Source organism: Podarcis raffonei, chromosome 5, assembly GCF_027172205.1.
Source record: "Podarcis raffonei isolate rPodRaf1 chromosome 5, rPodRaf1.pri, whole genome shotgun sequence".
NCBI classification, from domain to species: Eukaryota; Metazoa; Chordata; class Lepidosauria; order Squamata; family Lacertidae; genus Podarcis; species Podarcis raffonei.
Genome location: NC_070606.1, coordinates 69,514,383 through 69,780,779, shown reverse-complemented (window position 1 = coordinate 69,780,779; position 266,397 = coordinate 69,514,383). Strand labels below are relative to the sequence as shown.

Sequence of the window (266,397 nt, the reverse complement as noted above, 5' to 3'; positions counted from 1 at the left end):
AGTATGTGATTAAACAGCAGGATATTGGGTGCTTATGCAGCATTGTGCTTGCTTTAAACAAACTTAAGTTCATCTAAGGCTTTTACCTGAACTAACCTAATACTGCAGTAACTAGAATACCAAACTCTACTAGATTTCAGTAACACATAGGGCACACTTCGGCCATGTCCAAAATTGAGTGCTAAGATTGTGGCTTAGAATGAACCAGAGAAGATAATTGAATACCTTGGGGTTTAGGCATCACTTTTTGCTTTATTCCTTGCTTCCTCCTGAAGCACTTTGCAGAAAACCACATAAGTGGTTTTTCCCAATGTTTGGCTTTGAACATCTTAATGCTTCTTATACAGCATTCCCTGCTACATTTTAAGAGCAGACATTTGCATGATTCACATTATCTCTGAAAAGCAACATCGATAAAGCAGGGCATTCAAAATAATGCAGGTAACCTGTTGGTTCTAACAATAAACATACCCTACATTTTTACCTTTTAACATACATCCTGTCATTACAATGTAGCTGTGTTAAATGGTAATGACACCAGGGGAGAAGATTTGTAATTTAGAGCACAACCCTGCCCAAAGTCTAGTACTTTCAGAGTGCAATCTGATGCTTTTCTCCTTGGGAATAATCCTTGTTGAGTTCAATAGGACTTCTTCCCAGTTAAGTCTTTATAGGATTGCACCCTAAAGCAGATAAATGTTGAGTGTATTTATATCTCACTCACTTAAAGCAATTAAACGCAAGTGCTTCCTCTTGGCAGTCCTGTACCCTAATCTTTGTAATGCTCAGCTCATGCAAAAGTTGTAAAAAAAATACAACATTTTATTCCTTTGTGAACTGTGCAGAAACAGGCATATCATGGCTTTATTTTGCTAGGCCAAATAATGCTGGAACTGTCAAATGTGTGCACAGCCCGAACAGTAGTTTCTTTTGGTTTATGTGTCCTCTGGCCTGTGGCAGAAATGTCTCAATGTAGGCTTGCAAACCGTTGGTCTGAAGATAGTTTTCAGCACTACTCCTTGCTAGAGTCACTAATGAAGAACAGTGACCTGTCAGATTTTTTCAGTAGGGAGCAAACAAGTCTACTTCTTTTCCTTAATGTTGTAAGTGATCTCATTATAGCCATTATACGCACATTACCATAAACTTGGCAAATGTAGTCATATTCCTTTAGTGATTAATATGAAAACCTATTTAAAGGAACTGTTCTTCAATAACCTCTGTTTTAAACTAGTTTCTTCCTGCATATAAATATTTGTAGATTTTGCTGCTGACATCCATGGGTAAGAAATGGCAAATGTGCTAAAGGACAACACAAAGGCCAAAGTGTGAAATGTTAAATTGTTTAATTATAACCCTGAGTTGCTTTGGGGGGGGGGCAGTTTTTCCTGTGTTTTTGGTTTTTCTAAAAGTCAACACTCAGGTGGATTCGGGCAGCCAAGAGCTCTCCCCATTGTGTAGTGATTGTGAGTGGAATTCCAACGGAAATAAATTGTCTAAACAAGTTTAGTGAACCATACTTGTTCTGAACAGTCAGATCTAGTTTACTATGAAATGTGACTTACCAAATCTGTCACAGGAATGGAAACCCTTTCAGAAGCTACTTCAGTGACTTTGAAACTGCATGCAGTCACACAAAGGCTACTACATGAACCCACATTCTCTGCTCCTTCAAAACAGACCACTCTATCCCTATATGACCACAACTACCCCTGGGTTTAATGGAAGTGTTTTAGTATCACCGTGGGATCTTCACTTTCAATTATTACAAGTTCATGATTTTGACTGATAATAAGAAATGTTACCTTTCCAATTGGAAAGGTCTACATATGTTGAATGTGGGTTGTAATAAGTTTACACCCCCCTCATATGTAATAAATTTATTACATATTACATTTATCGTATGTAATAAATTGGGAAGTGGTTATTTAATGAACTGGACAATTTTCTCTAAACATATTTGCCATCACCACTATACTTCACTTACCCCATGACCCTAATAGTAGCAAAATTCGAATCCGTAAGAAAGTAATTCTCTTTACTGAAGTTAGAGTCTCTAAGACAGTTGATGTTTCTTCCATTTAACCGTCTTAGAAATAACACTAGATTGCAGACTCTTGATATTAAAATCCTATCTTTTCAGCCTTCTAGCATTTCACAGGGTACTTCTTTAAATGCAGCTATTATTAAACCAATTATATGTTTTTAAACTATTGATACCTCTGAACTGTTTCCCAAAAACTGTCCATAGCTTTCCTTGTATAATTAAAACAAAAGCATGGTTGAAATATTGTTAATGATCGGTGGGGTAGGAAATTAACACCATTTTAATTCAAGGAGAAATTGTTCCTGTCCTAATTGTGATTTGGCTATGTTAGTAAAATATATCTTTGATAAAGTGGAGTTCAACCACAATGCCTTGGAAAATCAATATTTGAACTACTTCAAACACCCAATTTACACACTATAATTGAAAACTTGCTGTGAGGCTGTATGTATACAGTAGGCTTGACCAGAAGGTGGCACTATGGTACATGCCAATGCAGGAAGAATGCATCCTTGAAATAATATCTGGTGTGTCAAACTGTTTTGTGTTCTGCTCTTGAAAAATATTTGGTTGAGTGCCATACACATTGTGGGAATGAGCCATAACAGATGCTTTTAAACAAGTAAACCTGTACATTCTAAATTTTTGTTCCTGTGTTTAAAATTCAACACAAAACAGCATTAAACCAAGGAATAAACATACATATTGCACAGCTAGAATTGAAAGTGAAACTTCAAAGTCAGCTTAGGTTTACAATTTTGAAAATCATTATAAATAAGCTTTGTTCTTGCATATACACAAATGGTTTGAATTAAGGTTTTTGATTTACACAACAAACAAGTAACACCCATGACTAATTTGTCATTATAAGGCACCAATGCAAAATACTATTTGGCTTAAAGTCTTTTTTATCAGAAAGGGATTTTCTGACAAGTGTCTTGGATTTTTAATCCAGGGCTTGGAACTAGAGCCCTACTTTAGATGTGCCCAATTCATTTATTTACTTCCTTTTTTGCAAGCTGTCTTGAAACTCTCCTTAGTGTGAAAAGTGGTTTGCCATATGACATTGGGAAGCTGCAACCTAAGAAACATAAAGCCAAACCTGCTTGGGCATATGGAGTTGTGTATCTTGTTTGTCTGAATCCCAGCCCAATGTTAGAATGCTCCACGCCTATACTCAAATCCCAGATGTTGAATTTGTTTGTTTGTTTTCCATTCTGTTTGTTTTTATCTTGATAGTTGTATTCTTTCTGATAGCAGTATTCTTAAAGAATGACGGAGACCTACAAATTGGAGACTCTCTTTATCAAGTTTCTTTTTACATTCTTGAAACAAGCAGAACACTGATGTGTGCCTATGTAAATGTATTACTCTCTTTTAAAAATGCTGATCTGTTTCTGAAAAGACCTGAAGTTCTGTACAATTTCAGTTTTATTTCAAAAAGTCTGCATACCCTGTATATGTGAACATACCGTGATGCCCTAGGAAACCATTGTTATTTACCAATATTCCAATATTCTGCTGCTCCTGTGGTTTGCTATAGTTCTTGCATACCATGTAGTTGGCTGTCAATGATGTGCTTTAAATACTTTTGTATTTATATTATACCGACAACTTTTTGTTTGGACTGCTCAAAACTTCAAAAATAAAATGTGTTTATTCAAATCCGTTAGCCTTGCATGAAGTTTTTTTCCCCCTTTTGTAATGGAATACTGGCCAAAAATATATCCTCCATGACCTACTTTGCTGTTTATTTGCCTTATACAGACTGCTTAATGAGTTTCAATTGGTGGGGTGTGGGATTCAGCAAAGGCTGAAACACTAAAGGGGGATTTTAGCTTAATATTTTTGTACCTCACTTATCTGGTCATAGAGCACCCAAAGCACCTTACACCAAAATAAAATAAAATAAAACAAGTCTCTCATTACAAAAAATGCACATTTTAAAAGGAGAGTGCCTGAACTTATATGCAATGAATTTTTATTAGTGAGGCATCCAGTGCCTTGCTTGTCTTGCAAGCTGTGCAACTGCAACTCCTACTAAATCCCCATGGAACTGTTCAACTGGCCGTGCGAGCGGGGGTTAAAGTTTGCCAATATTCATTAAGAGATACTGCTACTTTGCCCTTGGAGGATATCACACTTACTGATTTGGGGGCATTTATCCATTTTAGCAAGGTCATTAAGTGTTTTTAATTGTTTATCCCAAAATAATAATCAGTTAGATCAGTCTCAGGCCAGAAACTGGAGGTCGAGAAGTCTCTGGCTCAAATGTCACCTTGGCTATGAATTCACTAGGTAAGCCAATACCTCGTTTCCATCACACAAGCACACACACCTCTGTACAATTAATTTTATTTACAGAAGAGTTTTTAAACCAACATTCAGGGGGAAATACCATGGTGGTATAGAGTACAATAATTAAAGCATTGCAAAAGAATAAGGTGCAAAAGAAATGGCCAACTCTGAATCAGTCTTGTCCCCTAATAATATTTGATGAAACGAGAAACGTTTTCAGCCGGTGGTAAAATATCAGAATCGTCGTTGGCTGCTGATCCCAATGAGAACAATGTTCCAAAGTACTGGCACCACTATGCCAAAAGCTTTAGTTTGCATATAAACTAAATGACTATGACATAATGGGACAATCGAGAAGACTTCTCCAGATCAGTGAAGTGATCTAGTCAGTGTATAAGTGGCCTGGCATTATGTTCAGAATACAATACTGACCTACCTTACTGATGTTGGTGTCCTGATTAGAATACTATTTATGAAAAGTGACTTTTTAAAACTCCATAAATAAATGCTAAGTAGCTTGGGATGTTAAATAGGTGAAAGAGTCAAGTAAAAATGGATACGGTCAGCTACAGCAGCTGACTGCAATACTCCCTAATACTTTATATAGAAGTTCCTTGCTTAAGGGATTAGCAATGATGATGACTACTTGGAATCTGTTCCACAAGCAAGAGGCAAGCCCCAGCAGATGTAGCATCTCTGCACCAGCGACAAAACATCAAACCAAGGGAACAAGTGACAAGCAACTGGGCAAATTCAGCAGCAGGGCAAACCAGGCTGCATCTCCCATCAGTGACCTAACAACTCTCAGGTAAACTGACATAATGGGTGTGCAAATAGAAGACCAGCAGGGCTGTGGGGTTGCATAGAAAGCCACATGTTATCTGCTGCTTGACAGAAGTCATGGGTGCAATGAGTTTCCAGCCCAGAGTGAACAAATGCATTTCCTTGAGGCCAAGGCAGGTGATCTGGAGAGAGGCAGAGAGCTTGTGGAATCTGCCAAAGTTGGCTCAGGGGCAGCGATGGAGATAAAGATCAGGCCAGGAAGGTCCAGCACCTTGCCATAGGGTACTGAGGGTCAAAAGCCAGTGTAATACAGAGAATCCATGATTAGATCACCTGATTTCTTAATAAATAAGAGCATCTGCCTTGAATGCGAAGGTTTTCGGTTCAATTACTGATGTCTCCAGGAAGGGCTAGGAAAAGCTTGTCTGAAACCCGGGAAAATTTCTGCCAGTCAAAGTAGACAATACAAAGCCAGATGGTCCAATGGTCTGACTCAGTATAGGGCAGTTTCCTATTTTCCGGTTATAGATAATATAAGCCTCCAGGGCAGGCTGTTGATCAGAGACACACTGCCTGGGTTAAACACCCTGCATCTCTAGTTCCACTGTTGCAGTAGAAATGGGGCACCATCTTCCTTCTCCAAGCTGTTTTTTAAAAAACAAAACAAAACACACCAGTGAATCCACTCTTGGAACATCCACTGAGAAGGAAGGATGAGAGTTACACTGGAGATCTGAAACAGAGGGAAAGAGGTGTTTGAATTAAGGAAATGCATCCAATTAGAGAACAGCTGCGAGGAGAAGCAACAGTAAAGGCAAGCTGTAGACACGGCACAGTTGTAGAGCACATGCTTTTCATGTAGAAGGGTGCCAGGTTCAATCCCCAGCCTTTCCACGTTGGGCTGGGACAGATCCCTTCTTGAAACCATGGAGAGATACTGCCAGTCAGTGTGGGCCTTACTGAGCTCGAGGGACCAATGGTCTGAATCAAGGTATGGCAGCTTTCTATGAACCAGAGTTGAGGAACCTGTGGACCTTCAGATACTGCCCAGTCTACAAATCTCCAGCATCATTGCACAGGGATTATGGGAGCTGTGGTCTAGCAATAAGTGAAGGGCCACAGAATCCCCATTTCTGCTATAAGGGACCATCCATGGCCTATTCTTTCTTGCTCATCCTTCCTATAACCTGTTTGTACCTTGCCAAGAATCCTGACACAGCAATCGGGGCATTCAATTTTGTTTATCAGGAAGGGTTCAATTTCCATGGAGAAGCAATGCATTTGTTACTTCAATAGATACCTTAATGTTGTTGGCCAAGTGCCTCAGCCTTTTTTTAAAAAAAGACCCCATCCTATAAAATCTTTTATAGGGAACAGTTGGTCCATGGGGCTCACTTTCCAATTTGGAGCATGGGTTATTTTCTTCTTGTCCAATTCACAAGCTATCTAATTCTTAACTAAACACAGCTTTGCACTAGTCTACTTTCCTGAAGGGAGTTTGCTTTGATGGATGTTCAAGTTAAATATAATTAATTTTTTTAAAGAAACATTCACCGTCCGGTAAAAGCAGTTGTGTAGGTTTTGTTCCCGTGGAAGTAAATTTTCATGACAATTTTGCTCAGCTATTTTCACAGGTATTGGCATAAACCACAAATCCGTCATTCCCCAAGGTCTCTCTCTCTTCGAAGCCTGCTTAAAAATGTGTAATAATAAAAGGTTGTAAGGGATTTCTTTCCTAGTAGAAATGCTTCCAAGCCTTTTCGGTGATTGAATGACTCACAAGTTGCTTAGGGGATTTCCAGGCAGATAGACACTGGATATGCTTGAAGGCCTGGGACTGTGGCTCAAATTACTCACAACAAAAATGATATATTATGATTACCAAGGAGGTTAGGTAGGCTACAAGATGACAGCCATCTCATTTTGCTGTAAGGGTGGTCTAAAATCTTGACATCCTTCCAGGGAATGGATTAAAAATTTAAGTGCCATTTTTAGCACTAACAAAATATTGGACATGTGTAAAAATATTGAACTTTTAACTCGAGAAAGGAAAATAATGATTCAGTGGCCAGGCTTGTATATTCCATGCAAACAGAATATGATTTTCCCCTACAGCATATCAGGTGCTGTAGGAAAACTACATAAAGGAATTATCTAATCCTAGTATTCAACCCATCCAGTTGTATTCAAGCCAAAAACCTCCATTCAAGATTGCAGATGGCAATGCACACACTGGATCTGCTACATTCATGTATTACATCTGAATACATGAAACTCTTGTATTAGGGCCCAGCTACATGTTACATTAATTGCATGGATTGTGGCCACATCAAGGGATCTATCATCTATCATCTATATCTATCTATCATCTATCTATCTATCTATCATCTATCTATCTATCTATCATCTATCTATCTATCTATCTATCATCTATCTATCTATCTATCTATCTATCATCTATCTATCATCTTTCTCCCAGGTCTTGCAGTCCCCAATTACCATTGAGTCAACAGCACACAGGGAGGTAAGGTTTAACCCCTTTCCAGCCCTGCTGCAATTAATGATTGGAAAAAATGGAGATATAGGCTAATTGTGGCATGGGGGCACTTTCCATTGTGATCACCATTGGGGAGGGAATGATTAAACTTCTCTCCACCACCAGCTGTGGTCTGAAATGCTTCTCTGTTGCTAGAAAACAGCAGCAAGGGAGTATGGTATTGTGTTCATTCATGTTCTGCTTTTGAGCTTCCTAGGAGCATCTCTTTGGCCACTGTGGGGAAAACAAAATTTTGGGCTTGATAAGCCTTTGCTGTGATCCAGTAGGGCTCTTCTTATGTTCCTATGGCTTCAAGGAGACTATCTGGTATTGGGTAAAGGGAATTAAAAATCATGCAGAAGCTGAATAATAAAGAGAGGCAAATAAGTAGTGAAATAGTGCCGTAAAAACTGCTGTGTGTATTTTTGCTCTGTTTATTCAAGAGGAGCAAATGGGAAAAGAACACAGTTTCATTCTAGTGGGATTAAAATGCTTCAGTGCCTAGCCTAGGGCTGTTACCAAAGCAGAATCTTTGTGACAATGGCGTGTGACAGTTTCTTTGCCTATGATAAAAACAGAAGATGAGCCTGTTGGATAGGGCTAATGGCATTCTGTTCTCACAGTGGCCAACCAGATGCCTGTGGGAAGCCTACAAGCTGGGCATGAGGGCAATAACTCTCTGCCCACCTGTGATGCCCAGCAACTGGTTTTCTGGCAGCGGAGACAGAACACATCCACCATGGCTAGTAGCCGCGGATAGCTTTGTTCTCCATGAATTTGCCTAATCCTTTTTTTAAGATATCCAAGTTGATGGCTGTCTCCACTGGGAGCAAGTTCCATAGTTTAACTGTGCATTGCATTCAGGTGGGTAGCCGTGTTGGTCTGACGCAGTCGAAATAAACATAATTTTTTTAAAAAATTGTCCAGTAGCACCTTAGAGACCAACTAAGTTTGTTCTGGGTATAAGCTTTCGTGTGCATGCACACTTCTTCAGATACACATGTGCACTGCATGAAGAAGTACTTTTTTTTTAATCCACTTGAATCTTCCAAAATCCAGCTTCACTGCAATGAACCATACTGGTTGCTGTCGGTGCTTCTTTCATTGGAAATGTAAGCAACAAAATTGTAAAGAACTTTCAGGAATAAATGTTTGCCAAGACCCACTTTTGCAGCCATACCATATTTGTTGTTGTTTAGTCGTGTCCGACTCTTCGTGACCCCATGGACCAGAGCATGCCAGGCACTCCTGTCTTCCACTGCCTCCCACAGTTTGGTCAAACTCATGTTGGTAGCTTCGAGAACACTATCCAACCATCTCGTCCTCTGTCGTCCCCTTCTCCTTGTGCCCTCAATCCTTCCCAACATCAGGGTCTTTTCCAGGGAGTCTTCTCTTCTCATGAGGTGGCCAAAGTATTGGAGCCTCAGCTTCACGATCTGTCCTTCCAGTGAGCACTCCAGGCTGATTTCCTTCAGAATGGACAGGTTTGATCATCTTGCAGTCCATGGGACTCCCAAGAGTCTCCTCCAGCACCATAATTCAAAAGCATCCATTCTTCGGCGATCAGCCTTCTTTATGGTCCAGCTCTCACTTCCATACATCACTACTGGGAAAACCATAGCTTTAACTATACAGACCTTTGTTGGCAAGGTGATGTCTCTGCTTTTTAAGATGCTGTCCAGGTTTGTCATTGCTTTTCTCCCAAAAAGCAGGCATCTTTTAATTTCGTGACTGCTGTCACCATCTGCAGAATTGGTCAATTTCAATTTCTTCAGCACCGGTAGTTGGTGCATAAATTTGGATTAAAGGTAAAGGTAAAGGGACCCCTGACCATTAGGTCCAGTCGTGGCCGACTCTGGGGTAGCGGCACTCATCTCGCTTTATTGGCCGAGGGAGCCAGCGTACAGCTTCTGGGTCACGTGGCCAGCATGACTAAGCCACTTCTGGCGAACCAGAGCAGCGCATGGAAACGCCGTTTACCTTCCTGCCAGAGCGGTACCTATTTATCTACTTGCACTTTTGACGTGCTTTCGAACTGCTAGGTTGGCAAGAGCAAGGACCGAGCAATGGGAGTTCACCCTGTCGCGGGGATTCGAACTGCCGACCTTCTGATCGGCAAGTCCTAGGCTCTGTGGTTTAACCCACAGTGCCACCCACGTCCCTAAATTTGGATTACTGTGATGTTAAAAGGTCTGCCTTGTATTTGTATTGAGATCATTCTATCATTTTTGAGATTGAATCCCAGTACAGCTTTCGCCACTCTTTTGTTGACTATGAGGGCCACTCCATTTCTTTTATGGGATTCTTGCCCACAGTAGTAGATATGATGGTCATCCAAACTCAATTCACCCATTCCTGTCCATTTTAGTTCACTGATGCCCATGTGAATATTTATTCTTGCTATCTCATTTTTTACTACATCCAGCTTACCAAGGTTCATGGTTCTTACATTCGAGGGTCCTATGCAATATTTTTATTTACAGCATTGGACTTTCCTTTCGTTTCCAGGTATATCCACAACTGAGCAACCTTTCGGCTTTGGCCCAGCCGCTTCATCAGCTCTGAATCTACTTGTACTTGTCCTCTGCTCTTCCTCAGTAGCATGTTGGACACCTTCCGACCTGAGGGACTCATCTTCCAGCGTCATAACTTTTATATGCCTGTTGTCTTTGTCCATGGAGTTTTCTTGGTAGGGATACTGGAGTGGCTTGCCAGTTCCTGCTCCAGGTGGATCACGTTTAGTCAAAACTCTCCACTATGACCTGTCCATCTTGGGTGGCCCTGCACAGCATGGCTCATAGCTTCTCTGAGTTATTCAAGCCCCTTCGCCACAACAAGGTGATGGAGCCATACCATATACCTTTGTCCAAACAAGTACAACCAATGTTAACCACTTTCATATCAAGAGGCTGTTATATAGATTCAAACCTAAATTGTTTCATTGAAACTTAGGTGCAAGCAGGTGTGAGCAAGGTTTGTGCTCTGGCCCAGTCAAAAGTCTGAAGACATCTGATATAGCTTCGCTACAGAAGCCATGTGGGCTTCTCTCTTAAAAGCTGCTTAGCTAGAAGACCTCCTAAGAGCCATCTGCTTGATGCTTGTTGGAGAAAGGATATGTTGTAGATCTGACTGTTGCTGGTTTTCTTCTCAAACCTGTCTCCCATAAAGTAGCAGCAACATGAATAAAAATTAAGAGCAGGTCCCCAATGCATGGAAGGGGACAATCCCATGTTAAATGATTAACACAATCATATAAAGCTGCCTTAGACTAAGTCTGATCAATCGTACAGATAAGGAGTTGACAGGGCTGGCTCAAGACACTATTATGCCAGAGGATTAGCAAATGACAGGGTAGATAGTACCCAAGGCCAGTTGAGTTCTTCTGGTACCCGAGTCAGAAAATCCCATTGAAACCTCTCTCCCACTGGCAATAAAGCACAACAATAATTAATAGCAACTTGCTGCCCTACTATGACACCCCAAATCAGTTGCCTGAGGCAGCCGCCACCTCACTCTGCCTAATGATATCCAGCGCTGAGAAACAGACTTGCCTGAAGCCTCCCAGAAAGGTTCTGGCTGCCAACTGCTGCGTATGGCAGGTGTAGTTTTCAGTCAATCTACACTGCTTCCAGCTATGCTGTCACAGGTAAATGCCAGTCATATTCAGGCGAATGGCACATGCTGAAGTAAGTCCGGAATATATATTATTGTGATAAGCTTTTTGAGGTCTCAGTGAAGCATGCCAAGAGCCAATCCAGGTCGATTTCAGTGAAATTCGTTGGATGTGTGCCATCTATTTCCAATCAGTGGTCTCCAGAAGATTTTGGCTCTGTAGTAAGGAAGTACACAAACTACAGTATTTTGCTGCTATCCCTGCTCCACTAAATCGATGGGAGCTTTGCCATTGATTTCAAGAGGACTACACTGCCTGTTAATTTACGTGATATCTATCCAAAGAGATTCACATTTTTTCTGCTTCAGTAAATTGCCTCGCAGTTGACTTACTTCAGAATTAACTTGTCATATACTAATGTAAGTTATGCCGCTGAAATGGATTGATCACCTGATCTCTTTTGCATTTTGATGTCATGGTGGAAACAAATGGTTTGCTCATCGTTGCTAAAAGTGAAGAAATTAAAGTAGGTGAGTATATTTTTGCACAATTGAGAAGAGCTAAAGAAAGTGAAATATCTCTCCCCCCCTAATATTCCTTGGCCACGATTACTCTTTGCTGTGCCCACTGAAAATATAGCAGACTTAGAACAAAGATAAGTTAAGAAAGGACTGTTTGTTCTGTAAGTTGTTTTGTTGCTGTTGTTGTTTTAAAAAATCAGTGCATATTTTCTTTCTTTTTCCTGCCCCCTGCTATCCTAGCTCATCGTGGAGTGAATGATGCAAATTCTACCTCTGGCAAAATTGTGACATGCTTCAAGCACAAAAATAATCCTCTCATTGGGAAAGTGCATCTATTCTATATAAAAAGAAACAGACTTTTATGTAATACCGTTAAAAATGGTTTCTACCCTAATGCTTAACATTTCTCAGCAGAATAAGTGTGGGACAGAGGCAAAAGGCCACATTTCATGGCTCTTTACGTAGCTACATTTTCTTCTGTGCTTCCTCATGGATGTGTCAGGTCGTTCAGTCAGTAGTAGAATAACTGAAGTAAAAATGCCAACTTAGGCAGTAACCTAAGTCTAAAATAAAATGTACCAACCATTCATTAAAGATGTTTCTCATCTTTTGTGAAAGATGTTTTTCAAGTCAGGTGAACTGGAACAAAGGGGTCGTCCAGTGAAATGCAGACAGTATAAGACACGGGTACATGCCTCAAGCTTCAGTCCCATGTACACTTCCCTTTTTAAAAAATTTATTTATTTATTTATTTATTTACATTCTTATTTACATTATCATACTACATTACAAGGCTTATTATAATATAATTTTCAGCATGTATACAAAGTTTACTGGTATATACAAAGTTCATATGCCTAAAGAAAAAAACCAAGGACAAAAAGGTATTCTAAAATCATATATGTACCAACACTTTGGGCTTCCTGTCTATCCCGTGGTACATTCCTTTTTTTACAAATGGATGTACTCTTATTATTGTATATTTCTTTACATTTTATCAAATACATTCTTATATCAATATGTATCCTTGGTCTTATTTCTCAACTCAGTCTCTCTCCAATGCTCTCTCGAATGCTAGCATAGATAGAGAACCTTTACTGTATTTTTGAACATATATATTATATCTATCCCACTTTTCCATAAATTTTTGTTTTGAATTGCCTCTCAGGCTATTTGTCAACTGCGCCATTTCAGCAAATTCTTGTACAGTGGTACCTCGGGTTACATACTCTTCAGGTTACATACGCTTCAGGTTACAGACTCCGCTAACCCAGAAATAGTGCTTCAGGTTAAGAACTCTGCTTCAGGATGAGAACAGAAATCGGGCTCCAGCAGCGCAGCAGCGGCAGGAGGCCTAATTAGCTAAAGTGGTGCTCCGGAATGAATTAAGTACTTAATCCGAGGTACCACTGTAGCTTGTTATGCCAATCCGTTATTGTCGGGACTTCTTCTTCCTTCCACCCCTTTGCCACCAAAAAAAAAAAATGTTTGGAATAACTTTTTTAAAAAGACCAGAGGCATTTCTGTTAAGTATTGCTGGCAGGGACATCCCGAATGCCTTTAGGGAGGTATTTTTATATGCAACGACTGCAGCTCGGACTTTGGTGCCCATGCACACTTTCCTAGGGATGAGCCCCAATGTGCAAAATGGCGTAGACAGACATAGGAGAAGAGTCCACAGAGTTGTGAGTGATTTGGGAGTTTTGTTTTAGATGGTGCAGGATCTCAGACAACTTGCAATGAGGCACAGTTATGGCAATAGCGGTTGTCCACAATATGTCTGTGCCAGTAGTAGGCTGATGAAAATTATTTCAAAGGTGGAGTCCAGATCTGCCATGCTTCAATGCTAATGCCGTGAGCAGGACAGCTATTTTCCAGATACTCCTCAGTGGTTTTTTTTTTTTAATGGCTCTCTTCTAATCCAAAAAAGATGTCTACAGTATGTGTTGATGTACAGATATCTCCCCACTTACGCAGGAGCTACATTCCAGGGTATGTAAAATCACCTATAGTGGGGAACATCATCTAAAAAGCCTGTAACCACCCCCTAAACCTCTGGAAACCCTTAAAAAACCCAGCAGCACTGGCATGAATGATGGCAATTGTGGCTCTCTGTCTTTCTCACCGCTGGAGGACAATGCGGAAGCAATGACAAGCGGGGAGGGGGAGGTATACCGGTACCTCAAAGTGCTTGGGATTGCTAGTTATTTTCCCATTTTTTACACTCTGTTTGCAATTTCCCCACTCTTTTCTGGCTGTTTCTGATCTTTTTGTGCCTTTTTGCAGTTCAAATGGATTAAATGGAAACCCAGCCAGATGGGCGGGGTATAAATAATAAATTGTTGTTGTTGTTGGTTTTGTTATTTAATTATTTCCAAGTGCCATGCATATATACATAGTTGCATGTGAATGGAACACATGTTGGTGGGGAAGGTGCCTTGACAGCAATCCCAAGGTAGCATTTTAAAACACCACAAATGCCTCACCAAACGTGTTTCAGGAAGCCAAGCAGAAGTCATTTGGACTCTATTTTGGTTTATTTTTCCAGTTGAGCTTATTTATTTATTTATTTTGCTTTTGAGTTGATAGAAGGAGACTCTTCATAAGCGTATAACAAAAATTATGGCTGTGATGTGCCATTCAAAATTTGCATAGTAATAATGATGGCATCTCTTTGGGTGTTGCTTGCAGAATTGCAATGAATTATTTGAAAACAATTTGAATAATCAGCCAACTATTTTATCTGATAGTTATCAAATAGCACAGATGGCTAAGCTTTTATGCACCCATAGCAATTAACTCAGATTGTCTCTGCTGTACATCTCATCAAATTTGCTGGCTGCTTTGAATGGCATGCAGACCTCTTCAAAAGCTTCGCTTAAAAAGGGGGGGGGGCTTATTTGGTTTTGTGTTTGTTAAACAGGGACTACAATGCAATTAAACTATAAACATATTATCCACTTTCAGTTTGAGCAGATTCCAGTTGCGATTCTCACTTCCGAGAATACCTGGCTTGGCATCATTCCCCTGTCTGTGTGATGCAAAAGCATGCACTATTGTTAAGTATTGTTGACTCGTTTCCTCTTCATGTGAGATCACGGTAGAAATACAATTATGTATTTGATGTGGCCAGGCAGGAGGTCCAGTCCAGTGCTGGGATAGAACACCATTAGCTTAACATTTGTCCTTAGTAAATTGATGCATTAAAACACATCCAAGGAGAAGCCTTGTGGAGAATCAGTATGGTTTCAGCATACTTGGAAACCCTGAAGGAGTCTTTGAAAGTGTTAGGTAACATGTGCATTTGTGGAATCCACTAGCCGCCATGTACTGCCAAAAATCTAGACCCTCACTAAGGGCTACTGAGCAAACTTAGCCATCATGGGATGATAGCCTTCTTATGAGTTGGTCACTGCCTTAGGAATGGGAAGCAGAGGGTAGAACTGAATGTTGTCACAATGGATAGAGCACACTTGTAGTGGTTAGTGTATTGGACTTGGCTAAGAAGGACATTGCATATCCTTGGGCCAACCACCACCTCTCAGCATAACCTACTTCATAGGATTGGTTCCTTGAGGAGGAAATGGGGATGGGAAGAACTATGTACATCACCTTGGGGAAAAGATAGGATATTTAAGCATGCAAGTAAATAAAGAAGCAAGCTATTGATGAGTTTTCCTTTTACAAGTCATAGCCTTTTATTATGTAACACAAATTATCTGCAGCTAAAAAACATAGATCTTAGTTTCCATACCTCTCTGTGCAATATGATGCTGTCCTCTAATGCGGTTGTAAGTTTAACCTTCAAGTCCACTAAGGAATTTAATAGTTCAATTAACTTGTACAAATGTGAGAGTTGTGATTGGTAGTCTGCTGTCTCTGAAGACCAGCACCCAACACTGTGCATATATAACAAATGTCCAGCCAGTTGATCATTATACGCTGTAGTTAGAAATTAGTTTACATTTTTCAGAAATATGTCTTTCAAAGATCAGGGAAGGCATGGATATGTGTGGGCTCTACATTCCGATGCTAAGAGGTATCTCATGAAAGCCACTTCAGGACATCCCTGGGGTCATAAGCTGCTTTGGATCTCCCTCCATGCAGGTGGAGAAAGACTGAAATCTTCTCTAGGACTGGGGATTCCAACTTTTTGAGGTCTTTTGTCCACCACTGCTCCAACTTCTGAAGCTTCTGAGCACCAACATTATAGAGGCAAAGTGGGGGTGATCCGGTGAAAGGCATGGATCTGAAGGATCCATAGCTATTCTAATCTTCAGACATGTCCCTCAAATGGAGAAAACATATGTCAGCCCTTGACTGCTGATAGATAGAAGATAGAGAGACTTATCACCACCACCACCACCATCACATGAGGTCCCCAGATGGGTTGTGGTGTAGTGATCAGAGTGTCAGACTAAGACTTGGGCAACCAGGGTTCTGCTCCCACTTGGCCTTTAAGCTCATTGCATGTCCTTGTGCCAGTTACAGTCTCTCAGCCTAACCTACCTCACTGGGGTATTGCAAGGATCAAAAGGGGGGGGAGAACTATGTGAGCTCCTTGGAGGAAAGATGGAATAGAAATGTAATAAACAAACATACCGAAAAAACACAGCATTAATATTAAAATGCAATATTATACAATATTAGAAACTGTTTATGATATGATATATACAAGAAAGGGTGATAGTATGCCTCAGGAGGGGCACTGAGAAAGGCGGTTCATCTGTTTATCTTCCCACCCCTTTCCTTTTGCATTGCTCTGCCCATTCATTAGTTATATATTATATGACCTTTATGGAAGGAAAGTCAAGCTTGGCCTTTTGTATTTTGACTGTAAGCTTCTCTGGCCCCATTATTTGCTGCTGTGAATTGTATCACCAACAACCACAAAAACCTTTAAAAAGCACTATTGACTTTTGTAGTCAATTGGGATGAAGATGTATTGACTCCGGACTTGATACTGATGGAAAAGCGTCATTTTGTAGGGGGGGAATAAGTCATCTTCAACTGGAGATTCTGGCAAGCTGATGGGTTTCTGCCAAATTTTTGTTTGCTTTTTGAGAAGATTCATTTTGTTTGCCGTTATTTGAAACAATTTAGACATCAAACGGATATAAATTTATAGTGTGTGCCAATGAGATATCTATAAAAACTACCATTTGGCTATCCTTTCTGTTTGCAGTAGAGATTTCAATCTATTTTTATCCAACGTAGTCAGACTTGTGCCTGTTCCACAACTCATGAGCCTCCTTCAAATTGCAAAATAGGAGGCAGCCATTTGTCAAATTATATTTTAAAGTCGTAGAAGTGCTCTTTTGTTCTCCCTCACTTACGCAAGATACGAAGATAGCTTTGAGGAAACAGACACCAAAGATGGAAACCCTTAATCAAATTCCCCCTTGATGCTTGCCTTGTTCATGTCTCTGATGAGTTCTTTGGAGTCTTTTCTTGTTACATGGATAGCTCAGTTGGTTAAAGTATGCTGCTGATAATGCCAAGGTTGCACCTTCGATACCTGTATGACGTCGTCCCAAATTTTTACTTCAAAATGTTGGAGGGTGTGCATTTAATATCATGTCAACATAAGACTATCCAGTCTAGCACCCTGTTCCTCACAGTGCCCAACTAATTACACACAGAAAGACTTCAAACGTAGTATATATTTAGCATGTCTAGTAGCCACTGATAGCTTTCTCCTCCTCCATGAATCTGTCCAGTCTCCTATTAGAACCCTTGACTGAAGAATGGTACACTTCTTCTATCTAGGATGGTTGTCCTCTTCCACCGAGTGTACAGCTTCGGGAGGGACGCACATGGAGCAGTGAGGTAGGAAGGGGATACCCGCCTAGCCAGCCAGCCGAATCAACCCTGGTGATCAATGGGGTCACAGATGTCGCCCTTGCATCCAACTCCTCTTGACCCAGTATCAATTACAAGATCTTCAGGTGATAATGAAGAGGGATAAGAGGCACTTATGAGATTGTCTGTTCAGGTCTGATGCAGAAAGGGATTTAACCACAATTGCCTCTACCAAAAGTTCACCAGGGTTCCCACTTATCAAAACAGAGCACATCCAAGCTAGTTATTTGACAAAGCTCCCACTTGCCGTACTAAGAATCGCTTTTACAGAATTACGATTCCAATCGATTCCCTTGGTGGTGGTGGATGGTCAGTACGGCAAAGTACAGTACAAGGAGAGACTTTGTCTGTGTGGGCAACCTTGCGTAGAGGGCCTGTACCACTATTTATTGCAATGCCCGCTATATATAGAACCAAGAGACCAATTTATAAAACCCCTGCTCACGAATGGAACACATTCAAACAGGGTGGAAAGGGTGAAATGGCTGCTGAGTGATACTGATGACTTCGTAACTTATAAAGTAGCACTATATGTGTTGGCAGCTAAGAAGATCAGGAGAAAAGAACTAGATAAAATAGCGGTCAATTGCAAAGGTGATTCAGACATTTAAGCTGGCACATTCTACCTGAGAAGCCCTTGCAATTCCATCGTATGCAACAAATAATTTTGAGGAAACGTGATTGTGGTTTATTGTATCTGCAGTGCCTGATGTTTTTATGGTTTTTATGGTTGTTGTTGCTTTTCTTTTTGTTCCCTTGGTGCATGATGCCATGGCCTTTGGCTAGTGCAATAAAGTTGATGATGATGATGAATAGCCCTATTAGAACCAATTTCAAGTCATCACTTTGCATTGTGTGAAGACGCGCTTCCTCTTGTCCATGTGAGTGTCTGGAGGTGGTTGGAGGATGGTTGGCAGCTAAGTGATTGAGGTTGAATCCTGACAAAACAGAAGTACCGTTTCTGGGGGACAGGGAGAGGGCAGGTGTGGGAGACTCCCGGGTCCTGAATGGAGTAGCTGTGCCCCAGGTGTGCATCTCCCCTCTTCTTTGTCTCAGTTTTGTCCTTGAAGAATGCAGGAGGATGGAGACAAAATCTGGCTACCACTGAGTCTGACTCCACCATTTCCAACACATAATAATTTGGTGTCTTCAGTTAAGATTACACCTCGTCACCCTTAACTCCAAATTCTTTATGAACATGTTTAAAAGCACTTGTCCAATGCAGATCTGTTGGACACAAGAAGCTGTCATGGTTCCTTGGGTGGTTGTCAGCAGGAGGGAAGAGGTTGCGTGTTGGAAGTGTCCGTATGTCAAAATACACTTGGTTTCATATCAAAATGCATCTCACTACAGTTTTCTATGACTCACTTGAAGCTGCCATTATTTAAACATCCAGATCAGTTGAACTCTCACACTCTAGCAACATAGGAAACTGCCTTATACTGAATCAGACCTATCTGTGTGAGAAACCTCCTCTAGCATGTAAGACAGGGGAAAGACCAGTAGCAATGTGGAAGGATCAGCCAGCAATAAAACATTAAGCGGCTTTAATAATTATTTTGCCTATTTCTCTAGCTGAAATCATTAAGGGTTATACCCCAATGGGACAAATCATTTACTGTAGGGCATAGCGGTTATTTTATAAAATAAAATAAGTTTATGGAGAACTTTCATTGATTACCAAAGTTCAGTTTCATTATTCTTCTGGGGGTGGGGGTAGCAAACCCTGTGAAATCTAAAGCGTTTCATTTACATTTTTAAGTATCTCATTATTGTCTGCTCATATTTCTTTAGACATGTTTTACGAGCCAATTTTCATATTCTTATTATCGCTGAGATTCCAATTGAGCACATGGCTTTAAAAGTACTTGAATGCACCACTGACTTCAATCCAACCTTCTAGTAATAGCCACCTCATTTTCTAACTTAGAGTGTCAGCAGAAAACATTCTCAATCTAGACGTAAGGGGGAAATGTTCGTCACATACTTTGGCAAACAGGAACTGTTGTGTTTTACTGTCATTGGCACCCTGCCTGTAGCCATTCAGTTGGTACAAAACTAGATGTTCTCTTGGGATCTCACATCTTTGATCATGCATTCCCAGCCATCATAAGCTGTGTGCACAATCTCATTTACTCGGCATCCTGTGCAATCCCACCATTGGTTTGGGAAGCAGTTCACACAAGACATTGGCCACAATTCAGATTTAGTTCACACAAGACATTGGCCACAATTCAGATCTAGTCTGTCATTTCTTATGAAATACTGCATTTTGACGCAACCTGAGAAAATGAATAACCTAGCTGTAAGCCAGTAATTTGTACACAGACTGTGTGTAGTGACCTAATGTCACTACACCACACTGTGGGTCACTGTTTGTGGTTGCCAAGGTAGTTAGGGTCACAACTCCCATCAATCCCAGGCCAAAACAGCTAATGGTCAGAGACCATGAAAGTTGTAGTCCAAAACATCTAGAGGGCATTGTGTTGACTACCCCGGTCCTAGCCATTTAAAAGGCCAGCAACTGAGACTGCCATCAGACAAGCTTCCTCAACAAAGGAAGGTGCTTGGCAACTTAGCTATACCAAGGCGCTGTCCAACTCCATTAACTCTCTCCTGCCCAATCCACTCTACAATATGTAAATAAATGGATGGTTATGGGACATGGAAGAGAGAAGATTTACTTATGTAGCATTTCTGAAGAGATTTGAGCTGTGATGGAGCCTGCCTCCTCCTTCCTCAATGGTATAATAGTTATGAGATGAAGAGCAGGAGAGTGAGGGGGAGAACTATTATAGGCTAATGAGACGTCTCCATCATGGAAAGCTTTGACCCAAATTAAAGCATTTGGTGGGGAGGGGGGGTGAAGAGAAGGGAAATTATGCACAGAAACTGCAAATACTTCCGTGATTCATTCCCATGATTATTATTATAACAGCAGCACATGCAGATGATATCAGAGCCACCCAGCCAGCTGCAGGAGCCTGAATCCTACAATACCATGTTATGTAAGCCTTCCATGTCTGCCCTCCCTTTCTTCCTAATTTGCTTCACCTGCTCAGTCGGGGATATGCATTATTATCAGAGGAAGGCGAGCTCGATAGCTTGGAATTGATAAGCCTGAGACATAAAATGATATCAGCTACTCGTGTAGGCAGGTTTCAGTGCCACCACATGCATTTCCATATATACATATTTCTGTCATTAAGGAAGGGAACCCTGACCATTAGGTCCAGTCGTGACCGATTCTGGGGTTGCGGCGCTCATCTCGCTTTATTGGCCGAGGGAGCCGGTGTACAGCTTCCGGGTCATGGGGCCAGAATGACTAAGCAACTTCTGGCGAACCAGAGCAGTGCATGGAAACACCATTTACCTTCCCGCTTGAGCGGTACCTATTTATCTACTTGCATTTTGATGTGCTTTCGAACTGCTAGGTTGGCAGGAGCAGGGACCGAACAACGGGAGCTCACCCCATTGCGGGGATTCGAACCGCCAACCTTCTGATCAGCAAGTCCTAGTGCCACCCGCGTCCCTGTTTCTGTCATTAGCTGGGACTAATTCTATTGAAGTGTCAGTTTTCACTCTGCATTCCTGCAGTTCCTTGAATGCCATGTGGCTTTCTTTGGGCAGTATAAGCTCCTCATATCTGCAACAGGAAGCTCTTTAAAGCTGCTAGCAGGCTAGTCCGCAAGACTGGCTCCTCTACCCTCATTGTCTGTTGTGTGTCCTAGATCTGCTCTCCTGTCCTGGATTTGACTGAGGTTGTCAGTTAATATGTAAGTGTTTAGGGGGTGTTGTATTAGATGAAAATAACATCAGCTGGGTCGGGGTGATAATAATCAGGATTACAAGCAGGGAGTCAGTATGTGTCCGGGAGCCAGCCAGCAATAAATCACACAGTGTATGTAAAGTTAATTTTTTTTTTTTTTGGAAGAAACAAGGCCTGCTTAGCAGCTCTTCTCGATAGGTCTTACTCCTAGGAGGCAACTAAAGGTCCCAGCCTTCCCACAGCTACCTAAATCTCCTCCTCTCCTAGGTCCTTCCCAAGCAATCTGAGGCTATGCCAATGTGCCTGTCTTTGCTCCTCCCTCTTCATACCTCTTCAGGTCCTGGCAGACCAGGGGCAGAGGAGCTTGTCACACCAGGAGGGGGAGACATCCTGGCTTCTTCACAACCTGACGCATCTCTGCCTCTTAGCCTCCCTCTTCTCCTGCTTCAGATTTTGGACTTCTCTCTGCTACAGACTCTCCCTGCTCACTAAACCCTGCTACCTCTTCAGCTTCGGACACCTCTTCCTCCCAATCTTCTCCCTCTTCTCCCTTTGACCACTCATCATCATCCCACCACCAATCCCTGAGCTCTGAGCCTTTACCCTTTGGGGGTTCTCCAGCTGACACCTCCCTCTATTCCTCTGCATCCAGCCAGTCCATAACATCATGCCACTTAGCAGAGGGCAACAAAAGTTGCTGCTATACTACCTTGTTTGTGGGTTTCCTGGAAGCATATGATATGAAAACAGAATGTTAGACTTGATGGAACCTTGGTCCTATCCAACAGGGCTTGAGCACATGGAAGAAAAAAATTAGATACGTCATTTTTCTCGAATTACATCCTAGCCTTGTTTATTTCAGTCTTAAAACCATCCTATTTAGTTTATTGCCAAGCCTATTTATACTTCCTAATAACCTCCTGAATAATAAAAGCTGATTGAAACTATAATAAGCACAGTAAAAATGAAAACCTATAAAAGCTTCCCCAAACCAAACACGTTAGATCTTTTGTGCCCTTTGGAGTGGTGCTCCTTCATCTGATTTATGTTTACAATTACTCTTACCCAATTTTTAAAAAATAATCTAGCGTTTTGATTATTTTTATTGAAAAATGCTAGGTAACAGGAGAACAACACAACCAATTATTTAGAAGGCAGGGACAGCTTCTCAGTTACATAGATTTCCGAGTGAGTGCTATGATTTGTTTTACTATAGCGTGCTTTCATTAACTAAGCTCCCCCTGAGATTTAAATAAAATGTTTGGCTTCTCTTTACTGTCCTTTTTGTGCTATAAAGTACGTTATGAGATATCTGCGCACTACTGTGTAGGTAGCATCCATAATACGAAGAGGGAAGGGGGAGGTGCTTTGCAATAACTATTCCCTTAATTCGTAGCAACAATTTATACACTTTAGTCTTTTGTGCCAGTTTATTAACACATTTTGTTCCTTATTAAGCACATTGCATCTCAGAGAAACAAATAAAAATAAAATCTGTTTATAGTTACTGTAGTTGTGTACACTTAGCTCTGGCATGCCAGGACCACTGCTTGGGTTATCCGCTATTGTAATCCTGAAACCATGCATATAAAAACACCACAAAAATGCAATTTAGATGCATGCTTATCTAGAAGTAAGCTCTGTTTGAAACACTTTGAGGAGGGGTGAGGGATGCCTTAGCCATATATCATGAAGGCAAATGGGTGGTTAGCATTTGGCGGGGGGTAATCATATGGCAAGATCTGCTAAACTGAACAGCTCAGGATATAGCAAATCTTGGGCTCAGCCCCCAACCCTGGCTTAACTGAAAATATGCTGGGATAACTTGGCTCATACTGGCTCAGTCAGTTAAGTCAAAGCTGACTAAGCCAAGGCTGGTTCACGTCCTTCCCTCCCAGAGAGGGGAGACTTAGGCTAGAACCTAAGCCCATTCAGGTTGTCATGTAATCTGGCAATTCAGCATAGAACACTTTATTAAAGACTCATTTTCCCTCTGACAGGGTTAGGTTGAGCAGCAGTTGCAGTCCCGCAGCTGAATAAGGTTTAGAACTTAACTTACATCAGAAAGTTTTTTGCCAGCTTCTTGTGCATAGGATTGCTTCCTAGATGAGCTGAAGGCTCATGAGGCCATCACCTTGTTGGAGTTAAGCAGGTATGGGGCTGATGGGTGCTTTGAGAATGACGTGTCTGCCACCTTGGGTTCCATGTGTTGTAGAAAAGCAAATGCATTTTCTTTGCTTGAGTTTGTAGTTAATCCATGTGTTAGTATAAACCATTAGGGGGCACAGTTAGTCTAGCAATCCAGCCAGCACTCTTTGTCTAAATTAACTCCACCCTTAAAACTGAACCATTTTGTTTATTCTTCTCTCCATATGACAAGATGTCTGTGACTTTCTCTGTCTCTTCTCTACTCAGTCTGCAAATTTATTCCTGCATGAATAAAGCCCTTTAACTCCAGAAACTGTAAGTGGTTATTCCACTCTAATTCACTCAAGATGCATAGTCTACCAACAGCATGAGGGGAGAAAGGCAGAAGATAACTATAAATAAGTAAATAACATCATGGCAGTATTATACTTCCAGAAAATATGAGGCTCAAGACAACATTTTATTCCAGAACAATGGAGTACTTGTTTTTTCTACATAGTCCACAAACAATCTAGATCCATTACATATTTTTAGCCCCTGAAAAGGGCTTCTTAACAAACTGGTTCCATTCTAAAAATAAAACTCCTGGCAGATTGATTTTCATTCCCCAACACTGTGTCCATTTAAAAACAGGTGTATGTGGCCCCAGCAATGGGGCATGTATTCACCTTTGCCCAATGACATTATGTGTGGGCATGTACCTAGATCACAATCACCACTTCCTCCTTCATTCTCCTGGGTATGCGCTGGGGAGGAAAGTATGAATAACCGAACCAAGAGAAAGGTTTTCAAATGCATTTCAAGTAATCACAACCACTCTTATGTATGGCAGGATCCAGAGTGAAAGCAGCATGTTCAGGACAAACACAAATGATTTTGGAGTGAGCAGAAAGACACTTTTGTGCTGCAAACAGATTAGCTTGTACAGAGCTATCATCTATTGATTTATACTATTGATGTCTTCTCTTTGGAAGAAAGTATATTCATTGCTTGGCAGCCTTAAGCTGGCCCTGTGTCCTTACATCCTATGCCAGAGCAAAATAGACAAAATACCGTGTCAGATTTGTAAAAATACAATTTATCCTAAGACCAAATGTCAATTTGCTTGACTTCTGCTTTTATAAAAGACATGGTTGAACGGAAATAGGCAGATTGAAGATAAAACTACATATGGCAGTTCAAAGGGCCACTGATAGCTGGTGTTGATTTTAGATGTTATACAACTCTCTCTTTTTTTATCCTTTTCTTTGGACCGCTGATTTGCCACAACCCCTTCATGCAAACACATAACAAATTGATTTGATTTGTTTTGACAATCTGAAGCTCGATGACTTAGATTCAAGAGAACACAGTTATGCTATTTTTATTAGTGCTATTAAAAAGAAATATAGCCTAAAATAGATGTGAGCCAAGTTTAGAGCTGTAAGATAATTTTAGTGGTCAAATCAAGAGCAAGAAAATGTAGGGCTCTAATAATGGCTGATGAAGGACTTCCTTCTCCATGCTATGGGAAACATATGCTTTGGATTCCCAAAACTACTCTATTGTCTTAAAAGCCACACTTAATGAAGTGTGTTTGATACCAGATCCTATTGGATCTGTGATTCTAGCTGTGGACTTCACTATCATCCCGGAAGTGCATGTTGGAGAAAGAGTCATGGGCGATATCCAATGTCATGTGAATGGACCCAAATTTCAGCAGCTCCTTGTGTGACATCAAAATTTGGCACTCCCCACCTCTCAGTTTTCCATTCTACCTCATAGTTGTGGCACCTCCAGCTTCTGAGGCTCTATGCCCAGTGCAACTGAACCAGCTGAACTCCCCTAAATCCCGCTCTGCTTCAATAGAATATCAGCCCAATTCAGGTCTTACTAGAACCAGAATTAAATAACTCACATGCAGGCTATTTGCCACCAGTAACATCGTTATCAGCTCCAGTTTTGACCACTATGCATTCAGTGTGAAGATCTGAGGAGCACCAACTCTGTTGAGCTGAATAGGCCTATCGGGAATGCTGACCAATCACCAGAGAGGCTTCTAAGGACACTCAAATGGACACTGTTGGAAGCCCCCTTGGGACCTTCATGCTGAACATATGAAGGTCAGAAGTGGACCCAGCTGGGGAACGATCACTGGGAATGGTCCTATCTGAACAGGGCTGGTGTTATCTTGAACAATATTAGCACCTTTTTCTGTGAACACCATTAACAGATGTATTAACAAAGGGGGAATGGTTCTTTTTGAATTTGGAACACAGTGAACAAGGAAATGGGTAATTAAATAGCCCAAAGAAAGCTACAAAGCATTGTCATCATCTTACAGCCCTGGCATTGTCAGAGAACCCCTCAAATGACAATGTGTATGACTTCTGTTATGTACTGAAGTTCTCACCCTGGGCCAGCAGGGGGATACTGTAGATAGTTATGCAAATGAAGGATTGAAAGTGACGTTCAGTGATTGGATAGTTTTAGAAAGTTGCTACAGTAATGTTGTACTAGAGCTCTATAAAAGCAGGCTGACTGAGCCCTTCAGCTCAGTTCTGTTCTGGCTTCTGAATAAACAAGAGCTGTTTGAAGAATCGCTGTGTCATCTGATATGTTCACCTATCTGGAGGTTACCGGTATGCAGAGCTTTTGGGATAGCCTGACACAGAGGTTCCAGCTCACAACGGTGTTCTTGAAGCTTACATACCCTTGGGGTCTGTTCCCACCAAAGTGATGGTGAGTTTACACAAGTCACAGCTGGCATTTGAGTTTCCCAACAGAGTGAAAGACTGGTAGGACGTCAACATAGATAACTTCCAAAGCTATCCTATACTCCTTATTCCAGGTGCCGGCTGAAGCCTTATTTTAAATAGATGCATTCTCACACAGTGCCATCTCAACATAACTAAGCTTGAGAAACTAATTTGCATACCAAATAGGATTTTTAAAAATTCACTTAGGAGGCTTGTTGAAAGAGAATTGTCTTCAACAATGGAGGACAATCGAGATGCTGCCTGGCTGCTGTATAACAAGAGGGAGTTCCAAGGCCCAATTCTGACATCAAGACTTCTTCTGGATAAAGCAGTAACCAGTTGGGTGTGTCGGAGATGAGATAATCTTTTGATATCCTGGCTCCAAGATGCATAGGTCTTTGTACGCCAAGAACAACCTCTTGAACACAAACCAGTAGCTAACTGGCAGCAATTATTTCAGTAGTGGTGCAATGTGATGGCAATATTCCACCCCAATGAGGTTACCAGCACATTGGCAACAGTGGTCAAGATATCCCAGTCCAGAAATGGCCATAGCTGTCTTACCAGACAGAGCTGGTAAAAGACACTTGTAGCCACTGAGAATAACATTTAAAAAAACCTCAGTGGTGAAATTTAATTTCTGTGCAATATGAATATATTAAAGGGACAGGAAACCCTACACACTCCACCCCACCTCACCAAAAAAAGGACAAAAGACAAAGGTGGAACTCTTTAACACAATTTCCACTGAAAAACAAGGTGGGTTTCAGATAACAACTGAGGATGCTACATGCACACCCATCCTGTATTCCAGAGAGCGTGCACTTTGTTCTCCTTATTGTGAAACTGACAGGTGATCCCCTACAACATGATAAGCATACTTGTCTCCTTATCTGAGAAGCTGCAGATTGCGGTCATGCTGTTACTCTTCCGTCAACAGCGCTGAGCGTATCAGCATTTGTATGTGATAAGCACTTCCAGATAGTGACAGGTGACAGCATTGAATCAGCCACAAGATCAGGCAAATTATGATGTATCATCCAGAGTGAGGTTTTGCTTCCTGCAGAGCCCTCTGGCATTATTTTAATGTAGCCTGAAAGCTGTTAAAATTCAGTCTGTCTCAAACCACTTAGTCCTGGTCTAGTTTGGGGCAGAATACATCAAGGTAGGGATGGGGAAAAATTTAATTCAGTCACATTTAAATCTTTAAAATGCTCACTTTCCAAAACAATATGAGAACCATAACACAGCTATCTGTCAAAATGCAGACTTGTCCAAATTTTGTCATGCAGTTCGCTAAGCATTGTTTTCAAAAATGCATATATTAGGTAAATGTGTGCCTAAAAATGATAATATTAATGAAAATAGCACATCAAAGTGCTATTACAAAAAAATCGCTTGGAAAGATGAGTATATTAGTCAAAACGGCATAAAAATGTGTTTATTATAAGAAATTTGCACTAAAATGCTGATAAATTTTCAAGAGGATCTTTCTTTAAAAATTGAAAACTGCTACAGAAATGTGGATAACTGAATTTAAGATTGGAAAAATGAGAAACTGAGAGACCCAAAATGGGCAGAATCTCCCATCTCTCCTCCAGAGTAAGCATTTTATGATGCCTTTGCTTTTCCATTTGCATCAGAGGAGTTCAGACACATTGCCCATGATCAAAATTCAGTATTTATGTTTCAGTTATAAGGAATTTGAAAGTGTAAGTTGGATGTGCTAGGGATAGACACAAATAGAAAACTTAGGTGGTAATATTGTACATAAGTAAGAATGAGGGGTTTTACATCTGCCAAAACATTAAATCAAGTTTGTTTTTCCCCTGAGATGTTGTTTTTCTGGTTTTCTTTCTACCCGGAGCTTTTTAAAAAGTAACCATAGCAAAGTATTGGTTGGTACCCTCAACTAATGGAACACATCCACCAGTGAAAAATCAGACCACAGGGCCACGCAGTCATATCAACAATAGCAACAATGCCCCAGCAGGTGGCTATATTTGTTACAATTTGACTATACTTTGTTGAAAACAAGGAAGAACTGATACAAACTAATTTGATTTTTGGATTTGAACTGGAAAGAATACCAAGTAACCAAAATCCCTCTAGAGGGGTTTTTGGGACATTACAAGAATGGCTGAAGGAGGGAAAATTCAAGCTAAATTGGACAGAGTCTTTGTTCTCTTGGGAAAGCTACAAGGCCAAATTGATGTTTTGGCTACAAATGTTGCAACTCTGGACTTAACAGTAAACAAATCCATTGAATTTGATAAGGAATTGACTCAGGAAGCCCATGCAGCTGGACAAGAAGAGAAACTTGAGAGTTTTGAAAGTGTGAAGAAAGAGATATATGTTGTTCCTGAGGAAAAGGAAGGAGGAGCTGTAACTTCGCAGATGATAAAGGAGAGCCAGAGGCCTGACATGATGACTACAAAGGAAAATAAGAACTTGATGGTGAAAATTTGGTCTGAATTGGAGACTGAAGAATGGAGAGATCTCCTTATGTGGAGATCTGAAGACCCAAGGATTACAAATTTGATTAAGGTGGAAGCTGGAGCTTTGGAGACATTTGGATTTGAAAGGAGTAAGAAACAAGATTCAGGCTCCACTTTTAAGTATGGAGGTCTGGCTGGAAGAAACATGGACCCTATTGGACTAGAGCTTCTTCGAGATTTGGTGCTTAATACCAAGGACTATCAAAAAAACCGGCAGAGAGGAATTGAGAGAGAATTAAGAGCCTCGGATGTGAAGTCTCCAGGCTGATAGTAGATTGACTGATGGACGCTTGTTGGGGATTGGAACCGGGAAAGGGGGGGTGGAGTTTGGGAATCCAAAGGGTGTATAATTATAATCTATTTTGCTTTTACTTTGTTTTGTTATTTGTATGAGAATTGAGGAAATCGTGGAAGGGAATTTAGGCCGACTTTAGAAAAAGGTTTTAAGAATAAGCACTGATGTATAATCATTGATGTTTACAAGGCAAAATTGGTTTTTCAAAATGAACTAAATATAAAATATAAAATATAAAAAGGTTAAAAATTAGGGACAATAACTTGTTGAACCAACAATTTGAATTGGAATACAAGAGGGGGAGGTGTGGGGAAGTCAGGGAAATATGTTATTGAAAATAAGGATCGTGAATTCTATGTGTTTTTAAACTTTTTTGTTTCTTCTTTTTTGATTTTTTAATGTATTACAATGGAAATTTTTAATAAATATCTTTTTTTAAAAAAAAAAATAGCAACAATGCCCCAGCAGGAAACATCTCTCTTTCCTAGTCAGATTCATCATCCATTTGTGGGAAATTGCCACTTTGCATACTCCCCTGTTAGTTGTTCCATACAATGAAAAGGTTCATGTGAATTGAAATCAGCATCTCACCATGAATATGCAAACAACCAGTGTGATGCTGCCAATGTGTCTATCATGGTTATTGTTCTGTCTCAGAACAGATTCTTCTGTGCACACTTTGCATCCAGAACATACTCATTGACATTTCAGCAATATGATTAGAATAAATATGTGGATTTTATATGATCACAAGTGGAGTCTGTTATCTGGCTCCGTATCTCCAGGTTGCAATTTCAGGACAACTGCATCCTAAATATATTACTTTGTATTCAAGATCCTTCTTGGTTTGGCACTCAGTAGCAGGTAAGCATCTCAGCATATGGTTTTACAGATATACAAATACTGCTGTGTCTGTAAAATGAAAGGCTGTCATTTAAAGAGTCAAGTTGCTAACTTCTCAGGGAGTATCAGTGGATATTTCTGATGTGTGCCGCAGAATAAGACCCATTTTCTCTGGCCATAACGTGAATGCATTCTCATTCCCATGATCTAAGCTTTGGTCAGCTTAACCACCCACTAATCCAGTGTTCCAGTGTCACCCTATGACCCTGGTTTAATTGCATTTCAGCATATTCAGAAATTTTGGCTATGCCAAGACAGCTGGAAGTTATGCTGTAGACTAGAGAGACTATCTACAGAGATATCGCAGAAACTTCAGATCACCAAGATAATGAATCCTTCTTCTTGTGTCTGCTATATGAGAAAATATATTCTGCATCTCACTGAACTTGCACTATGCCAGGTGGCTCCATACATAATTCAAAAGGCCTGGACAGCAGCTGTCTATACATTCAATATGGACAAATGTTCTGTAGTTAGAGAAGTATAAACAGGGTGTTTTCTCTTAAAGTGAGCTGAGCTAGCTAGATTTTAACAATTCTAAATTAGAAAGCACATAGCCCGATCCTCACAAATCCCTATGATTAAGCAAGGCATGTATATGTATATGTATATGTATATGTATATGTATATGTATATGTATATGTATATGTATATGTATATGTATATCCTATCCATGCTGGCTGGATGTAGGCCATATTGAACCCACTGAAGCTAAGTATGCAGTCTTAGGATTGCACCCTAAAGTGTTGATGTGTACGGTATTTAAGACTTCAAAATGTAGTAGTGATGTGTCTTGGGCTGATGGAAATGGAGATTGACAGAAAGCAAAACCTTGTGATAGTTTCAAAGCCAATTTCTGCTTGAGTCTCCACTGCCATTTCTGCAATCTGTCCCAGGAGTGCCAGCGACATGTGGTACTGACGTGCAGATAAGCTACATGCAAATTGATTGGGGAAATCAGATTTTAATCATGTTTACTATACCAAGTGCAGCTCGCGGGGAAACGGTTTTCTGCTATCTCCATACAGAGTCATCATGCTTAACAGTTCTAGACATGCCGACGCAGTAGAGATGCTGAGCTCACAGAGCTACAATTCCTAGCACCCTTAACAAACTTCAGTTGCCGGAATTCTCCTTGACTGTTAAAGTGATGTAATAATGTATGGTGTAGATGTCACTGTAGTGAGGGCTCATTGCAATTTGGTGATATAGTGGTATCTCGGTTCTTGAACGAAATCTGTTCTGGAAGCCCGTTCAGCTCCCGGAACCGAGGTGCAGCTTTCCATTGGTTGCAAGAGCTCCTTGCACTCAACGGAAGCCACATTGCATGTTCGGGTTCCGAAAAACGTTCAAAAATGGAAGCATTTACTTCCAAGTTTTCGGTGTTCGAGAACCGACCCGTACAACAATGGAGGCGTTTGGGAACCGAGCTTCCACTGTACTGCACATGAATCTGAGCTTATTAGAATTCAGATGCTGACAGAGAAATATCCTCCTTAGAAGTACCTCAGAGCAGAGCTTTTAATGTGGCTGCCCCTGTTCTGCAGAGTAGCAAATTATGCCAAGATACACCAGGTAATAATAATAATAATAATAATAATAATAATAATAATAATAATTTATTATTTATACCCCGCCCATCTGGCTGGGCCTCCCCAGCCACTCTGGGCGGCTTCCATAAAAACCAAAAATACAGTAAAATATCACACGTTAAAAACTTCCCTGAACAGGGCTGCCTTAAGATGTCTTCTGAATGTCAGGTAGTTGTTTATCCCTTTGACATCTGCTGGAAGGGCGTTCCACAGGGCGGGCGCCACTACCGAGAAGGCCCTCTGCCTGGTTCCCTGTAGCTTTGCTTCTCGCAATGAGGGAACCGCCAGAAGGCCCTCAGCGCTGGACCTCAGCGTCCGGGCAGAATGATGGGGGTGGAGACGCTCCCTATTGCACTTTCCAGAAACAACTGAAAATATGTTTGTACTGACAGGCCTTCCCATCTGGATAAATGGGTCTTTACCATGAGTGTCTACTTTTAGTCTTTTAAATGTAGCTATAGTTTTTGTGTTTTTAGCTGCTTTTGGTTATCTTATTGTGTATATTGCCTTGAGATGGGGGTTTAGGAGGGCAATTAGTAAGTCAGTGGTGATGAGGCAAAGAAGGTGGGGATGTTGTGCCCACTTTAGTGATTGGGTGTATGTATGCATGTTTTTGGACAAAAACTCTGAAGAGAAACAGATGTTTCTGAGGATGCCGGGAAGCTCTACTTATATGTTCATCTGTGATTGCTCTTAAAAGGGATGGGGATAGCTTTTGGCACATTATGCTGCCACAAGTACGTGTGCGATTGCTCTGGGAGAAGCTTCATTTCCCAGGTGATTGCATGTTCCCCTATGATTATTTCCCTATCACTCAGAGTTCTTCTTGCCCACTAGCCTGTTGACAGTTTCTCTGCCACAGGGTAATCAAAATGGAATTATAATAAAGTTCCCTGCATAGCAATTTGATGCTGTGTAACTTTTTCCAAAGTCACCTTGAAGAATTGCTCCTTTCATTCATGCCTCAAAAAAAAATTAGCAATCTGTTTCAGATTACCTGAATTGGGATTTACAACTTTCACTTTTACAAAACACTGGTTTTATAAAGAAGTCTTTTGGAGCAGGTCACATTTCAGCTGCATTTCAGGGCCAAATTAGGCGAGACATTAAATGTCTTTGAATTAAAAGGAAAAAGTAAGAAAACAACTGAGGGACTGATAAATATCAGATCATTGTAGGGAATTGGGGGGGTGACTCATTCTTTCCTTGGTCCTGATGAAAACTACATTTCTGAAATGACTAGGCTGCAAGCACACCATACATTTAAAGCACATCCCCCGAAGAATATTGGGAATTGTAGTTTGCTAATGGTGCTGTGAGTTGCCAGCATTCTTGGAGGGTGCTTTAAATGTATAGTGCATGGGTAAGCAAACTAAGGCCCGGGGCTGGATCCGGCCCAATCACCTTCTTAATCCGGCCTGAGGATGGTCTGGGAATCAGCATGTTTTTACATGAGTAGAATGTGTCCTTTTATTTAAAATGCATCTCTGGATTATTTGTGGGGCATGGGAATTCATTCATCCCCCCCCAAAAAAATATAGTCCGGCCCACCACAAGGTCTGAGCGAAAGTGGACCAGCCCCCTGCTGAAAAAGTTTGCTGACCCCTGGTATAGTATGTACACATCATTGGGGGGGATGTTCCCATAGGTTCTTTGCCTATAATTCAACCTTTGACCCTAAGTCTCCTAGGAAGTAGCTGTGTGGCCTTCATCAAACAAGAACATGAGCCATTAAGAGTTAGTGGGCCAATCGTGGAAAGAGGCTTATATCACACTTATACCAAAGTCAGAGACTGAGAAGAACCAGGTTAAGAACTACCGCCCTATATCATTACTCAATGTGGATTACAAAATTTTTGCAGACATTTTAGCAAAAAGATTGAAAAGAGTTTTGGTGGGGGAGATTCATAAAGACCAAGCGGGCTTTCTTCCAGGAAGACATTTGTCAGACAATGTGAGAAACATAATAGACATTTTGGAGTTACTGGAAGTTAATATTAATACCAAGGCAGTATTAATATTTGTAGATGCGGAGAAAGCCTTTGATAATATTTCTTGGAGTTTTATGAAAAAGAATCTCCAAGGGATGGGGGTAGGCCAAGGTTTTGAGAATGGTATAAGTGCGATTTATTCTGAACAAAAAGCAAAACTGATTGTAAATAATGTGGTTACAGAAGAATTTGCTATTGAAAAAGGGACACGACAGGGATGCCCAATATTCCCACTGCTTTTTATATCTGTCCTGGAGGTTTTATTAAACATGATTAGAGGGGACCAGCTGGTTATAAGGGGATTCAGGTCGGAGCTAAACAGTACAAACTGAGAGCATTTGCAGATGATTTAGTTTTAACTTTACAAGAGCCAGACACTAGTACGAGAAGAGTTTTAGAGTTAATACAAGTATTTGGTCAAGTAGCAGGTTTTAAGCTGAACAAACAGAAAACGAAAGTACTGGATAAAAATTTAACAGTTGCAGAAAGAGAGAAATTCCAGAGTGATACTGGTTTAACGGTAGCAAAGAAGGTGAAATACCTGGGGATAAATTTGACATCCAAGAATGTGAATCTATTTAAAGATAACTATGAGAAATGCTGGGCAGAAGTGAAAAAAGATTTAGAAATATGGTCAAGTTTGAGACTTTCCTTGTTAGGCCGAATTGCTGTTATCAAGATGAATGTTTTGCCGAGAATGTTATTTCTATTTCAAACATTGCAGATTGTGGATAAAATGGATTGTTTCAAGAGGTGGCAAAAAGATATATCTAGATTTGTCTGGCAGGGCAAAAAGCCCAGAATAAAATTTAAGATACTAACTGATGCAAAAGAAAGAGGGGGGTTTGCCCTGCCGGACTTAAAACTGTACTATGAATCAGCGGCTTTTTGCTGGCTGAAAAATTGGCTGCTTCTTGAAAATACAGATATTTTGGATTTGGAAGGGTTCAATAATAGATTTGGCTGGCATGCATACATGTGGTATGACAAGGTTAAAATCCACCAAGGTTTCAAAAACCATATTGTTAGAAAAGCCCTATACAATGTATGGATTAGGTACAAAGATTTGTTGGAAAACAAAACCCCCAGGTGGTTGTCACCGATGGAAGCTAAGGAAGTGAAAAAATTAAATATGGAATCCAAATGGCCGAAATATTGGGAAATTATAGAGTATGAGGAGGGAAAAGTTAAATTGCAGAGTTATGAGAAATTGAAGTCTAAAGTAAGAGACTGGCTTCATTATTACCAGATAAATGAAGTTTTTAAACAGGACAGGAAAATTGGCTTTCAGGTGGAGAGGGCGAAATTAGAAACAGAGCTTTTGGAACCCAGTACTAAGAATTTGTCAAGAATGTATAACTTGCTGTTGAAATGGAACACACAGGACGAGATGGTTAAATCAGCTATGATTAAATGGGCACAAGACATTGGACATGACATTATGTTTGCTGACTGGGAACAGTTATGGACCACCAGTATAAAGTTCACGGCATGTAATGCCTTAAGAGAGAATATTATGAAAATGATTTATAGGTGGTACATGACCCCAGTCAAGCTTGCAAAAATTTATCACTTGCCCAATAACAAATGCTGGAAATGTAATGAAACTGAAGGTACTTTCTATCACCTTTGGTGGACGTGCCCAAAGATTAAGGCTTTCTGGGAAAGGATTTATAATGAAATGAAAAAGGTGCTTAAATGCACTTTTGTGAAGAAACCAGAAGCCTTCCTCCTGGGCATGGTAGGCCAATTGGTGTCAAAGAAAGACAGGACGTTTTTTATGTATGCGACAACAGCAGCAAGAGTACTTTTAGCAAAGTACTGGAAGACACAAGAACTACCCACACTGGAAGAATGGCAGACGAAGGTGATTGACTACATGGGACTGGCTGAGATGACCGGCAGAATCCGCGACCAAGGGAAAGAGACGGTGGAAGAAGATTGGAAGAAATTTAAAGTTTATCTTAAGAACTGTTGTAAAATTAATGAGTGTTAAAATGTTTTGAGTAATGCAAAATAGAATTGCAGCGATAAACAACTGGACATGAGAAAAAGGATTTAAAGGAAGTGTTATAAGTAATTAAAATCAGGGGTTGCTGGAAAGATTTAAAACAGGGATGCAGAAAAAGGAGGTAAGGGGAAGTCGCTGAAAGAAGGCTTAAGGAAAAGAAGGTTAAGAAATTATACGTGTTTATATGTTTGTTTGTTTATGTATTGTTTTGTATTGTCTTTTAATATGTGTTGAAAAATTAATAAAAAATTTATTAAAAAAAAAAAAGAGTTAGTGGGCCAGAGGTGTTCCATTTACTGTAAGAGAGCAGATACAACTATAAAAGCATAAGAAGAGGCTGCTGAATCAGCCTAATGGCCCACCTAGTACAACATCCTGTTCTCACAGTACATGTGGTTTCTAGTAACTGGTATTCAGAAGCATTACTCCTTCTAGCTGTGGCAGTACCCATCGATAGTCCTCTCCACCATGAATTTGTCTAATCCTCTTTTTAAAGCCACCAAGGTTGATAGCCAACACCAGGGGTCAGCAAACATTTTCAGCAGAGGGCCGGTCCACTGTCCCTCAGACCTTGTGGGGGGTAGGGTGGACTATATTTTTAGGGGGGGAATGAACGAATTCCTATGCCCCACAAATAACCCAGAGATGCATTTTACCGTAGTTTTCGTCCTATAGGGTGCACCGGCCCATAGGACGCACCTCGTTTTTTTTCGGGGGGGAGAAATGAATAAAAAAAAATATTTTTGCCCCCCAGCCGCGGCTGCAGCCCCAAGCCTTGCGCACACCTGCCCGAAGCACTGGGCACCCTCCGGAGGGCTCCGCGTGCTTCGGGCTGCAGGCTGCCGCCCCAAGCCTCGCGCGCTCGGCGGGACCTCCTGCAAGGCTTGCGGACACTCGCCTGAAGCACGGGGAGCCCTCTGGAGGGCTCCGCGTGCTTCGGGCGACAAGCTGCCGCCCCAAGCCTCGCGCGCTCGGCGGGACCTCCCGCCGGGCGCGCAAGGCTTGCGGACACTCGCCGGGGCTGCAGGCTACTGCCCGCAAGCCTTGTGAGCCCGTGGGAACTCCCGCCGGGCTCGCAAGGCTTGCGGATAGCTTCCTGAAGCCTGGAGAGCGAGAGGGGTCGGTGCGCACCGATGCCTCTCGCTCTCCAGGCTTCAGCGAAAGCCTGCATTCGCCCCATAGGACGCACACACATTTCCCCTTCATTTTTGGAGGGGAAAAGGTGCGTCCTATGGGGCGAAAAATACAGTAAATAAAAGCACACATTCTACTCATGTAAAAACACGCTGATTCCCGGACCGTCCGTGGGCCGGATTGAGAAGGCGATTGGACTGAATCTGGCCCCCAGGCCTTAGTTTGCCTACCCAGGGCTAACACTGCCTTCTGTGCACTGTGTGAAGAAATACTTTATTTTATCTATCCTGAATCTTCAAGAATTCAGCTTCAATGGATGACTATGAGTTCTAGTGGGATGATGAACAGTTTTATACATTTCTGTGATGTAACATCATACTCACCATTTTCTCTAAATGAGAAAGCCCCAAATGCTACGTTTCCTCATAGCATAGGCGCTTGATAGTAACGGTTGTCCTTTTCTGAACTTTTCTTTACAATATCCTTGTTGAGGTGACACAACCAGAACTGTACACTGTATTGCAAATGCTGTTGCACCGTAGAATTGTATAGTGGCATTATGAAATTGGCAGTTTTGCTTTCAATTCCTTTCCTAATGATCCCTTACACGGAACTGTCATTTTTTAAAGAATCAATGCTCTTTTGGACTGTAGCCATTCTCATAAAACAGAAAGCATGTGACTTCTTTTAAGAATGGGGATTTGTCATATCAGATTGCATGTAGAAATTTCTCATTGCTATTCTCTCAGCCTGTCCGTTGATGGATGCCTCTGTTTACCCTTGCAGCTAAGCTGCATTTCAGTGGCGTTCAATGAATAGAGTTTTGAATCACTGTCTCATGAATGCAATCTTTATGATAGAAGGTGCTTGTATAATCATAAAAATGTTGTGATAGAAGGCAGCTCAGTTATTCTTCCACATTAGCAAAAAGGCAAACTCTATGTATAGGATTTTGCAGTTAATCCTCTATCTACCTCTTAAATCTACCAGAAATGTTGTTTCTGGTCTGGTCTGGTCTGTCTAAAATGCCACAGTATGATTTCTTCACTGAGGTTTTCCCGATAATGTTATATAGAGAATTAAGTTAATGAAGGCTGCAAGGAAGAGCTTCTACTACATTTAAAGGTAAGGGAGATAAGCTTTGCGTGAAGTTGATCACCAGCCTGCTGAGAGCTGAACATGCAAAGAAAGCAAAACAAAATATTTTGGGTGCTGGTCTACTAAAGTTTACTCAGGGTAGAACTGTTGAAATTAATGCACACAGCTAAGTTAGAACCATTAATTTCAGTGGGTCTTCTCTCAGTAAAACTTAGTTGAATGCAACCCATTAAGTCTAGTTTTGTGTGTAAAATGGCAATAAGAAATGAGTTACATTCCCAAGAACTGCTTTAGACGTACCTCTGAGACTTTCGATCTCCCCTGCTTCTTCTTTGGAAACAGCAGCTTTCCAAAATGCTTTGAAATTCCTTATTTCAAAAGTGATTTTCCGAACAGTGGCAGAGGTCGGGTAGCAGAACTTGTTCTGTGGTTCAGTGGACTTTGTATCCTCCCTCCTTTTTTTCTTGTTATTTTGTTTTAGCAAACTTCTTGAAATGTGATGCAGATGGACTGAAATGTTAGAACACTTGACTTACCAACCGATAATGGCATTAGACTAAAAGTGCAGGGAGAAAGTAATGACTTCCACTACTGCCATTGAAGTGGTGTTGGGAAAGGAGGGCAGATGGTGGTTGTCTTATTGCTGCTGTATCAGGGAGTTCAAAACAATATTATCTATCTATCTATCTATCTATCTATCTATCTATCATCTTTCTATCATCTATCTATCTATCATCTATCATCTATCTAGCACAGAGTCAGAGACAATAATTCCCTTTACATTTTTTCAATGCTTATACCAAAGTGTTTAACATTTAATTACTTAATATGTTTGATTGGATTTACTGACATCTCAGCAAGCATATTTCTTAACACTTTCCAAAGTGCAATCCACTTTTCAAACGAACTCTGGTAGTTAATTTATAAAGGTTGTATAAATCAGTAATTAGCCGTGTCATATAGCTAACAGTTACATTTAGCTCATACTTCTAAAAAACATTTCTGTCACTCAATTGCACATTTATACCAAATAATATATACCCTTTTCACAGGAGGAAATACAATGTTTTTGTATTTAAGAAATATTGCAACAAGCTCATTAATAGCACACATTAGCTGTTAATGTATAGGATCTTATGGAAAATGCAGCGAAGGCAGTGAGAAATGTTTGTGGGCTTTAAACCAGGCCTCCCATGAATTAATGATTGTATTAACAGCTATATTTTTGCCAACAATAACCTCTTTTCATCATATAGCTCATATAGTGGCTTGCTAGCAAGTATTAATCCTTTAACGGCTGGCTGCCCAGTCGTGGAGTTCATGGGGGAGTTCAATAAAGGGGGAAGAGATGTAGCTCCATGGTGGATCAGCAGCTTTGCATGTAGAAGTTCCCAGGTCCAATCATGGTATCTCCAGGTAGGGCTGGGGAAAACTCATCATGTGAAACTTTGGAGAGCCACTGACAGTCATTGTAGGTGATACTGACCAAGATGGACCATTGTCAATCCTCTTTACAAACTGTCTAGGTTAGTGGCCATCACTGCCTCCTGTTGTAGTGAATTCCATGGATTAACTATGAAGAAGTACTTTCTTTTATCTTATCCTGAATCTTCCAAAATTCAGGTTCATTGGATGTCCATGAGTTCTAGTGTTCGGAGAAAAGCTTTTCTCCATCTATCACAAAGCTGCATCACTCAGCCTGCCATAATTAAATGTGGTTGTTGTTGGGGCTTCTCTTCCAGCAAGCCTACTTGGCATCTGCGGGGGGTGGGGGGGTGGAGTTTGGCGTGTATCTGCGCATGCACACACATGAAAGAGATAGGCAGAATGTGTGTTGCTACTGTGAGCTGAAGTAGTTTTGCTTTGTTGACATTACTCGAGCCAATTTGCTTTTAAAGTTCAAGCAAACTCCTCACACACACTGTTATGTTCATGTAAGAATTTATTGGGTTTAGGTCATTTCCTTCAATAGCTTATTGCTGGTGCACACCATAAAGTTAACGCTGGCTATTTACATTGGGAGAAAGGACTAAAATAAATATATTTGATCTGGCAGCTTTGCACTACGTCATTTAATGCCACAAGTCTCAGATTGTGAGTGAGAAACCACGGAAAGTACATTTCCCCGCTCTGTGGAGTCTGTCGAATGATGGCCTTGATGGTCACTAACATTTAGAGGTTTCTTTAAATTATGAGACATTGTCCTGGAGGGGCTGCAGAATAGATAGATAATAATCCCGCACTGCCCTCTGTGGATTTTATCTACCATGAACTCTAGCAACCAAATAAACTCTGGACCTCACAGATCTCACCATAAGAGGGAATCACAAGTCCTTATATCTTGTGTTTGAGTTTCTCCAGTTTATGGGTAATGTCTGATCTGGCCATGAACAATCTGTGCTTTTAATAATTGTCTGATATGCACCAACATGATAGGCCTAATTTTCCCCTCCCCCTTTCTTCATCTTCACCACAGGAAAATGTACCAGTTGAATTTTTGCCTGTGTGGTGGCACCAGCTGTAGCCTGCCCTGTGAGAGGAGACTATTCTGGAGAGAAGGACCCAAACCAATGGATTCCAGTGACAAAAAAAGGCGACTCCAACAAAACACCAGGAAGAACTTTCTGACAGTAAGAGCTGATCAACAGTGGAACGGACTCCTTCAGAATGTCAGGTGTGTGTGCAGTAGCCAGGCCCTGTGACCAATAGGACTTTGCAGGACTGGGGCCTTCCTAAGTTTGTTCTGAAGAGGCAAGGTGTGGTCTCACAGGTGAGGCCGACTGGTAGCTCACAGCACCTGGTGGCAAGAGCCGGGAAAGGATGTAAGGTCAGCATTTCCCTTCAGCTCTTTGCCACAGCAACATGCTTCCTGTCTTGCTGTGTTTGGCTTCTTGCTTCCTAATCCTTGAACCTTGGCTTCTTGACTACTTGCTTCTTGAGCCTCGGACCCCTGACTTCATGACTCCTTGCTTCCTGACCCTTGGACCCTTGGCTTCTTGACTCCCGGCTCTCTGACCCTCGGACTCTTTGCTTCCTGACTCCTGGCTTCTGGACCCCCTTCCTGCTCCCACCCCGCCATCTTGCCCCTGGTCCCAACGTCCCCTGCTGGGACTTCGATCGCTCATGAACCAGACTGTGACACAGAAGGTGGTGTACTCTCCTACACTGGAGGTTTTTGAGCAGAGATTGGATGATCATCTGTTGTGTATGATTTCTTTGAGATTCCTGTAATGCAGGGTGTTGGTCTAGGGTGATCCTTGGGATTCCTTCCAACTCTACAATTCTGTGATTCTAGGAAGGAGAGGCATAAAGTCAGATATCTGTGTGAGAGGCTTTCTGCTTGTGTTTGAACATAGGTAGAAGCCCCTTGCAGACCTTCCTCACTCAAACTGGAGATAGTTGGATTCTGAGGGATGTGTGTGCCCCTCATCCAGTCCACAGTTTGCAGGTTCAGGCAAATGTGTGTACAGCTCTGTATCCTTTCTCTTGTTGAGAGGGAGGCTTTGCTTTTTAGCCCCTTACTTACTGATGCTTGCTCCATCCCTACTTGTTTTCAAATGCTCAAGCCAAATGGTATGTTAGGGCAGGCAGGTTGAGTAGAAGTCAAGTAAGAGGTGATAGACCAGTGATAGGCTGACTGGGAGCCAGAAGTCTGAAGGCACAGGAAGAGATCAGTAGGCTCCCCAGTAGCTTTTGACCAAGTGTGTGCATCTTTGTATCCTCTGTAGACCAGACTGACCCATTGGCTGCTACATCAAGCTGCTGTCTATTTTCCTCTCCAACCAGCAGCCGTGGTGGCTCAGGGGGAGTCAATGGCTGGTCTGCAGGGTTCCTGCTTTGAACATGGTGGCATCTGACAAATGTCATTCCCTGTCCGGCTTGGCTTTACAGGAATGACTTTGCAGGAATGTTGCTGTCACAGGAGTGCCAAATGTGGGTGAGAGTATTATCAGACTAGGCTCTTTCCCATGGAGATGATTCACGGGAGACACACAGGTTGTCTCCCCACATTCCTATTAGCACAAATGCAAATGCTAACAGAAGAGGAAAGAAAAGCAATCAGCCCTTAATAGAAAAGCTGCATTTACTGACAATCACCGAGTTGATGACGTTCTTATTCTGCAGAGAAACTCATTCTGCATAATCCGTAGCATTAGGTTTGGCGCCTTCCGTGAGCCTTGCTTTCAGTTCCGTTTAATTTAGCAATTTCAAAAAATTAAAACCTTTCAAATAAAATAGCCATTAAGACAAATTATGTCTTTTCTCTTGTCCGGGGAAAAAAATGCACTCACAATCTAGCATTTGTTCACTTTCATATTGAAACCGACGGGGACACATGAATAATGACAGTATAATTTTTCATTCATAATAATTATAGGTTGCCCTTTTGTCGCTTTCTATCTGTGGTGTTTGAAAATCTTCATAAACATAAATCGAAGGAGATGGAAAACGTAAGGCTACGGGAGCAGCAGTAATTCATTTTGGGAAATGAAAACTGCTGGGATTCAGGCGTGACTCAAACCAGTCTTTCTACCCAAAAGGCTTGTTTCATGAGGCTTCTTCACACATGACACTGAGTGTGTGTTCCTTTGTGAGGGCATGGTCCTAAAATGCAGCTTATACATACTTTGAATAAATGAAGAAAAATAATTAATAAGAAAAGTTACTTGGAAAAGTTATAATCTACTCTTCCATTACAGTCACAGACTATGGATCTCAAGTGGGATTGTCTATATTGCTGTGTAGCTTTATTGACCTACATAGGAGCCTCTCATTGAAGGAGCGGTGGCTAGGTAGACTTCAGGAACCGTAAAGAGATATTCATCCAACCATAGATCACCTTGATTTTTCATAGTTTCATCCTGTTAGTTCCTTTCTATGTTCCTAATGCACCTCTCACAGTGAATATATGGTTCTGAGCTAGACACACAGCCTCATTTTTCTCAATTATCTTTATTGCCATATAAAACCAGGATGGCCATCTTCAGCTTTCTCACAAGTGTGCTTAGGAGATTCAATTAGAATGCTGAAAAGAAATAGGTGTTTAGAGGGGCAAATAAAGGAACGATTGTTTTAGGTATCTAAAATGCATTATTGGAGCTCTAGCACCAAGTACAAAATGAGTTTCTTTAAAATCAGAGGGCAAAGAAATGTGGGGAACAGGTAGAAATTTTAAATGCATAACAACAATAAAAACAACAACGCATCAGCTGAAAGATGAAGATTCTCACCAAATGATTAGGAACTGTTATGGTGCAAGGAGTTAAATTAGCATCTGGACACCAACATTTTATTATTATTTTTAATGTAATTTTTATCCTATCTTCAAAATTACTAGCAAGGGAGATCTAAAATTACATGATCTCACAGAGCAAGGTAGCATGAAAGCAACTGTGCTCCCTTCTAATTAACCAATCTCTCTCCAAGGAGTCATTGTTAAATTGCACTCCTTAGCCTGTCAGGATAATGTGTGTGTTCTAATTTAGCATTTTAGAAACCAAAGCAGAGAGTTTCCTACACAATTTTATCATTTATTTTAAGGAACAGAAAAGGAAAGGGGGGGGAGAAATACTCGGAATCTGATTTTGAAATTAATAGCAGGTTTGGGAAGTGAATCTTCTCAGACCAAAGCTCCATTGTCTAGATTTATCATCTGTTACAGTCAGATGCCCAAGAGCTCTCAAGTATAGTTCCTATATTCACATGCAACACCTCATTGGGAACAGGTGTGCATTTGAAGGGCAAGGTGCTCTTTGAGACCATCTCTCATGTCAGAGCATCCCCACTCTCACAGGCTTACCTGGCAGTAGCAACGGATGCCCATGAGCTGCCATTTTATATTCCACACAATGGCTCTAAGATCATGACATAACACATTCCCACAATGCTCTGGGACATTGTGGGAAACTTTAAAGGCAATTCGTAATACCCACCAACACCTACTGTGGAAGTTGAAGGTCAATGATGGTGGGTTCTGCTAGGTACTAGAGCCCCAGCAGGTTTCCTGACACACAAGACCATGCAGTTAATTAATTCTTGGTATGCACAATTAGTATTTGATAGTCTTGATTATCAGCGATGGAGCTATCACTATATTTTTGCCTGATGCACCAATGAGTAGCTGGGATTGAACAACATAGATTGTATTTCCTTAATGGCTAGAAATGTCTCTACTTACCTTAAGAATGTGATAGGTATCCAAGTTTGAAGAAAGGACAAAAAGACAACTAGAACCTCAAATTTTTTCCATGGTCACACAACAACGTGGAGTTTTTAATGGAAGGTAGCTAAAACATCCATGGGTATTACACCAAAAAACCTCTTATCCAAAGGAAACTAAACTTTGTACCGGTGTCTCTGGACTTTCCATCATTTGGGAAAGTGGAGACAGCATAACAATTTCAGTGCCTCAGTTTTATTGTTTTGTTTTTTAAAAAGATTAATGGACACTTGGATTTGAAATATTTTTTCTTGCTGAAGATTAACACTGGCACTTAAAGCAAATTGTGTGTGTGTGTTTGCATGTGTGAAGGGGAATGAATGCAAGTTGAGCGATTAATGTGCATAATAATTGTGCACATTCACTAGGCCTTATAGGGAATGTGCACATAATCCTTCCATGAAGAGGGGATTGTGCACATTTCTCAGTCAATATACACAATCTCTAGTAAGCCTTGGAGATGTGCATTCCTCTGCTGACTTTTGTCTATTCTCCAGCCATTAAGTACAGTCTCCTACAGGCCTTGGGGAAGATGCATATCTCAACTGCATTTTGCACATTATCTGGTCAATATGCATAGTCTACAAGAAACATGCCATTTTATTCTGTGAACTGCCCTGAGATCTTGTGGTGAACGGCTGTACATAAATTAAATTAATTTATTTAAACATATTCATTTATTTAATTATCTATTTCTTGTTCAGAAGTGATGAGGATGATGATAATAATGATGATTTGAATTTATCCTGTTCTTCATCCAGAGGAGCCCCTTTTTCTGCAGTCAGCACTCAGCTGTTTCCTAGTCAGCTGAGCAGCACAAGGGAAATTGCAAGATGGGGAAAATGTTGCAGCTTTGCACCCTTTCCTTCAGTTTTGATGGAAAAAGCTTCATAGCAGTGTTGGGGCAGTCCTCATGGGAATCGCAGGAGGGGGAAGATTTAACCAGCCGAGGAAGAGTTGCCCAGCAAGGAAAAGAAGGCTGGGAGGGAAGAAGAAGAAGAAGAAGAAGAGGAGGAGTTTGGATTTGATAATCCGCTTTATCACTACCCTAAGGAGTCTCAAAGCGGCTAACAATCTCCTTTCCCTTCCTCCCCCACAGCAAACAGTCTGAGGTGAGTGAGGCTGAGAGACTTCAAAGAAGTGTGACTGGCCCAAGGCCACCCAGCAGCTGCATGTGGAGGAGTGGGGAAGCGAACCCGGTTCACCAGATTACAAATCTACCGCTCTTAACCACTACACTACACTGGCTCTCAAAAACAACCAACTCCAAAATTCCATTTAATATATAGTCCTCAAATAGAGGACATATCAGATATTAAACTGATAAAAACAGATACTACACTTGATCTTAGCCAAAAGGCCGAAAAAGAGTATCAAGCCCTCTCCCCTCTCCCTAGTATTTCAAAAAGTCCATGGAAAATTGCACAGTATGACATAGCATCTAATTACTGCCAATCTATTATTAATGTTTGTGCTTACTACAGCTTTATTAAGGCCCCCTTTATGAGAAAAAATAATTTAAAAATGCAAAAGCACATGAGGCGGAATTCTAAGATCTTTGAATCCTTCTAATATAATTTCCAATGTGTCAGGAACCGTACTGAGGAGGGCTGAACTTTGAAGGAATGGTGGGTGCTTTCCTCTCCCCCTGCTCCTGACCAGGTTCCTGAATCTTCCCAGGAGCAGGAGGACAGTATAGATTTGGAACAGTGGTTTGTAGAGGGACATAGTTCAAAAGGCAGAAGCTGGGAAATACTGGATGGGGAACAGCTAGGAGAAGCTGCACTGTGAGAGAGAGAGTTAACAGATTCACTGTCTCTGGAAAGCATCCATCCACTCAGCCCAAGGTCAAGAAGAGCTGATAAGGTGTCAGCACAGAAAGCACAGTGGTTACAAGATCAGGTTACAAGACACGGTAGAGACATGGGTGACTAGGGAAGAAGTAGGTGGAACCCTTAATTGGGAGCACCTCCATTTCTAGGCAGGGATTCTTTGTTCTCTTATTGTGACCATTAAACTTTCTATCTGTTAAGAAGACTCCTTTTCCTTTGCTCTGCTTATCTACTTCCCAAAGAGGGGAGGAAGCTGAATCTAGTTTCTATTGTGATACTCCAGGTTTGGCTAAGATCATTGCAAAGCTTGATTTGTCATTTTAGGAAATCATAAAGATTGAATGTTGATAGAATTGTTACATGCAGAAGGAGGTGGCCTAGGTGGTGAATTGTGCCTCTTATTGGGCACATATCACACCAGTGCTGAGAACAACCAGCATTGCCTACCTATTAGCCACCGAGCCAGTGTTAAAGCCTTAAACAACTCTGGACTAGGTTACCTGAAAGACTGACTTCCCATTCAATGCCTAGTAAAGGTGTTGGGAGCAATCAATAAAGGGAGCCTGGTTGGGAGCCTGGGGGCCAGTTTATTTTGGCATAAAGTGGTGTAGGAATGAATGAATGAATGAATGAATGAATGAATGAATAAATAAATAAATAGCAACAGCTTCCCTATTAATAGTCTTGAGTTGCTTTACAGTGCTTTAAGATACATTATTTCTCCTACCTGCTTCATTCCTCACTGTTACTATTTAAAACGCACAGACCTGAGATGCTCCCATCAGAATAAAGTTTATTGTGTTAAATTGCAGACTGCATCATTATCATCTGCAAAGGCAGTGTTCTCCAGAGCAACAATCACAGCATCTTAGGAATATGACAGAGCAGACAGAATCCCATCTGTTCTTCCTTTCAGATTTCTATTATATTCCCAAGAAATTGCTTCAGTAAAGGTGAGGACAGAGGCAATCGTCTGAGTTCGGTGAAAGTGGTGTAGACATTTGATGCATTCTGAACTGCTTATTTTTAGGGCACATTCAAATGAAACGTGCCCGTGCAGACTTATATTCTAAACCAGGGGTGAGGGACCAAAAGCGAAGAACACTGCAAAGTGTTATTGCACTGTGAGAATCAATGTTGCTTGTTTGCCTGGATGGAGACTGCAGGGATGTGTGGGTGGGTGTAGAGAAGTCTCTGGCTTTTGGTGTGGCTGGAATGTAGCCTATTGCACAGAAGTAAAGCCACATTCACACCACACCATACCTCGCAACTGTCCTGGGAAACCCGAGGCATCCTATTTTTTCTCGTGAGAGGACACCAGCCAGTTGGGCACCAATATATCATACAATTTTGCACCACTATTCCCCCCCAAAGAACACTTGGGAGGGGGCTGCAATCTTGCATGGCATCCCAAAACACATTATTTTGGAGGGCATGCCCCCCAAAGTGCTTTTTTTCTTGAGAAATCATGCAAGATCATGGCACCCAAAATGGTCGCCATTCTCCTGCGAGAAAAAATGGGAGGATGGTATCTGGGAAGATCCTATGGTGCCATGAGTTCTCCCAAAGTATTCCAGGAGCTATAGTTTGTTAAGGGTTCTGAAAGCTGTTAGGAGCTCCTATTCCTCTCAGAGAGCTATAATTCAAGAATTCCTGGTAAAGGTAAATGGGTGGTTAAACAACTCCAGAAACTGTAGCCCTGGGAGTGATTTGAACCACAAATTCTCCAAGCATCATACAATGGTGGAGAAACTAATCAAGAAAGTCCCCGTAGCTATTCCTGCTTTTAATGTAGAGTGCAGTGGTGTCCAAACTTTTTTCAAAGAGGGCCAGATTTAATGAAGTGAAGGGCCGTGAGAGCCGACCAAAGGGCCAACCAAAGTTGTTGACCTTTTTAGGATTGAAGTTCTTGAGGTTTTTTTAGGATTTTACCCCAGGAAATAAACTGCCACAGGGGCTGGATTAGACCCCTGAAACAGACTTTGGACATCCCTGCTATAGTGCATATGGGCCCTAAAATGATTGCTTCATCTGCTTATAGTTCTGCCTCCAGATTTTATTTTGGTTTTTAAATTGGCTTCATCTTGGGAATGAGGTCGCAATGTTACTAAAAACTCTGCAGGAATGTTCTCCTACAGAGATTTCTCTTCGATATTAAGAAGTTGGGAATGATCTAGATGACAGCTATAGTTATTATAAGGTGTCTAGAAAGTAAATCCTAGTGGGGAAAGCATTAGCAGATGGGTATTTTTAAACAGGAGAATGTCCTTGTGTGGTGTAGTGGTTCAGACTAGGACCTGGGAGATCAGGGTTCAATTCCCCACTCAGCCATGAAGCTCACTGGGTGAACTTGGGCCAGTCCCTACCTCTCAGCCGAACCTACCTCACAGGGTTGTTGTGGGGATTAAATGAGCTGTGAGAGAACTATGCTACCTTGAGCTCTATGAAGAAAAAGGTGGGATATAAATGCAACAAATAATAAATAAATACTTAAAGGTCCGCAGGAAAGATGGGTGCGCAGTCCACTGATAATAGAAGACAGAATTGCCACAACTGCTGCTCGAATTTTATTAGCCAAGATTGGAAAACACAAGAAATACCAACAGTGGAAGATTGGCAGATGAAGATGATGGATTTTTCAGAGCTAGCCGACCTGACAGGAAGAGTCCGTGATCAGAAGGAGGATTACCAGGAAGAATGGACGAAATTTAAAGATTATTTAGTTAAATATGTTAAGTTAAATTAATTGGAAAAGCTTGCAAATAGCAGATAGGCTTAGGATTTAATTATGTAATGTGATAAATTAATATGTTGAAATTTAGGTTGGGAAAGAAAGAAAGATGTTAAGTGACTAAGTTAATTTTATGAGAATATAGGTTTTGGAAAACCGTTAAAATGCTAAACACTGAAATTCAACCAAGGGGATGCAAGGAAGTTGCTTAACAATGTTAATAAGATTAGTTTTAATAAGGTTAGGTTTTATGTTTGTTTGTTTGTTTGTTTGTTTGTGTGTTTAAAATTTTTGTGGAAAACCAATAATTTTTTTGGGAAAAATAATAATAGAAGACAGAATGGTGTTTAAACCACAAAATAGGAGATTAAAATAAAAAGCTCTGCAATAGAACAAGCAGTTTAGGAATATGAGGAATCTTTGCTAGATATAATGCATACCTTTTTTGGCCAAATTACGTCGCTAAAATTAAGGTGTGCATTAGATTTGATGGCACATTAGATTCGACTGCAAACTTGAAAAACACATTCGCCAGCAAATACTTTTTTGGTGTCAAGGTTTTGAAAATTGAAGTGCGCATTAGATTCGATGGTGCATTAGATTAGCATACATGCAGTATTTTTGAAAGGTAGATTGCAGGGATAGTGAACATGTGGCCTTTCAGATATTGTTGGATTCTTAGCTCCCCTCAGCCCCAGCCAGCGTGATCAGCGATGGAATATGTAGTCGAACAACTTATTGTTGGCCAAGGGTTCTTCATCCCTGATGAACTGGCTTTTAAAGATAGATGCCTACTCTGTACCAGGGCAAGGTTTATACATGATGATCTCTTGTTCCTGAGGAAATGGTGTTAATGGCTCAAGCAGTGTATACTGGCCTCACTTGCACCCAGCACTAAGAGTTTATAAAAACCAACAACAAACCATGGCTTATGACTTTTTTTTTGCTTACTCAACCATGGTTAATAAGCTGGGCTGGGTTCAAATGATCAAATTAAACCTTGGTTATAAACCATGGCTTAGAATTTTGTGGAAACCAGGACATGGTCAGCATGGACAACTGCCTGGTTTGCATGACATGGTTAGCCAAACTATGACTTGTGGGACTGTGTGAATGTGCAGAACTTACAACCACTTGGCTCCTCTCACTAACCACAAGCTGCATCCTTGTAGCTCATTCATAGTTTGACTTACTGTATTGTGTGAACACAGGCCGGTGTGGAACTGGAAGAGATCAAGAGATCAAGAGAATTCCTTTTCTTTCTATATGGATTTATAGATGACTGACTTCACCTCCTCTGTTCAATAATTTATTCTTTTGCATTACACTGTGAATATAGAAACATGATTTAATCTTCATGACTGATATTTGCATATTCATTAAACAATTCATTAAAGACATCAGGAAATAATTTAATGATCTCTCCCTGACAATTCAAGTTGAAACTATCACGTTGCAATCTAAATTGACAGGGCAGTGAACAGTGGAAGACTTCAAAAAGCATAATCCCTCATATCTAGTATATAAGACATATAACTGAGCAACTGCAAAGATAGGAAACCAAGCTCTTGATTCATGTTTTAATACTTCAAATTTTATTGCAGGCCTTTCAAAATGGTTTAAATGTTTGCATCTTAACAAGCGCAAAACTGACCCCATGTAGAGCAGGCAGTAAGAAATGTACAAGTCCTGACATTTGCTAGTAACGGGTCTAATATTAGGATTACGTTTTTATTTATATTCAAAAGCTGTTGGATAAGGAAAGATATATTCTAGCCCTCTGCTGAAGCCATTGCATTTGGAAAACTTGTCTTCTTAGCACCGGATTATAATAAGCAATCTTTGAATTGCTTGGTTCTTTTAGTCAGCTATGACAGCTAAAGCACTAATCTGTCGACATAAAAAATTCGTAATTTCCATCTAATGTGGAGCAAAAGCATAGTAGATTTACCAAATTTAGAGGCAGGTGGGGGGTTTTTTAGTTGTTGTTAAAAGGTTATAATAGAGAATAGAGACGTCACCTTGCCAACAAAGGTCCGTATAGTTAAAGCCATGGTTTTCCCAGTAGTGATGTATGGAAGTGAGAGCTGGACCATAAAGAAGGCTGATCGCCGAAGAATTGATGCTTTTGAATTATGGTGCTGGAGAAGACTCTTGAGAGTCCCATGGACTGCAAGAAGATCAAACGCATCCATTCTTAATGAAATCAGCCCTGAGTGCTCACTGGAAGGACAGATCGTGAAGCTGAGGCTCCAAGACTTTGGCCACCTCAGGAGAAGAGAAGACTCCCTGGAGAAGACACTGATGCTGGGAAAGATGGAGGGCACAAGGAGAAGGGGGCGACAGAGGACGAGATGGTTGGATAGTGTTTTCGAGGTTACCAGCATGAGTTTGACCAAACTGTGGGAGGTAGTGGAGGACAGAGGTGCCTGGCGTGCTCTGGTCCATGGGGTCACGAAGAGTTGGACACGACTAAACGACTAAACAACAACAACATGTAGCCAAACAAATGGTGCTTATACCCAAATTCCCCCTTTTACAGAGAAATTCTACAAATGTCTACCAATAAGTAAGTCCTATTGAGCTCAATGAAATTTTCTTCTAGGTGTGTATAATGTTGAAGCCTTAATTTCATATTTTCCTTGTTATTAATTGCTAATTATTATGAATATAATTCATTTAATTTATGAATTAGTTCCTAACCACCTATTACAATCCATCTCAAGGTGGTGTAGAACTTAAAAACAATAAGAAAATAAGATGATAAAAGAGTAAAAGCACAATAATATAAATAAAATGCAAAGAGCACAATTAATTAATTCCTGGCATTAAATCCCAGAAATGGCTTGAATTCACAGCTATGGTTTTAACAAGCACCAAATAATTTTTTTCCTTAAAACTTTCTAAGGGGTGGAGTTTTTCTTAAACCTTTCTTAAATCTTCTTTTAGAGTATGGTGTTTCTCTGCACGTTATAGAAAAACTTGAAGACTTGAAGTTTACTGCATGTTATACCCTGAAAGAGAACTTCATGAAAATGCTTTGCCGTTGGTATCTAACACCATCAAAATTGGCAAAAATGTATAGAACTGGGTCAAGTATTTGTTGGAGATGTAGAGAGGTGGAGGGTACAATGAGTCACATGTGGTGGAATTATAGAAAAAAAGGGGGATTTTGGGATATAATATACAATGAGCGCAAAAAGATGATTAAAATCTTTTTTGCAAAAAAACCCCAAAGCCTTTCTACTGGGTATAATAGGTATAAAGGTAAAGGTAAAGGTAAAGGTACCCCTGCCCATACGGGCCAGTCGTGTCCGACTCTGGGGTTGCGCGCCCATCTCGCTTAAGAGGCCGGGGGCCAGCGCTGTCTGAAGACACTTCCAGGTCACGTGGCCAGCATGACAAGCTGCATCTGGCGAGCCAGCGCAGCACACGGAAACGCCGTTTACCTTCCCGCTAGTAAGCGGTCCCTATTTATCTACTTGCACCCGGGGGTGCTTTCGAACTGCTAGGTTGGCAGGCATAATTCCAAAAAATGTGAAGAAGATTTTCTTATACACAACAGTTGCAGCAAGAATCTTAATAGCCAAAAAAATGGAAAGGAGATTCTATCCCGACCAAAGTGGATTGGCAGACAAAATTAGTAGAATACACAGATTTAGCAAGGATGACAGAAAGAATTAGAGATAATACAGAACAAACATTTATTAGAGAGTGGGAAATTTACAGAAAATATATTAAAGAGCATTGTAAAAATGTGAATTCTCTGGCAGGCTTAGAATGACCCCTGTATGAACATAGAAAACCTTATTAAAATAAAAATTTGGGAGAAGTTTGGAGTGATAATGAAAAGTGCACTACTCAAAAGAAACCTGGGACTCTCAATGGGGTGACTGGAAGTCATAATAGAAGTTGTGTTGTCAGAAATGATTTATTTTTTTGGGTAATTTATATTATCCTTTGTTTTTCCCCTTTGTTGACTGTTTTTTCTTTTTTTACAATCAATAAAGCAATAATAAGAAAAAAGAAAACTTATGATAATGCACAGCCTACCCCTCATGACTTAAAGCTGGGGATTCCTATCCTTCCTAAATCTGCTGAGTCCCACTGACACATCACTTTGTTGTATGCCACCAGTCTCTGAGTGGTGTGAGATTCCAGGGCTTCCAGGCTTGTGCTTCCTTTGGATTGAGGGTCATTGGAGACTGTGGTGCCTTTAGGATATATGGTTTATTTATAACCTGAGCATATGATGGAGGGGTTCATTGCATTAACACCCCTTGGGGGGAATGAAGCTGAACTGGGAAAATATGGAATCAGAATTTTTTTCATGATATCATGCAGATGCCCCATAAAAGGTTGGGAGGACAAAGCATGGCTATTCCCTAGGAAATGCCCACTGCGGAAGCATTGAGTTTGCTGTAATAAAAGCATTCTTCAACATTAATTGCATAGACAATCTGCAAAGTTTTAAAGAAGATCATTTCAGAAGTGTAAAGTGAAATCATCCTTAAATGTTTCAAACCTTGCCAGAAAAATACATCTGAAGCATATGAAATAGCAAATTTAATGGTCCATGATACATGAAAGGCTGAAGCTTTCTTAATGAATCTTTAGCATTAGCTAGAGGTGTTGGATATCAAGTGTGAATCATGATATCTGCAGAGTAGACTTCAGTGAACTCACTGCTGGCTTAGATAACTGGCATTATTATCAGTTTTAACCCTGAGATGTATTTAAAAGGTGCAGATATCCTGCCTACTACTCTGTACTGAGGGAGTGGGTGGCGCTGTGGTCTAAACCACTGAGCCTCTTGGCCTTGCCAATCGGAAGGTTAGCAGTTCAAATCCCCACGACGGAGTGAGCTCCTGTTGCTCTGTCCCAGCTTCTGCCAACCTAGCAGTTCGAAAGCATAACAGTGCAAGTAGATAAATAGGCAGGAAGGTAAACGGCGTTTCCATGCGCTCTGGCTTCTGTCATGGTGTACTGTTGTGCCAGAAGCGGTTTAGCCATGCTGGCCACAGGACCCAGAAAGCTGTCTGTGGACAAACACCAGCTCCCTTGGCCTGAAGTGAGCTGAGTGCTACACCCCATAGTCGCCTTTGACTGGACTAAACCATCCAGGGGTCCTTTACCTTTACCTTTAACCTTAATCTGTACTGAAGAAAGGAGCAAACATCTATCATACTAATGTAGTAGCCCATATAATCTAGCAAAGTTTATATAGTAGACCATCTGTGTCACATGTGTGTGTTTGTGTACCTACGTACGTACACACATATATTTCTGGACTATTTCATGGTCTGATTCCTGATCTACAACAAAAATATAATGGGCAGTACCATATGAGACTGTGTTTTACTATAGGAAATGTAATTTCCTGGTTTCAGATCTATTACTAGACAGTGCATGAGTGTGTCATATTAGATTTATTGCCCATAATAACTTAGGCTCATGAAGAAAATGAGTGCCTGTTTTTAGACCAGGTTTATTAACATTTTAAAACTAGGTCATATCAGGGATAAATCAGAACTTCAAGTCACAAAAATATTCTATCCAGAAAAAGTATTTAAGAATTGGCTTTTTAAAAATCCCATTTAGCTCAATAGGATTTTAACATACATTCATGCTCATGTTTAGTCCTTTAATGAACCAGGACCATATTTTCAGTCTTCAGATGCAGCATACCTCTTAAAGCGAACCTACAGCTTTGATTAGACATTTACTGTGCATTATTCTGTTCCATTTTCTAGGACTTTGAGCAATTCTTCTGTGGCTTAACATTAGCACAGTAAATGCATTTTCATTAACATTGTGGGAGAATCAAATAAGAAACAGATTCATTTAAAAACCAGATCTAAACATTGTTTGTACCATAGCATATTCCTTGCTATTTCCTGAGACTAGTTTAAGGTCTTATTCCTAAATTATATGTGATGTCCTGCAAGCTATGGGTTAACAGAAGACTAAATGGATTAAATCCTTTGACTAGGACACAACAATCATTCCTTCCCCTTCAACCTAGAAAAGAAACAGGACTGGCTCTGCTACTCAGCGGAGTGGAGTCCTTGTCTTGGGTCACAGGTAGGGTGGAGATGGAGATATTAGGGAACAGCTGAGTTTACCCTGTAGCATCCGCTAAGCTTGTCTGCTGCCTTCAGGTGTGGTGAAAGACACTGTCCCATTGCCAGTGCTCAGGTAAAATTCAACCACCAGTCTGGTCACCTTCATCTTGCTTCAGGAAACTAAATCCCTCAGCCTACCTAGCCCAAAAAGGAAACATGACATCAATGGGATTTATAGGGTTTTTTTGAGCAGCTAAGCAGAGTTTTCATTGATTAACAATCAACCCGGTTAAGAAATTGGAGAGTATTCCAACTGAGCCACTTTAAATTACAGTTGAGCTGAGGTCAATATAGACAGCATTGCAATACTAAGCATGTGTGTTCTTCAACATTTCCTGCTTAGTACGGATGTACTCTTTATCTTCTGGCAAGACATTGCCTTTAGTTTGGGAAGATTCTGAGGCCACCTTTTTAAAATGCTGTTAATGGGCATACATGTGCACTGAAATGTAAGAAATGAAGAATAGTCTTTTTGGATCAGGCCAAAGGTCCTATTCAGCATCCTATTCTCTCAGTGGCTTACCAGGAGCCAGTGGGAAGTCCATAAGCAAGACATGAGTGCAACAGCTCATGATTCCAAACAACTGGCTTTCAGAAGCATCCTGCCTTCATCAGTGGAGGCAGAACATAACAATCGTAGCTAGTAGAGATTCTCGCATGTTCAGCTCAAGTTCACACCAACATTCTCCAAAAACCCAGAGGTGTAGTAACTGTCCTACCTTTCTTCTCCTCTCCATCTAATATGATTTAAACTGTATTGTTGTTTTGTGTTTTTAACTGATCTTAATTATGTTATGTGTAAATTGCCTTGAGTCAGAAGGCAAGTCATAAATTAAGTGTAAGAATGATGATGATGATGATCATAATAGGAGTCCGAAGTAGGCAGGTCCTTCCAATTCCAGCAAGTGCTCCATAATGCAGAGCTAGAAGAAGCATTATACTTGTCTATCTGCTTGCATCTGCTTGGTTGGTGACCCCCCAGCTTTGAAGTTACGCTCCATAACTTTTCTTCTAGAAAGCTTAGAGATTTACTTGTTTAAAAAAATGAAAGCTCAGCATCTGGGGGCCCTGCTGGCACGGGTCCTGGTGCAGTTCCTCCAATTGCACCATTATAAATCCAGTCCTGTTATAACTTCTAGGATTAATGTTTCTTGGTGTCCACACAACTTATTTATCAATCACAGCTCTGGCATCATTCATTGGTTAAAATCACTGATGAGTGGGAGCAGCCAGGATGGCTCATTTAACAGAAATGGCTTAGAAAGGTACTTACTTACACATTATGCTTCATAACTTCCTTTCTAGAAGGGCTAGAGACTTATTTTTTCCTTTTTAATGAAAGCACAGAGTCTGGCTTCCCTGTTGAGGGACACCAATGAAGGACTTCACAGGAACCCAGCTGGCAACCCCTGCCCTAATATACCAACCTCCGCTGACTTTATTTTTTTTTTTAAATAATATTTATTACTTTTAAAGGTTACAGAAAAAGAAGAAAAATGAAAAATAAAGACAAGAAAGAAAGAGGGGAAAAAACAAAAAAGTGAAAAAACATCACAATACAATACAGTATACAAATATTATAAAACCCAACCCAAACCCATTAGATTAAACACATAAATTAAAACAAAAACAGTTTAAAATACATCTCTCCTTTTCCATATTCTATCCTTCATTTCCTTGTTTCCTCGACTTCCTCACACCTCCCTTTTTGTATTCCAGTTCTTCTAATTGTTTCAGCAAATCCTTTCCATCTTTCTCTGTTTTTTATCATCTTGTAAATAACATATTTTTAACCTTATTTTCCTTTAAGACTAAATTACTTATCTATACTTAACTTCTTCTAACATTTCTACTAAATCCATATAATATCATTCCACGGTTTTTCTAACAGTCATTAATTTTACAAAATTTCTAAATAGGAACTTTAACTTCCCAATCTTCTTCCACCCTCTCCTCTCCCTGGTTTCGGATTCTGCCAGTCCTTTCCGTCAGATCCATATAGTCCATCAACCTGGAGATCTTATATCCGAGGCTCTTAATTCTTTTCCAAGTCCCTTCTGCGGATCTTCTTCGTATTCTTTAATACTCAGGAGCAAATCTCGGGAAAACTCCAACCAAACAAAACTTTTCTTCCTTCTGAACAGCTCAGCCAAGTTTCCATAATTGAAACTAAGGTCTATAGGCCAACCTCCACTGACTTTAATCCAGGTGTAGGAGAAATGAGGAGTGGAAACAATGCAACAGTCTAAAACACTAGAATTCAACAATGATGATTTGTTATTTACAGTCACATTTCAAATGTATCTTCTCAGTTAACAATGCATACTAATAACATGGGGGCCCATCAGTCACAGAAGCCCCTGATTCTGCAAAATACGACAAATACCTGTAAATCTGCCGCTGTGGACATTGGTGTAACACAGTTTCATTGCAGCAGGATCTATCCTGATCTATTCTGTTTGGAATGTCTCCAGAGAGTCCTGGCATGTATGTGTGAAGGTTGGGACCATCTTTACAGACATTTTAATGAATGCACAAAGGTCTGGGATATATGAAGCTTACGTCTGTTTTCTCTCGCCAACATACACAGGATTCATTCTGTGTGAATTCATCTCTCTGAAAGGGCTTCAATCCCTGCAGGGGGGGCCGGCCGCACTGGGCGCAACATCTGGGGGGGGGCGCGCTCGCACTCGCAGCTCTCTGCCCCTACTAAAATCCACGGGTTAGGGGGCGCAAATTACTTGCCTTGCCCCGGGTGCTGACAACCCACGCTACGCTACTGTGAGGAAGTATTATCCACCTTGGGCCTGTCCATAAAAAGCAAGTCTAGAGTGGGAGACCAGAGGGGTGGCCGTTGTTTCCAGAAACTCTTCATGTTATGAGACTTCTGTGGGTGAGCTGGGAGTTTGTTTGGACCCTGGGCAAGAACCCAGAGCCTGAGAGGGAAGGTGTGGCAGAAGTAAAATAAACTGATATGGATTTCTAGATAGTTGTAACTTCGTATTAATGTAACATTTCAAATATGCGTAGCTGTGTATTTTTGAAATATTTTATTTAAGTTGCCTGTTGTTGCTTCGGTTTTCTGTACAGTGGTACCTCAGGTTAAGTACTTAATTCGTTCCGGAGGTCTGTTCTTAACCTGAAACTGTTCTTAACCTAAAGCACCACTTTAGCTAATGGGGCTTCCTGCTGCCGCCGCACTGCCAGAGCCCAATTTCTGTTCTCATCCTGAAGCAAAGTTCTTAACCCGAGGTAATATTTCTGGGTTAGCGGAGTCTGTAGCCTGAAGTGTATGTAACCCGAGGTACCACTGTACACCGATTAGAGATATTTTTAAATATATCAAGTAGTATAGAAATTAAATAATAAATCAATCACTAGAAACCCACCCTTTCTGATTATCCATGCATACACATGATTTGGTATCAGAGGGGTGTGCCCACTGCTATAAATCTTGTCCTTGCATTTTCCAGGCATTCAGTGGACAGTGGTTTTCTCTTATGATAAAGTGCACTCCTATTTGACATAGCAGTAATCACATCCTGCCATCTCAGACATGTCCCCTAGAATACCATATGACACATCATAAGCTGTAGAAACTTTCCAACCAGAGCCATTACATTGTAATTGCAAAGAAATAAAATTGCCTTCCCTTTTTCCATCTGTGATTTTCCTCCTAAGGGGTGAGGTTCAGGACAGGAAATACTATGGCTTTGATCAGTGACACATGTAAAGTCTGCTCCATCATGATTCACCAGGACTAGAAATAGCAGGTTTGCACCATCAGGAAAGCATGATCCTCCTACTTTCCAAATGTGAAAGGCTTTTTATTTCTAATGGTATCATTGCGGATTGAAGGATGTTAGACATTAAAAGGACATATTGTTGCACGCCACCCCAATCTCTGATTGCAGGGGTTCCAGGCACACTTACCCAGGGTCCTTGTGTCCTTTTGGGAATGGGGCTGCCGTGTCTTTATGATATATGGTTTATTTACACATACTGTACAGTGGTACATTGGGTTAAGAACTTAATTCATTTTGGAGGTCCGTTCTTAGCCTGAAACAGTTCTTAACCTGAGGTACCACTTTAGCTAATGGGGCCTCCTGCTACTGCCGCATGATTTCTATTCTCATCCTGAAGCAAAGTTCTTAACCTGAGGTACAGTACTATTTCTGGGTTAGCGGAGTCTGTAACCTGAAGAGTCTGTAACCTGAAGTGTCTGTAACCTGAGGTACTACTGTATTGGCCCAAATATAAGCCACACCCGAATATAAGCCACACCTTTAAAATTGGAGGAGGGAAAAAGAAAAAAATACCAGAATATAGGCCGCTCCATTCCTCGCTGCTCCTGGCTGAATACTGCGGGGCGGGGGGCACACTGTGTTGCCAGCGGCCTTTCCCCTTCCTCGCTCTCTCCCTTCCTGGCCTTGGGGGAAGAGGATGGGGGACTATACATGGGGCAGGCACTGCTTTGCTGCGCCTCTGGCACTGTCTGCCCCTCACTCCTGGCTGCATACCATAAGGTCATGAATATAAGCCACACATTATCTTTTCGTGGTCAGAATTTGGGGGAAAAGTGAGGCTTATATTCAGGTCAATACGGTATATACAACATGAGCCTACAATGGAGGGGCTCAAAGCATAATCACCCCAAAAAGGTTTGCTTCTCCCATAGACGCAGCTCTGGATTCAAAACTATCATGCTCTAACCCTCTTTCCAGCTTGTTGACTTTAACTGCCTGCCACCTTTTTCTCCAGGTCACATCACACAAATTCGACTCTTAAAACTCTACTTCAAACTCTGACTTTGTCTACTAACTCTGAGTTGAGGGAGGGGCCTCTCCCATTTGCCATTTGGCAAATGCCCCCCTCCCAGTTGTCTTTCCTAATGGCTTCCCCTTGTTCTCTAAATGGCTCATCTCCTGATCAGGAAACTGGCCTGGCTTATATTTTAACATTTACCTTGATTAAATTCTAAGCCCTACTTTAACTAGCACTCAATTGCAAAACTATTCCTACCAATAACAGGTCGCTAGTTACCACTCTTGTGAATGGTCACTACATTTATTCTGCATAAATTTTAACTTTAACTTTGTGCTACATTAAATGTAACCATTTCTTGTTTATACTGGCTTGTGACTAATAGTTTTGTGAAGTTTTTACACTGATGGTTTTAACTGCTGTCTTGCTATATCTTCTAGTGCTGTTTTAAATTGCTTTTATGTAATTTTATTAAGGTACATTGCCCTGGGCTCCCTTTGGGGAGGAAGGGTGGTTATAAATGTGAAATAATAAAAACAAAAACTATACAAAATCCTGATAGGCTTTTGTGGACTGGAGTTCAGCTAGAAGGCAACAGCTTTTATTTTCAGTTGGGTTTGAATAAGATATATGATCATTAAAATATACTTGTAATATACTCATAATACTCAATGCTGTCAAAGAAAAAATTGGGATGCAAGATTACCTTAACAGATTGGAGAACTGGGAACAAACTAAGAAAATGAATTTCAATAAGGACTAATGTAAGGTTCTGCACTTAGGCAGGAAGAACTAGCTGCACTAATGTAAGAGGGGGACAGCTGTCTTGCCAGCAGTACATGTGAAAAGGATCTAGGGGTCTTAACATGAGTAAACAGTGTGATGCAGCAGCAAAAAAGGTTAATCCTAGTTTAGGCTGCATCAACAGAAATATAGTGTGCCTATCAAGCGAAGGAATAGTCCTGCTTTATTCTGCCTTGGTCAGACCACACCTGTGTCCAGTTCTGTGCATGGATGTGGGGGGGGGAGCAGGGGGGCTCACCAACTTTGGCTGCCCCCCCCCAAAAAAAATCCTGGCTATGCCCATGGTTCTGTGTACCACAAGTAAAGAAGGATATTGACAAGCTGGAATGTGTGCAGAGGAGGAGGATAAAGGGTCTGGAAACCAAGCTTTATGAGGGAGTTGGGTATGTTTAGCCTAGAAAACAGGTGATAGGAATCTTCAATTATCTAAAGGGCTGTCACATGGAGGGTGCAGCAAATTCGTTGTCTCCTGCTCTGGAGGCTAGGACCTGAACCAGTAGCTTCAAGTTACAAGAAAGGCCATTACAGTGGTGCTTCTGGTTACATACGCTTCAGGTTACAGACTCAGCTAATCCAGAAATAGTACCTCAGGTTAAGAACTTTGCTTCAGGATGAGAACAGAAATCGTGCTCCGGCGGCACGGCAGCAGCGGGAGGCCCCATTAGCTAAAGTGGTGCTTCAGGTTAAGAACATACCTCCGGAACGAATTAAGTACTTAACCCGAGGTACCACTGTACCAGCAAACATCAGGAAGAACTTTCTGACAGTAAGAGCCGTTCGACAGTGGAACAGACCCCCTCAGGAGGTGTTGGACTCTCCTTCCTTGGAGGTTTTAAGCATCTGTCATGTATGATTTGTTGAGATTGCTGCACTGCCGGGGGTTGGACTAGATGACCCTCAGGCTCCCTCCCCACTCTCCAGTTCTATGATTCTCTGACAACGTATGTGCGCGTGCGACCTTTCCCTCCACCCCCCACCCACGCACCCATTCGGAGATGCGCCATCCTAGCGCTAGGACCCTGTGGGCGCCCCTGGTGCAGCCGCGCAGCGCCTCCTGCTTCCACCCTGGCTGCTGGGTGACGGTCCCAGCTCAGCTGCCGAGCAGGGTGGAGCAGAGGAGCAGCAGCAGCAGTGGCATCGCCCTGGTCCTCCGTGCGCCCTCCTTCTCCCCGGCGGCGGAGGCTGCTGCTGCTGCTGTTTATGACTGGTGGAGCCTACAAGCCAGCGCGGAGAGCGGCGCGCCAAAGGGGAACCGGCGGCGCCGACAGCAAAAGACTCCCCGGCTCCGGGGAAGGGCAGCTGATGAAGTTCCCCGCCGAGCTCCAGAGGGCTCTCTCGGCTGCTCCAAAGGGCGCTGCTCCCGCCGGGTTCAGGGCAAGCGGGCGCGCGGTGAGTGATTCCCATTCCCAGGCACGGCGTCTCTTCGCTCCTCGCCTAGCTTTGCCAGCCTCTCTCTCTCTCTGTGCTAAGATCTTCTTTTCCCCGGGAACCGGGCAGGGAGGTTTGGGATGGGCGGGCAACCACTTCCTCCTCGACCCCCGGCGTGGCATGGGGGGCGCAGCTAAATCAAGGGGCGCCTGGATGGAAAGGTTCGACCCCCTGGGAAGTGGAGACGGAGGGGAGGCCGGATCCCCACTGCCCGGGAAAGTTTGGAGGGAGAAGGCAAGGACCAGGAGGCAGTTTCCATCTGCTTGAACGCAACGCGCAACGCCGCGCTGCTTGGAGGTTTCGCTTTCCCCTTGCGCACCTGCCTATCGAGGGGATGGCGCGGTTGTCTGCTTCTCGAGCGCGTCTTGGGTTGAAAATGGCATTTTGCCTGCGTTTCTTCTCTCCCCGCTTTACGAAACACGCACAACCTACCTATATAGCTGTGGATTTCGGAAGTTCTTTTTTTTTGGGGGGGGGGTGTCGTGGCTGTCAAAAGAAAGCCAAATCTCAGTCGAAAAGCACCTTGTGACTGAAATGCAGCTTTGTTTCCAGTGGGGGGTTCCCCCCCCTCATGTCACAGTATGAACCTGTTGATCTCCAAGGGGTTTTTTTGGGGGGGGGTACCGCGAACTGCTGCTCTTTGAGTTTTCTTTCCTTACATCCCTTACTTCGGATTTCCTTGTTTACTTTGGCTCCTGGCTTAGACGCAGGGGGAGGCCATTGTGCTGGGCACATTTAAGACACAGAAAGGAAAAGTTTTGCTGTAGGTCCCACAACGTGAAAGCCAATAGATTTATAATCAATCGATCAATTTATGATGACATCAGGTGCCCAAGACCATTCACTGCTTTTGCTGCTGCAGACTAACCTAGATTGTTGGCTAACCCTCTAGAAATGGGTATAATATGAAAGGAATAACTGCTGGCCATCTCAGGCTTTTATACGATAGATGAATGATTGGGTCTTGCTTATTAGTAAGGGTCTGAGTGAATGGAAAGCATGAATGATTTTCTCTTTGAGGTTGAAAATGGAAACATTGGCACATATTCTTTCATTAGGTTTCAGCTGTTAGTGGAGCTGCTTTGTTGTAAATCAGGGGTGCAGAACCTGTTTTTGGCACTGCAGGCAGATCTTTATTGGAACATAGCACCGTGGGTGAGGCTGCCCACCCGTCCATCACCTGATGTCACAATAATGTCAGGTGACAGGGTGCTTTGAAGTTCTGAAGTTGGGACTTCAAAGCACCATGCAGGGCTTGCAAATGAGAGCTATTAATTGAAATGCAGCATTAATACCCTTTTTTATTTTTAAATACTTGTGACTAGGTGGGGAAGAGTAGCTCTGCATTGACTGCATGTGAGGAATTTAGAGTTATTACTGTAAGATACCATGATTTTATTGTTGGTTGCAGGAAGGAAATCTACTTGCTGAATGTCATAGGTCAAACTCGTGCCATTCAGGTTGAGTAGGCTAGCCACTCAACAGATGGAGCATTTTCTGACAATCTGTTCATCCTAATTTTACTAGATGCTTCCATGGTCCATTAAGTTCTCAACCATTTGACCACAAATATCCAAAGTATCTCATACCAGTTGCTTAAATCCACACAATGTATTTGAAAATCTTGAAAGTCAGCAACATTCTTGAAAGTCAGCAACACTCTGGAGTAAGGTAGCTTGCAGGAATTTGATCAAAGGTGTACCCAGTTGAGGTGCAAGAACTGTGATCATGATGAATGCACCAGGCAATTCAGAATTATACGATGAAATTATTCAGTAATACATTCTCTTTCACAATAATAAAAGCTCAGCTCGAATGTATGCTGCAGATCAGGAAGGATAGTTAATTTAATGTGTCAAAGAAGCTATTAGAGGCAAGAAGACTTCCTTCCAAAAATGGAAGTATTGTCCAAATGGGGAGAACAAAAAAAGAGAACACAAGAAATGCAGTGCAAGGAGATAGTAAGGCAGGTATCAGCATTCTCTTTTGGCCTGTGGGCATATCTGCTAAGGACAGAAACTATAATGGCCACCACACCCACTGCAACCAAGCCACATTGCAACCTATTCAATTGGCTATAATTGAATACTCCTTTGAAGAGCAATTTTGATGGAGGGAGGGGACTCTGTGAGCATCAAGGAAGACCTCATGTGTGCTCACAGGTGCAAAAACAAAACAAAACAAAAAGATTCAAGGAGCACATTGCTGAAAGCATAAAGACCATTAGCAAAAAAAACTTTAAATATATTGGAAATAGGAGAATAATCAAGGACGTTGATGGATGTTTGGATGACAAGAAAGTGAAAGGTGTGCTAAAGGAGGAAAAGGAGATTGCAGAGAAGCTGAGTTAATTCTTTGCAACTGTCTTCAGATTCGAAGATGAAGGGCAGATTCCAGTGTCTATAATAACTTTCTCAGGAAGGTAGTCTGAGGAGCTGAGGCAGATTGTGGTGAGAAGTTCTAGGTCTTACTTACAAATCACTGATCCCAGATGGCATCAACTTGAGGGCTCTCAAATAACTCAAAGGTGAAATTGCTGCTTTTCTATGAAAAATATGTATCCTGTCCCTAAGATCAGCCACTAAGACTGGCTACTGGTTTGGAAAAAGACAACCCAGATCAGGGGGCTAAGTCAACTTTGAGGGAAGGTTACAACAATTTGGGCTTTTTCATTTTTAAAAATGGGTAGAGGTGTCAAGATTGTACGTAGTTTGACAAAAGTGTGGAAACTATCCATCCCCACATAGCATCAGAATTTGGGACATCCAATGAAACCAAACATTAGATGATTCAGAACAGACAAAAGGAAACACTTCTTCACTCATTGAATAGTTAAACTATGGAGTTTAACTCCCTCAAATTGAAGAGATGGACACCAACATGGATGGCTTTAAAAGAGGATTAGACAAGATTACCTAAGGGTGGTAATAATAATAATAATAATAATAATAATAATAATAGGAATAACTACTCACCACAATGACTATGTTCCACCACCTCTGAATACCAATTGCTGAGATTTGTGTGCTGTTGCACTTAACTACACTTTTAATTAATTTCCATTTATAGTTCATTTGGTTTTTGGTGGTTTTTAAAGATATGATTTATAGTTATTAGAACAAGAAATCCTTTCCTATCAAAACAAGTGAGCTTCACTGAAGAGATAGGGCTTTCTGCATGTGAAGGACACAGCTTATCTTTATTACTCCTAGGACATTCAGAGACAGAGACTGCTTTTGAGAAACTATAAAAAGTTGTTCATTTGAAAGGTAATTTCTGCAAGGATAATTTATCCTTTTCTGAAATGAAATGTTGGAGTTCTGGAAAATGTGATAAATACCAGCTTAATCAGTGAGATAATATGTGTGATTCGCAAGAACAAGGAGAACAAATAGGTAAATGTCTTTTTATATGTCTTTTATAGAGATTGCTATATAAAAGAAGTAGAGAAATTCATGTAGTAATGAAAGTTATGGTTGATGTACCAAAATACATCTTTGTATTCTGTTTTCTTACCCTGCTCTGTGGAATGCTTTCCTGGTTGAAATTTACCAAACGTTGACACTTAATATGTTTTAGGTGTTTGGCCATATAGGTAATGTGATATTCTAGGAAGACCTTTAGCTGAAGACCTTTTGAGTAGACCCATTGAAATTAATCGACTTAATTTAACAACAATTTTATTATTTATATCCCGCCCATCTGGGTGGGTTTCCTCAGTTACCCTGGGCAGCTTCTAGTACATATTAAAACATAATAAAATATCAGACATTAAAAACTACCCAATACAGTGCTGCCTTTACATTTAGTTGTGTTCTAATGTCAATAGGTCTACTCTGAATAAAATTTCATTGACTACCACCCATTATGAATATGTTTAGGCCAATTTTCCTTTTACCGTATGCTCACTTGGTTTTTGGAGTTGCTGCTTTTATTGATTTTGGATTTTTTTCTGTGTTTATGATGTTGGTTGTTTCTTTTGATGGTGCTTTAATGCGTTTTGAGGATTTGGCTTCATTTTAATGTATATTTTATTGTTGTAAGCAACTTTGGGATATAAGTTTTTTTAAAAAAACAAAAAACCCACCCTGGTTTGGCTGCAATCTTTAACAACTTACAAGGGGGAAAGCCCCATTGAACTTAGAGGGCCTTACTTCTGAGTAAAGATGCATAGGACTGCACAGCGTAATTCCTAGACCAGAACAGAAGATGAATAGAAATCTGGGTAGAGTTTTGCACCGTTCCTGTGTGACGTTTACGAATGCCCATCATCAAAGACAAGATAATTGGGTTGACCTGCTGAGGCTACAATCTTTTTCGCACCTATTACTGAATTCTATTGAAGTTGTTCACCTCCATGAGTAAATTGCAATTAAGCTGTAAGGCTCTTCTTACATGGGATGGGTTCAGATGGTAAACTGCTATCTTTCCAGCCATCATAATAGTAGTAATCTATGAAAGCAGACCCATATCTCATAGGAGCCAAGTACCTGTTGTAAAGGTTTACCCTCATGAAAGCTGACCTTGCTACAAGATCTTCTGGGATAAGCGGAATTAGGATCTGGATCCAGTGGAGCTGCAGCTTGGGTCAGCAGGATCCTGTTAACTCCCTATATTTGGCTCAGTTAGAGATACCTGGGTGTATTTTTCCCATCCCAGCTGTCTGAGGTCAGCCTTGTGGACCTTAAGGCAGTGTAAACCTGAAAGGGGGCATGGCAGGGGTGGGGCCAGAGGGGGGATCCAAAACTGATTCAGCTCAGTCATGTGACTTGGCAAACAGGCAGAAACTAAGCCAGCAAAACAGGTGGTGCAACTCAAACACTCTTTCAAAGGCTTGCTTAGGTTTAGGCTGCCTCAGCCATCAACAAGCCTGCTCCTGAATAGAGTTTGGATCTGGTGTACTTTATGCTGGCTTAATTTACTCTGGTCTTGGTTTAGCCCATCTTCTTGTAACATTGCTCCCTTACTGTCTTTTAATGTGTTTAGGATTGAAGCTTTAGTTCCGTTTAAGAATTTATTTGCATAATGACAATTTAGGACATTTGGGGTCGTAAACTAATGCTCCAACACACATTGATCTGCTTCAGATGAATGGAAAAGCATAGACTCATAATACTAAACCATAATTTAGTATTATGAGGACAATTTGGTGCATTCTTATAACTTTCACATGTTATCTCTGCCTTTGCAGCAGAGGAAAGGAAGTTAAGTTTCTGGTATGAACACACTGCAATATCTCATAACCTTTGAATGTTGGAAACTTGGCTTGTTCTGTCCAGTGTTAGTTCAAACCCACCAGTATCAAAGTGTAGTTTCAGATCCTAGTTTGTTAGTTAACTGTGGGTAGAGCTTATCATGGTACATTCCCTTCATAGAAAGCTATGTTTTGAATTGAGCCATTGAGTTTGTGGCTCATCTTCTTCTGAATCAGCCTGCTTTTGGGAGGCTTTCTAAGTTTCAACCTGTTGTATGAACTGGCTTCCATTTAATTATTATCATCTTGCACAGTTACTAAAGAATATTGTTCAGTTACTAAGAATTACTGTGTATTCCATTTCAAGCCCACCTTCCTTCAGGGAGGTCAAAGCAGCATACAGTATATGCCTCCATTTTATCCATTATCTGGGAGAGACTTGGGAGGTACAAATAAACTGCAAGGGATCTGACTTGTGAGATAGGTTAGTCTGAAAGAGAATAATTGACTCACAGTCATCATTCAGTAAGTTTCATGGTGATGGATATATAGCTCAGCTCTAAGTCCTTTTCTGCCCACTGTATTACACTGGCTCCATTTGCTTTACTTTTTGTGTCCTCAGAAAAGAAAACATAATGTATCTTATGTTAATATGAGCTTGTAAGGCACTGTTGAACTGAATATATATTCAGCTGCAGAATCTAAGCACCCTTGAAACCATCACAAGCAAATTGCACCAATATTGTACAAGTACTAGCAATTTCTGAGCAGGAAAAAATATATCTCATTAACACAATGTACTCCAATTAATTACTCTGGAGTAATTCCATTGAGTTTGATGGGATTCTGCTGAAGCAAGAAGAAATACTTTAATGCAAGCTTATTTTTAAGAACATGCCTTGATATGTTGTGATTTTTTAATCTAGTTTAATATTGCCATAATCCATATCCATATTTTTGTTTTTTAATTTTGTATTTATTGTGTACTAATTTTCATTTTTGGCTCTGTATAGTGCATTCACTAATTATTTGCTGCCTTTTCTTGTTCTCTTTATATAGTTTTGAATGAATCATTTTTAGCATTTAAAAATGCTTTATGGCTTCTGTAAAATTAGAGTATGGGGTTCATAGTTTTTGAGAACATTCCCTTTCAACATTCTCACTCCTAACTGTTGGTTCCTCCTGGCATTTATTTTTATTTCTAACATTAATTACACTACATGTTGTATAACGATTTGTTCCTTATGAAATGAATGTTACTAATGTTGTGTCACTAATGTTATGCTGTGATGCTAATCGAGTCTGAAAATAGTTGGACCAAAGTGCTATGTAAACTGCCTGCAGTAGGCTCATAATTGCCTAAGGGAATACTTGCTGGTGGAAGTTAGTTATTTAGATGATGTTAATGCCAATGCTATGTTCTGTTCTTCCATGCCATCATAGGTGAGCTGCTGTGTATTTTGGACGTGATTCAAAGCCTTCCAAACCATGATTTGCAACCTTCTTCCAGAGCTGATTTCCAGTGATGGTTTGCAGGCAATTCTTAGCTTGCAGTACTAAATCACAGACAGCCTGATCCAGATACAAAAACTCACAAAACATGCAGAGGCAGAAGGTAATTATGCATAACAGGGAAGATGACAGAGAAGGAGGGATTGTAAAAACGTCCAGGGTGTTCCTGATTTCCAAATCAAGGGGGAGATTTTGATATCTTTTGCTATCTGAATTGAACTTTTGCTTCAGAGGTAATCTTCAGTGTGTGTGTATTAGGATCTCACAGAAGAATCAATATTGGTCTACATATTGGTACAGAACCTTGGTTTCACATCCAAGGATTTAATTGCTCCATTTTGGACATTCAGTTCTACCACATGATTAGAACTGGACAAGGGAGAGCGGGGATGAGCTTGCTTCCTCACCCCTTTCTGTTGAATCCCTCTTCCTACCCCAAGCACCCTTTATGTGCTGGAGGACAAATGTCTGCAGTTATGAGTCAGTGTACCTGGGGAAGCTCCCTGTACAATTTAAAACCCTGATCGTGCAGTGTTTGGAATTGTGTGGGGAGCTCCCACGAGTACCGCAGGCTCCCCACAAGAGATCTTCATATGGAAACTAGCGTGACCAGACACAGGGGAGACACAACAGAGGAAATACTCCCAGCAATCTCACACAATTCTGATCATATAGGACAGGGGTGTCAAACTCAAATTCATCGGGGGCCGCATCAGCAGTTTGGTCACCCTCAAAGGGCCGGTTGTATCTGTAGGACTATGTGTCCACTCAATATAAAAACAAGTGGAGGTTTCCTGAATGCATGTAAAGTGAAGTTTTCCTGTGTAGAACGGCCGGCGCCGCTAGAGGGCAGACGTTCTCTGGCTTGTAGGCTGCCGCGCATGCACTGAAGAGGTGGCTTTCTTGTGTCAAAAAAAAAAGCGATAATAAGAGGTGAAGGCTGGCGGCCGGCGGTGGCTACACGGGCCACATGACGAGGTCTGGCGGGCCGGATTCGGCCCGCGGGCCTTGTGTTTGACACCCGTGATATAGGAGTATTGGATGCCCAATAGGCCTAATGTCTGCTGGGAATAAAGTGAAAGTATCTCATACTGCCATGCAGCTAAATTTATTCTTCTTCAGGGAAGTTCTTGATGGTGGAAGTGATATGATCAAGAAGATGCTGGGAGTCTGGCACAACTTGGAGAAAGAAAGATATTAGAAAAATACAAACACATGTGGAAGTGCTGTGATTATTACTACTGTGGTCCCAACATTGGAGGAAGTGAGGGGAGTTAATCATATTTCCTGGCAGTGCCCCATCTTCTGTGGTGGCATCCTTTCCACTTATCAATGTCAATGTTGTCCATTGTTGTTGTATTAATGGACCCTGGACTCCATGCCTCTCAGTCCCAAAGCATCATGATCCTAGGCAAGTCCTAACTGTTATGTATTCAGTGGTCTGTGTCTGCCTGAGCTTGAGTCTGAACTAAGGATTCTGAGCCTCTGTGTTCTGATTCAATACATGATATCCAATCACAGAACATTTCAGGATTTGGGCCTCTGCCATTGGCCCTTCAACTCTTGAGTCATGATTCGCAGCTTGGAAGCTTAGACAGCCAATCACGTTGGGAGTGGGAGTGGCCCAGGCCTTCAGAAATGTATATAAGCAGTTGCTTTGCCCCTGTTCCTCACAGGGTTCGAAATTAGCAGGGAGCCAGGTGCATTTTGTGCCTACAGATTCTCCATTTGCTAACACTTCAAAAAGTCTGGATCCCACTTTTTTGCGCCTGGCTGACACTCAAGGATTACTGAAATGTATATGCTTTGAAGCTTCAAAGTACCGTATTTTTCGCTCTATAAGACACACTTTTCCTCTCCTAAAAAGTAAGGGGAAATATGTGTGCATCTTATGGAGCGAATGCAGGCGGGAGGCTCTGCTCAGCGCTCCCTTTAAAGAGCCGCATGGAGCGTGTGTGCGGCTCTTTCAAGGGAGTGCGGCTTTTGGGGGAGCCTTCCTCCCGCTGCCCAGGAGAGGCTGCACGCAGCTATCCCATAAGCTAGGACAAGAGGCTATCCCAGAAGCCAGATGCCTCTTGCTGTTCTGGCTTCTGGGATTCAGAATATTTTTTTTCTTGTTTTCCTCCTCCAAAAATTAGGTGCATCTTATGGTATATATATTGAGGATAGACAATATGTGTAGTAGTTTAACAATAAAGAGTAGAGTGTTTTGAAAATCCTGTGCTTCTTACTTGGTCCCAGTCAGGTTAGTGAAGCTGTTTGAAAGGAACTTAATTTGCTTCATTGTTTTTGTATTAAATCACCTGATGAAAAATCAATACATTAAAGGACCACATGGACATAAACAAAGATGCTTTACAAAAACATTCTGGCATAAGAAAGTGTGTTTTGTCATTTACTCTAAGAACACAAAAAGTCAATGGGGCCAAAGCTTACAAAGTTAATGAGACTAAGTTAGATTAAAACTAAATGCTGCTTTGCCTGAATTGTAGATTTATCCTTGACATGACTGATCCTCAAGAAGTAGATGTGGAGTAGGTATTGATTTGGTCCATTTGATTTAAACAAATGCATTTCTCTCTTCCCCTTTTTTTTCTGCCATAATATTTATGCACATTGGCTCTAAATCAGTTTCTGATTGCAGCCCTAAGATGTTTGTTTCTCTTTCTCAATTGTTAAATAGAGTTGTTCTGTAGTTCAAGTTATTGTGCAAGAAACACATTTGAATAGAATCTTATTTTCAAATTCTTCACCGCACGAGTAAAGCATGACAAATGTGAGTGGACTTTCTTTAGCAGAACATCACAATGGAAAATAATGAAGATTAGTGATTGATGCTAAGACTCAATAGGGCAGGTCCAAAAAGTGTCTGGTTTCCCCCCCCCCCTTGTTCTTTTGCCTCAGGGAAACTTCCCCTGGAAAAAATATAAATAATAATTTATAATAATAATTTATTACTTATACCCTGCCCATCAGACTGGGTTTCCCCAGTCACTCTGGACACACACATAGGACAAACAAATAATATATGGCAGTTCTGGATAGCAGAAGAGTCTGAATCAACCAACCTTATTGTACCCAAATACAGTGGTACCTCGGTTTATGAACTTAATCTGTTCCAGAAGTCTGTTCTTAAACCAAAACCGTTCTTAAACCGAGGCGTCCTTTCCCTAATGTGGCCTTCCGCCGCCGGTGCCCTTCCACCATGTGTATAAGAACACACAGCCATACCTTTAAAGAAAAAATAATGTGTACATGGGGTGAGCTGTAAAGAAAAAGTTACATGATCTGATGGATAAAGCTCAGTGGTGTGAATCAGCCATAGGGTAACCCCATAAACAATGTTTCCTTGTGTAAGCATATTCCATATTCTGTATCTCCCACAGTGCATGTGCCTCTGAATATCACTTGGTGGGAAATGCAGGTGAGCAGAGTGCCGGGAACAGGATGCTGTCAGTGTTCAAAATTAGCCAGGCACATTTTGTACCTGGCTATCAGCCACTTGTGACCAAGTGAAGATGCCTGGGTGCCAGGATGGCACCTGACATCACCATCTGGATGTGCATACCTGGGGAATCATTGGATCTGGACTGTTTTCACACACTAATACCACATCCTGTAGTATTCTATCACTTTTATTTTATCTGCACAATCAGAATGAATTTCAGGAACCAAAACGCTTTTTTTGTGCAGCCTGAGCAGGAGCAGTCACCATTAAGAAAAAGAGGTTGGAATAGGCCAATATATATATATATATATATATGTGGACTGTTCCTGGATCAAATGACTTTTCTTCTTTAAGTTCTTAAAGTTCTTATCCTAGCTCAAGGTTGTCATTTGAACTAGCCAGATGTTTAAGTGAAAATCAATCACAGTCAGTCCATCATTTGAAAAATAAGACGTTCCAGTTGTCTTCTCCAAAATGGCAACTAGACATTCTATTTTGGCATCTGTAATCTTGGTTATAAGAGCCTAGCTTATATATCTGGTGCCTAGTTTATATATCTGAGTTTCTAACAATGATTGCTATACTAGATGGTCTGATCTAGCATACCCATCTTATGTTCTTACATTCTTCTCTAATGAATGGTAGGCATGAAAGAGCATTGTGCCCCCACCTTTCTACTCATACTGGATGCAACTTTAGTAACCAATATCTCATTAACTGCATGAGAGAGAAATTAATATTGCAAACCAGTAGAAATTGCAGGCTATCTGCTTTCAGTTGTTATGCTAATGCTTTTGTGCTTTAGAACTTCGTGAGTTATCCAACCTTAAAATGTCACCGATCCATCTGTCTCTCAGCCCTTTGGCATAAAGAGTTCAAAACCTTGGACATTGGCATTGTTTAAATTCCTGTGAGAAAGATTCAGGCATGATTTTTTGGTGCCTGTCCCAGCTATTGAAGCAGAAGAGACACTTTCATTGCTCCTATCCTCATGTAATCCAGATGTCAAATATACTCTTCAACACAGAACGCTTTCACGCTTGTGTATCATCCAGCCACAAAGGAGAATTTAGCTCCAGTAGCTGAATTTTTATAGTCAGTGTTACAGATATACCTTCTGCCGGCTTATTTTGCCTATAACAGGTATTGGGAGCTGTGAACGCACTTATAATCCACCCCTCCCCCCAGCAACATGGTGTTAGCTTTTTAGCTTTCTGAGATGAAAAAAATCTATATTTAATTACTTTATTTTGGCTCATTTTTTTTGCCTCAGGTAAACAAGGGACTTCTGAAAGGAGTTCACATTTGAAGATACTGCTGCATTGGGGATTTTCTGAGAAATCAAACAAACCATCCAATTCCTTTCAATATACTTGTTAATTTTGAATTTACCCAAGCTGCCTGTGTACCATGAATGGACCCAGTGGGGAAATGATATACTGCTCATTCCCCCAAAGACATAGGCTACCACAGCACCAAATTCTGCATTATTCTTGCTTGTTTCTTTGGAGATGTTGAGGGTGAGATTTATTTTGAGCACTTATACACCAAAGCAAAAGCAAAAACCAAAACCCATAGAAACCCCTTCGATGTATGCATGTATTCTGTGTTGATAGGTCATTCCCTGTGGAGAAGGGGGCTCAGGAAAGCCTCTTACGTCCCTTCCTTGTTTTCCTACTATTCAGTAGTTGCCATCACCAACACTCCTTGGTAACATAGGTCCCAGAAAAGGGAAGAAACTGGGCACTGTCGACCAACCTACTTATGCAGATACTTTAGACAAGGCACCTTGCCCTTCTCTTTTTTATATATATTATATTTTTATTAGTTTTCAAATACAAAAACAAATTTATACATTCCACACATCTTAATTACATCTTACTTCTCTTTTTTGACTTCCCTCAATTTGTCTGCCATTCCTTCCTATTGTTACTTTTTACACATTTCTGCCCTTTTAACCCTTTCCCCTCACAGAGCTTCCTTAAAGCTTACAAACGTAATTTTATTATCACTCAGTTTTTGCATATATTGGATAAACTTTTCCCAATCTTCTGTAAATCTTTGATCTCGTCGATTCCGGATCCTTCCTGTCATTCTGTCCAGTTCTGCATAATCCATCATTTTAGTTCTCCATTCTTCTATCGTAGGTAATTCCTCCTGTTTCCATTTCTGGGCCATCAATATTCTTGCTGCTGTCACTGCATATAAAAATAACTTCTTTTCTTTCTTATTTATCTCATTACCTGTAATGCCTAGTAAAAATGCTTCTGGTTTCTTAACAAATGTATATTTCAACATATTCTTCAATTCATTATAAATCATTTCCCAAAAGCATTTTACCTTCTTACATTCGGCACCTTGCCCTTCTCAGCCAACATCTTGCCATTTTCTGGGGAAGAAAGGGTGAGCTTCTAGCTGTTTATCCCACCCCAGAGGTCAAAGCAGCTTGCTTATTTCCTTGCCTCCCATGTCTATCCCAGAGAATGGACGAATGTGCTGATTTTTATAACCCTAATCATAGACCTCCAATAGTATGAAACACAAGTGGTCTGTCTGGCTTCCCCAAAGCTAGAAAGATAATGAGGCTGGACAGTACTTTCATTTTTATTTCTTGTCCTCAAGCCATTATTGGCTGGTTTGGCCACTAGCCTTAGAACAGAAGCTCTTGAGTAGGCATTTATCTCTAGTAATCTAAGCACCTGTTCTGGTCTATTCTGCTTGCCTCTTTTTCGTATTAATTGCAAGTTTCTGATGTATATTTTAGAGAACTTTAATCCAAAGGCACAATTTCCTGCTGTCAGTCTTTTGGTTTATGTTATAAAGCGGACTTTTAATTCCTAACTATGGAATCTCTGGTCATAGATTACTTGAGGTAAGGTCAGCTTTGTTGTTGTATATATGGCGGGTGTCAAAAGAATATTTAGCATATGCCAAAGGCAGTTCTTTATTAAATCCAGTGGGGCTTTACTAGTTGTAGCAGTATACTTTCATGCTTAAGACAAAGGGGTCTCATTCTGTTTTATTGCCATTGAAGTTTTGATTTCTATCCAATAGCTTTAGTTTTCTGAAAGGCCAGTAGTCCTTGAAATAACTGTGCAGTACTTAATACTTCCTTACTCTTTGATGTATCTGTCTGTCTATCTATGAATGTAGCTGGTCTGTTTTAGGGGTGTCTTCCAGATGTTGTTGGATAACAACTCACATCATCCCTGACTCCTGGCCATTCTGGATGGGACTGATGAGAATTATAGTTCAACAACACCTGGATGGAACTGTATTGGCCACCCCTCATCTAATCATAACATGTTTGCTTGATGAAGCTCAACAGGACTGTGGAGGACAAGGAAAGAGTTGTCTCTTTCCCAACTCTGTCTGTTATGTACTGAAGTTCTCACCCTGGGCCAGCAGGGGGATACTGTAGATAGTTTTCACTCAGGTCCACATATGCAAATAAGGAATTGAAAGTGATGTTCAGTGATTGGATAGTTACAGAAAGTTGTTACTGTTGTGTTGTAGTTGAGCTCTATATAAGCAGGTTGACTGCATCCTTCAGTTCAGTTCTGTTCTGGCCTGTGAATAAACAAGAGCTGTCTGAAGAATTGCTGTGTCGTCTGATATGTTCACCCACAACTTAACACTGTCACTTGAAGCTGGAATTATCCTTGGAATTGTCCTCGAGATAGGGTGGGCTGCTCTCTCCCACTTGCTTCTGTTGTATCAGCTCTCTGTACTTTTGCTACATGTCCCCAGTTGTTTGGTGAGTCTAAAAGGAATAAAATATTGGGAATGGAGAAAGGTGACTCAAAAGGTGACTGTTTGTTTGCTCAAGAGTGGCGCCATCATGCTGTCCAAGTGGGAAGAAAGCCCTCGCAGTTCTCTCTTTCCCTAGCACTGAAAGGAAGGCACAATACAGGAAAGGGAAATGTCAAGGGTAGAGAAGAGGGTGGAGGCAGGCGGTGGAAGTCTTTTTTTACTTCTCTGAAAAAACACTGTCTCTACTAAGAAATAATCTCTATGATTTCAGGTTGATATGACTGAATTCCAGCAAATGGAGTTTGGGCTAATACCATGATTGCAAGAAAAGGCTAAGGAAGAAAAATGTGACAGCACACCCAACTTGTGGGGTGCGTTTATTTATAGAAATCTATTACTAGTTCATAGCTGGGTTGGTGGGTTGGGGGAATCAGTTGCGTGTCGAGGTCCCCAAGCCACCCCCCAAATAACTCACAACACACACTTAATTTTTGTTTAAGGTTTTTGGCATAATTTTGGCCACAACTTTATTTAAATACAAAACCATGAGTGGTTGTTTAGGCATTGGTTAAGACTATCTGTCCCCCCACCTGGGGACAGAACTGACTTCCGGGCACCACCGAAAGACAGTGAGGGGGAAAGCAAGTCTGGGAGAAATGGAGCTGAGTCACAGACCCTCAATTCTCATCCGCATGCTCCCCGAAGGCTTGCCGGCCCTAGTCCCATTCCAGGGATTGGACGAAAAGATGGCAAGCCCCAGGATTCCTTTAACGGAATTCCCTTTCCGCAGCAACCATGGAGGGGCAGGCCCAGCCTATCCTAACCCCTCCTCCACCAATTTATAACCAATGCCTAACCACAACCTTACAAGTTGTGACGATTTGCTACGCAGTAGGCAAAAACCAAATGGCCCAGCCAATCAGCCAGATGGACAAAATTCCTACCAAGCCCCTGCCCCAATGGCAGACGACCCCATGACAGGCATAGCAAGGTCAATGCAACAACCCCTTACTCAAGGGCGGGTGGGCGGGTGATCCGTTGCACACAGCAAAGAGAAAGCTCCAGGCTGCGTGCAGAGTATTTAAACATTTTACCCCTCCCACCAAAATTGCAACATAACTTTTACCCCAGCAACTCAGTGAACCAATCACTGCCCCAGGCCATCTTTAGAGACCCTGCCTGGTAACAGAGGGGTGGCTCAGCAGACCCCACCGCAACACGTGCTCTCCATGAAGGAGAACACGCTTTGTAGAACTATGTCTCTGGCTTTAATCTAGTCGATGTAGCTTCTCAGTAAGTTAGTTCCATAATCCCCAGTACTTACTTGAGTCTTCTGAGTTTTATTCATGTCTCTTTAGATTTGGTTTGTGCTGGGAAGAGAGAAACTGGTTGACAGTGCTTCTTAAAGCTTCAACAAAAGGAAGTTTAAATACGGTACAAATTGCAGTTGTAAGGCAACCTCCCTGCTGATTAAAGTATGGTACTGAAATTGAATTAATGAGGATTTTTTTCATCAGTGCTTTGACCTGACTATTTAACATCTTTCTTTCTTGTCATCTCTGATCTAGCAGTGTTGTCCAAATTCTAGCTCTAACATGACAATGGGGCAATTCCTTTGCACCCCAAATCAAATAAAGCTCTCTTTGGTCTCTTACATATACTTAAAGTTGTAGAAAGACATGGACTAAAGCCCCACTTGAAGGGACTCTTGACTTACTTCAAACATGTATGCAAGAAACCCATTGATAAGTAAAAATGTGCATATGTCGAAAGTGAGGTCTGATCAAAAAAAAAAAGGGTCTGCTTGAGGACGAACTGCTGCCCCTGCTCGCATTGCTCACCAAACCTGACTATTCCCTACACCCCTTTTCAACCTTGGTATTTCACCAAGCTCCACATCCCCCCACAGCCAGCCTTCCTTACAATAAGAAGCCAGCTTTCTTCCCATACCTGAAGGAGCGTCTCCACTCCCATCATTCAGCTCCAAGGACCTTCTGGCGGTTCTCTCACTGCGAGAAGTGAAGCTACTGGGAACCAGGCAGAGGGCCTTCTCGGTAGTGGTGCCCATCCTGTGGAATGCCCTCCCATCAGATGTCAAGGAAATAAATCTGACTTTTAGAAGACATCTGAAGGCAGCCTTGTTTAGGGAAGTTTTTAATGTTTGATGTTTTATCGCTTTTTATTATTATTAATATTCTGTTGGGAGCCATCCAGAGTGGTTGTGGGAAACCCAGCCAGATGGGTGGGGTATGTATGTATAAATTATTATTATTATTATTATTATTATTATTATTATTAATCTTTGAAGTGACCAAACCAGCAGCACCTGCTGGCCTTGCCAGGTCTAGACCATGAAAGACCAGCTGGAGATTGCAGAGGATACCATTACATGAAAACATCCAGGGCACATTTAGGCCGTGGTACCCAAGTGTACATGCTCCTTGCCCAGCTGCTTCCCCCAACCCACTTTCCAGGGAAATGGGGGGAGCAGCTTGATGGGGGGCAGCCAAATAATGTTAACCACTGATGCATGGTGAAAAAGGGGGAAATGCTGATTTTAGGGGAAAAAATACACCAATAAAGTAACCATCTATTGAGTTTCCATTTGAAAGGTTTTGATGCATTTACAGTCTTTGACTCAGAGCAATGCTAGGGCCATGTATTGTGTGCTTGTGCATTACACAGTCACATCTGTTCACACTGGGGTAAACCCATGACACCACCCATATATACCGTATTTTTCGCTCTATAACACGCACCAGACCATAACACGCACGTAGTTTTTAGAGGAGGAAAACAAGAAAAAAAATATTCTAAACGAAATAGTGGATATATGATTTTTGTGGTTCATGCTGTGGCCACAGACATGTGATCTGACAGTGAGTTTGGAGTAGCCCAATGCAAAAATCCTGAGGCTCCATGTAGATCCATGCTTTGTAACCACGGAGGAGGAAAGGAAGGGGAACCATGAATCCTCTGCTCACGACTGCAGCAGATCCCCCCGCCACCCGCAGGCATTCGCTCCATAACACGCACAGACATTTCCCCTTACTTTCTAGGAGGAAAAAAGTGAGTGTTATGGTGCAAAAAATACGGTAAATGCCACATCCGACTTCCGGGTCAGCGCCATCGATTAATGGCGGATTCCCTCTGAGTTTTGGAGGGACCAGCTCCGTGGGATCGGGTCTTGCCGCTGTGGCAAAGCGGGGACCCTTTAAAAATCACAGGCGGGGGAAGCCTGTGAACGTGGGGACTCGGCGGGCACCATTTGCGCCCCCCCCAATCTGCAAAGGGACCCTTTTAAGGGCTCTGGAGCGGGACGGGGAGCGGCGCGGTGCTGAGAGTCGACTGCTTCTTCTGCGGAGCGAAGCTGCACAGCCGTGATTGGAGAGCACTGACTTTTTCCTGGGACAATTGGATTCTAAAGTAACTACTCGTGAGTAGGATTAAAAATTGGATTTAAAAGGACTAAAACAAGCTAATTTGATACCGAAGCGGGAAGGTATAAACAGGAAGTCTGCCTTCCTTTTTTGTAAATAGAGCAAAGCAAAGAGACTGTAAAGCGGAAACTTGGAAAGACGTTTTAAAAAGGCTTAAATCCTAACATCAAGAAAGCGGTCTCCCCTCCAAATTGCAGGAGTGGAGGGGGGAAAGTTAGTGGCTTAATTACCTGCAAAATAAGAGGAAAAGGAAGCTAAAATCTGCTGCCTAAAACCTGGGAACGGACTGCCCCCAGGTAAGGAAGCCGTTCAGTGGAAAGCCTATCGGTAAGCAGAGGATTTTTGACTTAGCCCTGCAAAAAAAAAGATACAGTGTTTCTGGACTTCTCCTGGTTTTAAAGTAACTCTTTAAGTGGACTGTAACTGTTGTCTTCTTTTTAAGTGAATTAGAACTATATTTGTACTTTAAAAGTTGCAAGTTCTGGCTGCTATTGTGTCCCCCTAGAGGAGGCTTGACATTGTTACAATAACAACTGGGTTGGAAAATTCCTTTTCAAAACAACCTTTCAAACCGTGGGACTGACCTTGGATTCTCATGAGAGTGTTATGGCAGATGGAAGAGGAAAATTAGAGCTGGTGCAGGAAAAGACTACTAGGTCTGGCAGGCAATATCGGACAGACACTGCACAACAGCGAAGGGCTTCAACATCTGGTGCATCTGGAATACCAGGGGCTGCCCCCTCACAGGTTAAACCAAAAGTTATGTCATCTGAAGACGTTTTAGCACATGCACTTGGAAAAATTAATGAATCCTTGGAAAATTTAGCCAAGCAAGTAGCTGAGACAAATAAACAAGTATCTGAAGCATCAGTTAAAATTGATCTGAATGCTACAAGCATTAACAATTTGGGACAGAAGGTCACTACCAATACACAATCCATTGAAAAACTATTGCAGGAATCTGCTTCGACCAGAAAGATAGCGGAAGAAGCAAAAGACATAGCAACTTCCCGGTTTTCGGCATCTGGGAGCCGAAAGGTTCCAAAATGGAGGCGTTCGGGAGCCGAGGTTTGACCGTACAGTGGTACCTTGGGTTAAGAACTTAATTCATTCTGGAGGTCCGTTCTTAACCTAAAACTGTTCTTAACCTGAGGTACCACTTTAGCTAATGGGGTTTCCCGCTGCCACCGCACCACCAGCGCGCAATTTCTGTTCTCATACTGACGTAAAGTTCTTAACCCGAGGTACTACTTCTGGGTTAGCGGAGTCTGTAACCTGAAGTGTTTGTAAGCCGAGGTACCACTGCATATATCTATGCAGAGATTCTGGTTTGGTTTAAAAAACACACACACACAATGGTTTTATTCAATTGTATTGAGACTCTATTGAAATGTATATATTATGTATTGTTACTGAAATGTACCCAAACCAATCAATTTTTATTGCTGCTTTGTTTGCTGGCCCGCCTTGAACACAAATTCCTTTGTGGAAGTATGACATACATTAATGTCTATTCTCCTCTTTCCTCTGAAATGCCTAGTCATTGAAAGCTCAGAATATGATTTTGCCACATTCTGAGTTTCCCTCCTCACCCATACTGTATTTCATTGGATACTGCTAGCGGAGGCATAGAATTTGGAACACAGTGATGTCATATCTTTTTGATTACTTGACATTATCAGGGGAAAGAATGAGTTTTCAAGGCAGCTGATTTTGGCAGAATCTTTGTAATTTGTAGCATCTAGTATTTGATTTGCACATTTAAAGGGAAAGTCCCATCACGTGAAAGGACACATCCAGGAAGACTGCTTCCTGCAGAAGTTTATATATGCAATAAATATATTTATACTAGTATTAGTCAAGCTTCTGATTACCTCAGATAAAATTCACAGCCCTTTTAAAGAGACAGGTGTCAAATCAAGAGCTTAATGAAAATAAGCTCTTCAGATTTTGAAGCTATGCTACATGAAATATTCATTAGGTTTCCATTGCAGATGATAATATTTGACTGCACTGCGTGGCATAAAAGTAGTTTTATTGCTGACTTTGCAGCCTTGTTGCTGCTGTTGATTAATATTCAGTTCTTTTACGATCTGACATGATTGGACAGTGTTGCACTTGAAGGAAAGATGTAGGGGCTCCTTCTTCCTGTAAGGACCTGTGATAAAAAAAATATAAAAAATAAAATTATGGGGAGAGTCACTGCGGCTTGTTTTGCAAACACACTCATTGCTGGCAGCAAAATGCATGAGCCATCTACAAGCATGGAGTTCAGGATAAAATAATACCTTGATGGACAGAGCAATCCTACAGCTATCCAGAGGCCAAGTTCAGGGCTGTTGGAAGTGGCATAAGTGCCATCATAGAGGGCGTCGCACTGGCAGGATGGCTCTCATGTTGCTGTACACCGTGTGGTATCTTGTGGAAAGCTGAATGGTGGTCCAGATAATGTATGATTTGGGGGACATGTTGTTGATCCTAGGTGTAAGGAACTGAAGGCTTCTTGTTCTTCAGGTACATCCCACCAATGAGGAGCCTTCACCAATCACTGGAATTAGTATAGTTAAAAGCTTCTGAAGAGAAAAAGGGGAAAGCTCCCCCCACTTCCCACCCTGGCTGCAGTGAGCTGACAGAGCTTTGGATAGGACATTTGTTTCACCTTGGAAACTTCCCCTTCTACCAGGGGATGAGTGGCTTTATTTTGGATCATGAAAAGAGCTCATTTGATAATCCAAGGAAAGTTGGGTGGTTTTTCAGTGTCTTGTGCATGTGTTCAGTCTCCTTTAAATTACACCTATTAATTTTGATTTGTCATAAACCGGCTTCTTGTTTGTGAATTACCCGTGTGTTTTTCCTACTGCCAATGAAATAACTATCACTGAGGGCAATGAAACACGAAGGGTTGGAGGAAATCTGAAGCAAACACAAATGATGGTATTTTTTATTGGCTTCTCTTGTTTTCTTCCTAATAATAATAATAATAATAATTAATGCAATCAAACATTTAAAACTTCCCTAAACAGAGAATAATGGATAATAATCTAATTCCTCCTTTTCATTTGGATTATAGCCTATTATAATAATTACATAGGTTCTTCCAAACTCCACCAAAGCAGGCTCAAGCTTCTAAAGTTTAAAGCAGAGACGTTTTATTCAGGTGGGCCTCCAACTTGTATTCCCTGTTCCCAAACACATCTGAAGTGTCAGATCAGGTGACGCTGGGTGGGAGAGAGTCCTGTGCCAGTTTTATCTGGAGAAGGTTAAGTGCACTAGAGTTCCTTTGAAATCAGCTTTGTGCTTAAAGCTGATTCTAGTGGGACTCCAGCGTACTTAAATTTGTCAAGACTGTACCTATAATTTTCATTTTGCTGAGGCGCTGCTACTTGCTATTGTATTTTTTTTAAATGGCAGTAAAATCAGGCTAAATCAATGGTTTTCAGGAAAAAAAGATGTCCTGTAGGCTTGCAAATATCATAGTACTAGAAGCCAGAAGGGAACATTTCAGCCCCAGGTTTACATCCCCGGCTACTGGCCTTGCTGGCTGGGGCTGATAAGAGTTGTAGTCAAACAACACTTGGTTCCCCATCTCTGGTCTACACTTTATGAAGACATGTTGTCTGTACTGTTTGAGCCATTAGGAACCTGGAGAATAGGCAATAGTTTGTACAGTAGGGACTGAGAGGTAGAGTCTGTATCCACCTGAAGGTCCAGAATAAGAAAGCAGGAACAGTCAGACACTGGCCTCATGAATGAGTTTCAGGTGGTAACTGAGTCCTTCTATAGTCTCTCCATAGAATTGTTCAGATTTCTCAGTAGAGGAAGTTAGACCGCTAGAATCTTGGCTCCATACCAGTTCTCCAAATCTGTCATTTTAATCAGTGTTAGTATAAAAGCTGAATTACCCCTTTCCTGTTGAATTGTGATATAATTGTTTTTAAATGTAGTAAAATAAGGAAGAATTGTGTTTTTGATAACAAGTGCCTTCCTTTCTTATTACAAAGTAACTGCTTATTTTTTTAGCTACTATAAAAATTAAATTTTTATTACTTTTCTTGATTTTTACATTGACCTATTTATTATTCTTTATTCACCTGACATATGTGTTTCATCTCTATTAAATTGCTGTGCACTCCTATCTAGTTGCAGCTTTCTTGATTTCAGCAATATAATTTTATGTGTGGGAGCACACTGTTGGGGGTCAGAAGTCCAGGTTAATCTACTTCAGATCACCCAAATATCTAGCAGTAGGTAGTAAACACCTTTTGCCCTGCTCTAGAGTATCTCTAGGTGGTGGGATCTGTGGTAATTATTAACTACATCGGTGTTCATTGCCATTCATACTGTATTTACTGTGGTACTGTATATGTATATGCATGAAGTTAGTCCTCCAGGCTAAAGAATGAATGAATCTTTATTTGCCTCAGCCAATGGCCACAGCAATAAAACAACAATACGATATACAAAGAGTAGAAATAAAAAGTCAATTATATAAAATACATTTTAGGTTTTTGAACCAATAGTCAAATAGTGGATCTTATTCTGATTGCCCCAGCTAAAAACCTTGCAACCTTTGCTGTCACCTGCTCATCTTGATCTGCCAAGAGAGAGGACACTGTGGCAGTGGTTGGGTATCCCAGAATGGACAATAAAAGAGGGGTGATAATCTCATTCCTCAAATCTTTATAAAGAGTTCAAGCCAGAAGGGCCACTGATTCGGTACTGCCATCTCCACAGGGACATAAGCATTTTTCGTGTGGAATCTATTGGAATCGTCCCTCAAGTACAGCCGAGGGCAATACATTCAATCTTGTGAGGGTAAAAGTGCGTCTATATTTTGGAATTGCTAGGTTATACAGATAGGGTGCCAGAGACCTGGGATGGGAAGGTGGAAAATCGTCATACCATGGGCAAAATTTCCTTATTGTGGCCACGTTGTTCTGACACTCAGTATCATTTAGGCGCTGAGAAATTAGATTGTTGCCAGACTAAAGAGCTACAGGGGTAGAGTGCCTTGCTGATACTCCTTGCTGCTGCTGGATTGCCACTTGTTGGTATTCATTACAGCTGTGAACTGGCTAATGTCCATATTCTTGCTTAACTTAAATGTGTACAAAGACTGCAAAGAGCAATAGTGAAAGTAAGAAAGCTTCCCCCCCCCCTTCCCTCTGTTGTCAGTCTGAACTCCATCTGCTATGACAGTGGCATTGACAATAAATTGTTGTCTTCACCCTCTAAATTGAAGAGGCTTCCACTGCAGAGAGGTGAGAGGAAAGTCCTCAGTCTTAGCACTGGTTTTTGTTGGCTTTGTGATAATGCACAACATCTTTCTTAAGTTCCAAGAGTTGTGTATAAAAGACTGCAAGAGCAATTATTAAGGCTTTCCCTTCACCTCTTTGAGTCAGTCTGAAGCCACTTCACTGAAGAAGTGAAATTGATAAGAGATGGGGCTCTCCAGATTGAGTTGCAGAGATAATTTCAGTTTCATCCTCTCGCTCGCAGTCTTTGTGCCCAGTTCTCAAAAGATTTAGCAAGATGATGTTGTGCATACAAGTATTGCTATTGTCTCTCTAAGCCTCGCACACCAGTTTCCACATCCATCCACTAATTTCCTTTTTGGAGAATGGGGATGTGCTGTCAGTCCCTGGTGAAATAGGTCAAATGAAGGTTTTTAAATGGGGGAGGAAATGAATACTAATTTGTGTGTTGCATAGCATTAACTTTCAACTAAGGTTTCTGTGAAAACTCAACACATAGCACTGCCACAATTCTACCTGCAAAAACATTATAGACACAGGCTGGCAGAAAGAAAATAGGAGCTGGCAGGAGTGATGATTAACAAGAAAATAGGTGGGGAAAGAATGACACACAATCCACAGGGAAATCTGATCAGAGTGAAACTGTATAAATGTTCAACTATGTCAAATGGATACATGCAGAATTTATGTGTGTATGTGAATCTGTAACTGTGAAGAAGATGAACACATGTTCGACCTCACAGAAAAATGAGGTCTCGGACATGTTGAGCAGTTTTTATGAAATCAGTGGATTCATGTTTTTTTTTAATTCCTAAACTAAACCAAATTCCCCCAAAGGGAATTAACTTACTGCTCATTTGCAAGTGTTAAGATTATTCCTGTGGTTCTGTCATTTATTATTGCACATTTTACAAACATATGCACAAAAATCAAATTATCTCAAACATTAAGACCTCTGAAGATATTCGGAATGTTGTACGTTTTCAAAATAGCAGGCACAAAGACACCCACACAGAGAAACATGTTTCTCAGAATCCATGATTAGAGGGAGATTTGTACTGTGTCTATTTTGAAGATGGTAAATGACAACCTGACGAAGCTGAGAGGTATTTCAAATCTAGCATAAAGTCCTCTGTGGTGTATGAACAGTGGCAAGCACCAACTTATGTTCTGTCTCAAAAATGGTGTTGCTACATAAGCAATGGCAAGCACCTCAGTTTTATGTCAACACCTGTGTTTTCTGCACTGCGAAAATTGCTGAAATGGTCCCCTCTTCTCCTGGTATTCAGGTTTAAGTTCTGAGGAAAACAATAAATGTATTATGAATCGTGCATCAATAAACTATTTCACACGCTAAACAATACTAAAATGTGTTTTAAGTCGTGGATGGGTGCATGTCTGTGAGAAGGAGTGGGACTGGAGAGATGAAGAGTGTTGTGCTTTAGGGGGGAAATCATTTCTGATTAATTCCTTCATTTTTTGTGAACCCATTTACTCAGTATTTTAAAACTTTCATAACAAAGGGAAGGTGACAGGATGCTGGCAAAGCTGAGAAAATAGCTGATTTAGGAGGCTTATATTCTTCAGACTAAGAATCTTTCCCTCCTCAAACTGGACCTGAGGAAAACTTGGATAGATTGCCATGTGTATACCTGACACCTAGCTGCAGTCATGTCATATATATTTGCTGGACAGCACATGTTAAAGACTGCAGTTCTATGCAGATTTGCCCTAGTAGTGAGCCCCCTTCAATATAGTGAAACTTTCTTCTGAGTAATAGGCACAGCATGATGAGTGCCCACAGAATGTGTGTGGGAGTGTTTTGGTGGGGTCAGGCAATAAACCATTGCAAGCAGGAGCAGGCTAGTTTATCACAAAAAATGAGAATAGTGTCTTCACATTTTTTCCCACATCTTAGGTTCTGCAAATGCTAGAAACTCACTCTTTGTTTTAAAATGAAATCTGGAAAACTTGGGTTTGTGGTTTATCTGGGGAGGGGGCAACTGCTGCCCTTGCAGCCCCCTCCTCTGGATGCCTGTGCATAGCATTGTGCTGCATAGCTTCAATTCTCTATCTTAATTCAGTAATTCAAGACTCTGTGTACTGTGAACAATAATGGCTGCAATCCCCAACATTTTGGAACTACACTTTATTTTTTTAACTCTCCCTATCACTGTGATCAGGGAAAGATGTTATCAAGGACACCCTATAAAAGTATTAGCTCTTCACTATGACAGTAGCTGAGCTACAAAATCTTGGAAGGATTCCCCTCGCCCCCTGAACATATGGTTAGCATCTTTGAGGCCTTACTGTTTCCTATCAGGCAGACTTGCATTTCACACAAACAATTTCAATTCTCATCCATCTTCAGTTGCATTTTTACATTTCTCATCTTGGCATGTTTATTTTCTCCTTGTGAGACTTGGCTCCAATGTCCCCCCACCAATTCCTCCAAATATTATTAATATGTTAGTAAGCACACCATTGCAAAAGTTGTACAGCAATTAAGCGAAATGGATTTTATTGATGAGTCTCATTGTAAGAAAGAGAAAGAAAGAAAGGTTTACTTTCTATATGTGCAGGCATTTTTCATAAGATTCCCCTTTTAGTAAGACATTCCACAAGCAGCTACTTAGAAGAAGGGAGATCCATTGGGGGAAAATATGATCTGGGAATACGATCTATTAACAAAGCTAGATTGTTCTTGTTGCTCACAGAAAAGATAAGCAATTCTTGCACATGCTGAGGCCTGTTGCCTAGCTGTCTTTATAGCACACATTGAAGCAATCTGGAAAATGAACATGAGAGCATCCATTCCCACCTCTCCACTCTGTGGAGTGAAAATTGCTAGTTTTCACACATGTACTGAGTTCCTCTGTTGGCGTCCCATCAGGCAGTTGTTTCTCATTTCTGTTACATATCTTAGAAATCACTTACTCAATACAATGCAAATACTCAACCATTGCTTATTATACAGAAAGTGTCCAGTGATGCCTGGAAATTATAAGAAACCAAAACAAATGTGATTTTTAAATGGATAATGCAATTTGTGAGTTTTAGGGCTCATCATGGCAATTTGGCTTCCAAGGCCATGTTTTTGTCCACCATCTTGATTTAAATAGCACCTGATGGCCAACATAAAGGACCACAACCTTAGCCTTGGGAATCCTCATGCTGAGTAGAGCAACACCATCTCAAAAGGTATCCAAATTGAACCAGGTGACAGTATCTTCAGATCCATCCAAATTGGTGTGGATTTGATCCATTACATCATAAATAGGGTGAAGTCATGTTTTGGCCGGGCACCTTGAATCAAAATGGTGCCCAGCACTCACATGTTGACACAGACCATCACCTTTCCCTCAGGAACCCTCATGCTGAGTTTGGTGACAATGTTTCAAGAGGCATCCAAAGCCATAAACATACAGAAAGATATAGTAGATGGCTTGATTTGGACAACATGATAAGTAATTTTGCTGCTCCCCAGTCTTTTTTAATGCTACATTGTGCTCAGGTAAGTTATAGTGGTGTACCAGAAAACAAGGCATGGGTGTGGTGAGAGAGAGGGAGGGGCAAAAAGAGGGAGACACACACAGATGAATTAACTGAACTGGGCTGAAAATTGTGTGCTTTAATAAAGTATGATAACTGCTTACAAAACTGTTCAAAAGCTCTTGATACAAATACATGCTATGTTCATTGTTTTAGTTTACCTCATGGGTAGGCAAACTAAGGCCCAGGGGCCAGATCCGGCCCAACAGCCTTCTAAATCCGGCCCGTGGACGGTCTGGGAATCAGCATATTTTTACATGAGTAAAATGTGTCCTTTTATTTAAAATGCATCTCTGGGTTATTTGTGGGGCACAGGAATTCGTTCATTCCCCTCCCCCCCAAAAAAATATAGTCCAGCCCCCCACAAGGTCTGAGGGACAGTGGACTGCTGAAAAAGTTTGCTGACCCCTGCTTTATCTGCTTTGAAGTTAGGCACTACAACTGTGGAATAATATTGAAAGTCGTATTTTGTGCACAATTCCACAAGTAGCTACATTTCTTTAATTAAACTGCTTTTAGTAACATCTGCTACTGTAGAAACTCAGTGAATCACAAAATATTTCCAAACCAACTGTAGTCTCAAGGTACTTACTGAGGGAAGACTTTCACTCTCTTCCTTTCCCCTGCCTGGAACTGAGACACCCCATAAAAATGATCTCCTATATATATTGTTTATGTTGCCATCTGTGGACAGCCAGAATTGTTATGGGCAACCAAGAAACAGGGAGAATTGGAGAGCACTTGAGCATGAAATTTCTTTCCAAGGAAGGAAGTGGGTGAAGTGTGCTGTGAGCGCTGAAAAGAATTGGAACTGGTTTTGTTCAGTTTTTGCAAATAATAACACTCACGTCTATGTTGGTGAATTTTTAGAGGAAACCAATAAAACCAGTGCAGGGAATCCAATAAAAGCAGCTGAGTATATTGACCAGCAATAAGACGGTGAACAAATGGCCACATAGCTTGTGTTAAGTTATTTTTAATTATGCTGGTTGGTTAACAGTTGTCAGTAACTAGTTAAGTAGATTATTCAGCAACAGAGTGGATGATATCAAAATAACAGAGAAGATGGATTGTTTATTTAGGACAGGGCTAGAACCTCAGGGCTGGGGACCAAATGTGGCCCTCCAGCATCTCTATCTGGCCCACAGAACTTTACCCAAGACACACCACTCACTAGATGCAACATCAAGCTAATGCACATTTTTGTAATGTAAATAGTAATGGGTCGAAGGATCAGGACCTCAGAGGGTGTGGAGGGGAAGTTTAACCCTCTGTCCCCAGTGCTTCCCTGATAAAAAGGATGTTTGCATTAAGAGGAAAGGATCCATTGGTACTAAACAGCAGCTTCAATGGAGCAACAGCATTTTCAACATGACTACAGTGGAGGGTTAACCTCCCTCTGCATTATTCAGGAGGTGGTCAAGGCACTCGCTGGCCTAGTCTATCTTGATGCCATTTCCTTTCCCACCTGCCACCCTGTGGCTGCTATATTTACATTACAATTCTGCATTATATTTTCACTCCAACCTGTGGAGGGCAGTGGTTCAGGAGCAGACATGAGACACGGGGGTGGGAAGCTTGCTCTCCCCTCTCTTCATTATGCGAGGAAAGCACTAAATGGGTCTATTCAGACAAGTTCATGTCTTTATTGGACAAGGGGAGAAATAGGTGGCAGTTTCACTCCCACAAGAGGCAGTGAAGGACATCAACTTGGATGCCTTTTAAAAAGGATTAGAGAAATTTGAGGAGGATAAACTATCAGTGGCTACTAATCCTGATGGCTATGCTCTCTCTCCACTGTGGTCTGAACCACTGAGCCTCTTGGGCTTGCTGATCAGAAGGTTGGCGGTTCAAATCCCCATGACAGGGTGAGCTCCCGTTGCTCTGTCCCAGCTCCTGCCAACCTAGCAGTTTGAAAACACGCCAGTGCAAGTAGATAAATAGGTACCTCTCTGGCAGGAAGGTAAACGGTGTTTCCGTGCGCTCTGGTTTCTGTCACGGTGTTCTGTTGCTGTTTAGTCAGAAGCTGTTTAGTCAGAAGCTGTTTAGTCATGCTGGCCACATGACCTGGAAAGCTGTCTGTGGACAAACACCAGTTCCCTCGGCCTGAAGCGAGATGAGCGCCGCAACCCCATAGTCACCTTAACCATCCAGGGGTCCTTTACCTTTACTTTTAACCTCTCCACTGTAGGAGGTGATATGGCTCTGAATATCAGTTACTGGAAACCACAGGGGGAGAGAGTGCTGTTATGATCAGGTCTGACTTACGGACTTCCCATAGGCATCTGGTCAGCCACTGTGACAATAGAAAGCGGGACTAGATGGGCCACTGGTTTGATCCAACGGATTGTTCTTATGTATAAAGTACAGTAAATTTGTGAAAATACAATGCACATTGAATACATGTCTGCAGAGCTGAAATATATGCATTGGTCTCTAGAGGAGCTATAAGAGTCTCTTTCCCCCACTGCCCCATGCATGTCCTTTCTTCTTTGCATATAGCTGGGAGCTGAATAGAAAGTTAGCTTTATGCTAGTGCAGATGGAGCCATTGATTCTTAAGGATACACTTTACGTTGGATGTGTTGTGGCTGTGCTGTTCAGTTTATTGAAATATTACGTCAAAGCATCTGACTGGCTAGAAAACCGCAGGGAACTCTTATCATTTCCTGCCCTGATTTAAAGGTCCTTTCGCCCTCTAAGACTTCTGGCCTCAAAAGTCAAGATGTTTTCTTAACAATATTGATTTGCTGCCTCTAGCATTTGCTGGAGGTTCTTTAAAAATGTGGCCATTAAGGCAAAGAGGTGACAGTTGCAAACTGAATTTTGGAGAGTGTAAAACTAGTTCTCATGTCGATAAATCCATTCTGCTTGCAGAGTTCCATGGAGATAAAGGGCCAGTTCTCACTGTTTGTGTGTGTGTGTGTGTGTGTGTGTGTGTGTGCATTCTTAACATCCTTCTGTTTTTATATATGCAATTGTTTTATTAATGTTATATATGTAACAGTTTGTATGTGCTTTTATTGCAATGTAAGTCACTATGGAAAGTGATTAATAAATGAAATAAATAACTATTAACTGCGCAGAAAGTTGAAAATGATGATCATCCCAGGCTTCCTTTAGCATCTTGAATATATGTATGTTTGTGTGTCTATTTGTAAACCAAGGCCTGCTTTACAAATTAATCAACAAGTTCCCTCCATGACACTTGGAAGTATGATAAGGTGCTGTAGGAGCACCAGCTCTTCAGTTCTTGCCTTTAGTCCTTCAGCTACCCTTCCAGAACTTTCCTGCCAGGTGTTTCCTAGTATTAACTACTCCATCCAGGACACATTACCTTAGTGTATATCTGTCTCCTTTGTTCCCTGCAGTTTCTGATTACTCTTGCTTGATATCATCGGTGATTCCTCCACCCCACACAGGTCAGAGCAGGCAATTTTTCTGATGTGCATCATAAAATAATATTTTATACCAGGCAATAGAAAACATGCTCATTCTAGGTCAACAGTTTCAGAATCATTGTAAGGGTGAATTGCTTTTATCATTGTGACCTAGATAAAGAGTAATGTGTTCATTAATTTTTTAAATTGTACATTGGTTGATTGAGCAGGAAACGCTGGTGTTATAACAGGATTGATCCAGGCTCTGAAGGAAGGTATGCAGAAGTAGACTTTTGAGAAAACTGAATTTTTAGTTTATCTTAGACCCTGTTACAAATAGAGATGGTATTTGAACTGGGTGCTTTGTCAATACTTAAAAATAAACACCCACAAACTAAAGTTATAGGTTTATTCTTTTCTTTCACCTTGAAGCCTTATTGAACTTCCTTGCAGTGCTCCTAAGTTAGCTTTCCTCAGCCCTGTGTGTGGTCTAGCTCCCCAGGAATCATCATTCATACTCTATGGATCTTATTGGATTGGGTGCTGAGGTGCCTGTCCCAAATGGAATGATTACTTTAATTCACACAAGCAACTACAATACAGTGGAGGCTTCCACCCTAGCAAGGTTGAGAGGCAGCAGGTTTGCAGATAGGTACAGGTTGAAGGAGCAATCTGCAGCAATTGCCTGCTTACCCTTCCTTCAGTGACAGTGTCCCAAAAAAGGAGTTCTGCCTCTGTGTTTTGCCTCTCATCTTGATAACTCTGCCTCTGCTGCAGTATATGTTAATTTGTTTCTATGGTAGTGCTTTAATTTAATACAGTGGTACCTTGGGTTAAGAACTTAATTCGTTCTGGAGGTCCGTTCTTAACCTGAAACTGTTCTTTAGTTTAGCTAATGGGGCATCCCACTGCCGCCGCCACACAATTTCTGTTCTCATCCTGAAGCAAAGTTCTTAACCCGAGGTACTATTTCTGGGTTAGTGGAGTCTGTAACCTGAAGCGTCTGTAACCTGAAGCATCTCTAACCCGAGGTACCACTGTAAGCTGTTGGCCTGAAACCCAAACAGACATTTCAAAAGTTGTGGAACAGGGTCATTCAGCCAACATTTGCCATTAATTTGGTTTTCCTAGAAATGTTTGATCTGAAAATTGCAATTGGTAATAGCTGCATGTAATCAAATGTATTCTATGCTTTTTGCAACACTGACCAGTTGGTAAAACAAGCCTTTGTAAAGGAATGGGTGTTTGGGATTTTAAATGTTGCACTCACAATAGTTCTGGGACTTCAGGAAGATTTAGCAGAAGATTTGTCAATGCAGACTGCTGTGTAGAGGTTGTCTTTGGTTATATCTTCACTAGACTTAGTTTTATAAATAGCTATAAAACTGTCCTTGATGGTAAATACTAGAAGGTTGTTTGCAGAATCTTATTTGTGCATATGTTCTGTCACAGATGGATTCTACATTAAAACTGTGCTGTGACTTATCTGCAATCAAGTTTGTCATAACTTTGAATTAGAAAGAGTTCCTGAGGAAACAGCTGCTTTCCTTGTTGAAATAATCTCATCTAATACACTGCTGTAAAATTGCTGCAGTTTAAACGGTTGACAGGTTGGAGTGAACTGTAGATTATATTAGAACAAGCTCTTGAAGCTGGTGCATTAAGATTGCTCAGTGCACATAACTGCCTTCAGCCAAGTATATCATCGGTGGAGTTTGTTTGTTTTTTTAGATGTATTTTGAGACGACACAGAACTTAGAATCTGATTTAAATAAATGCATGTCACTTTGCATAATGGGGATGCATGGGAGTTAGAGTGGGGGGGTATGGGCTATGCCGAAAAGGCCTTGCAGAAGTTCTGACATTAAAGAGTTGAAAGTTAGCAAAGGTCATTTGATTGGATGAAATAAATCCTGGACCTTCCGCTCATACCTGGTCAAGAAAGAAGTACCTGTAGCTATATATATTTAGAGATGTTAGATACACACACACACACAAACACACAAACACACACCCATCCTGTGCTCTTGATTGCAACCTGTCTTAACCACTTTTAATTTTGTATTTTCAAATGGTTGTAACCTGCCCTGGGACCCCATAGTGAAGGCTGGGAAAGACATTTTACAGCTGGCCCCTCCCCACCTCATTTCAGGGTAAATGTTGGCTGCACTGGTGAGGATACCACCAGAAGTAGCTTCCATCTGCCTGGAGTTTTCAGCAGGTAGAGTGAGAGCTGCCCAGCATCCCCTCACAGCCTCTGGACGCAGCATATGAGGTCCCCTTGACAAGCCCCACAACACCTGAATGAGGAAGTTGCCCCTGTAAACATGCATTGGCATGTGCTGAGAATAGCAGGTGGTTTTAGCTCTGCTCATGCATCCACCTCCAGGCCTTGTGTGATCAGAGACATATATCTTCACTGGTTACTGTGGTCACTGTGTGAACGCATGAAAACCTCACCGTCTGTGGAAAGTGTGAGCAGGCATTGCTAGCAGATGCAGGGACACAAATTCTGATCACTGATCACTTTATCCAGCTGAAAAGCCTAAAAAGAAAAATCCAATTTGGAATTTGGAATTGGTTCAAGGAAAGCCTTACAACCAACAATTACATTTTATTATGATGGGTACCACAGGATGGCTTCCTGTGCAGAACTAATCCAATAACTAATGAGCTGAGCAGATGTTTCAGCCTTTCAGGACAGGTGTAATCTTATGAACCATTTTGCCCTCCTCTTTCCCCAGGAGAACAGGATGGCTGGGCTGATGGCCAGAAATCTATATTGCTTCCTCCAGATGCGTGTCCTCCTGCCACTTTACATTGTGGATTCTCCCTTTATTGTTAGCAGTGGAGTGGGAGCTCATTTTCAGAAGGAAGCAATCCCCATTCCAAATTCCAGTTTATTTAGGATCGCTCATAGGGAACAGAGATTAATATGCACAGTTCAGCCTCTCTATAATGGGTTCTTTCACAGCCACAATTTTCAGCTGAACAGACATTTTGTAAACGGACAGGATTTATAGAACGTCAATGTGGTAGGGAGAGATTAGCCCTTGATCATATTTAGGTATGCAGAAAGGACATACTCCATTAACTTACTCATTTGACAAACATCTAACCCCGCCAAAAGCGTTGACTTGACCTTATAAACACAATACTTTTGTCTTTAAAAAGTTGAGTATTTACTGGATGTGATAATGGATGCTCACTTATATAGCTTTAGGAGGGGATTAGGGAAGAATAATGGAGAACAGGTCTGTCACTGGCTATTAGTCGCAATGAACTGTTTTTACAGAAGTGGTTTGTCACTGAATACTGGGCAGCAATAGCAGGAAACGAATAGTGCCCTCCATCCTTACTTGTGGCTTCCTCGGTACATTTGTTCAGTCAGTAAAATCTACCCTAAGGTTGCTGTTGCTTTAAATCAGATCCACGTGGTAGGTAGATTGGCAGCAGCAGTGCAGTACAGTTGTACCTCAGGTTACAGACGCTTCAGGTTACAGACTCCACTAACCCAGAAATAGTACCTTGGGTTAAGAACTTTGCTTCAGGATGAGAACAGAAATCGCGTGGTGGCAGCGGAAGGCCCCATTAGCTAAAGTGGTACCTCAGGTTAAGAACAGTTTCAGGTTAAGAACGGACCTCCAGAACGAATTAAGTTCTTAACCCAAGGTACCACTGTACAGTCAAACCTCGGCTCCCGAACGCCTCCGTTTTGGAACCTTTCGGCTCCCAGATGCCGAAAACCGGGAAGCAAATGCTTCAGTTTTCAAATGTTTTTCAGAAGCTGAACATCTGATGCAGCTTCCGCTTCAGTGCAGGAGGCTCTTGCAACCAGTTGGAAGCCACGCCTCGGTTGTCAAACAATTTGGAAGCTGAACGGGCTTCTGGAATGGATCGCGTTCAAGAACCGAGGTTTGACTGTACATGGCAGGGGAGGGGAGATTTAAGCCTTCGCTCCCCAGTGACCATCTTGGTAAAGATCAACTTCATGTGGCAATTAGCATTAGGAGGAAAAGCAGCCCTCTCACTCTCCTACTTGCTAATGACAATCAGACATGAACACCCCACATGCCTGATATTAAAATTTTAAAAAACCCATTATTGAATAGACAGACCTTCAATCTGCTCCAGTAGGGCTCTTCTGATAATGATATTAAAAGTATGCATGATGTAGAGAATGTGACTAGAAAGAGGCTTCGCTTTTTAGAATACTGTAATGTGCTCTGTGTGGGACTTCACTTATGACTGGTCTGGAGACTGAGATGGGTTCAGAATGTTGTCGCTCGGATTGTGAATGGTGCCTCATACCAGACGCATGTGGTCCCAGCGCTGAGGAACCTGCACCGGCTGCCTATTAGCCATTGAACCAAAATTAAGGTCTTGTTCATGACATATAAAGCTGTAAACAACTCTGGACCAGCTTGCCTGAAAGACGTACTTCCCTTTCCTGGTAAGGGCATTAAGATCAGCAAATGGAGCCTGGTTAGCCTTGTCACTATCTGATGATTATAAGCTTATGGTAATGCACATGTGGTTTGCTTCAGTGGTAGCACTGTTGTTATGGAATATACTCCTTGCTGAAATAAAAGCAGCCTCTTCTGTATTGGCATTCGACTGGCTTTTAAAGATGCACAAAGAAATTCCTAAGATTTCTTCACTTGTCTCCTGTTTGCTCGGTCCTTGCTTCTGCCAACCTAGCAGTTCGAAAGCACGTCAAAGTGCAAGTAGATAAATAGGTACCGCTCCAGCGGGAAGGTAAACAGCATTTCTGTGCGCTGCTCTGGTTCGCCAGAAGTGGCTTAGTCATGTTGGCCACATGACCCGGAAGCTGTATGCCGGCTCTCTCGGCCAATAAAGCGAGATGAGCGCCGCAACCCCAGAGTTGTCCGCGACTGGACCTAACGGTCAGGGGTCCCTTTACCTTTACCTAAACTTTAATGGTTTGTGTAACTCGGTTGCATAAAGGAACAATTCACCTGGTACCAAGTTATAATAAGGACAACCACCTAGAAACCTCTTTTGGCATTAAGTGACATATAAATTTAATAATAATCCTAATCCTAATGGTCTTGTTCTGCTGGTTGTCTTAAGGGTGACACACACAAAAAGCCTTCTAAGTGGGACAGAAATGGAAATGAATATTTTAAAATGAGCTTAAAACATTCAATCCCCCTCCCATGACAATTTCTGATTTCTTTTTATTCATCTGTGACTAACAGTGGTTATGTGCAAAATGCAGAGTGGAAAGCCGATCTAAATGATACAGATAATAATTTTCCCACTTTGGGATTTGTACTTTTATAATGTCACATATGATTAAATAAAAGCTTCTGATATTAGTACATATTTTTTTCAGCTTTTATTGCTGTGCAGTAAGCTTTTTATAGACTGCATAATACTAGTTTCAAAGTAGCTCTCATTATTTTTACAAGGTACGGTAGGTGAAAATGCCATTTGGGAAACAGATTGCTTAAAACTCTTGAAGTCCCCAGCAGAGTCTCCCTCAGGGTAAGTCAGGAGAGAGTTTAGCATCCCTAGTTTGGAATAAATACGTTTTTATCTATTCAAACCAGTTTGTTTGTTTTTAAGGATTCCCACCTTTAAGATATTTTTCTCCAGTCCTCCCTGGGTATTTACACTTATCTGGCAACGTTTGTTTTCATTTTTACCATCAAGATCGGCGAAACGGGTGCAGACACACACTACAGACTGATACTCCATAACAAATGCTAAAAGTGTGATCTTCCAGTGCAGCTGTGCAAACAGTGGTGTGAGTTGCTAGGCTTTGATGAGAGCAAGTAGAGTACGTGCCTTGCAGGCAAGAGGTTCAGTTACTAGCATGTGCAGATAGACCAGGGCAGGAGCCCCTATCTGAAACCATGGCAGTCCCTGCCAGCTAGGTTGAACACTGCTGTGCTTGACAGGTCAATGAGTTAATGGCATAAGTTAATGGGGTGATGTCCTCTCCTTCGCTTGGAAAATGCTACTGAACCACGTTGCCACCTTACCAGGTTCCTTTTCTCCCTTGCAAACAAGGTGTATAGGGTTGTAGCTACCTACTGAGCTCTATGAAACTCAGCAGAACCATGTACCAGACCCAGCATGTAGTCTTTGTTATGACACATCTGTCCGTCTGTCCTCTGATGTTGACTAGCTGTCCTTTCAAATCTCTCAGAGTGGCATTCCTAGTTTCTTCCCATCTCCATACACCCACCCACTTTCTTTTTCTTCTTTGGCGATCACTCGTAGCCAAGTAAGATTGTCTTCCATAAACACGGTTTTAACAATGAGTTCATAAGTGACTGTCGAGGCCAATTCTGAATCCACATGTCCTTCCACAGTGGGGACATTGGTTTCCGGGCGGAAGTTGATCACGGTGTGGATTTGCCAAGCGTTCCTTCCTCTTAGCACGTTTCTCCCTTGCGTCCTGGGTTCGAGTGTCTTCAAAGCCCATGACACCTTTGGTAAAGGCTGTTCTCCAATGGAAGTGCTCGCAGGCCAGTGTTTCCCAATTGGTGTTTATACTACATTTTTTAAAAAATTGCCTTTAGACAGTCTTTAAGCCTCTTTGGTTGACCACCAGCATTACACTTTCCATTTTTAAATTTGGAATAGAGTAGTTGCTTTGGAAGACGATCATCAGACATCCGCACAACATGACCAGTCCAACGAAGTTGATGTTGAAGAATCATTCAACACTTCAACACTGGTGATCTTTGCTTCTTCCAGTACACTGATATTAGTTCGCCTGTCTTCCCAAGTGATGTGTAAAATTTTTCAGAGACACCGTTGCTGGAATCTTTTGAGGAGTTGGAGATGACGTTTATAAGTGGTCCCTGTTTCACAAGCATACAGTAAGGTTGGTAGTACAATAGCTTTGTAAACAAGCATTTTGGTTTCCCTGCGATTGGTTTCCCCTCAAACACTCTGCACTTCAATCGAGAGAAAGCCACACTCACAGAGCTCAGGTGATGCTGGATTTTGGCATCAGTGTTGGCCGTTGTAGAAATACTCACAACAACCATGCAGCAGCGGTTTTGTTTAAGGTGGCTTTCCCTGAAACATATAACTGTAGAAGGGGTTTTATGCCCTTCGGTGCACTGAGTTCACAATCTTTTTGTATTTTATATTCTCTCTTTTTGTTTTGTTTTATGTACACCACTTTGATAGCTTTTGCTGTTTTTGTGAAGCACTTTTGACAATCATGAATAGATAAACAAAGTGAAGTGAGGCTGAGGGACAGCAACTACCCCAAAGTTGCCTTGGTCAGCTTTTTTTTTTTAAGTGCAGTGCATCGCTTTGGCGACTAGGGCTTGAATACCGCTTGAGGGGTCGGGTCTTGGGTGCTTTCCAGATGCTGTGCAAGTGGTTTCAAAGCATTAGTAAGCATGAAGGGAGACTGGTGCCCATCACCTGGGTGTGGGCTAACAGCGCCAGGGAGTTAGCCTGTGATATCATGTCTAGCCAGGACTTTGGAACTTTGCACGAACACCATGCTGAACAGCATCATCCAACGGTTTACATCTATTCATACTCATTGGCAAGCCTCCAGGTTTACATCAGCTCAGTGAGATCACACGTGTCAATTAGACGGCATTTGTGTTTAAGGTATGCCAGATTCTCAGTCCAATACCAGTTAAGGAATAATGTCAGTCAGAACTCTTTTTTAAAAAGAAAGATCACAATTTGAGCAATGTATTTTACTGCACAATGGATGGACTGTGGGGCAGAGGCGGGGTGAATATACTAGCTTGGTTGGTAGAGAAACCACTACCCCATTTGCTGATCTCCCCTCCCCACCACACTGCAGTGAATCATTTGTTGGAAGTTCAGGTGAGCACCACTGCCCCAGCATGCGATCATCTGCTACTGTCTTTATATACCTGTCCATTGGCCCAGGTCAGGAAGGTTGGAACTTGGAACTGGGATGAAAGCTGTTGTTTCAGCTAGTACCCCCTCAATCCCCCAGTCATTATCCATCAATTAACGAGAAAAGAACTTGCATTTGAAAATGATCATAGGAAAGAGAAAAATTCAGTGAAATCCTCATGGGAATCACTTCCCTTAAAAACAAAATCAATGCGTATATCGATCTGCAGCATTTGGTAGCCATCCTCCTTGGCTTCCCAGGACTCCAAGGCACTGGGCACCGGTGCCATGGGGGGGCATAGCAATGGTGTCAAATGAATCATGAGAGGATGGGGGGCACAACATTTCAGCACTGCACAGGTCTCTAATAAAATGTGAGAGACCCAAGTCAGCCACTGGTGATAGCACCACTATAAAGGGCTCGCCTATTGATCACAGGGTCTGTTACGGTTGATAAGGGTCCAAGAAACAAGACTATATTGTTGACTCAGATAATAGAAGCATATTTATTTTCTTTTTGGATTTTTGCTGAGAGCTAAGTGCTCACATGTATGTATAGACTGACTTATAAGTACCACGTTACCTCAACCCTCATGAACTATATGCTTTGAAAAACAAAAATTTTCTGGTCAATGGCAAAGAAAATAGGCTCCATTATGAAATTAAAGTTGTGATCCTTAAAGCTGTAAAATTCTGTGGTGTTAACATTATTTTAACTGGAGGAAACTATACATTCAATTCTGAGTAATCTCACTGGTGATTTCCGTGACAGAACGTTGCCCACTTTTGAGGCTTTACGGCTGTTCCTTTCTTTATGGTTGAACATAAAAATTCTGACAGGAGTTAAAAAGTGAGCAACTTTATCCGAAAGCAAAATAATAAGGTTAAAATGGGGCTATCCTAGTACTATTCTGAAGGAAAAGTATTACTGTTTAGAAACACAGACAGAAAAGACTGAAAATGATTTTAAAGAAGAAACACCTGTGATTTAGCCTGGATTTAGCCTGGACAAACTGGCCTTTGTTGCTGCCAGAAGAGAGTGTCAAAGAACGAAGGAAAGCCAACACAGTTAGATTATAATATTAAGAAATGTCCCAATGTGGGACATTAGACATTTTACTTTACAAAAAAAGCTGGGTCCAGTTTGAACTTTCTACATGCACTTTCTCTCTCTTATATATACACACAGAGAGAGCTGGCAAAGTTGGTTTGAGACCAAAGGACCGTAGACCCTCAGGATTTCAGTTTCTTTCTTTTTTTCCAATAATTTTTATTAATTTTTCTGTTTTGCATTTTAGAATATTCATTTAAACAACCTTAAAATATCAGTGACTTCCCTTCTTCTCTTCCATGGTTCAATTTGCATAACAAAAATCCCTGCACATTTTGCATAAACTAAACCATTCAGTATTCTTTTATTACATCCACCAAAACTTATTTACACTGTCGAATTTATCTTAAGGCTGCCGACATTTTCAAGTGTACACAATTTCCCCCCATGTATTCAATAAACATTTTCCAATCTTCTTTAAACGTATGTTCTTGTTCTCTTACTCTATATGCTAGGTCCGCAAGCTGCGCATATTCCGTCGGTTTAAGTTGCCATTCTTCTTTAGTCGGGACCTCACTCGTTTTCCATTTTGGGGCTTACAAAACATGGGCCGCAGTAGTGGCATACATAAATAACCTTTTTGACACCTGGGAATTTCCATCTGAATTATTCCCAAGGATTTCAGTTTGGTTGGGCCAGCTCAATGGCTACCATGAGATCCATGGAGCTGTCTCAATGCAGCACTGGCTCATCACTTGTTGCAGTTAGTACTCTCTGGTGTTTGACATAGCTCGGACTGGGAGTAGACCAGTGATGAAGGGGCTGAATGTTGGTCTGCAGCAGCTAGGGCTGGACATTGGGGCCACAGCACAAGCCCCTCCAAATGACTACCCAGGGAATATCAGTTGATTGTAGGACTGGCAAACAGGCCTGTATCAGCAGCTGGGCTAGCACGGACATGTTGGGGCTCACTGGGGCTTCTCATCCTTCTCAAATTTATAGTCTGGCTGCCTGGGCAGATACATGATTACAGGTGCTCATTGTATTATTATTTTTACTTTGAAACAGTAAAAATGTGGGGAACCTGTAGCCCTCCAGATGTTGCTAGACAATAACTTACATCACTTCTGATGATTGGCCATGTTAGCTGGGGCTGAGGGGAATTGGAATCCATTTTCTGCAACAAAATGGGGCTTATCCTTCACCACTCCACCCCCCCCAGTCATGATTGAAATGTGCTTGGTGAAACACTGCGTATGCTCAGAGTATTTCTCTTTGCTTTTTGCTTTAACACATCAGAAATGCAGGAGCAGTTGTAAAGCACGGAATGGTGGGAAGGCTGGGAAGCAGGGAGAGGAGAGAAGAGAAATATTAATTGTGTACTTCATAGCTGAAGTAATATGGATGGCCATCTGAAAGCCTTGCATGCTCCCCATAAGACTATTAAGGTTAGGGTCTGAAATTGCCTAGCTACACCACTGAATCCATTTACCCCAGGGAGCTGTACGATATTTCTGGGTGCTGTTGCAGCCCTAAAATTAACATTTGTGTGCCTGAAGAATACTTTTCAGATAATCCGCTACTATTGGCACTTAAGTTTCAGGAAGGACGCTGGGGGTGTTTGAAGGAAAGTAGGCAGGATATGTCAATTTTGGTTTCTTTGTTTCTCATTTTCCCTTTAGCATGGCACAGTAGCAAATGGGCAACCAGTGCAGGTCTCTGAGCAGAGATGTTATGTGTTGACAGGATCCTACTCCTGTACACGATCACACCACAACATTCTGCAATAATGGCAGCTTCTGGATCAAGCAGTGCAAGGGAAGCCCCACATACAGCTGTATCTATGAAGCAGCATGGACTGTATTTTGGGGCTGGTTCATGTTAACGTTTAGAACTATAGTTCTTGCACCACTTATGCCATCACTGGTCATCCGCTCGGCAGTCATTCTATGAAGCTCAGCTAATCTCCATTAGTAGGACAATACCCATATATTGTCCAGTCTCTCCTCCTCTCCTGTGCTGGATGTACCACTTTGAGGGTTTGTTGGTTGGTTGGTTGGTTTTTTACAATCAAGCAGGGTATAAAGTTTATTAAATTTAATAGATAAATGGCTGTGATAGCTTTGAACAGAAGCTACTACATAGAAACTTGACATTCAAGATGTAATCTTATACTTTCCTACCTGGAAGTGAATCCCATTGAACTCAATGAGACTTGTTTCCGAGTAGACATCCATAGGATTGCGTTGAAAAAGAGTTTTTACATCTGTCACTTGTAAAAGGTTCAGAATAGGGAGGTGGGAGAAGGGGACTTACCTATTTTCCTGACCTAAATCAAGAATATAAATAAAATATCTCATCTATTTTTCATTCTCATCTCAGAGGAACTGTAAGTGTGTCTATGGATGCTTTTAATGTTATGTATGTGTATTTGTAATGCACATGTGCATTGTTGCATTTTATATTTATGTATAAAATGTATGTATATATTTGCTACTAATTATAAAGGTAAAAATGATGTAATTCTCCAACATTCCTTTCTTCCTTAAAGATTTCTATAATCAGAGCACTGTGAGACCGAGCAGCTCACCAGCTTCCATTTTCAATATGCTTTTAGCAGCTGCTGCCTTAGTGGGGGAGACTAGAAATTAGTGAGGTGGTTATAAGCTCCCTGAATGCCTGCAATGCTGTTTCAAGAGACATAATTCATTCATCTCATAAACTGAGCAATCTAGGACATGGAGTCTTCAAAATCAGAGTTGCAGTGGACATCTGTTGGATTTGATTTATTTTTTTTAGAAAGACGAATGTGGTGGTCTTAACATCCAGACAACTTATCACAGCTGGCAGTAGATTGATGACCCAGTGCAAATGTTTTCAGGCCTGGTAATTGCCTCTTAAGCACTGGTGATTAGCCAATCACTTCCTCTGTTGCCCTCAACTACTCTTATGTCTGTTCAGGCTCAGCACAGGTAGAAATTGCTGCTTCTGAAACCAATTTTAGCCAAACATCAAGTGTTGAATACCTTTCAGGGGGCAGAATTTGATATTTTTTTTAAAAACACACACAACATAATGTCAAAGGAATCAAATGAATGAATATGCACTGGAATAGCGAAGGGAAATCCCAGCAGTTTTTCAAAGAGATACATGGAACTATTCCTTTTAAACATTGCTCAGAGAAAAATATTTGGAAAACTCATTTCCCCATAGACTTCTAACAACAAAAAATGTTGTGCAGAGGAAATGTCATATTCTGCCAGTGGTGGGTGGTGTTTTGCAACAGAGGGTTTGTTGCAAGTTCATTCACCTGCCAAATTAACTCCCCAGCACACTTTGGAAGGTCAGGGGTCAGGAGGTGGAGCTGCCAGAAAGCGCTCTATTTTTCTGAGGCTATTTCCTGCTTTCTGATTGTCACACAGTTGTGTTCTGGTTTGTGTTGACCTGTAGGTGTCTGATATCATGTCTAGATGCTATTGCTTTGTGGCAAGAGATTTGTACACCTCTTGTACCTGCTTATATATCTCCTGACATCAAGTAATGTCTTCAGCTGATATCAAAACCCTACAGATCAACACAGTTCAGACCACAACTGTGGGATAATCAAAAGTAACCTATTTTTGCAGAGTAGACACCTCACAAAACTAAGGCAAGTGAACAGAAAAGGGCAAGTAAAATAATGTGGTTGTGCAGAGCATGATATGGGTGGTTTGGAAAAGTGGACAAAGATGTTTTCTCCCACCCTCATAATGGGGGTTATCCAGTGATGTTGAACAGTGAGAGATTCAGGAGGGACAAAAGGCAGAACATCACAAAATGCATAGTTAAACTATGGTATTTCCTTCCAGAATATGTAGTGATGGTCACCACCGCATAGGGAAGACCTTTTCCACATTCTCATCAACTTCAGATGGTGAACCTAAGGCAATGTTTACATGGAGGTCTACTAAGATGCATCCCTTTTTAGGCAGTAGTACAATATATGAGGGGACGCGGGTGGCGCTGTGGGTAAAAGCCTCAGCGCCTAGGGCTTGCCGATCGAAAGGTCGGCGGTTCGAATCCCCGTGGCGGGGTGCGCTCCCGTTGCTCGATCCCAGCGCCTGCCAACCTAGCAGTTTGAAAGCACCCCCGGGTGCAAGTAGATAAATAGGGACCGCTTACTAGCGGGAAGGTAAACGGCGTTTCCGTGTGCGGCTCTGGCTCGCCAGAGCAGTGATGTCACGCTGGCCACGTGACCCGGAAGTGTCTCCGGACAGCGCTGGCCCCCGGCCTCTTGAGTGAGATGGGCACACAACCCTAGAGTCTGTCAAGACTGGCCCGTACGGGCAGGGGTACCTTTACCTTTACCTTTACAATATATGAGTTTGCTTGCATACATGCACAGTAGCTGATAGTCATGTTTCTGCTTACTGGGAGGATGACTAAGAAGGGCAAGGTGGAAAGAAGGTTATGCCGTGCACTTGCACCACCTGAACACCATATTGGCTCCACCGGTGCATTTGCACAGCGCTGACCTCCACTCTGCCTTTCCTCCCCTACTTACTTTCCCAATAGTCAGCAGCTACTCAGCTGCCAGGAGGTCAGGCTGTTGCCCCACCCTGCTGTCCACTGCTGGACATGGAAAATGTTCTTCCTGCTGATCCCAGTGGATGGGCAGGATCATAGAGGAGGGTGTGTGAGAGAGCTTTTAAGCATACCAGTCCTAACTGTTGAAAGCTTTAGAGGTAGTAAGCTGCTCTTTGAATTGCATATAGAAATGAAGTGGAAACTAGCATGAAAGAGGAATGATGTACTCCATAAAACTGGCTCCAGTTGAGAGTTATGACACTGCTTTTTGAACTCTCTGAAGATTCCAGATGCTTTTCAAAGGCAGGGTCACAGAACGTGTTACAGTAATCCAGTCTCAATGCAAGTAAGGGATGAAGAGCTATGACCAGGTCTTTCTTCCTCCAGAAATGGGTGCAGCTGGTGTGCCTGTTCACCACTTCCACTTGCGACTATAGAAGCAGCTTCAGATTCATTCTGAAAAACTATTATGAGGTCACTACCAGGTCAACGTGAGCAGCAAGTGGGACAGGACTCTGCAAATGTCATCTGAATAACTCTTTAATTTAGTTTGCTTTCCCCCTGGATCTTGAGCTCCTTCTTATGGGATAATGTTTTTCTCCCCCTCCCCCCGAAAGCAAATCGTGTTTTTTTTTATTCTAAACTGCACAAGAAATTGTCTGTGGCCTCCATGCAACATTTATTAAGTTTTTTCAAGTTCATGGCTGAAATCAGTGTTTGGGTTTATTAAGTAAATCATTTTGAAACTTCAGCCTTTCATCTCTTCTCAGGCTGATATGGTTCAGTGCTTTTATTTCAGCTTCTTGTCTTTTCAGCCTGCATTTGTCAGTTTTGCAGAGCTGACAGCTTCTACAATCGAAATGCGGAGTTGTCTTGGCGAGAGTGTACTCTGCATGTAAAGAGGCTGCAAATAGCAGAGGTATGTTGTGGGCATAATTCAGCCACTCATTGTGCAAGAGGGAGCAAGAGGGGTTTTCAAAAAGGGGTATCTGCAAAAGAAAATAGCAACAATTGACATCTGTCATCATTATTCATCATCCTCAGATATATAGACAGCTGTAGGTCTTCATATTTTTGGCTAGTGTAAGTCTACTGGTTAAGACTATGAGCTTAGTTCATATCTTACCTCAGTTATCAAACTACTCAGTGGTTGAGCTGTGTTGCAGTGGTGGTAAACGTCTAATGCATCGGTTGGATGTGCTCTGTAAGACATCCTTATATAACCCACCTGTGTCTCCTTAAACCTCATCCCTTCTTCTCCAGGCTTACTTTCCTCACTTACAATGATGTCCCCCTCTACTGCTCAGCTGGTTGTCATTTCTTACCTGCCTGAGGTCCCAAGAGTCATGAGAATCCCAGGTGACCATTTGTCTTCAGAGAACTGCCTGGTGGGAACCTTACTTCAAGACTTTTTTAATCACAGATACTTCTATCATGCTATTATTTGGAAATCTGGGCAACCCCATGTCTTACTTCCCTTTCTCCATATACGGTGTCTGCTTCTATCAGTCCTTTCTCCCTTTCCCACTGACTTGTTACTTGTTACTAAGACCACTTAGTTCTTTTTCCTTTTCCTCCTTCCAGTAAACCCTTTCTGGCAGCCCTGCTTAATGGTATGGCCTGCCCTGTTAGATCTCTGCCTCCGCTTTCGTCTTCCCTAGTGTTCCTCTCTTTTTTGCTTTTTCCTTCTTTTATCTGTGTTCCTTCTCCTTTGGTTCTGTCCCTCTCCTCCTGCTGCTTCCAGCTGGGACCAAGAGAGGACGCTCTCAGACACAGCCCTTTTATCTTTCACAGCATCCTTATCTACTGCCCCTTCCAGCTCCTATACCTCAGCTCTGTGTCAGCTCATCAGCAGACTAAGGCCAGGTATCCTTCCAATACTTTTCACACTGATGAATCCGGTTTCATTGTATCACGGATTCAGATTCTTTTAGAACTATGAGTAACCTGCTTAATGAATTTCAGCTAGTGCACCTGCAGAGGATTGTGCAACATTTAATTCCTCGTAGAACATAAAACAAATACCAAAAAGCCAAGTAGTGAATTCCTGCTTAATAAATTTATAATGAATAGTTAGATGAAATCTGAACAAGATGTTGTAATGAGGGATTCTTCCATTTTTGAAGGGGCAATTGACTAGAATTCAGTGTGGTCATATCTATCTATCTTGCAAAGATAATCTCTATGGTTGGATATCTTATCCGGGGGTTGATGGAATAGCAGTCACTCAGGAAGGCTGCAGAGTACAGATCATTGGTGAGAAGATTTGCAAAGTTAAACAAAGGACACTCACATGTGCCCATCAACATGCAATCTGCATCCCCCATGCCACACATGAGAATTTCATGGAATTTTTCTCTCGCCTTTGATGATTTTTGAATGCCATTTCTTTTCTCATTAATTGTTGGAGAATGGTGGTTGACACAGGAGAAATTTTCAGCACAGCAACAGCCCCCAGCCATTTGAGGCTACATTCTAGACTGGCACAGTTCATATATAAGAAGGAGATATGTTTTAGTGGGTGGCATTCAGCTAACACATCCTGGCAGTGTAAGGATTTCTGCTTGCATAATGGGACTTTCCTGTCCTCCCCATACACACGCCCTGGGTCCTCCCCTAAACTGCTCTGAGGATTGGACAGATTTAGGAGGACTGGGGAATGGGAGGAAAGAGAGTGCTTTCCGTTGCACAAGCAGAACATCTGGAGCTGCTAGTCTTCACTCGCCAACCCATAGTCCTCACATGCCAACAATAAGTTGCTAGTCTTTGCTACTGGGTGAGTGAATAAACTAAATTGTGTGACCAAGAGTTCTTGGACTGGCAGAATCCGAGACCAGGGAGAAGAGTTGGTGGAAGAAGATTGGAGGAAATTTAAAACTTATTTACAGAAGTATTGTAAAATGTATGAATGCTGATGACATTGAATTAAAATGAAGGGGTTCTAGTAATAAGAGATAAAAATTTGAAATTTGGGAGGTAAAATAAATAAGGATAAAGTAGTAGGATACGAATTTGCTGAACTAATTGTTAAAAAGGGATATAAAAAAGGGAGGCGTGAGGAAGTCAGGAAAATAAGTTACCGTATTTTTCGCTCTATAACACGCACCCGACCATAACACGCACGTAGTTTTTAGAGGAGGGAAATCCGTAGGCATGCCACCCGTAGGCATTTCTTCCATAACACGCACAGACATTTCCCCTTACTTTCTAGGAGGAAAAAAGTGAGTGTTATGGTGCAAAAAATACGGTAATTGAAGATGAATAATTGGAAAAGAGTGATCTGTGTTTTTTCTTATTTTACTTTTTGAGTGTTTATTGTCTTTTTTTGTTTTCTTGTTAAATGTTTGTATTTTATGTATCGTGAAAGTTTGTATTGTTGTGTTTTATATTTTCTTTGTGTTTTTATTGTTCTACTTTTCTATTGTTAAACTTAATAAAATATTATTTTTAAAAAAAAAAAGAGTTCTTGGGAACAACAGCCAATTTGAATGTTCCTAAATTCATTGAGACTCTTGTTCAAAGAAATATGGTGACAGGACTGTTTAGCTCCAACTTCTTCTACCTTGTGAGATGATTCTTCAGTCTCTAATGCATGATGATATGGAATCAATGGGTTGCAAATGAGATATGACAAGGATCCAACTCTTGAGGAACCTTTTGGATTCACCTCTGAGGCAAGATCAGCCTCCTCACCATTAGTACAGGATTCCCTTAGTTAGTTATGCCCAAATTTGACATTCCTCTCCTTGTTTTGGATGATAATGAATATTTCATTGCCCACAGCATATGGTGGTGCCCTCAGTCATACTTAAATGGGAAGTTTTTTAAAAATTAAAGGGGTAGAAAAGAATTCATACTTGCAGAAGGAGATAGATGCACTGCAATTAGTCATGCCAACTAGTCAAATACTACGGGAGGATTTGAAAAATGCATGATGCACTGGAAGCCTGGCATTAATTCTTGTGGTTTTGTACAAAATGTGGATTACAGACTATGCTAAGAAACGTGCAGAGAATAGGAAAGTTTGCTGAGTAATTAGGGTTTTTTCAAAGCAGTATATTACATATTAATATGATCAGAAGTCAGTTTGAGTCTGTGAAGATAGGCAAGGTAAAAACTGAAATTAGGGCACCTCATGCCAATTCTCCCTTATCAAAATATATTTATTAAAGGTTTTGTCTTTGCCTCAGTAAGATTCCAATTGCCCAAAATGTTTGCATGCTTATGGTATCGTGCCATTTATCTAGAACAGGGTGGTCCAACATATGGTCTAATTTGACCTCCCTCAGCAACATATGATGCCCCAGCCCACTTGCTGCCTTCCCAAAGCCAGGTAAGTGAGGCTCTGGGCTTTGGGAAGGAAGAGTTTGACAGGGTCCTAGAGTCCTCTCGCCTCCTTCCGAAATCTTAGTTATTGTTTTCCCAGCTTTGGGAAGGAGGTGGGACGGCTATAGAACCCTTCCAGAGCCTTCTGCTTCAATCCCAAAGCCCAGGTTCTCACTTAGCTGGCTTTGGGAAGACAATGTGAAGGTGCGGGGGCGAGCATCAAATTCCCCCCTCCCCCCGCTGTGATAAGGCAGTGTGCAGCCCATGGCTTCTGTGCCCAAGTACTGTTACTTGGTATGAAAAGTTGGACCACCCTGATCTAGAAGAATTGTGCAATATATGGCTGACCATCACAAAGATTGCTAGAACTGACAATTATAGATCTCTACCAAGAAACTAGAGGTATAAGGGCAATTGAACACACTTAGTGACATATGAAGTTGTGTTATACAGAGTCAGACCATTAGTCAATCTAGCCCAGTGAGTGACGATGGTTGGTGAACCCAACACCTAGAGGCTATGGGGCAGCCTTTTACTGCTGCTCTGATGGACAACTTGAAGTCTTGAGTGGAGATTTATGGGCATGCTGGAATCCTGTAGATCATTGGATTGAGTCAATTCTCTTTCATCCACATCTAAGAAAATACTCAGCTAAGGTTCCTACAAAAAATTCACTGTGTTTGATTACTGAAATCTGGGCCACTGAACACTGCCAGTTTCTCCCAGGATTCTACTTCTTAAAAGACATCTGAAGTTCATAGAACATAATACAGTTTAAGAATATATGTTTTAAAAATATAACAAAAAGTTTTCCTTATTTACATTTTCTACAGTCTTTTTAAAATAAATATCAGTCTCATATACAGTAGTAACCTTTCCCAGTGCGCGCGTGTGTGTGTGTGTGTGTATATATATATATATATATATATATATATATATATATATATGAGAGAAAAAGGTACCGGTACTGCATACACTTGAGTACTCCCAGGAAAAAAGCAATGATTTCCCATCCAGTTATAAAACCTGAATTATGTATAGAATTGTATAAATGATAGCATGACATTGCTCAGAGCATAAGAAAGGAGAAATCAATACTGGTATCAATTTCCTTGGGAATCATTATATACAGTTTTAACTGTAGAAATGTAAGACATACATAGATAGATAGATGATAGATAGGTGGGTACGTAGATATCCCCCTCCCCCAGTGCACTTCTGACACAAATATTTTGTGGAGTCCACTGTCAATTGAAACTGGTAATTTATTACTTTACTTTAGCGGACAGCTTAATGTGAGCAAGAAGCTGAACCCAAAAGACTTCTTTTCAGAAAAATTAATGTGAAGTGCTGGCAACTGATTTGATTCCACAAGATATAACGTACATGAAATTACATGTCTTTTTATACTGAGCTGTCAAATCTCAGTATGATATCTCTGGGGACTCAGATTGGTAAAGAAAAAGCGATTTATATGCATTGTATATGTGATATAACATTGTGCCACCAGAAGGCGCTGTGGAGTCCCATTTTTCTCTAACTGTTTCCCCTGTTTAAATTTACAATGCATTTAACTGAAATACTCCTTTGATGCGTCTAGATCCAGCCTTGGTAAGGAAGAAATTAGGTATTGAAATAGAGTCTCAGATATCAAACGGAAAGAAGAGGCACAGATGCCTGGCTAGAATGTCATTTTCTGATTTACTGCCTTGATAGGAGCTAAACACTTTCTCTATTTCCTACAAGCTCACTTTTTGAAATATCTGCTTGATTGTGAATGCTGATCAGCAGAAGATAAGGCAAAGCGTGGATTTGACTGCAGCTCAGCTTCCGCACCATACATTTTAATTCATCCTTCTCTTTCCTATTTGGAGTGTGGTGCACAGACCATACAAAACTGCTGAACCCAACTATTTTCTTTCTTTCTTTTCTTTATTAGATTTATAGACTGCCCTTCATCGAAGGATCTCAGGGCATTTCACAAGATAAAAAAATGAGATAAAAGTACAAATAAACAGTTAAAACAGAAACAATCAAATAATAACCTCTTGTCACACAAATGCACTTACAATGCTGGAGAATATTAATCGGCCAAAGGCTGGTTGAAGAGGAATGTTTTTGCCTGGGCCTAAAGATATATAATGAAGGTGCCAGCCAAACCTCCCTTTTGTGCATTCCACAAATGGGGAGCCACCACAGAAAAGGCCCATTCTTTTGGAAGAGGCACATGAAGAAGGACCTCAGATGACGAACACAGAGCCTGGGTCAGTTTATATGTGGTCCTTGAGTTACTGTAGTCCTGAGCCGCTTATTATTAGGTTTGTATCAAACCAGTGGTCAACATAAGAACTTAAGAACCGTGCTGGAACAGGTCAATGGCCCATCTAGTCCAGCATCCTGTTCTCACAGTGGCCAACCAGATACCCATGGGAAGTAGAACTTGAGCACAAGAGCAGTCTCCCCACTTACTGTTTCCAACAACTGGTATTCAGAGACATACTGCCTCTGATAGCAGAGGTATGGTGTAGCCATTGTGTACCAAATAACATGTATGCCATGCCTATATAGGGGCTTCTATTCCTGTTTTGTGCAGATCCACTGAAGAAACTGACAGAATTGGGGGTGAGGCCGGGGAATGATCATGTAAACTGGACTACGTCAAGCAATAGAATTTACCATTTCTAAGTGTGGGAGCTATTTCTGGCATTGAGAAATTCCTGTGCCGTTCCTGTACTTTGCTCTTATTAAGATCTGGCTCCAATCTATTATTTTTATCCAGCAAAATGCTTTCAAATTACTCTTGTAGAGAACAGCTTATGAAAAATGCTACGTTACAAGGAGAAATCCACATGGCATTACTGAAAAGATCCAATGGGTAGTAACTGTAGGGCAGGAATGGACAACCTGTGAGCTTCAAGGGTATTTTTGGACAGCCCCAGCTAGCATGGCCAATAATCAATGGTGATGGGGAGTTCGTCGCCAGCAACATCTGGAAGTCCACAGGTTCTCCACCCCTGTTGTAAAGAAATCCAGTATTCTTTCCCACATAGTCCATGGCAGTGATAGCTAATGTGATGCCAGCCAGATGTTGGACTACAATTCCTACCAGTCCCAACTGACATGGTCAATGATCAGGGCTGATAGGAGTTGTAGTCCAGCAACATCTGCATGCCACCTTGTTGGCTACATCTGGTCTGTGGATTTTGCATTCTGGTGTAACATTTTCCACATTTTTTTGTCCATAATTATATTTTGTACAGTTCAAAACTGAGCTGAAAGGAGCTCCCTCCTAAGAAATTATACACAGGACTGCAGTCTAAACCGTTTTCATGAAGTAGCTTAAAGGAATTTTGCAGGACTTCTTCTAGCACTTTGTCTAATTTATCTCGTGTTTTGAAAGAACAGGACCCCTTTGTCTCACAATCTGATCATTTCATTGACCTGAGCCGTGTGGTATTATTATTTTATGTATCATTTGATAACCAGAAACGTATATAAGAAGTACAGTATGCATATGTGATAGGACTAACGAACCACATTTTTGACAATGTGTGCATTACTTATACTGTGACCATGTAATAATAGACTGAGTTGTCAATTCCTATTTGCATGACTAGGCATTGTGAAAGTCAGCAAGATAAGAGTCCCTACCCTATAAACAAAGTAATTAGAGCATTGTTTATGGTGGACATTTTAGTTTGTGCCATCATTACTATTATTAATTCCTAGTTTTGAGGATTCTAATCCAGGAAACTACAAGGGATACTAATCTGTTCTCAATGAAAATGCTCTTGGGTTATTCCATTGAACCAGCATTGAACAACATATTTGCTTTAGTGCAGAATGGGAGATGTGTGGTGGAACACAGCTAAAGCAAAATAAAAGGACCATCTGTCAAGATTGAGTGAAATGCTATGCATGATTACTTTCACTTTCCTAGTCTCACAGAAATTGTAATGTTCCGTTATAAGGTTCCATGCTGTCAAACTAACTTCTCTAGGACAGTGGACTCTTATTCAAGCCTACTCTCAAGTAAGCCTCACTGAGATCAACGGGACTTACTACCCATCAAGGTAGGCATAGGATTGCACTCAAAGCAAGTTGGCTAACATGATTCAACGTTATGTGGCCTATGTGATTTGAAAATTGCTGATTAGCAGAATAAATATCAAGAGTATTTAACATAGGGCTGTCATATGTTTACCACAATCTCGGTGGTTTCCTTAAAAAAAAAAAAAGCTCAACAACTTAATTCATCCTGGTATTTACCTGGTATTTACATGTGAGGTATCTAAGTGGTGAAAGTATGTGTCAGGTTATGTCAGGGAAAGGTACAAGAATGGAGATGGGAAGGTGGGAAGCTGCCTTATTCAACCCATTGGGTCCACCTTGCTTAGTAATATCTTTCACAGTGACTTACAACAGCTCTTCAAGGTTTCAGGCAGTGCTTGTTTTCTCAAAAAATGTTTAGGATATTCTCATTTTCCTACTCATATTGAAATACTGCCCCTCAATGAGACCAAACTTAGATTCACAAAGTATGTGTACCCCTGTGTACCCCCAGAAGAAAAAGCACTGGTTTCAGGCAATGATCTTTCTCAGCCCTAATAGGAGATAATGGAGGAGCCAGAAGGTAGGGCAGAGCTGCATGACTGTCCTCCCAACATCAGTGTCACTTCTGCTTACACAGACAGGGCAGGGCAAGGTAGCAGCTTGGTTGGAGCTATGCACTGGCAGAGCGATCTAATGCTCCTGCCCGTGTACCAGAGCAGCCCTGACTTTGCGGTCATCCCTGCCCTATTCTGGTAAAGTGGCAGAGATGCTGCTGTCAGGAGTACAGCTGAGTGGCACACCCCACTGGAACGGCCACTCCTGGGGAGTTGAAGCTGAGACCTGCATACAAATCAACTGTTCTACTGTTGAGTTGCAACCTCTCCTTTGGAGAGCTCAACAACTTTGGCTCCCTAAAAAAAGCTTATCTTTGGTAGATCTCAGTCTCTTGAAAGTTGGACATGCCTGCAGTATGGTAACCATTTATTTCAGGAAGATCACATGACAAAGCCACCTCTCAAACTCACAGAAACTTTCGAAGAGACCTACTGGGTTACTTTTCTATCTGCTTTTCACACTTCTAAACAGATGCCGGGTTGTCTGTTGTAATTTTCTCACTAGAATGAACAGTTTGCCACTTTTGCACAGGCTTATGGCTCATGTTTATTGGCTGATACAACAGTTTGCTACATGCTATGATAAATAAATACAAATTTTAAAAGGAGAAAGAAAAGAGGCAAAGCTAACTAAAGTACCTTTTTGACATTGCGTCTCGTTGACTCCTCTAACCAACTCTTGAGTCAAAAAGTGTGCATATTCTTTCCTCAGCTGACAAGGTGTGTATGGTAAAGTAAGGTTTCTTCAGGGCAAAGAATAGATTTAGTACAAATAAACAGGCATCAGCATAAACTAGCCTTTGGCCACTAATCAGGCTCCCAGCCACAGAAGCATGAAGAACAAAGAGTGCCTGAGGGGACTCCCTGCATGAAGAAAACACAGAGAATAACAAGCCCCTCAATTTCTGCTCCTCTCTAGGATATGAATATTGAATAAGGATGACACTTTCAGTTCTTTCTCAATCTTCAGAGCTTATCTTGTGTAGTTTTATAGTTATGCCAAAGCAAAGCTTTTCCTTGGAAGCAAGGGTGCCCTAAGACAGCTGCTCTAGAATGTGCGTGAAGTGCTTTGCCCAGAATAAAGCACCCTATATGAATTGTAAAATAAAGAGATTATTTCTCTGGATGCGAAATCATCAAAACTGGATGATCAGACTGTATGGGGTTCTTCTTAAGGTGTCAAAGCCAGTTTTGTAGTTGCAAGATCATATGCGATTGTCATGTGGTTCAGATGTGTTAACTTCTAATGCAGGGACAATGAAACTTGCTTGGTGGAACTACAGCCAGAGATAATGATCTGAAGTAGGGACCAGAACTTCTGCTGGGGTAGCTGGCCAGTGAATGTTTTTGAATTCCACCCCATCCACTTCAGTATTTCTTTAATCTGAAATGCTGGTGACATCATAGTATCAAATGCACACCATCTTCTTTTAAGTGTGTTTAGTTGAGTTGCTTTTCACCTATTAACTTTAGCAATTTACATAAGCTAGACATATAATAATGATGTTCATATAAACCCCTTCACATATCCATGGAGGAGTATAATAGGCAATTGCATATCCAGCATTGGTGCCCTGCAGATCCTCTATCCAGTTGGGAAGGCTTGTCCATTCAAGGTTCCCATGTCAGTGAAGGGATGCTACATGCTTACAGCTATACAGTGGTACCTCGGGTTACATACGCTTCAGGTTACATACGCTTCAGGTTACAGGCTCCGCTAACCCAGAAATAATACCTCGGGTTAAGAACTTTGCTTCAGGATGAGAACAGAAATTGTGAGGCGGCGGCGTGGCAGCAGCAGGAGGCCCCATTAGCTAAAGTGGTGCTTCAGGTTAAGAACAGTTTCAAGTTAAGAACGGACCTCCGGAATGAATTAAATACGTAACCAGAGGTACCACTGTATACACTTAGGGCCCTTTTCTCACTTCACATTGTGACTGAATACATGGGGTGGTATTCAACTAAGTTTTACTCAGAGTACATCCATTGAATTTAATGAAAACAACCTACGTTAGGCCTGTAAATTTCAATGTGGGTCCTGCTCTGATTAAAACTTAGTTGAATACCACCCATGATTGCCAGGAATATTGCCAGCCAATGTGTTAACCATTCCAACCCCTCACACATTCAGTGAACACACAAAAGAGGTCATAGGAATGCACCTTATCACTTACAAGATCGGCCACATTTGACTTGCTGATGAAAATGCCCAGGATGTCCCACTTCTCAGTTGTACTATAGTTGACCCCTGTGACCCTCCAGATGCTGCTGAACTTCAATTCCCTTCAGCCTCAATCAACATGGCTGATAATCAAGTATGACGGGAGTTGTAGTTCAGCTTTTGGGGAAGAAGGTCACAGGTTCCCCGTTCCTAGTTTAGAACATCAGTGACCTTCTAATCATGTCATTTATAGCCATCCTGAGCTAAAGATGTTTTGCTGGATTCAGACTCTCAGTAGTACCTGAATATAACATATAACAAGAGAATGATTTAACTATCTTTTTGGTTATCTTATCCTTTCCTCTCCTTGAATAAAGCCCTGCAAGCAAGCATATAAAGAGTGGTTTCAATAAATCTGGAGCACCAGCCTTTCCTTCAAGAATATGTTTCAGGAACTGAAAATCAGCATCTGTCAACACATTTAATGTCTCCTTGCTCAGAGCAAAAGCTGCATCCAGTGGTTGAATGCTTGCAGCCTTCTGTTAAGTGAATGCTTCTTTCACAACTGAGCTTCATCTCATAGGAGATTTCTGTACTGAGACTCCTGCAGAATGGTGCATCTATAAACACATTTTCACCAACAATTCCTTCAATAGTGTAGGGGTGCTCAAGGAATTCAGGCTTCACAGAAATAGACTTATCTGTTTCACTAGATAACCACTGTCCAGATAAGCACTTATCTATTTCACTAGAAATTTGTTGTTGTTTAGTCGTTTATTTGTGTCCAACTCTTTGTGACCCCATGGACCAGAGCATGCCAGGCACTCCTGTATTCCACTGCCTCCTGCAGTTTGGTCAAACTCATGTTAGTAGCTTCAAGAACACTGTCCAACCATCTTGTCCTCTGTCATCCCCTTCTCCTTGTGCCCTCAATCTTTCCCAACATCAGGGTCTTTTCCAGGGAGTCTTCTCTTCTCATGAGGTGGCCAAAGTATTGGAGCCTCAGCTTCATGATCTGTCCTTCCAGTGAGCACTCAGGGTTGATTTCCTTAAGAATGGATAGGTTTGATCTTCTTGCAGTCCATGAGACTCTCAAGAGTCTCCTCCAGCAACATAATTCAAAAGCATCAATTCTTTGGCGATCAGCCTTCTTTATGGTCCAACTCTCACTTCCATACATCACTACTGGGAAAACCATAGCTTTAACTATATGGACCTTTGTTGGCAAGGTGATGTCTCTGCTTTTTAAAATGCTGTCTAGGTTTGTCATTGCTTTTCTCCCAAAAAGCAGGCGTCTTTTAATTTCGTGACTACTGTCACCATCTGCAGTGATCATGGAGCCCAAGAAAGTAAAATCTCTCACTGCCTCCATTTCTTCCCCTTCTATTTGACAGGAGGTGAAGGGCCCAGTGGCCATGATCTTAGTTTTTTTGATGCTGAGCTTCAAACCATATTTTGTGCTCTCCTCTTTCACCCTCATTAAGAGGTTCTTTAATTCCTCCTCACTTTCTGCCATCAAAGTTGTGCATATCTGAGGTTGTTGATATTTCTTTCGGCAATCTTAATTCTGGCTTGGGATTCATCCAGCCCAGCCTTTCACATGATGAATTCTGCATGTAAGTTAAATAAGCAGGAAGACAATATACAGCCTTGGTTCACATGACTTGTAAAGCCAAACTACAGTTTACTGAGACTGCAGACCACAGAGGAGCCAGCACCCACTTAGTCCCTGCCCAGTCCTTTTAGGGCAGTATTGTTGGCATCTGTCTGTCTCAGGAGACAATGGAGAAGTGCTTCTTTGGGGGTTAGGTCAAGCTGTTGGAAGGTTACAGTACTTGTTGTGGTTGTGGAGACTAAAGCAGGAGATTCATGTTTCGTTGCAGCTGGGGCAGATGAAGGCGCTCAGTGTTGCTGCTGCAGATGCACCATGGTGTTTCTTGTTTCTGTGCTCCTCCCAGCAGCCATTTCCCCTCTGCTCACTGCTATGGAAACCCAACCTGGCTTGGCAATTAAGCCAAAGTTTGGCTCATGTGGCTCATCTGACCCCAGGCTTGTGGTTAAGCTCTTTTCTCCTTAACTACAAGCTTTAGTCAAGAATAAACCTAGGATTAACTTAGCGTTATGTGTGAATTTGGCCTATGTCAATATGCCTTCTTTATCTGCATTTCCAGGCTTTCCATTTTCTATTACAGAAAACATGTACTGGATATGAATATAAATATTTTTTAGCAGATAAATTCTTCCTTCTTGGCAGTTTTTCTCGTCAATAAAAATAGAAACATTCTGTGGAATGTACCACCTTACTGTCATGCAAAGAGACAGTATTTTTTGCCTTTCGCGCTGTTTGTTCTTGGGCTGAGGTTTTTTGCCTCCCTTCTGGTATGCAAGACAAGATGAGTGATGGTGAACCTGCTTTGCAATAAATTCAGTGCCATTAGTTCTAGTGACGATGGCTTCACCCTTCAGAAACTGTGCATAAACCTTCATGTTATCGCCAGCATTCTTTGTTTCACATGGAATGAGAGCCAGTGTGGTGCAGTGGTTAGAGTTTTAGGGTAGGACCCAGGCGAACAGATTTGTAGTCCAGTAATACCCGGGGGTAGGCACAGATTCCCCACCCCTGATCTAAAGAGGGTGAGGATACAGTTAAGGAATTATAACACAAGTGATAATAATGTTAACCAGGCTTTCTGTTTTAGATAGCGTAGTTGTTCATATTGTAGACATTGAGCCAGTAGTTTGTTCTGGTGTGCTTTGTGTACAGTATTTCCTCCTAATAAATATGACTTAGAGATTTATGTATTTTACTTTATTTTATGAAGAAAATTTCCATGTCTGTCTGGTTCCCAATTTAGCGGGGTTAATTAGTGTTGTACACAATTTGTGTTCCTCCAGATTAGTTAATCAAACTGTTTATATGCAAATTGACTTTTGAGTGATCCTCGTGCAACTTCTTTTTTTTTTTTAAATGTTGATTGTAAAACTTATCTTGAAGAAGAAAAACACTCAATAACTCTGTAGCCTTTTTTCATTTCGGTGCTCACTGAATGGAAATAATTGAACCATTATGATATTGACATTGTAATCAAAATAATATTTTTCTTAAGGCTAGCTATATACTGGCAGAATGACCCTTTGAAGTGGAACTAGTTTCACAAGCAACAGATTTTATGGTTTGACATTCTTCCACCCAAGATTGATAGACTGCAAGAACAGCCAATCAGCTTGCGACTTACTGACACTAACAATATGATGCTTTTAATCCCTTTGCTTCTTGTAACTCTTCCTTTCTTACTACAGAATTGTGTACCGGCTTTCTTATGAGTGGTGCTTGATAGAAGGATTTTAGAGTGAAAGTTGTGAACTGTTGACAATTTTCACTAGACAAGCAAGTGAACAGACTGCCTGACATCTACCATACTTGCTGGGTATAAAATTGCTCTATAGCAGAAAACTACACACTCACCTGGTATACATGGAAACTGCTTTCAAAGGTTGCAGTTGGGGGGAAATTGGGAATGTTTATTGGCTTGCACCTAACCAAGTGATCTTGGTTTTTTTATCTGTGTGTGGGCAGGGACAGAGCCAGCCCACTCATGAGCCAGTGTGAGGTAGATGCCTCAGGAGGTACCCCACAATGGGCAACACACCCATTCCATTGTCCAGTGTTTCCACCAGCCTTGTGACTTTCAGACTATCATGAGTGACGTGGAGTTTTCTATAAATTAGAGCTAGAGAAAACAAGGTAAACATCTGTTGTCTTGGGTCACAATGAACATCCCAGCAGGTAGAAAAGTTTGAAACGAAAACCCCAAATTACTTTGCCCTATGCTCCAGATTCTCTGCAGCCTTTGACAAATTACACAAGCTAATTTGTATGCCTTTGCATTGTTCTTTAAAAGATGAATGCAGAGTTGCCATAAATAGCTTGTCTGAATTAGTTGTTGAACATTTCCTTTGTAATGAGCTGTGCATCTGCCATTTTATCTACTGGGGGAGCACTTCTAGGATTACACTAGGACTTGATTTTCATGCATGATTTTGTTTGACATTAGCATAGAAAGCTGTGTGTTCACACCGTGTGCATTTGTGAAGCTAAAAATAGTTCATTTTTCATAAACGAAGCTTTTGAGAAAATGCATAGTCTTTGGAAACAGACCACTAGTCAAGCTTCTTGTACAAAACCCATTAAGAAGCATCCCTTATACCAAGTCATGCCATGGGTACATCTAACTTAGCAGTGCCTGTATCACACATGGGGGACTTGTGGCTCTGCAAGTGTTGCTGTACTTCAGCTCTACCCAGCATGACCAATGGTTAGGAATGATGGGAGCTGTAGTTCAGCATCATTTGGAGGGCCACGGGTTTTCTATGCTACATAATAGTGGCTCTCTAAGGTTTCAGACAGATGTTCTCATAGTCCGACCTGGAGATGGTGGGGTTTGAACCCACAACTTTTTGCATACAAACCATATGCGTTACCACTGAGCTATGCTCAATGCAAGGGAGCTGTGGAACAGCATGGTAGCGTTGTTTCCAATACTGCAGCTTGTATATCCTGGTGCCCTTCAGATGTTTTGGACTACAATTCTCATTAGCCCCTCTCAGTATGACCACTGGCCTCACAAAATAGAGAAATATTTTGTATCAGATTGCAAAATAAAATATTGCATTGCTTAAGGAATATAAAAAGCTGTAGTTTGAACTTGGAAAACACCAAATGTTTGTTTGTTTGTTTTTAAAAAAGAATGTTTCTTGTTAAGCAGCAGACCATTGTATTGGAATGATTAACCTAATAAAGGCTAATTAAGAGAAGCTTCCTTTAAATCTCTGATGGCCAAGAATAAGAAAAATAGCTATTGGTCACAAATATATGTTGGTCACATTGATGCACAAGCAGCCTGTACTGTGTTCAAATGGAACATTAAAGCTATAGTTTATTTCAGCCATGGTTTACGGAAGAAATTCAGAATCCTTTGCAGGTGATGGCTTGTATTGCCTAATGTCATTTTGTCTGACCCCTTTTATGTGAATTCCCAGGTGATATACTGAAGCCATGTGTACCAATTCTCTTGCCTTTGACAAGTTGCATAAATGGGTTGGGTCACACAAACACTTCCCACCTTGGAAATCTTCCTTGTTGTTTTTAAAACAGAGTCCTAAAGCATCTCTTCGTTAACTCTTTCTTTTAAAACCTCCTGAACCCAAGTCCTTCCAGCTGTGACTGCTCTTTTATTAAAGGCAGATGGATGTATGTTTTTTCAGGGCCAAAATTTTACTAGATATTAAGCAGAAGAACAGGTGTTAGCGATAACCTGGGTCTTGTGGGGTAGAAAGGGCAAGTTGTTGCAGAAACAATTTAGTAATCAAACTGCGTAATTGCACTGGTTGAACTGTTCATGTAGCTTGCTAAGAGTGAAAGTGTGCATTTAACATAGGCATTGTTATAGGTAAAAGCACCCATGATCCCTTCATTTTTTTGCTTTTGTCGCAAGGCTACTCCTGCAGAGCTAAGTAGCTGGGCTGGAGGCCAGTGTAGATCTAGAAAAGATGCTGTTGCCAGGCAGCACAAGGAGGGATAGAGAAGACTATGGAAGTACCAGTGAGAACTTCTTAGGTGGCTGGATCATTTCATTTTCCAGCCTCTCTTCCCTTGTGTCTCTGTGGCTGGGTAAGTGGTAAGGACAGAGTGACACGTCAACTAGGAGTGAGCCAGGATACTGAGCCAGGATACTGATACAAACCAAGCAGAGTTTTTCAAGCCAACTTCAATCCACGGTTTCAGATTGTGGTTTGTTGGTGGTGGTGGGGAACTCAATTAGCAGGTTTTTGTGTGTGGTAGTATTTGATATAAAACCAAACTTGAGTTAAGCTAAACCAACTATAGTTTAGTTATGTCTGAACCCAGCCGTTGTCTCAAGCAGCTCTGACAAAAGCACTTAGTAAATTTACATATTTCCAGAGCCTCAACACCCCCTTTCATCTTGTTTTCACCAAATGTTGCTGTACATAGAACTCTGATAATGACTTCCAGTTGACCAGCAACTGTTGCTATACTTAGAATTCTCAGAATGACCTGAAAAACACTTTGGCCTCCTATTGAAACTCTTTATACTAATTTGGAAGAAAGTCTTGAAATTCTAGCACTTTTTAAAAGGCAATATATTCTTTGGCTTGAGTTCCATTTTGTCCACTGTTGTCAAAGAATATATTGCCTATAAAAAAAACTAGAGGGGAGGACAAAAATATTGGCTTTCTGGCCTATTTAGACCCATTGAGGGAAATACTTTAAACATTAAGACCAGATAAAGGTGCATAGACTAATTTAATTTTAGTGTGGTCTATTTTTATCTTGGATCAAGTGATGGAAAAATGAAGACCTTGTTTTTTTGTCTTATGCTGCCTGTATCTCTTGTTAAATCTTGCATGTTACAATAGCCTCTGCTTTTTAGTCAGTCCAAACAGAAATGAAGTGTGTGATATTTTTAGATAAAGTATGAGAGATTCCATAAATTTTTAGCTATTCATAGATACTACTGCAATATTCTTTTTAAGCACAAGACTTCAGCAAGAGGCTAAAATCTTACGTTTGCCTTTAAAACGATTATTGAAAGGATGACCTCTGTTTGGAAACAGGTTTTTTTTAAGACAATATAATGAGTCCATAAGACTACTGTTGGAATATGTGTAGCTATAAATAGTAGATCAGACATTTAAGTCTTAATAAAAGTTCAGAACCAGTTGTAATGTATATTGTTTTAATCTTCCAGCTGCTACTAATGAAATGCCTCAAGGAAAGGGCTATTTTTAGAAGACTCCATTAGATTTTAATAGGTGATCCGGAATGTGTTTGACTCTTTCCAGCAGATGAATGGATAGATGTGTGAACCAAGGGAGGGGTTCTTTTGTGTGTGTTTTCTAGAAGACACAAATATGGAGTAAACCCTTTCTATATAAAAATAGATGCAAATTATTTCCAGCTGCAATGATATTATACCTTAAAGTAACAGGGAACAAATTTGCACTGCCCATCTCACTGCAGTTGTAATGCCTACTCATCAGAACATCAGGAGAGCCTTCTGGATCAGTGTCCTGTTCTCACATTGGTTGACCAAATGGACCAAATGTCCATGGGAAACCAGGCATCCTCAAAGCCTTGCAGACCCCAAAGGTGTGTCTCTTCCAGTATAGCTGCCATCCTCAAGATCTGTCTTACATTTGGATAAACAAGTTCCTAATGGTCAACCCCTCCCTCACTTTTGCTGTGTTTATATTGCTGATGATTGACAGGTTTAGCCTTAATATTTGATGGACCAAACTGGTGCCTCTATCTAACTGGGGTGAGAAATCTATTTGGCTGGTAGTTGACACTTTGTCTATGCTGTCACGGTTGCAGAAAGCTGCTAGACTCCTGCTGAAGCTGAGAAATGGTAAAGGTCGCTATTAGGAGAGCAGTAGATGCCAGCATCTTGCTGTAGAAAGGAGAGAGGTCTAAAAGGGTGGTGGAGGGAGGAAACTCAGAAAAGGAAGTCAAAATGGGTACATTTGTGGGAAGTAAAGGTCTTTTGGGAAACAAGAAGGAGCTGTAAGTGGAACCTGGGAAAATGGAACTTCAACTGTAGTTTTTCAGACAAGCTCCGTGTCTCATACTGAAAGTGCAGTTTGTTCAAGTGGTACTTAACCATACACTCAGGATTAATAACTTTTCAGCTGAAATGGTCCTCAAACCTAAATCAAAAACATTTTTCCAGAAATTAAATATATGTTTGCATTGCATAAAAAATGTGAACAGATTGGTTTTCTCTAAATGAATATTACTCTTGGACAGAGGTTGAGGCATGGAAAACTTTTAGATGTAAAAGATTTTAAGAATAGCATGTGCAAGTAAGATATTGGACATAATGTGGTGGCATCAAGTGAGGAATGGGCAACACTCACCAGTCTTTTCCAAGCAAAGCTTTATTCTCACCCAGAAGAGTCAGTGGCTAAGATTCAGGGAAATCGCCTTTTCAGGATGGATATTGCTATCAGGCCATAGATTGTGTATCTGTGCCCTCTTAGTCTTCATCAGCATACATGAGTAGAACCCATAAATACTTACAGCCAGTTAGACTTGTAATACATGTAGACATGTGCAGCCTTCACAGCTGATGTGACTTGCATGCATTGTTTAGTTCTGCATAGTATAAAAGTATCAAAGCTTATTGTATGAAACAGCCTTATAATAAGATATCTAAATAATTATTTTGTCTGTCACCGTGGCACAAGGACTCAAGTGCACACATGGACTTCTGCAAAAGAGTGGCTCCCTTGTTGGTGCTGAAGAATGCTCTCTGCACACAACATATTCATTGGCAATGCAGAAAATAAGTTCATGAATTTATGAATGACTGGGATGTATAGTTTCATATAGCACCACACTGGTGCTATTCATGACTTTGAGGGCACACTTACATCAATTCTGTCCTCCAGTGTTCTTATTCATGACATATATCACTTAACTGATCTCAAGTAATTTTCTTCAGACATTAGTTTAAGGCCAATTTTGCCACATGTCACATTGAAAAATGTGTTTTTGCATTGCCAGTTTATTCAGGTTGTCAACAGCTTGAAGATTGTCTACTTGTTTAGTCTTCTGGTATACAGAAGGGGCTATGGCCCCACCACTGCCTCTGGTCTATGCTCTTCTAGGGCTTGTGTTACTAAGATCATGTTTGACAAAAAGTGGTATGCAAGAATAGAAAATAAATAAATAAAATTTGCTCTGCTAAATCAGGTCAGCTGCCCCAAAGCTCTGAAGTGTTCCTTTCTTTTCTAGAATGCTTTTGATTACCAATCTTAGATACTGTTGATTTTCCATTGTTTTCCATTGTTCTGTGGTTGGTCTTGCTGGTTGGTCTGTTGATGTAGCTATTTTTATCAAAGTATTTGTTTTAATTTTATGTAAGCCGTCTGAAACTGGGTAAAGACAAGGTAATGCTTTAAAAGTAGTTTTGGGAGTGTGGGACTTTCCTTTCTCCAGTGGTGTTCAACATATATATGAAAGCAGTTGGGAGAGGGCATTAATATTTCTGAAGTGTCACCAATACACTGATGATGCCAACTCTCGTTCTCCATTACATCTGAGTCAGGAGTGGCTGTGCAAGCCCTGGAACAGGTACCTGAATGAGGACTAAGAAACTGAGCTTGAATCCTGGTAAGACAGAGTGGATGATTCCCATTCTTGGGAGACAGATTAATTGCCTGTAGTGGAAAGAGCAGCACTCCCTCTGAAAGAGTAGGTCTGCTCTCTTGGGGTACTCCTTGGTCCACTCTGGCCCTAGACGCTCAAGTGACCTCTGTGGCTGGGACTGCTTTTTACCAATGTGGCTGAAACTGTGATTACTATAAAACAGCTTATGAGCCTTTGTATCTGGGTCCAGAAGATGCAGCTAGCACAGAAAGCAGCAACTACTCACAGCAGCTGACCACTTGCGACATGTTACACCTCTGCTGAGGGATCTGCATGGATAGCTCCATCTGTCGGTACAGCATGAGACTCTTAATTTTGTGGTTGTGGGTTCAAGCCCCATGTTGGACAAAAAGATTCCTTCATTGCAGTGAGTTGGAGTACATGACCCTTGTGTTCCTGTCCAGCTCTACAATTCTGTGATTTTAGGATTGCCAATTTGCTGCTGCTGGGCAGGTTTCAAGGTTTTTCTGTAAACCACAAGGCCCTAAATAACTTGGGGCCCAAAGTACCTCAAAGACCACCTGGCACCTTATGCACCACCTCAGTCACTGAAGATCCTTGGACAGGCCATTTCTTGTGTTTCCACACACCCCTGAGGTTTGATTGGCCTCTACTAAGGACCAAACTTTTAGTGCGGCAGACCCTGCCCTGTGGAAACTTCAGCCAGTAGGGATTTGGCAGGAATTATCCCTGTATTCTTTTAGACATCACCTAAAAATGTCGTTTGGACAGGCTTTTGAAATGTGCAGATTTTTATTTTTTAACCAACCAGTATTTATGATGTTTTAAACTGATGTTTTATTGATGTTTTTATCATTGCTGTAACTTTTGTATGATGTACATGGCCCTGTTGTATTTTTACAATAATGTGGTTTATAAATATTAAAATAATAAATGGATAAATAAAATTAATCCTGTTTAAATGTGACTACATCAAACCTTCCACATCAGGCACATTTTTGAGGCTAGTGAAGGAATGGTTTCATTTCTCTTAAATATAAAATTTCTTACCCTTTAATAAACTAAACCTTCCGCATCTTTGTGGAAGGAAAGGCAGCCTCAAATAGCTTTTCCAGTACTCTGGGAATGTAAACTGAACAATGCTCATATTATTTCTGGCCTATAATATTCAGAGGGCATCAAAAATTTAAAATGTTCAAATCCCACCACTACTGTGTAAGATCCAGATTAAGACACATTGACACTGATTTTTAGTGAGTGCTTTCATCTTTCATTTGTCTGCGGTTCATATTGCTAGAAGGAGAGCCTGTCAGCAGTTTCTCTATGAAATGCAAGGAGAAAAACCTGTCAATTTTGTATACATGCAGTAAGGTGGGGGGGGGGACCTACATCACTTCTTAAGCAAATCTGGTAAAGAAAAAGGGAAGGTTGTGTATGTGTGTTGGGTGAATAGGGACATCCCCTTAGCATCAATGTCCCCTAGCTGGGTTTGTGTTCGTGTGTATGAATTTTAAGAGGTGATTAACACCGTCCTGGATAAATCAATGATTGTGGACAGCTGTACAATGCACTGTAATGGGCTACTACCACATAAAGTGTTGCTATTGGTCTACGTTTTCCCCTCGTCAATGCTTCTTGTAGATCCTATGGCTGAAAAATCCAGTAACACTCAGAACATCCCAAGGAGATGAGAGAAAAAGGAACACTGCAGATTGATTGGGGATTTGGAGTAATTATTATTTCCTCCCCCCTCCTGGACAGGAATAGTGAAGGGGTGTCTTCTCTGACATAGTCTCCTCTTGCAATCCATTATTTGCTGCAAAGGAGTGCAGGGTTGCCTTTGTACTCATGTAATAAAGGCAGAAATGGTGCTACAGAGAGAATAAGAGTAAGGACAATGAGCAGTCAAGAGAGAATGGCTATCAAATAGTCTGACGGACTAGGAGAGGCAGTGTGGTGTAGTGACTGGAGTGTCAGACTAGGACCTGGGAGACCAGGATTCAAATCCCCAGTTGACCTTGAAGCTCACTGGGTCACCTTGAGCCAGTAACTGCCTCTCAGCCAAACCTACCTCACAGGGTTGTTGTGGAGATTAACTGAGGAGAGGGAGAACCATGTCCACCAGCCTGAGCTCCTTGGAGAAGAAGGTGTGATACAAATACAGTTAAATAGAATTAATAAAAATAGTACAATAGTTACTACGGATTTGGATATAATTACTCCAGGAAACTAGTACAAGGGAAAGTATCCAATGGCTTGTTTAATGAAATTCAGTGCAGCATCTCTTACCATCTGTGAAGGAGGTGAAGCAGGTAATGTTTTGAAACTGTGTCTCATGAGTGATAATAAAAGTTTGTTTGACTTGGACAAAAAGTATGGTAGACTGGCTTGTCTTCTGCATAGAGTGTACAGGGTAGAGCAGGCATCCCCAAACTTGGCCTTCTACAGATGGTTTAGGACTACAAGTCCCATCATCCCTAGCTAACAGGACCAGTGGTCAGGGATGATGAGAATTGTAGTCCCCAAACAGCTGGAGGACCGGTTTCGGGATGTGTGGGGTAGAGGAAAGGAAATGGACCCAGCCCTCTGGATCTCCCCAAGCCCCACTGGTTGCCCACCTGTCCAAGCTCTCAACATCACAATGATATCAGATGAGCCATGTTTTGCCCATGGGGTTTGAAATCAAACCTTGAGAGCAAAGACACTGTGCTTTTGCCAGTTTTGACAAACAGCTGAACCTCAGGGCTTGCAAAGTGCAATGCATGGCTCTGTGCAAACCCTCAGCAATCATTTGATTGTGAGCCTGATGGAATCGGACCCTGCTTGGAGGATAAAGCCTATGTTTGCAGTTCTTTCCCCTAGTAAGAGAAGCTGCAACACCAAACTGGTTGACTACATTTGTAAAGAATTTGTGGCAGTTGTTTGCAGCACACGTTCGCCACAAAGTGTTTTGCATTAAAAGCTGTTTTGTCTGAGCACCTACTTTCTGTAAAGGAGGGAATGACTGATGAAAGCGGACACGAATAATGGATGCAGCTTTGATTTTAAATATTGTATTTTCCACCATATATATTTTTGGGGGTGGGGAAGGGAGGGAGGGGAAAGGACATACGTTAATTTTTCCAATTTTGTTTCAGTTTTGGTTCCTGGGGCCTGATGAGGCTGACCAAAGGTTTTACAAAAGCTAACAACCTCTGACATGAGGTTGAGGTCAGTGTGAAATGGGCTGTGCAAAAGGCAAATGATCCTTCTAGCCCAGCAGCCCTGCTTCCAGGGCTATTGGAGAGATTCATTCCAGGGTTTTCATTAATAACACTTCATTTGTCTGTTTGAAATTTGCAGCATGTCTAGTGAGGTATAAATAGAATGTCAGAAAAGGAGTGGGGGTGATGGCTACAGTTTTACATGCTAAAATACAGTGGGTTACAGATGCTTCAGGTTACAGACTCCGCTAACCCAGAAATAGTACCATGGGTTAAGAACTTTGCTTCAGGATGAGAACAGAAATTGCGCGGTGGCAGCAGCGGGAGGCCCCATTAGCTAAAGTGGTACCTCAGGTTAAGAACGGACCTCCAAAACGAATTAAGTTCTTAACCCGAGGTACCACTGTATCTAAAAGAAACAGGTAGAGTCCATCCGCTCACAAAATCAGCTGCAGCTTGATTTATTTTTATCTTACCAAGTTCCTTATCTTCTTCAAAAGTGAAAAAATAAGAACAGGAAAGGGGAGAAAAGCTTGGTCAATTTATTCCAAAGGCCAACCTTACTTCTTTGCAACATTAGACATCTTAAGAATTAATAGAAAGGATAAAGGTTTTTAATGATATTTTTTTAAAAAAGAGTACTTTTTGATTGCCTGCTTCCCTGTAATACATAACAATCATGCATGCATTTGTAGCTACAGGAGAGTAACTCTGTGGTTTTCAATCAATAACTAGAATTTGTGGGCATGTCATTACCTTCTGTTTTAGCTAAGAAGAGAAGTCAAGAGAACAGAGAGGAACTGCTTTTGCAGGTGAAAGAAAGAGTATTTAGCTGTTAATCCACTTTTTCTCCATTTGAATTAGACTGGGGGCATGCACCCCACACATATTTGAATTTGTATATAAGGACAAACTACAGTCTTTCCCATTCATAGCAGTAGGCGTTCCCTTTTGTGTTTGTCTCCGCCTTATAATTTGTTTATTCTATCATGCTGATTAAGTACTGACAGATAGCTGCCTGCACATCTTTAAAAAAATGCTCCCAAGAAGTATGTAAAAGCACAGTGTTGGGCAATTGCAAATTTGCTTGTGCAGTTTTTGTGCAAATTTGAGTTAAAGAAAAAAAGAGAGAAAGTATTGAGCAGGGCTTGAAAAGAAACAAAAGCATTTGTAACCTCTCAGCACACACTTTTCAGAGATCGCTGCACAATATCTGGTATAGGCATTTTAGAAGTTCTTTGCTTGTGCAGATTTCCGCTTCTGCACAAATCTAATGAATCAAAAGAATAAAATTAGGCTACATTCCTCTATTCAAGAATGTGCTGGACATAGTTAGGAGCACAGCCAGAAATGAAATGAAAGCAAATGTAAATTTTCAGCGCACACTTTTCAGATCGCTGCAGAATATATCTGCTTTGTGTCTCTGTGTGGTTTGATTGCGCAGTTTTCTGGTTTGGGCCAATTTGAGGAATCGAAAGCAAAAAATAAAAATCCTCTGTTCAGGAGCATACTGGAAAAGAAATGAAAGCTTTGAGGAAGTAGTGGGCATGGAAATTAGGGTAACAGAAAGTGACAATTGATCCACCCACTCAAAAACACTGAAACAAGTTATCTACAACCCTGAGTGGAACAGTTTGGAGCACATTTCCCCCCAAATTTATCAGATTTTCCCTGTACAGCATAAACCCTCAATTCAGGGGCGGAGGAAGGGGGTGCGGTGAGGGCGGGTCTCCCTGGGTGTCACCACTGAGGGGGGTGACAAAATGCTGGGTGGCACTCACTGTGGGGTCTGCAGCGCACCCAAGTCATGCGGCTCTCCTGGGAGTGATGCGGTGGCTTGGGTGCCCGCAGGCTCTGTGCTGCCCCAAACTATCCGCCCGCCCGCCACCTCCTCCTTAGCTGTAGGGCAGCTGAGTGGAAGGCCCTGGAGGCCCTGTGCCCAGTTCGCCCTGCCTTTGGGCGCAGGGCACGCACGCCGCCCCAGGCTCACAATCGGCTTGCTCCACCGCTGCCCCAAATATAGGGGGAAAGAATCAAGTCTGGTGTTGTCTGAGGGTGACATCATGTGGACTATGCCTATTAAATGGGAGTGCAGTTGTTTACCTGTAGACACACAGTAAACTGGTGTGGACAAGCCCTACATTGTACAAAATGGACTTAAAGGTAGCATCTTTACAGTGCACTTCCAGGCATTTCTACTCAGAAGCAAGTTGCACTGACTTCAATAAGAGTAATTTCTAGGTAAGTGTCAGGTACCATCATCTTAATGGCCTAATTTTATTTAAAAGGAATGTCTCCTTTTCAGCTGTGAAAATCCCCTACAGCTAAATTAGCAGTCATCCTTCATCAGTACGCAAGGTGAGAATTTCCATAGGTCTAGGCAGCATTCCTTTTGGAGACAAATAGATGGCAATCAGCAGTAAATAAGAATTCCTGATAATCAAATATTGAATGGATTTCTAACCTCGACGGTCAATTACCATTATTGATGTGTTCGGTTCAGTCAAAGGTCAGTGGAAAGACTCTGATTAATTTCAGAAACTATCAGGGTGCAATGAGACATCATTTTACCTCTGCTACGTATGAAGAGCCACTTAATGCCAAGCTAATGCTAAGAGAATTTTATCTGAGCCAGAGGTTGCAAAATGTAAAACATGAAGTTGTTCTCTTAAAAAGAGATTTTTGCTGCCCTCTGAATCTTATAAGCCAAAAACAACCAAATTTCAACAGTGCTTAAGATCTGAACTAAGAGTCAGAACTTCAGGTATCGGGTCAGGTAAAAGCCATGCTGAGGGAAATTGAAGAAATTTTCACAAAGTGTTTGAAGAAAATGCCATGTAGAAGATAGCAGGCACCCCAAATTTGATCCAGAATATTGAGTTCCTACACATAAACAAGTGTTTCCTGTTCCTTTAACAATAAATGCATCCACTGGAGTTAGTGTGCAAGAATAATTCATTTTAGACATTTGCATTCAGCAAGGTCTTACAGTTCCATTCTGGATATCATTTACATACAATATAATGGACTCAAATTAAACATCTCTATCATTAAAAAGAAAAATTCCAGGACAATCCTATACATAAGGATTCAAACACTGGGAGTTTTTAAGCAGAGGTTGGATGGCCATCTGTCATGGATGCTTCAGTTGAGATTCCTGCATTGCAGGGGGTCGGACTAAATGACCATTGGGGTCCCTTCCAAATCTACAATTTTATGTTTCTGTGATAAGTTTTACTGTGCTCAGTGGGACTTAATCCCAGGTAATTGCATATAGAGTTGGCACCTTTAGTGTGTCACTGGAAGATGTCAGCATATCAGCACCTGAAAGGATCAACAGTTGCTTGATTTAAGATCTGGGAGGTGTTGAAAATCAATTTCCTTCAATCATATCTTTAAGAACTGCAAAATGGGTGAAATAAAAAGTATATGCTGGAAAAATACAGAGATTTTAGAGATGATTGTGCTTTTGAGAAGAACCCATTGGCTTTCAAAGGGAGTTTGATTACAAAGGATGGTGAGGATTTCAATTATCTGTGCAATTGCTACCAGAAAGGCACTTTTGTATGATGCTGACATTATTACAAAATAGCACCATACAAAAGAATTGAGAAGGGAATCAAAATGACCATGTAATGGAGAGCCATTATAGAACACAACCTTTGGTAACGCTCTGTGGTGCCAGTGTCTTCTCCAAAAGTCTGGTCTGCTTCCAGTACTTCCACTTTCTTCAGATGGAGAGAACTGTCTGATACGATGTTTACTTGTGTCCTTGCAGCAAGCTTTCTTGGGAAAGGTTCTCAGCTGATCTTTGATTGACAACCCCGCCACAGAGCCACAATGAAAAATTCATAAGTGCCATCCCCAAGTGACTTGGAGAGAGCTTTCATGAGATTAGAGGGTTCCAGTTTAATTTCCTGTGCCTCCACTGGCTTCTGAAGAAAAAAGAGAGAGAGAGAGATGAATGCATAAATCTCCTGACATTCATGACTGACTAGTCTATCTATATAGCATGTAACAAAGTGTGGAGTGCTGCAGAAATATTTCCACAACCATTGTTTGATCAGTACAAACAGGATTTGTGTTAAAGACACACGCTTTCCTTCCCATTCATCCCAATGAGGATTAAGTTGTTCTTGCATTGCATCCACGACAACATCTGTTGCTTGTCAAGGAGCATATTCAGTTTGCGTACATCAGGGGGAACTTGGACTAAGAATGTGAATAACAAAGTCTCACTCTTTACGAAAGTGTGAGCAATCTTCTGCAATGGGAACATAATAACGTGTGTTTATTGGTAAAAACAACAACCCAGGAACTTTGGGTTGTATCCATTCTTGATCCTACTTAGAGGGAGGCCCATTGGAAATAATGACTGTAACTAACATGACTAATCATTTAGATGGTTTTTGTGATTAAGTGGGATACATACTGTAATTCATAAAATAAACTGAAGTTAATTAACTTCAGTGGGTCTACTCTCAAGTGTGACTTCACTTGCCGACAACCCGTTAGCCTTTGCTCTTCTTTTAGTTATTGAGAAGATAACAACCATCTTCAGACATTTGCTTGAATAGGCATTTAAAGTGTGTTGATGGTTGATGTGTACATGCAAGAACAACCTGCATGGCACTTTTCAGGCCTCTCTGTGTTGACTTACTTCTTTTTTAACCAACACAGAATTTCTTCCACTGCCATGCCAAAGCGTAATGTTGGCGTCCATCTGTCTCGGGAGACAATGGAGGAGTGTGCCTTTGGGGGTGATGTCAAACCATTGGAGAGTTACGGTGCCTGCTGTGGCTGTACAGAACGAGACAGGAGAGGCATGTTTTGTTGCAGCTCAGACAGATTAAGGCATCTGGTTGTGCTGCATTTCTTAGTGCAGAAAGTATTGATCTGATGTGTAGAGATTTTTCCTATTCTGATTAGTTCAAGAGGGTTCTAGAATGTTTCTTCTCTTTTGTGAAAGGTTTTCTTCCTGTGTGAAAGAAATAGGAAGGTTTTTTGTTTGTATTATATTTCTGCTGGGAAGCTGAGTACAGCTGGTTTAAACTGGTTTTGTTGTTCTTTCTGTCAGGGTCATACTGACTATAATAGTAAGACCAGGAGGAGCCTGGGCCTCACTCACTTTCTCTTCTATCTCTTTTTGTTCTAGTGTTCTGTTTCTGTATGCATAGTGTTAAGGTTAAATCTTATTATAAGTTTGTAAGTTTTATTGTAAGTGCTGCAACTGGATTTTTATGGACTGTGCCAATCCTGATTGTACTGGATTTGTGATCATTTATGCTCATTTGCCTTCAATACCAGTAAAGCTCTGCTGGATGTGGTACAATTGCCTATTTTTTGGAAACTCTGCTAGGTGTTTAGGTTTTTTCCTCTTCTGGCACTGGTGCGACAAAATGCGCCATGGTGTTACTTCTCTCTGCACTCCTCCCAGCAGTCGTTGCTCCCCTCGTCACTGCTATGGATATATGACCTGACTGCTTGTCTCCAAGGCCCTGTGGTCATCTGCACAGGATTCCCACATAGCAGGGTTAATGTTGCCAGCGTTCGTGTCATGTTTGCAGACATCTTTGTAACTCTGAATTGGTCTGCCAACAGGCCTAGTGGCTGAAGCCAGCTCCGGGTAGAGAATGTCCCTGGAGATCTTCCATTCTGTGTACATGACCAAGCCAACATAGATGTTGGTGAGACAGGAGTGCGGACAGGCTGGGTATGTGGGCTTGGGAGAGCACATCTTTGTCTGAAAGTCTGTCCTGCCATGTGATAACCAAAGTCCTCCTGAAATTCTTGATATGGGGCTACCTACAGAATATATGCACACACTGTCTTCAGTTGAGCTGAAGGCATATGAGAGCAAGAGGGAGAAGAATATGCCAAAGGGAGTTAGGGCAAGAACACAGCCCTGTTTCACACAGCTCTTTATAGGGAAGGTATCTGACGATGAGCTGTCATATTGGATGGTGCTGCACATGTTCTTCTGGAAGGACAACATCATCTTGTGAAGCTTAGGTAGGAATCCTATCTCACTGAGCAGTGTGAAGAGCTCTTTCAGACTGACAAGGTCAAAGGCTTTCATCAGATCTATGAAGGTGATGTACAATGGGCGAACAATGGTGGATGACCTACCCAGAAGGAGCATGAAGTGTTCCCCACCAGAGATAGTGCCCCTCTCCAAACACCCCATGCCAAAGCCTAATGGGCTTTTGCATACTGTCTACCTCTGCATAGTGCAATGTATTTACAAAAGGCATACAGAGAACATTGGTCACGAAAGGGTTTGATGTCATAATATATTGCATAGAAGCCAAGCACATTTTGTGCCAATGATGAATAGTTAGCAAAATGCTAATCTCATTTTTTAAAAATGTGCATTGGCTGAATATATATCCACCTCTTCTAATCAGAACCTGAATCAATTGCAAAGTACACTGGTAGATGTGATAAAAACCCACCTTCTTTGTGGAAAGCTTTCACAGTATAGGAAAGATGCAGTGCTGAGATTCTTATCAGCAAGTTACCTCATAAGCACCCAGAATGAGTGCATTGTGGAGATAGCCTCATGTTAAGTCAATGTTTTTAAAACAAAGAATAAATTACCTCACCTTAATTTGGATTTTTAATTATACCAATAGACATTTTGCTTGTGATTACCTTGGACAGAAATGTGTTTTGAGGAACTGACAGCAATTTCAAACCTTTGAGCCATTTCTCGCAAACAGCAGATGAAGTGATGGGCAGAGCAATCTGAACTCGGAAGTGAGTGTGATTTGCACCAGAGTAAGTTATGCAGGTGTAGCTTACCCCTGTTCCAAACTCATTTCGGGAGTGGGGCTGCTGCTAGCTGCTGGCTCAGGAATGGGCTCAAAGCCTAAAGCCATCAGCTCCTTTGGGATGAAGGGCAGGATATAAATTTAACAAACACAGAGATAAAATAAAAAGTGGCACCAGCTGTACTCAGCTCAGTATTATCTGGCTGTGAGTTTAGTTGTGAAAGATTGTTATGAAAACTCCCATAACGGGGATCTAACACATCTCTGTAGAACTGTTGCAATGGCCCCAAGTTCTTACTGGCAAGAAATATAAAATAACTCACTTTGTTAGTCTCTTAAAATACACTAGATTCTTTAAAAGGAGCGGCTGCATGTTCAGGGGTGGATCAGGGGTGGGGAAGCTTGTTCAGACTGAGAGGTGCCCTCTTATATTGGCAGCCTTTCCAGGGGTCACTTGCCAGTGATGCGCTGGACCAGAGGCAAAAGTGGTCAGATTAAAAGAATGTCATGTCAATTTTCCTTCCAGATAAGCAGTAGCCATTACTGGAGTTCAGCAACACCTTCCAGCAAGGCAAAAACACTTGAGGTTGTGTGTGAAATCATCACTTTTGAAGGCCCAGAAAACAAAGGGTGGTGGGCTGCATTTTGCCCCTACCCCACTTGGGGACTGAGGTTCCCCACCCACTGCTATAGAGACTTGTTTGCAACATCGATTTCCTGTTTACTTGAAGAGTTTCGTCAATGGTTTAATTTGCAAACTCTTTCAGCCTACGTTGAGTTTGCATGGTTTGTTTTTGCAGTCATAGTAACAGTTAGGGCTATTGAGACAAAACGTAGAGAGGAAATGTTTGAAGGTAAAACAACATTTTACATAAATGTTGGCATATACTCTTTTTTCTGTGTGACTGGAACGCTCCAAATTTATCTGCAATTGTGCAATTTGCATGAGAACATCAAACGAGTCTTGCTGGTAAATTGCTTGAAATGTTTTGAGACGACTAGTGCATGAGTAATGGAAGACATCCTGGCATGAGATTAGTGAATAAACACTCAGATGTCTGTTGGGAAATGTGGTGTGTAGATGTATGTGTAGGATGAGGTCATAGGAACAGAAAGGGAAAGCTGGTGTCAAGGAAAGTTTGAGTTCTCTAGCCATACACTGGTGAAAACTGAGCAGGTGCAGTAGACGAAAGGTTCAGCTGTACTAGTTGCTGGTGTGATACATATAATGGACTCTTTGTCCATCAAGCCTAACATTGTCTACTGGGATAAGGGGTGATATGCTGGCAGTGGATTGGGGCCAAAAGCCAGGTGGGTAGTCCAGCGCTGGCAATGAGCATGGTCAACTGCACCCTCACTCTTTCTCTCATGCTCACCACATGCAACTTCCGCAGATCAGGAAGAGATCCCAAAGGCCATCTACTGCAGCCTCCTGCAATGCAGAGGGAAGAGGGGGGTGGGCTGCAGAGCCCCTGATCAGTAAGAAGAGGGCGGCTGTCTCTCACACAAATACACACATGCACAGCCATATGCACCTGCAGCATTCAAAACCCACCAGGCACGTTTTGCCCCTGGTTATCAGCCACTTGTCACCAAGGGAAGATGCCCAGGGAGGTGCATGCCTGGGGAATCCTTGGATCTTGGCTGTTTTCACACACTAGCAACACATCCTGGAGAACTCTATCTGCACAGTCAGAACGAATTTCAGAACCAAAACCGTCATATTGAAAAATATGTCTTTCAAGCTGCCTGGCCCGCAAACTGGCAACTAGGCACTCCATTTTGGCGACTGTAACCCTGGTTTAAGGAATCATTTGGTGCCTAGCTTATGTATCTGAGTTTCTAACACTGTGTTGCTGCCAATCCTGGTGATTTTCTTCTCACTGCTCAGCCCAGCTTTGGCTTGGGAGGGCAGGATATAAATAAAATTTTTTTATTATTAATTGGGCAACAACTGATCTGCAGAGAAGAGGGCAGTGCAGAGTCCCATGTGTGGGGTTAGCAGTATGTATAGGAGCTGATCAGGCTTGTGAAGCAGTGACAGAGTGCTCCCCACCCCAGTGGACTATTGGAAGGCACAGCAGAGCACTCACTCTGTGCTTCATTAGCCTCATCAGTTTCCATATTGGCTGCAGAGGAAGTGTCTTGTCTTCAGCAGTGGCTGGCACAAAACCAGTTGGGCTGGTGAAGCACTGTCAGAGAACTCTTATCCCCCAGGTTGTTTGGCTGTGAGTGGAGAAGGAACAGCAAGGAGCATGTCCTGGGAAAGTAGGTCTGTTTAGATTCAGAAGCCCTGTCAACTAGATCTGGTTATTTGGGGAAATAGCCATAGCTATGTAAACTGGTCCTGCAATTCTCTTTGAAACAATTAGTTAACTTCATTTGTAGTCCAGGCAGAGCCTGCATATTCATAGAACTTAGGTCTTTTTGAGTTCTGTTTGAATTTCGTTTTTCCACATTTCCCATGCATTTTGATGGAGCTTTGTGACTCATTCTATTTTAATGAAACTATTTCTGATACTTATGGGAATTGTGGCACACATAAGCCAGCTGATTTTCCCCCCCCCCAGCAGCAGAGATGACCAACAACACTGATCATCTCAGAGTATTTTACCAATCCATCCCTCTTTCCAGTGAACTCTGGGAATTGTAGCTCTCTGAGGGGAATAGGGGTCTCCGAACAACTCTCAGCACCCTTTAACAAACTGTAGTGCCCAAGATTCTTTGGTGGAAGCCATAACTGTGTAAAGTAATACAATATCACTTTAAATGTACAGTGGTACCTCGGATTAAGAACTTAATTCGTTCTGGAGGTCCGTTCTTAACATGAAACTGTTCTTAACCTGAGGTACCACTTTAGCTAATGGGGCCTCCCACTGCCGCCACACCGCCAGTGCGCAATTTCTGTTCTCATCCTGAGGTACTATTTCTGGGTTAGCGGAGTCTGTAACCTAAAGCGTCTGTAACCTGAGGTACCACTGTATTGTTACACACCACCCCAATCCTCCAGCTGTGCAAGATTCCAGGGGATCCAGGAGCTTACCGAGAACTTTGTATCTTTGGAATGAAGCTCTGCAGAGACTGGCATCCTTAGGATATATGGTTTATTTACATATATATACTTCAGCCTAAAATGGAGGGGCTCACAGCATTAACACCCAAACAGATCTTGCTTCTCCTAGCTTTGGATCCAACCAAACCAAGTGTGAGTCTCTCTCAGCTTTTCAGCCTGTAGTCTGCCTTTGGCTCATGTCACAGACAAACTGCTGTTCTCCCCCTAACTACCAGCTAGGTGAGATGAGGAGGAACACCCACCTAGCACAGATCAACTTCTTTGGCTATACTTAAGTGGCAAGCTAAGGCCATTATCTTACAATTGCTTAGTTAGCATTAGAATCCGTCAGCTTTTAACCCTTACTAGGTACAGGACCCCCAAATTGGAAGGGACATCATGCAGACTTGACCCCCACCCCACCCCTACCACGCCAAACCTGCAACACTATAGTGCAGGCACAGACAAACTTGGCCCTCCAGATGTTTTGGGACTACAACTCCCATCATCCCTAGCTAACAGGGCCAGTGGTCAGGGATGATGGGAGTTGTAGTCCCAAAATAGGCCTTCCCTACCACAGTGATGCAGTTTTCACATCCACAGCAAAGAACACAAGGCATTTGCAGTATCCCTCGTTTTTGTGGAGTGTTTGCAGCACGCAACAAGAACCTAGAGCTTTCCTTTGAAAAGCACAACTAATTCTGAATGGTTTAAAAGATGTAAGCCAATAATGCAATCTCTGTGATGATGAGCTAAATTAGTTTCTTGGGGTTCGTTTAAAAGCTTTTGCGATTAGCATGACAGCAAGGAGCAATTAAATATGTAAAAAAAAAATAATCCTCAATCCTCCTTTTGTTTCTGAATTATTTTATTTTCTTCTGCAGGAAGCTTAATTTGCCCAACTCTTTTATCCTTTTTATTCACAGGACAGGCCAATCCTTGACTGACCCCACTGCAACAAGCCTTGCAGGACCTTTACAAAAGAAAAGGGCTAGCTGTTGTAGCTGTGACAGGCTTGTAATTTCAAGTAATATGTTAGAATGGGGACTGACCAAATGAGATATTCCAATGAATATCCAATGTATTATTACGTTGCTTGTTTGAATTAGGAAAATGTTCCATATGCAAGGTAGCTACTTGTACACGTTCCCTGACTTCAGCAGGGAAGGAGGTGGCCGTCTGCATGTGTGAAGCTCCATCTGTAGATCTGAATCTCTCAGGGTTTTGAACTCTTCTTAAGTCCTCTAGTGTTGCTGCCAGCTGGATGTAACCCTATGATTCCTGTGTACCTCAGTTTACCTGTAGCATGCATGGATCCCAGATGGGGTAGGTATTCAATCCTGAGCAAGCCCCAGGTCACTCCGTAAATCCAGCTTAAGTAGTTTATCAAGAAAATGTGAGAAAAGCAATCAAAGAAATATGAGAAGCAGCCACTAACTAGATGAAGGTGGGTGAATGAGCTGTTTGTAAATTATGCTTTATGCTGCTATGTGTTTTTGTAGATCAAACATCTGCTCTCTAATAACTGGCTGGGGGTTACTTATGTCTCTTGCCATCTAGCCTTCATGACCACAAATCTTCTAGTAATGTCCTATCACATAGTATACTCATGATTTCCCAAAGCAGAGGAAACAGGTGTGACATCTTCCATACAATTTCCATTTCTTCACCTACTCTAGTGCTTTAACTTCTATGGACCTTCTATTGCCACAACAAGCAGGGGAGGTTATTAGGAGAAACAATAAATGGAAGAACTGGTTGGGTAGCTCAGCAACTTCATCTGCTTTCTCATTGACGGAGCAGACTGGAGCTCCATGTCAATAGTGGTTAGTGTACTAGACTGGGATTGGGGACATCTGTGTTCAAATTTCCACTCAATCCTGAAGCTCATTGGATGACCACTCTCTCACCCTGAAGTATAAAATGGGCATGGACCATGTACACTAACCTGAACCTCTTGGGAAAATATCCAGATATAAATGTATTGATTTCCCCTTGGAGGAAAATCCAGATATAAACAAACAAGCACTACTCATTCCTTAGACTTGGTCTTAGTTATTTCCTAGTGATTTCCTTGGCTAGCATTTTAGAGTAATTAAAAGATAACCCAGTTGTTTAAATTGTTCTGTCATTAAGATGGCTGTGTTCCTCCCGCCCATCCGCCCATGGAAATATCTAATTGAATGCATAAAACGTTACTAGTCAGAAGTTATCAGGCAGAAGAATTGGCTCCGTTCATGGAGAGGGTATAAAAAGGAGAGCACAGTTATTTTTCTCTTCGTCGCCTCCCTTAACAGCAGAAAATTTTCATCCTCAAAAATAACAAATTATCAGGGGAATAAGCTGGAAGAACCAGCAGATTTTAAAACCGCAAAGCCTGTTTGACAGGTCTTAGGCAGGTGTGGAGAAATAAACAGAATCTGCCTCAAAAGTTACAGCTGTGTTTAATTGGTAGGATTAAACACATCAACTTCATGTTGAGCATCCTAGTTGTAAGTGGCTACATGTGGTATATATGACTCACTTCTATGAAAAAACTGCTTCTAATTTTTGTTGCTCTTGTTTCAAGATTCAAGTTTCCTTCTGCAACATATGTTTTCATAGCAAATGGAGTTGTGAGAACTCTCCTCAGCTCATTATTTTTGGGCTCCATTTAGATATTTGCAGAAAAATAGGGAAAATGTCAGGTTAAAACCATTACATGTAAAACACTGAAGCTGATTGATATACTTATCAGAGCTTTCGGAAACAAAGTATGAGCCTCTTTGAAGTCACTTGGCTTAGATTCAGAGAATCCTAAATGGAATTACTATTTGTAGAAATAATGAACACAGCTACCTATCATTGGGGGGGGGTGACCTGAGGTGCTTAGTTATTTAAACTAACTGGCATTCCACTTGGAAGTTTGTTTGTAATACCTGCTGAATGCTGAAATATTGTAATGGAATTTCATGCATACAATTCTTCACCTCCAGATAACTGAAGCTTGACACCCATTTTCATGGAAGGAGGGAGGGAAATGCAACACACACACACACACACACACACACACAGTTGCTATGTGCCAGAGACCAAATGGGTGGGCTCCCTCCCTCACTTGGCTGGTAGGTAAAAGACAAAAGCAAGGGTGTTATGTGTGGGAGCTGAGAGCAGAAACTGCAGGCAGAAGCTAGGAGTCAGAATCATGCATGCCTTCTGCTGGAATCCAAGGTTGTAACTACGGGAGAAGCAAGACCTTTTGGAGTATGAATGTAGGATAAATTCAGCCTCATACAACCAACGTGCTTAACTCTAATGAATGAATGAAGGGGTTAAGACCATAGAGTAAGCTGTCCTGCAAGGCTTAGCTAGGTCACACCCCTTCACCTTGGGAGGAAGGGTTATCCAACTCTTTATTCTCTCCTTTATTTCCCAGCATGTAACCCTACCAGGAAGGATATCTGGCTGGCTGCTCCAAGCCCAGGCTGCATGGCTTCAGCAAGCCATCTTTGTGTTTCTATACAAATACTTTTTTACCACTTTTTGAAACTAAGTTGTACTGCCTGTCTTTCTCACTGCTCCATGGAAAAGCACATGAATCTGACCTGTGAAGAGTTAGTAAGTAAACCATTTTTAACTTATCACATGTGTGATCTCTATGCTAAGGGAAGTGGGAAACTTTGGAAGCAACTTAGAAGGGTATATTTTAAAGGTCTATTAGCCTATATTTCCACACTTTATTTTGCTGGATGTTTTGTGATTTTAAATCTCTGCCGGGGCTCTCTCACCAAACAGTACTTGCCTCAAATCTGGATCTAAGCAGCCAAGGAATTCCCCTTTTATTCTTTAACCAAAATACTAAAAACCAACAGTTCAAACTGTGAGCCCCTCCTTTTTAGGCTCATCATGTATATATGTGTAAGTAAACCATATATCATAAAGACACCACAGTCTCCACTGTCCCTCATTCCAGGGAAACCAAATCCTGTGTAAGCACCTGGAACCTCTGGAATTTTTGCACCACTCAGAAATCAGGGTGTGTAACAATACAATATTTCTAAGACTGTGCAGATTTCTAAGACTAGGCAAGCATAATGCAGGTGGGTGTGACTTTTAGCTGATACGTACATGAAATGTGACAGCAATTTGTGTGTCTTGTCAAAGCAGGCTAAGGCAATCTAGTAACAACATTCTGGTTTTCTCGTTCTTCTGATTAGGAGAGACCTTTTCTTGATTTTTGTTGTACTTTAAATAATGATCAGAACAATGTATTTCAGTCAAAACTTGGAGGTTTTCTCCCAGAGCAGCTGGGGTTGATATTCCCATCTCCCTGGCAAGTACTAAAGTAATGCACTTTAGGAACAGGATTAACCCTTCATTATTGTTAGTGCATTTCCACTGGCCTTCAACTCTGAGGAAATGAAATGGGGGTTTTGTGTTTTTTTACTAAATTCGAGTTCTGCTGAAATAATGGAAGTTGACTATGGTTCACAATTATACAGGCAGAAACTTAAGTAGTTGTGGTTTTTAGAATTGCATGATGAATAATGCTTTAAAAACTATTTGATGGTGTTCTCCCAAATCAATAAAACCCAATGTCTCTTCTGAAGTGAAATATAAAGATCTTCTTACTCAGCCTTGTGAAATGTAAAGAATTGCCATAAGTTGGGTACTTCAGTGGAAGCATTGCACCCTGTTGATAAATGTCCTGTACACATGCCTTACAACTGTATCCCCTTTGAGTTGGCCCATTGAACCCTTCAGACACCATTTCCATTAGGCTTCTAGCCTATTAAAGCATAAAGCATATTAAAATAGCATAAGCAACCCTGGGGTGGGGGTGTCTTTCAAATGGCCAGATTTCCAACAACATGTGGAGAGCAATTGGTTGCCCATGCCTGCTCTAGAACACAAATGCAACCTGAACATGGAGGCAAGTTAACAGTGCCTTGAAAATCCCCTCGTTCAAAGGTATGGCAGACAGAAACCTTTGTGCCAATCTAAATGACTATTATTATGAACTATTTTCACACACAGATCACCAACCCTCAAACATGTAGCTATTCATGGATGTGAGTAGTTTGTATCAGTTTAATATTTAACATTGCTGTCAGTGCAGTTCAAATCAGTCTTTCCTTCTTATTACCCATTTCTACAATATAGCAACCATGTAGGTTTGCTTCATGAAACGTGCTTTGTGGTAGCCAAGTGACTATTACGATAGCATCTTTGCTAGAAATGTTAACAGAGCAATCCAAACCCAAGATCTGCCAGGATGAGATAATTTGATTTGGCAGATCTTTGACTTTCCTGCCTATGCCAGTGTTAAGTTCTTCACCCTGGCTCAGTCTACAGAATTTAACGTCTGCTTCCTATAGTTAGGATTGCTCTGTTAGAAACAATTTGGTACCATTAACTTGCCCTTTATTTCCCTCTGAATGGATTCCCAATTATAAAGATGAGTATGAATTATTTGCATCTTAACTCCTGTCATGTGTATTCTGCTAATTACAAAATGTGTGAGCTATTTAAGCCACCTTGCATAAAGCTTTTTGACCCATGCCGCAAATGTTCTTTTTTTTTTTTTTAATAATATTTATTGAGTTTTTTTCATAATATCTCCAATCATACAATTTTAAACATCACTTATTTTAACTTATCCGACCTCCCTCAACTCCTCTGACAATCATCCATACTTAATTTCTTATCTACACATTCCTTAATTATAATATTACTATTTTGATACATTTTCCATCCTCTTTTACATTTTTGCAATATTCCTTGTTTTTTTCACAAAGCTTCTTTGAAACACACTAGCGTTATATTTTCCTCACATACAATTTTCAAATAATCTCTAAATTTCCCCCAGTCCTCTAAAAACTCATGGTCTCTCTGAAATCTGATTTTCCCAGTTAGTTTATCAAGTTCTGCGAAATTTGTCAGTTTTTCTCTCCATTCTTCAATACTTGGAAGTTCTTTCTGCTTCCACCTTTGGGCCAGTAATGTTCTCGCAGCTGTTATTGCATATTGGAAGATTTTGCGATCCCTCCTCTTTATATCATTTCTAGTTATTCCCAACAAGAAGGTCTCTGGTTTCTTCACAAAGCTATATTTCAGCATTTTCTTTAACTCATTATAAACCAGTTCCCAGAATCCCTTCACTTTTTTGCACTCCCACCACATATGTATAAATGTACCCTCCTTCTCCCCGCATTTCCAACATTTATTACAGATTTTGTACATTTTTGCTAATTTAGCAGGGGTCATATACCATCTGTATACCATCTTCATGGTGTTTTCCTTCAACGTAGTGCATGCTGTAAACTTCAAGTTTTCATTCCATATTTTTTGCCAATCTTCCAAATCTATACTGTACCCTAAATCCCTGGCCCAATGGATCATTACTGCTTTAACTTCCTCATCCAACGTATACCATTCCAATAGAATTTTATACATTTTTGAAATTATCTTACAATCATTATTAACAATTTCTATTTGGAATTTCGAATCTTTTTCCTTATACCCTCTTTCTTTCATATCCTTTTTAAACATATTACTTATCTGATAGTAGTGCAGCCAGTCAGACACATGTTCTTTTACTTGTTCGTATGATTTTAATCTCCATTTCCCATCTTCTTTTACCACTAAATCTCCATAAGTAATCCAGTTACTTCTCATATTGATTTTCTTAACTCCCATAATCTCTAGTGGGGATAACCAGTGTGGGACTCCCATTTCCAATATGTTCTTATATCTGTCCCACACTTCCATTAATGATTTCCGGAAGATGTGGTTTTCAAACGATTTATAGCCCAATTTCTTCCCTTGCCATAGATGCGCGTGCCACCCAAATCTGGCATCAAAGCCTTCTAAATCCAATAGTTTGGTATTTTTAAGTTTTATCCATTCTTTTACCCAGCAAAGACATGACGCCTCATAATATAATTTTAGATCTGGCAGGGCAAAGCCTCCTCTTTCTTTTGCATCTGTTAACAATTTATATTTAATTCTCGGCTTTTTGCCCTGCCAGACATATCTTGAAATCATTCTTTGCCATTCCTCAAATATCTTTACTCCTTTTAATATTGGGATCATTTGAAATAAGAATAGCATCCTTGGGAGCACGTTCATCTTTACCATTGAGATTCTGCCCCAAAAAGATAATTTTAACCTCCCCCATCCCTCCAAATCTTTCTTAATTCGATTCCACACCGGAACATAATTATTTTGATACAAATCGATGTTCTTTGGTGTTATCCATATTCCCAGATATTTAACCTTTTTTACAGCTTCAATACCCACTTGTTGCTGCAGCACTTCAGTCATTGTTTGGTCCATATTTTTGATTATAATTTTAGTTTTTTTCCTATTTAACTTAAAGCCTGCCACCTCACCAAACTTTTCAATCTCCTCCAACACTTCAAGGGCACTATTCATCGGATCTTCCACCATTATTACCAAGTCGTCGGCAAAGGCCTTGACTTTATATTCATTTTGGCCTACTGCCACCCCCTTTATCCTTTCATTTTTCCTAATTGAATTCAGCAAAACCTCCAAGACCATTATGAACAGCAGGGGTGAAAGCGGACAGCCCTGTCTGGTACCTTTTGATATTTTAATTTCTTCTGTTATCACATTATTCACTATCAATTTCGCCTTTTGATCAGTATATATTGCCTTAATTCCATTCAAGAAATCATTCCCCAATTCCATATATTCCATGTTTTTCAACATAAAATCCCATGATACGTTGTCAAATGCCTTTTCGGCATCAACGAATATTAACATTGCCTGTCTTTCGTTCCTAGCTGTCAGATATTCTAAAGTATTTATTATATTCCTCACATTGTCTCTCATCTGTCTGCCAGGAAGAAAACCCGTTTGGTCCTCATGGATGATTTCTTGTAACACCTTTTTTAATCTCTTCGCCATTATTCCTGCAAAGATTTTATAATCCGTATTTAATAGGGAAATCGGTCTATAATTCTTTACTTGTGTTTGGTCCGCATCCTCTTTTGGAATAAAGGTTATAAATGCATCTTTCCAAGTCCCCGGAATCTCTCTCTCTTTTAGAATATTGTTCATTACTTCTTTTAATGGTGTTGTTAGGACTGTTCTCAACTCTTTATAGTACCTTGCTGTAAACCCATCTGGTCCTGGGGATTTCCCATTTTTCAATTCTGTTATTACCTCCTTAATTTCCTCATTATTAATCGGGGTATTCAGCCTTTCTGTTACCTCTGTTGGAATCTTTTGCACCTCTTTTCCTTTTAAATATCTTTCTATTTTCCTCATACTGTTCTTTTCTTTGTTCTTATACAACTGTCTATAAAAGTCCAAAAATCCTTTTCTAATACCCTTAGGGCTAGTTATCTCTTCTCCATCCACATTAATGTTATTTATTGTACTTTGTTCTTTCCTTTTCTTAATCTGCCAAGCAAGCCATTTTCCTGATTTATTTGCAAATTCAAAATTTTTTTGTCTAAATCTTTTGATGTTCCATTCCACTTCTTTGTTTATTATCATTGCAAACTGAGTTTGCAGAGCTTTAATGCTTTGTTTAATTCTTATATTATTTGGTTTTTTAATTAGTTTTTTCTCATTTTCCGTAATTTGTTTTAAGATCTCTGTCTTTGCTTTCTCTCTGTTCTTCTTTTTGAATGAATTTTTCTGTATAAAAAACCCCCTCATCACTGCCTTGCTTGCGTCCCATACTATACTCATCTTCGTTCCTTTATTACAGTTATCCACAAAGTAATCACTCACTTTCTTCTGTGCCTCTTGGATAAAATTTTGATCATCAAATAGGCCTTCATTTATTCTCCACCTAAATGATCTTTCTTCAAAGCCTTTAAGTTCTAATTTGATTGGGCTATGATCTGAGATTACTCTTGGTTCAATTTCCACTTGAGTAATTCTTGGAGTTAGTTCACTCGAAATCCAGACTTGATCAATTCTGGACATCGACTGATTTGGTTCTGAATAAAAGGTAAATTGTTTTTCCAGCGGGTGTTTCAGTCTCCAAATATCAATTAGGTTACAATCTTTAACCATTTCGAAAAATGTTTTAGGTAATTTACCTTCTTTTGTCCCACTGTCTCTCAGTCTGTCCATTTCTATTGACACTACCCCGTTCATATCACCCATCAAAATTATCTTTTGGTCTACATATTCCAACAGTTTTTCTTCCAAATTTTTATAAAAGTCCGTTTTGTTTCCATTAGGTGCATAGATCCCAACAATTATTAGTTTTTCACCTTGCCAGTTGATTTGGACAGCTATAATTCTTCCCTCCTCATCCTTAAATACTTGCTGAGCCTCAATTTTACTTTTTATATACAATATCACTCCTCTTTTCTTTTTTTTATCTGATGATATAAATTCATTTCCAAGTCTTTTATTAACCAAAATTCTCCTATGCCTTTTCGCCACGTGTGTCTCCTGCAAACAGATTATATCTAAATTTTTTTTCTTTAGAAATTGTTCCACCTTATTCCGTTTTTTTTTATCATTCAGTCCATTAATATTCCAGTTCCACAATTTTAACGCCATTTTATTTCCGAATAATCAAAAAAAAAATTTTTTTTTTCCTATAAAGTAGTTCTTTATAATCTTTCTTCTTCTTCCTCCTCTTCCTCTTCCTCTCCCTCCTCTTCCTCCTCTCCCTCTAGCCTTTCTCCCAATTTCTTCCTCTCCCCCAAATCCTTCACACCTTTAACCTCCACTCCTCCTACTGCTCCTTTAAGTTCTTCTTCTTCCTCTATTAACAATTCCTTATATTTCCTCTGAAATTTACCTATCTCTTCCGGGCTGGTCAATCTGTGTCTCTTGTTTTTGTAAGTGAAGGAGATCCCCTCCGGGAACTCCCATTTGAATTCTATATTATTCTTTTTAAGAATTTGCACCTGTGGCTTATAAGGGTCTCTTCGTTTTAGCAGTCTAATTGGAATGTCTTTAAAAATAATTATATAACTCCCATCTATCATTAGTCTTTTTTCTCTATTTTTTTGGAGTACCAAATTCCTCATATCTCTATCCTTAAAGGTTATCAGACAATCCCCAGGCAGTCTTCTTGCCTTAGTCGTTCTCACTTTCATTCTAAAAGCATTCTGTACCATGCCTGCTATCTCTTCTATTTGGTACTCCAACCATTGTGCCAATTCTGTTACTAATTTTTGTCTAATATTTTCACCTTGATTTTCTGGGACCCCTCTCATCCTTAAATTAATTTCCCGTTGTCTAAGTTCGTTCATAGAGATCGCATCCCACATTTCTTCTTGTGATTTATTAGTTTCTAAGAGGCCTACTCTAATTTTATCATCTTCACGTTTTAGTTCTTTCATTTCCAATTTTGTCTTTTTCATTCCCTCCTCTAATACATGAGTTCTTTTGGATACCTCTTTAATTTGGCCTTTCAATTCATTTACAGTTTCATCTATTTTCTTATCCATTTTCCCTATCTTTAAGTCTACTTGTTCTATTTTTGTTTCTAGATTCTTCTCACTTTGTCTAATTTCTGCAAACATTTTTAAGATTTCCGATCTGAAGTCTGATTCTTGCTTGGACCCCTTTCTTTCTACTGGAGTCCCCCCATTCCCACCTTTCTTTGGTGGGTAGGACATTTTCAATTAAATGTAAAAAGGTAATGATAATTATGATAATTCAATTCTATAAATCTTTACAAAACTCACAACCAATTCCACTAAATGATTTAAGGTAATACTCCAATAATTCCCTCTTGGTGTCACCAATTAGGTTAACCCACTATAAAGTAGTCCAACGTCCCACCAAGAAAAAAAAAGAAGAAAAAAAAAAATAAAAGTCCCAAAATCAAAGTTCAGGACTTAGATCAGAGTTCAAATTATATTCCAGTCATAATATCCGAGGTTTGAAGCTGGGCCAGATCCGTCGGTAGTTAAGTCAATTCTTCCTACCTCAAAATAGTCTATTCCTTATGATATCTTTTGCAAAGAAGAAAAAAGATAAGAAAAGAGAGAAATATCTTTTTAATAGAACCACTCTTTTTCTTCTTTATCTTCTTGCCCTCAATTGGGCTAAATTCCACTGCGAATGAGATCAACAAGAGGGTCCCGAAGAAGTTCAAACATACCAACTTTCTTCCCTCATGTATTTAAGTCCAACTTTCAGAGACGTTAAGCCAGCCCAGAGAGATTAGCAAGTACTATCAAAATGAGTTGTAGTTTCTCTCCCGTCCACCAGGGGTCTACCAACCACAGAGTAATAAAGGACAGCACACAGAAAAGAGAAAAAAAAAGAGGGGGAGAGGAGGGGATTTTCCAATTCCTTTCCTCAAAGAGGGAAATGCAGTATCCACTGCAGTCCGTCTATTTAAATTGCTTAGTTCCACCTATTAATATTTCGGAGTTTCAAAGCTTCAGGGGGAGGGGGAGAGAGCACCGACGCCGTACCCTCCCTTCCCTCCCTCCTCTGAGACATGCAAAAACAGTAAGTAATGGCGTCCACGCCGTAACACAAGGGAGTCTTCCGTTCCTCAGAGCTTTCAGGAGAGAGGCTGAATTCCTCCTCTTTTCCACTATCTCAATAGAGGGCTGGGTCGTATCAAATAGTATCCAAATGTTGCCTCTTTGCTCCCCCTCTACTTTCCTCTCTTGCCAGTTATTTTGTATCCTCTAAAGTAGTCTTAAAGAACGTAGAGCGGGGAGAAGAACTTTGACCGCTAGCGTCACTTACACTTTCCTCCGCTTTGTTTAGGTCTCTGCGTCCACGCTGATTTCAGATAAAAGTCGAGCTCTTTTTGACTTCCTCTTCTTCGAGTCTTTCCTTAAATGACATCCACTTTAATTTTATCCTTTTTAAGCTCGAATTTCTTTCTTTTGAGAATCCAGCGCTTCTCCTGCAGGCTCGGGGCTTCGCTTTTTCGGAGACAGCTATGGCTTCCCTCAGCCCGCTTCTCCCCCCGCTGTACTCTTCGCTCCGAAACGGAGTTACCTGACGGCCGGGAGGTCCGCTTTTTAGCTCCGCGGGAACCAGTGTATCTGAACGCCCACCAGATACTTTTCAGGGGACCACGGCGCCCTGTGGAACCCCTATTTTCTCCGAAAAGCTCGGGATTCTTCCCTAAGGAAAAAACCCCCGCCTAGCTCAGAGTCACGCTGAACCGGAAGCCCTCCGCCGCAAATGTTCATACAGTACTAATTTGGCTGGACAGACCCGTGTTCTGCCAATGTCAAAATATAGTTGTGAGGAGGAAATACAGTCTTGGAATGAGATAATGACTAGGTCAAGGAGGCCCAATTGACGAGTACGGTTTAAGGAACGTGGAATAACCAGTCAAGGGCTGGTTGCCATGGAGACAATATGCAGTGCATGCACCAATTAATAGGAAAATGGGAAAAACTAATAGGAAGGTCAATCAAAGTTAGATATATACAGAGCATATGCCCAAAATGTATATAGGGCAGGCATGGGGAACCTCTGACCCACAGGTAGTTGGTCAATGAAGCTGAAGCTGAAGCAGGCTGAGAAAGCTCATCTTCCAAATGTCTGAAAATTCTGTGGCATGGTTGGTCTCTTGGAGCAATCATGGAGCAAAACCTTATGTTTAGGATAGTCACAAATGGTTGTCCTATCTGTAGGACCACTAAGAATTCAAGCCCACATTCTATTTTAACCTTCTAATACGCTTGGCTGCCAGGTTGATCTTGACGTATTCTATGTCCGGGGTGCTTGCCATATTCATAAGAACTCATGTGTGATTATGTTTTTCTGAGGAGAGGGTTAGGTGAAGATTAGTGAGAACATCAAAGCTGGAGTTAAACTGAAGAGAGATGAGCTTGTGCCAAATCATTAGAAAGGTCTTTGAAGTGATTACAGATTAAGCACTGTCTCTTTTAAGTGGGATACTTATCTGCTTTTCAATATTTCGAGTAATAAAATGTGACAGGCTATACTTTTCTGGGGGAATTATCATGTGCCTCCTGTATGTACAAAGCAAGTGGACTGAAGGCTGTGTGTCTTTGAACCACTGAATTCTGAAGCAAGCACTCAACTACAAATCCAGCAGTTTGTATTTATTACGATTGGATATTTTATAAAAGGAGAAAACTGCAGCCACACGTATTTGACCTTGTCTGAATAACATGCCCCAAAGATAGCCTTTTAGAAAATATAATTTAGTAAGAAATTGCAATAACCTCCAACAGATAGGTTTCCTGAATTTAGAACACTAAAGTCGGTGTAACAATAATTCATTTCATACTTGCCAATCTCACATTCTGCTCCTTTTTCTAGACCTGATAACATGATTGGTTATCTTAAAACAGCAAGCCATGAATTGACACAAACTCCTCATTTGTTTACACATTGAAAGAGTGAATTGAAGATTTAAGTGATGTGCAAAATCGAACAAAACCTGGTGGAATGAAGACCTATTGACTACAGTAAAAACTTTCAGTGTCTGTACCTCAATATGGTTGTTGCATCTTCCCAAAAGACACCTGAGAACAGCTGGTTTGTGTGGAAGGCCAGAGGTTGTCACTGGGTTTTTTAACCTGGGCACAAAACAGCAATTTGTGCTGCTCCTTTAAGGAAGCTGTGATATTTAACTAGTTTGTATTTGTGGTGATGAAATTCCCTTCTGAGAAATAGGGTTCATCCACACTTATGTTTTGCCCTTTGCTTCTTAGACACAGGTTCACACTTTAAAGCTCTGTGTCTGACCGCTCCCCCCTGCCACCGCCGCTTCCCCCAGGAAAATCCTCTCTTTAACACTGAGCAGAACAAAGGCAATTGGAGTTTTCTGCAGATTGCTGTTTGTTCCGATTTAGAGGTAAAGAGTGGGTTTTCACAAGGAAAGCGTCCGGGAAAAAGGGAAAAAGCAATTGGACACTGAGATATCTGTGCCTAGAAATACAGCCCGGAAGAGTTGGATGAGCACATAGCCACACTAGATCAATCTAGACTAATTAAAATGCTTGAATCAGTTTCAAATGCTTAGAAATTTCACTTACTGGTCCAAGTGTTTTAATAGTAAAATGACCTCATTCTGTGAATAAGAGTGAAGGGTTGCTGATGAACCTGTGAAAGCAATAGCATAAATTAATTGGCATTCTGTTATTATCATCTCTTTATTTATTCTGCTATTAGCTGTTATCTTATGGTCTAAAGCAGGGGTGGGAACCTATGGCCCTCCAGATGTTGGTGGACTAAAACTGCCATTATTTTTGTACATGGGCCGTGCAAGCTAGGCCAGTGGGATTTGGAGTCCAACAACTTCTGGAGGGCCACAGAGTTCCCCAGCTCTTGCCTGACATTTGCTAAGTTTGGTCCTTGTTAAAATGCCTCCCTCTAGAGGCCATTCCCTGTCACCTTCCAGATTCTGGACAACAGGACTGGGGATGGGGCAAGCATCATTGTCAAGTATATGGTCAAGGTGAGGTTCCTGAGCATGCAGAATAGGATCCAAAGGCAAGTGGTCTCTTCTTGTCTGAATTAATTCCCGGCAAAACTTCCTAAATGATGTAGGAGTTAATACAGATGAAATCTGGACTAAAAAAAGACAAACTACTCGTATTCTCAAGAGTGACAGACCAGAGTACCTGAATAAATTCAATGATAGAAAATGTTCTTCTGTCTTTTTCACATTTTGGCAGACATTGGAGGAAATTGTATTATTTACAGTACAGCGGAATTGTTTGCCTTTTGCCATTTCAAATTTAACAAGAGATAACTGTGACAGTAAATAATTCCAAAACTACTACTCTTGACAGTGTACCTTTTCCCTTGCTCGTGACACATTAAATTGTCCAGGATAATCTATTTGAGGAAGTAGAAAATATTGTGCGAATAGTTCTGATAGACTAGAGTACTTGCCTAGAAGACTTTTCACCTGGGTAGACTTTTGGGACCTACCAGCTGCCTGATGTTCAGTCATGATAAAAGATATGAAAAAACTATTACAAACCATTGCAAACAAGCCTCCCAACATTCCATGTTGACCAAATTGAAAACCTGGTCAACATCAATCTCCCTTAAGATGCCCTCTGCTTGTGGCAGTAAAATGGTTATATGGTAAAAGGTAACACAGGAAGAAGCAGAATATAGGACACCTGCCTGCTATACATCAGTATGTTTTCCAGAATCTGCATGTCATTGTCATTTTGGATGGAGAAGATTCACCACTAGACAAAAATAGATTAAAAACAACAACAGAAAATAACCTTTGCATTAAGGGTTAATTTTAAGTAAACAGGTTGAGGATTGTGTTGTAAATCTCATTGGACACAATGGGGTTGATCCAGACTTAGTCATGTCAAGAGCAGACCCAGTGTAATCAATGGAACTTTACTTCCATTGATCTCAATAGGTCTGCTTTAAGTTCCATTGATTTCAATAGGTCTGCTTTAAGCATGATTAACTTTGGATCCAGCTCAGTGGACCTTTTCCCCCCAAGTAAACATTTTTTAAGTCTGGGTTATGGGTAATTAGTATTTGCCTGTTCCTGCCTTTGAAATTTAGATGAACATACAAATAGTTACTGTAGTTTCCCACTATCTCACATGGCAAATTTGTTCTAGTGGTAAGACTTAAACCTATAAATTGATACAGTAGGTGATTTCTCTTAAAAGCTGTTGATGTGTGGTTATGGTTTAATGCATGGAATATTATTCCTCAGGTAGACCAGGCTGGATTGTTTTTTCCACCCTCTTCATCATCACAACAACCCTGTAAGGTAGGTTAGCCTAAGAGATTTTGACTGGCTGGGATCCCAGTCATCTTCGTGGCTGATTCGAATTTGAACCTGAATCTCCCTGGTCCTAGTCCAACACTAACTGTCACACCACACAAATCTCCCATGTCATATTTATACAGTTCTAATAAACTTTGAATAGCTGCCATATTTCTGTAGATGCCTGATTGCTATTTTATATATCCAGTCTCAGATGTGATATTTCAGTAATTTTATACATAAACATGACATTCCAAACTCTTAAAGAATTCTTCCCAAGAGAGTTTATTTCTATTTTCCCCACCCCAGTGTTTAGTAATAAGAATTTTTGCTGCCCATAGCATATTTTTTCCACTATGCTCCTATTTTTCTTTCTGACACAGCCTGCAGTATCATTTTAAAAAACCACTTGAATAAAACTGTAAACCTATCATCCTCTGTTTCTCGTATGGTTCTCATAACTTCTGCCCAAAAGTTATTTATAATTTTACATTTTCACAATATGCACAAGATTTGCTTCACCTTCTTAGTATCTCCAGCACTTTTAGTATAATAACTGCATCAAGCTTTTCCTTAATTGCAAGTCCTATGCACGCTTTCCTTCAAGGAAGACACAACGGCACTGACTTCTGAGGAAAACACATAGGATTGTGTGATTATTGTGCCATGTACAACTCCAGACCTTCTTTGATATGTTAGTTTGGGAATAAGTTTGCCCATTTTGTTTTTTTATTTCTATTTTTGGATACTATTTTCATCAGAAGACCCTAATTTTTACATTGAAATACTTTACATATTTTTAGATTAATCAACAAATGGGAAAATTCTGTTAATTTATAGAATAGTAGAATTGTAGAGTTGGAAGGGACCCAGGGGTCATCTAGTCCAACCCCCTAAAATGCAGGAATCTCAACTGAAGCATCCATGAGAGATGGCCTTCCAACCTCTGCTTAAAAACCTCCAATGAAGGAGAGAGCTCACCATCTCCAGAGGGAGTCTGTTTCACTGTCAAACAGAATCTCCTTTCTTGTAACTTGAATCAAATTGTCTCTTGAGGGGAGGAGGGGTTTCCTGGAGTTTTCAGGCTTAAAACTCCCTTCCCTGTGCACACCCACTCCCCACTGTGCCTATTATTCATTTCACACACACACACAGAGAGAGAGAGAGGGGGGGGGGAGAGAGAGAGAGATTGCTAATCACATCATGAATGCAGCCAATCACATCATTAAAGTCTTTACACCCTGAGAGACACATTGGAAGGAAGTTAAAAAAGGATAAAGGACCCCTGACAGTTAAGTCCAGTCGCGAACAACTCTGGGATTGTGGCGCTCATCTCGCTTTACTGGCCGAGAGAACCGATGTTTGTCCGCAGACAGTTTTTCCGGGTCATGTGGCCAGCATGACTAAGCCGCTTTCTGGCAAAACCAGAGCAGCACACGGAAACGCCGTTTACCTTCCCACCGGAGTGGTACTTATTTATCTACTTGCACTTTGACGTGCTTTCAAACTGCTAGGTGGGCAGGAGCTGGAACCGAGCAATGGGAGCTCACCCTGTTGCGGAGATTTGAACTGCCAATTTTCCGATCGGCAAGCCCTAGGCTCAGTGGTTTAGACCACAGCACCACCCGCCTCCCAGAAAGGAAGTTAGTGCCTTGTTCATGAATGGCTGGTTAACCTGGGACAGAACCTTGAGATCCTGGGAAGATATAGGTAGTATAAAAATGTAATAAATAAAATAAATAAAACCCAGTTCAGAATATGATATGATGTAGGCAGGGCAAGGTTCAACCCGTACCAGCTGTTCTCCTATGAGCTTGAACAAACCCAGGAAAAACAGCTGGTGCAGACACACATTTAGGATATGGCTGTAACATATTCCTTGCAAAGATACAAATGTCTTAGCAGCTACTCCCATGTGTCTACTGGCTAGGGAATTATTGCAAAAGAGCAGATTCATCAGGGACACAGCCCTTTCTGTTCTCTATCCATTTGACTTCTACTAGAGAAGGGGGCTGGAGGAAATACGGCAGGTTAATTAAACTAGAGAGAGCATAATTTCCAGTGAAACCAGCATGTACAGAGAACAAAGTAAGGTCAGGGTTCTTGCACGTGCCTATAAGAGGCAGCTGCCTGTCTGAACCTAAGAACAGTTTTTGCAAGAGTTCAGAAAAGTGATCCCATTATATTCTAAGCTATCTGTGAAATTTCAGCTTCTCCAGCTTCCCAGAAGTTGCTTGCTTACTGTATCACCCCCTATTCGCATGGCATTTGAGTCTTCCATCATTTAACCAGCATGCAACCCCCTTCCACAAAATAGGGCTTTTAGCACAATTATAAAATGAGCCAGAACCAAACTAAATACCAAAGTATTACAAAATACCTTTGTCAGCTTTTCCACAGGCTTCCCTAACTAATAGCTGAGCCTGGAATAAAACAGTTCTTTTAAAAGCAAGTGTTGCAATTCATGCCAGTTGCATTCAAAAAGTGTAAGCCTGTTTTCCTTAAAGTTAAAAGCAAAACTTCCCATTCTTTTTACACTTCACATTTATTTTTTTCATTTGTAACTTTTTATACTGCTCCTGATACAATGAAAACCTCTAAGTGTTTATATAAAAGCAACAAAAATATGACAACCATTCTTGAAAACGAGAGGAAAACAAAATGTAGCTGTACGTGCAAAAAGAAAACAGAATGGTGTACAAAGCAAACCGAAATGAAAAGTAAAAATCAGGGTCCAGGAAAGTTTGGGTAAACAGGTATAGTTTTAGAGGTCTTTATTGTATCCAGCTCACAGATTACATGAAGAGCACCCTAGCACCCATAAGCATTTTAGCAGCTGCATTTTACACTCACTGCAACTTCAAAATAATGTACAAATGTAGTCCTACATACAGCACAGACCTGCTTTTCAAAACAAAGCCACAATATCCATTAAGTAACATGGCACAGGGTACGATTCAACACAGCAGACATCGGTGTCCATGAGAAATGGGGCTTCTGCTTCCTCTTCTCCTCTTGCATGCCCCAAAATCTGATCCAGAGATGAGATTTGCACAGCACCCAGTCTGTATGTCCCCTGCCCCCGCATCATCACCTTCCTGTTTGTCACATCTATGCCACCATCCCAGCATGCACATTCTTCAACATCGTTGGACTGGTCATGTGCGGATGCCTGATTATCGACTTCCAAAGCAACTACTCTATTCTGAACTTAAAAATAGAAAGTGTAATGCTGGTGGGCAACAAAAGAGGTTTAAAGACTCTTTCAAGGCAAATCTAAAAAAAATGTAGTATAAACACCAACAACTGGGAAACACTGGCCTGCAAATGCTCCAACTGGAGAACAGCCTTTACCAAAGATAAAACAAAAAATTTTTTTCCCTTCCAGTAGCACCTTAAAGACCAACTAAGTTAGTTCTTGGTATGAGCTGCACACGAAAGCTCATACCAAGAACTAACTTAGTTGGTCTTTAAGGTGCTACTGGAAGGAAAAAAATTTTTTTGTTTTGACTATGGCAGACCAACACGGCTACCTATCTGTAACTTTACCAAAGATGTAATGGACTTTGAAGATGCTCAAACTCAGGGAGAAACATGCTAAGAGGAAGGTATGCTTGGCAAACCCTCACCATGATCAACTCCCGTCCAGAAACCTACCGTATGTCCCCACTGTGGAAGGACATGTGGATCCAGAACTGGCCTCCACAGTCAGTTACAGACCCACTGCTAAAACCGTGTTTATGGAAGACAATCTTACTTAGCTATGAGTGATCACCAAAGAAGAAGATGCAGATAGTTCTTTCTGCTTCTCAATATGCTGACCACAGGAGGAGGAAGGTTTAGATTTACACCACTGCTCATCAATGAAATCCTCTAGGTGGCTTACAAAACAAAAGTATCATACACAGCAACAACAACAACAACCACAACAACCACAACAACAAAAGAACCTTGTTTAAAAAAATATTCCCTAGTGGAGATAGACAGGCTATATGATCCTCATCTGGTGCTCACTGTCAGGGGGGGGGGCAAGTCTTGCCCTCTTCAATCTCCTTTGCCCTGTGTAAGCAGCTGCTATGGCTGTGTTACCTCTTTTCTCATTTCAGAAGGCAGATGGGCTAATCCATAAAGAGCCAATGTATATTCATACACCAGCTTTCTTCTACAGTGGATGGAATCAGACAATAGACTCCATTACCCACCCCCAAAAGGCTCTGAATCTGAGCATATGTATGTTCAAAGGCACACATCACTTTTGTGGCTCTGAGTCCATCGTTGTCATTGCGTAACTTTTGGCTTGGGGCTGGGATAGGGGGCATTTAAAGGACAACTGGAGAGGGCAGGGCTCAAAAGTTTTGAAGGTTTACCAAAGGTGGCAATGGTAGTGCAGCAGTCTATTTATATATAACTAATTTTTAATCACAGCTTTCTGCCTCAGAATGCCCAAACTTGAGGTAGCACCAGAGGTAGGAGGGGGAGGGGATCCCTCATGTGTTATGTTTTGAGCTCTTGAAATTAGTGATGATGATGGGTGAATCTCAATTTAGAATTGGGCTGAGGAAATTGAGCTATTTCCACACCCTGCCAGGATGGAGACACCACTAAAACAGCTATTGCAGCACTGAGAAAGGTAATTAGCGTGGAGAGAACTTTTTACATAGCTCAGCTTACAATCCATGCTCAAGAGCAATAACCGGAGTATGGCAACTGGTTTGGAACACAGATCTATGCTATTTCTGTGCCAAACCCCTATTCCAAACTGAGTAATTACAGGTTTGGGCAACACCACGAATTTGCCTTTTCAACTCATGAGCAGAAGTTAGATGTACACTGGCAAAAAGAAAAGGAACACAGTAACCTTCAAACAGGGCAATCTTCTGAAAAATACCGCTGTAATGATACACTGGCTTTCCAGTTTTTAAGGGGATTTTGACATGGGAGTGACATTAAACTTTGACCCCACAGGCATGCTGAGATTGCACAGTCCCATAAGGACTTACTATGCACTCTTTCCAAATGTTTGAATAAAATCTGAGTGTATTTATTTGTATGTCTGCACACATAGTCAATGTAATTAAACTGAAAGAAAACTGTAAGTTAGCTATAGACTTACTGGATAACTTTGATCTATACGCTTTCAAGCTGTGGTACTTAACTGGCTTAGACGCAGATTCCATTAAATGTCAATATGACTGAATTTCCAGTAAATGTGTTCAAATCTGGGGTACGTGCAAAATAAGTCCCATATGTCAAGGGAGATATTACAGGGTTGTTGTGATCATGAATGATTTAGGGATTAAAAAAACACTTTCAAAATATAGATTATTTATTGTTTTAGTGCTCTGAATGATAAATCAGTCCACTGTCCATATTTCCTCTGCCAAATTCCATTTCCAGAATCATGTTGTTATCAGATAAGCAGATAAATTTCAGCGAGAAGACAGCAAAACTCTCTGTTCCCACTGAACACCCCCACCAAAAAAACACAACCCAGAAGAGGGTCAAAACAGTCCCGTCACAAATTTCTATGAAAGGTCCTTTATGGGTTTGTTGTTGTTTTTTTACTTGAATTGCCTCATCCTTCAAAATAAATTCAAATGTTTGATAGTAGAAAATTCCAGTTGATCACTAAGAAACTTTGATGAAAGGAAAGCCAAACAATGGGAGCAGATAACATGTTCTTGCATTCAGAAATACATCAGAAAGGAAATTCCGGGGCGCAGGGAACGTTCCTTGAGTAGTTCAGAGCTTTAGCTTTTGGGGCCAATAAAACGTCCTGATCATTTGCCTCGAGTTTCTGGATGGATAAATCACTTCAAAGATTTACAAACAGTAGGATTGCCATATTTCAAAAAGCAAAAACCAGTTGTTGTTGTTGTTGTTGTTGTTGTTGTTGTTGTTGTTGTTGTTTTACAAAAAAACGTGATTTTTGGATAGACTTGCCTAAGATCCAGGACAAAGCACCACCTTTTGGAAATCCCCCCCAGACACTTTGGTTTGTTATAGTTCTGTTCTGTGAAGAAGATACTAGGATGCCTCTAGAGCAGCCCTTCCCAGCCTGGTGCCCTCCAGATATTTTGGACCACAACTCCTATCAGCCCCAGCTGGCTAATTTAATAGTGCACAGCCTCCATTTACAGGAGGGTCCCACCCACTTCAACATACCCTCCAACATTTCTCTGATGAAAATAGGGACGTCCCATTCCATAATGATAATTTTACTATTTATACCACACACATCTTACTAGGTTTCCCCAACCACTCTGGGCAGGCTCCAACATATATAAAAACAAATTTAAACACTAAAAAAAACCACCTTCCCTATACAGGATTTCCGTCAGACAGCTTGGGGGGTGGATAACGCCATACCCTCCAACATTTCTCCAATGAAAATAGGGTCATCCTAAGGGAAAGTGGGACATTCTGGGATCAAATCAGAAATAGGGGCACTTGGAGGGTCTGCGTCAAAACTTTTGGGACACACTGCTTTAATGTCAGAGGAGCAGCTATATGAAAGTGATTGCAGTCCTGTAAAGAACTGGCAACTTGGCTTGCCAATTCTGTATCTGCAAAAGCTACATTTTACTTGTCAAATCTTCAGAAACAAATGCTTAATTCAAGGGTAGAAAGGCTTGCTTAGTTGGCCCGTGTGTATTGTGTGTGTTTCACCTTTGTTCACCATCTGTCCCAGCTAAAACTGATGGCTGCCATCTGAGGAGGACTTCCTGATCATTAAGCTCTCTGTTAGATGATCCTGTGTTCTTCCCCACCCTCTTTTGCTAGGGGGGGAGGAATACCACACACGACAAAAGACAGCGGGCAGCCTTTGTGTGGTGCACACGTCCATATCCCCAAGGATCCTTTGTATTGGCCCCCTTACTAGCAGCCTTTTGTGTTCTTAGCCCCCAGATGGTTTTCAGCAGCCATACAGCCTTTGTATATTCAAATTCAGTAATAGGTGATACAGTGTTTTCCAGGCTTTAAAACTAAATAGGCACTTTCAAGTTTTAAAAAGCAAGTGGGCACATTGGCCAAAACATCCATATTTGTGCAAAACTCAGTAAAGCAACTAATTTAAACTAAAGACTCAAGGAGATTATTAAGCATAACTGAAAGCCTTTTGTTGGAAGTAAGCGCTCTCTCTCACTCACTCTCTCTCTCACACACACACACACACAAACTTGTAATAATGTAATAATCTGTGGTTCAGGAAATACAATTCAGTAGGATAGGAGTTGAAATAAAATAACTCTGTAGGCCTTATTTGCTGTTCCAGATATATTGTATTTTGATTGCTTGTTTTACTGGCAGTACATTTGCAGGAATCTATCTTCAAGACTATTTATGTAAATGTATTCCCTGATATTTTAAATCAGCTATCATGGTCGCTCAAAGTCTTTGTGTATCATTTGGTTTAGGCGAGCAAAAACAGTGCCAGAGAAGATTGATTTGCTAATCATAAAACTTTGTTCTCTTAATTTTTGACTCTATCCCAGTATACATCATGATAATTAGGGGGGAGGGAATCAAACCATATTAATCAAACTCAGATATAGCAGCACTTTTGTTTGCATGATATTTTGGCAGGAAGATAATTAAATAAATAAACCAAGGTCAGTGGACGGACTTGTGGGAAGCTGAGTAATCTTGGATCTGGGCCACACTGAACAAAGCCCTCAGGGGGATTATTTGCAGAGTCTTGCAATGTGTGTGTGCGCACGCACAGACACACACACACAATATATATATGGCAAAATACTAACTGAATGTTTTAAGATGAAGCAGCTGAAATATGTAACCTGACTCCAGTAATATGCCTCTGCTACAATGAAAACGTCCATGGAACTAAAGCTGGTTCTTACTCTTGAATCCCTAAATGGCTTAAGACACAGAATACTTTGGGACTGTCTCTTTCCATATCATCCTGTCTCCTTCCAAAGAAGCTTGTTTGAGTGGGACAAGAAGGAGGCCCTGTCATGGCTACACCTTGATTATGGAACATCTTGCCCCATGAAGTACAATTGGACCACTCTATCATTTTCAGTCAGTTATATAAGACTGTTCAGGTTTGCGGGGTATTAGGGGAGGGTTACTACCTCTGGCAGGGACATGGGTGGTGCTGTAGTCTAAACCACTGAGCCTCTTGGGCTTGCCGATCAGAAGGTTGACAGTTCAAATCCCCAAGACGGGGTGAGCTCCCGTTGCTCTGCCCCAGGTCCTGCCAACCTAGCAGTTTGAAAGCACATCAGTGCAAGTAGATAAATAGGTACCGCTCCGGCGGGAAAGTAAACAGCATTTCTGTGCGCTCTGGCTTCTGTCATGGTGTCGCATTGCACCAGAAGCAGTTTAGTCGTGCAGACCACATGAACCGGAAAACTGTCTGTGGACAAACGCCAGCTCTCTCGGCCTGAAAGTGAGATGAGCGCTGCAACCACATAGTCACCTTTGACTGGTCCTTTACCTTTACCTTCCTACCTCTGGTGAGGGACACATCATGTCCATCTGGGGTAGTTTGCCCACCTTTGGTCCCCGCCCAATACTCAACTCTCACTGGTGGCTCCTAGAAGCTCTCAGCCTGTGAGAGGAGACTCTTTTTTGCTCAGGTATTTCAATGTGTTGGATCTTCCTTCGCAGGGTTCCATTCTTATTTTCTGGCTTTTTTCTGATTTTATTGAGTTTACAGGCTTTATGGAGGCTGCATTTAAGATTCTATATTGCTTTCTTTTTTTACTGTGCTTTCTTGTATTTGTTATTTTAAATTGTACACTGTCTTGGGAGTTTTGTACTAAACAGCAGCCGATAATCTTCTCAAGCAAATAAATAAATAAAACAAAGTGATGCATAAGCTGTTCTGAGCTCCTTGCAGGAAGCGTAAGAAATATGAGTAAGCAAGGGAGAATGCAGTCATTTTTTTTAACTTGCTCCTAGTTAGGTGCTATACAGAGCTGTGAGTGGCTGGGGGGATATAATGATGAATTGTTGCAGGCATTTGTGTTTCTGTTTATGTAGCACAGGAGACGGTGCTTAATGAAGGAAATAAAATTTTAGTGATGTGATGTGAACTGTGGCTTATTCAATATGCTGATTAAAGAGTTCACTTTTACATGACCCAGCATAGTGGAAAAATGTCTACTGAATCTGGAAGCTTGGGTGGAAGTGTTTTAATATGAGTTCTGCTATCCAAATGCACATGGCTGATTAGCTCCCCATTTTTCTGGATCAGATATCATGAGTGAAATTGACACCCAGCCAATTTTCTTGGGAGTGACACTGATTCAGATCTTAGGAAATGGGTCTTGCAAATCCTGACTAACTTAAACCAGAGCACCTTCGTCTGCTTTTACCACTATATGGTTGCAGAGTGGTACTAAGTCTCCTGGTCAGTGACATTCTCCATGTAGGACTGAGAAAATGTTAGCTGTGGGATTTGAGGGAACTATTTTATCTTGGTACTTCTGAATACAGTGGTACCTCGGGTTACATAGGCTTCAGGTTACATACGCTTCAGGTTACAGACTCTGCTAACCCAGAAATAGTGCTTCAGGTTAAGAACTTTGCTTCAGGATGAAAACAGAAATCATGCGGTGGCGGTGCGGCAGCAGCAGGAGGCCCCATTAGCTAAAGTGGTGCTTCAGGTTAAGAACAGTTTCAGGTTAAGTACGGACCTCCGGAACAAATTAAGTACTTAACCCAAAGTACCACTGTAAATAACTCAGTTCCTTCTGCAGTACAATTCTTAAAGATTCAAGCATCTTTTGGGCAAGGGTTTTCACAATCCTACTGGCCATGGAAGAAAACAACAGATATTTATAAGGACACAACCACTGCCATTTCTCCACAGATTTCGTCAGTGTGAGGGAATCATAGAACCATAGAGTTGGAAGGGACCCTGAGGCTCATCTAGTCCAACCCCCTGCAATGCAGGAATCTCAACTAAAGCATCTATGACAGATGGCCACCCAACCTCTGCTTAAAACCAGCCAGGCTGCCCCTCTGTACTCTCTCCTCTTCACTGCAATCCTGTTGTTTGTGTGTGTGCATGTCCTTGGTTAGGAATGGCAAACCGTTGGTCATGCTGGCTGAAGGTGATGGAATTTGGGAATCCAACAACATCTGAAGGGCCACACACTTTCCATCTCTGCTACAGGTGCCTTCACAGGCCTCTCAGTTTACCGTGGTGTTGTGCATAGGCTCATTCTGGACTACACGTCAAGGTTTTGCAGAGTATATTCCATCACTTTTTGAACTCTTGAGCCACTCTTTTGAATAGTTTGTTTTTTTTTGTAAAGAAAAAGAAAATACAGGATGTATGGATCCATTCAATACTGATTCAATCTACTTTTCTGGGAGCTCTACATTTGCCCGAACTCAGTGATATTATACTTCCAGTGTGTTGGAGGAAAGGGAGCCCATCTTTTCTGCTAAGCCGTGTACAGAATGGATGAAACAGGAGTTGCAAAAATGCTTTCTCCACTTTACATGGAGAAATAGTTTTATATTAGCATCCTTGATCCACGGAGAAATCAAATTACGTTAGCTGAACCTGACATAACCTTAAGGACTGCAACTTTGATGAGAGTGAGGCATGAGCAAAGCGTAAAAGGAATTGTGAAGGCATTTCTTTTACTTTGGAATGTTTCCTGTAAACAGTCAGGAAAACAAATATTTGGTTTGTGCTTGCTTCATTGCTGGGGCTCAAAAGAGTTTATTTTGTTCCAAGGCTTGCAGGCCTGTTGATATCATAGTCTGATTTTTCACACAATGACAAGCACTGTTTATAAGGCAACTGGATTTTTTAAAAATAATAATCACAAATCATTTCTCGAAAGATTACACATTATGAACTTGGCTACAGACCTGAAAGCAAGACAGCTCTTCCTAGAAAACGAGAATGAATCTGGCCGACATTAATTAAGTTATCATGGCCTGTACTGCTTTTATGATACCTATATTTGCAATGTATTCAGAGAAGCAATGAACCATGAAAGCAAGAGATTACCTACCATTCTTTTCTCAGTTTCTTCAAAAGACTAAGACAAAAATCTGAAGCTGCCTTCACTTAGGCCATATTCATGCCCTATGATTAAAGCACATGACTCCCCCCAAGGGATCCTGGGAATTATAGTTTAAGGGTGCTAGGAATTGTAGCTCTGTGTAGGGTAAATCACATTTCCCAGGATCACTGTGATATATGGGAGAAATATGGTTTCAGGAACACAAATGGAGAACTGGCTTTTCCTAAAGGGTGTGCACACACTCATGCTCATGTACCCACAATGTTTTTAGGTACATCCATGTGCGTTAAGTGCATATGGGATGTTTGTGTACTCATGTTTCTGTGGCCCATTCCATGCATTAAAGGTAAAGGTACCCCTGCCCGTACGGGCCAGTCGTGTCCAACTCTAGGGTTGCGTGCTCATCTCGCTCAAGAGGCCGGGAGCCGGTGCCGTCCAAAGACACTTCCGGGTCACGTGGCCAGCGTGACAAAGCTGCAGCTGGTGAGCCAGCACCAGCGCAGCACACGGAAACGCCGTTTACCTTCCCGCTATAAAGCGGTACCTATTTATCTACTTGCACTTAGGGGTGCTTTCAAACTGCTAGGTGGGCAGGAGCTGGGACCGAATGATGGGAGCTCACCCCGCTGTGGGGAATCGAACCGCCGACCTTACGATCAGCAAGTCCTAGGCACTGAGGTTTTACCCACAGCGCCACCCGCGTCCCAAATTCCATGCATTACAAAGCAATAAAACCAAGTTTGCTACCAAGTATCCACTTGGCAGGAGCGGGTCAGCCAATCCTGGGTCTCTTATGAATGTATCTTGCATGAATGTCCATATTGGTATGCATTTCCTATCAGAATTTTGTGAGCAGAGCTATCAGTGTCAGTTTCCGTGAGGCAATGCCTCTTGAGGCTTGACAAAGTAGTGTTGATAATGAATATTGTTCTGGATATCCATCTCAATGGGAGCTAAGATGACCGAAACTGTGATAGGTGGAGATGATTCGTGCTTATTCTGATGGCGAGGACAAGCCAAAAGTCTGTGCAAAAAATAAATTAAAGGAAGCAGCAGCAGTAGACGACATCAAAATAAGAAAAGGATAAAGTTGTGCTTTTTGGAGCTATGAAGGAGCTGGCTGTTCCCTTAGAGAAGACCTGATGTGGGTGCAATGAACTTTTGTGGACTACATTTCCCTTCATCAGGTGTATGAAGTGTTATCCTGACTATGTAACTATACATACATACACACACACACACACACACACACACACACTGGATGGAGGGAGTTATGAACGAGGAGATCAGAGGGAAATGCAATGCAGTAAGGTAATTTACATTATTAACAGCAGCCATTCTTGAAACAGTTGTTGTTGACAATAACAGATACTAATTTAGACATGTAATGTGATCAAAACCAAGCCACAAGTGATAGCACTGGGCATTTGGATGAACTGTAATTCTGTGATTTCATGGTGCAATCTCCCTTGAGGTTCTTAGAATCAATAAAAAGCTTGCTGGAATGAAAAAGTCTTTAGGGACCATTTAAAAGCCACCAGGGGGGAAAGTTAAATTCTTGGGCAGGAACTCCACAAGTATAGAGCCACCACTGAAAAGTCCCTATTTCTAGTATCTACCTACTTGACGAACTTTAGTGGTCTGCCCAAGAGCAGAGCCTCTGAGGACAATCTTGGGCAGTGGCATTGCATTGTCGATGGTGCTTCTTTTGCCTACTTGTCCTGCCAGTGATTTTTTTTTCTTTTAAACATATACTCTCACAAAATCCCTTAGCAACACACAGAGAGAAAGACACACACACTTCTTTCTTCCCTTTATACACATATACCACATCTCTTTCAAAATCAGTCGCTTTGGCAGTGTTTCTGTGTGAAAAGGTCAGGTTCTGAAGAAGTTGAAAACGGATAATGCTACTGAGAGTATCGCTGATCCTCTTTTAAGGAGAGTTATATAAGTTGTCAGAGGAAGTGTTTGGATGTTATATACGCTGTCATAGCAGCTTTCCACTTTAAGTGAAGCATATACCATCTTCAGTAATGAAATAATGGTTGTAGCACAGACAGTTGCTATTTTTAACATGCTGGGGATAAACCTCGACAAAAGTATGTGCTCTTTTCGGCAGATGATAATATGCTGGTTGGGAGCCTGCATGAAAGCTTTCTATTTACCACATTATGTTATAACGTAGAAGTTAAACAGTGTTTCATTAGGGGTCATTTTTTAAAGAAAAAAAATCATTGTAACTTTTACTAGCAGTTCACTTATTTTTGAGAGTCCCATGGACTGCAAGAAGATCAAACCTATCCATTCTGAAGGAAATCAGCCCTGAGTGCTCACTGGAATGACAGATCCTGAAGCTGAGGCTCCAATACTTTGACCACCTCATGAGAAGACTCCCTGGAAAAGACCCTGATGTTGGGAAAGATGGAGGGCACAAGGAGAAGGGGATGACAGAGGACGAGATGGTTGGACAGTGTTCTTGAAGCTACTAACATGAGTTTGACCAAACTGTGGGCAGCAGTGGAAGACAGGAGTGCCTGGTGTGCTCTGGTCCATAGGGTCACGAAGAGTCGGACACAATTAAACGACTAAATAACAACACTTATTTTTCATTGGCACATCAATATAGCATAAGAAGAGCCCTGTTGGGTCAGGCCAATGGCCCATCTCGTCCAGCATCCTGTTCTCACATAGCCAATGAAGATGTGGGAAGCTAACAAGCAGGACTTGAACCCAATAGCACTCTCCCCACTTGCGGGTAGTCCCAGCACCTGGTGTTCAGAAACAAAATGCAATCGTATCTTGGATCCTGGACACCTTGGTACTTGGATGTTTTGGCTCCCGAATGCCGCAGTCTCGGAAGTGATTGTTCTGGTTTGCGAACGTTTTTTGGAACTCGAACGTCCAGCGGGGCTTCCGTGGCTTCCGAGTGGCTGCAGGAGCTTCCTGCAGCCAATCAGAAGCCACACTTTGGTTTCCGAATATTTTAGAAGTCGAACGGACTTCCGGAACGGATTCCGTTTGACTTCCAAGGTATGACTGTATAGGTTTCTGATGTACTAGTCTGTAACACTGAAGGGAATGTATACTTTTCTCTCTGTTTATCAATAAATAAGTACAATACTGACTTTGGAAAGTAGGTTTTCATAAAAAGTTCTTCCATAAGTAACAAAAGCTCATTCAGTGTCTCTTGTTTTCAAATCATAGAATCCTTCGCACAGGTCAATTGCAGTCAGGTTGAGACATTTTTGTTATAGGCAATGTGAAGTTGAGGAGAAAAGAGAAATGGGGAATGGGGGGAGTCGAGGGAGACACTAAACTTTCATTCTTTACATAGTACATGAGTGGAGCTTTTTATTTCAGCATCACATGGATAGGCATCTTGTTTTTGTTGGTGCAAGAGATCAGAGGGTCCAAGTCATAGTTGGTTGCAGCATGTTTTGATTGTGTGTGAGCAGGGGGTGGGGTGTTGCTGGGTTAAGTTAGCCATACTGATTCATGGAATCACAGAATGGTAGAATTGGAAGGGACCCCAAGGGTCATCTAGTCCAGTGTTTCTCAACTTTTGGTTGCCAGCTGTTTTTGGACTACAACTCCCATCATCCCTAGCTAGCAAGGCCAGTGGCTAGGAATGATGGGTGCTGTAGTCCAAAAACAACTGGAGACTCCAGGTTGGGAAACACGGATAGTCCAACCCATTGCAATGCAGGAAATCTTACAGTACTTATTTCAATATATAACATGCTATACGCAAGGAAAGCTGCTCTAGCCAAATTCCAGTGGCCACAATGAAGTCATCCAGACACTATATATTATATTGGCCATGTAGTCAATTGTGTCAGGGTTATAATCCAAAGGCACGTGATGCAGCAATCTTGTTTAGGCTAATCAGGTTCTGGTCTGTGCCTGGATGGGAGAATGCCTGGGAAATGTATGAACATTGCACTGAGTTCAGTAAAAGAAAGGTGGGATAAAGGTAGAGTGAATAAATAACTCATTTGTCTTGATCGCATGGGGTTAGGGTTAGACTTCCATTTCTGTAACAAGACTTCTCCCACCTCTGCTGTCCTCCTGTGCACCCTCAGCATTTGGAAACCCTCCGGAGCATATTTGCATGGGAAGAGGAGAGGAAGGGGAAATCCTATTGTGAAAGGAGAACATCTCTTGCACAGCACTGGAAACAACACATGGTATTTTAGGTTTAACAGTATGCTGAACTATATGTTGATCTGAAATGGAGATGACTGAAGTAAATGAAAACTGAACTTTAGCAGAGTACCTATTGATTTATGGAAGCTTATGAGAGCATTGAGCATGACAATATTGCAAGGGTATGAGTCCTCTTTTCGATTAGCTGCTCCACACAATTGCTATAGTAGAAACACCCTTGCCTAGAAAATGTATATTATGACATAGCTAATACATATAAATAGTAAATAAATTAAGAACTAGCACTGCTATTTCAAACCAAACTGCCTTAAAGATAGACTGGATTTAAGAGACTCTTAAAGGTGGTGGTGGTGAAAGACAAATAAAAATAAAATCACATTTTTAAGGGGAGGTAATACTATATCACTGCTGATAAATTGTAATATCTATTTGCAAGGGAAGCACTCTCATGAAAAGAGGTGTTTTGAACCCCTGAAACTTAAAAACTGAAAGGACGGACCAAATTTAAATGAATGCAAATTAAGAAAGAACAGCTGTTCCACTTGTTGAGCTCCCATTATGTCCAGCAAGAGTGAAAAATAGCATCTATGCTTTTTCATAAAGCACAGACAAAAAAGGAGTACTCTCGGTCAGCTCAAGCTAGCTCAAGCCAGAGCGGCAAATGTCAAAAGGGTGCGTAGTACCCAGCTTGGTTCTTTTGGCACAAGAGGCAGAAAATCCCACACGCAGCTCTTCCCCGCCCTAGCAGTAAAAATACAACGGCAATACATGCATCTGCTCCCTCTTCACCACACCTCAGTGTCCCCCAAAAGCCAGAGAATAAATAACTCTGCTAAACACCCCATTCAGAAGACAAAACAAAACTGGATGTTCTAAAACAAAAAAACCTTGAATGGCTAGTGACATAATAGACAAGCCACACCCTTGTAAGAACACTCACATGCACCTAAAATTGCAAAAACCACCCCACCCCCCACCTTTCCAGAGGTTGACTCGCACCGATTATGCACAAGGGGTTAAATAATGCAGCTTCCCCGCCTGGTGTAAAACGCCGGCCAGGGAACTCTGGTGTGGCGCGCAGGCAGGAAACGCAGCCTGTGCCACCGTTGGCTAGGAGATCCGCTGCCCTTTTGCAGCCTGTTGGTGTGGACTCGGGTGTCTGGGGCGCGCGCGCGCGCGTGTGTGCGCGTTTGCTTGCTTCTCTGCCTGTAGGCTAAATGGTCGTGTTTTTTTGCGGTTGGGTGTGGGGGGGAGGTTAGAAAAAGAGAGAGAGGAGAGAAGGGGCGTCACCATCTGTTCTTAATTCCCTGGCCATTGGATTAGTAGCCTTCGGTGATGAGATCAGCAGGATCAGCTTTCAGGATGGGGCACCGGCCTGGCTTCAGCGGCAGGCTCTTCCCATCTGGGCTGTCTGTGTCATGAAGGAGGGAGGAGGAGAGGGAGGAGGAGGAGGAGGGCAGAGGAGAAAGCGGAGGCACAAAAGCGACGGCAACCTTTGAAGGAGCAGCCGCGAGGCGGGCGGGCGGGCGCGCGGGCCGGAGAAGCACCAGGACCGGCTCGCTCCCAGGCCACTCTTCCTTCTGGGGAAGAGTTTCCAGCGGGGAGTTTCCTGTCTGCGCCTCTGTCGTCTCCGGCGGGCGCGTGGAGCGCGGGAAGCGGGGCCTTGGCGCGAGTCGCCTCCAACTTCTCTCCAAAGTCTCCGCAGCCTCCCCCCCTTTTTTTAGGGGGGTGGTGCGCGGAATATTAACCTGCCTGGATCCGTCTGGTGCCTCCGCCACTTTTCAGGGAAATGCTCTCGGGAAGTCCCAAGAAGATCTCGTGCTGTTGTTGTCTGTTGCCTTCCTAGAGGCTTGCGCGCTCTCCTCTCCACCAGCATTCCTGGATTTTGTCTCGAACATCCGAAAAGACAAGAGAGAGAGAGGGAAAAGTAATAACCCGGGATCCAGCCAGAGATGCTTTTCTGGTCCCTTGGAGGTAAGTTTTCGGAAGAGGGGCCGCTCCCCGAGGCTGCTTTACGCACAGCCAGACTCCAAAATAGCCACGGCTCTGTTCAGCTCCAGTTAGTTACAAGGGGTGATGCTGGAACAAGAAAAGGCTCGTTTTTGAGACTCGGGAGCGAAAGGCTAAGGGAGCAGTTCAGAACTTTTCTAGCCCTTGCTTTGGGCGTATGTGATCAGAGCCAACGCTGGCCATGCTCAAGAGTAAACTCATTGAAATCAATGGATTTAAACGTGCCCATTGATTTCAGTGGGTCTGCTTTGCGAATGACTAGCGTAGGCTATTTTTTCCCATTAAAAAAAATATTTGGTCTGTCCAGGCTTGTAGCAGCGAGCTAAGCAAACGGTTTTTCGGATAAATAAACGCCTTATTGTCCCTGGCCAAGTGGTTTGTGACAGGCAGTCGCTGAAGGTTTTGTTAGCAACTTCTCAAACGAGCGATTGTGAAAGAGTCCTGAGCGAGATCTGTGCAGTTGTCCTTAGCAAAAGTGAGGCAGGAGTTTTTCTCTCACGAATCAAAGCTAAGCTTGCTCTTTTTTTCTGGCGGGAGCGGGGTGGGGAGGGGAGAGGAAGGGTGACTTTTTAGATTTGTAGGAACTGGAGGGTTCTGAAAGGCATCAGTTCTTCTCATGCCTTTCCCAGAGATGTTCTGCAGAATTGCTGAAATTCCATTCAGAACGCCCCACATCTCATGCTACATTGTGTGGGGTTTCACTAAAGACCCCTATTGAATTTCTCAGACACCAATTCTCATTCATTCTAGAAAAAGGAAGAGGGTGGTGGTGGTGGGGAAACAGAACAATATTCTGATTTTAGTACCTGTACCTTTAGGATAGCAAATAATTTTTTTTTGTGGGGGGCTGTGTGTGAGAGAGAAATATCCCACCTGAAAAGTTCTTTGTCCACAGATGAGCAACTGTTTTAATCTCCCGTTTGATTACAAGCTGCAATCCTTAGCGCCAATCAGCCTAGGCTCCCCCCTCCCTCCCTTTAAACAGTGCTTGCCTGCCCTCGGTGACAGAATCCATTCATAACGAGATAACACTGCATTGTGAAATGACTTATCCGGAGAGAAGAGACTGGCTGCTCCCAAAGGACTATTTTTCAGCCTTGCAACTGTTTTCATCTTTGTGTGTGTATGTGTGTGGAGGGGTAATAGATCTTCCTAGCTCAGACAGCCTGTAGCTTGTGATGCAATTTCGTTTATTTACTTTTTGCTAATGGCAGCAGGAAGTTGTGTGAGTATACACTGAGGGGGAGAAGATTGCTGCTGGTCAACGTAATTGTCATGGCTTTCATGAGAAATAGGCTTGTGGGGTTTAAAATGCAAGAATGGAAGCCATTCTTCCATTTGTGCCTGCCAGTGTCTCGTTGTTTGACCTAGGGCAACCTCTCTTTGCTCAGTTTCACCACTTGCACTTAGGGGAAAAATAATACTCCTCCCCTCCTCTCGCAAGAGCACTGAGGCTTAATTTATTAATGCATGTGAGGCACTCTGACTTTCTCAGACACTGCTGAGGAGGGAGCCCAGTGGATGGACTAGGAGCTGTGAAACGAAAAACCACAGCCCTGCATTAACTGTTTATGGGAAACAATGGACTCGGGAGTGGTTGCCTGTGCTCTCCCTGGACAATTGCTCCCAATGAATCTCATTATTTAATAGTTTCTTGCTACTTGGGATAATAATAGGTCTCCTACACGAATCCTGGTGAGATTGTTTGCATAGCAATGTAAAGTTGAAGATAATTACAGAATATCTCCGTTGCTTGGGGCACATGCATAATTTCCAGATAAGCAGCAGCCTTAATATCTTACAAGTAAATGGATACCAAATTACATGCAAAAGGGCACAGGTTCTGGATAATTGCAGTGTAGATAATGGGTATTTGGGTGGGGTATTTGGATGAGGAGGTGAGTAGTTTAGACTTCAGAGGAAAGCGTTAAAATGCAGGTTTTGGTTTACCTTAAAAGAAATATCATCTTGTAGCATAATGCTTGCTGAGTTAAAACTGTATCCTGCTGGTCCGTGGCATTCCTTATTAACTCTGCAGACTTCTTGTGGCACGGGGCAGTGTGAGCTTGGTGTAATGGATTTTCCATGTTCCAAGAGCAGGCGACTATTTCTGTCTCCTTTTCTTCCCTAGATACTGTTTTGTCCCACTTTGTGTAGGTCAGTGTCTAACTCCCTTTGAAAGGAAACGTCTTTGTGTCCTGTTTTTGCTGCTGTTCCATCTGCTGGATTTGTCATTCTCTGGAGGAGCAAGAGTTAATTCTCCTGTTCATGGCCTGTCTCCATATTAAAGCACTTTTACCCCATTTACATCCCTGACCTGTAAGGTTGCAATTGGCAGCCACAATAGGTTCACCACCTGTTTAAGCTGATCTGGGATTTATTTTTGAAGTTCATGGGCAGTGATGTAGGTTTTCCAGAAACTTCTGAATTGGGATTCTTTCCCAACAGGAATGTTTGGAAAATGTTCCCATGCACATTAGGGTCATTTGCACTGGGAATCTTTCAGATTGCACTGGAAAATTTTCTGATATCATAGAGGTTGGGGGAGAGGAATCTATGACCCTAGATGTTGTTATACTTCAACTCCCATCATCCCTAGCTAGGAGGGCTAATGCTCAGGAATGTTGGGAGTTGTAGTCCAGCAACATCTGGAGGGCTATGCCCTAAAGCAGGCATGGCTAAACTTCGCCCTCCAGCTGTTTTAGAACTATAGCTCCCATCATCCCTAGTTAACAGGACTAGTGGTCAGGGATGATGGGAACTGTAGTCCCAAAACAGCTGGAGGACTGAGTATGGCCATGCCTGCCCTGAAGAGTGATCTAATTTAGCAACTTTATTTTACTTGTCTTTTGTAAACAAACCTAAAAACTTGCAAACTGTTGAGCTTGCCTAATAAGCTGTTTGCAGTTGGTAACTATTACTAGTAATTGTTACTGTCCTTTCTCTTTTGGCTTTGAAAAAGTAGGCGTGCTTGCATGTTACATTCAACAAGTGTACAGTCTGTGTACCTGTTTACACAGATAGTTGAACCGAATGTATATTACATGTACATATTCACATGTAATATTCAATGAATGTATAGTCTGTGTACCTGTATCATTCACACAAAAGCTTGTGTTTAGAGACAACATGTACCTGGGCTTAGTGTCAACATGTGAACACCACAGAGTTGCCACCAGCTAATTTTGCTGTTCTTCTGACATTCCTTATTTGCAATCTTCGTCCATGACATGACAGACACTTCACTTTAGCACAACTCCTAAGCTGTACATTTCATTATGAATGATGATGGTAAGATCGCCCAGCTTCCACTCAACTTCTGAGGAGAAAATGCTTTTCATGTGTTTGAAGTGAGGAGGGAGTATAGCTGGTGTTGCATCGGCTTAAGTTGGAATTCTCTGATACTGTGGAACTTGCAAATCCAGGCCTTAGGCCAGCAGAGCATAGAATTAGCAGTGGCTGCTGTTCCACAGGGATCTATGGCCTCATTTTGTAATCAAGAAGCAAACCTTATTTCATTATGATTATTGGACAGGAACAAGGCCGCAATGTATTTAATACGAGGGCTGCAAAAATGAAGGATGTCAGTATACAGCAAGCAATTAGATTATCTGAATCAGCCTTTCCCAACCTGGTACTCTGAAGATGCTAGCTGGGGTTGATGGGTGTTGTTGTCAAAAACACCTAGAGGACTCCAGGTTAGAAGTTGAAGATGGCATGGCTTATTGGTATTTAAAGCAGCTGAGATGTTGAGTTTGCACATTCTTCATGCCAGCTTTGGCTCCTGTGAATTTAACTTTAAAGGTGCCCTTTTGGATACATCTTGGCAGCAGGATTTGCCAGCTAGGTCTCTCCCCCACTGCTCCCTCTGCCCTGCAGTCCTGGATTAACCAGGCCAGACAACCACTTGTCATCTCTTGTTTCTTGGGCACACATGCTTTTCTCATTGTTTGCTGGCATGGGATTATTCCAGCACAAACCATCTGCTCCAAGGATGTGTGGCCAATACTTTGCTTGTTGTCTGCCACCCTCTTTGTGTCTATGACTTGCATTTTCAATTACTCTTATGTGCCTGCAGAAGTCAATCACCATCTGCTTGTCCGTTCATGAGTCTCTATTTTCCTCAAATCTTCATGTGTGTCCTAACTTCTATGTTTCGTTTTCGTCTTTGATGCAACTGTGCATTTTCAGCTTTTGCTATACTATTAGTGTAGTGTGGGGGTAGAGTTTAGAGTTCAGCATGTCCCACTTGTTTTTGCTCCCATTTTAGTGTTCTCATTCACCTCCCCCCCTCCTTCATTGGATTTACATTCAATATATTCTGCCCCTTGCCCTCTGATCTTCCATGTTTTATTGTTCTTAGCACCATGCCATGCTAGGTTACCTTTTAAAGAAGTTTCCCCTTTTTCTGCATTACCTGGGAGAAATTCTAACTGAATGCAATGGGATTTACTTCTGAGTAGACATGCATAGGGTTACACTGAGTAGGATCACACTGTCCTTTCCCCCTGAGACATGGTGCCTGTTTGCTTGAAGAAAGGCACTGTACTAATACTTGTTTAAAATGTTTGTTGGTGGGCTGTTGATGGTAGGGAAGATGGTCTGAAAGGTCACCTTCAGCTACTAGAAGGGTAGTTTACCATAAAGACATTTGATGTTTTTTCAAGAATGTAAGTGTAAGTTAAAAGTCTAGGACAATATCTCATGGTGGGTACAAGCTAGCCAAGAGTTATCTGGCTGGGCCCAAGGAACTGTTAATGCCTTGTGGGAGAGGATTGTGTCAAAGGCTTTGAAAGAGGTGATGCCATGACCCCTTCTGAAGTGGCCCTCCATGGACCTTGAGATATTGGACAGCCTCCACCTTGTATATTATTTTTCTGGGCAAAGTAATCCAGAGTGTGGTGACCAGGTAACTACAGGCACATCTGGATAAAGTGAATTATCTTGACCCATTTCAATCTGGCCTCTGGCCCAGTTTCAGCTTTGGTTGCCCTCTGTGATGACCTTTATCAGACAGAAAAAAATACTAGCCCTTTGATTCTCCTTGACCTCTTGGCAGCCTTTGATACCATGGGCCATGACACCCTCCTGAAGTAATTCGAAGGATTGGTGGCACAGTGTTATGGTGCTTCAACATAGAGAATTCCTAGCAGACAGTAGCATTGAAGGACTCTACCCATAGCTTTTGTGCTTAGGATGCCACAGGATTCCATTTATGAGGATTTGAAGTGTGAAAGCCAATGATACTTAGCTAGCCATTCCTTCTGACTCAGGAGAATCTGTAGATGTGCTGGATCTAGCCTGGGGTTGTTGACAGGCTAGATGAGGATCTGTAAACTATGACTTAATCCTGATAAGACAGAGAGACACTGTATAAGCAGTTCTCATTTCTGGAGATTGGGGAGACAGCCTCCTCTGGGAAAAAGCAGAGTGGGATAGAGACTTTTACCCAGAGGGGTTTGTGTTTTTCGTTTGTTTGTTTGTTATCAGTGCTTTGTGCCAACATTATTCTAGCAACTTCAGAGAAACAGGTTCCTGACTTAGGTACTGGGTTGCTGATAGTAGTAAGTAGTGAAGCCTGCTAGGCAGAGTTTTCCTTTTCTTATCTTAAGTAGATAGCAGAATGATACACAACACATAATTCCTTTCTTTTTTTTAAGTGGAGCAATAAGAGTGGAGAGCAATATGAAGGTTGTTTTCCCCAGTATTGTAAAAGCTGACTTCAGATGACACATTGTGCAAAGAGGATTGTCTGCCAGCTGAACAGACTCTGGAACACTGCTTGGCAGGAAACCAAAGAATGACACTGCATTTACAGCAATCCTCTTTTATAACCAGTTCAAATAGGGGCTTCATTCAGAATGAGGCACTGGATTGAATTCTGGGTACATCGGGCAATCAGGAGGCAAGGGCAATTTAGTGTGTGGCAGGTCACACACTTACTACGATTTCAATTCGGAATACAGAACTTTTTGTTCTTTCTTTACTGTATTTTCCCATTCCATCCCTATCACAGTTGAAAAGGCATCTCTTAGTAGATGAGAGGCATAATATAGCCTTCAACTTTGCAGTTCAGTCTGACAGCAATCTCTATGTTGTGGATTTTTACAAAGTCTAAATTGCAGTATGTTTAGACGGGACACCCAGAGTTATTTAGTTTTCAATTTGATGCTGTTGTGAATTCATTCAAAGCATTATTTATCACTAAAAACCTGGCAATATCTACTGTCAAGGAGTGGCTAACCTGTATAGGATAGCAGCCGAGTGTCTTGGGTGTAAGGTGACAGTGTTTTATGCCACTGCAAGGTATCTGGGTGATGCAGCTGAACTGTGCAAAAGATTGAAATAAATTAAAAAATTGTCCAGTAGCTCCTTGGAGACCAACTAGGTTTGTTCTGGGAATAAGCTTTCGTGTGTATGCACACTTCTTCAGATAGGTAGACCAACACAGCTACCGACCTGAATGGTAGGATCACAGAGCTAAGATCCCTAGCTCTGTGAATGGAGAAGTAGAAAGGACAGTGCTGGTCAGCACTGTATGCACAAAGCCAGCATTGCAATTCCATCTGCAAAAGCATGCATAGGCAAACTCGGTCCTCCAGATGTTTTGGGACTACAACTCCCATCATCCCTAGCTAATGGGACCAGTGGTCAGGGATGATGGGAATTGTAGTCTCAAAACATCTGGAGGGCCGAGTTTGCCTATGCCTCTCCAAAAGAGTGCACTGCAAAACCATGATTTTTAACTGAAACCACGTCCACACAATAGACACCTTCTCTTTGTCTCTCTTTGTCTCTCTCACTCTTCAGGAATACCCTCCTCCCCTTAGAAAACTCCAACAAACAGACTATCATGACCCTGAGTGTACACATCTCTCCTTTGTCAAAGCATGGGATAAAGTTCTCAAAACACAAGGGATGAGAATACAAAAGGGAATGCACAGAGAGGATTGGAAAACAAACTGAACCAAGTCCAGTACCAGTGGAAAATGATGGTTCAGAGACTCAGGAGTATTGTGGTGCTCATCTTAAGCCAATCGTAGGAGAGGGCTGTTGGCTAGATCTCTTTACAATCCACTTCAAAGTTGTACTCAGGCTGCTGACTTGGAACTTCCAGACTAGGACCAGTTGAGAGGGTACTCCCACAAGGCTGCCGTTATCTCAGAGCTGATGTGTCGGAAGCTTATGTAGGGGGTGACTGGAGATAATGATTGTAATTAGGTTTATTGGATCATCTATCTGAATCGTATGGAATGTGAATGCATACCAGTTCCTGCCAGGTGGTGTGTCTGTGAGATAGACTCCCTATTGTTGGTCTGGTTTATATGATAAGCTCATTATAAATGTTACTCCTTTTGCACAGATTGCTGCTCTGTGGAAACATTTTCCTCCCCTTTTAGTAGTCTACATCAGGGCTGAGTTATGTTTTAAATTGGCCTTAAGAACCTTTGGCTGAAAACACCTTCACAGAAGTCTGTATTTGTGCCTGTAGTTTCTGCCACCATCAGTGCAAGTCTATGTGTGTCTACTCAGGTGTAAGTCCTATTGAGTTTAATGGGATTTACTTTCAGGTAAGGACACGGGTGGCGCTGTGGGTTAAAGCCTCAGCGCCTAGGACTTGCCGATCGAAAGGTCGGCGGTTCGAATCCCCGCAGCGGGGTGCGCTCCCGTCGTTCGGTCCCAGCGCCTGCCAACCTAGCAGTTCGAAAGCACCCCCGGGTGCAAGTAGATAAATAGGGACCGCTTACCAGCGGGAAGGTAAACGGCGTTCCATGTGCTGTGCTGGCTCGCCAGATGCAGCTTTGTCACGCTGGCCACGTGACCTGGAAGTGTCTGCAGACAGCGCTGGCTCCTGGCCTCTATAGAGTGAGTACCTTTACCTTTACCTTTAAGTGTGTGTAGGATTTCAGCCTAAGATTGTAGTCTTGTACACTCAATCCTATGCATGTCTCAATTTATTTAGTTCACCACAAGAAGACCACCAATGAGTCTTCCCAGGGAACTACCGGTAACCCTGCAATGAGATTCCTTAGGCAAAACGTGATACCATTCTCCCCACATCTGTTCACTGAGCTAGATTCTGGGGACCAACAATGTCTTTTACATGTCTTTTACTCCTTCCCTAGAAAGTTGTGGTTGGTTCCCTCTCTTTTAAGCTTCTTGTGTGTGCTTTTAGGCTTTTCACCAACATTCTAGTGTAGTTTAGTATTGGCATGTTGTTGTTGTTGTTGTTGTTGTTGTTGTTGTTATTATTATTATTATTATTATTATTATTATTATGCTGATTGTTGTGTTGGTCATTTTCTCAAGTTGCTTTGAATTTATAAAGAAACATTGGGGTAGAAATTTTGCAACCAATCTTTTCAGCAGTTACCTGCCCTGGATGCTAGTACAAAGTGAAGGACCTTTCCCCTGCAGTTAGAGAAGTTGGAGGGACTGGGTCTTTCATGCCCAGCAAGAGAGACAGACTTTGTCCCTCTCTTAGCTTTTCCGGAATCCATAGAGAACTTGTGAGACACAGTCACTTTCTCACATAACTGGACTTCGGACCATTAGAAGGAATAAGAACTAACTTCATTGCTTCTGGGGTTTTTCAAAGCCTAACATGAAGTGAAAGCAGGATTTGTGGCCTTCCAGATGTTGCTGGACTGAAACTCCCATTATCACTGAACATTTCCTGGGATGATGTCCAGTGACATCGGAAGAGAAATAGGCTCCCATCTCTTTTCTGTGTACCAGGAGCCTGGGATAAATTTGCATGTGTGTGGAGAAGTTGGGGTGACCACAAATTATGGCTGCCAAAATTTGGCTGCCAAAATTTGGGCCCTGTCTACAGTATACTAGTGTTTTCCAAGTATTTGTCAATAGATAATTATTGTGGGTATTAAATTTACTATAGTGTCTACTCAGTAAATTACCCGGTATATGCAAATACAAATCCAGTCCTGCTTCACTGACATGTATTTTGAAAACTTATGCCCTTCAGAGTTCTCATAATATGCCTGAATTTTTCACTCTAGGTCCAACATAATGGGAAAGGCCTTGACGGTCAAAATCTTTCTTCTCCTAGCAAAAGCGGTGAAGGAGGAAGTCATATCAGAGAAGTAAAATGTGATAGCTGCAGTGCTCTATCACCAAACAGTTGTGGACATTCCAGGTCCCTTCTGGTGTACCAAAAATCTCATTTTGTGTAGGCTTCAGGAAAATCTCATGTCCTCCTATAATGTTCCATATACTCAGATGTCCTCCAGTTGTACTGTTCTTTCTAAGAAACATAACATAACTAGAGACAAAATACTCTTGATTATGATAGAAGGGCTAAGTGCTTTATCACAATTACACTTTTTTTTATTTCCTGGAAGTTCTAGTAAGAGCAGAGTTTGTAAATATGGGCATGGTTTATTTGCTGATAAATTGAACAACTTACATCTGTTTAATTTGTTGTGCTTTCTGTTTGCTTAAATATTTTGTTGTGGCCTGTGGCTAAATCAATTAACTTCTAATGCTAATAGATATCCCCTGTGCTTAAACTTTCCACATTTCCACACAGACACTTGCACCTTTTTAATGAAATAAAGCTGCTCTGTATGAAATAGAAAGTTTTATGTGCATCACTTCCAAATGTTCTGTTTTAAATTACAGAGGTTTAAATATGTGGTGGCACTTCATATTACAAGACACGCTTGGCTTCTCCAGCAGCTATTTAAAAATGTTCATGTCTTATTCAATGTATTATTAGTGTACTCTGTTATCTATCAAACCTTGTCTAGGAACTTTGTAGGAGTTCTATAGAAGCAAGTAAAATTTTGGCCACATAAATTGCGTATGAACTTTTGCAGATAAATAGAATCTTAATATTTGTATTGCATGCTTTCCCCAAATAATGCAAGGCAGATTGTCTGGTCTCTGCCTTCCTCTTCACAATAACCCTTCAAACGGTCTTTAATAACTGTCTGAAATGGTGGAATGGTCCAATCATACTTCATGGGGCAAGATGTTCCACAACCAGTGTTCAAAATTACCCAGGTGCCAGGCACATTTTACATCAGGCTATTGGCCAAGTGCAACCAAGTGAAGATGCCTGGGGACCTAAATGGTGTCTCACATATCCATCATCTGGAGGTGCATGCCTGTGGATCACTGGATCTTGACTGTTTCACACACATCCTGTGGAATTCTATCCACTCCACTCACAGTTGTGAGGAACATTCTCACACAACGAATGGCCTGGGTCACCATTAAAAAAAGAGAGAGGTAGAAATAGGCCAATATATACCGTATTTTTCGCCCTATAGGACGCACTTTTTCCCCTCCAAAAATGAAGGGGAAATGTGTGTGCGTCCTATGGGGCGAATGCAGGCTTTCCCGGGCTTCCTGCAGCTCTGCGCCACCCTCCCGATCCCGGCGCGAAGCCGCGCGGGGCTGCGGAGGGTGGCGCACAGCTGCCTGCGCTCCAGGGCTTCCTGCAGCTCTGCGCCACCCTCCCGATCCCGGTGCGAAGCCGCGCGGGGCTCCGGAGGGTGGCGCGGAGCTGCCTGGGCTCCAGGGCTTCTTGCAGCTCCACGCCACCCCCCAGATCCTGGTGCGAAGCCGTGCGGGGCTGCGGAGCTGCCTGCGCTCCAGGGCTTCTTGCAGCTCCGCGCCACCCACTGGATCCCGGCGCGAAGCTGCGTGGGGCTGCGGAGGGTGGCGCGGAGCTGCCTGCGCTCCAGGGCTTCTTGCAGCTCCGCAGCACCCCCCACATCCTGGTGCGAAGCCGCGCGGGGCTGCCTGCGCTCCAGGGCTTCCTGCAGCTCTGCGCCACCCTCCCGATCCCGGCGCGAAGCCACGTGGGGCTCTGGAGGGTGGTGCGGAGCTGCCTGGGCTCCAGGGCTTCCTGCAGCTCTGTGCCACCCTCCGGATCCCGGCGTGAAGCCGCGCGGGGCTCTGGAGGGTGGCGCAGAGCTGCCTAAGCTCCAGGGCTTCTTGCAGCTCTGCGCCACCCTCTGGATCCTGGCGCTAAGCTGCGTGGGGCTCCAGAGGGTAGCGCAGAGCTGCCTGCATTCCGAAGCCTGGTGCGCGCTGAAGAGCGCCCCCGGGCTTCGCGCACCTCTCTGCAAGCCTGGGGAGACTGGCGCGGCTCCCTAGGCTTGCGGATAGCAGGCTGTTTTGGGTGCTGGGGTCAGGGGAAGCTCGGGCTTCCCCTGCGCCTGCCCCGTGCCTGAGGAGGGGAAAATTTCTTTTTCTTTATTTCCCCCCCCCCAAAAAAAAAATTAGGTGCGTCCTATGGGGCGGTGCGTCCTATGGGGCGAAAAATACGGTATTTGGATCAACCTGGTGGTATTATTAGCACTGCATTTGAACCAGCCTAAGGACGCAAATGGTGCTGTGGTCTAAACCACAGAGCCTAGGGCTTGTCGATCAGGAGGTCGGCGGTTTGAATCCCCGTGACGGGGTGAGCTCCCATTGCTCGGTCCCTGCTCCTGCCCACCTAGCATTTCGAAAGCACGTCAAAGTTCAAGTAGATAAATAGGTACCGCTCTGGTGGGAAGGTAAACTGTATTTCCGCCAGAAGCGGCTTAGTCATGCTGGCCACATGACCTGGAAAAACTGTCTGTGGACAAACGTTGGTTCCCTCGGCCAGTAAAGCAAGATGAATGCCGCAACCCCAGAGTCATCCGCAACTGGACCTAACGGTCAGGGAGGTACCTTTTCCTTTAAGGATTAACCAGCCTGTTACCGGTCTCCTGGGGCCTTCCTAAATAGGCAGCTGCTGAATAAATTGTTAACAACTTTCAAGGGTCCATATTAATTTATTCATATAAATTTGTAGTCAAATCCAAACATTTGACGTCTGGTCTTATGCTTGGCTACTCAGAAGTAAGTCCTACTGAATTCATTGAGGATAACTATACTGTGGGATTATTGTGGTCATAAATGATTTTGTCTCACCCTTCAGTTTAGTGAGAGGCCAGGTGGGAGATGATAGATAGATGATAGATAGATGATAGATAGATGATAGATTTATTTATTGTTTATTTATTTATTATGATAGATAGATGATAGATAGATAACGCCTTATCTTGTGACCTTCAGAAACCTTAATTTGTCTTCAGTGGTACAGTTTGTTCTTCTGAAAAAATAGTTTGCCAAATAAAATTCTGTTAGATTGTGTTAAGGCGCTACTGTGGCTTTTAGTTGTGCTCTTAAATGTTTGTGGTTTTTGAGTCTTTTTGCAGAACTGCAGTAGAAACAAATCAAGAGCAAGAATCTTCAGAGAAACATGATACTAAGCTGTAAATCCTCAGCAGCAACTAATGTGTAGAATTCATTCAGACTCCATTCACGTTCTTATAATTGAAATTCTCTTAAGAGTGTTGCCCCATAGCATAAAGAGATCTCTACTCCCCCAGCCCCCTTTACCACCAAAGTCTTTTTTAGCCATTGTGGTGCTGAAAGCTATTGTCACATAATCAACAGATGATGGTAGAACTTGGAAAGTTAAGAATGCCAGGTCTCAGTGGGGTGTATTTTTGCCTTTTGTCGTTGGCAAACTAATCAACCTCATTTTGAGTGCTTGGCTGAATTATAATACTTCCTCCAAATTATACTAGCAAACTTCTTCCTCAGGGAACAATGTGCAATCCCTTAATCTCTCTCATACAATTGGCAGCTCTCTTCAATGTTAAGAGTATCACTCTTTAATGAAAGCATATTATTCACCAGTTTCTGCTTTCCATTTTTGCTGAGGGTATTGCCTTTACTAAAGGGTAAAATCTACCGGAGTCTGCTTGCCCCTGTGTGTGAGACTTGGAAGCTGAGGTACAAAAGTGTTTAAAAAAGCCAAAGACTTAATTAAAAAACAACAACAAACCCATAACTGTATCCTCTGCCACTGTACATGACAAAATATTATTGAAGATAACTGAGTCAGACTTTTAGCTTTCATTTTCAGGAGATAGGAGCTAGTTGCTCTCCAAAATACGTAGGTAACATTATAGGAAAACAGAACTATGATTCTAGACCTTGCAAGTACACAGACTTCCATTTTTAATATCATACCATAACAAGACAGTATAGAAGGGTGTACTCATATTTTTCAAAACTGGGAAATAAATAAAGTGAACGGATTCAACCCCTTTATTATAAATGAGCAAGCATTGTCCAGACACAGAATAGAGTTAATAATTGGAGGAGAGACTTCAATGTTTTCAATATCTGCCAATACAAAGAGTATTTTACCAAAAGCACTTGGTCCAACATACATGGTTGGGAAACTTACAACTGAAGAAAACAAAACTGGAAAAGGTACTAACAAATGGGGAAATTAAAGGGCTGTTAGTTAAGTTTTTTGCTTTAATATGAAACTTTTACAAGAAGATGAACAGATTTAAAGGTCATTGTGACAGGGATCTGGGAGCTTCCATTTGTGTAGAAAAACACGGTAATGCTAGTATACTGTTGGGCAACAGGAATTTAGGAAAAGGTAGCCTGTGGCAACAAGAGTTTTAACCCAGCTGTAGTCAAACCATGACAATACAATTAAACGGGCTTCTTCTGCATCTTAACCTGTTGCCAAATGGGTCCCTAGTCTGCTGCCAAATTTGGAAATGGAGCATTGAGGCTTAATTTATGAAATCACAAAGGAATCATTAGTTTATTGAGAGCTCATATGGTTGAGGTGATAATTTTGCAATGCTCATAATTATACTTTTCATGTATCATTATTCCATATTTATACATACGATCCCTTCAGGCCATCTCCATATGTCTGACGGTTCAATTGAGTGTTTGGATGCCACGGCATTTGCTTTCTAAGAAAAACTTATTTGTCTTTACAAGGCGAGGTTGTGACCTTTTTTCTGGGCCTGTTCTCGGAGCAGATTAGTTACACCTGACTTAAATTAACATTCCAGATGTCTCAGTAATAATGTCAGTTCCTGAAATATTTCTGGTAGTTTATATTACTGGTGTGCTGTGTCTTGTGTATCCCCCAGCCCTTTGTGGTTCCTTTCCCCAGTATTTTGAGTTGTACAGATTTTTGATTTCGCTTTAGCATTGCACATAATTTCGAAATGGTGCGAGGTGCAATAGTATTAGTTCTGTTTTTGGGGTTGGTGGGGATATCTGCTTATGAGGAGAGAGTGAAGAGAAAGGTTTCACACACACCCCCGTATAACACTTGGACTCAAGGTCATCCACATGAAGCTGACTGGCAGCAATTCAGGACAAACAAAAGGAAGCAGTTCTTCATACAGCACATAGTTAACTTGTGGAATTTGCTGGCACAAGCGATGATCATCATCTTGGATGGCTTGAAAGGGAGCTTTAGACATATTTATGGAAGGTAAAGCTATCAGTGGCTACTAATTGCCTTTGAATGTTGGTCATTGGGGAAACAACAACAAGAGAGAACTGTGGTCCTCATGTTCTCCTTGTGACTTCCCAGAGGCATTTGAAAGAGGCATGGCTTCCCAGAAGCATACCTGAAGAAATTCCTCCCTCATACCAGCCTGTTGCTGTTTCAAAGTCATCATCAGAGGCTGTCTCCGGTGCAGTTTGACCAGACCGAAGGTTCTTTTAAAGAGAAGGGCTCCTTGCATTTTCACTCTTAACATTCAGAAGTGACTCATTCCAGACTAAAAGCCATCGCTTCTAAAAGCAGCCACAGTCCTGCAACATGACAGTTCTGTGTCGGAGAGGAATAAAGTGTGTTGGCAGAGATGAATTGTGCTCTGGTAGCTTCGGTAGTACCGCCCTGCTGAATTCTCTGCATGGCACATCCGTTCTTGTTTGAACTCTTCCCCGCCTCCCACCCTTTTGACTGCCTTTAATTCATCACCTCTCTTCTTCTCTATGTGAATGTGCAGAATGGGAATGATACCATGTCCGCTACTGTCTTTAAGAAGACCTGAAAGATAGAAATGGTGTGAAAATTGGTTTGCACAAATAATGTCACTTGTATGAACAATGAGAGCTGCCCCTGAACTGGCATATGTATGTAGCCTACAGAAGGTGTGCGGGGGGGGGGGAGGATTTTCTACAGAAGTATCAAGTTGATAGGCTTTGGGAGGGGGGGTGGTCAGAGGATGCAGGGTTGAGTAAGGAATGATAAAAGGGGTCCTTCTTGGGTCAAGGAAGAGTTTCCCTTTGCCATGTTAGATAGCTGGGATAGCTCAGTTAGTAGAGCATAAGACTCTTTAATCTCAGGGTCATGGCTCTGAGTGCCCCTTTGGGCAAAAGGGACACAGGTGGCACTGTGGTCTAAACCACTGAGCCTCTTGGGCTTGCTAGTCAGAAGGTTGGCAGTTTGAATCCCCGTGACAGGGTAAGCTCCTGTTGCTCTGTCCCAGCTCCTGCCAACCTAGCAGTTCAAAAGCACACCAGTGCAAGTAGATAAATAGGTACCACTGTGGTGGGAAGGTAAACAGCATTTCCATGCGCTCTGGTTTCTGTCACGGTGTCCCGTTGTGCCAGAAGCGGCTTAGTCCTGCTCGCCACATGACCCAGAAAGCTGGCTGTAGACAAATGCCAGCTCCCTCGGCCTGAAAGTGAGATGAGAATGTATCTAATTTGATGTTTAGAAATGATCATAACTAGATCTGCAAATGTTTTCCGGATGTTTTCAGTAGCGTGTGTTTCAGGAAGTCTGACATGCTTATCTTGTCCCAGTATCAGGCTGCATTATTTTAAACGGTGAAATAGCATCTCCCCATTTTAATTTTTCGGGTAAGATTTCAATTTAGCTGTTAGTGCTGAGAATAACATTCTTTAATGTCTTGGCAGCTCCACTGAGAGTGCTGGAAAGTGAAACTGACACTCTTTTTCCGGCTTGGCTTTGGCTTGCTCACTGCTGGGTGCATGCCGTGCTTTTAATCTGACCATTTCCCAGCTATGTGGGGGATGCTTGTGAAACCATTACAGAAATATTTCTGCCTCCTACAGGAGTTAATGGGTTTTTTTCTCAAAAGAGTAAGGCTGCAGTCCTATACGTGATTACCCAGCAGTTCATCTTGTTGATCACAGAGAGGCTGACTTCTGAGTAAACATGCACAGGCTTCTGCAATGAATCAGTTTCTTTCAGCAGAACTAACCAGAGTGTTAGTGCCCTGTTCATTTGCCACTGTGTTCAGTGGCCAGTAGTACACGGCTTCTGTAAATGCCAAAAGTTAACCAGAAACATAAAATGTTTTGGCAGAAAAATGGGAATTTGGATGTGTCTTGAGCAAATTACCATGGCTTAAAAGCAACAACCAGTAATGGCATGAACTTGGCATGTAATATAGGATAACTTTTAAAGTATGCTTTTGCAATTTGCAAGTGAATCAGGAGGAGATTGTTTAACATGCACCATGTGTAAATATTCCTTATTGTGTACATCAATTTTTATTTTTTTTTGCATTCTGTATTGCAAAAGGTCAGGAAGGGAGCTGATCACAATGCTGTTAGTTAGTCAGGCAGGCTTGCCCTTTGGCTTACCTTTGGTACTATGAATTGCATCCCACAATGGAGGAAAACTGAATATTGATTTCTGGGCATACTCTCTTCCATTCCCGCTTCAGTTTATTGGGAAGAATTTGTATTTGTTTGAGGTCATGCCATTGAAACTAACTTGGAGGAATCACATAGCTTCTTTCCCTCTTTCCCATAATAGGAGAATTATAAATGTGCAAGGCTTTGTGTGTGTGGCAGAGTTAGCTGCTTGTATCCTTCCATCAGCATCGCATATTGGCAATCTTGTTAAGAAGCTATAATCTGCTATGCCAGTTGTTCCCCTCCAGAGACTATAGGCGGCATGAAGGTTTGCAAGGAATTCTATATCTACTAACATCTTTGTGTGTTCATGTGTGAAGGCGTTTCTACTTGCAAGCATTTTCTAGCCTTACCTTCACTTTCATTGTCTAGAGTCCTGGAGAAGATTGTTTTTGCAGTGTGAGCACTAGAGAACGGGTTAGGAAACGTGCTGAGATTGCTGCCACTTTCTGTGGCCCAAAGATGTGTTTTCTCCACCATGAAAAGCTTTGAAAGAAAGAACTGCTTTAAAAAAGATCAGTCACTCTTAGACACATAGCGGCTTATAGGAGAAAGAAGAGACACAAGAGCAGTTGAGAGTTCTCTAACTTTAGAGGTGTGTACTATCAATATCAGGGGACGCGGGTGGTGCTGTGGTCTAAACCACAGAGCCTAGGGCTTGCCGATCAGAAGGTCAGCGGTTCAGATCCCCTCGATGGGGTGAGCTCCTGTTGTTTAGTCCCAGCTCTGGCCCACCTAGCAGTTTGAAAGCACGTCAAGTGCAAGTAGATAAATAGATACCGCTTCGGCAGGAAGGTAAACGGCATTTCCGTGTGCTGCTCTGGTTTCGCCAGAAGCGGCTTAGTCATACTGGCCACATGACCCAGAAGCTGTCTGCAGGCAAACACTGGCTCCCTCGGCCTATAGAGCGAGATGAGCACACAACCCCAGAGTCGTCTGCGACTGGACCTAATGGTCAGGGGTACCTTTACCTTTACCTTTACCTTTACCATCAATATCTAATGATGCTTGCTACCTGGTTCAAAGCCAATGACTACATACTGTAAAGTCTGCCCCCAAAATATTTTGTTGTAACTTTTTGGCAGTCCCCAATAATTTCCGTACATGAATCTATCTAAGAGGGCTATGTATGCATGAAGTGGTTCTGTATGTGCACTGGGAAAATGTTTTCACTCCTTGCAGCAGCTCCTTACATTTTATGGAATTATACTCTGAAGGATGCTGCCTTTTCGATGATGCTTATGGGGGCCTTCTGTCAGGTGATGCTCAGCTGTCCTTTGCCTCAGATGCAGGTTGAAAATTTATTGGATTCCTGAAAGACTGCCATAGTACTTTTCAATATACTTTGAGATGCTCTGAAATCATATTTAGAAGTAGTTATTGAAGGCATTCAACTCAGTCCATTCAAGGTCACCAAAGATAATGATTTTTTTTCAAAATTAGATGGCCATCTCCCTTAACTCACCAGCTACACAACATCAAATTGTGATGAGATACTGAATGTAATGTATGTGTGTGTGAACACTTAAATACAGTGGACACTCGGGTTGCGAACATGATCTGTGCAGAATGCACATTCACAGCCCATGTCTGCGCACGCGCGGGTTGCGATTCAGCGCTTCTGCGCATGCGCAAAGTGCTATTTAGTGCTTCTGAGCATGCGCAACCACTGAAACCCGGAAGTAACCCATTCTGGTACTTCTGGGTTTCAGCGGTCTGCAACCTGAAAAAACGCAACCTGAAGCGGCTGTAACCCGAGGTATGACTGTACATTTAATGACTTTACTGCTTGCTTTAATAAAAATGGTCTGTTTAAGTTGCTATGAAGACTTCATGCATGGGGACTTTGCATGCTTGCATATTATTATCCAGCAGCCTTCCAATAACCTAGCCAATAATTTGCCTAGCTACAATTAAGTACACAGTCTTTTAACACATGACGTTATACAGTTTGTAAACCAGTCTTCTGTGTTGGGAGTATTCTTTCCTGTCTAGATGGGATTTTGGCATTGTTTACGTGCAGCCTTGGTGAAATTGGCTTCTGGTGTTTTACTATTGGGCATTCAGAATTGCTGTTATGTGAATATACATCACTTGAAGTCTGGAAACTTAAGACATGTAGCTTTCTTTTGAGCTGTGTGGACGTTGCAACCTTTTGAGAGGGTGTCCTTAACACACACGCAGAGCTGTCTTAGCACACAACTTGTGGCTCATTGTGGCTCCCTAGCACAAATACAAGTGAATATTCAGTGTCTCTTTTTCAACAAGATGGTTAATGTAATGCACCATCGAAAAGTATGTTGGATGGGAAATACCTCATGTCAAAGACCCATGGATTTTTGGCATGGTATGTAGCCTAAATAAATACATTTGCAGGCAGTATCCTGCTCAGGCTTTTCAACATAGTAGCAGCACCACTTAACACCTCCATTTGTATTTTCAAACCAAACAATCCACGGGATGGGCTGGTCAAAAGAAGTTTCAGAACCATAAGCATTTGTTAAATCTCTCCAGCTTCCTTTTCAGAAGCCCATCACAAATCGTAAAACAAGTTTTGCCGTATATATTTATTTAAGGGGCATGACTTTTTTTTTAAAAGGTGAAGTATCAAGTTTCACAGATGTTTGCTATCATCCAGGGATACCTTCCAGCTATGCTAGTCTGGGTTCCTTTACAAGGTATTCGGATTAGAAAGGCAGATTTAGAAAAGAGAAATTCTAGAAGTAAAAAGCTTGCCGAAAGAATTTCTTTTTGAAGCAATATAAAGAAGCACAAGTGAAAATGGATGGTCTCATGCATACCTGATAATGAAGAGAAAAGCTCTTGTACAACGTGACAGCGCTGACTAGACTATATGGGTGGAAGGGCAAAAGGTGTGGAATGTCTGTGTCTATTATGAAAAGACGGAAATTGCTGTCTGTATTTGGAACACTGCAGGCTCAATATATCCTGCTGACAGTCTGGCTAGTGGCCGCTGTTGTACAAAGCCCATGAAGCTGAGAATTGTCAGTTCTTCATTTTAAAATAACTTGGCACCAATCATAGAAATTTTTAGGAATAAATATGTGGGTTATAAGTTGACTGCTTTTTAACTGGAGACACTCTCTACTTTTTCTCCCCCCTAGGAGTGTATTCTCAGAAAACATTGGCTCTAGACGGGTCCAGAAGGCAAGAGTAAATCCAGTCTACATGCACAGAGTCCACTGGCTCAGCTTGAAAGTGTTTTCATGAGTTAACACTGGGACCAGATCCACCCTTCGTTCCCTGCAGCCAAGCAATCTGCAGCCAAGCAATGGGCCAAAAAATCTCAGGGAGCATAAAGTCTGTCGATGTTCGGGAACCTCCTTACAGACCTGTTAAAAGAGAACTGAGGGGTCCAGATTTCTGCAAGCCTGCGAGATTGGATATGCTGCTGGATATGCCCCCGGCCCATTTGGAGGTCCAGTACAAGCACGCTTGGAACAATGAAGACCGATCCTTAAATATATTTGTGAAGGAAGATGACAAACTGACATTTCACAGACACCCGGTAGCCCAAAGCACAGACTGCATCCGAGGCAAAGTTGGGTATACGAGGGGCCTGCATGTTTGGCAGATCCACTGGCCCGCCAGGCAGCGAGGAACACACGCTGTGGTTGGAGTGTCAACGGCAGAAGCGCCTTTGCATTCTGTAGGATATACGTCATTGGTTGGTAGCAATAACGAGTCATGGGGTTGGGACCTTGGGCGCAACAAACTTTATCACAACTGCAAAAATCAGCCTGGGGTGACATATCCCGTATTTTTGGAACCAGATGAGTCTTTTGTACTCCCAGACTCCTTACTGGTGGTTTTGGATATGGACGAAGGGACGCTTAGCTTCATTGTGGATGGACAGTACCTCGGAGTGGCCTTCAGGGGACTAAAAGGGAAAAAACTCTATCCTATAGTCAGTGCGGTATGGGGGCACTGTGAAATCACAATGAGATACATCAACGGACTTGATCGTAAGTATTCCACCACACTTCTGATTTCTTTTTCCCAAACACCTAAACATGTTTCTAGCTTTGCCAGCTTAACAGTTTTCTTCCATACTAAATGTGCAGTTGGGGAGAAGTTGCACCTGCCCGTCCTGTAACCTTCTGGTGAAATAAGGTCATCTGGGTGCTGCTACTGATATCTGTAATTTGCAGCTGTAGTAAGATGAGTGTGCTGGGCTCACAAATATCTAAAATGACTGTAGCACCTACCTCATGTTGCCGCAGTTCTGTCCTCCCTCCCCAATAATTTTTTTCAGGCTAGAAACCCTGTGGAATTAATGTGTGAGTATTATTTTACGCTTTTGTGGTTTTAAGCTTCTTTTTTAGAAGTATGCAAAAATGTAGATTAGCAGTGGAAATTTTAATTATAGAGTATCAGGTTTTTTTTAATGTTTGCAGGCTGGGTTCTTGTTGAATTGATGATGGAATGCCTTGCAAAACTATATTCTTCAAAGTCAGGCTTGAAAGCTGGGTTCTGATCTGTCCAGTTTTTGAGATCTCTGTAAAAACACTTTGTGTTATATAGAAGCAGCTTTCCCATTCACTAGGCAGGAGCAAAGATTTTGCATTTATAGCTCTGGACTACAGTTGAAGATAGATGGGCTGTGACCCTCCTCTTGGACAGGATTGCACCTGTGTTTGTACAGTGTTACGCTTACAGCTGGTGCTTCATACATTAAATCAGGGATGGCCAATGTGGTGCCCTCCAGATGCTGCTTCACTGCAACTCCTATCATCCCTGTCCACTGGCCACCACTGACCATTGGGGATGATGGGAGTTGCACTTAGGAGAGACAATTTCAGTACTGCTGCATTCTCATAAGGTTCATCTTACGTTTGCTCAAAACAGCACCTTTAGTGTAACAAGACCTGCCCTTGGAATGCACTCTCAATAAATATCTACAGTCCTGGTGATTCAGAGCCTGCTTAATGCTCATTTGTTCACTCAAGTTATCCCTGAGGGGTGGTCTGCTTAAGTTCATGATTAACTTGAATTGCAAGTTATACTGTTCTTTTCCTTGGTGATTTTATGTTGGTGATCACATTGAGTTTTTTAACTTTTTTATGTTTGGTGGTATAGAAACAAATAAAACTTTTTGCCTGATGCAGCTATCACTGTGATGCCAAAATAGCGGAGGAGAACTCAGGCTGATCTAGATTTCTCAATCTGCTGCTTCCCAGTCCGGATTTGAAGCATCAATGGCCTTCAACTTTATTCTGTTCTTTCAAAGTGAGGTCTAACTCCTGCTCTAAGGATCAGCAGGCAGTGACTTGCAAAAATGGATTGCCACATGGAGTTTTGCCAGTGTTGTATGTTGAGGCCTTTTCCATGTGTGTATTTCTATATATAAAGAGGGTTCAAGTTCTACACCATGAAGGTTGCCTAAACCCATACCTTTTAAAAAAATCAAAAACACCTTGCAAGGCTAAGCATTTAAGTTCATTTTAAATTTATCCTATGAGTTTGCAGATAGGGTGATTTGGCTCACTAAATAAAACCAGTGAGCAAAAAGGAGCATCGTCTGAAAAGGTACAAATACTGTTGGCTGCATCTTTCTTAGCTCCACTTTCTTTCCTTTTAGCCTCAAAAAGGATGTCTAAATTATTCTCCTTATGAACTTTCTCTGTTTTTGTGTGCTAGCTCTTAAAAAAATCACAAAGGCTTGGACCTTTTAACTTTCACCTTTATAACTATATTTTTAAAATAGCCCCTTCCCATTAGGAGTTTTTATCAACTGAACTCTTGCCAGCACACTGTAGCTGTATTTTCAGTGAAACTTCTAACATCTTAAAAGGAAGATAAAAGGACCTCAAAGTTTTATAGCAATTGAGGTTAACCTGGGAAATATTATCTGTACAGAAAATGCTTTGTAATTCTTTTGGAAGTTGACAGAAGTTGGCTGAATAGAAAACGAACTGTAAGCAAATAGAAATGGCCCTGAGCAAGGCTGTGTTCAGATAGCTAAAAATAGGAACAACTTCACAGACAAAACAGGATTTTACCCCTCTCCCTGCAAAGGGCTTATCTACCGAAACTTCCCTGAGTATATTATGTAACAGCATGATTGTAGTCTTGTTTCTCTATACAGTGTTACCTCGTAACTCAAACAGCTCCGTTCTCAAACGTCAAAACCCGGAAGTCAGTGCTCTGGTTTTTGAATGTTCTTCGAAACACGAACGTCCAATGCGGCTTCCACTGTGCAAAAACCAAGCTGATGGCCAATCAGAAGCCGTGCCTCGGAACTCAGACATTTTGGAAGTCGAACGGTCTTCCGGAATGGATTATGTTTGAGTTCTGAGGCACCACTGTAATAATTTACTTAACTAAGAAACTTTGAACTTGATTCACTGTGTATATATATGAATGAAAACATTGGCCGAAATCTAGACTAGGGATGGGAACGTTGTGCCCCTTCAGATGCTGTAGTTGTAGTTGTAGTTGTTGTTTAGTCGTTTGGATCCCTTCCAGTCAGGATTCAGGCCTCAACATGGGACTGAAACTGGTCGCACTGGTCGATGATCTTCGGCAGGCTAGGGACAAAGGTGAGAGCTGTTTCCTACTTCTGCTGGATCTCTCAGCGGCTTTTGATACCATCGACCATAACATCATTCTGGACCGTCTAGAGGGACTGGGAGCTGGGGGGCACTGTTATACAGTGGTTCTGCTCCTTCTTCCTGGGCCGTGTTCAGAAAGTGGTGGTGGGGGGTGAGTGTTCAGACCCCTGGGCTCTCACTTGTGGGGTGCCTCAGGGTTCCGTCCTCTCCCCCATGCTTTTCAACATCTACATGCAGCCGCTGGGAGAGATCATCAGGGGGTTTGGGCTGGGTGTTCATCAATATGTGGATGATACCCAGCTCTACCTCTCTTTCAAATCAGAACCAGTGAAGGCAGTGAAGGTCCTGGGTGAGTGTCTGGAGGTGGTTGGAGGATAGATGGTGGCTAACAGATTATGGGGTAACTGTGCCCCTGAAGGACCAGGTGCACAGCCTGGGAGTCATTTTGGACTCGCAGCTGTCCATGGAGGTGCAAGTCAATTCTGTGTCCAGGGCAGCCATTTACCAGCTCCATCTGGTACGCAGGCTGAGACCCTATCTGCCTGCAGGCTGTCTCACCAGAGTGGTGCATGCTCTGGTTATCTCTCGCTTGGACTACTGCAATGTGCTCTATGTGGGGCTACCTTTGAAGGTGACCTGGAAACTACAACTAATCCAGAATGCGGCAGCTAGACTGGTGACTGGGAGCTGCTGCTGAGACCACATAATACCAGTCTTGAAAGACCTACATTGGCTCCCAGTACATTTCCTAGCACAATTCAAAGTGTTGGTGCTAACCTTTAAAGCCCTAAATGACCTCAGTCCAGTATACCTAAAGGAGCGTCTCCACCCCCATCATTCTACCCGGACACTGAGGTCCAGCGCCGATGGCCTTCTGGCAGTTCTCTCACTGAGAGAAGCCAAGTTACAGGGAACCAGGCAGAGAGGGCCTTCTCAGTAGTGGCACCAGCCAGATGGGTGGGGTATAAATAAATTATTATTATTATTAGTTGTGTCCGACTCTTCGTGACCTCATGGACCAGAGTACCCCAGGCACTCTTGTCTTCCACTGTCTCCCACAGTTTGGTCAAACTCATGTTAGTAGCTTCATGCTGTAGTTGGTGAATTTCATAGTGGGCTGTCTGGCCACATAGGGCCTCTAATAACAGGGATTAATCTAGGAGCACCTCCAGACCACTCACCTGTGGTTTCATAGGATATCCATCCAAAAGCTGGTACACATCTAATTCCCAGGCCCACCCAGTTCCCATCCATCTTGTCAGGATTCAGCCATGGTTTACTAGCCGTCATCAAGCTCATAAGTGCATTTGGACACCAGTTTAGGACATGCATGGCCTCTCCTGATTCAGATACTATAAAATAGAGCTGGGTATCAACAGCATCAGCAGCATACTAGTAACACCATGCCCCAGTAACATTTTGCCAAATATTCTTTTTAAATGCTTTATTGTTCTTATGAAAACCATGTAGCTATCCTTACGTAAAAAAACCCCTTTTTTTCAACAATATATCTGCTACTCCCAGAAGTCTTCTCAACTTGTTACAGTACCCGGTCTGCTTCTCTGGGCAAATCTTAGGTTCTGCAGTATCGCTGCAATACTTGCACAACAATCCAACATACTAGAGCCACACGTTCACTCTCTGGAGAGAAAAAAACGATTCCTAGAAAAAGTAATTAAGGAAACCTGTCTAAGTGCCTTGACTGTGTGAGCTTTCAGAGACCAGTGGGGAGCCATGAAGCCTACCGACAGATCACTGTTAAATCAAATACATTTTTAAAGGTTTGCCTTTAAATGTGAACTGGATCGCAGTTTGCCCCCATCTATCGCTAGTTGTAAGCCACCAGTGATCTTCACATCTCACATAAATCCTATGATATAACTCCCACTGGTTTTAATATACCCAAGCTATAGAATGAAGGATGTTGCACTTTAAGAAAAAGGTCCTTTCTGTTGCCTGCAGTGACTTCTGTTAGGTGAAGCAAAGAGCAGAAAGGAGTTAGGACTTAAAAAGAATAGTGCAATTACTGGCCCCACCCTCCCCTTCCTGGCTGGCACAAGTAGCTCAAGAGCTTGATCCCCACTGCTCCGAAGCAGGAGTTTGGATTGTGCCCTCACCAAAGAATGCTTGATGAATGAGCAATGGGACACATTCCTATTGGGAAGAAAAAGTACACATTAGCCAATTATGAAAAATTGTGCAAATTCCCCCCCCTTGAATGTGAATTTCATGATTATTAGATTTTGTCTGTCATTTGAACAAGCTTGTGTTTGTGTGCCCTCTAAAATATGCCATACAGTTTTAGGCTGTTTCTTGGCTCCAAGTACTCATGTATGTTTGTGAAAGTTGAAGGGTCCTGCCGTCTGCTGCTAGCATATTTGTAAAGTAACTATAAATGTCTAATAACACCATCTCTACACATTTTGCTGGTTCAGTTCATTCTAAATTCTTCACATTCTTGGCTAAGCATCTTGGAAAAGGAAAATAAATTGGCCTCTTCCTCTGTGTAGATTCAGCAGACTTGCAAGTTGATGTAGACTATGTACTGCTCAATATCTTTCCTAACTTTTATGGTCTTCTGTTTTTGTTTTTGTTTGAGTGGCCTCGATTGGTATCTCTCTGTAAAAGAGCCTGTAATCAACTTGGAAAAATGCACTCTTGGGGCCATCAAATTCAAAAACTACACAATGCAAAATTAATACCAGTGGAGTCCTTGTAAACTCCACAAATATTTGTAATTATGGATTCTATTAGCTTGTGTATTGGAACGTCATCAAGAGTTTTCTCCAAGCACCTAGGCTTTTTATAAGGGAATGGCTAATGAATATTGTAGTCTCCTTTGTCAAGTGGCAAACCACTCTTTAAATTGGGTAGGTTGATGGAGAGTTTTTCAAAAGCATTTTTCATATGGCATGTGGGTTTGAAAGGCAAAATATATCATGTGCCAAACCCTTGGGCTTGCCTAAAGTGGATATTTGGATTCCATTCATTGTGTGTTTAGGAAATATTTTCTTGGCTGGTTTTCAGAAGAACCTATGTGTGCGTTTTGCACACCATTTGCATTGCCTAGAGCTTCACTTCTGTTTTCACTTCAGCAGCTCCCACTGTTGAAATGACAAGCTGTTATGCAGTTTAAAAAAGCGTATTGGCTCTTCCGTAGGAACTGTTGAAGTGGAATTTGGATGTAATGCTCTTAGCTGCATGCAAAAATATATCTTAGAATCCTGGCCTTTTTAAACTTTGTTTTGACTAGCACACAACGCTTTAGCCAGGCGGCAGCATTTATTGCCCAATGACAGACCACTCTCCATCTTTACTAAAAGGTAAAAGAAGGGAAGGGAATGGGTGGCGCTGTGGTCTATACCACTGAGTCTCATGGGCTTGTTGATCAGAAGGTCGGCAGTTTGAATCCCTGTGACTGGGTGAGCTCCCATTGCTCTGTCCCAGCTTCTGCCAACCTAGCAGTTCGAAAGCATGCCAGTGCAAGTAGATAAATAGGTACCACTGCAGCAGGAAGGTAAACAGCTTTTCTGTGCACACTGGCACTCGTCACGGTGTTCCGTGCACTAGAAGCGGTTTTTTCATGCTTGCCACATGACCCAGAAAGCTGTCTATCAACAAACGCTGGCTCCCTTGGCCTGAAAGCAAGATGAGCCCCGCACCCCATAGACACCTTTGACTGGACTTAATGGTCCTTTACCTTTACCTTACTAATTTAAAGTAGATCTGAATACAGGGGAGGAGGAAGGGGTATGTGGTGGGTGCGGGCCACTCTGGGTGTCACCGCTGGGGGTGTGTGTGACAAAATGCCAGGTGGTACTCACCACGGTGCCTGCAGCGCTTCCTCCGCCGCTGACTGAATATAGATGTCAGTCTTTCTCACAGTTTCAAATGCATTAAATTACTCTCTTATTTACCTTGACCGTACTGAGTTGGCTGTATCTGAGGGATAAGTAGTCATGTAGATAAGTTGTCTTTCACTTAATTGAGCTTTAGGAATGCATGTCAGTATTTTATTTAGACAGCCTTGGTGTTTTTATTTCCCTGAATCTGAACTCAATCTTGTGAATGGGTTTAAGTGAATTGGTTTAAGAACATGTTAATTTATATAGGACATGGGAGTTTGGGGGTGTTTTTTTTTTTAAAAAGTACTGGAGTTCTGTTCCCCAAAGCCACTGTAAAGTGAAATTGCTTATTCAGATGTCTGATTGTGGTATAATCCATATGGCTGCTGGTAGTGCTCCAATTTCAGTGATACGTTTCAGTGCTTCAGAGAGAAATAAGGTTGACCCACTGAATTTTAGAGGAGCACAGATGCAGATATAACGCTGCCTTCTCCTAAGGATTATATAGCAGAATGGGCAGAGGGTTCCTGTTTATGAAATCTCCCCCCCCTTATTTTGTGTAAATTACAACCCCCAGAGTTCACCAGCTGTAGAGCAAGGTTAAAAACAGTACCCTGGGACAAGGGGATATGCAAAGAATGTAGAATCATGGGGATAGCCTGCTGCACTTCTTGAGAGTTTGTACATAGCAACATAGGAAGCTGCCTTATATTATATCAGACCATTGGATTATCAAGCCCAGTCTTGTCAGCAGTGGCTGGCCACGGTTCTGCATCATTTCAGGCAGGAAATTCTCCCATCCCTACCTGGAGAGGCGGGAGGATTGAACCTCAGCTGTTCTGCATGTGAAGAAGATGCTCTACAGCTGAGCAATGGCCCTTCCCTAATGGCTACAGACAAGGAGTTCTAATGCACGACTCAGCAAAGGCATCCAGTTGATGCCTTATATTTTGTAGATGAGAAATACTTAGAGACAGAAATAATTATCCCAAGATTTAAGAACAGGGCAGATACTATTACAGCCATGGGTGTGGTGCTTTCACATTTTCTAATTGTGGGTGTGGGTAATGTTACAGCTGAACTGTTGTTGTATACTGCTTCAAATCATGGTGTTTTTCACAAGTGTCACTTGGATCTGTGTACTGTGTTGCATTTCTCATTACTGAAATGTAAAAGTGCACTCAAAACCGGCCACAATGGGCAACTGATTTTTAAAGTTGGCACTCTTCCACTTTTCTGTCCCATGTCAACAATAATAACAAAGCCCCCGTTCTGGACAAAACCCCTTTCCTCCTCGTATCTCTTGTGAAAAGGCCTCATAATTGATAGCTGTGTGTAAGAACAAGCAAGTTAATGCTCTCTCCAACCATTTTGTTCCCTCATAAACATCATACTTGTGATAGCAGATGTTTCCAGGACAAAACGCCAGTTCCAATCACTTACCTTTATCATCTTTGACGTGCCCCATCATTGCCGTACTTACATCTGAAAGGGATTGATACTTTAAATGGGGAGGTTTGCATATGTCAGTGCCAAATGCAGATGGATAGAAAGGGAGGATATTCAGTAAGAAGCAAACTATTGTTTTAGTATAATGTGACAGTTCAGATTGGCTCTTTAATACTAAGAATGTGTGTGTGCTTCGTTGTGTGGTTATGTGTGTTGCTCCTGACAGTTTATCTGATTTTGCAAATGTGCCCACAGGCGCCCCCCCCAAGGTTGGTGATGCTACTAAGACAATAAAGGTACCCCTGCCCGTACGGGCCAGTCTTGACAGACTCTAGGGTTGTGCGCTCATCTCACTCTAGAGGCCGGGAGCCAGTGCTGTCCGCACACACTTCCAGGTCACGTGGCCAGCGTGACGAAGCTGCTCCGGCGAACCGGCACCAGAGCAGCACACGGAAACGCTGTTTACCTTCCCGCCGGAGCGGTACCTATTTATCTACTTGCACTTAAGGGTGCTTTCGAACTGCTAGGTGGGCAGGAGCTGGGACCGAACGACGGGAGCTCACCCCGTCGCGGGGATTCAAACCGCCGACCATGCGATCGGCAAGTCCTAGGCTCTGTGATTTAACCCACAGCGCCACTCGCGTCCCACTAAGACAATAGATTTTTATAAAGGTGGCTATCTGCCCCCCCTTTACTAGTCTCATTTTTTTTTCCTGCCTGAAAGGCAGGTGGTAAATCTTCTTTACAAATGCTAACTTGAACATAATATCTCATTTCTCGGGGAAGTAGGAGAGCATAAGTACTTCTCTGGACTGTCGCAGTTTGTCATTAAAAGTAATTGCATACAGGAACGTTCTGTATAGAATATTGAAAAATGTTTTCGGGCAGTGACAGGCTAATGTTCTAGCTGGGGAGAAGAGTGGGATACAGAACACACTTTGCATCTGCTCTTAGATGTTGTTTTGCAAGGCTGAGTGTACCATGAGGAGCGGGGGGAAATGCTGTGTTGTCCTTGTTCAAGGGCCCATAAAACATCTCTATTATTTGTGTTTTGTTTTCAGAGTGTGTAAACAGTATCCCTTTGGGGGAAGAGAAACGGAGTCTCTGCTTTGACTTACTCTTACAGGAGCGTATTTTGCAATAAATTGGAGCCAGTACTGTATAAGCAAGCCACATGATTCACAAAAGGTGTATCTTTGCAACCTCTGCTAGAGAGTTTAGAAGGGTAACCTTGCTGGTTTGCAGCAGCAAGTACCGTATTTTTCGCTCTATAACACGCACCAGACCATAACACGCACGTAGTTTTTAGAGGAGGAAAACAAGAAAAAAATATTCTAAACAAAATAGTGGATATATGATTTTTGTGGTTCATGCTGTGGCCACAGACATGTGATCTGACAGTGAGTTTGGAGTAGCCCAATGCAAAAATCCTGAGGATCCATGTGGATCCATGCTTTGTAACCATGGAGGAGGGAAGGAAGGGGAACCATGGATCCTCTGCTCACGACTGCAGCAGATCCCCCCCGCCACCCGCAGGCATTCGCTCCATAACACGCACAGACATTTCCCCGTACTTTCTAGGAGGAAAAAAGTGAGTGTTATGGTGCAAAAAATACGGTATACAAAACAATGTTCTTGGCTTCTTGCAGCATGAACATTTAACAAGCAACACCTACACTGGATGTGGAGACTGAATATTCTGACGCTGCCTTTCAATACATGTGATCATTAGTCCATTTTGTAATGACTGGCAGCGGATCTCCAAAGTCTTTTGTCCAAACAACTTTCCCAGGGTTATTATCAAGAAATGAAAATAATTACTACAGGCACTAAAAAGAGTACTAATCCAACTCTGGGGTCATTAGCATGGCACCTTATGGGTGCAGTGGTACCCTGTTGCCTGAGAAACCCTCTCCCAACCCACTTCCTCCATCATGAGGTAAGGGTGGTTACCCTTTAAAGATACATAGAGCTGAAAGAGCAGTTTAGTACTATGTATGTGATTGCACATTCTCTTCTTTCGTAAAAGACAGCTGTAGAAGCTTATTTCCTATCTTAGCATTCTGGTGCATAGAGCTAAGATCAGAGAGAATACAGTGGTACCTCAGGTTACAGGCGCTTCTACAGATGCTTCAGGTTACAGACTCTGCTAACCCAGAAATAGTACCTCGGGTTAAGAACTTTGCTTCAGGATGAAAACAGAAATCGTGCTCCAGCAGCGCAGCGGCAGTGGGAGGCCCCATTATCTAAAGTGGTACCTCAGGTTAAGAACAGTTTCGTGTTAAGAACGGACCTCCAGAATGAATTAAGTTCTTAACCCGAGGTACCACTGTAGATCTTTTATCCCCAATGTTAGTTTTTAACTCTGAGATAACAGATCCCTGCGCCAGATGTCACACGAGGTGGGCATAGTTAGCGCCAAATGGCCTTGCCAGCCAAATTTTCAGATACCTACTGGGCTTAATTAGGTCCCACACCCTTAGTGTAGTTTGTTAGATCTTATTCTGTAACTTGTGCCTGGAGCCTTTGTAACTTTGAACACGCAGGCTAGACTTCCTTTGCAAGCAAACCTACTTACTGGACACACACACTCCTGTTTTCTGTAGCTATATATTGGGGTTTACCTTGAGTCTGTGTGTGACGCATTCCAAAAATGCTTTCAGAAGAAAAGAAAAAAAATTGCGATCCTGATTTATTTCCTGTCCTGCGTTTTTAGTTTCTAGCTAACGACTTTGACCACTGATCCATTATTATAGTGCATTAGCACTGACCACATAGACTGCAAAACCAAAGGAAGTTTTGCTATCAGTAATGCTCATCTTTGCTGATGGGAATCCAAAAGACTGGCAAAAAGTTCATTGTTTATTCTTTTCTAAGTTGTGCAGAGTCTGTTTGTGTGGGATTTGCTCATTAGGAAACAGAATCCATGTCCATTGAAACCTTACCTAGTAGCAAAGAGCTTGTGGAAATGGAAATTTTATTCTAAGGCGTACATGCTCAGCAGCTGGCATGTGAGTTTTTAGCTCCCTGGATTACTCAATTGTATATATTCCAGTCCCCATTGGTTTGATTTCTCCCCCACCCTTTTCTTATGTGCGTGTTTATGTGAAAAACCTTTTTTGTGGGAATGTTTTTCAGACTTGTTTATTCTAGTTTGGCAGAGCTGCTCATAAAATTAAGTAGCCCAGTATTCTTTAAAAAAACAACAACTGTGGGGGGTTGAAGGGGCAGGGAAATTGTATAGCTCCCCCCTTGCTTAAAGCCCAAAAGTTTAGGTTGGGATACAGCCAAGCTAAACAAAATTGACTTTGGTTTTATAGCATGCATGCCTCCTGTTTTCAGTTGTTGAAAAATGAAATACCTTCCATTTCTTTCCTTTTTTAAAAGAAGGTCTCAGATGAAATCCATGTTGTGAACATTTTAGCACCCACCTCTATATAGAAGGTTGTTATATGGAATCATAGAAACATAGACATTTTGATAACTTGCATTTCATCTAAGATTCTCTCAAAGCAGCTTTGAACAATGAAAATGCATCTGAAAGATTCACTGCCTGAGGAATTCTTGGGTCATCTTCTGGCCACTGGCTTTGCCCTCTTGGGAAATGATCTCTCTTTAACAACAACAACAACAGCCCACCCATCTGGCTGGGTTTCCCCAGGCACTCTAGGCGGCTTACAGTGCATATCAAAACATGATAAAAACATGATAAAATGTCATACATTAAAAACTACCTAATATAGGGCTGCCTTCAGATGTCTAAGTTGTGTGGTTCTTTATCTCCTTGACATCTGATGGGAGGGCGTTCCACAGGGAAGGTGCCACTGCCGAGAAGGCCCTCTTCCTGGTTCCTTGTACCTTCACTTCTTGCAGTGAGGAAACTGCCAGAAGACCTTCAGAGGAGGACCTCAGCATCCGGGTGGAGATGCTCCTTCAGGTATACTGTACACACCTGCACTTTATTGATGGAGGTAGGAGTTTTGTGCTGCCCAGAGGCATACAAAAATTTCTGACTTGGGCATCATCCAGGCATCTCCAGAGTTCTGGAAGTCATTGTTAGCAACATGCTAATGATAACTTAACGGGCAGACATGGCAATTCTAAGAATGCACATGCGGTTGAGATATTTATTTTGCACAGGACACTAAATATTCTGAAATGTGAATGAAAATCCTAGGTCAGCTAGTGTGCCTCTTGGGACTCCTTTCCTTCATTAGCAATATTCATACACAGAATATTGAAGCCGGGGGGTGGATCACAGGTGTCAGATCAGTGGAAGCTGGGCAAGCACGGATTGGCACTTGCCCAGAATGGGGAGGCAGCTGAAAATGAATATCTGAGTGTCAAATGGGACACATCTCACAGACAAGTGCCCCCAAATGGTAGTGGGGCTAAGATGATTTAAACTTGTACAACAAGCAATGCATCCTTAAACTGGAAGAAAGGCATTCTTATTCTTTTTATTTCTTGTAACTCACGTTGCGTAGTAACCTGAATGCCTTGCATGGTTGACTAGATAATGCTCACAACAAGAGACAAGAGAGGTTTGGGCCCACAAAGCCCATGGAGTTCCTGAATAATACATGAGCACCTGACTGACAGCTGTTTTTATAGGCCATGTGCCAGAATAAGCCTTGAGCTGCCCAACTAGGCATGAGTTTAGGGAAGGGCTTCACAGTCTCTTCCCACCCCCCTTAAATATCACATACTTGCTAACATTTCTTTTAGAGGTCAGCTAATGGGATTATGGATATTGTTTGCCATATCCACATCAATAATGCAGTGTGAGGCTCTTGAAGAATTGATTTCTGCTGCTCAAGGAGAGCAGCAAAAAGCAAGAGTTTAAGGCTCGGGTCGCAAGAGATTTGCAATAATTCAGGTTTAACATCGGTCCTAATTAAAGCCCTTTGATGATGACTCTGTTTTATAAGCATTTGGAGTTAGTTCCTTGGAAATATTTTTGGAATTGAGAAGTACATGTAAATGACGATGATTAATAATAATAATAATAATAATAATAATAATAATAATATCATCTCATAAACATATATTAAGCATTCAGGCTGACATGCTTTGTTACATCAAAATGTGGCTAGGTTCACACAAGTAGGATTTTCCTGGTGATAAGCTCTTCCTTGGGGTCATTGGAAGATGCTTTAGACAGAGCCGGGCCCTCTAGCTCAGTACTGGCTGAAAGTGGGTTTCATGCAGATATTTCTCAGTCCTTCCTGCAAATGTCAGGGACTGAACCTGGGGCAATGTAAGGCCTTCCCTTGATCTGTGTTGTGCGGATTCCTCCTGACTAGTAACTGGAATATAAATAATGGTTCAATTTTTATCCGCTAAATATGTATGCTCTGGATTGTTGCTAGTGTTCACAGTTGGAGCACATCTAGCACTGCCTCCACTCCGCAGCAAGCTATTAACACATTAAAATAGTCATACAGAATCTAATTAATTGTAGGCTGTTAATGGCAATAAAATGGTACTGTCTCTGATTGTATCCCGAATCGGTAGGAGAAATATTTGTTTGTTTAAAGAAAGTCTGTTCTCCACATGAAGTTGGCTCTACTTACAGGATTGTCATTTGAAATCTTAAGAAACTTATCTACCAAAAGAAGCTGCAGTGAAATACTTTGCCATTTGTGTTCTGATCTTTACCATCAGCAAAACATTATTTTTAAATCAAAGCAAATTATATTTTGAATCCTTAGTCCCATGTAAAGTGGCAGATCGCACAGAATTACATCTAGTTATGCTGTCACTGTGGCTCCAGATTACTTCTGATGACTTCAACTAAGAAAAATAGCATGAATCATCCGTCAGTTTATTGTAAGGCACTATAGACACTGTTGTAAATATATCCTGTCTGGAAAGATCCAATTCCAGTAATTGGTCTGAAATAACTGCTGGCATCACAAATGATAACTCAAAGTGCTATCCTGAAAGAAAACAACAAACCTGGGGAGTATTCCAGCTGTATCAAGGTGTACAAAGATTTTGCATCAAACTCATAAGGAGGAGGTTGAGTGGCCATCTGTCATGGATGCTTTAACTGAGTTTCCTACGTTGCAGGGGGTTGCATTAGAAAGATGACCCTGCCAGGAGATCATCCTACACTCGAGTAGGACCCTGGCAGAGATTCATGCCTGACTGGCATGTTCCCTCCCTCCTGGTTGATTGTTCAGGAGCTTCATAAGCTTTCTTCAGCCCAAACATCACAGCAACTGATGCCAACAGACACCGGCACACTTAGGGATCCACAGAGTTTGCGCACCTCATGTGTGACAGACCTCAGCAACTAAGCATTTTGGCTAATCTACTTTATTTACATATAAACACACATGGAACACTGCAACATGGCTCCCTCTCTCTCCAGCATCAGACAGCAAAGAGAAAAAACAAAACAACAATAGTCCCACTTCACGGAACACAGTAACACAAACATCCTGTCTCCGTCACTTCCCACTCTGTGGAGTCAAAACATATACCATCATGTGAAAGACAAAAATCCCATGACTGCAGTCATGGCGCAGGAATTCTAACACCCCCTTGGGGTACCTTCCAGCTCCATGCTTCTTAAGTTTTTCAGCTTCAACAATATTTCATTATGTATCATTTCATTGTATCTTCTATAATTGTATCTTCTATAATTTATAAAAATTATCGATAAAACATGTTCCATTTACAAACAAAACATTTAAATAGCTATCTCTCTACTGATAGCACAGAGGACGGGGCATGTGCATAGCCAGGATTTTTGTTAGGGTGGGACAGAACCTCATATTTGTATTGATTTCTGCTGATTTTTACTTATTTGGGGGGCAGCTGCCTCCTGCCCCCACCCATTGGCTACACCCATGGGGAGGCACAGAAAGGGAATCACGGTCAGAAAAAGGTTGGGAAACACTGGTCTAAAGTAGCATTTTGATTTTTCCAGGAACAAGCTGGAAGTTAGTGAAGTTGCCTCAAAGGTGATACTGGCTTTGACTGGCTTGCCCCTGTGAATGTTTATTTATTCAAACTGTTTTTATCCCTCTATTCATTACACAATGCAGGTTGCAGTGGATCAGCATTAAAATACATTGCCAACAATAAAGCACCAAGTAAGACATCAGCAGCCTGTAAAAATATAAAATAACACCACAGTAAAATAAACTTAAGAGCAGCAGACAGTAGAGGCAAATGAATCAGCCCAGGGCTTGGATAAATAAATAACTCTTTAATTGGTGCTGAAAGTGGAAAAGAATCTGATTTGGGAGGAGAGGGCATTCCAGAGCCAGGAGATCTCACCCTTTTTTGTGCCACAGCATGTTTAATTTCAGGATGGTGCAGGACCATCAAATGGGCACCTCCCAGATATTCACATTATAGACCAGTTTTAGTTCAGGAATTCATCGTCCAGCCCAGTGTGAACATTTTGCTGTACTCTAGAAGAGTGTGGCGGACTCCAAAAAGTGAACACCTCATTTTAAAATATGTGACTAACCCAGGCTCTGGCTTCCGTGTTTTTGCCTTCACAACCACCATGGCAAGTGCATTGCCACTGGCTGGTAGTCTTCCTCCCCATGTCCCTGTCAATCTTTTCTGCAGAGTAATGAAGTCAGGGGTGCCCAGAGCTCTGTGGTTGTATTAGGCCAAACCAGGTTCCGGAGGCTGCAGTTTCGACTTTGCCATACATAGTGCGGCTTCTGCACTAGGTTAAAGTGGTACCTCGGGTTAAGAACTTAATTCGTTTTGGAGGTCCGTTCTTAACCTGAGGTACCACTTTAGCTAATGGGGCCTCTCGCTGCTGCTGCGCGATTTCGGTTCTCATCCTGAAGCAAAGTTCTTAACCCGAGGTACTATTTCTGGGTTAGCGGAGTCTGTAACCTGAAGTGTCTGTAACCTGAGGAACCACTGTATTTTCTCTTATCTTTTGACCTAACTTCAATTCACTGAGTTACTAGAATAAAATGGAACCATTTTTGTTTTTGTCTCTTTGAGATACAGGAAAGGGCAGGATTTAAATGCCATAAATAATGTTACTTCAGCAAGTAACAATTTATATAACAGTGTAGAATTGCAATGCTTTTACACTCCCTGAAGTCAGATAATGAAACCTTTTATCTTCAATCTCCTTCCCACTTTACTCTCTTCTCTTCATTTATTTTTTTCTTGGCATTTTGGTAGAACATGTCTTTGCTTAGCAAGTAACCAATGCTATATGACTGTTTCCTCACTTTCAAGGTTTTGTCTCTCTGTGTGTGTGTGTTTTGGGATTTTTGTTTTTTAAAAAAACTTGTGCGGGAATTCCATGTAGCAAATTCTTACTTTTTAATCTTTTTTGGCCTGGCAGTTCTTTTGATTATATTCTGTGTCCTTGTGGCTCTAACAAAACTATTTGAGAATATCTGGCTACTGTTGGGCTTTAACTCTATAAAACTATTGGCAAATCTTTTATCAGTAAGTGGAAAGCTGAGCACAATTCTAGGGTTTCTTTTTTGGTCTGCATTCCTTCTCTTTCCTGCTCCCTACATCACACATTCCTCACATAGGTGTTCTAGAGATTTAGTACTACTCCTTAGCAAAGTGTTTACTGATGAAGTCATTGGTTAGAGAACTTGGAAAGTTAAGGAGGAAAATAGTCTGCTAGAGCCTGCTGTTTTGAGATCGTTATTAAATCTTGAATTTATCAGAAAGACGTATTTTATTTTTGCATTGGGTTTTGCCCGGTATAATTGTTTCTGTGATATATGTGAGGTTTTTTGTGGGGGCGGGTAACTATTTCCTATGCCCCCAGGATACGTGTTCATTTTGTACAGCCTACAGTGCTCAGATGGATGAAATCCCAAAGTCAGGAAACTTCAAGCTAGCAAACACAGTGGCGCCATCCTTTCCCCAACACATAAACAGTCACGTTTTGCGGTGAGGTAACCCATCAACAGTAGTTTGCATCAGCAGTAAAGATAACACCTATACCTCACAGTAAAATATTACATGCATGTGTGCACAGGGAATGTTAGACTTCATAGACACAATGCCAAAGTTCCAGTTATTGTTTATTGCAGCCCCATATGAATGAATGAATGAATGAATGAATGAATCTTTATTTGTGTCAGCCATTGGCCATAGCAATAAAACAACAATACGATATACAAAGAATAAAAATAAAAAAGGTCAATTATCTAAAATAGATTTTAGGGTTTTGAATCAATAGTCAAATAGTGGATCTTATTCTAATTGCCCAAGCTAAAAACCTTGCAACCTTTGCTGTCACCTGCTCATCTTGATCTGCCAAGAGAAAAGACACTGTGGCAGTGGTTGGGCAACCCGGAATGGACAGGAAAAGAGGGGTGATAACCTCATTCTTCAAGTCTTTATAAAGAGTGCAGGCCAGAAGTGCATGCGCCACCGATTCGGTACTGCCATCTCCACAGGGACATAAGCGTTTTTCGTGTGGAATCTGTTGGAATTGTCCCTCAAGTACAGCCGAGGGCAATAAATTCAATCTTGGGAGAGTAAAAGCATGTCCTTATTTTAGAATTGCTAGGTTATACAGATAGTGTGCCAGAGAGTGGAAATGGGTAGGTGGAAAATAGTCACGCCATGGGCAAAATTTCCTTATTGTGGCCAAGTTGTTCTGACGCTCGATTTCATTTAGCCCCATATGTTAAAATGTCGATATGAACCCTTAATGGTGGGTTCTTACTTTTAGGCCACGTTGCACCATGCATTACCACGTTTCACAGGCATACCTTCTCCTGAAGAATCTCAGGAGCTATAGTTTGTTGAGTGTCCTTAGAGTTGTTAGGAGACCCCTCAAAGGGCTGCAGTTCCCAGAGTGGCTTAACAATAAATCACTCTTCCCAAGGAACTCTGGGAATCTCCTAACAGCTCTCAGCACTCTTAAGAAGCCATACTTCCCTGGATTATTTGGAGAAGCCATGAGTGATAAAATGACATAAAAGTGCTTTACATGTCTTGCCTGGGTAATTTTAGCCTTGTTTTCACACATGTCCTCCCTGTTCACGTGCAAAAGCAAAAGCTGTACACTGCCATATGTGAATGCATAATTTGCAAGGATTAGGTACAATAATTTATCAAAGAATGCACTGTGGACGTGGCCTATTGGTCTCCAGTTCTTGGCATAAACTGAAGTAACCTTTTGGTTTCCAGTACCCTCTGAAAAGCAGCACTATCTGTCGCTCCCTACCAGTCCACTAAAGGGCTAATCTGAGTGCTGACAGAAGCCTTGTTCTGTATCTTAATTGTTTGAATAAGTGTCCTCTCTGTCTGAGAAGTAAACACACAGCTGTTGAAGCAGCTGGATCAAGAGATAATTGAATAATGGGCAATTCCTGGATAGAAAAGATCACACCCCAGTAGTAAATAGATAACAAAATTCTTCCTAAGAGGATATGAGTAGGTGGACTGTTAAGATAATAAACTTTACTGATATTTGTGGGGGCAGACCATAAGATGAGCCTGTTGTACCAGGCGAATGGCTCATCTCACCAGCATCCCAGACTTTGGAACTCGCTCCCTAGAAAAGTTTGACTGGCTTCCTCCTTGTCCTTTCGCTGGCAGGTGAAGACTTCCTTATTCCAACAGGCTTTGGGGAACTGACTACTTTTAATGAAAGGGCTGGTGCCATGCTGTTTTTATTGCAATTATCTGTATGCTTTTCATAGGTGTTTGTGTGTTTTAATTCTATTAATTGTTTTTAAAGATTTTTTCCTCTGTTTTTATTTTATTGGTAAGCTGCATTGAGTTCCTGTCAGGGAAAAAGGCAGAGGTATAAATATATAATAATAATTTTGTTCTCACAGTGGCTTAGCTGGACTTGGGTATAGTAGCACTCTGCCCACCTGCTACTCCCTGGTGTTCAGAGGCATAATGCCTCTGACTATGAATATAGAACATAGCTTTGTCCTCCATGAATTTGTCTATAAACTCTTTTAAAGCTTCCCTAGTTGGTGCTTCCACCAACTAGGTTCCACCTATACCTATAGATTCCACCTATACGCTGTGTGAATCTTTCAGCGCTTAACTTCATTGGATATCCATGAGCTCATGCATTTTGAGATCTGGCTTATTGTATTTGCTCCAGTTTGTATTTTAATCAAATGTAGTAGGATGTGACTTTTAATTATCTATGCAACATCAAATGCATGTGGTAGTGTTGAAAACTGCAGACACCACTTTTGGTGTTTACAGGTGATTAAATGTTCACAGAAGACACAAAGGGAGATGTTGGGAAATTATTCTCAAAACTGACATTGATCATGTCAAAGTGTTGTTTAAAGCTGTGGTGGGGATCCTTTTTCCCTACACGAATGCAACATTTCCTTCAGGAACAATCTTTCGGGGCCAAAGTGCCAGTTGTGGGTCAGACCAGAGGCAAAAAGCAGGCAGAGCAATAGACATGGTTCTTATAGTAAGCTGCGTTCCTGTCATGCAAAATCCAGGTGTTTCTATGCATATATCTCTACATACAGAAAAGCAGTAGACACTATCCTGGTTCAAAGACACTACATTCAGCCCCAAGACCTGATATATTGTATTAAATTCATCCAATACAAGAGGCACTCAAATACACTTTCTCTTTGAAATTGTATTATGGGGCATGTTTTTCCCATGGTATGCTAGGAAGTAAGCACCAGCAACATGTGAGGTTGGGGCAGTTGTGTATCCGGAGGGTGCCATGTCAGAGTACACATTTGAACTGGGCCTTTGGTTATGTAGTTTGTGTTTCTTCTGTCATGGGGAAGGACTGTAGCTCACGGATAGGTCATTGACACCTCAGGCAAAAGATCCCACGTTCGATTCCTGGCATCTCCAGGTAGGGAAGCAAACTGCCCCCTGCCTGAAACCCTGGCAGTCGCCTCTCCAGTCAGAAGAAGAAGAGGAGTTTGGATTTGATATCCCGCTTTATCACTACCTTAAGGAGTCTCAAAGCAGCTAACAATCTCCTTTCCCTTCCTCCCCCACAACAAACACTCTGTGAGGTGAGTGAAGCTGAGAGACTTCAGAGAATTGTGACTAGCCCAAGTGTGATTAACCCAGCAGATGCATGTGGTGGAGTGGGGAATCAAACCCGGTTCACCAGATTATGAGTCCACTGCTCTTAACCACTACACCACACAGCATAAACAATATTGAGCTAGATGGACTCTGCATAAGGCAGTGTCATGTGTTTCTATGATTGGTGACATTCCTGTCCCTCTTCTTGTTCTCTCAAGTCAGAGTTAGAGGCTGGCCAGAGGTAAAGCTCTGGCAATGAGGCGAGAAAAGGTGCCAATTTCTTTCTATGTGCTGCTTTTGCTTCTAATGTGCTGCTTGGGTAGGGATAATATAGTCTTTTAGCCCAGACCCGGCCGGCTGCCACAGAATTCATCCATTGAACTCTTCAGGCCAAGGTGTCTGTTGCCTAATCTTTTTTTTATATAAATCCTTCTTTTAACTACAGATAAGCAGTAAAAGTAATAAAGCCCTCCTTTCCAATTTTGTGAAAGAACCATCCATGAAATGTGTCTAATGCACTGACATGTGTGGAATGATTAAAATCCCGAGCAGACAGGAAAAGTAGATTGTAAACCTGCATCACTTGTGGTTATGCAATTGAACTGACAGTTGTTGTGTTTGAAGTGCTGTCCCTGTAATGGAGTGTCCTTGAGCTGTCGGAACAATGAGTGGGTGCTGTCTTGTCAGAAGCAAACATCCAGCTTTCTGCAGAAGTTGCCTGTTTTGCTTGACGCTCTGAAGACTCTGGTTACAGACCCAGTGCCAATTAGCTACTTAAGCTCGGACTGAGAGCAAAATTTAATACGGTTGGTCCAGGTGAAAAGATACTGAATATTGATGGAGATGGTACCCTTCTTATATATTCCTGCATGAATGGCACTCAAGACTCCAGCAGCTTTCCTTTTCCTTTCAAGCCAAAGCAAACAAATTGCCAGGCCATGCAAGCATCCTGGGGCCCGTTTCTTGTTCTTTTTGCTTACGTTACTCTGCCAGTCTATAAACTAGTGGTAGCCAACATGGTCCAAACCCCTGACAATACAACAGGTACACCTGCTAGGTGAGATGGCCCAATGGTCTGACCTAATATAAAGTAATGTGTTTGGAAGCTTTTTCTGAAGGTAGCACTTTTATGCTGAGAGCAAAGGAGGTGGAGTGCTTAGGGCAGGCTTCCTCAACCTCAGCCCTCCAGATGTTTTTGGCCTACAACTCCCATGATTCCTAGCTAGCAGGACCAGTGGTGACCTTGAAGTGCGCGGGGTGACCTTTGGCCAGTCACCCAATTTAAACTTAACCTGCTTAAAACTGGGGTGGGTGGGAGGAGGACCACGTACACCATCCATGAGCTCCTTTGAGGAAAGATAGCTAATTTTATTACATGTATATTCTGATACATTGTTACTATATACATTTTTTTCCTAGTATGAGTGGTAGACAAGACTGTATTAGTAGCTTTGGGGTTGGATCCAAAAAGACTTATAACTTAAGAGTTATCTATACCTTTCAGCTGTAACAGACACCTCTCTAAAAAGTGCTGAAACTCTTCAGTAGTGTATTTTGGGAGCAGTGTGGAAGCTGTAGTAGGAGGAAGTCAGTGCCCATTGTACCCCCAATTTGGAGACCTGGCTAGCCACTGCTAGTCAGGGTAGAAATGCTGAGCTAGAAGGATCAGTGGTCTGACTTTGAATAAAGCAGCTTCCTCTTGTGGAATTTTGGCCTTTTTCGGTCATACGCTTAATCCTCTTTGGCTCAGCATTCTCCAAGATTTATTGCAGCACCATTCACAGTCTCCCTTTGATGAAACATCAAATAGACTAGGCACCTTCAGCGCACTAGAGTATTGGATGATCCATCTGGGAAAGCAGAAGTAAGTGTGTGTGTGTGTGTGTGTGTGTGTGTGTACTGCTCACACTCATCTCAGGAATATTTTCCCATCTCCAAAAATGGAAACTAATTACAGCCATTCGAATGATCCCAAAATCCAATTGCGTTTACTTGAACAGATGTAGGGGACAATTGCGTTTTTACTACAGAAGTAACAGATGCAACAAAACATGTCTCTCCTGTATTGGTTTCTGTAGCCACAGCAGGTACTGTAACCCTCCAACAGTTTGACTTCACCCCCAAAGGGACAATTCTCTACTACTGTGTGAAACTGTGCCTTCGTCATCAGTATTTGCAATTTTGTTGAGTGCCTTAAAATGTCCACCCATTTTTTAATAGCCTAGCACAAAGAAGGTTTATGTTCTGTATGCGGAGGGACACACACTTGTAAAATTTCACCTCGCCACTAGCACTAGATTTTGGCTTTGTAGGGCTGGATATGGTGTCAAAAGGGGCTTGTATGTGTGTTTATGTATTTAATAATTGACTTGGACTTTTAATATTCAGGAATAGAGGGGTATTTGAAAGTTACTGAAATTTATCTAACATACTGGTGACTGAAAAATAATAATAAACATGTTGGAAGCGAAGGCTCAGAAAAAGCTCAATATGGAGGCCAAATGGCCGAAATATTGGGAAATTCTGGAACAAGAGGGAAATAAATTGAAATTGCAGAGCTTTGAAAAACTAAAAAACAAGGTGCGAGATTGGCTTCATTATTATCAAATAATGGAGGCATACAATTTGGACAAGAAAATTGGCTTCCAGGTGGAAAAATCAAAATTGGAAACAGAACTGTTAGATCCCAAAACTAAGACTTTGTCAAGGATGTATAACTTGCTGTTGAAATGGAATACTCAGGATGAAATGGTGAAATCTGCTATGATTAAATGGGCACAAGATGTTGGACATAATATTATGATGGCTGACTGGGAACAGTTATGGACCACAGGTATGAAGTTCACGGCATGTAATGCCTTAAGAGAAAATATTATGAAAATGATATACAGGTAGTACATGACACCAGTCAAGCTTGTGAAAATGTATCATTTGCCCGATAATAAATGTTGGAAATGTAAAGAAACTGAAGGTACATTCTTTCACCTTTGGTGGACGTGCCCAAGGATTAAGGCTTTCTGGGAGATGATCTATAATGAAATGAAAAAGGTATTTAAATATACCTTCCTGAAGAAACCAGAGGCCTTTCTCCTGGGCATGGTTGGCCAATTGGTGCCAAAGAAGGATAGAACTTTCTTTATGTATGCCACAACAGCAGCAAGAATACTTATTGCAAAGTATTGGAAGACACAAGATCTACCCACCCTGAAAGAATGGCAGATGAAGGTGATGGACTATATGGAACTGGCGGAAATGACTGGCAGAATCCGAGACCAGGGAGAAGAGTCGGTGGAAGAAGATTGGAAGAAATTTAAAGACTATTTACAAAAATACTGCAAAATTAATGAATGTTAGAATGATGTCAGAATGAATATATGTGCTCTTAGCAGTAATGTTATAAAGGATAATGTAAAAATGGGTTGTTAACAGGTGAGAATGTAAAGTTACAATATATTAAGATAAATGATTAAGATAAAAACAAAGATGGAAAGGATTTGCTGAATTAACTAACTGAACTGGAATACAAAAAAGGGAGGTGTGAGGAGGTCAAGGAAACAAGTAAATGAAAGATAAGATATGGAAAAATTGATTTGTTTTTAATTGTTTTAATTTTTCAGTATTTTGTATTTTTTGTTTTATTACTTTTTCTTATTTTTGTAACTCTTTGAAATTTTAATAAATATTACTTTAAAAAAAGAAAAGAAAAATAATAATAAACATGGTTTAAGAAGCCTGGAAGGATCCACTTACCAGAAAATATTAGAAAAACTAGTATGTTAATTTAGAAAAATTACCAAAGAAACCATGGATGGAAAGTATAAAACCTTGATTTCTTATTTGATGACTATCTGGTCACCCCATATCATAATTTCTTTGGGTGGCTCACAAAACAATTGTTATTGAAATAAAATACAAAATGATAAGTAAAGCACAGCTATTTAAAACTAAATGTAAGTCCATAAGTTATTTAAAAGTTCTGGGTGGGCAAAAAGGTAGTCAACTTGTGCTATAAAGACCCAAAAGATGGCTCCAGGTGAATCACTCTAAGAAGGCTGTTCTATAACTGGGGTGCCATTATGAAAAGGCCCCTTTCCTTCCTACCTCACTTCATTTAGCAAGTATACTTAGAGCAGGACCTCTGAAGAGAAACTTGAAAATAGCCCCAAACAAGTGTGGTAATGACAGAGAAGAGTGTTCAAGCTCTGTGAAAGGCAAATAGAGTGGGAAATTCAAAGATGAATTGTAGTGCTTGACAAATGGAACATTGCCTGAAAAATATACCAAATAGGGTGATTTTTGTTCCTTGGCCATTAGTAATCACCATTGGCATAAATCAATTAAATAAGAAAAAATACTATATCTTAGTCAAATAAAATATAAATACTATGTGGCACCTTCTAGGTGCAAGAAAACACCTGGAAAATTAAAGCACTGCAGATGTGGTCTGTTAAGAGAAAATGCAATCATCTTCAGTTTTAAAAACAGGATTTCTGGTGAGTAATGTTGATGTGGCATAATAGACAGCTTAAATCCAATCCTAACCAGAGATTGACCTAGCTAGCCTCTGTTACATCTTGCAGCATCAACATCCAGAACAAACTTTAGATTCTAAAACAGTAGAAATGTTGTATAGAGAACTGTCGGAGAGCATCAGGTAAATGAGAAACTACTTGGTTTTATCTTAACCTCATTACATCTCCTAGGAGATAGCAAAATAGATCAGTGCTAATTGAACCACAGCTGTACTTCTTGATAGAAGTTGCAGGGGACAATTGTGTTTTTACTGCAGAAGACTGACACAGTTACTCTGCGTAGCTTGTTTCAGAGACTGAAACCCCATTGTCTTAATGGTCCTGTTCTGAAAGCTAATGCTACTACTTTATACAATAACCTGTTTAACTAACATGATTAATTTGACACAGTAGCCCTATACAAGTGTTCTATTTAATGAGCATGTGGGGGGAGCAGGGGGCCATGCTGAGTAGCACCACCACCAGCCATGCTGTGCATGCTTGGAAATGCTTCTCGCTGGCATGTACACACAGCACAAATGTGTGCTGGAAGGGGGGCCTTTACAAGTACAGCTATTCTCAAAGGCCAGCAACTATTTCTGCTGTGTGCACAGATGCAAAGGCAACAGCTACACAGCACAGCCCTGTCCCCCCCCCTCAATGTATTGGTTTAACTTGTAAGTAGAACTTTGAGGTAGGCCTTTGCTAGTCCTGGATTTTAGGTATTCAGACACCCATGTGCACAGAGGGAGTTGAGATGGTAGCCTGGCCAGCTAGCTTGCTGCATTCTAATTGCTGTTGATTGACAAAATATGCCTCCAATTTTTGTGGTCCATTTCCTTCCTGTGCATTAGAATTGTTGATGTTGCAATGTTTCTCTTTTTATATATGCAAAATTCAACTATTTCCATGGGTGACAATCAATTGTGCTCAGATCTCTCTTCCCTCGTGCCCCACCCCACTGCCTTTCTTCAAGGATGTTGGAAGGATAAAGAGCAGTTCAAATGCTTAACGATGGCTAAGAGAAATGATTGATTGTCTTATTCTACTACCCTTCTAAATGGAATTATTTAATAATGGAAAAGTATGGACTTGACAAGTTCCTCATAGGAAGTTTATGACCCCCCCCTCGCTCCCTCCCTCCCTTTCTGTCTTCACTTGTTCTACCATGACTGTTCTTCATCATTTTTTTTGAAATATATTTAGATTTATAACCTGGTACATAATACCAAAGGGAACTATCCAGAACCTGTCTTTATGCCCTAAAGGCCTATTCCTAAATGGGAGTGTAAGAACATGCACGTCCTATCCGCTGAAATATCAGTGCAACAACCATCTCCTACTCCTTATCTCTGCAGATTCAGGGGGCTTCCCAGTTGCACGAAATATAAATATTTGGGGAAGTCAGCCTCTACGTTTTCTCAAGGCTTTCCATGGTGCATTCAAGTACTGTAAAGTAATCACAGTTCTGTGGTGGGCAGTATGTAACCCAGCTGAAAAGAAGGGCTAATGTAATGTACTAGGGGTCTCCTTGCCCATGTCCCTGCTTGAACCCTGCTTTGTTCCCAAATCTGCTCTGGAGAGTTTGGTGAACCCCCAGAAGAGATGTTGGGGGGCATGCGGTAGGACAAGAGGTGGGGATTGTTCCATTGTGCAAGGAGATCTCCTGCTGGTGACAAAATGAGCTGCATAGCACTGCGTTGAATGTAACCCTAAATGTTTGACGATGCGCAAAGTATAGAAGAGATGTATTATTTCTTATTTCAAATCATTTTCTTAACATTCCAAGGAGGTTGACTGTCTAAATACACCAAGTTATAAAAGCATTAATAAACGTCAAGAACATGACAGGAAGCAGAACAAAGTAGCCCTTAAAACGAGACCATTCAATAGGCAGGTTTGGGAGGAGCTAAGCGTCCCTGGAATCAGCTGGACCCCGAGCCAGTCCCACCACTGCCATGCCCCCCTCCACCTTGAACCGCCAGCTGCCATACATGGCAGGGGTGCAGATGCAGTGGTAGCTCTGCTGCTCCTTAAAGTCCTGCCACTCAGTGGCCAGAGTCTGGATCATTCACTAAACTCTCTGCCATGCCAGTTCTGAAATTCAGATCCTGATGGTTAGGAACATGGCAGGTCTCAGCAGCCTCCAGTTCACTTCCTCCCCCAACTGGAGACCCCCTTGCAAGGCATCAATTCCTGCCATAGTGAATAGTGCAATGGCAGCACCCCATGGATCACAAGAAATCTGAGCATGGATATCAACATGTCCCAGGAAAAAATAAATTTCTCGTCATTGTAGTTTTCCAAGCTGCAGGGAAGGAGGCGTGTGTACTCTGAGCTGGGACAGATTTCTAGTTTTAAACGTGCAAAGTAACTCATTTGCAATATACTATGTAGAGCTATGAGATAAGCCTTACAACAAAAAGGAGATGCTATAACAGGGGTCAGTAAGGTTTACCTCGCCTGAGCCGGTTTACTCCCACGGAGATTGCTTCGTGGGCCGGATCACGTCTGCGCAGACGCAATTCCCGGTGTCTGCAACTGCGTAGATGCGATTTCCGGCGCCATGGAAGTTAGTCCCCCTTCCACTCTGCGCTGGTTTAGCACAGCGTGTGGGGACTCACTGAGTGGGTGGCTCGGTTCTGGGGTGGCTCATGGGCCGTTTAAATGACCCCTGTGCTAGAAACTCTTTTTGAAAGTCTACATGAAGATTTAGATCAAATTAGATGGTAAAGCACTCTGTTTAATAGCCTTTTGTGAAGCCCTGCAGTATTCTTTTTAACAGCCTTCAACCTATTTCATGACAAAATATACCATATTTTTCCATGTATAAGACGACCCCTATTTTTTAAACCCAAAATTAAGAAATTAAGTTGCTTAGCTTTTTTTGGGGGGGGGTCACTTCCGCTAGTCGCTCACCCGCCTGCCCACCACTGTTGATCGCTTGCCATAGCCACTGCCAATCGCACACCTCTCCACAGCCCGCTCGCCGCCACCAACAGCCCACCTGCCCACTTGCCGCAGCCGCCAATCACCGCAGCCACAGCCAATCGCCAGCAGGCCTTGCCGCAGCCACCAATCACACGCCCAATCGCCATTGCCAATCTCCCACTTGCTGCTGCCATTAATCCCACGTACCCCCTCCGCATTCACTATCTGTGTATAAGACAACACCCAATTTTTGCCTCTCTTTTTTTTTAGCAAAAAGCACCGTCTTATACAGGGAAAAATACAGTATCTGCTTTCACTTATTTCACTTCCAGTTCTAAAATCATGTGTGGGTGGAAAGAGAAGAGTTGTGTTGTGAAGTGAAGAGACTGGGGCTTGTTTATTTGTATAGTGCATATCTTTTCTTAGCTCTTTGCGTGTTGTCGAAATGAAGTGCTTGGATTTCCTGTGGATTTCTGCTACTGACACATTGCTTTAAATGAACAAATTTACTTTCAATCAAAACTCTGAACGTTCATCCGGTAGCAACTTAAAGGTTTCCCTCGTCTTGTGAAAACAGCTTTAATGGAATCCACTCTAGCATAAAGGTCACCTTCTTTTTAATGACTTGCTTTTTACTTTCATACCCTTGGCAATTGATAGAGATTGCGCAGTATGAGACGCTGAATGTCTTCAGGTATTGGATTTTTAAACATATGTGCTTTTGAAAGGAAATGTATATTTTTCCCTGGGTGAGGCGGCCAGCGGCCATAAATTACTGCCTGTTGACCACTCAGGGATGATGGTCTGTAAGTGCATTGCAGTGTATGTCATCATGGATAAGTTTTTTGTTTGTTGCAGTATAACTGTGTGATGAAATGGTGGCATTCAACAGCACAAAAATTATACAGCCTGCTGTGATGTTCAGTCTTCTATCCTGATCTTTCCTGGTCGGTCCATAAGCAGCAGAGAACCCAGGGAGAGCAGCGAGAGTCTTGACAGGATTGTGACAGGAGTTGGTTGCGCAAGGCCTTCAGGAAGGTTAATTCAGATACAGAAGCAGGAAGGGTTTGTAGATAAAGGCATCTGTCACTCAGCCCAACATGGGTTAGAGAGTCCTTAAAAATGGACTGTGATATACAGTGGTACCTCAGGTTAAGTCCTTAATTCGTTCCGGAGGTCTGTACTTAACCTGAAACTGTTCTTAACCTGAAGCACCACTTTAGCTAATGGGGCCTCCTGCTGCCGCCGCGCCACCGCAGCCAGATTTCTGTTCTTATCCTGAAGCAAAGTTCTTAACCTGAAGCACTATTTCTAGGTTAACCTGAAGCGTATGTAACCCGAGGTACCACTGTACAACCTTTGTCCTTCCCATCAGGGATTCATCAGGTCCCTTACTGACCTCCAGCCTGGCAACTTTACTCTTGAGGAGACCAAAATGTCTTGCTGTAAGTAGTAAGTTAAGGTTCAGAGAGGTTTTAGCCACAAAGCTCCATTTATTTTCAACCTCTTTTTCCCCGTTTGCCTTCTTCCTTTCCTTCTATCCTTAATAAAACCATTCATTCATTCTCTTTACTGAGTTTACATTTATCTTTACATTTATCAAAAGAGAGAGAAACACACAATTTGCTCTCAATATATTTCAAAACCAGTTTTCTCTCCCCGCCCCCTCCAACCTTAAGAGTCAGCAGGACTCATCCAACTTTCTGTGATACTTTACTTCATTAAGGAACAACTCATAATTTGTGATGGTAATACTGCTGATCAATGGCAGAGAAAGACAAACATAGGAGACTGCAGCCTTGAGAGGCAGAAGGAGCAGGTAGATTGCTTGGAGCAGATGACTTATGGCTCCTCCAAGAAACAAAAATGATGAAGATAAGATCCCAGACCACATTGCAGCAATAACTTAATTATAAAAACAATTGTAGCTATAAAGCAAAAATGTGCAAAACATTCCATGTCTAAAAACAGTTACATTTGGTTCCAATGCAATATTTCCACAGTCGTTCACTAGAAGCCAAGTGATAAGTGAATCTCAGCAAAAATGGGTGTAGTAAAGATCCCAACTATCATTACTGGTAATTGTATTAAGATCTTCAGGTATGCAGTATTTTGGTATTTGCCTTTCAAATGTGGAGCAATTTGTTTTCAAACGTTGTTTCAAATTCAGAAATCTCAAAAGAACCTACAGTTTGTGATAGAAAAGCTTTTAAACAAACCAGGAGACACAGCTTCCTTGAGGAACCTGAAATCCATTTCACGTTGGCTCCACATTCCATCATACATAGACTGTGGGAAGGCCAGTGTGAATGGACTTGTGGGTAGGGTGTCTGAGGTAGGTCTGGAGTGAAAGTCCTACCAGTTACAAGGGACAAGGAAGGTAATGTACCTCTGCCTAAAGTTTCGCTCAGTTGGATCGGGCAACTTTGCTGATATGAACCTAGATGAGCTTGGGAAATGCATAGCTTTCTTGCCCCTGAGAGTCAGCTGTTTCCCTGGACTGTGATTTGTGTGCTTGTAAAAATCAGCCTTTGGAGGCTTTTTATATAAGCCGTAATTAGGATTCAGAACTTGTATGTGCAGCAGGGAACACTTTCGGGAGGGAGGGAATTATTATCTGTAGGTTCTTCATTGTACATGCAGATATTGGCTTGAAACTTAACAATTTTGGCTCTGCTCTAGTTAATATGTCATAAATAGACCCTCCTAGGTTAAAGGATCTGCCATAAACCGTTACCATCAAATGTGGCACTGTATTTTGCTTAGAAATGGCACCGTTTTGTCTTGAGTGGTATTCTTTCTTGTGTCTTCTGTAATCTTTTAGCTGTTTCTTTTTAAGCTTACTCCAAATCTCTGCCTTCTTTCACGGCAGAACAAGCATTCCTCTCTCTGTGTCACCTTTATTGTTTATATTAGTTTTAGAAGTTTTGGCACAAAGAATAAGATGCAATCAAGATATTAAAGGAATAAGGGTGGGACAGGGACAATACAAATTAAAAGCATTTGAAGATGACTTGGTGATCTCTGTAGAAGAACTAATAAAGTCAGTTCTGAAATTTGTTTGGAGAAATAGCAGGTCTTAAAATTAATAAAGATAAAACCAAGCTCCTGGTAAAAAACATGAATGATGAGAGTAAAAATAAATTACAAAATATATCAGGTCTAAAGATTGAAAAGAAGGTTAAGTATTTAGGTGTATGGTTAATAACAAAGAATATAAATTTATATAAAGATAATTATTTGAAAACCTGGGATTATTAAAAGAAATTTGCAAATGTGGCGTAGAATGAAACTTTCGTTGCTGGGCAGAGTGTCGACCATAAAGATGAATGTATTACCAAGAATGTTATTTTTGTTTCAAGCAATACCAGTGATCTGCAAGACAGATTGCTTCAACAAATGGCAAAAAGATATTTCTAAATATATCTGGCAAGGGGGAAAACCGAGAATAAAATAGAAAATACTGATCGACATGAAAGAGAGAGGAGGTGCCAAATATGAGGTTATATTATGAAGCATCTTGTCCGTGCTGGCTGAAGGAATGGTTAATACGCATAGGGCTTATTAATTGGCATGCTAAGGTGTCAGAGTGCTGATCCTAAGTAACCTGTGATGAAGCATTAACACCAGCTGTCTGTCTTCCTTGCTTGGAAGAGGGAACTGCATATCTCATGTTTAGGTCAAATATGTTTTATAGTGCTGAGAAATCAAGAAGAATGAACACAAGCTACAGGGAAGTGGGGTGGGGAGGGCCCTAGGTAATAAAGAAAGAAGAGAGAATCGAATTAAATAAATTACCCATAGCTTGTGTTTATTCCTCTTGAGTTCTAATAAAGGAAGCAGAAGGAAGTTATCTGCAGATTAATGCTCTTGTGTCTCTGCCATGCCCTTTCATTATGAATAAAGAGCCTTGGTACAAGTGAAGCATTTAACATTCTGTGAAGTGTGTGTGAAGACACTCCAGAAAAGTTTCAAGGGACCACTCCTACATTTCTCTAAACTTTAATAGCAGGTATATGCAAACTGATTAGTAGGGGAAAGGGTAACACACTGGTTATTTTATATCTTTGGCACTGATGTGTGATTGATTTTATCATGTTTTCATTCCTTGACACTGGGGGCCAGAGTCAATCCTAAACCAATAAGTGCTTGTAGATTTACTAGTTCAGGTCTATAAGCAACCATCTGTTGGTGTGCATTGATCGCAAGACATTTCTGCCCATCTATGGAATCAGGTGGCAAATTTTAACATTGCTTTTCCCTTTGTGTATCTGATGGTGTGTCTTGAAAATAACTTTGTTGCATGTTGAAAGGACCACCTGATTATTTATGCTGCACATTGATCACAGAGATCTTCTGAGGGGGCACTTTTGGTGGTTTCCCCCGAGCCCTAAGATTGGGTAGGCCTTCACTAGGCCCTAAGGGACTTGCTACCAAATAGTGGTTCAGTGGGAACTATGTCTCCCTTCGTTCAGATGTCTTTTGAAAACTATAATGTTTAGACAAGCCTCTGCAATACTAATGTTCTCTTCTTAAACCATCAGCATATATCAATGCTTTATTGATGTTTCTAATGATACTTTTATGGGTGCTTTTTAGTGATCTTATTTTTGTATGTTGTATACTGCTTTGATGTATTTTTTATGGAAGTGTGGAGTATAAATCTGCAAATAAATAAAAAAATCTGTTAGGAATGAAAACAGGATTGGTTGTGTGAGTATGCCTTTGGGAGTTGGGAGTTGTAGCTCAATGACACCTGGAGACCCAAGGTTGGGAGAAGCTGGTCTAGATGATAAAGATGTCTACAACTTGTCCTTTAAGTGGTTGTGTCAATTTATTGCCATGGGTCAGCTTTTATTGTTTAGAGCCTCGTGAAAGGGAGGGACTAGGAAACCCGCATTTAATTGATGTTATCAGGCATATGAAGGGCAGTGATTAATAATGCATGGTCCTGCTTTTGTATGTAGAAAGTACATCAATAAAGTAAATTGTATGAAAAAGTGTGACCTTTTTCAGGATCAAGGGGAGAGCCCGATGAATAATTCAAAGTGCATCTCAACCTGGAAGGTGTAAACCTGATAGTTCTGATAATGCGGTAGTGAATTAGCTGTATAAGTTTGCACTTAACCGCTGTTGTCAGGCTGTTCTCAAAACCAAGAGATAATTGGAACATTATGGAAAATCAAGTTGACGTTAAATAAGTCTGAAAATAAACTATGTTGGCTTTTTATAAATGTATTTAGCCAACCGGCCCGTCGGTTTTTTTTAAAGCCTGGAATCTCATTACCTTTTATAATTTAGGGGTGATCAATGTGTACATTAAAGCGTCCGGTGCATTTTGTACTGGCATAGCTAGTAAAAAAATCTATACTGCAGATGTAATGGGGGAAAGTCACTATGTAAGTCACAGAGGTGAATGGAAAGGGTGGCAGGGCAAGTGGCAGAAGTTCACCTCTAACTTTCTTGCACATCTTGTAGGAGCTGATCCAGGTCAAAAATCTGTCGCCCTCCAAACGTTATAGAATATAACTCCAGTCAACCCCAGCCAACATTACCAATAGTCAGGGATGATGGGAGTTGCAGCCAAAAGCATCTAGAGGGCACCAGATTCTGTAAGTTGGTTTAGCACTGCCTGTATAAGTTAGAATACAGTGGTACCTCGGGTTAAGAACTTAATTTGTTCTGGAGGTCCGTTCTTAACCTGAAACTGTTCTTAACCTGAGGTAGCACTTTAGCTAATGGGACCACTCGCTGCCGTCACACCACTGGAGCATGATTTCTGTTCTCATCCTAAAGCAATTTCTTAACCCGAGGTACTATTTCTGGGTTAGCAGAGTCTGTAACCTGAAGCGTCTGTAACCTGAAGCATCTGTAACCCGAGGTACCACTGTATCCTGAGACATGGGCTTGCAAACACCCCTCTCCCCTTTCCTCCTGCAGTAGTACGAGAGGAGGACTTAGGCACACAATCCAGAGTTGTTCCATGCAAACGAAAGATCAGGGTTTAGCACAAGCCATCTTTATCATCTTTGTCTTGAAAATTTGAAATTAACCAGAGTTGGTTATAAACCACAAAATCTGGTTTGTAGGAAATAAGCCATGATTTGGTGAAAGCAACACTAAAAACTGCTAGGAGGGAAAGGGAAGAGGGCACAGACTCAAGTTTTTCTGTAGCTTTTTCCAGTTCAGGCACACAACACTAAGCCATGGTTTAGTGCTATGTGGCCGCACCATTTCGTTGGGGGTTTTTTTAGGTTGCAGGACTCTCCTGAAAAATCAGCGGTTGTAATAGAGAATCTTTCTCTCTTCTCTGCTGCACTGAGCAGGCACTCAGCCAACCAGCCAGTCAGTCTGCAGACCTGCTTCCCACAGAGAGAAAAAATGTCTCATCAAGAAAGAAAAGTGTGCTTAATCTGGTAAGGTCAGGAAGAGAATGGAAGAGACAGGATGAGAAAGAGGGAGGAGGAAAGTTTCAAAAAATGTTTGGTGAATGTAGAGAGGACATCTGTCATGGATGCTTTAGTTGAGATCCATGCACTGCATGGGGTTGCAATAGATGACCTTCTACAATTCTATGATTATGGGAAAGTAGAAATTTATTTGGAAGTTCACAGAATGCATTCATGCTGGCTGTTGTTAACACCACATGAAGTGATTGTAGCATTTAACCTGAACATGTTTGTGACCATGTGTTGATATTAACGGCTGACAGACTGACAGCTATGTCAAACAGCCCTTTCACAAAGGAGCAATAAAACCCTTAAACAAAAATGTAACTCATTATGCAACACCTAAGCAGCCTTCATTGTTACTTTTTGCCACTGTAACTCGACTAACTTGATTATTTAAAATCCTTGTGTTGCTTTGTAAGCCTTCAACAATATGTGAAACTTTTAAAGTGTTTTTGGAACACAAGGGCCATTGCTGGTTTCATCACTCCAGCCACCCATATGTGAACATGTGTGCAGTGATCGTCTTTAACTGAAAGGGTTAAGGAAAGGTTATGCAGTCCAATGCTTAATAATCAAATACTTCTTAAAAAAGCAGCATGTTTCTTTAATTTGTTAATCCTGTCTGAGAATTTAATGAAGCCCGTTCTCCATGGTTATGACATGGATATATGTGCACATACCAGAAGGCAGGGATTCTCTTAAGCTGGCTTCCTCAACCTCTGCCCCCCAGATGTTTTTGGCCTACAACTCCCATGATCCCTAGCTAGCAGGACCAGTGGTCAGGGATGATGGGAATTGTAGTCTCAAAACAACTGGAGGGCTGAGGTTGAGGAAGCTTCTCTTAAGTCAAATGTCACATGTGATGTTCAATGCATCATGAGGATCTGCTTTGGTGGGTGTGCAGGAGGGATCACATGTCAACCTTTGTAGCTTTCAAAGCAGATCTTTCTATTATCCTACCCAGTAGAGCAGGGACGCGGGTGGCGCTGTGGGTTAAACCACAGAGCCTAGGACTTGACGATTAGAAGGTCGGCGGTTCGAATCCCCGCAATGGGGTGAGCTCCCGTTGTTTGGTCCCTGCTCCTGCCAACCTAGCAGTTCAAAAGCACATCAAAGTGCAAGTAGATAAATAGGTACTGCTCTGGCGGGAAGGTAAATGGCGTTTCCGTGCGCTGCTCTGGTTCGCCAGAAGCGGCTTAGTCATGCTGGCCACATGACCCGGAAGCTGTACGCCGGCTCCCTCAGCCAATAAAGCGAGATGAGCGCCGCAACCCCAGAGTCGGTCACGACTGGACCTAATGGTCAGGGGTCCCTTTCCCTTTCCCTTTACCCAGTAGGGCAGTTTTTCTACAGTGTAATGGAAAGTTTTATTAGATGCTTAAACTGCAATCCTGTGCATATCTACCCTTGGGAACAAAATACGTGAACACCATGGGACTGACTGTTCAGTAAGCAAACATAGAACTTGTAAGTTTTAAAAGCAGCTATAACCTTGCACATTTCATTGCCGTGACAAAGAATGATTTGGTCACAATAATAAAACTTTAATTTTGGTTTCAAAGAGAGTTTCTGCTACAGTGATATGAGAGGCAGTTTTAAGATTCTGAACTTGGGACATGCCTGCAGTGGATTTTTGTTTGGAATTGCTACCAGGATGCTATTTTTAAGAGCAGCCTTCACCATTCTGGCACTTCCATCATTCCTGTAGTCCTACAACATCTGGAGGTTCCAGATGAAGCCTTAGTGAAGGCTGTCTAAGAGGATATGCTTCAGACAAGAGATTATTTATTTTCTCAAGTCCATTTTATGTATGCTGCTTATGGGGTTTTTGGCACACAAGTTAGTGTGAACATCCCTTTTGAAGAGGAAGGATATTGTCATGTGAAAAATGTGGACGACTCTTTCTGGGTCTGCCCTTGGTTCTAGTGCACTATGCATAAGTTTATAAATCTCTGTTGTGTCAGCCTTTGCCATGTTACGAAACATGGAAAAGTCCCAAATGTGACCTTTTCTCCATGGGAGGGTGGTTCAAACCTTTTTCCAGGTGGACAATTTCCAGAACTATATATTGTTTCAAGTGTAGTTCCACCATAGATTATACAAAACGGTGCACCGTGTTATTGGCAAATTTATTTCTGATCCCTTTCCCAATGATCTGAAGCAAGGATCCTAGTTTGTCACCACCAGCTCAGGCCCTTCAGTTTACAGTGGTACCTCAGGTTAAGTACTTAATTCGTTCCGGAGGTCCGTACTTAACCTGAAACTGTTCTTAACCTGAAGCACCACTTTAGCTAATGGGGCCTCCTGCTGCTGCCGCACCGCCAGAGCACAATTTCTGTTCTCATCCTAAAGCAAAGTACTTAACCTGAAGCACTATTTATGGGTTAGCAGAGTCTGTAACCTGAAGCGTATGTAACCTGAGGTACCACTGTATAGAGAAGTCAGGGATTTAACTAGCAGATATGCCAAGGAATCAAATTTTCTGTAACTATCCGTTTTGCTCCAAAGTCAAGGATTTTGTTTATTTGTTCTAACCCCAGGGTGCATCATTGAACACTTGATGACTTTATAGATTTCATGGAATCATAGATTTGGAAGAGACCGCAAGGGTCATCTAGTCCAAACAACCTGCAATGCAGGAATCTTTTGCCCAATGTGGTGCTCGAACTTTCAACCCTGAGATTAATAGTCTCATGCTCTACTGACTGAAACTTTTGCCATTTTATTAAGGGTGTGCTTATTTTCAATAAACACCCCCCATGCATGAAATGGAGAGGAAATTTCTTGTTATTTTCTGCTTGGCTGTGCATATTTTGAAGAAATCTTTGGGGTGGGAGGGAGTTGGCTTGTTTTTCTTTACAGCCAAGGTGTTCAAAGGTAGGACTTTTACCCAGTTTTTTTTTTAATGCAACCACAATCAGAGTTGCCAGTGAACCTCTCCACATCTTTCTGTGCTCAGCTCCTTCTGGACTCATTCCTCTTTCTGTGCCAGGTCACCCTGGAAACAACACTAGTGCTGATCTGGCACAGGAAGGGCAATGCGACTGGAAGAAAGTCAGAGGGCTGCAGTGATGGAGAGACTTGCCAGCCACTGATCACAACTATTGAGACTTTATTCTAAGTGGGGAGGGGAGGGAGAGAATTACCCTGAGTGTTCTCATCTCTAAACCCAACTCTATCCCAAAATTCTCGGATTTCTCGCATGCCTCCTAACCCTTTGGAGATGTTGTCTTTTTGTCACCGCTCACAAATACTATAATTCAGTGAGACGGAAAATACCTGCCTGGTGCTACAGTTGATTGTCCTTTAACACAGTTTGGAGGGTTTCTTTGGGAGCACTTCATAAAGTCCATTTTGTTTGGGGTGTCACCCACAGACTTGACCACCTTATTGCTCAGCCTTTGTTGTCCAATGGTCTGTTCATCTCCCTAGCTGGTTTTCTGCTTCTGGTTTATAATTTTATTGCTGTTGTGTCTGTTTCTAATGATGTTTGCCATACTCTACTCAGTGTGTGTGCGCGCGCGCGCGCGCGCGCGTGTGCATGTAGAGAGAGGGAGGGAGGGTTTACATTTGAGCAAAACTTCATTCTGCTGAACGAAGCTTTCTTGCCTCCAATAGCTTCTTTGTGCTTTATAAGCACACTGGCATTGGCTTTGGCTAGGTGCTACCTTTTCTGATCTGTGGTATATATTTTAGCTGAGTTTCTATTGTGGTTTTAAATAACCCTCAGTTTTTCCATAGATATTTGCCTCTCCTGACTTTCCCTTTAAACTTGTTTTTTTGTACTATTCCCATCCATCTTTTTTAGAAACTCTGTTTGGAAATCAAATGTGCTACTTTGGGCTACTTTCAGCATTGCACTGAAGAATAAATAGAACAATTAATTTTGCTTCTCTGGCTGGACTCATTATCTGTAAGCCTCCTTCAAGTGGACTCTGCTCTGCTCAGATACCAGAAAGGAGCAACACTCTTCTGTGAAATGGAGAATCAATCTGACACTGCAGGAAGAACTTGCTCTGCTCTGTAACACACTTAGCATAATTGTTATTCCAGTGCTGCTTTTTATCATTGTACTTCTGAAAAAAAGAAAATCTCCAGAAATACATGCATCTGTTCTGTGCGTAGAATTTGATTTGACTGGAAGGCTAATCAATAAAGTTCTATAATTCATTCTTTGTTCCATGCATTCAAAGTTACACTTACACAGACTTCCAAAGCTATGGATAGAGATGGGGAGATGGCAGAGAAAAAAGCCACTTCTAGACTGCCCATATCTTGGAGGTGGGATTCAGTCACATACAGTAGTACCTTGGTTTAAGAACAATCCTGTTTATGAATAATTTGGTTTACGAACTCCATAAAACCGGAAGTAGTGTTCCAGTTTGTGAACTTCACCTCAGTCTACAAACGGAAACCGAACAGTGGAAGGGCACCAGTGGCGGGAGGCCTCATTAGGGAACGCGCGCCTCGGTTTAAGAACGAATTTGGTTTAAGAACAGACTTGAACGGATTAAGTTCGTAAACCGAGTTACCACTGTATTGGCAATTCAGGCTGCACACTTAAAGCTGATTTGGAGATCTCGCACAAACTCACTTCACCAAACTCACTTCATGTGATAAGGAAATTGACAGGAAAATGCAATGGGAAGTGTGATATAACACTTGCTTTGGTGCAAATTCATCTATCCCTGCTGCCTGCTCACCCCCAAATCAGCATGAACGCTCAGTACGAAAGTTGTCTGGAAGCTCCCCATAAGGAAAACTTGTAATTTAACTGGGAGGGGAAAATGTGAAACCAGCTTGAAAACAGTTCTGTCGCTGATTCCCGTTACGTTACTGGATGGTTCCAAACCCTTCTTGAGTTCCATCCTTTACTGTATGCCTGTTGTAAATCTCCTGTTGACATGTGCCCATACTGTACAATATCAGTCTCACTTCATCCAAGTATTAATCTCCTGGACTGATCTCTTGAATTAATTCTCACATTGATGTATCATCTTTCTTTACAGTTGGGTAAAGACCATATTATACAGAATTAAGATGGTATTTTTGGCAGGAACGTTAATGAAACTAATTAGATGGGCCGTGGGCCAATTCTGCTTCTAAAATAAATGAGGTATTCTAATGCACTGGACTTGTAGAATCTATATCATCTTTTCTTTTCTAGCCACTCATATGCATTGTACATGAAAGTAAATGAACCCTTTCCTGTAGTGGCAAGAAATTTCTGACTGACTATACTATTATCAGAGTTTAGGGTAAATTCCAGCAAGTTAGAGTGCAAAGCAGAGTCAGTGAGGGGTGTGATTTGGTCATGATATTGACTGCAAGAAAAGTCCCAAGGGCAACATGTCAAGCAAAAATCTTAAAGGAAGATCTCCATGCAATGGTTCTTGTACTTATTTCCATGACAATTTATGGCAAAATGTGCAGTAAATGTTAAACTGAAATAAATCATCATGTGGCTTTGGGGCCCCCAAATCTGCCTAGCCTCCTTGACCCAGGGGCTCCTTCATGAGCTTGTGTAGGAGTTCTCTGATGAATGCAATCATGAGACAGCTTCTTGGTCAAAGTATGTCACTTGGACACTCTCTTTTGTGCTATTTGAGAGCACAGGGTGTGTATCAGGGGTGAATCTGGATGTCAAGATTTGGCTGAAGGAATACCATGATACCTTCCTATACTTTCTGGCTTTCTTGAAACATGAAGTTCCACAGGCAGAATCCTATTTCTTCAGATGCATTGTTGGAATGCCAGCCATTTTTCTTTAATTAAATTGGAAGGTGAGAAAAAGTAAAAATTCATATCTCCTAAAAAACAACTTCTGAAGTCACTAAAAAAATTTTTTTATCGTTCTTAGCTGATAACAGATAATTGTGCCATCTGTTGCCCATAGGTTTGGGGATTTTGTTTGTTTTTTAAAGAAGACGATGACATAATGGCTTCCAGCTGCTCATATGTGGATAAATTGGAGGGGAAAGTATGTACCTGGTGAAGACAGGTGTGTGTGTGTGTGTGTGTGTGTGTGTGTGAGAGAGAGAGAGAGAGAGAGAGAGAGAGAGCAGAAGCTCATGTTTCACTGTTTGATGGGTTACATCTAGGCTCTTGTTATTCAAAAAGCAGAATGCAAGGACTCGTGATTCTGTATGAAAACACTCAACTTTATTTAAAAGAACTTAAAATATTTTCAATCCTTCATTTTCCTTTTTTAAATTGTGCAATGTGTGTAATTAGTACAATTGCACAAATTACATTTTCAGTCTTCTTTAAAAAACAAGAACACAACAACACATACTTTGAAACCAAGAATGGCATGAGTTTGCATTTATATTGTGTATATTCTTTATTTTTCACCACACACAAAATCTGCCCCATCATTTTGGGTATTATCTGGTTGTGTTTTCCTAACAGTAAGCAGAGAGTATCTTTGGAGTATCCTTACCTTATTAAATGGCAAACACGCTGACAATGCTTTTTATCATTTCCATAAGACCAATTGGTACATAATTTATGTTAGAATTTTTGGAACACCAGAGACTTGGATCAAGTCATGAGTCTCCTCCTCTAGTTTTTGGGGTTGTAATAACAGCCTTGACCAACTTGGTACCCTCCAGATGTTTTGAACTAAAACGGGTGTATGAGAGATGGGAGTTGTAGTCTAAAACACCTGGAAGACACCGGCTGCTGTTGAAATAACAGTGGTATGCAATTGTACAGCAAGCATTTTCTGAAGACTCCTGTTTGACTCATGCTAAGACAAGTGATAGAAATGGAAGACCAACTTTGAGCTTTGAGATTACCAGATATTCAGCTCTTTTAGTAACTAAAGTCTAACTAAGGAAGAGACCAGTGCCAGGTGGTGGTGGTGGTTAAAAAAAGGGGGGATTAAAATGGGAGAGCAATCTAGATGGAGGATGATCATTCATGAGTTCAGGTCATGACCAGGAATTAATTTGATATGGCTGAAAACTGAAAGCTGATGGAGGGATTACAAAGGAATGTGGCTAGCGAGCTAGTAGCATTTCAGGTTGATTCAGAAGGGGGCTGGATAGGGAAAGTAAACATAGCAAATGCATGAACAAAAGGTCTTTCCCTTTTTTTAAATGGAGAAACAGCTAGTGTAGATTTACCTGTACTTAAAGAATAGAAAAAGTTCAGAATTTTAAAAAAGTTTTATTTCCTGTTTAGGGGGTTAGTATTGACAGGTAGTCTTAAAAGACATAACTCTGCCACAGGTTTTAGTGAAATATTTGAAAATCCTGTGCCCTAGCTGAGCTGTCCCATCCCAGATGCACAGGTTGCATTCAGTGGAGTTTAGGCTGTTTTCTTTACAGTTTTATTATTAGCTTTTGCCTTTATTTATTGCTTCTCACAGCCAAAAGGAGGCCCAAAGCGATTTGCAAGTAAAGTAAAATTCAGAATTACGGAATAAAATATTCATGAAACAATATGTTGAAAAGCAGCTATCCACTATATTCAGTCGTCCCCCCCTACGGTAAAAAACAACAACATGAAAGAGGGTATCTCTGTGAGAAATGTACAATTCTGTGTACATCTGCTCAAAACAATTAAATAACTCACAGCCATTACATGGCTATAGAAGTGCTTTCATCTTGTCCATTCCCCCAACCCCCCAGCCAACCCATGTGTTTAACTGCCAACAATATCAATCATCTCATTAAGACTGTGAACCTAATTAGTGCCAATACGGTAACTTGTGTGTGTGTGTGTGTGTGTGTGTGTGTGTGTGTGTGTGTGTGTGTGTTTCTTAAGAATGAAGCGGGGATGGGGTGAAGAAGAAAACATTTTAAAATATCTACTTAGAAAACAGTGCTTGAAGGTTGAAAGCTAGCAGCTGCTGCAAGAATTCACTGATTCCCTCACCCTCCCATTTTTAGCATTTGCTTATATTTTTTGTTTCTGGAAGGCCTTCGTTGAACATCAAATTGCTTTTGTTTACATGCGTTTGCTAGTCTTTGAGAAATGGTGGTTTCCTAGCATTCTGAGACCACCAGGAATTTTGACCACTCTGCGTCTTTAATCATGGTTTCAGCGTTGCCATTGAGTCCAAGATTTTTGGGGCAGCAATCAGCAAAGGGTTGTTACAGATGTAAGTTCTGATTTAGTAGCTCCAGTGAAAGGGAAAGACCTTTGTGTGGACATTTTAAGTGTACAGTTGTCCCAGTGTGCTTGGACTTGTACAGTGTCTGACAGAGCTATGGTCATAGTTCCTCCCTGTCGCCCAAGATAGTGAAATTATACTAAAGCTTTCCTACATGTTATCTCCCCTTTTAAGTGTAGTTGAATCTGTTTTCTTTAATGTCCCATTACATGCCAATTAAATTACCACAGGTGGGTGTAAATATTGTATGTATTTGCATAAAGCTGTTTAATGCAAACTGGCTTTCTAGTGAAATTAACAAAGCTTGTTTATTACCATGGAAGAAGAAAGGGAATCCCCTAGTTCTGTTTACTCCCAACTCCTGGAAAGATAATACATGTTCTCAAAGGTTTCCTTTTGAATAGTGTTTCTCTAGCTTGGGTCTCCAGCAGTTGTTGGACTACAACTCCCATCATCCCTAGCAAGCAGAACAAGTGGTCAGGGCTGATGGGAGTTGTAGTCCAACAATAGTTGGAGACCCAAGTTTTGGAGCACTGCCTTAGAACAAGGATAGTCAACATTCTTTTCTCTCTCCTAAACAATTAAATGAAATAATGGTGTGCTGTAAAGAGTATTGTGTTCTAAATCTAATTAAAGAATCTTGAGTTTCTATGAAAACCCTTCGGATAGTGGACCTGTTGAGTCATTATTTTAGAATCTGAACTTCCAAATATATGCAGTTATATGCATGGTGAAACAAATAGCAAATGTACCACCAGTGCTGCTTTGTATCATGTTGGCTGATGTATATATTGCTGTTCTACTGCTAAGGCAGCTTTTACTGGCTGAGACTGATGGGAGTTGTAGACCCCAACAAATGAAGGGTACCGAGTTCATGAAGGCTGTGCTAAAGTATAGCTTTGCATTAAATTCAAGTGTTCCATGCATGTTTTGAAGGTCTGCACTGAATATTCCACTGAAATGTTAGTTGATTAACTTCTTCATTTTGAGTCGGGAAAGCTGTTATAAAAAGATGAGTGCAATTAATGACGAAAGGAGAAGGGGGAAAATACATTGATACTGTATCTTCTGTTTCATTTTTCAGCGGAACCCCTGCCTCTCATGGACCTGTGCCGAAGATCAATCCGCTTTGCTCTGGGCAGAGAACGCCTGCATGATATAGAAACTCTACCTTTGCCTCAGTCTTTGAAAAATTATTTACAATATCAGTAATACGAATTCTAGACCTCTAAATGGTAGAAATTGTTTACATCAGAATATAAATCTTCGTGGTGGATATTTTGAGTGTTATTTAATTATTATTTTTAAACGTTTTTGTTTTTTTTTAATCAACCGTGGCAGAACATTTTGGAGACTACTAAGGAATGTGAAAACTCTTTGAGTTGGTTTAGATCTTTCAGTGAAATTATTGTTGCCTACACTGTTAGCAGCCTTGTTACGCAGAATCCAAAGCTTGCTTGTCTTCACAGGTCACATCCAAAGAGATGCTCTGTATGTTGACTTAGGTCTGGCGCTGGATATGCAGCAGATGAAGATCTAATCCCCAAAAGCAGCCCTAGAGCAAAGGGGGCTAGAAACTCCCTTTGTACAGATTAAACGTGTGCTACCAAAAAAACAATAACCTGTTTGGAGGTTTCTGAAAACCAGAATAACAACGTCACAGAGATTTAACTCGTAAGATATGCCAAGGATTCACATTTTCTGTAGACATCTGTTTTGATCCAAAGTAAGTTCCTTACACATAGAGGTTGCCTCTTCTCATTTGTGAAGGAAAGTGCTCTGGACTGCACACTAGATTCCCACAAACTCTGTAGAAGGGAGTTAGGAATCTTTGTGCGCACGGAGCATATGAGCTGCATTGGAACTGCTAGATTGTGGCCTTTACTTTTAGGTGCTCTGCCTTTTCAGAAAAACATGCTCTTGGTACCCAACCCACCATATTTTAAATTATGTCATAAAACAGCTGTGTCTTGGTTTTAAAAGTAGTTGATCTTTTCTGAAGAAAATCTGCTCAATCTGAAAATCAGTTAAGCTAGCACATTTCAGCTGGTTTTCGTTCTGTTGCTTCAGCAGGGTGGAATTTCCTCAAATCAGTGTTTTCTAGCTTAACTTGGTTGTCAATTGGGCTGACAATTCAGTGTTTTCAACAGCAACCCCCTCCCTCCGCTTTCAAAATATGTCACTTTTTAAGTTGGATTTTTAAAAATCATTTGTACTTCATGAATTCCAAATACTGGGTTTTCTTTTAATATGTATTTGACACAGTATTTTGCATATCTGTTCAAAGCTCTGTACAGAGTATCGAATTTTAAGTTGTCTCCCCAGGGGATGGCTTTTTTGTCATCTTCTCCACTGCTTTCAATATGTATTCATTTGTCGGGATCAACTTATTTTTTTAAAGACACTGCTTTCTTTTTTGCATTTCCTACTTTGTTCAAAGTTCTCTGCCTGATCAGTTATCTAGTTTATAACTGGAAGTTGTTGCAAAGGCAGGTTGGCGAATGTTCAGACTGAGCTGCCTTCAGCATATTTTAATGTGAATTTACCGAAGAATGAAGAAAAAAGTTTCTAATAAAGTCTACTGTCCAAATTGCTGCTAGTGCGTGTCTCTTTTCCTTCCTCACTCTCAAGTAACTTGTACAGAGTAGAAGCAATACAACTGAGTTGTACTCACAAACCACCAAGCCAGTATTTTACCTTCCCTACGGTTTGTTATTTCTGCAACAATATTTTTCAAACCAATAGAAAAGTCAGAAACAGATTGGTCTGTATTATGGAGTACCTCGTTTTATAGAAACTGAACCACATCAAATTTGTCCTAGTATGCTGGGGCTGTACTGTTTCTACCATACTTACAGTCATGCCTCTCATCACTTCTGTCCTTCTCAGTTCAATACCTTAGTATTTTATTTCACCCTTTAGCTGTTCTCCATGTCAGCCGTTCACATCCAGGACACTCTTCACAATGCAGCTCCCACTCCATAGGGTAGGATGGCAGGTGACATTCAACAAAGGATGCTGGTTGTCTCCCAGATGTCCAGATAGCATAGTTTCCAATTCATATAATACCACCATCAGGCCAGGAGACAGGATCAGTCTGCTCATCATGCCAAACTGGTCTTGTCACTGAGACAGGAACCACCTTTTCTGTAGCATTTCCTCGGAACGCTATATTAAGCTAATCACTTTCCCCATAGTGAGACCTTCTGCCAGCCTTTTCCCACAGGAAGGCCAGCCTTTGATTCCAGTTCCAGTTTGGAGACCTCATCTTGGTAAGTTCAGAAAAGTTATCTGCTCTTCAGATTGCTCTTTGGGCAATTTGCTTGCTGAACTTCACACATAATTATACCAGTAGACAGTGCAGTAATATTTACTTCATGAGAGTATGTCATTAGATGCTCACAACATTTCTGAGTAGGTTTTTTTATTTTATTTAAGAATGCTCCTGTTTTCATATAGTTACAATGTTTAATTATGGGTGGCTGTTATGTGGTTTTTCCCCAAGTTGATTGTAAGACGCCTAGACACTGCCCTGCATAAGGCAATTAGCAAACTGAATATATAATGAATCATCAAACACTTACCTGTGTATGTTAGCCACTTAAGAGTATCAAAGGTACTGTATAGTCACTGCTTTAACTTGTGTTAGTATTTACATGTCGTGAATGATCTGGAGAGTATAAAAATGAAGACGCCAGTCAGCTTCTTTTAAAAAAGAAGGTAAGTGGTTTGTTTGTGGGGCAAGCAGCGATAAAATGTTCTTTCCTGCTTTGAAGGAAAACTACCTAATACTATTTTTGGGCTTAAGATTTATGCTTTGTCATTATTTTCTTTTGTTTACTGTGTTTCCTATCTATCCATTTTTGTTTAGGTATTCTCTTTTGTACTTTTTCCTCCACAGATGTACTGCTTTATGCTTAATGGGCAAGTTAATGGCATTTTTGTGGTATAAATTAATGTACATTATCATTGGCAGAAACAAGCCAAATCAATAGCAAGCTCTCCTTAAATACTGTCCATTAATTTAATAAGTGCACTGCTGAGATTTGACATTTCCATGGGGTTCGGCTGCCATCTTGCCGTTTGCAAGGAAAGGCAGAGCCAAATAAGAAGTATGAGCAAACGCAGCCAAGATTTGTTTCAGTTTGAGATGAAGTTGAAGAAGTGAAGCCAGTAGTGAAGAACCTGAGGGCCACTCAATCTTCCAGGGGCCAAATGCCAGTAGTGAGGAAGGTACAGAGCAGGGCTGGTGAGGGGTGTGGCTCAGAAGGATGTGTGGCCTTAGGGGAGCCCCAAGAGCATAGAGAGGCCTGGAGGACCACATTTGGCCCAAGATTCCCCATCTCTGGGTCAAGCTACATCATTACAACAAAAAAGGTAGGTTTGATGGAGGGATTTGATGAAAGAGAGAAGTAGTGCCATGTGTATATTCTGGAAGGCAGTTTCCAAAGACACCAGATAGCTAAGGGTAGAGCTGGAGAAACAAGAGATTGTGGCAAAGCCCAGAACAGCTTTGCACATTTGTTCTGAGTATGGAAAGGGAGAAGAAGTCCATGCAAGATCTTATCTTAGAATTGTATAGTTAGAAAGGACCTTGAGAGTCATTTAGTCCAGTCCCTGCAATGCAGGAATCTCAAATAAAGCATCCATGACAGATAGCCACCCAACCTTTGCCTAAAAACCTCCAAGGAAGGAGAGTCCCCCACCTTCCAAGAGAGTCTGCTCCGTGTAGTTAGTTCAGCTAATTCATATAATCCAAGCAGCAGATTTTAGATAAAACAACAATACCATGTGTTGTCGTTCATGAGAAGAAACTGCAGCAGTAGTGTGCCTCACATAAGCTGCATCCTGTTTCTGTTTAAATGTAATATGCAGGTTATTGGTAGCCAATAGGGAGCCCATCAGATGCTGGGGTTGTTTGACTATAATTCCCATCAGCCACAGCCAGGAACAATGGCTCTTGTAGTTCCACAGTACAGTGGTACCTCAGGTTACAGACACTTCAGGTTACAGACTCTGCTAACCCAGAAATATTACCTTGGGTTAAGAACTTTGCTTCAGGATGGGAACAGAAATCGTGCGGCAGTGGCGCAGCGGCAGTGGGAGGCCCCATTAGCTAAAGTGGTACCTCAGGTTAAGAACAGTTTCAGGTTAAGAACGGACCTCTAGAACGAATTAAGTTCTTAATCCGAGGTACCACTGTATTTGGAGGGCACCACATTGGCCATCCCTGCTATAGATGGATGCAGCTTCAAAATGGAGCCCCAAATCTGTAAGGTTAATATATTAAGTGGTACTTTTAGAAAAGAGTGCAGATGACCTTTATATTTTGAAATTGCTTTTTACTAAGCCTAAATTTCATAACCTACTCTATCACTGACAATATTGTTTAGACACATTTTTTTTCCTGATTGTACATTCTTGTAAACATTAGCATTGACATTTTGCTGGTTATGATGCAGAAGCAAACCACAGATATGTCCTTTCAGCTCATTTGCCTGGATTTCTCAACACACAAAAACTATTGCTGATGTAAAACCAGCAACAGCCATCGTAGAAGTTGCTAATTATACAGTTCCAGTGAATTTTAGATATGGAATTAGATGGTCATAAGCTTTTATGCATACAGTGCTATAAATGCAGTTGAGTAAAATATTAATGGCTATGCAGACATACCAAGTTGAAGGGAAATTTTAATGTCAGATTAATAAATTTACTTGGGACTCCAGATTGACTGCACTGCAAAATTGTATAATATTAATAAAAACACTTTAAAAACTGAGCCTTTAAAAGGAATTGGCAGCTAGAATTGATGTTCAGCCTTCTGTTTGTGGTCCTTTGCTTCCCATTCCCAACACCATTTACTTTATTTTTGTACCTATTCATGCAAGGGCATGGCAACCCCCTGCGGAAGATCAACCTTCTACTCCCTTCACTTTAACATATAAAATATATGTATTTTGATCTCTCTTTCCTCTCTCACTCCTCACTCTCAAAACAGTTATCAACCATGCCAACTTGATATTTTTTTACATTTTGGCTCCTCTTACCTGATTTGGTTCCCCTCATTTTTGGTGTTAGTTTTCCCTTCCTAAGCTTCTCAATATTACGCACACTCTGCTTCATCTTACTCAGTTATCTCATCTTCTATGTCAAGGGTGGAAAACTGTAGCCATCCAGATGTTGATGGACGACAGCTCCCATCAGTCCTGACAATTGGCCATGCTGGCTGATGCTGATGGGAGTTGGAGTCCAACAACATGCAGAGGGCTACAAGTTCTCCACCATTGCCCTATGCCCTCTATAGATTTAACCAAATAATTGCTGGTCCAATCTGGGTCAGGGACTACCAGCCCCACTCCCCTTTTCACTACCTGCTTTTAGATTTCTCCCCTCCCCAGAAAGACTATTTTGGGATGCTGATGGTCTGCTCTGCTGCCCTTTTATACTTTGCATGCTGATTGCAGCATCTGGGCTTGATGAGACAAGTGACCTTCACCTGCCCCAAGCCTACTCCAGTTGAGGAATCACACCCCTTCTCCCAGAGCTAACGAGCCTCACTTGGCCAGCTAGTGATCTGGGCTATGGGCTCTTGCCTGCCTCAGCCTCACTACATCTCAGAGCCCACTGTGTTTGTGGAGGCAGGGGCTTCTCTGGCTCTGGTTATGGGTCCTGCTGCTCTGGTTCCTGTGCCCTGACCCCATCCTGTCGCTATCCTCCATCACCCTGTGAGTATTTCCTTCATTGACCTCTCATTCCCTATTCCCTGCTTGCCCTGGTGTGTTCCAGGCCCGGCTACACCCCTAGCCAGGATCCTCTTCTCCCTGTTGTCCTACTAGTTCATGACACTGTGCAACATCTGTATGTGACCACATCACTGTTCCCAAGCAGAAGGAAGTGGTTTCAAGTGGCCCTGACTTTCTATTTCCCTAAGAGGAGTTGGGGCCCAATGACAGAAAATATTGTTTTGGAGTGTAAACCCTCTATATTCTTTTCTTTTTTTCCCTAATCCTAAGGAATGGGCTTTTGAAGCCACGCCGTGCATATGGTCCTTAGGGAGCAGTCCCCACAAACTATAGTCTCACATTTAAAATTCCCCAGTGTTTTGAACTACCCTGGGAGTGGCCCTCACATTACCCCAACCAGTAGGAATATGGGACATTAATGGTGCACAGTCCTCTCCCTATAGAGGCAGGCCCTATCATTGTGCTAAGAGAACCATTTTGATCACATGTCAACGATGGACCTTCTTTGCCTACCAGTTTAACTGATCATATATGACTGTCTGCCTTCCTCAGCCAATAGGAATACATTTCAAAGCCCCATCATTCCAAGGCCTACATTTTTATCTTATTCGTAGGAAATGTACATTTATGGGGCAACATTATTCATGTTTGTTGATGCCTACACCTGTGTCACAGTTAAGAACTCAGCATCTGGAACATTAAAATATAGGCCTCTGAATGACAGAGCTTTGAAATGTGCTAGATTTGTAATGGTTTCTCAGAAGTAATTGTTGTCTTTTATATGCCACCCATCTGACAGGGTTGCCCCAGCCACTCTGGGTGACTCGCAAGAAAATATTAAAAACATCAACCATTAAAAACAACGTTTTATGCCATGGGTTAAAGATTCCAACACATGTTGTTTGGGTGTAATATACAGTACATATGTAGAGAGGGGAGACATAGTAGCATGTATGAAGAAGAATAAAGGCCCCTTTAAACAAGAACTAGGAAGACATATGACAGGAAACTGACCCTTTTTTTTTTTACTTTATTTGGTTATAGGCAGTGAAGCAACTATATTAATTGCTGTGTTTCAGCTGTGGAGACTGATGCACGCTGAAGTAAATTTCATGGCATTATATACCTACTCTCCATGCATTTAGAGATTAAGGGTTTTCCTATGTAGGCTCAATTTGATCAGCAGTATCTGTTGGGTTGTTCCTTTTTTACTGATGTTAAAAGTGTATCACATTTACAAGAAGTATCTGCCCGAAGCAGAAAATTTTCTCTAGACAAAAAAGACTGACAAGCCTATTGTGTTACTATGTCTACGCTGCTAAAAAGAAAAGGGAAGAGTGATCTAATGTGTTTGATGTTTTTATTAAGTACAATGAATTCTACTGTCTGTTTCAAATAGCTGTTGTGAGCCTTTGTCATAGAAGCCGTCACTGGGGTTAACATCTGTTCCATGATCTGCCTGGATCAAATGCTTTCTTCATCAAAAGGGTGGCATGGGGGCTTGAGGGGAATGAAATGGCAATACATAAAGGTAGAAATATTACTCCCATGTCAGGTTTCATCTGAAATTCACATTCTTCCAGAGTAAATGAAATCTGCTCTATGACACACACACTTGGAAAACACACGCATTGCCGTTCAAACACCTGGCAGAAATGAATGTGTGTTTTAATAGGAAAGGGCTTTAATCTTCCCCGGGAAATCCAGCTGGCAAGTGAAAACACTACTGAGGTAAATTATGAATTGCTTAAAGGCACATGGCCTGGGTTTCATTATAAATCCCACAGAGAGATGTCAAAGAGACAAGGATGTTGCGGCAGGGTGTAAGGGGCGCTTGTTGAGTGCATTTTATGATTGTGTCACACAAGTGTAAAAGGTAGGATAAGGTGAAGAATTCAGAATCTTAGCTTTCCTCTGTATTGGCCTTTTCTTCAGAATTGCCATCTATGCTATATCTGAGGGAGAGGGACAAACTACTCAAGTTCTCTCTGTGGCCACATATACACAATACATTTAAAGCACTCACCCGCCCCTTGAACCTTGGGAAGTGTGGTTTACCCTTCACAAACAACTTCCTGGCACTCTTAACAAACTACTGTTCCCAGGATTATTGGTGAGCTAGTGTGGTGTAGTGGTTAAGAGCGACACACTCATAATCTGGGGAACCGGGTTCGCGTCTCCACTCCTCCACATGCAGCTGCTGGGTGGCCTTGGGCCAGTCACACTTCTTTGAAGTCTCTCAGCCCCACTCACCTCACAGAGTGTTTGTTGTGGGGGAGGAAGGGAAAGGAGAATGTTAGCCGTTTTGAGACTCCTTAGGGTAGTGATAAAGCGGGATATCAAATCCAAACTCCTCCTCCTCTTCTTCTTCTTAAACGTAGGGCATGTAGTGGGGATTGTGTTGTTGTTTAGTCATTTAGTCATGTCCGACTCTTCGTGACCCCATGAACCAGAGCACGCCAGGCACTCCTATCTTCCACTGCCTCCCACAGTTTGGTCAAACTCATGTTGGTAGCTTCAAGAACACTGTCCAACCATCTTGTCCTCTGTCATCTCCTTCTCCTTGTGCCCTCAATCTTTCCCAACATCAGGGTATTTTCCAGGGAGTCTTCTCTTCTCATGAGGTGGCCAAAGTATTGGAGGCTCAGCTTCAGGAGCTGTCCTTCCAGTGAGCACTCAGGGCTGATTTCCTTCAGAATAGATAGGTTTGATCTTCTTGCAGTCAAGAGTCTCCTCCAGCACCATAATTCAAAAGCATCAATTCTTCGGCGATCAGCCTTCTTTATGGTCCAGCTCTCACTTCCATACATCACTACTGGGAAAACCATAGCTTTAACTATATGGACCTTTGAGTGGGGATTGTAGACACCCTGAAATGTGCCCTAATGATAAATGAGTGCATTTCTCTCACACCAAGGCCTGTAACCAAAATAATAAACACTTGAAAAACAGATGCCACAGAGCCACTGAGGTAAGGCCCACAGCTAATTTCCCACCATCCTTTCCTGTTGGCCTGCACCTGGCATTACAACGAGCCTTGAATTGGTACTGATGCATTCTGTTGCCAAGCACTGTGGCAGGAGGGCAAGGAGGTGACTGCCTAAATACTCTCTGATTTAACTTTCAGTTGGCTCAGCGGCAGAAGTAAGGAATCCAGTGTTGCCACACCCAGCCCCTGTCTTTCCCTCCTAAACCTGCACACAATCGCCCCCCTCCACCCAGGAAGAGGGAATGAAAGGGGATTATCTCACCTTATCTGGGTTCAGTCAGTTTTTATTTTATTTTCTACTGTGTGCTTTACAATGCGATCCAGTTAATATCTCAACGCTTCAGATTCATGTTAAGTTCAAATGCAAATAAAACATTAGGTTTTCAAATGCAACCATTAACATGATGTAACTGTCATTTCCAAGGGAAGTTCAGTAATGGAAAGTGCTTGTTGAATCAGAGGAATTATGTCTCTGTCTTCCTGCTCTTCCTTGCCCTTGTGGACTTTTCAGCTCCTTTGCCATCACGCCAAGACACGCTTTTGCTTCAGCAAGTTCTACTGTAAAGGTCACCAGCACAGCACCCACAGGTGTACATGGACACCCAGAGGCCTTCCATGGCACCCACAGGGCCCCGTCCCTCAGCTGAAATTAGGTTTAAAGAATCATCCTGTTGTAACCAGTAAAATAGGTTGTGGTATGTGCTTTGTCACAGTACGTGTGGTGCGCAAGACAGTTTCTCCAGTGTGCAAATGTGCCCATAGGCCCCCGACATGTGGGTGACCTCTGTTTTGCTACAATAATATATAAGTCTATAATCATGGTTTCTGATTGGCTGCTGATTAGAATCAGAAACCGTGGATTGAAGCTAATTTACAAACCAGAGTTTGGGCATACTGTGGCTTGGCATTGCATTGCAACTGACAAACTGTGAGTCTTAAGAGCCACAGAAAACTTAATTTGTGAAACAACAGATGCTGGGGCTGAAGCCTGCGTGCAAGATGGGCCTTTCCCCCCTGAAGAGCCTTTCTCCTAGTTCCAGATGTGAAGGAGCAGTTGTGGTCCCTCAGTGGTCACAGAAAAGCATTCTGTGCAATTAGCATGGCACTGAAACCAGAGTAGAGGGCTTAGTTCTGATGAACCCTGCCTCAAATTGAACCCTGATGTCAAAACACTTTTTGTCATCTTGCCACTTTCTACTAAATATGCTCTTGACTGACTGATTCCAGCCCTTTGCTCTCATTCTGACAAAACAAGCAAAGAAATCTCCTCACTGTGCTCGCTTCTCAGTGCCTGAAATATGAGCTTGCATGACCTCTTTGTCTCTAAATAGCCTAGGGAAAGCAAAAGAGTGCTGTATGTCACATGCCAATTCAGACTCCCCAGTTTTCACCCACAAGTTGGGGGAAACCATTTTGTTTTGTTCTCAGCTAGCTATTGATTGATACCAGAGAGAAGAATCTTTCCAAATATATGTCTTGGAAGTCTTGATGATGATTTTAGAACAGCACATAGGAAGCTGCCATATATCAGATCAGATCAATTGTCCATCTAGCACAATATTGTCCGCACTGACTGGCAGCCACTCTTCAGGGGATATTCCTAGTCCTACCTGCAAATGGCTCTTTCAGAAATGCAAGCCCAGGATCCTTTTGGGGTACATGCATAAGTCACTATTCAATTATGATTACGGCCACAGTATTCCACTCATAGGTGGAGAGGCAATGGGAAGAGATACATAAACAGCAAAATTAGCAGCCAGGAATAGAAGCTACCCTTTCTAGCCACAAAGGCAGGCAAGAGGTATAGGAACCACTTTATCACTCAGCAAAAGAAGGTGCAGCGTTATGTATTGACTCAATGAGATGATTAATGTGTAAGCACAGTGGCTCTCTCAAAATATTCAATAATGGAGCCTCTCTGGCACTTAGCAGCCTCAAAGCACTGTGCTACGCGCGCCTCAATCAGATTTTGTAAACTTACCTTTGAACTCCACAAAGCATTATACATTTTTCTGTTTTCACTATCTGTTGGATCAGCCCTTGCTAACAATGTTTATTAGTATCGATTCATTCTGGCCATGGGTGTTTTCTTTTGCAACTTAAGGGAGCCTCATCCACCTCTTGCTTTATGCAGCTGCACTGGGGGGACTTTATGGGCAATTTTTCTTTGGTATATCGGAAACCACTTAAAAAACAAGCATTTAAAAAACAAGTGGCTGTGACAGAGATTTGCTTCATTCTTAACATCAGAACTATAGGAAGGGAATGATAGGTTTCTTAGCTCTTTGTGCACTATTGATATTTCTGTTGTTGCAATGGCTTTCTCATTATGCTGAAAGGTAGGAGAAAGGAAGCTCTCAGAGATTCTTAAACCTAAGAATGAGACAGAAAGAGGTTTGGGCTTCTATTCCTAGACTCCTCACAGCACTTTAGCAAGTCCACCAGAAGTACCATAAAGTGCTGGTTTTTGTGGGTAGTTCAAGTTAAGGTTTCTTCCAATGACTATTACTAAAAGGGAAAGGACACAGTCAAAGGTGACTATGGCATGCAGCGCTCATCTCGCTTTCAGGCCAAGGGAGCTGGCATTTGTCCACAGACAGCTTTCCGGGTCATGTGGCCAGCATGACTGAACCACTTCTGGTGCAACAGGACACCGTGATGGGTGCCAGAGCACACGAAAACACCATTTACCTTCCCGCCATGGTGGTACCCATTTATCTACTTGCACCAGTGTGCTTTAGAACTGCTTGGTTGGCAGATGCTAGCACAGAGCAACGGGAGCTCACCCTGTTGTGCGGATTTGAACAGCCAACCTCCTGATTGGCAAGCCCAAGAGGCTCAGTGGTTTAGACCACAGCGCCACCTGCGTCCCTTTACTAGCACTACTGATTGTGAGAAGTGACATGCTAGAGGTGTATAAAGTTATGGACAGTGTGGAGATTGTGGATACGGAAGTTTTTGTTCCTCATGAAGGTAGAACTTGGGGAGATCCAATGAAGCAAAAGATTCAAAGCAGTGCATTGGGTGAAGTGTGAAATTTACTTCCACAAAATGTAACAATGACCACCAACATGGTTGGCTTTAAATGAGGATGAGGCAAAGGCAGAGACTATCTATGGCTACCAGCTGCTGTCAGAGACAGTATGCCTCTTTTTTCTCCAGTTGTTGCAAATAGGTGGGGTGAATGCTGTTGAACATAAGCCTGCTTGTGGGTTTCCCTGCTTGTGGACCTCTGCCTGGCCACTGTGAGAACAGAGTGTTGGACTAGATGGTCCCTTGGCCTGAACCAGTAGGAGTGTTATTGTATTCTTACCCTTTGATGTAAATATTTGCCCCTCTGGTCAATGCAATACCAGACAGAGTGACTCAGGATGTATCAAGCTTTAGAGCCTGATGAAGCTAGATAGAACAAATGCTGAAGCTCTCTGAGAATAAATGCCATAATAATAACAATTATGGTCTCAAATTTATTGGAAGTAGAATGCTCATCCTAGTATACCAAATAAACTCACCTCCAAGTTCTGGAGCTGTTTCTGGGAAAACTAAGAGCTTTTCTCTTCTATTAGGATTTCCCCCTCTGTGTGGTACAGGAACAGGTTGTTCTGTTATTTGCACACAGACATGAAAATAATAGATTGTGACTCACTTCCTTCCACATTTTCAACATACATTTTAAAGTCTGAGAAAAGTCTTGTTTACAGACACCAGTAAAGTAACTGGCATTCAGATGATTTCATAATAAGATACTTCTCAGTGTTGTAAAGTCCTCGGAAACTAGAAGCAAATGACCTAGCAACTTTAATTTCCTTGTAGAAACTGTAAGCTATCATAACCCCAAGCTATTATTTACCAGACAAGGAAACTACAGGAGGAAAAGAAAACTCGATTCTACTATCAAGCTGCTTCTCATACTCTGCAGGAACTCTGTGGGGCAGATTCCAAGTTAGGAGTTGATTGTTTAGCTTGGGATGTTTGTGACTATTGATGGTGGAGCTTTTAGTCTGTAGGGAGTGATATAATGGCTTAAATCCCAACTGTATTCTGCAGAAAAGGACTTCCACTGAGACATGGAAAGCCCTAGATTTCCACAGATTCCTTTACCCACCCACACCCCCTGTCCTCAACATCTCCAAATAAGGTGGGAATATCCCATGTCTGAAACCCTGGAGAGTTGCTGTAAGGCAGTTTAGTCAGTACTCCACTAGATGGATCATTGTTCTTGACTTCGTATAAGGAAGCTTCCTATGCTCCATCCCTTCTGTATCAAACATTATTGCTAATGGTTCTCCACTACTCAGGGCTGGGTTTTCAAGGTGCACAGGAAACCATAGAGAAGGAAATCCTGTTCTGTAAGCTGAAGTCCGCTAATGGTTCATTATATCTGAGGCAATGTGGGAATCAGATAAGAATGCAGGAAAATGTGTGCAGAACAGGCTGGCACCTGTGGGTTTAAATTTTCTATTCAGTTGGATATGTGCTACATAGCCTTTCAATTTTGTAGCATTAACTGTTATCCTCAATTTATTCTGTAATGTATCCTGAGCTTTGGGGACATCAAAGGACAATGTTGCTGCTGCTGCTGTCATGTTTGATCCATAATCCATAGTTCTGCTTTGATCACTAACAGAAGGAGGGTGAGATATATATATATATATATATATATAGAGAGAGAGAGAGAGAGAGAGAGAGAGAGAGCGCCTTTTAACCTTTGTGTTCAGACTCCCATGTTGCTTGAAAATCTGCTCTGGAGGGCTGTGGAGCCCTTCAGGAGAGCATGAAGTTGACATAGGAGCTGCAGAAGGGGAGGCGAGTTGATGAGGAAACCTCCTTTGAACTGAGGAACTTTGTCAGAATCCAACTTATTTTATGTAATAGTAGTAGTTGCTATTATTCAAGAGCATACTGTGGGGAGAACACAATTTATTGGGAGTGGGGGTTATTGGTTTGTGGAGGAGTTCTTGTTTTTATTATGTATTTTGTATATTCTGTATGTTGTGAAGAGCCCTGAGATCTACAGATGAAGGGCAGTATATAAATTTAATAAAATAAATAAATATGTCAGAGCATACTGCATCCAGCAATTTTTTAGTCAGGCAGTTTCTGAGGTTTTGTGGTCTACTCCTCCTGGGTTCGCTGAACACACTATTTTGAGGTTCTGAACGTTCTTCAATGTGACTTTTTGTATGTGTGCAGGAAGAACTGACAACAGTGCATCCCACATCACCGTTTTTTGTCCCTTCAACACCTCCTTCAGAACAGTGTTGCTTCTAGATAGGCAAAAGCCAGCCTGGAGCAATGCCCAGATGTTTGTTTTGACTGAGTGGATTTGTGTCTCTTGAGCCAATGTGCTTACCCTGCTTCCATTAGAGCAACAGGAGTAGGGCAGACAGCAGGGCAGACAGCCAGTTCCGCTGATTTGAAGAGGTCACTGAGTATTATTTTGGGTTGCTGGTGATCAGGTGATGGTAGGTATGAAAAACCTCCATATCCTGCCAAAACAGAGAAATGCCACAGACATTCAGACTCTCTAAATGTGAATCCCAAAAGAAACTCTATTGTAATTAAATACTTTGTCTGGCTGGTATTGCCACTATCTGAATCCAGTCTGGAGAATATAAAAATATTTATGTGCAATCAGAGAAAGTCTGTAGCTTTCAAAAATGCAGCCTGTTCTATCACGAAATATGTATGGAATGTAATCCCAAAAATATTTTTGCACCACAATTACCAGCAGCTCTTGATGAAACATTAGAAACCCAAACTGTGAGATGAGTTACAGTTTAATGTACATCATGCACAGGCAGTAATTTTTTTTTTAAAAAATAGCAATTAAAAATACAGAGCACATTCAGTATGAACAGTTCTTCAATAAACTTATTCCTGAAATATTGATAGTCCCATCAGGAGGCCTGGCTGGTAGAAATGAGAAACTCGGCATCCATTTGTGTTTGTGACTTTTTTCCTGGTAGAGACTTTTATTCTGGTAGCGATATCTGTGTGAAAACCTATGGAACTAAGTCAGTTCTCTTTAAAAAAGAAGAAGAAAAAAAAGAATATACATAATTGGGAGCACTGAGGGAAAAAATCAAATTAGACAGATATCAATTAACACCTTTGCAAGTAATATTGAGTTTAGAGAATATGCTTGAATCCCCTCCCCCCATGATAAATGTCAACTGTAATATGTTAGAAGCAGGTGCATAAAAAATGCATAGGGTGCAGACTCTTCTAAAGTAAAAGTATTGATCTTCTAAAGCCTTGACATCCTATCCGAGATAGTACCTCTAATATAGTCATCCTTCATAATTCTGACTGCATTGCATAGTGGCTTCCTCAGCTGCACTTCATACGTAAGATGAGTTAGTCTTAAATAATTTGAGGTGCATCTGAATTGATCCCACTTAGCTTATTGTGATTACAGCCTGGGACATTCTGGCAACAACGCCATTCCATAGGCGAATGGATGAAATCTGAAAGACTTGTCACCTGCTTCTGTCATTTGTGTCTGTAACATAGCCCACCTCATCCCCATAAAGGTTTGTTGTAAGTGTGAACTGTTTTATTTGGCCCTGCTATCAACATCCTGCCTTTGGCCTTTTGTTCAACAACACTCTGAATTAATTAAGAAAGGGTATTAATTCATGCCTGTCATGATTATATAGATATTCAACTATGTACTTTATATATCAGCAATTTGTATGGTATGCTACTGAAGAGATAAGACAGTTTTCTCAACCTACTGCTCTCTGGCTGTTTTGGACTACAATTCCCATCAGTCCCAGTCAGTAGGGTAGTGCTGGCTGATTGGTGAAAGCTGAGATAAGGTAAACCAAAGAACAGAGGGCATTGTATTCTATACCTCAAGATAGGCTGATAAGGAATTTCTAAAGTCTTTAATTTGCAACAATATAAAAAAACCTGGCAGTGATCTACCCATTGTCGTTGGATGGACCAACGTTGTTGGGGGGAAGCGGATTGCTGAGGGGCCAGAGATCAACCAGGATCTACCAGGAACACACCACGATCTACCAGTAGATCACAATCTACCTGTTGGACATGCCTGCGTATAAAACATATGAACGTGAAATGAACATGCTGGATCAGGCCAATGGCCCTTCTAGTCTAGCATCCTGTTCTCAAATTGGCCTGCCAGATCATGCTTATGGGAAGCTTGCATGCTGGACATTAGCTGGACAACAGCACAATAAAGCAAACTGAAGAAAGAGACAAAGGCTACAGTTTTGCCTGTGATTTGGCTGCTGAAATCTCCTTGGGATTTAAACACCCTAACTGCATGCAGCAGGATTGCAGCCAATAACTACGAGGGCAGGATAATAAAGGTGATAAATGTGCTAAAGGCAGCAGCCACCACACGCACTAAAAATATGGTGGAGGCTATTATAGAAAAATCATTGAAACCATTAGGACTTATACCTGGCAGTATTGGGAGAAAATGACACCATAAGCTAGAATAGAAGAGTACCACATGAAAGGTACAATACTTCAGTGTTTGAAGTGCTCCCTTGCTGTATGCTGGTTACTCATTCCAGCATTTAATGGTGGCTGAGTGGGAGTACAATGTGCAATAATGCGAAAGCTCAAGATCATTTAGAGAAGCAGAAGGACTGATCGTAGATTGATCCAACAAGTGATCAACTTTGGGATGACCCCATTTTTCTGAATAATTTCAGAAAGCAGAATCTATTTTGATTTTGGTAGGATTGGGGACAAAGACGTTGTTAAAAATTGGAACTCTTTTCCACAGCTTTCCATGGTTGTGCTATGCTACCATTTTAAAGTTTGAGAACTCCAAGGGGTACCGTGAAATGAAGCAGATGAAAGCTGCTGGGGCCCTTTTGTGCTATAATGTCAGAGCCTGCAAGATTAGATGCTTCTTTTGCTTTGCTTTGCTTTCCTTCAAACATCTCGGCATGAAATGGGTGCATGTTGAGAGCTCTCACATGCCTGGACCAAACCTCAGTGTTCTTCTATCCACATTATGCCCTCACCCCAAAAGCATGAAGGTCACTGACCCTGATGACTTTTAAGATTGTGGACTTTGAGCTAATGTTTCAGCAACCTGACAATGTTTGTAGCTAAATATGTATTTATTTAGTGAAAACAATAAAATAAAATACCGGTAAGTAATAAACAATCCACACCCCAGAAAGTATACCTAAAGGAGCATCTCCACCCCCATCTTTCAGCCTGGACACTGAGGTCCAACTCTGAGGACCTTCTGGTGGTTCCCTGACTTCTAGAAGGAAAGTTATAGGGAACCAGGCAGAGGGCCTTCTTGGCCCTCCCTGTGGAATGCCCTCCCATCAGATGTCAAGGAGATAAAAAACAAACTATGCAACTTTTAGAAGACAGTTGAAAGCAGCCCTGTATCAGGAAGTTTTTAATGTTTGATATTGCATTATGTTTTTATATATGTTGGAAGCCGCCCAGAGTGGCTGGGACACACACATACCAGAAATGTAAGGTTGTACAATTAAGGTGGATTAAAATGCTCTGTTGTTCTAGTGCAACAAATTTATTTTTAAAAAACACAAATAGAAACTTTTTGTAGTTAGAAAATAGTGGGGAAATGCACTGTGAAGTGTGGGATGAATGTACAAACATCATGCAAGCACCATGATTGCTTATTGTCATATAACTTCACCGCAAACAAATCAGAATGAACGCTCAATGGTGTGGCTGTAGTCTAACCTCCATGCAACTTTTGTGCAAGCAAATAAGGATAAATGCCTAATAAACAAGTCATCTGGTGGAGCACTTTGTAGTTGCCACTGTTAAACAAGTGGGTTTCAGGAATTCTTGCTGATTTCTTTCACATAATTCAGAGATGTGTGGGCCCCAGCCTATGTTTTGTCCACCCCGTTCTATGATACATATCGTAATGCGAATTTTAAAATGTATTCTTCCAGTCTGGAACGAATCATTTTTCCAATAATCCAATGTATTAAATGGTGTTCTTCACATCTTGGTTTCTCTTGAAGAATGCTTTTGCTAACATTCCCAAAGGCTGAAACCTGGTGTAATGGAATGATCACATGTGGCGTCTCTTGAGAGAGAAAAGAAGCTTCTTATTTGTGATAATACATATTAACTTTTTAACTTGTAATATCACAGATTGTTCTCTTTATTTTTACAAAGTGGATGGCAGCCACTTTCAGGAAAAAAATGTATGGGATTTGTACAGATCATTGAGATAATATATAAGCTATGTCTGAAGCACAGATACCTTTGACAGAGGAATAACTAATGGAAAAGAACAAATAAGAGTTGTGTTGGTCATGGCCTTAAGAAATATGGGTAAAACGAAAACCTGATCTGAAATAAATGTCCAGTCTAGTTTTTGGCTTTTCATCAATCACTCGGAGAACTTTGTGGAATTTAAGCCTTTGATAGTACTGGAACAGGAACTCAGTTAGGGAAACCATCTCTCTGTCCTCATTCTAACAAATCTTCCAGGCTTAATGAACAACTGAAACAAATTTGAAAATGATCCAGGAAAACAGGTGCAAAGGATTAGCCTGTCTTAAGGCAGAAATTGTGATTTCCAGCTCTCTTCACATATACCATCCCTTTCAAATTATGACCTTATTTCCAATAAACTATTGAACTAAAAAAATGTGAAAGAAGTGGACAGCTGTTTTATCAAATTTTAACAAAGCAATTATTGGAACACATGTACTTCTCAATCACTAGCAGTATGTCTGCAGCAGGGACTCTTCCTGTTCTTGGTTCAGTGCGTTAATATCAGACCAGAAGCAAGACGTTCCATGAAGATACATTTACAAAACAATGGGACAAGGAAAAGTGCCACACAGTGGCAACTGAGGGCCTTTCCGCACTTAGAATTTATAGTGGAAGATTCGCTGTTTGATTTGACATTTGTAAAAATGAATTTGCAGCTGATTGCACGTTTCCTCAAATGGCACTATTATTAGAGAGTGAGTGTGGCGGTTTGCCTTTTCACACTAATTGCAGGTTGTGCTTGAACTGATTATTTCTGGTGGTTTATAAATATGTATTTATTTGGATTCATGCTGGTGAGTGGCCTTCTTACAAAACTTTTGTCTCCTGCTCCTTCCTACAGTTCTGAGAAGTTGCTATAAAGTGCTTCCCACAAATGTAGCAATGTTTTCTAGTAGGGAACATCTTGGTCCCAATGATCTTAATGCCTTATCAGAGCTGTTCCACAGTGTGACCAACAGCAGTTCCTTGCACTTTCCCCTTTCTGCTTCATCTGTGAATATCAGAACTGCTGTGTTTTAGTTTTGTAGTGATGCAGGGTTGGGGTGTATTGAGTGTTATCAGAGTGGTAGTACCTCTGAAGAGGAAAACATCATGATCCTTCTGCAGTAGTTTGTCCACCTTTGGTCCCCACCCTACAGTCAGTTCTCACCTGTGGCTCCTAGAAGCTGTCAGCATGTGACAGTCGCACCCTGGGAACAGCTTCAACTGGCCAGCTAACCAGGTGAGGGTAGCCAATGGTCTCAAACCCTCAATGAGTTAGGGACTTCCCCTGTATGCAAAGCTAGGCTCTGGCAGATTGAGCAGATGAGACCAATAGTGGGGCCAACTGTCAAGAAGGATGTTTCTACACATGCTGTAGAGCAGTGGTTCTCAACCTGTGGGTCCCCAGATGTTGTTGGACTACAACTCCCATCATCCCTGAGCTCTGGCCTTGCTAGCTAGGGGTGGTGGGAGTTGTAGTTCAACAACATCTGGGGACCCACAAGTTGAGAAAGGCTGCTGTAGAGAGAAGTGAGGGGTAGATGGGACTTGTCAATCTGGGAAAGGAAAACTCTCATCGTAAAGATGTCTTCCTCTTTGGAAGAAGAAAAGGCTATAAACCCTACACAAATTTGGAGTGGAGTCCCTAAGACAGTTGGATGATACCTTGTATGTCTCCTTCCAGCAAGTCCTGCAGCTAAGTTGGTGCCAACTGTATTGCTCTTCTTTCCTTTGGGTCACATCAGCAAGGCCAAGAGGGGGGTCTGGTTGTCTGGGCAGCTGAGGACATTCAGAAACACTGCCTAGGCTTATGCCCTGGGGAGGTCACTTCAGTGCTGCTAATGCAACAGTTTGACTCCCCCCTGGAGGTGCACTCCATGGCCTCTTGAGACAGATGGATGGCAACAACAACAAAGATACAAGGTTAACTGGCAAAATGGTGCTACTTCTTAGTTCATATTAGAATAATGCCAGACAGCATTAAAGAAATGATCTATATACACTGTTTAGAATTCCTGCCATTCTCTTTGTCAGTGTCAAATTCTGGAAGGATTGGGAGGGATTGAAATGCTCAGGACATCCTGCTTCTGTGAATACTAAGTAAAGAAAGGATATTTCTCCCCCCCCCCCCACCTGCTTGGTAAGTCCATGATTCATTCAACTGAAGAAGGAGACTGTGAGCTGCACATCTAAGGTTTATCACATTCACTGAATGAACTTTGTGTGCTAGAAGAAATTTAAAACTTATCTCGTTGAAGCATCTCACTTTGGAAATATGTCAAGGTTTCTAAATTAAGGCTATATACATTTGCAGTATGCTGTTTCTGCTAACTGAAATGGCATGGTATTGATTAGAATAACCTTCAAGCACTGAAGTTAGTTACACAAATTTTCTTGTAAAGATTTTAAGATGGACGTGCACATTCACAAACAGGAATGGTGCTCAAGCAGGAGTTGGGAAGTATAAAGAAGTATACACCAAACAGAAGCACAGCTTTCAGATCAAGGGAAGTAATAGTACCACTCTGTTCTGTATTGGTCAGAACAGAACTGGAATACTGTGTCCAGTTTGGGGCACCACAATTTAAGAAGGATATTGACAAGCTGAAATGTGTACAGAGGAGAGAGCCCAATATGTTCAAGGATCTGGAAACCAAGCCTTATGAGGAACGGTTGAGGGTGTTTGGGTATGTTTGGCCTGGTAAAGGAGGCTGAGAGAAGATATGATAGCCATCTTCAGGTATCTAAATGGCTGTCATATGGAAGACAGAGCAAGTTTATTTTCTTTGCCCTGGAGGGTAGGACTTCAACCAATGGATTCAAGTTACAAGAAAGGCGATTCTGACTAAACATCAAGAAGAACTTTCTGACAGTAAGAGCTGTTCAACAGTGGAATGGACTCCCTCGGAAGGTGTGGACTCTCCTTCCTTGAAGGTTTTAAAACAGAGGTTGAATGGCCATCTGTCATGGATGATAATAATAATAATAATAATAATAATAATAATAATAATAATAATAATTTATTTATTTATACCCTGCCCATCTGGCTGGGTTTCCCCAGACACTCTGGGCAGCTTTCAACAGAATATTAAAATACAATAGTCTATTAAACATTAAAAGCTTCCCTAAACAGGGCTGCCTCCAGATTCATTAGTTGAGTTTCCTGCATTGCAGGGAGTTGAACTAGATGACCCTCAGCATCCCTTTCCACTCTACAATTCTACAGTTCTGTGATTTTATGATTCCCACCTTACCATATCCAAAGTTCTTGCTGGTAAACTCAGTTCTGCTACTTCTGATATTTCTTTTCCTTGCCTCAGATCCATCAGGCTTCTTTTCTGTAGTGATTATGCAATAGCTGCCTCTTTTTCTCTCTCCACATTCACACTTGTCTTATTCCTCCTCACTCCCCATTTCCCAAATATCCTGCCCCACCGACTGATCAGGATATAAGTCAACTCCTAGCTCGTAATTCGATTCATGTTTAAGTCAGCTACCACAAAGTTGTCAACCCCATACGGTAAATACAGGCTTAATTAAAAATGGGCATATGGTGAAGGTGACATCTGACTGCTTCACTAAGTAGAGAAGTCTGCCTACATTCACCCATCCCACACTCTTGAGTTTAGATGGCTTATTGCTCTCACTGTGGGAAGTGTTCTCCTTACTTACATAAACCCTATACCAAAACAATTGTTTCTTCTTCTACAGTCTCCACTTTGTCAGATACTTAGACAGGAAAAATGCAAAAGGCTAGAGCTGTTGGGTGCAAAAATGATGCAATGCCAAGCCAATACCTGAGGAGTGTAGATTACAATGTAGTTTTGTTCTTACTCAAAAGTTGTTTCTGAAGTTTGACTACAGAACTGAGGTTCTGTTTACACTGTGCCTTAAGAGGACATTCAAAGCCATTCTTTCCCTCAAATAATTCTGGGTACTGTGGTTTGTTGCTGGGGATTGTAATAAACTACAGTGGTACCTCTGGTTACATACGCTTCAGGTTACATATGCTTCAGGTTACACACTCTGCTAACCCAGAAATAGTGCTTCAGGTTAAGAACTTTGCTTCAGGATGAGAACAGAAATTGTGCTCCAGCGGCTCGGTGGCAGCGGGAGGCCCCATTAGCTAAAGTGGTGCTTCAGGTTAAGAACAGTTTCAGGTTAAGAACGGACCTACAGAACGAATTAAGTACTTAACCCGAGATACCACTGTACAGTGCCCAGAATTCTTTGTGGGAATGAATGTGCTTTGAATATGTTTTAAAGGTAGAATGTGTGTGCTTCCTAATAGTCAAATCACACTATTCTGAGATGAAATTATTATTAAAGGGTGTTACCTCAAGGCTTCAATAATGATTTCATATTAAAAAAACACCAGGTTGGTATTACCTTCTTGGACACCAGATGCTTTTCATTTTTTTTCACACTGTGGGGTATCCCTCTTCCTTTCTGCAGATATGGCATAGGATCTATGTTGAGATTTACACATTTGCCTTTATAGCCCAATGGACAATAGTATATTTGAGTGCCGTTGTGAAAATTCCCATTGCATATTTGGTTTGAAGCCTTTGTTACTAAAAGCAACATCATGTTACCTTCTAGGCCATAATGAAGACACATTGAACAGTCCGTGTTCTAGTAAGAAAGTCATGTGTTGAAATATTTGCAGCAAGTATGGAAATCTTTTCCAGACTGAACTCCAAGATCAGTCAAAACACTGTCAAGCCCGATGGGGTGAGAATATATGAAGTATTACATTTCCCACACTATAGCCTATCCGCTGTAACCACAACATAACACACTCCATACAGACGCTGTACTTGAATAATGTTTCTCCAGCTGTCAGAGAGAGAAGTAAGAGAATGTAAAGCTGGGCTTGCTTTACAGATGGGCTAAATTCTCTCCTTTCAGAGACTTTGGCAGATGCAGTAGGACAATTGAAAAGAAACTTAGCCTGAACCAGATGTACACAAGATACAAATGCATTGAGTCAGTTATGCTCTTTGCCTTAAAATATGTTGTGCTAACATGTATTTTCAAAGGGAACATGTTCAATGGGACACATGCTTGGTATTCACACCTAATGCAAGTTGTGCACACTTTGTTCTCCAGAATTTGCACCCAAGTTAAACATGCCTCCAAAGAAGACACTCTCCACTTTTTATTTGTCTTCGTTATCCCTTTGTGCTGTAAGGGTGTAGACAGTACTTTGATCCTTAGAGGTTTTGAGGGCAGAATTTGTACCAGAATTGATTTTGCCTTGAGGGGAGACTCTTGCCCTGCTCCTGGTCACTGCGCATCATCCCTTGCAATGACACATTTCCTTGCTCACATTTTGAAAAATATGTGGATGAAAGGAGAAATAGGAAATACAGGCACATCTCTGTAACCTAGGAAAGTTAATCCATAATTATGAGACGTGTGCTTAGTAATATTCCATTATTCATGCACCCCCAAAGGCTTGTCTATATATAGGCTTGGGCGGAATCCAGTTGTGCCCTTGTGTTCGCTGAAGGACTTCTGATCCTGCAGATGCTTCTACAAATGGAAGAGGGCAGGTGACTTCTGCCAATTTCCTCTCTGCTTTGCAGTCTCCAACATCCAGAGAGTTGGAGAGTTGAATAGGCTCCAGAGGTTGGAAAACCCTCCAAAACAGGATGACAGGTGGCATGGATAGGGGACGGCTCTGCAGGATGGAAGGTTGAGTTGGCAAAAATGGTCTCCACCTATTCCATTAATGGAGGTGTGCATCAAAAGCCCTTCCCTGGTGCAAAGTTACGAGTTAGATTAAACTACAAGTCATGAAGTACAGTGGTACCTTAGTTCCCAAACTTAATCCGTTCCAGAAACCCGTTCCAAAACCAAGGCACGCTTTCCCATAGAAAGTAATGCAAAATGGATTAATCCGTGCCAGACTTTAAAAAACAACCCCAGAACAGCAATTTAACATGAATTTTACTATCTCACGAGACCATTGATCCATAAAATGAAAGCAATAAAGCAATGTACTGCAGTCACAAAATCAATCAATCAATCAATCAATCAGTAGCTGAGCTGGGTTCCACCCAGTCGCAAAAACAAAATAAAAAAGAGCCACAAAAACAAAAACGCAAAATAAATAGCCAAACAGACAGACCTCAGCGTAACGCTCAAAATGGAGCATGTCCGGCTTCTGAAAAAAGTTCGCAAACCAGAACACTTACATCCAGGTTTGCAGTGTTTGGGTTCCAAGTTGTTTGCGTACCAAGGCGTTTGAGAACCAAGGTACCACTGCATAACAAAATTCAATACAGTATAGTTTGTTACACTGCCATAGGCCAGTGCTAGTTCAGTGACTGTCTTTGAGAACAGGCTGCACAAATTCTTGCAGTCTGTTCCAGCTGTCCCTCCGCAACATGACTACACTGAACCCATCTGTGGCCAAACAAACTGCAGCATGACAATACTCCTATGTTTTTATTATACTCGGGCTGTACCCTTGCTCCACTCACCAAACCTTCTCCCCACATTTTTTCCTCTTGCAGGGTTCCCAAATGCCCACGTGCTTGGGGAAGCCTGAGAAAGAAGCCTGGAATTTAAAATGTAAGTTTCTTTCTTGTGCCTCTAATAGCAGTGGAGACAGGGAGGCATGGGTAAGGAAATAAGTTTCTTTCTCCCCACCCATCACTGCTTGCATTTTCAAATGATGACTCTCTTACATTTTTATTACGGTATATTGTAAGACTGGTGGCTGTGTCTGATACAGTCGCATGCAGCAAAACACGACTGCATGTGGCTGCATCTGTGATTATATTCATCCAGAATGAAAGAAACTAAAGCTAAATAAATACAGTTAACAGACCCAGCAAGAGTGTTTCCAGAGCTAATACTTTCAAGTTCATGACTACTGTCAGTTTTATCCAAGGAACTACCAGGCACAAAATCACAAATGCCAAAATTTATTTAAACATCAGTAGAGTTGGGCTGTAGAAATGCAAGCTTCCAATTAATCTTTTATATGTTAATATATATTTCTGAACCATTTTAATAAGTTAACAGACTCTCTGCGATACCCCTTTAAATAATTTAGTGCATTGTTCATTGGCAGCTGCATACTGGAAAAACAAACAAAAACAAAATATAGGCCAGGTAGAACATACTTTTATACAAGTATTTAACTAGATATTAAGCTATTTAAATGCTAATAATATGTGAGTTATAGTTTCCATAGTACGTGCACTGGATATACAGTATAATAAATAAGAACGTACCAGTGCATGGAAAGAAATAGTGCTACGATTTAGACTAGCATATTAACATGCTTAACTTTTTACAAATGAATTAGTGGAACAATGCCTCCTTTATTCATCAGTAAAGACTTGTGTTCGCTGAGATACTGCATTACTGACAGAAATGTGTTTACAATTTACTGTTAGGGATCAGTAGGGCTCTGTAGCACACTGTCTCTGCAAAAAGCTTCATGTGTTAATCTGGCATGGGGGTTAGCACACTATTCTGACAAAGATTGCAATCCTGAGCATCCTTGCTAGAGAGTGAGAACTTCGGAACATAAGAAGAACCCTGCTGGGTCAGGCCAATGGCCCATCTAGTCCAGCATCCTGTTCTCACAGTGGCTAACCAGATGCCTATGAGAAGCCCACAAGTATGACATGAGCATAGTAGTGTTGTATGGAAGTGAGAGCTGGACCATAAAGAAGGCTGATCGTCGAAGAATTGATGCTTTTGAATTATGGTGCTGGAGGAGACTCTTGAGAGTCCCATGGACTGCAAGAAGATCAAACCTATCCATTCCTAAGGAAATCAGCCCTGAGTGTTCACTGGAAGGACAGATCCTGAAGCTGAGACTCCAATACTTTGGCCACCTCATGAGAAGAGAAGACTCCCTGGAAAAGACCCTGATGTTGAGGAAAATGGAGGGCACAAGGAGAAGGGGACGACAGAGGACGAGATGGTTGGATAGTGTTCTCGAAGCTACCAGCATGAGTCTGACCAAACTGCGGGAGACAGTGGAAGACAGGAGTGCCTGGCATGCTCTGGTCCATGGGGTCACGAAGAGTCGGGCACGACTAAACGACTAAACAACAACAACATGACATGAGCACAACAGCACTCTCCCCACTTGGGCTTCTTGACATTCAGTTTCAGAACCAACTGTTCTGGGGCACAGGCCCTTTGGTATCTAGAAATCTTAACTCTTTGTCATGTCTGGATCACTAATTTAGCCAGTCTATGTAATTACATAAATCTCATTGGACTTGGTACTAATGAGTATATATGCTGTACAAACATTATATATTTTTAGCCACCATGAATTCATTTATCCCTAGACTTCTGTGGGTCATGGTTGCTGGTCCCCTTCTCCAGCATCTCTACATTCAGCCAAAGAACCTAACAGCCTACATAACTAAAAGTTATACGCATGTATCTGTGTGAGCAGCGACCCAGCAAAAGGTAGGGAGCCCAGTCACATGTGCAGTTGTTCATGAGTAGGCTCTGTTCAGACCTGTGGATGGACATGTGGAAGGGTAAACTAACAGGCATGACTGCATTTCTCCCTGTCCATATGTTCTTATATATGAATATGTCTCATGAACAGGGCTTTCATTATGCTGTTGGCCACCATATCATTTTCTGGTGGCAGGGGTGTCAACTTGAATAAAATATTGGGGGCAGGTAAGCCCACATTATTGATCACATGACGTGGTGCATGGACACCATTTGAATGGCAATGCTTATCAACTTTTGGGGGTCCCGGCCCCTTCAAATATTTTATTGGGGGGCAAAGGCCCCTCAGCTCCTAGGAGTTGGCTCCTGTCTGGTGTATTCATGTGTGTGTGTGTTTAAATCATATCAATGTCTTCTGTCTGTTGATTTCTCTAGTTATCTTCTTTCCCTAGAATAAGAAATTGCTTCCTGTTTAAAATTACAATACTGCAGGAGTAGACAACATGGTCCATTCCTGATGTTGTTGAACTGCAACTGCCATCAGCCCCATTCATTCTGACCAATTGTCAGGGATGATGGGCCTTATAGTCAAATCTAGGTGGCATCATGGTAGCTACAGCTGCAATACTGCTTGAAGAGATCATAAGGATTTGCAAAACAAAACTCTTGAGCTCTTATGTTAATATTAGTAATTAGCCAGTTAAAAATTATTCTCCTAAAGGCAAATCCTTGCTCAGAATTAACTTAAGATAGGAAAATAACAATGGGGAAGGGGCTGGAGCTGAAACTAGCTAGGATGGTACATGTCCTACGAAGTTGTAGAACTTTGTTAAAGTGAAAGATATGGAGTGGTCCAAATGTTGAAAGAAGAGAATTCTAAAGAAAGGAACCAGACCAAATGAGAGAAGTTGGAGAAGTTGGAGGTGGGATTCGGTACAAGGGAAACATGCTTTGTAAAAAGAAAAAAGAGAGAAATGATCCCCTGGAGCAACAGAATGTAAACATTTACTGAGAAAACGGAAGAGTGGAGAGGAAGAAAAAAGAAAGGAAGAGTGATATAATTACACAAGAAGCAGAATGAACACGCTGAGCAGCAGAGTGAGGCAGACAGTAGAGGGAGGAGATGAAATGAAAACTGGCAAAAGCAGAAAGAGGGTTGTTACAGTAGTCATTATAGGAATTTTCATAGCAGGAGATGGATGGGAAGAAGGGAGCTTAGAGAGATCAAGATGTTCAAAGCAACAAGAGCTGGCAGCTTCCTTGACAAAAGAATGAAAAGACAAAGTGAATTAATAATGACTAGGGATAAGTGGAAGCACTCAGTTCTGCGTCAAAAAGGGGTTTTGTGTGTGTCAAGAATGGAATAGATATGTACTGCTTTGCCAGGATTCCATCATGGAAGGTGGGAGATCTTCCTGCTAGCAGCTCTGCCAGATTCTGGAGCAACCTCTGGTATTGTGTAACTGAATAAATATGGACATATCCAGCTGAAAATAAGATCATAGGCGAGTAGTAAAATAAGGAGGCAAACCTGTAAGCCCCACTGAATGTAGCTGAACTTACTTTTGGGCAGAAATGTATAGCGTTGCCTTGTAAACCTAATACAACCTTAAGAATGTACACAACCCTTTATCACCAACCATTTCTACATGTCCAAAATCTGTGTTTTCCATTAGCAATATTGCCTATCTGTCAATGGATGAAGCAAAGCCCAATAAAGCAAATGCATAATTGGCTATGAGCTATGATGGCCGTGCTCTAGCTCCATGGTTGGAGCCAGCATTCCTCTGTATATCAGCTGCTGGGGAACAAAAGTGAGGAGGGTTCTGTTGTGCTCATGTCCTGGTCATAAGCTTTCCCACAGGCACCTGGCTGTTCACTGTGAGATGTATTTCTGAGATGGCAACAGGGAAAGGGGTATGGCTTACCTAAGCTGTCAAGCACTGGAAAGGTTTTGTGTATCTGAATGAGACGTGACAGACCTATTTTTGAACTGTTTTCTTGCGTAAACTCTGAATGAATTTAACACGATGGCCCCTCTAATGCCTGCAGGGAGGCTTTCCCCTTGTGTCAAGAAATGTTTCAAATCATGCTAAGTGCAAACAGTCAAGAGCTCTTCAGAGTTCTTTTATAGTGTACATAGGTAACAGTAACAATGGACTACAGAGGGACAAGTGGGAGAATTCCTTACCCCAAGAAATACAATGTTTACTTTGCAATGTTTGTGTAAGTTTAAAAGATAGAAAAAACTTGCTTTATCTGCTATAGGGAGAAAAAATAAATCTGCTAAAGGGGAAAAAAAACTAAGAGGTCATAGTTCTTTATTCCTCAAATTATTGAAGGACTAGTCTAACTTTAACTTGGGTTTCTCTAACAGCACATAGCTAAAGTGTAAGGTGAGGATAATTTAAAAGTCAAAAGAAAAGAAATGTAAATTCGAGCAATTCTCTTGTCTATAATTAGGCAGCATGCAGCCTTAACTCCATGCAACAAGAGGTAATAAAATCAGGCTAGGCTCTTATAAAATATAAAGGAATCCTCCCCATTAACTGTGAAAAAGAAAGAAATGTAAAAAATTAATGCATGCATATTTAGCTCTATTAAATCCATGCAGTTAATGTAAAGTTACAAGGAACATGTTTTTTGGTTAAGGAGTCACTTGAATAGTTGTGAAACCCATATATTCTGGCACCAAAACTTAGGCTGGAACAGAGGCTTTATGTTCTGTTGATATATGGTGATTTCCCAACATGGAGAGAAAGAGAGTGTTATTCTGCATTAAGAGAAACAGAAAGCCCCAATATGCCTGCATGGAAGCTTTGAAATCACAGCTATTCACAAGGATACCTGAAAGAATAAAGGAAGTACAAAGAGAAACCCTACCTCCTCAAATCAAGTTATAGCACACTCACTAGCTGCTGGGCTTAGGAGGCCTTGCCAAATGGGAGGTCTGATCCATAATTGCATCTTCTTTTGAAGTGCCTAGTACAAATCAATGGCTAAGATTAGGTAGATGCTGATATGATCTGACGCAACAGTAATTCTTATGTCCCTATATATCCCCCGGTGAAGGCAGGTTTCTGGCTCCTTTGCACTCATAATATATTGATGCATAAAAGCTACTTTATTCCTCATGCCAATTTTTTTTCTTTCTTCAAAGTCATTAATCTGCCCCATCATGCTTAAAAATCAAAGCATTAGCTTGGATATATAGAGATGTTTACACCTTGTCAGGCAAAACAAAATCAATGTAATAGCAAGCAGCTTCATAGGGAGGCATAGTCCTATAAGTCATTGGCTTCCTCAGTATGAGGGATGCGTTACATATTTGGATAGTGTGATGCATGGTGCCATGAAGTGTTACTGGAGTGTAGGTGGGTTCCCACAAAGCAAGACACAGTGATAACAGCAAGAACCGTTATTGAACTAAGGGAACTGGACAACAGGGGCAAAGCAACTGCTTATATACATTTCTGAGCCCCTCCCACTCTCAACATGATTGGCTGTCTAAACTCCCAAGCTGTGTATCATAACTCAGAGTTTAAGGGCCAGTGGCAGTGGCCCAAATCTTGAAATGTTCTGTGATTGAATATCATGTATCCAATCAGAACACGGGGGCTCAGAATCCTTAGTCCAGACTCAAGCTCAGGCAAACACAGACCACTGAATACATAACAATTACCTGTTGGGTGACCAAGAGATTACCAAGTGGGGGCATCAAAGGTGGCAGAGAATCCAGTACGTATGATTCCTGAAGAGTTATAAAAGGTGTAACTATGACCTTTTTTAAAAAATCTGAGTAAGTTTGTGGTCATTTTAACAGGCTGGTAAGACGATTTTGGTTTCATCTTGATCAAATTTAGGGAAATGATGATTAAGATTCAGAGTATAGCAGGTGCATAGATTTGGAACAATGCAAAAAATAAAAATGGAACCAATATAGCTAAGCCTAAACTGTGATTTGGATCAGCTGATTCTTCTAGGCATTCGTACAACATAAAAATGTTTCAGAGGAATGTAACCTGGCAGTTCCTTCTTTGCTTGTTTTAGTCAGGATCTTGCCACAAGAAGTTCATCAGTAGCTACAAGGCCTTGCCCAGTTTGGTTAGCGATGACCAAGCATGAATTTGTTCTACATGCCTGCTCAGTCTTACTAACCCATAGGAGGCCTCACGGCTAGCCACTACAGTGCTGTTTCAGGGTCTGAACTTTCTAGTTTTGTTTTGTGGAATGGATAAAGTAGTAAGGAGTCAAGTGTTACTTCAACATTAGTGGGCTGCTGGTGGAACTAGTAGACTTTTCACCATACCTGTTTGTTACACGGTGCTGCTCCTGGGTTGTGCGGATTGATGGCTGCTACACAGGGCAGAGCAAGGTCAGATCAACAGGTGGCCTTGGGAAGGGGGAGAATTTTGGTTCAATTTGCATTGGCAATCCTTCAAGATTTGCACTTCTTCAAATTTTTCATGCAGATCTCTAGCCAAGAATTGTGTGCACATATGTGACTATTAGGGTGTGCACAGACATGCATATATTAGTGAAAATACCCTACAAAATATATGTTAAATAATTAATAAATGTTAGAGGAAATTGGTTGCAAAAATGTGTATATTGAGCAAAATGTGTTCAAAAATGTGTGCAATAGGAGAAATTCACACTAAAATGCTGATGAATTTGCATGAGGGCATTTAATTGCAATTTTCACAGCAATCATAAATATGTAATTTTAGAAGGAAAATGTACATTTCTCACTATTCTTGGACGAACCCTTGATGACTTCCTATAAAAAATATCTGCCTATCTTGCGCCTTCAAATTTTGGAAGCTAGGTATCTTTTTCAGCTAGGCAATGAATTCTAAACCCAATAGATGTAATTCAGACTTTGTAAGAGAAGCAGGAGGGTGATGGTTCACAGAAAGACTTTGCTTGACATGGGACAGTGATAAAACTGCTCACTAGTTATGGGAAGAGACCATGCACAGTGTGCAGAAGGAAATTGTGTGTGGTCGACAAGTTCCTTTATATACCCCAAGTTTCTCTCTGAATCGCTGAAGCCAGCAGGAGCTTCAAAACTGAATGGTCACTTTTAAAAAATGAAAGCATGGCTTAAAGCACCATCTAGTGTTCATTTCAGAAACACAGTTATATTGGGAAATTGATAACTAGGGTTGCATACTCAGTAAAGAAACAACAAATATAATGTACACAGCGAAACTAAGCACTTTAAAAATAAATACTGTTATTGATTTGGTGCTCAGGTGCAACCCAGCTGACAAGTGCCAGAGCCCTTCCTGATGTCCCAATTCTGGAGATAAAAATGATGGAGGGTATGCAATGTTTGATTTTCTTTTTGAATGCACAGCTGCTGTGGCTATGGGGGAAAAAAACAACGCCCTCTTGGGATGTAAGCTCAATAACTTTTTGAAATATGGCAATCCTAGTTAAGGCAGTAAACCTTTCAATTTTTTCTGCTTCTGATGCAGCTTTAAAAGGAAATTGGCTCCTGTGACGCAACACACACATTTCTCGGCCACCCCAATCTCCTCC

The 266,397-nt window shown here is 41.5% G+C and overlaps 1 protein-coding gene and 1 non-coding gene across 3 annotated transcripts; one reads left to right on the top strand and one right to left on the bottom strand.

Moving 5' to 3' along the window:
• Window positions 1-45,239: 45,239 nt before the first annotated feature.
• On the bottom strand, window positions 45,240-45,429 carry LOC128414958 (U2 spliceosomal RNA). Its single transcript, XR_008330773.1, has one exon. It is a non-coding gene; the product is annotated as a U2 spliceosomal RNA (small nuclear RNA).
• Window positions 45,430-61,417: 15,988 nt separating this feature from the next.
• On the top strand, window positions 61,418-236,016 carry SPSB4 (splA/ryanodine receptor domain and SOCS box containing 4). Of its 2 annotated transcripts, none has more exons than XM_053389996.1 (3): window positions 61,418-61,702; window positions 190,659-191,519; window positions 234,509-236,016. In XM_053389996.1, the coding sequence occupies exons 2-3, from the start codon at window positions 190,826-190,828 to the stop codon at window positions 234,634-234,636; spliced, it is 822 nt and encodes a 273-aa protein (XP_053245971.1). In that variant the 5' UTR covers window positions 61,418-61,702; window positions 190,659-190,825; the 3' UTR covers window positions 234,637-236,016. The 2 variants fall into 2 exon arrangements, with proteins under 2 accessions (XP_053245971.1, XP_053245970.1); XM_053389995.1 differs by lacking the exon at window positions 61,418-61,702 and adding an exon at window positions 170,318-170,985.
• Window positions 236,017-266,397: the final 30,381 nt, after the last annotated feature.

What these genes read in the sequence shown, in the direction of transcription:
- SPSB4 (XM_053389996.1), top strand. Translation starts at nt 190,826, where the DNA reads ATGGGCCAAAAAATCTCAGGGAGCATAAAGTCTGTCGATGTTCGGGAA. An exon ending in ATACATCAACGGACTTGATC is followed by an intron (nt 191,520 to 234,508) that starts GTAAGTATTCCA and finishes TTCATTTTTCAG; the next exon opens with CGGAACCCCTGCCTCTCATG.